This window comes from Scyliorhinus canicula, chromosome 3, assembly GCF_902713615.1.
Source record: "Scyliorhinus canicula chromosome 3, sScyCan1.1, whole genome shotgun sequence".
In the NCBI taxonomy this organism is placed as follows: Eukaryota; Metazoa; Chordata; class Chondrichthyes; order Carcharhiniformes; family Scyliorhinidae; genus Scyliorhinus; species Scyliorhinus canicula.
In genome coordinates this window covers 48993050-49196531 of record NC_052148.1, presented here as the reverse complement: position 1 = coordinate 49196531, position 203482 = coordinate 48993050, and the positions used below count along the sequence as shown (strand labels likewise).

The 203482-nt window shown below is 48.9% G+C and overlaps 1 protein-coding gene across 1 annotated transcript; it reads right to left on the bottom strand.

The window, feature by feature from the left end:
* Positions 1–26297: 26297 nt before the first annotated feature.
* LOC119962645 (mitogen-activated protein kinase 4-like) lies at positions 26298–185886 on the bottom strand. The gene is made up of 6 exons (XM_038790514.1): positions 185688–185886; positions 98210–99113; positions 72707–72851; positions 70774–70935; positions 58851–59052; positions 26298–27786 (listed from the first exon to the last, which is right to left on the bottom strand). The coding sequence occupies exons 2-6, from the start codon at positions 98753–98755 to the stop codon at positions 27105–27107; spliced, it is 1737 nt and encodes a 578-aa protein (XP_038646442.1). The 5' UTR covers positions 98756–99113; positions 185688–185886; the 3' UTR covers positions 26298–27104.
* Between the last annotated feature and the right edge of the window lie 17596 nt (positions 185887–203482).

The following is a 203482-nucleotide window of genomic DNA, read 5'->3' as shown; positions in this document are numbered from 1 at the left end:
AAGAAATTCCTCCTCATCTCTGTTTTAAAGGATCATCCCTTTAGTCTGAGATTGTGTCCAATCCAATTCCCTCTTGAATGAAAGCAAAATACTGCAGATGCTGGAGAGCTGACATAAAAATAAGGTGCTGGAAAAACTCAGCAGCTCTGGCAGCGCCTGTGGTGAGAAACATTTTGAATCCAATATGACTTCTGAGGCATTGAAGAGAGGCAGAGATGGGAGTGCCTCAATTGAACCTGTCTCCACCAGGCAACACATTCCAGATCTTAGCCGCAGACTGTCTGAAAAAGTTTCTCTTCACATGCCCATCGCATATTTTGTCAATTATCTTAAATCTATGCCCTCTCAGTCCTTTTACCAGTGGGAACAGTTTTCCCTATGTACTCTGTCTAGATCCCCACGATTTTGAATATATTTTGTCAAATCTCATCCCAACCTTCTCTTCCCCAAGGAAGAGTGGTCCAACTTCTCCAGTCTATCTTCTTAACTGAAGTTTCTCACCCGTGGAACCATTCTCATGAATCTTTTCTGAACTCTAATACCTTCACATCTTTCCTAAAGTGTGGCACCCAGAACTGGACGCAAATGGACTCCAGATGAGGTCAAACTAGTGTTTTACATACCCCCCTTCTCCTGTACACTATGCCCCTATTAATAAAACCTAGGATACTGTATGATTTATTAACCAATCTCAATCTGTCCTGCCAATTTGAATAGCTTATGCACAGGTGCCTCGTTCCTGCATCTCCTTTTTAATTGTGCACTTTCTTTATTGTCCTACCAACTTCACACTTCTCTGCATTGAATTCTATCTGACCACGAATCTTTCTGACTTAGTCCCGGGCACAAGAGTGGAACCATTTTCAAGATTGGAACCGGATTCCTGAATCTGTAAACTTTGTGCTTGTTCTATATGTGCTGAGTTTTTCTACAGACATCCAGAACCCAACGCTGGGTCTATTTATGAGTCCTGACCCTGCATGTTGCAATATCACACCCACTGACTTAATTTTACTGAAAAAGGTCAATTAGCAGGCAATGATGCAAAATCACAATTTTTACAATGCAGGAGGAGGCCATTTGGCCCATCATGTCTGCACAGGTTCTCCAATTTATTTAGTCCCATTCTCCCACCTTCTTCCTACAAGCCTGCACATTGTTCCTTTTCAAATAACAGTCTAATTCCCTTTTGAATACCTCGATTGAACCCGCCTCCACTCTCAGGCTCTGCATTCCGGAGGGCAAGGGGGGCGGTCTACGAATATGGGGAAAAGGCGAGCAGGATGTTGGCGCACCAGCTTAGGAAGAGAGAAGCGGCAGGGAGATTGAGAGAGTAAGGAATAGGGAGGGCAACATGGTCTTGGACCCGGGGGGGGGGGGGGGGGGGGGGGGGAGGTGAACAACGTTTTAAAAGAATTTTCTAGCAAACTATATGAGTCGGAACCCCCCGCCTGGATCAGTTGAGGTTTCCGAGGGTGGAGGAGGACTGGTCGAGGGGCTGGGGGCCCCGATTGAAGCAGAGGAAATTGTTAAAGGGCTGGGGGGCATGCAGTCGGACAAGGCTCGGGGGCCGGACGGTTACCCGGTAGAATTCTATAAGAAGTTCTCAGAGGTGTTGTACCCGCTGCTGATGAGGACCTTTAATGAGGCTAAAGAGAGGGGAATCCTCCCCCCAATGATGTCGCAGGCCTTGATTTCGCTCATCCTTAAACGAGAAAAAGACCCGGAGCAATGTGGGTCATATAGGCCGATCTCGCTTTTGAATGTAGATGCCAAGCTGCTGGCTAAGATTTTGGCCATTAGGATAGAAGAATGTGTCCCAGGGGCAATAGGGGAGGACCAAACCGGATTTGTTAAGGGTAGACAGCTCAATGCTAACATCCGGAGGCTTTTGAATGTAATTATGATGCCCTCAGAAGGAGAGGAGGCGGAGGTGGTGGTTGCGATGGATGCGGAGAAGGCTTTTGATCGGGTGGAGTGGGAGTATCTTTGGGAGACGCTGGGAAGGTTTGGGTTTGGTGAGGGCTTTATCGACTGGGTGTGATTGCTCTACCAGGCGCCTGTAGCGAGCGCATGCACGAACCGGCTGAGGTCGGGGTACTTTAAGCTACCCCGAGGGACGAGGCAGGGGTGCCCCCTCTCCCCGTTGCTGTTCCCCCTGGCTATAGAGCCGCTGGCCATGGCGCTGAGAGCATCAAGGAATTGGCAGGGGCTGGTTCGGGGTGGGGGGGAGCACCAGGTTTCGCTGTACGCGGACGATCTGCTCTTATACATCTCGGACCCGGTTGAGGGGATGGCGGAGGTTATGCAGATCTTGGGGGAATTTGGCGGGTTCTCGGGGTACAAATTGAACATGGGAAAAAGTGAATTGTTCGTGATCCAGGCAAGGGGGCAGGAGAGGAGACTGAAGGAGCTGCCACTCAGGATGGTTACCTGGGAATACAGGTGGCTCGGAAATGGGAGACATTACACAGGCTCAACCTAACTTGGCTGGTGGAGCAAATGGAGGGGGACTTTAAAAGATGGGATATGCTCCCGCTGCCGCTGGCGGGGAGGGTGTAGACCGTGAAAATGACGGTGCTCCCCAGATTTTTGTTTGTCTTCCAGTGCTTCACCACCTTCATCACTAAGGCCTTTTGCAAGCGGGTAAACAAGATTATTTTGGGCTTTGTATGGGCGAATAAAACTCCGCGGATGAAGAAAATGTTGTTGGAGCACAGTCGGGGGGAGGGTGGGTTGGCGCTGCCGAACTTCTGCAACTACTACTGTGCGGCGAATATAGCAATGATTAGGAAGTGGGTAATGGGGGAGGGGTCGGCATGGGAGCAGATGGAGGCGGGCGTCATGCAAAGGCACCAGTTTGGGAGCACTGGGAACGGCACCTCTGCCATTCTCGCCGGCCCGTTACTCCACTAGTTCGGTGGTGGTGGTGGCATTGAGGATCTAGGGGCAATGGAGGAAGTTTAAGAAGGTGGAGGGTGCATCAGTCTGGACCCCGATTTGCAATAACCACAGGTTCACGCCGGGTAGGATAGATGGCGGGTTCCGAAGTTGGTAGAGAGCAGGAAGTAGACGGATGGGAGATCTATTCATAGACGGGCGCTTTCCCAGTCTGAAGAGCTGGAGGATAAGTTCAAACTGCCGCCGGGGAACGGTTTCAGATATTTACAAATCCGGGACTTTCTGAGGAAACAGGTGTTGGCTTTCCCGCTGATCCCGCCAGGGGGGATACAGGACAGAGGAGTGTCCGGTACCTAGGTGGGGGAGGGGAAAGTGTTGGATATCTATCAGGAGTTGTTGAAGGCAGAGGAGACCCTGGTGGAGGAACTGAAGGGCAAGTGGGCGGAGGAGCTAGGTGGGGAATTAGAGGCGAGTCTGCGGGCGGACGCCCTAAGCAGGGTTAGTTCCTCCTCATCATGTGCCAGGCTCAGCCTAATACAGTTTAAGGTGGTACACCGGGCACACATGACGGCGGCGAGGATGAGCAAGGTTTTTCGAGTAGAAGATAGATGTGCGAGGTGTGCGGGAAGCCCAGCAAACCATGTCCATATGTCCATGTCGATGTCCGAAGCTTGGTGGATTCTGGCAGGGGTTTGTCAAGGCAATGCCCAAGGTGCTTGGTACGCGGGTGGTGCCGAGTCCAGAGGTAGCGATCTTTGGAGTGTCAGAAGACCCAGGAGTTCAGGGAGTGAAAGAGGCCGACGTTCTGACCTTTGCCTCCCTGGTAGCCCGGAGACGGATCCTGTGAATGTGGAGGGACTCGAAGCCGCCCGAGTGTGGAGACTTGGGTCAGTGACATGGCTGGGTTGCTCAAGCTGGAGAAAATAAAGTTTGCCTTGAGGGGGTCAATGCTGGGGTTCTCTCGGAGGTGGCAGCCGTTCGTCGACTTTCTTGTGGAAAATTAAAATGTCAGCAGAAGCAGCATTCTGAAGGGGGGAGGGTAGGTGCAGTATGGTTAAGGGATGTACAAGGGGTTTGCGTGGGAAATTTGATGTTTATGTTATTATTGTTTTGTTTGTTATTGTTATAAAAATTTTGCAAATGCTTCAGTAAAAATATTTTTTAAAAAACAATGGCTTGCTTCTGAGTCCCGATCGGCTGGCTGACTCACCACCTCCCTCCCTCGTCGCTTTTTTTGCCAATTCGCAAAAAAGTTAGTTTAGTAAACACAGGAGATCTTCGCCTTGACTGCTGCCTCTCTCCCTCCTGATATTAGCCGCCAGATGCCTCCCCTTAACGAATCCCGTCTGGTCCTCCCCTATCACCCTGGCACACAATCCCCAATTCTCGAGGCCAAGACCTTGGCAAATAACTTGGCACCAATATTTAACATGGAGATTGGCCTGTACGACCCACACTGCTCCGGATCCTTATCCCGCTTCAGAATGAGAGAGATCGAGGCCTGCGACATCAGCGGGGGGAGCAACTCCCGTTCCCGTGCCTCGTTAAACGCCCTTACCAACAAGGGCCCCAGAACCCCGAGAACGTTTTATAAAACTCCACTGGGTACCCGTTCGGATCCGAGGCCTTGCCTGACTGCATCGCCTCCAGCCCCTCCACCACTTCTACCAGCCCAATTGTTACCCGCCCAGACCCTCCACCAACTCCTCTTCACCCTAGGAAACTACAACCCCTCTAAAAACACACGCATTGTGTATTTTCATCCCCTTGAGATGATTGAAGGAGACTTAGTTTTTCTTTCAAGATATTGTAATTTGCTATTTTGCTGCTTAACTGGCTGCAATAGTTGATGGCTTTGCCTGTCGGAACCTGTCTTTCTGGTGGAATTTTGTTTGCATCTCTGAAGATGCCTCTGAAAAGCAGTATGATTTTCCTGCTCTGTCTTTAGCAGGGATCCAAGATGTCCATTGTATCATGTGACCTCACGTGAATAAAGGCTTGTGGTAATTTATTTAACAGTTTAACAATCTTCTACCACCTGTGGTTTTAGGTGGTTGCAACCTTTAGTTTTTTTATAAAAACTATAAAGTGCTTTTTCTGAGAAAAATAGGAAGTGAAAGCACTTAGCTGCTTTTGATGTGGTCAAGAGCTGTCAGTCATAGCTAGATGATCATAAACATCGCGATTAGTTTCACAGCAGGGTACTTGAGATCCATTCACAAACGATGGGAATTTAAATTAAACAGTCCAAACATCTAGCTGCATGGAAGCCATCAATCAAAGCCGAGTAAAAGCAATTTCTCACTGATGTGAATAAAAGCCTTGCAGATCAAGGATCTGAGGGGGTTTAAATCCTGGAGATGTACTTTTCGCTTTCTAGGAATTTGCAGATGCTGCTTTCTATACCCGAGGCAGGAACTGTAGGGGATAGACAAGTTTTAAAGCAGTGAATTTTTTTCACTTTTTGTGTCAGGACTGCCCTCGAGCTTCCGGGAAGGGATCTCGGTAGTTGGGTGGGGGGTGTCTCTGTTACGGGGGTCTCTGCTGGTGCTCTCTGGTGGAAATTTCTGTTATGGGGGACTCTAATGGGAGGTTTGGTGGGGGTGGAGTGGCCAGGATTTGCATTGTGGTGGGCCCTCCAATGGAATTTGAGGGAGTCTACCTTAAAGCCATACGTCCTTGGCCCACCGCGAGGCCCACCACGCCAGGGCCATGCTGACAAATACTTGCTTCAATCCATGCCCATATCACCTCCGGCCCAGAGGACCGGAGAATCACAGGAACACGGGAATTTGGTGTCCCGCTCATTAGTAAGGTGCAATGGATCAATTTGACCTACTTGCATCCTCCTGCTAGTGCGGGTGCGAACACTTATAACGCTGACAGCGGGGGACCAGAGCATCAGAAACACACCGATCCCATTTGAAACAAATTTAAAGTACCCAGTTAATTTTGTTTCCAATTTAAGGGGCAATTTAGCGTGGCCAATCCACCTACCCTGCACAGCATTGGGTTGTGTGGGGTGAGACCACCGCAGACATCGGAAGAACGTGAAAACTCTACACAGACTCTGACCCGGGGCTGGATCAAACCCGGGTCCTTGCCGGCATGAGGCAGCAGTGCTAACCACTGCGCCACCGTACAGCATCCGATCCTGATTTTTGAAGCCGCTGGATTATCCGCTGATCGCGGATCTCTCTGCCGGCGTCAGGCCACGGAGAATCCAGCCCAAGATGTTTAATCCACAAAACCTGCCTGGCAGCTCTGAAGAGCCATCTTAAGTTCCAGTTATCTTTATTTTTAATTATCTTTAAAATGTATGACGCGATTCAGCAACCACGATGCGCCCAGCGCAGATCCGGGTGAATACCCGGAAAGGACAAAATCGAGGTTTGTGTCATCATTAACCCTAATTTGCATTCATTTCATTTTGCATTCTTGAAGCTGAGGCAGCAGCCTCTTGGGAATTACCCAACTCCCCAGTGGGGCATGACGCGGGCGTCGTTGAATACCCCTTTTCAAAAATGTGAAGCTGGCGCAATGGCTACTGAGGGTACGTGAGAAGATGAGTATCCCTTTCCATTCATTGGCATACAGCTCAACAACACTGGGGCTGCTTCCCCATTGCTCGGAGAGGGTGGGTGGCCCTTCAGGGGGCATTGGGTTTGTTTGGGGGGTTTGGAGCATTCCAGGTCAGGGAACACGCCTGGGCCGGGGGGTTTGGGGCTTTGCATCTGTTAGGCCATCAAGACATCTTTAAATTTTGTGGAGACCCATAACAGGGGCAACCACAGATGCAGGCTGTCTGTCCTACCAGAATCTTCCAGGAGAGAGACCTGCTGCAGCTTCTATCCAGAAATTCAATTTCACTCCCTTTGGCTGTGAGCAGCCTCTAGCTTCACAGCTGAAGGCTATTTTTTTTTAATGTACGCAATTATTATTTCCCAATTACGGGGCAATTTAGTGTGGCCAATCCACCTACCCTGCACATCTCTGGGTTGTGGGAGTGAGACCAACGCAGACACGGTGAGAATGAGCAAACTCCACACGGACAGTGACCCGGGGCTGGGATCGAACCTGGGCCATCAACGCCGTGTGGCAGCAGTGCTAACCACTGCGCCACCCTACCACCCCTGAAGGCTTTTTCAAATGAGGATTCAGCCTTGTTAGTTGTGAGCACTTCACACTCCTGAACTCTCAAGTGTTTCCTAACCTTTGTGGACACTAATTGGCAATTTAGCGTGACCAATTGACCTTTGGAATGTGGTAATCTTTGGACTGCGGAAGGAAACCAGGACACCTGGAGGAAACCACGCAGACACAGGGAGAACGTGCAGACTCCCCACAGACTGTGACCCAATCCGGGAATCGAACTGGGATCCCTGGTGCTGTGAAACAACAGTGCTAACCACTGTGCTGCTGTGCCACCCTAAAGTTTTGACAAGCTCAGATGTTTTAAAGTTATAAATATGACGTACCTTTATTGGACATGGCACCTAACTGACAATAGGTAGATTAGCACTCTATTGAATTCATATCCCCGGAAGGAATCTCTTTGAGAAGGGTTTACAGTGCCGCTTAAACTAACTTATCCAGTTTATTTAGGAGAAAGTTAACACTTTCAGCTCATTACTTCCGGAGGTCTGCAAATCATTGCAATTGTTATATCAAGCACGAGACCTATGGGGTAGATGCAATTATCTTCCCTATGAGCCTCGTTGAGTATGAGCTCCCCTGCTGAGGGGTGGGGAGCCCATGGACACTCTAATAATCTGTAATATAAAGGTCGGTCAGTTTTGGAACAGACAGCTCAGAACCGGCTAGGATCTGGAGAGTATTGTACAGACTATAACTATGTAATAAAACTAGTTTCTGTTATTCATTCCTCATGGACTTGTCAGCAGCAAAAAAAAAAGCACTAACACAAACATTTCACTTTTGGAGTATATATAACTATTTTCAAGTAGTAAATATTCACTCAAATCACTATCTGAAATTGAAGCAGAGGACGGTGGATTAGAGATTAATTATGGTTCTTTTATTAAAATTACATTTTGTTCTAATTAAAATCCCCTGTTTCACTTCCAAAAACAGGTTTCAGGTTGGGTGGCATGGTGGCATAGTGGTTAGCACTGCTGCCTCATGGCGCTGAGGACCCGGATTCGATCCTGGCCCCGGGTCACTGAGTGGAGTTCGCACATTTTCTCTGTGTTTGTGTGGGTCTCATCCCCACAACTTAAAGATGTGCAGGGAAGGTGAATTGGCCACACTAAAATTGCCCCTTAATTGGATACAAAATTGGGTACTTTAAATGTAATAAAAAATTAGGTTTCAGGTAGCATGGAAAATGACATTATTTATGATGTGGATCATTGTAGCATAAAGGCAGTTAATTGAGAATGCTTTATAAATGCATATTCCAATGTGATTCAAGCTTCTGCATTTTGACAGATCTTCCTTTTTTTAAATGTGGCTAGGTTTGCAAGGAGCACATTTTTTTTTCTTTTATGCTGTTAGCTACAAGAGTAATTCTTGTACAACTGGAAATCACTGTTGGACTTGAAGGTGCAGGAAATGGAGAAATAAACCCATGGGAATAGCTACATGGGAGAACGTTAGGCGTGGGAAGAGATTACAAGAAGGATTGTGCTTTCAAAACATACACAAGCCAAAAGAACTCCCACAAGAGTCCTGGACAACAAGTGGTGTGTCCCTCGCCTTTGCTGTACTACATTTCTTAATGGAATACAGATTAACTTGTCAATGGTCACAAATGTGCAAACTGCGAACAATTTACGACGCACTTCAACTTTGCTGTGAGATTATTTGTCACATAACCGTACTGTGTATATTAGTTTACTGAAAAGAACACTCTTCCAGAGAATATGCATTTGTTTCTCCCTAAAGTTAACACAGTGCAGAATGCAATAATATTGAAAAAATGATCTTTATTCATTTTTAGAGATATTTACACTATAGTCCTTAATATCCCAATAAATCTGGAATAATTTTGGAACATGTATGCTTTTAAAAAATAAACACGAAAGCTTTACTTCCATTTCACATATTTTGAATCACATTGATGTATTCTATTTATAAAAATGTACATTGAAATTCTGAATTATGCGGGAGTTACAGTACTGTGCAAGACATTCGTTTCTGTCACAATTTTAAATATAAGTTTTATTAATACAGTGCATTATCAAGATTTTATTTTAATTCCAAAGCAATTGTACCCTTTTTGCAGGCCTACATTCGTAATAAAATATAGCTAAAACTTGAGGCCACGTTTAGGTAGATCTCCTGAGCTGGCAACCATTTCCTTAAATTTATGTTTACAAGGCCACCATCTTCGTGAAAAGAGACAAACATCTTTTTTGTTTGCTTGCAAAACAAAATTATGACATGGTGATTACAATTGCATTGAGATTTATTGTGTCATTTTCTTGCCAAAAAAAAATGCTGCACAACCTTTTGGGCTCTTCTGCCCATAATAGCAATGCCCCTATAAAACCATAGAAGAGAAAAATATACTCATCAAGATGCCGAACACTATGACAGTAAGGCACAACTATGGTCAGAAATTCCTACTTTCCAAATATGGATTGTGGATCCATCGGGTGTGCAATACACCTTTACAAGGTTGCAGGGAATCTCAGAAATTCCTCTCTCATCTGTCCTGGCTCTTGATGTTGCAAGCAAGCTTGTCACATTGCAGTTACAGACTTGACTGCAAGGTCTGCAACCTGCAAAGGGTGATCTAGCATCCTCGCGGGCCAAGAAAAAACTTGCAATTGGTTTAAATTGTCAAAACAAAGCTATTGGGGCTATTAACATATCAACTGATTCAAGTGTACAGAGTGTCTGCATTGGAACCACAAAATGCACAAAGCCTTCAGATACGCCAAGACGCCAACAATGCAAGCTTATATTCAGTAAATCATCAGTTCCATGATTTATATTCACTATATAGCTGCATGACATTAATATCTTATAATATCTAAAATCAATTATTTATCTCTTGGGGAGTGCTCTGAGCTTTGCATTTATTGCCCACTCATTTCCCTTGAGTTCACGTATTAATGTGGATTGTGCCACCAATGATGGTGACAGTTCATGAAATAGTCTTTAAATTTCCTAAAAATGATTTCACAGATATAATATAATGATGCAAAGCCAATTGACCCTGACGCCCCAAAGCCTGTCTGGAATCCATATAACAAACAGGAATTCTAACCCCATAAATTTATCTTGATCTGTTTACTTCATTTTATTTGGAATGAACTCACAAGTCATTCGGGATACAAATCCAAAGACATCCTCATCCATCTGGCATCTTGCACCTTATGTGAAACTAGACACTGACATCAGCAAGCTATTAGGCCAAGGAGACCAGCACCGCCGGCCCTAATTCTGTTTTCTTCTGAAACTGCACAGATGCTTCACCTGTGGTTGGGATAAGGTCACTGAGGGAAGGTTCTCAGGCCAGTGCATTTCACCGTCTCCATAATCTGGAGACACTGAGGCCAAATATGTGCACCTAAAGATGCGTGTTTGAGACTAGCTAACTCAGCACATGCCAGAACATGGGACTTTCCTAATCTCCATGATCATTTGAACATTTACCCATAGAATTATCTCCTTAAAATTTGAACCAGTTACAGAATGTAGCATGCTTATTGACTGTAACCCACTAATGACTTAATTACTCAGACGATCAAACTAATTCATCCCTCTAATTGTATCCCACAGGTGTTGCGTGTTCTCAATACATTACAATTAAAACAATGGTTATTTAATTCATAGACATAGAAATTCTGGTATAAGAAATAGCCATTCAGCTCTCTGAACCTGTGCGGGTACAGTGAGTAGTATTTATAAAAAACTATCTACTCTAGTTCCTTTCCCCTGCCCTTCTCTTGCGCTCCATAGTAAATTCAAGTGTTTTATTTTCTAATTTTGTCTCAAAAGTAAGTAACTGAGTTCAGAGATGATGCAGCATATTGAGTACATCTGCTGGACAGTAGTTTACCTGATTAAAAGGGTGTCGGATTGGTGTTTACTTGAGATTTAAATGAAGTCAAAAATCAGCAGTACTTTATGATTATTTTAAGTGGTCTTTTGTATTTGAAACTTTCTATGACATTGTTCACGGTAAGTCTGATGTTAATGTTGCTTTATAAGAAGAAATGCAATAACGTGCAAATTTTTATTGTACTGTTGAAGTAAAGCTGTGCCCATTTAAGGCCACTAGGTATACCTGTGAAGTGAACAGCATCTGGTCAATTCGAGATAAATTCACAGACGGTGAAGGAACTGTATAGATTTGACAATACTTTTAGGTTTCAGACCATCTGTCAGAAGCATTTAGCATTTAGTGATTGTTCTTTTGATTTTTAAAGATGTTTTGCATCTGGAGTACAACAAACTGTAACACAGACTGGATGGGTTGTATTAGTCATCACTAGTCAAATAACATGGGGTGAGATTCTCCGTTCCCCAATGCCGATTTCGTAATCGGCGATTAAGCGGAGAATCCCTTTTTACGGCAAAATTGGGGGCAGCGCCGGTTTTGCATGCTTCGCTCCTTCTGAAACGGCGTCATCGCAGCGCGCACCGCACGCTGTTGGGACGGCCTCGATGGGCCGGGAATCTCCGATGGGTCGAGTTCCCGACGGCACAGTTCACTTCTGGTCCCAGCCGTGTGGGAACCCGGCGTGGTGACTGTGGACTGTGTCCGGCGGGATTTGTGCTGCTGGCTGGGGGGGTGCTTCTACGAGGGCTGGGAGACTGGTGGGGGTGGGTGGCCAGTGGGTGTTAAAATGCCACGGATCCTCCGTACGGCCTCAGAATGAGAGAATCTGGCCCTTGATCTTTTAAAATGGCAAGACTGTTACACCGTATGTTACTCTGATTCTGCAATGCAATGAAATCCTATTAACGCCACAAAATGTAATTGTTACTTTGTACACAAACTCACGTCAATCAAATTCGAACTGCATAGAAAGGGAACTTTTTGAGTGAGGCCAATCAGAATTGTTCACCTGACTGCAAATCAAAAATGTCTGGCTGTCTTTCCCTATTTTTAATTATTCAGTTTTTTAATGGGCCATACACATACTTACTCAATTAGTAATGTATTTTTAGTAGGTGGGGGTGGCCTTTTGGTACAGTCCAAAGGATAAGTTTTCTCTTCTTTCCTAAAATTTGCTGATAAAATTTCATCCAACCATCAGTGACAAAACGTTTGCGAGCATGAATTTAACTATAATGGAGCGTGACAGAGACTGGGTGTGACATGATCAAGATATGCCACCTTAATCATAATTTAAAAAGACAAATCCCCGAGGCCTCTGCCACCACAGTACATCCATAGGAATTTTGCAGCTCAGAGATTATGCAAAGTTCCATATAAGTGGAATGAATTTGTGAGCTGCCACCCCTCAACAAAAATAATTTTACAAATGAGTCATCCAGACATATGTACTTGTAGTGCCTGGTATTAACACAACACTAAAATTTGCTGTTGAAAGTTTCATGAAAGAAGTCTAGCAATTCAGGCAGGATACAATTGGCGAGACTCTCCGATCACCACGGCAAAAGCATGTTCGGCAATTGGCCGTTTACTCTGAAACCGGGGGCGGCCTCGTTTTTGCGATGTTCCACCCCCTCAAAAACGGCGTACGGCCTCAGGACGTCACCTGGGGCCCTCCCCCAATGCCCCCCCCCCCCCCCCGATGGGCCGAGTCCCTGACGCCGTGGGACATGTGTGCTCACACCGCATGGGGATCTCGCGCCACGCGAGACTGAGTCCAACGCCGCCACAGTCAGGGAAGGGTGATGGAGCAATTTCGCTGGCAGGGGGCCTTCGTCAGGGGCTGGGGGACTGGTGGGAGTTGGTTCAGAGTTGGCGAGGCTGGTTACAGGGGGGCAGCTATTTGGCAGGCCGGGTCCGCGCGCAGCTGGCAGTATGGCGTGGTCGCCGTCGTGCGCATGCGCGGCCACAGAACCAGCTATTCTCCGGCCGTATACACAGGTAAAACCGGGGGCTTATGCTGCGCAGCTGCTAGCCCCCCACCAGACTGAAGATCGGTGCGGGGGCAGCGCCGACTTTCTGGTCGTAAGACCAGACTGATCCTGCAGACATAGCCACAGGATCAGAGAATCCAGCCAAATATGTCCAGACAATGACATCATCATATCTTTGTTCTGATCCATGGTGTCAAACAGTGCACTGCATAAAATCAGTACTGAAGCCCAGTAGCAATGAATGCAAGATTCTTTTAATAATTTCTTGATTTTATTTAATCTGATTTTATAATTTTTTCCATTTCCTCATGTAAGTGTTGTAGTCTCGCATTTTTCTGTACGTTATTGTAGTAACTGGACAGATTTTGATGATTAGATCCTCCAGTGCCATGATAAACCCCACAGAGATAACAATGGCTAGCGTCTCAACGAGAAAGGTGCAGTTAGTAAACATTTAAAATTGAGGCAGTCATGGACTCGAAGCTGCAATCTGCTGTGCCATATAGTATTGAGACAGTGATGCACGATCAATCACGACGAGATGAGAGTAGAGAGTAATCGAGGCTTTATTGCGCAGAGATGTGGAGCCTTCCGCAGCTGCTACCAAAATGGCTGCAGCTCGGAGAGCCCACACATTTATACTCCGCCTACTGGGCGGAGCCAGCAGGCAGGGATCTAGCCCCGTACCTGTAGTGCAGGGGCCTTACCATAATACACTCATATGCAGTATCCACAATATAACAGTGGTGACTACCACATTCACCCCGTTAAAAAGAGTCCAGCAGGGGTGGTGGAAACTATTTACATACAGGTTGTTTGAAAATTTAAGAGGTGTACAAATTTAGATGGTCCGTCGTTTAGCCTTGATCCGTCGTTGCGAGCGCCGCAGTTGTGGTGGTTATTCAGCCGTTGGTTCGGTCGTCGGTGACTCCGGGATCGTGTCGACCTCATTATCATCCACGTGTGGGACCAAGGGGAGGGCAGATCGTCCTGGAGCGGGGGCTGTGGTGGGGTGCGCTGGGGGGGAGGAAGGGTTGCGTCGGGGCAGAGGGGGGTGTGTGTGGGGACCCAGCTGGTGCCAGGTCCCTGAGGGGGACTGTGTCTTGGCGGCCGTCGGGGTACTTTACGTAGGCGTACTGCGGGTTCGCGTGGAGTAGCTGTACCCTCTCAACCAACAGGTCCGCCTTGTGGAGCCGCACATGCTTACGGAGGAGAACGGGTCCAGGAGCTTCCAGCCATGTTGGGAGTGAAACCCCGGAGGTGGAATTCCTAGGGAAGGCAAAGAGACGTTCACGGGGAGTTTCGTAAGTCGCAGTGCAAAGAAGCGACCAAATGGAGTGAAGGGCGTCGGAGAGGACCTCCTGCCAGCGGAGGTAGGGAGATTTCTGCTCCGTAGGGCCAGCTGGACAGCCTTCCAGACCGTCCCATTCTCCCGCTCCACCTGCCCGCTTCACCGGGGGTTGTAGCTGGTCGTCCTGCTCGAGGCAATGCCCGTGTTGAGCAGGTACTGGCGCAGCTGATCGCTCATAAATGAGGATCCCCAGTCGCTATGGACGTAGGCGGGTAAACCAAACGGAGCGAAGATGGTGTTGAGGGCTTTGATGATGGTGGCAGATGTCATGTTGGGACATGGGATGGTGAAGGGGACTCTTGAGTACTCGTCGACCACATTGAGGAAATACGTGTTGCGGTCGGTTGAGGGGAGGGGCCCTTTGAAGTCCATTCTGAGGCGTTCAAAAGGGCGGGAGGCCTTCACCAGGCGTGCACGGTCTGGCCGGTAGAACTGCGCAGACCTGGCAGTCTCTGGTGATCGCCCTGACTTCCTCGATGGAGTAGGGCAGATAGTGGGCCTTTATGATGTGATAAAAGCGGGTGACCCCTGGGTGACAGAGATTGTTGTGCAGGGTGCGGAGTCGGTCCACTTGTGTGCTGGCACATGTATCTCAGGATAGGGTATCGGGGGGCTCGTTGAGCTTACCGGGGCGATACAAAATCTCGTAATTGTAGGTGGAGAGCTCAATCCTCCACCTCAAGATTTTATCATTTTTGATCTTACCCCGCTGTGTGTTGTTAAACATGAAGGCTACCCACCGTTGGTCAGTGAGGGGAGTGAATCTCCTGCTGGCCAGGTAATGCCTGCAATGCCGCACAGCTTCAACAATGGCTTGGGCCTCCTTTTCAACAGAGGAGTGCCCAATTTCGGAGGCATGGAAGATGCAGAAAAAGAATGCAACGGGCCTGTCTGCCTGGTTGAGGGTGGTGGCCAGAGCGATGTCTGATGCATCGCTCTCAACTTGGAAGGGTAGCGTCTCGTCGACCGTGCGCATTGCAGCCTTGGTGATGTCGGCCTTGATATGGTTGAAGGCCTGGTGCGCCTCGGCGGTTAATGGGAAAACGGTGGAGTGGATGAGTCCTCATAGTTAGGGACCCACTGGGCGTAGTACGAAAAGAAGCCCAGGCATCATTTGAGGACCTTGGGGCAGTGGGGGAGGCGGAGTTCCATGAGGGGGCTCATGTGATCGGGGTCGGGCCCCAGAACTCCGTTCTGAACCACATAGTCCAGGATGGCTAATCGGTCCGTGCTGAACACGCACTTCTCCTTGTTGTAGGTTAGGTTGAGGGGTTTGATGGTGTGGAGGAATTTGGAAAGGTTAGCATCGTGGTCCTGCTGGTCGTGGCCACAGATGGTGACGTTATCCAGGTGCAGGAAAGTGGCCTGCGGTCCGAACCGGTCAACCATTCGGTCCATCGCCTGTTGAAAGACCGAGACCCCGTTAGTGACGCCGAAGGGAACCCTAAGGAAATGGTAAAGGCGGCCGTCCACCTCAAACGCGGTGTACTGGTGGTCCGCCTTGTGAATGGGGAGCTGGTGGTAGGCAGAATTCAGGTCCACTGTTGAGAAGACCCAGTACTGTGCAATCTGATTGACCATATCAGATATGCGAGGGAGGGGGTTACACGTCGAGCTGTGTGTACCAATTGATGGTCTGACTGTAGTTGACGACCATCCTGTTTTTCTCCCCAGTTTTCACAACTACCACTTGGGCTCTCCAGGGGCTGTTGCTGGCCTCGATAATGCCTTCCCGTAGCAGCCACTGGACCTCAGACCTGATAAAGGTCCTGTCCTGGGCGCTGTACCATCTGCTCCTGGTGGCGACGGGTTTGCAATCCGGGATGAGGTTCGCAAAAAGGGAAGGTGGGTTGACCTTAAGGGTCGTGAGGCCGCAAACAGTGAGGTGGTAGGGATCCGCCAAATTTCAGGGTTAGCCTCTGAAGGTTGAACTGGAAGCCCAGGCCGGGTAGCAAGACAGCGCAGATGTTGGGGAGGACTTAGAGCCGGAAGCCCCTGAACCCTACGCCCTGCATGGTGAGGGTGGCGGTGTAGTACCACCTGTTCACCACGGAGTGGGATCCGGAGGCCAGGGGGATTCTCTGGTTGGGGGGTGTACTGTGAGGGAGCAGCGCCTTACTGTATCGGGGTGGATGAAGCTCTCAGTGCTTCCGGAGTCCAGAAGGCAAGATGTCTCGTGCCCGTCGACCTCCACTGTCGTTGACACGGTCGCGGGGTTGTGCGGTCGGGACTGGTCGATCATGACGGAGGCCAGACGAGGCTGGTCGGCGGTGGTTGCAGGCGACGAGCAGCCTGATGAGGTGCCCAACGAGCAGGGATCCTGAGGCAGGCAAGATGGCGGCGCCCACAGGCCGCGCATGTGAGGCGTGCAAGATGGCAGTACCATGGGCCGCACGTGTTGTGAGGGGAGCAATTAGGCGGCGCCCACGGGCCGCACGAGGTCTGAGGCGAGGAAGATGGCGGCGCCTGCAGGTCGCACATGGGGGGGGTGCCAGGGCAACAGCGGCGACCGAGCGGGCCTGGCACACAGCAGCAAAATGTCCTTTCTTACCGCAGGCCTTGCAGAGCGTGCTCTGTACCGGGCAGTGTTGTCAGGGGTGTTCTCTCTGTCCGCAGAAATAGCACTTGGGTCCCCCAGGGTTGTTTGGCTGCCGTGCGGCGGAGGCCGGGGGTTGGCTGGGGGAGGTCGCTGGTGGGGTCCACGATGCCCAGGAAGGGTGGGCCGTGCGGTCGGGGACATATATTGCGTGAGGCGACTGTGAGCGAGAGCGCTAGTTTCTTGGTCGCCGCGAGGTCGAGGGTAGCCCCTTCTAAGGATCGCTGGCGGACGTAGGCAGACCCTATGCCTGTAACGAATGCGTCTCTAAGTAGCAGGTCAGAATGTTCAGCGGCCGAAACGGCCTGGCAATCGCAGTCTCTCACTAGTAGTTGCAGGGTACGCCAGAAATCTTCCACAGACTCACCGGGGAGTTGATGCCGCATGGAGAGGAGGTGCCTGGCGTAGATATTGTTGGTCTGCTGAGCGTAGTTCTCCTTCAGTAGCGCCATGGCCTCAGGGTAGGTAGGCATGTCCTGGATGAGGGGAAAGATGTCTGAGCTCAGCCGCGTGTACAGGATCTGGAGCTTCTGTGCCTCTGAGGGTGGTTCAATCGCAGATCCGATGTATGCCTCGAAGCAAGCTAGCCAATGTGCGAAGGCCAACTTGGCGTTGTCTGCTTGAGGGTGCAGCTGCAGGCGATCAGGCTTGATGCGGAAATCCATCGTTTAAAAATCTCTGCGTAATAAATTGATGCACTATCAACCACGACGAGACGAGAGTAGAGAGTAATCAAGGCTTTTTTACGCAGAGATGTGGAGCCTCCCGCAGCTGCTGCCAAAATGGCTGCAGCTCGGAGAGCCCACACATTTATACTCCGCCTTCTGGGTGGAGCCAGCAGGCAGGGATCTACCCCCGTACCTGTAGTACAGGGACCTTACCATAATACCCTCGTATGCAGTATACACAATACAACAGTGGTGACTACCACAGGTAGTTTGTACACCCACTCCTTGAATTCACAATGTTAACTACCTTTCTTTACGTTTCCCGGCCATCGCAGTCACTTTCCCGGCTCTGGGTCACTGTCCGTGTGGAGTTTGCACATTCTCCCTGTGTTTGCGTGGGTTTCGCCCCCACAACCTAAAAATGTGCAAGTTAGGTGGATTGGCCACACTAAAATTGCCCCTTAATTGGAAAAACTGAATTGGGTATTCTAAATTTTTTTTAAAACTATCTTTCTTTAGGGAGATACTGAGTGGACACCAACTGCCTCCTCGAGCAAAGGAGGAAGGGAAAAGCAAAGAGACTGATTCCATGCCACTCACAGTAGTCAACGTAGTCCCTGAAAGCAAGTTTCCACCTGTCCTCGTGTCTTTTAATGATACATGATGACAAGGAAAAGGGAGAAAATTATTAAAATATCTTAAAAAGGTTGCATAACCCTCAAAGTAAACCTGAAGCATAATTTTAATTAAACAACCGCTGAGTTCAAGGTTTGTTATCTCCTCAAAGAACTCCACGAGATTTATCTCTCACCAGGACAAGCTGAACCCCTCTTATAGTTCTGTATTTCTCCACATAGTTCAAGTCACACCATTAAAATTCAGCAAAGTTTGGCTTGTGGTGCCTCAGGTTTACTTTGAGGTTATGCTACCTCTTTAAAGTATTTTAATATGTTTTCTTTATCATCGTGTATTATTAGAATGCAACAAGACAGATGGATACTTGCTTTCAGGGACTACATTAAGTTGGCTACTGTGAGTGGTATGGAATCAGTCTCATTGCTTTTCCCTTCCTTCTTTCCTTGAGGAGGCAGTGGGTGTTGGTGTCCGCTCACATTACCACCCTAGAGAAAGATAGTTAACATTGTGAATTCGGGCAGCACGGTGGCCTAGTGGTTAGCACAACCGCCTCACGGCGCTGAGGTCCCAGGTTCGATCCCGGCTCTGGGTCACTGTCCGTGTGGAGTTTGCACATTCTCCCCGTGTCTGCGTGGGTTTCGCTCTCACAATCCAAAAATATGCAGAGTAGGTGGATTGGCCATGCTAAATTGCCCCTTAATTGGAAAAAATAATTGGGTAATCTAAATTTATTAAAAAAAAAACATTGTGAATTCAAGACAGGTAGGTCTCTGAAGCTTTGTACATAATCTGCTGAATGGTAAAGAAAGTAAGTAGAACACTGGGCTGCACAGCTAGGGGATTGAAGCAGAAACCTGCCAAAATGATGCTAAGTTTGTAATGAATGCCGATTGAACTGTACCCTGGAGTACAATTCGAGTCACAATGAGAAAGGCATCAGGTAGCGGAGAGAATGCAGTAAAGGGCAGCTGAATTGTTTGTTGGGATGAGATACTACAGTTACGTAGTGAACCTCGGATTGTTTCCACTGGAGAAGGAATCCCGCTTTAGTCTTACAAAGTATTCAGAAGATAAATGTCAATATGTCTGACATAGTTGCTGATTCTACAACAAGAAGGCATAGCCTTGAACTTAATTGAGAGAGACGGCAGAGGCAGTTAAACTAAACTATACAGACACGAGTGATGAATGTATGGAATGGACTGCATATATCAGGAAATTTTATTACTCTATGAAACTGAAGGAAGAGTTTGATGAATACCTGGAGAGAAATATTTAACACAGGGGTATGCACAGTATTATGGGATGTGAGTATTCCTAGAGCCTGGGACTCACCAGACAGGCTGTAATGGTCCTTGTAATCCTGTACATTCCTATGTCGTTGCTATGACATGTCACTGAAGCTAGTTAACAGACAAGTGTACATTTAATGGAATCCAATTTAATGAAATCCAACCTGTGCCGATTAAATGCAAAAATATCAATAAAATTTAGTGGAGCTCCATTCTTTAAAAATCTTCCCTTAATATCCTGCTTGGTTTTATACTTAAATTGTGCAGATTCGCAGTGGCTTAACTACATCTCATGCTTTACATTGGACTGGGTGTCATGTTTGATTGCCCAGATTCATGGTTATCTCAATTTGACCTTCTAAATAAGGAAAGTTTTATTTTAAAATATCTTGGGAGGCACAACTGTATTAAACACACTTTTCACAATCAATTTTTCTTCTGAGTGATACTGTCAATTTGAGCCCAATTATAATAATTCTTAATTTGGGGGCTTCACTCCAGTAGGAACTGAATTCTGACTTATCTCTCATTCTTATTCTTTAGACTGTCCTAAGAGGGAGAGAGGGCTTTCGCCGTAGATATTCAATTCAGGCTCCAAACCTGAAATAACTATGCACTGCTCCTTTGCAGCACTCTGTCATTAAGTAGTATCTGTGCCCAGCATTCCATATGAACAATTTACCGCAGTCACAGGTTCACAATCAGGAGTGGCAGCCGAGGACACTGACGCTAACTTTAGTACCCCCATTCTTGTCCTAAGTCAATGTTCTTCAAACGCGGGGACGCGACCCGTGGGTGGGTGTCGGGAGGGTCGCAGAGCCTTCCTTCGTGGCGCTCCCGATCGCGCAAATCCCCGCGCAGCACCTAGCTTTTAATAACGCCGGCTGCAAGCGGCCTTTAAAATGGCCCGAACATGTAAAAAAAATTCAGCCGCATTGCGCATGCACGCACGATCATCGGCGCGCATGCGCAGTGCGGCCGCTATTTTTTTAAACGGCGCAGCTTTTTGTTTTACAAGTTCAGGGGTTTTTTATTCATTTTTTTCATTTATTTTATTCATTTTGGTTTTTTTTTACAAGTTCAGGGGGGGTTGTATTTGATAAAACTTTACACGAAAACATGCAGAACTTTGGACAGATGGAGACTCCATACTTTCCGACACTGGAAGGCTTTACCTCATCCAACAGGTTCCATTGGAGGAGCGTGTACGAGGGCCAAAGGGACCCAAAACCATTTCCTCCATTTTTATCAGCAGCAAACAAGGTAAGAGAAAATGGTGGGTCGCTCAGGTTGGCCGGCGTGGGTCGCTCAGGTCGGCCGGCGTGAGTCGCGTAGGTTGGCCGGGTTGGGTCCCGAAGGTTGACCGGTTGGTAAAATGGGTCCCCGGAAAAAAAGTTTGAAGAACACTGTCCTAAGTGACACTGGCTAACTCAGGAGGAAGCAGGAATATGGAGTGGGGTTCTCTGTTTCAGAAACTAAGTGTTGACGCTGGGACTGAATCGATCGACTTCTACAACAACTAAATTGGTGCCAGTCCCGGAGCAATTCATGATCCTTTAATGGACTAGCACGAGTGCCACGTGGATCTCGGTCAATACCAATGAAAAACGGTGCTCGATTTGCCGGAGTTGGGATTGCCACTCGAGAGGTTGACAAGCTGCAACCACATATCAGCACTCCAGTCCCCACACACACTCATCCCAGCCAACGAGATGGCAACACGGAGAGCGGAACCCCCATTTGCAGATGCCGAGGAGGAGAAGCAGCTACCCTGTTCCCCGGGGTGGGAAGGAGTCTGCCACCTTCCGGTGTACACCGGTTTGGGTGCAGGTGGCAGAGGTCGTGAGTGTTATGGGCCCCACCCCCAGAAACAGCCAGCAGTGCTGAAAGAAGCTGCACGACCTGCTCAGGATGGCCAGAGTAGGCAGCACTATGCCCTGGCACCAACCCCCGACCCACATAACAGCACCTCACCTACAACCCAGAGGGCGACTGAACCCTACATGCTGGCAGTGCGCGCACTCCCGGCCTGCACCACATGTTAGCACCCATACCACCCGCTATGGTCAGGTGCCCTGGCCACAAAGGCCACCAGCTGACCACACCTGTGCTGCCCATGTCCGACTGTCTAACACTGGGCACTTTCTGTCTCCCCTGCCCTCCACAGGAGAAGGCAGCGCATAATCGCAGGGAGAAAGAGAAGACCGAAGGGGGACCGCTGAACCTGCAGCCCCTCACTGCAGTGGAGCGGCGGGCACGGGACCTAGTCAGTGGGCCCAGAGAGGGGGCAGTCACTGAGGCGGAGGTCGGGGTTGGGCAACCAAGTGAGATCCTGCTGCGTTGCGGTTTCCCATGGAGAGCGTGGCATGACCCCACACCACCCCCTCACCAGCCCCACATCACCCCCTCACCACCCGTGTGTCATGTCTTGTATCATGCAGGATCACCCGGCAATGAGACGGGCTCTTCTGGCGTGTCTCTCTCTCTCCCCCCCCCCCCCCCCCCACCCCAAGCAGATTCCAGTGAAAAGGAGGTAGCAGATAGTGATGAGAGCCCCAAAATGGCAGCACAAGACACCTGAGAGCATCGGTCCGGGTGTGACACTGACTTCCTGTCAGAGCTGTCTCCAACACACTCCACCATCCCAGAGACACTCATCTCGGTTGGGCACTTTAGTAATAGGCTCTTGGGGCACCCCACACATGCTGTGGTACATCAGGTGGAGGTAGGGGGTGGAAGGTCGGAGGACGGCCCGACCCCTGGGACGAGCTGACATCCAGAAGGATCTCAGGCTTCTGGAAAGGGTGGTCCCATCGATAATGGAAATGCGGACACAGAACCAGGGACTACATGATGAGTTGTCAAGAAGCTTCCAGCTCCTGCAGGTGGAGGTGGAGGAGTCCAACCACCTGCAGGGGCCGACCATGCGTGCCATCCAGGCCAACACAGAATGGGTGGCTTCCATGGTGGAGGCCTTTGGGGTAAAGGTATCGGCCATTGGTCAGGATGTCAAAGGCTTGGGGCACTCTGTGCGGTGGCTGAGGCACAAGACAGGGCTGCCCTGTCACAGGCAGCTAGGTTCTAGGGCCACCTGAGGGCGTCGTTGGCATTGCCTGGGTGCTGGCTGACCTGAGCCTGTCCCGGAGGGAGGTGGCACAGCCGCTGTGCTCCATGGTTGTAAGTATGGAGAGCCTTGACGAGACGAGAGTGGGCCTCTGGGACTGGCAGCGCTAGGTGGTGGGGGAGCCCCAGGAGGTCACTCCGGTCGTAACCCCGTCGTACCCTGTAGCCCGGGGGCAATCGGGAACCCCGAGGGAGGAGGAGGTGATGGGGCCCGTGCGGGTGACTCACGCAACGGAGATGCTGGAACACCACAGTGCCTCGGACTCCCCCCCCCCCCCCCCCCCCCCCCCCCCCCCACTCCTGTCCCCGTCACATCCAATGGACAGTGGGCAGAACAGGGTGGCACCACGCCACTTGGGAGACCCGAGCGACTGCCAGACCCATCCAGTCCCCGGTCGCTCCAGAGGATGTGCGCCAAAGGGGAATCAGGTCATAGGGCGGGATCTGCAATAGGCTGCCTCCAACCGTGATGCACCGTCTGGGGATCCACCTAAACTTAGTGTGAGGGCCCTTGAGGCCAGAAAGGTAGACACCAGTTAAGATGGCACAGGTGCAGCACATAGTATAGCATTAGGGGGCGAGGGCACAAAGCGAGACGTTCACATGTTCTTTGTAAAATAAAAACCTGGGCTCAAAAGTTCCATCCAGCCCCAGTGTTCTGTCAGAAGGGTGTGAAGAGTGGGCTGGGATGGGTACAGAGGGAACATTGGGGAGAGAGGGAAATGGGCCAAGGGTGGAGGTGGTCACATGCAGGGTCCCTAGGTTGGACCCCGCACATCGTCCCAGTACCCCCCCCGCATCACATCCCCACCTCCGCCAACCCAAGGGTTCGGGGTGACTGTGTGGTGGAATGACCAGCTCAGATGCAGGGATCAAACAGGTCGAGTCGACGGTAGAATGAGCTACCGTAGGCAGGAGTCCAGACACTGTCAAATGACGTGGAACATCAGAGCTCATCACAGGAGGCTCATCACAGCGGATTGTCATCATCCTCCATCCCATAAACCAGACCCGCTGTTACTGCCAACCCAGGACCCACACCCGCAGGTAGGAACCACGGAGGGGGTGTAGGACGGGTGGTCATGGGGGTGGTGGGGGTGGGATGGGATGTCCCTGCCATCAGCCAGACCCCCCAGTCGGTGAACCTGGAGGCGATTAGAGTGTCCCGTGTGCACCAGCCCACACACCCACATTGTGCCGCCTCCTGTGCCTGCCCGGGCCTCATGCCCTACCCATCTTGGTCCTCCTCTGCCTCTTCCTCATTGGAAGAGGCCTGTCATTCATCCCCCTCCTCCAGCATGTCACCCCTCAGCTGGGCGATGTTGTGGAGAATGAAGCAGGCCACCATGATGTGGGGTACTCTCCTAGTGCTATATTGGAGTCTCCTCCAGAGCAGTCCAGCCATCTTCAGGACACCGAAGCACCGCTCGATCATGCCCCTGGTCACGGCATGGCATCATTGTAGCGTGTATCCGCGTCGGACTGTAGCCTCCGGACAGGCATCATCAGACACAACTGAAGCGGATAAACCCTGTTGTCCAGGAGACAGCGACTCACATGTGGGTGCGCCTCGAAGGTGTAAGGAACTGTCGAGTATGCCAGGATGAAGGCGTCATGCACACTGCCCAGATATCAGGCGTAGGCGTGCATGATGGGCAGCCCTGGTTACACACCAGCTGCACGTTCATCGAGCTGAACCCCTGTCAGTTTGTGAAGACCGGCCTGTCACGAGCCGGTGCCCATAGAGGGACTTGCATCCTGTCGACCACTCCCTGGACCTGCCGATGGTGGCGAACCCCGCTGCCCGGGCATCCTGGTGGGCCCGGTCGACATTGAAGTTGATGTACTGTGCCGAGCAGGCACATAGGGCCTCCGTTACGGCGTGGGTGCGCCTGTGCCCTGGGATCTGTGAGATTCTGGATAGGTCCCACTCGGCGGCTGGAAGTTCAGGGCGACCGTCACCTTGCTGGCCACTGGGAGCGGGTGTCCTTCCTCATACCCCCCATGGTTCCAGGTGCGTCATGATCCGGCAGATATGCCGCACTGTCCCGCTGCTCATCCGGAGTCATTGACGGCATGCCCGGTCCGGCAGGTCCTCGAATGACAGACGCTGCCGGTACACAGGAGGCCTGAAGCAGCTCCTGCTTGTACAGCCTCAGTACATCCACCCAGGGCTGCGGTGCCCAGGATGAAGGCCATCATTCGTCTTTGGATTCCGAAGTCCATTGTCTGCAGGGAGTGAAAGGCAGACATGTTAGCATGGCGCGTACCCCTGTGCCCAACCAGGTCCAACAGCCCTTGCCCCCCACATGTCTCACTCCCCCCCTCCCATCTCCCCCATCCGCCCCCCCCCCCCCCGCGACATTCTGCCCTCCGCAGTGCACCCCTGGCTCGGTTGGTGCCTGGCACCGCGGGAGCCTCTGGCCCTGGCCGGTTTCTGGCGGCAGGATTATCTGGTCCTGCTGCCAGCACCCACCAACCTGCAGGTTTCCTGGCTGCATGGAGGGGCTTCAATGGGAAATCCCATTGACAGTGGCAAGGCAGAGAATCCCACCACCAGCGAACAGTGAGCCGCCTCCCGCTGCCAAGAAACATGCGGCTGGGAAGCCGGAGAAGCCCGCCTATAATAAAGGGGTTGGAGTTGCCGGAGAAGCCCGCCTATAATAAAGGGGTTGGAGTTGCCGGAGAAGCCCGCCTATAATAAAGGGGTTGGAGTTGCCGGAGAAGCCCGCCTATAATAAAGGGGTTGGAGTTGCCGGAGAAGCCCGCCTATAATAAAGGGGTTGGAGTTGCAGGGAGATCTTTGAAGGTGGCAGGACAGATTGACAGCATGGCTAATAAAGCATACCGCATCCTGGGGCATAGGATACAAAAGCAAGTGAGTTATGTTCTATCTGTATAAATAACTGATTTGACCATTACTAGGATACTGCACACAGTCCTGGGCATCACACTTTAGGAAGGGTGTAAAAGCATTAAAGACGGTTCAGAAAAAATTCTCAAGAATGCTTGTTCTCAAATCCACATTTCTGTCCTCAGCCTGCTGCAATCTTAGTGAAGACCAACACAAACTGGAGTAACAGCACCTCACCTTCTGATTGGGCATACTCCAGCCTTCTGCACACAACAGTGAGGTGCTACAACTTCAGACCATGAACTCTGCCCTCCATTTTGAATTTTCCTTTCTCCCAAGTGCCAGTTTGTACCTTGTGTCCATGTCTTTGCTTTCACAGCTGGCCTTTATTCTGCTCTTGACACCTTTTTGTCTGGACCAATGCTTCACCATTACCACTCCCTTTGCCTTTTTCCATCCAGTATTTAATTTACCCCACACTCTAACCTGTCCCTGACCTTCCCTTTTGTTGCACCTGACATTCCTCTCTTTTGCAACAGCATAAATCTCATCACATTTCCATCTCTATTGAACTTGAAACATTAACTCTATTTCTCTCTCCACCGATGCTGCCAGACTGGCTGAGTTTTCCCAGCACTTTATTTTTATTTCGCCAGCATAGTTCTAGGGATGAGAAACTTCGGTTACGTAGGAGGATTGGAGAAGTTGGGCTATCCCCTTGGAAAAGAGAAGGTTGAAGGGGCAGCACGGTGGCGCAGTGGGTTAGCACTGTTGCCTCACGGCGCCGAGGTCCCAGGTTCGATCCCGGCTCTGGGTCACTGTCCATGTGGTGTTTACACATTCTCCCCGTTTTTGCGTGGGTTTCACCCCCACGACCCAAAGATGTGCAGGGTAGGTGGATTGGCCATTGGGTACTCCAAATGTATTGGAAAAAAAGGAAAAGAGAAAGCTGAGAGGAGATTTCATAGAGGTATTCATAATCATGGGGGCCTGGACAGAGTAGATAAGGTGAAACTGTTCCTATTGGTGGAAGGATTGAGAACCAGAGGACACAGATTTAAGATAATTGGCAAAGAAGCAGGGGCAACACGACAATAAAAAATGTATTCCATGCAACAAGTGGTTAGGATCTGGAATGCACTGCCTGAGAGAGTGGGGGAGGCAGATTCAATCAAGGCTTTCAAAAGGGAACCGGATCATTACCTGAAAACGAAAACTTTGCAGGACCATGGAGAAGAGGGCACTAAGTGAATTATTTCTACAGTGGGCCAGCCACAGACATGACAGGCCGAATGGCCTCCTGTGCTGTTAACCAGTCTGTTTTTATGTGCCGTTTAGAGTCATTTCACTTATTTTCAGGCAGGACAATTAAAACGTGTAACACACACTATGAGAAATTCATTCAGAATGCACAAAAAATGCAGGCTTTAAATTGTTGGTTGAAATACTGTTATCGTCTCCAATAGGTTAACTAGTCGCCAGTGTTTACTATTGCTACCTTCCAAACTGCTGAAGCCTTGGCTGTAAAAGGTTAATTAAACCTCCCCAAAGACTTAATTTTCCAGCTGAGCAGACCCCACTTGTGCTGCATTGCTGAAACACCATCTTCATGAATTGAATCTCCTGTCCAGCTGTTCTAAGATATGCCTACTTTCTACCATCTCTCCTTTTCTTTTACTTCTGTCTGAACAATTTCATTGGTGTGTTCTGACATGCAGGTGCCGTGCAAATCATTCAATTTACTGTCGGCTAGCTCCTCTTGCTTCCCGCAAAGCTTCAAGGCTCTCGATATGAAGACATCAAAATCAAATTGGGAGCTCCCACCGTTTGATATTTCTGAAGATGCCAAGGTGCGGGGGGATGATGGTTGACTCCTTTCCTGAATGTTTGGCAGTGAGCTGGAGCAATCGATTTTAAAAGAGCTCACATTCTTACAGTCTGAGACCTTCAAAAGGAGGTCAGATTTCCCTTCATCCAGTGAGACGGCCACGCAGGAGGCAGTCGCTGTTCTTTTCCTGTGAGATAAATCCAAAATGAGCTTCGGCTCCGAGTAATGATGGGGCTTGTTGTCCCTCCACAGAAGTCTGTCCAGGTAGGAGGGCGACCCAATTTTATAATCGCAAGAGCGCCCGTAGTCCAATTCGCACATGCGATCCATGGAAGTGTGGGACTGCTCCAGGAGTCGCTCAGAGCTGCTCTGCGAATATTTCCGAGGGTCGACCTGCACATCCTCTGCAACCACTTTGGACGTGGCCCGTGGATCACGCTGCGCTTCGTCCATTTTGTCATATTTGTCTCGGAGCAGTTCCAAGTCGGAAGACAGGCTGTCGTGATATCTGCAACAAAATTGTTGATGTCAAACAGGAAGTAGCAACACACAGCTTATTGGCTCAGAACATGTTTTAAATCTGCAAATTTGCCAAGAGCAAATGCCCTTTCACTACAGCTTTTGTTTAGGTTTTGGTAAATTTCAGACTGCAGGTTTTAAAAATAATTGGATTTCCCCATATCAGAGAATGGGGGTCGGGGGGGTCGGGGGGGGGGGGGGGGGGGGGGGGGTCTTCAAAATTCCATCAAATCTGCTCTGTGACTGAGTAATCACAGGGCAGCAGCCCAGGGATGAACTTCATCCTATTATTTCCTTTTGCCGTTCTATAAGGAAATGAGGGGAAAAAACCTGGCACACCCCCTGTGTGGCAGAGATCTAAAAAGTCACCTGTGTTAAGGATAGAACACATATGCCTAAATCCCACCACTCTTTGGCACTGGTGGTCAACCTTCCGATATCTTGATTAAATAGCCATTGTTGTACAAGAAGAGGCAAAGAGTGTCAATTTATTTGATCGTGGAGGGCGTCACAGTCTGAGCCCAATTCTGTTCTCATCCATTGCCAAAATGCACACTTTACCTGGTAGGGATCAATGCACTTCAATCAGGGGCAAATCTTTTTTTTTGTCTCCATATCCCAGGGGCACCAACACCATCTGTAGCTTGACGCTCTCTGCTAAGATCAATTAAATTGGCATAGATGGCGTAACAAACGTGAGGCTTACTGTCAATATGGCTCAGGCACAGATCAGGCAATGCATTTATTCGCTACAATCAATTCCTATTAATTAAACTAATATGGGTTAAAACTAAAATGGCAGGGGGATGGTAACATATGCAAGGCTTCAGAGGAGGGGGAATCAAGAACAAGAACAAAAGACAGAAAGGGGAATAAGAAAGGTGATAGGCAGAGATATCAAGGGCCAGAATCAAACAGGGCCACAGTGAAAAATAGTGGGAACGGGAGAAGTAATGTTAGAAAGGCGAGCCTTAAGGCTTTGTGCCTCCATGTGCGGAACATTCACAACAAAGTGGATGAATTAATCATTCAATTAGATGTAAACGGGTGTGATACTGTTGTGATTACGCAGACATGGCTGCAGGGTGACCAGGGATGAGAACTGAGCATCCGGGGTATTCAGTATTTAAGAACAACAGACAAAAAGGAAAAGGCGTTGTATTGCTGGTTACAGAGGAAATTAATGTAATCGTGAGAAAAGATATTAGCTCCAACAATGTCAAATCTGTATGGGTAGCGCTGAAAAACATTAAGGGGCAAAAAATGTTAATGGACGTTGTATAGAGACCCCAAACTGTAGTGATGTTTGAAATGACATTAAATAGGAAATTAGAGATGCTTGCAATAAAAGAACATCTGTAATTATGGGCCACTTGAATTTGCATTTGATTGGACAAATTAAATTAGTCACAAGACCGTAGAGGAGGAATTCCTGGAGTGCAGACAGGATGGTTTTCTGGACCAATAAGTTGAGGAACCAACTAGAGAACAGGCCATCCTAGATTGGGTACTGTGTAATGAGAAAGGAATAATTTGGAATCTAGTTGTGCGAGACCCTTGGAGTTGAGCATCCATAATTGATAGAATTCTTCATCAAGATGGAGAGTGATGTAGCTGATTCTGAGACTAATGTCCTGAATCTTAATAAAGGAAACTACGATGGTCTGAGGCGTCAGTTGGTTATGATGAATTGGGCAACGTTACTTAAAGGTGGATTGATCAATCAAAATTACCCTTAATGTCCAAAGATATGCAGGTTAGGGGATTGGCCAAGATTAATATGTGGGATTGGGGGACAGGTCATGAGAGTGGGCCTAGGTAGGGTGCTCTTACAGAGAGTCAGTGAAGACTCGAAGGGCCGAATGTTCTCCTTCTACACTGAAAGGGATGATGGTGGATAGACGATGGCAAAGATTCAAAGAAAGCACGGGTGAACTGCAACAATTGTTTATTCCTGTCTGGCACAAAGTAAAACAGGAAATGTGGCCAAACCATAGCCTACAAGGGAAATCAGAGATCCAAGAAAAAGGCATACAAATTCACCAGAATAAACAGCAGACCTGAGAATTGGGAGCAGTTAGAATTCAGCAAAGGAGGACAAAGGGATTGATGAATAAGGGGAAAATAGAGTAAGCTTGCGGGGGCTATAAAACTGACTGTAAAAGCTTCTATAGGTTTGTGAAGAGAAAAGATTGATGAAGACAAATGTCGAACCCTTAGAGTCAAAAGGGGCATCTTACAATGGGGAACAAATAAATGGCTGACCGATTAAATACATACTTTGGTTCTGTCTTCAAAAATGAGGACACAAATAACATACCAGAAATGTTGGGGAATGTTGTGAGAGGGAAGAACTGAAGGAAATCAATATTAGTAAGGAAATGGAGTTGGGGAAATTGATGGGACTGAAAGCTGATAAATCCCTAGGGTTTGCTAATCTAAATCCCAGAGAATTTAAGGAAGTGGCCCTAGAAGTGGCTATGGTGGTCAACTTCCAAGATTCTACAGACTTTCAAACAGTTCCTACAGATTGGAGGGCAGCTAATGTAACCCCACTATTTAAAACGTAAATTCTACAGTCAATTATCAAAGATTTTATTGCAGAGCATTTAGAAAACAGTGGTAGACTCAGACAGCATGGATTATGAATGAGAAATTATGCTTGACAAATCTACTGAATCAATATATGGCCTCAGTTTTCACAGTGGAGGGCACTAGTGCCATCCCCATAGAAACGAGTAATTCAGAGGTAATGGAAAGGGTAGAACTTAGAATAATCAGTATCAATAGGGAAACTGTTAGGATTGAAGGCAATCCCAGGGTCTGATGGCCTGCATCCTAGGGTTTCTTTTTTTAAATTTAGAGCATCCAATTCTTTCCAATTAAGGTGGAATTTAGCATGGCCAATCGACCGACCCTACACATCTTTGGGTTGTGGGGCGAAACCCACGCAGACACAGGGAGATTGTGCAAACTCCACACGGACTGTGACCCAGAGCTGGGATCGAACCTGGGACCTCAGCGCTGTGAGGCAGCAGTGCTAACCACTGTGCCGCCGTGCTGCCCATCATTCTAGGGTGTTAAAGGAAGTAGCAGCAGAGATAGTGGATCCATTGGTAATAATAATCCAAAATTGGAAAAATGCTAATGTAATGCCTTTATTCAAAAAGTGAAGGAGGCAGAATGTAGGAAATTACAGACCAGTTAGTCTGTTGCTGGGAAATTGTTATAATCCATTATTAAGGACGTAATATCAGGACATTTGGAAAGTCAAAACGCAATCCATCAGAGTCAGCATGGTTTTATGAAGGGTAAATCGTGTTTGATTAATTTGCGAGAATTCTTCAAAGATGTAACAAGCAGAGTGGATAATTGGGATGCTGTAGATGTAGTATATCTGAACTTCCGGAAGGCGTTTGATAAGGTTCTACACAGAAAGTTAATACACAAGGTTACATCACATGGGGTTAGGGGTAATTTGTTAGCTTGGATAGAAGACTGGCTGACAGACAGAAGACAGAGAGTCGGGATGATGCATCTTTTTCTGGAAGGTAAGATGTAACTAGTGGGGCGCTACAGTGTTCGTTCCCTGGGCCCCAGCTATTCACAATCTATATTAATGAGTTGGATACAGGGATACAAGGTTCTACAGCCAGATTTGTTGATGACACTAGGATAGATGGGTCAGTAAGTTGCAACGAGGAAATAAGAACCTTACAAATGGATATAGGTATGTTAGGTGAGTGGCCAAAATGTGGCAGATGGAGTTTATCGCGGATAAGTGTGAGGTCATCCATTTTTACCAGGATGTTGCTTGGTATAGAGGACATTAGCTATGATGAGAGATTGGATAAACTCGGTTTGTTTTCACTGGAACGATGAAGGTTGAGGGGCAACCTGATAAAAGTCTACAAAATGATGAGGGGCATGGACAGAGTGGATAGTCAGAAGTTTTTCCCAGGTTGGAAGAGTCAGTTACTAGGGGGCATATGTTTACGGTGCGAGGGGCAAAGTTTAGAGGGACGTTTTTTACACAGAGGGTAATGAGTGCCTGGACCTCACTTCCGGAGGAGGTGGTGGAAGCAGGTACGATAGTGACGTTTAAGGGGCAAATATATGAAAAGGTGGGAAAAAAGGGATACGGATCCCAAACGTGTAGAAGATTTTAGGTTAGATGGGCAGCATGGTCGGCACAGGCTTGAAGGGCCAAAGGGCCTGTGCTGTACTGTTCTTTGTTCTTTAACTCCATCAGTCCACTCTGAACCATTAGTAAAGTGATGCATGATGTCATTGATAGTACTATCAAGTGGCATTTACTCAGCAATAACCTGCTCACTGACCCTCATGTTGTTTTCCCTGGACCATTCGGCTCCAGGCCTCAATAGAGTATTGGTCCAAACATGGACAATAGAGCTAAATTCCAGAGTGATTGCCCATGACATTAAATCAGCATTTGACCAGGTGTGGCATTAAAGAGCCATAGAATCCCTACAGTGCAGAAGGAGGCCATTCGGCCCATCGATTTTGAACTGACCCTCTGAAAGAACACTCTACCTAGGCCCACTCCCCTGCCCTATCCTCGTAACCCCACCTCAACTGAACATCTTTGCACATTAAGGGCCAATTTTGGCATGGCCAATCGACCAAACCTGCACATCTTTGGAATGTGGGAGGAAACCAGAGCACCCAGAGGAAACCCACGCAGACACAGGGAGAAAGTGCAAACTCCACACAGTCGCCCAAGGCCTGAATTGAACCCAGGTCCCTGGCACTGTGAAGCAGCAGTGCTAACCACTGTGCCACCATGCCAATCTAGTAGAACTAAAGTCAGTGGGAATCAGGAAAACCCCTCCCTTGATTAAGGTCATACCTAGCCCAAAGTTAGATGAATGTGGCCATTGCCAACTTTTGTGAGGGCCACTAGAATCCAGCACAAGTTTGTAGAGCGAAACAGAAAGTAATTTAATTTACAATATGTACACAGGGCCAGTAATTCACTCCTGATTCTCTCTCTAGCTGGTACCACACTGGCCAGCTGCACTGTTAATGATTGCCCTCCCATCCCCTCTCATTAGGGGAGCTCATATTCCTCAAGTACCATGGGATAACCAATTGTCCCCAGCCAATAGGATCCAGGCAAGTTATAACACCAACCATCTGAGGACATCACTGTAGGAATTCCTCAGGGTATAATCCTGGGCCCAACATCCTTCAATTGGTTCATTAATGACCTACCCTCTACCACAAGGTCAGAAGTGGGAATGTTTGCTGATGATTGCATGGTTCCATTCGCAACTGCTTCATTAAAGAAGAAGTCACAAAGACTCAGACAAATTTCAGACTTGGGCTGATGAGTGGTAAGTAACTTCCGTGCAAAGTAGAGTCAGGAAGTGGTAATCTCGAGCAAGAGAAAGTCTAACTGCCTCTTTTTACTGTTCAGTGACATCACCACACAATCACAGAATTAGTAAGTTGCAGAAAGAGGCTGTTTGGCTGATCTCCAAAAAAGCAATTCACTGAGTGCCAATCTCCCACCTTCTCCCCACAGCCCTGCACGTTCTTCCTTTTCAAATAATAGTCAAATACCCCTTTCAATGTTTCTTTTTTTCAAATAAATTTAGAGTACCCAATTATTTTCTTTTCCAATTAAGGGGCAATTTAGCGTGGCCAATTAACCTACCCTGCACATCTTTTTTTATAATCCATATTGTCACAAATAGGCTTACGTTAACACTGCAATGAAGTTACTGTGAAAAGCCCCTCGTCGCCACATTCCGGTGCCTGCTCGGGTACACTGAGGGAGAATTCAGACTGTCCAAATTACCTAACAGCATATCTTTCGGGGCTTGTGGGAGGAAACCGAAGTATCTGGGGGAATCCCACGCAGACACGGGGAGAACGTGCAGACTCCGCACAGACAGTGGCCCAAACTGGGAATCGAACCTGGGATCCTGGCGCTGTGAAACAACAGAGCTACTGTGGTGAATGTATTCACCTAATGCATGTATGATATTGTAACCTATGACCTCTGTCCGGGAAGTGGTGATACGAGCTGCTTCCAGGTACTGTACTGTAACCCCGGTAGGGCTCCGCCCTCACCGGGGCCATATATAGACCGGCCTCGAGTGAGCCATCGAATCTCAGTAATGATCGAGAAAGCGGCCACGAGCACTTGAAGGGGCTGAAGGCGGATGTGGCCATGCTCCAGGAGACACACCTGAAAGTTGCGGACCAGGTTCGGCTGAGGAAGGGATGGGTGGGCCAAGTATTTCACTCGGGGCTGGATGAGAAGAGTCGGGGGGTGGCGATCCTGGTGGGGAAGAAGGTGACGTTTAAGGCGTTAAATGTGGTGGCTGACAGTGGCGGGAGGTATGTGATGGTGAGTGGTAAGCTGCAGGGGGAGCGGGTGGTGTTGGTGAATGTTTACGCCCCAAATTGGGACGATGCGGGGTTTATGCGGCATATGTTGGGTCGCATTCCAGACCTGGAGGTGGGGGGCCTGATCATGGGGGGGGGGGACTTCAACACGGTACTGGATCCCCCATTGGATCGATCCAAGACCGGACGGGTAGGAGGCCAGCGGCGGCTAAGGTGCTGAGGGGATTTATGGACCAGATGGGGGGGGGGGGTGGATGGATCCCTGGAGGTTTGCGAGGCCAAGGGCCAGGGAATACTTGTTTTTCTCCCACGTACAAAAGGCCTATTCGAGGATTGATTTTTTTTTGTCCTCAGCAGGGTGCTGGTTTCGAGGGTGGAGGATGTTGAATACTCTGCCATTGCTATTTCAGATCATGCCCCACACTGGATGGACCTCGGGCTGGGGGAGGAGAGGGACCAACGTCTGCTCTGGCGCTTGGAGGTGGGGTTGCTGGCAGATGAGGAGGTGGCCGAGAGGGTTCGGGTGTGTATTGAGAGGTACCTTGAGGCCAACAACAACGGGGAGGTCCGAGTGGGGACGGTCTGGGAGGCATTGAAGGCGGTGACTAGAGGGGAGTTGATTTCCATCCGAACCCATAGGGAGAGGGGGGAGCAGAGGGAGAGGGAGAGACTGATAGGTGAGATGGTGAGGGTGGATAGGAGATATGCGAAGGCTCCGGAGGAGGGATTGCTGGGGGAGAGGCGTAGCCTTCAGGCCAGGTTCGACCTATTGACTACCAGAAAGGCGGAAGCTCAGTGGAGGAAAGCACAGGGGGCGGTGTATGAATATGGGGAGAAGGCGAGCAGGATGCTGGCACACCAGCTCTGAAAGCGGGACGCGGCCAGGGAGATTGGGGGAGTGATGGATAGAGCTGGGAAGGTGGTGCGGAGGGGGGTAGATGTTAATGGGGTCTTCAGGGACTTCTATGGGGAACTGTACCGGTCTGAACCCCCGGTGGAGGGGGGTGGAATGGGGCGCTTCTTGGACAAGCTGCGATTCCCGAGGGTGGAGGAGGAGCAGGTGGAGGGAGTGGGGGACACCGATCGAGCTGGAGGAGCTGGTTAAAGGGATAGGGAGCATGCAGTCGGGGAAGGCGCCGGGGCCGGATGGGTTTCCGGCGGAATTCTATAAAAGGTATTTGGACTTGTTGGGCCCCCTGTTGATCCGGACCTTTAACGAGGCAAGGGAGGGGGGGCTTTGCCCCCAACTATGTCACGGGTGCTGATTTCCTTGATCCTGAAGCGGGACAAGGACCCTCTGCAGTGTGGGTCATATAGGCCGATCGCGCTGCTAAATGTAGACGCCAAGCTGCTGGCAAAGATCCTAGCCACAAGAATAGAGGATTGTGTGCCGGGGGGTCATTCATGAGGACCAGACGGGGTTTGTGAAGGGAAGGCAGTTGAATACAAACGTACGAAGGCTCCTCAACGTTATTATGATGCCAGCTGTGGAAGGGGAGGCGGAGATAGTGGTGGCATTAGATGCGGAGAAGGCCTTTGATAGGATTGAGTGGGAGTATCTGTGGGAAGTGTTGGAGAGGTTTGGGTTTGGGGAGGGGTTTGTCCGTTGGGTGAGGTTGCTCTATGAGGCCCCGATGGCGAGTGTAGCCACGAATAGGAGGAGGTTGGAGTACTTTCGGCTGTACCGGGGGACGAGACAGGGGTGTACCCTGTCCCCCTTGCTCTTCGTGTTGGCAATTGAGCCCCTGGCCATGGTGTTGAGGGAGTCAGGGGACTGGAGGGGCCTGGTGCGGGGTGGGGAGGAGCATTGAGTATCGCTTTATGCGGACGACCTGTTGCTGTATGTGGCGGACCCGGTGGGGGGGGATGCCGGAGGTGATGAGGATTCTTAGTGAATTCGGTGGTTTCTCTGGGTATAAGCTGAACCTGGGCAAGAGCGAGTTGTTCGTGGTGCACCCGGGGGATCAGGAGGAGGGGATTGGTAGGCTCCCACTGAAGCAGGCAGGGAAGAGCTTCAGGTACCTAGGAGTCCAGGTGGCTGGGAGTTGGGGGGCCCTGCACAAGCTCAACCTCACAAGGTTGGTGGAGCAGATGGAGGAGGAGTTCAAAAGGTGGGATATGTTACCGCTGTCACTGGCGGGGAGGGTGCAGTCTGTTAAGATGACGGTGCTCCCGAGGTTTTTGTTCCTGTTCCAGTGCCTCCCCATCCTTATCCCGAAGGCCTTTTTTAGGAGGGTCAACAGGAGTATTACGGGATTTGTGTGGGCGCATGGGACTCCGAGGGTGAGAAAAGTGTTCCTGGAACGGGGCAGGGACAGCATGGAAGAGGATTGAGGTGGCGTCCTGTGTGGGCACGAGCCTGGAGAGAGCGGCAACGGCGCTGTTACCAGCGCCTCCAGGCTCGTGCCCACACAGGACGCCACCTCCATCCTCTTCCATGCTGCCCCTTCCCCGTCCATTACCCACTTACGCACGATAGCTGCGTTGGCAGCCCAATAGTACCCACAGAGGTTGGGCAACGCCAGCCCCCCCTATCCCTGCCCCGTTCCAGGAACACTCTTCTCACCCTCGGAGTCCCATGCCCTGGACAGAGTGAATTCCTCCTCTTCCTGTGCGAGGCTTAGCCTCATACAGTTCAAGGTACTGCATAGGGCCCACATGACTGGGACGAGGATGAGTAGGTTTTTTGGGGGCGAGGACAGGTGTGCTTGGTGCTCGGGGAGCCCAGCGAACCATGCCAATATGTTTTGGGCGTGCCCAGCGCTGGGGGAGTTTTGGAAGGGGGTAGCAAGGACGGTGTCGAGGGTGGTGGGATCCAGGGTCAAGCCAGGCTGGGGACTCGTAATTTTTGGGGTTGCAGTGGAGCCGGGAGTACAGGAGGCGAAAGAGGCTGATGTTCTGGCCTTTGCGTCTCTCGTAGCCCGGCGGAGGATCTTGCTCCAATGGAAGGATGCGAGGCCCCCAAGCGTGGAGGTCTGGATCAATGATATGGCGGGGTTCATTAAATTGGAGAGGGTGAAATTTGCCCTGAGGGGATCAGTACAAGGGTTCTTTAGGCGGTGGCAGCCTTTCCTGGACTTCCTGGTGGAACGGTAGGGAAATAGGCTGGCAGCAGCAGCAACCCGGGGGGGGTGGTTTTGGTTCGGTGGGGGGTGGGGGGGGGGGGGGGGGGGTGGGGTGGGGGGGGGGGGGGGGGGGGTGGGGGTGGGGGGGGGGGGGGGGGGGTGGGGGGGGGGGGGGGGGGTGGGGGGGGGGGGGGGGGGTGGTGGTTTTGGTTCGGTGGGAGGGAGAACTGTGTATATGGGTTTGTGGCGGGTGTTATCTCTTTCCCTTTTGTTGTTTGGGTGTTTTTTTGTTTTTCTTTTGTTTGCAGTTGCTTTTGAAGTTGGGTGGGTGTTGTTCTTGGGTTTTTACCGCGGTTGTTCTGTTAATATTGTTGTGATGTTTATATTTTGTAAAAATCTTAATAAAAATTATTTTTTTTAAAAAGAGAAAGCGGCCACGTACGAGGCGGCGGTCGCAACCCACAAGGTACACTTCGTGAAGCCCGTAAATGAGGTGTTCGACAGACACCTCCTCACTACTTGCCGTCAACGCGCCAGAGAATCACTGGACGAAAATCTGGAAAGCCTGACCCTACTTGCGAGGAACTGCAGCTATCGAGATGTGATGGCGGAGGAACACATGAACTCACAGATCCGGGACACCTATATGGCGAGGGTCTGCTCGAACTATATCAGGCAGCATCTGCTGGAAAACGGGACCTCCGACCTGCGGGACACGGTAAAGCTAGCGACCTCGCTAGAGGTGGCCTACCAGAACCTCAGTGCGCTCTCCCCGCGGGCCTGGCGAACCCCTCGTGGACACCCTCATCACGGCCCCCGTCTGACCCGACTACGTTGCAGGCCTGCACCACGCGTCAGCCAGCCCAACCCGGGGAACCGCAGTGCTACTTCTGCGGCCAGGGTCAACACCCCCGGCAGCGCTGCCCAGTCCGCACAGCGATGTGTAGCGATTGTGGGAAACAGGGGCACTTCGCTAGCGTCTGTCTGGGCCAGTCTAAGGCCCAGAATTTGAAAACACACCAGGCTCGACCCATGGACTCGCAGCCCCACAGACCCCGTAATGCGGCTGCGTGCCTGCCCGGAACGCCCCCGTCAGATGCGTCATCGGCATCGTGCGACTCGTAGGGGGCGCCATCTTGGTCGCCAGCCCCCAACACCGACCGACATGTGCGACTCATGGGGGCCGCCATCTTGGCCGCCGGCTCCTGCATCGACCAACACGTGCGACCGATGGGGGCGGCTATCTTGGTCGCCATCTTCACCACAGCCCGGCACATGTGACTCATGGGGGCCGCCATCTTGTGACTCCACCGACCACACAGACTACCCGCAGCTGGGCGCAGTCACCCTCAACCAGTCGCAGCCAAAACAGCTGAAGAACTCCATGATGGTCGTCTGGGTCAACGGGCACGAGACCTCCTGTCTTTTCGACTCCGGGAGCACGGAGAGCTTTGTCCACCACAATACGGGAAGGCGCTGCTCCCTCCATACCTACCCACCCTCCCAAACAGTCTCTCTTGCCTCCGGGTCTCATTCGGTTCAGATTCGGGGGTACTGTATCGCCAATCTCGCGATGCAGGCCGCAGAGTATGCTCGTTTTAAGCTCTACGTCCTACCCCACTTCTGAGCCCCCCTACTGCTCGGATTGGACTTTCAATGTCACCACTGAAGCCTGACCTTACAGTTCGGCGGACCCTTGCCCCCCCTCACGGTGTGCAGCCTCCCCCCTTTCGCTCTTTGCGAACCTCACTCCTGACTGTAAGCCCATCGCCACCAGGAGCAGGCGGTATAGTTCGCTAGACATGATGTTTATCAAGTCGGTGGTCCATCGACTGTTGAGTGAAGGGAGCATCGAGGCCAGCACCAGCCCCTGGAGAGCGCAAGTGGTGGTCGTCCGAACCGGGGAAAAGAATCGGACAGTTGTGAACTACAGCCAAACAATTAACCGATTCACGCAACTGGATGCGTACCCCCTCCCCCGCATAACGGAGATGGTCAACCAAATCGCGCAGTACCATGTGTTCTCAACGGTTGATCTGAAGGCGGCTAACCACCAGCTCCCAATCCGCCCGGAAGAGCGCCACTACACTGCCTTTGAAGCAGCCGGCCGACTCTTCCACTTCCTCAGAGTCCCCTTTGGTGTCACTAACGGAGTTTCGGTCTTTCAGAGAACGATGGACCGAATGGTGGACCAGTACGGTTTGCGGGCTACATACCCGTACTTGGACAATGTGACCATCTGCGGCCATGACCAGCAGGACCAACCTCCAGAGGTTCCTCCAGGCCGCCCAATCCCTCAATCTCACATACAGCAAAGAAAAGTGCACCTTCTGTACTAACCGACTAGCCATCCCCGGCTATGTCGTAGAGAACGGAGCCCTAGGGCCTGACCCCGACCGTATGCGCCCCCTCACAGAACTCCCCCCTCCCCACAGCCTCAAGGCCCTAAAACAATGCCTGGGGCTGTTCTCCTACTATGCCCAGTGGGTCCCCAACTATGCGGACAAAGCCCACCCACTTATTCAAACAACTACTTTTCCCCTGACGGATGCGGCCCGCGCTGCCTTCAGCCGCATCAAGGCCGACATCACCAAGGTTGAAATGCACACGGTAGACGAGTTAATCCCTTTTCAGGTAGAGAGCGATGCATCAGACGTTGCACTGGCCGCAACACTCACCCAGGCAGGCAGGCCAGTAGCATTCTTCTCTTGGACCCTCCACGCTTCCGAAATTCGACACCCCTTGGTCGAGAAGGAAGCACAAGCCACAGTGAAAGCCGTGCGGCACTGGAGGCACTACCTAGCCAGTAGGAGGTTCACCCTCGTCAGCGACCAGTCGCCTTCATGTTTGACAACGCACAACGGGGCAAAATAAAAAATGACAAAATCTTGAGGTGGGGGATCGAACTCTCCACCTACAATTACGATATCAAGTATCGTCCTGGGAAACTCAACGAGCCCCCAGGTGCCCTGTCCCGCGGCACATGCGCAGTCTGCAAGATGACCGATTCGGGCTATCCACAACGACCTCTGCCACCCGGGGGTCACCCGGCTTACCCACTTCATTAAGGCCCGCAATCTGCCCTTCTCCTCCGAGGAGGTCAAGGCAATGACCAGGGACTGCCAAGTCTGCGCGGAGTACAAACCGCACTTCTATCGGCCAGATAAAGCTCACCTGGTAAAGGCCTTGTGGTGAATGTATAGTACTAGTAATTCACCAGTGTATTAGTATCATGTTCTGCCATTTTATTACAGCTATGTTATGTTGTTGACCTTGCGGGCTCCACCTATGGGCCATTGTGTGGCTTCACCCACAGGGGGATATGTTGGGGCATGTACGGGCTCTGCCCATGTCTCCTCCCCATGAAAGGAAGTATAAAGAGCAATTGACCTGTAGGCGGTCCACAGTATTGTACTAGTCACAGGCAGGTTCTGTTCTAAGCTGATTAAAACTTTGGTTTGCTTCTACTCGTGTCTTTGAGTGAATTGATGGTTGCATCAGGCCTCCCGGCCCTTTGAGCGCCTAAGCATTGACTTCAAAGGGCCCTTCCCCCTCCATCAACCGTAATATATACTCCCTCACCATCATCGATGAGTACTCCCGCCTCCCCTTCGCTGTCCCCTGCCCCGACATGACCTCAGCCACCGTTATGAAGGCACTGCACAGCATCTTCACCCTGTTCGTTTCCCTGCCTACGTCCACAGCGACCGGGGCACATCGTTCATGAGCGATAAGCTACGTCAGTACCTGCTCAACAAAGGCATTACCTCGAACAGGACTACGAGCTATAACCCGCAGGGAAACAGGCAGGTGGAGAAGGAGAATGCGACAGTATGGAAGGCCGTTCTTCTGGCCTTCAGGTCTAGATGTCTGCCGATCCCCCCACTGGCAGGAGGTCCTCCCCGACGCCCTCCACTCCATCAGATTGTTTCTCTGCACAGCCACGAACGAGACCCCACACGATTGTTTATTTATCTTCCCCAGGAAGTCTATCCCCGGGGTCACTCTTCCATCTTGGCTGAAAACTCCGGGACCAGTCCTTCTCCGGAGGCACATGAGGAGCCATAAGACCGACCCCCTGGTCGAGAGGGTCCAGTGTAAACACTGACGAAAAATATCCATTTAATGCTTCCCCTATCTCCTCTGATTCCACACACAACTTTCCACTACTATCCTTGATTGGCCCTAATCTTACTCTAGTCATTCTTTTGTTCCTGATATACCTATAGAAAGCCTTAGGGTTTTCCTTGATCCTATCCGCCAACGACTTTTCGTGTCCTCTCCTCGCTCTTCTTAACTCTCCCTTTAGGTCCTTCCTGGCTAACTTGTAACTCTCAAGTGCCCTAACTGAGCCTTCATGTCTGATCCTAACATAAGCCTTCTTCGCCCTCTTGACAAGTGCTTCAACTTCCTTAGTAAACCACGGTTCCCTTGCTCGACAACCTCCTCCCTGCCTGACCGGTACATACTTATCAAGGACACGCAGTAGCTGTTCCTTGAAAAAGCTCCACATTTCGATTGTACCCATCCCCTGCAGTTTCCTTCCCCATCCTATACATCCTAAATCTTGCCGAATAGCATCATAATTGCCTTTCCCCCAGCTATAATTCTTGCCTTGCGGTATATACCTATCCCTGCCCATTGCTAAAGTAAACATAACCGAGTTGTGATCACTATCACCAAAGTGCTCACCTACATCTAAATCTAACACCTGGCCGGGTTCATTACCCAGTACCAAATCCAATGTGGCCTCGCCCCTTGTTGGCCTGTCTACATACTGTGTCAGAAAACCCTCCTGCACACACTGTACAAAAACTGACCCATCTATAGTACTTGAACTATAGTATTTCCAGTCAATATTTGGAAAGTTAAAGTCCCCCATAACAACTACCCTGTTACTCTCGCTCCTGTCAAGAATCATCTTTGTAATCCTTTCCTCTACATCTCTGGAACTATTCGGAGGTCTATAGACAACTCCCAACAGGGTGACCTCTCCTCTCCTGATCCTAACCTCAGCCCATACTACCTCAGTAGACGAGTCCTCAAACGTCCTTTCTACCGCCGTAATACTTTCCTTGATTAACAATGCCACACCCCCCCCCTCTTTTACCATCTTCTCTGTTCTTACAGAAACATCTAAATCCTGGAACCTGCAACAACCATTCCTGTCCCTGCTCTACCCATGTCTCCGAAATCGCCACAACATCGAGATCCCAGGTACCAACCCATGCTGCAAACTCACCCACCTTATTCCGGATGCTCCTGGCGTTGAAGTAGACACACTTCAAACCAGCGTCTTGCTTGCCGGTGCCCTCTTTCGAACTTTTAACCCTATCCCTGACCTCACTACTCTCAACATCCTGTACACTGGGACTACAATTTAGGTTCCCATCCCCCTGCTGAATTAGTTTAAACCCCCCGAAGAGCACTAGCAAATCTCCCCCCAAGGATATTGGTACCCCTCTGGTTCAGGTGAAGACCATCCTGTTTGTAGAGGTCTCGCCTACCCCAGAATGAGCCCCAATTATCCCCCAATTTCTGTTACAAAACTTTTTGAAAATATCAAAGCATATTTCCTGGAGATATTCTGGATGGTCAGTGCATATTGCCTTTTTAGTCTGGGCCTTAGTCCAGCCAAACCCATTCATCACCGTCTTGTGTCTGAGTGAAAGAATGGATCCCATTCAGATGGAATGTCTTTGGTTCCCACATTCGTTGATACGTATATGATAAAATCCATTTCTTCTTGGATGCTATTAATATTTACAAGATTCATTACACGTCAAACATGCATCCTGTGAGGTTTTGCCCAGTCCAGCCCTTATGACTTTTGAACTGTAGTACGCATAAGATGATACCTTTTCTCTCATTAAACCTTTGCCCCAAGATTTATTGGACCTCTTGACCTTTGAATATGCCAGTCTGCAGCACTCAGTCATGGCCAATATTGTACTGGAAGACCAACAAGTTTCTGACAGACTCGTAATTGTTATTGATGTTTGTTTGTTTGTTATTTGTTTGTATAATGACTGTTCTTTGGGGCCATCAGCTCTATTGAATTCCCAGTTTCTTCAATTGGATTGTCTGATGGCCACTGGTTTGTCTTTGTCCAACTGTCTTTGCACAGTATCGACTTGGTTTCAGTATTGACATGTTTTTAAGATTAACCCCTTACAGTACAGTTTACCTCCTGGTAGGTTGAGGTTTGGCCTGTTTGTTTGCAGTGTTTATGTCCATGGAGATTTTGGGCTTCCATTTGGAGGGAATTCCAATCCTACAATTCCCACATCCAGGTTTTGATTACACATCACACTTCCAGAGACTTCAGTGCAATTGACACTTGGAGTATAGTGTTCAATTCTGGTCGCCACACTACCAGAACATGTGGAGGCTTTAGAGAGGGTGCAGAAGAAATTTACCAGGATGTTGCCTGGTATGGAGGGCATTAGCTATGAGGGGAGGTTGAAAAAAACTTGTTTTTTCTCACTGGAACGAAGAAGGTTGAGGGGCGACCTAATAGAGGTCTACAAAATTATGAGGGACATAGACAGAGTGGATAATCAGAGACTTTTTCCAAGGGTAGAGGGGTCAATTACTAGGGGGCATAAGTTTAAGGTGCGAGGGGCAAGGTTTGGAGGAGATGTGCGAGGCAAGTTTTTTTTACACGGAGGGTAGTGGGTGCCTGGAACTCGCTGCCGGAGGAGGTGGTGGAAGCAGGGACGATAGTGACATTTAAGGGGCATCTTGACAAATACATGTATAGGATGGGAATAGCGGGATACGGACTCCGAAAGTGTAGAAGATTTTAGTTTAGACGGGCAGCATGGTTGGCACAGGCTTGGAGGGAAGAAGAGCCTGTTCCTGTGCTGTACTTTTCTTTGTTCTTTGTTCTAATTCCTGCTCAAAAAAAAAACATTAACCACAACTGTTTCATGTCACTCAGCCAATTTCACATCCATATTGCTAATGTCTCTTTTATTCCGTGAGCTACATTTCCCACAAGTCTGTTGTATGGCACTGTATCAAATGCCTTTTGGAAGTCCATATATATCTCATCAACAGCATTACCCTCATCAACCCTCTCTGTTAGCTCTTCAAGAAACTCCAGAAAAAAACATCCCCCCACCTCGTTCTCCTGGTTGGAGGTGTGGGAGTGGCACTCTGGTATGCTCTGGCAGCACTACATCCCTGTTCCAAACCCATGACCTCTACCTCCTAGAAGGACAAGAGCTGCAGCCACATGGGAGCACCACCATTTGCAGGTTCTCCTCCAAGCTACCCAGCAGTCTGACTTAGAACCATAAAAAAAAGGAATTCCTTTCACACAGCACTGTGGATCTACCGACACCACATGCACTGCAATGGTTCAAGAAGGCAACTCACCACCCAACTTGTCAATGGAAATTAAGGTAACAAATTCTGGCTTGCTAGTGAAGCTCATATACTATGAACAAATTTGAATAAAGACCAGAAGCTGAGAATTCTGTGGTGAATAACTCACCTCCTGACTACCCAACGCATCTCCACAATCCCCATGGCATTGAGTGCGATGGAACACGCTCCACCTGTCTCCAGTGCAACTCCAAAACTCCAGGGCAAAGCAGCCTACTTGATCGGCACCCTATTCACCAAGTTAAACATTCGCTGCCTCCTCCAGAGGCTCAGTGGGCAGAACATTACCAACCAGCAGGCGGTGGGAACAGAGGTGTACAGGCCGGTATAATAGTGGGAAGCCCTGCACAATCCTGCTGCTGGGGAAGTTTCCTAGCAGTGGGCTGTGAGGCAGATCAGTGGACTGCTCCAAGGAGACAGATAACTGTTTTAGCAATTCAGGTTTCAAATAAGGGCCATTTTACAGGGTCACCAACACTTTGCTGACAGTGGGATAGCCCTCCCACTGTGTGGGGCAGCCACCAGTTTCCTGGAGGTGACCTCCCTGCAGCAGGCCCAGAGGCTATCAGAGACTGAGTCTCCAGGCCCCATAGAGGGACCTGCAGGCAGGAAAGGCACCAACGATCCCCTGAGGGTTTTACCCTCCGATTGGAAAAGCCTTCCCCCTTGGCCATCCTGAATTTTAATTTGCACTTGCCTCTATAAGCGAGTCTCCACTTGCAGGCACCCTCAAGGTCACCACTGGCAACAGTGCCCACCTCTCCCGAGCGAATACAGAGGTTTTAGACTAACCAGCCCTCAGATTGGGCTAGCAGCATCAGGAGCCCACCACCATTCTGAATCGGATGGTGGGCTTGCAAAAAGCCAATTAGGAGGCCCCTGGCAGTAGATTTTTGTATTTCATCCTGATGTCAGGGTTCCTCCTGCGGTAAAATGTACCAAGCATGTGTGCAGTGTGTATCATTTACAAGGTGCACCCAAAGTCTCCCTCGACAGCACGTACCAAACCAGTGACCTCTTCCACCTAGAAGGACAGGGGCATCAGGTGTATGGGAACAACACCACCTTCAAATTCCACTCCAAGTCTATGAAGTCAGATATCATCTTGACTGAGAAATAGATGGCCGGAATTCTCCGACAGTTGGGATTTTCTTTTCCCACCGTTAACGAACCCCCACCCACAGGTTTCCTGGCAGCGTGGGGCGGCTTCAATGTGAAATCCTATTGACAAGCGGCGGGAGGATATAATCCTGCCGCCAGCGAACAGTGTGTGGCTGAGAAAAATGCGACTGGGGTACCGGAGAATCCCGCCCTACATCTGTTCCTTCGTCATCACGGAATCAAAGACCTGGGACCTCCTACTTAGTAGCACTGTGGGAATACCCACACCACAAGGGATTGTAGGCAGTTAAAAAACAGTTCACCACCACCTTCTCAACTGTTTTAAAGAATGGCAAGAAATGCTGGCCATGCCAGAAACATCCGTATCTCATGAATTAATGAATGTTTAAAAATGATTGTGCAACTTCGAATCGACTATAAGCCATTGAGGGAGAATCCTTGTTGTTTTCAAATCCACTGTCAGTGTTCCTTAGACTAAAATTAACTTAAATTTCTAGGATGAGGTCGCTGAGCATGCATCTTGCTCACATGTTCTGTGACCACACATTCTCGAATTGTGGATCATAGAAGGAGAAACAAGCCCCAAGATGGGTGGACATTTGCTTCAGTCAGCAAAGAGGTGGTGATGACTCATAGCCACTACAATGCAGGATAACTCTTTCACATCCATATTCACCTGTCACTTGACACTGAAATATGTAACACTGCTCTACAAGTAGGGATACTTGTGTTTATAGACTCATTAATGTTTTCTCACAATATCACATAACAAAATATACAACTAAAAGAAAAAGAATTAAAGGGCACAATCTACCGACCACGTCAAGCCAGAATGGGAGCGCAACATGGCTGGTAGACACCGGTTAAAGCTTCCCGCGGGCTTCCTGACAGCCACGACATCCCGCAGGATCTACCCAAGTCCCACGAGACGTTGGGATCAGGAACCCACCCACAATGGGTGGGATCAAGCTGCGCTCGCGTAAGTAGGCCTTAAACCTTCTTGAAGCCTACTTACCCGGTGTCTACTAGCTGTCCGGGACCTACCAGCCTCCCCAGGGAGGCCGCAGCCAGGTGCCATTCAGTATTCATCCAAACAAACGTGGACCAGGTGGACAGCATGCGGGGGTGGCCGGAGATAGTGCAGGGTGGCCCCCTGGCCCTCCCCGTCAAACGCAGGCACCTTGGCACTGCCAGGCTGGCACCTTGGCATCGCCACCCTGGCACTGCCAAGGTGCACAGGCCGCAGTGCCAAATTGACAGAAGCACTGGCAGGGGGACAGTGCACGGGTGCCTAGGTGCCAGGGCGGCACTGCCAAGGATCACGGCCCGAGCGGGAGGCCATGCCCATGAAAGGAGGGTGGTATGAACATTGGGAGTGTGCAGGGCAGATAAGAAAGGGCCTCTGGGAGATTGGGGGCTGAAGGTGTGGCCCTGGAAGGGGAGGTCCCATAAGGGGGTATCCCCCCCCCCCCCCAAGAACCCCATCATTGGATGTCCTCACTTGAGGGTGCGTGGGGTAATGGCCATGTGTGTGTGGGGTGTGTGGGGTAATGGCCATGTGTGTGTGAGGTGTGTGGGGTAATGGCCATGTGTGTGTGGGGTGTGTGGGGTAATGGCCATGTGTGTGTGGGGTGTGTGGGGTAATGGCCATGTGTGTGTGGGGTGTGTGGGGTAATGGCCATGTGTGTGTGGGGTGTGTGGGGTAATGGCCATGTGTGTGTGGGGTGTGTGGGGTAATGGCCATGTGTGTGTGGGGTGTGTGGGGTAATGGCCATGTGTGTGTGGGGTGTGTGGGGTAATGGCCATGTGTGTGTGGGGTGTGGGGGGTAATGGCCATGTGTGTGTGGGGTGTGTGGGGTAATGGCCATGTGTGTGTGGGGTGTGTGGGGTAATGACCATGTGTGTGTGGGGTGTGTGGGGTAATGGCCATGTGTGTGTGGGGTAATGGCCATGTGTGTGTGGGGTGCGTGGGGTAATGGCCATGTGTGTGGGGTGTGTGGGGGTAATGGCCATGTGTGTGTGGGGTAATGGCCATGTGTGTGTGGGGTGTGTGGGGTAATGGCCATGTGTGTGTGGGGTGTGTGGGATAATGGCCATGTGTGTGTGGGGTGTGTGGGGTAATGGCCATGTCTGTGTGGGGTGTGTGGGGTAATGGCCATGTGTGTGTGGGGTGTGTGGGGTAATGGCCATGTGTGTGTGGGGTGTGTGGGGTAATGGCCATGTGTGTGTGGGGTGTGTGGGGTAATGGCCATGTGTGTGTGGGGTAATGGCCATGTGTGTGTGGGGTGCGTGGGGTAATGGCCATGTGTGTGGGGTGTGTGGGGTAATGGCCATGTGTGTGTGGGGTAATGGCCATGTGTGTGTGGGGTGTGTGGGGTAATGGCCATGTGTGTGTGGGGTGTGTGGGATAATGGCCATGTGTGTGTGGGGTGTGTGGGGTAATGGCCATGTCTGTGTGGGGTGTGTGGGGTAATGGCCATGTGTGTGTGGGGTGTGTGGGGTAATGGCCATGTGTGTGTGGGGTGTGTGGGGTAATGGCCATGTGTGTGTGGGGTGTGTGGGGTAATGGCCATGTGTGTGTGGGGTGTGTGGGGTAATGGCCATGTGTGTGTGGGGTAATGGCCATGTGTGTGTGGGGTAATGGCCATGTGTGTGTGAGGTAATGGCCATGTGTGTGTGGGGTGTGTGGGGGAACCAACAAGCTCACTTAGGGATCGGCACACCTTTCACAATGGCGGTCCAATCTCTTGAGTTCAGCTCCACAGTGTTGAAAAAAATTCAAAGTGTGAGCTAAACTGGTGAGAAACACCCCAGGGCCCAAAAAAAGTGACTAACGGTGGGATTTACCAACCACCCCGCTACGGCTTCAAATCCCTTTGTGGCAGATGTTGGAATCAGAATTCAATAAAAACAAATCCAGAATGAAAAGTCTAAAAATGACCATGAAACAATTGTTGATTTGTCATAAAAACCCAGCATGTTCACTAATGTCCTTTAAGGCAGGAAATCTGGCCTACACATGACAACAGGTCCATAGCAATGCCCCCTCCAAAGCCCTCTGAAATAATAATAATAATAAAAAGCCTCCAACTGTTCACTCTATCTATACCCCTAATAATTTTATAAACATCTATCAGGTCGCCCCTCAGCCTCCATCTCTCTAGAGAGAACAATCCCAGTTTACTCGATCTCTCTTTACAGATAATACCCTCCAGACTAGGCAACATCTGGGTAAACATTTTCTGTACTCTCTCCAAAGCCTCCACATCCTTCTGGTAGTGCAATGACCAGAATTGGACACAGTATTCCAAATCTGGCCTAACCAGCGTTCTATATAATTGTAACATAATTTTCGAGCTTTTATACTTGATACCCTGTCCTATGAAGGCAAGCCTGCCATATGCTTTCTTTACCACCATTTCCACCTGTGCTGCCACTTTTAAGGAACTGTGGACCTGCACACCCAGATCTCTATGCTCCTGATGGTTCTGCCATTTATTTTATAGCTCCCACCTGAATTGCATCTATCAAAAATGCATCACCTCGCATTTGTCTGGGTTAAATTCCATCTGACATTTCTCTGCCCAATTTTGCAGCCTATCTATATCTTGTTGTATTCTCTGACAATCTTCATCACTATCCGCAACTTCTGCAATCTTAGTATCATCCGCAAACTTGCTAATCAGACCCGCTACATTTTCTTCCAAATCATTTCTATGTATTACAAAGAGCAGAGGTCCCAGAACTGATCCCTGCGGAACACCACTAGTTACAGACCTCCATTCAGAAATACATCCTTCCACTGCTACCCTCTGTCTTCTGTGGCCAAGACAATTCTGGATCCATTCAGCTAGTTCACCTCTGACCCCATGTGATCTAATCTTTTGCACCAGCCTACCATGAGGGACCTTATCAAATGCTTTACTAAAGTCCATGTAGACAACATCAATAATGACCAAGTCTTTACAGTACATTATATAAATGCCTGCCATCTGCAGTAAAATCCTTCCACTGACCCTCTCACGGTAAACTTGATCTTCTCGAGACGCAAAAACCCCCATCAAGTCACCCAGCCACGCCGAGGCGCTTGGCGGTGTAGTCGACCTTTAGCCTAAGAGGATCCATCTCCTTGCCACAAATGGGGCAAAGGCCAGGACGTCTGCCCTCACCTCTGTCCAGAGTTCCGGAACATCCAAAGCCCCAAAATCGGCACTAGTGGGCAAGGTTCCAACACAATGCCCAGGATTGCCGACATAGTATCAAAAAAGCCCGCCAGCTTTGAGCACATACATGTGTGCGTGGTGCGCTGGCCCCCTTGAACACCGATCACATCTATCCTCCATCCCATTGAAGTACCGACTCATTCTGGCCTTCGTGGGGTGTGCTCGAAACACTACCTTCAGCTGATTCAGCCTCACACAGGGCGAGGTCACGTTCATCCTCCTCAGTGCCTCGCCCCAAACCTCCTCCTCCAAAATCGGCCCCAGCTCCTCTACCCACTTTGCCATCACACCCTCAACTCGGCATGTCTCCTCCCCCACTAACCGCAGGTAAATGCCCGATGTACTGGCCACCTCCGACCCTGAGCAAGATAAAATCTGTTTGAGCAAGGTAGAAGGTTGCTTCACCGGGAAGGCTGGTAAATACCTTTTAACCCAGCTACGCACCTGGAGTTACCTTAAACTATCAGCATCCGTTAGTCCATATTACCCCTTCAGTTTCCCAAGGCTAGCGAACCGACCCTCTATAAATAAATCTCCCAACTTCTCCAACCCCTTCTCCTTCCACTCCCTAACCCTCACCCTAAACCAGCCTAGCAGACTCAAATAACTGGTTTGCACAGATGGGAACTAGCCTCGAGGCAGCCTTCAAATTGAAATGTTGACGGAGCTGTCTCCAAATATTTAACATGGCTACTACACCGGGTTAATCGAGTGTTTTGTCTGCCAGGAGTGGTGCGGTTGCGATGAACGTATTGTATTGACCATTCACCATGTATGTTACTGTATCACGATGTTGCCCATGTGGGCTCCACCTATGGACCATTGTAAGATATTACCTGGAATGTATCATGTTGGTGCCTTTGTGGTCTCCGCCCCTGCCTCCACCCCTTATGGGGAGGTATAAAGAGCAGTAGCCCTGTAGGCGGCTCTCAGTAGCAGAGCAGTCGCAGGCAGGCACTGTTCTAGTCGATTAAAGCCACAGTTTACATCCACTCTCTATTTCGCATGAATTGATGGTCGCATCAATTTATTCAACTATAACACCGAAATGGAATCGGCCCTCAAGCCGTGGAAGCGAAAGGGATTTTTCGCATTGGCTCCGCTGTATCGAGGCCTACCTCGCCGCCTCCTCCTCGCCTTTAATCTCCAACGACCAGAAGCTGAGCCTCCTCCACGCCCGGGTGAGCCATCGAATCTCTGTACAACTCGAGGAAGCGTCCACCTACGCAGATGCCCTCGCGATGCTGAAGCGCTTATACGTAAGGCCAGTGAATGAGGTGTATGCGCGGCAACTCCTCACTACTCGCCGCCAACGCCCCGGGGAATTGCTGGAGGAGTATCTACGCGACCTCAAAGTCCTTGCGTGAAGTTGCAACTACCAGGCTGTTACGGCCACTCAACATATGGACCTTGCCGTCCGGGACGCCTACGTGGCTGGAGTCAGGTCCAACTACGTGAGACAGCGCCTACTTGAGAAAGGAGACCACGACCTGGAAGAGACGGTAAAGCTAGCCTCCTCCCTAGAAGTAGCATTCCAAAGCCTCAACGCGTTCCCGTCTGATCATGCGACCCCCTCGTGGACCCCCGACCAGAGAGTCCCGCGGCTGCCCGCCCAACACGGGGGCTACCCTGCTATTTCTGCGGCCAGCATCAGCACCCCAGGCAGCGCTGCCCGGCTTGGAATGTGAATTGCAACAACTGCGGTAAGAAGGGACATTTCGCTAAAGTTTGCCTGGACAGGTCCAAATCCTCAAAATCGCAGGCCCGACTCTCAGACTCACAGGCCCGCAGACCCCGCAGTGTGGCTGCGTTGTGTTGTCCATGGGGGCAGCCATCTTCAAGCCCACACAAAGTGTGCAACTCACGGGGGCCGCCATCTTGGCCATCCTAGCCCACGCGGCGCACCACATGCGACTCATGGGGGCCACCATCTTGGACGCAATCTTCCTCACCGCCCGACATGTGCGACCGACGGGGGCCGCAATCTTGGCCGCCATCTGCAACGCCGCACGACAAGTGCGACTGACGAGGGCAGCCATTTTGGGACCACCCCAGCACCTCCGACCGCGCCTGCTACCGTCAACTTAGCGCAGTCACCCTGGACTAGTCGCGACCCAAACACCTCCGGAGCTCCATGATGACCGTCCGGGTAAATGGATACAAAACTCCTTGCCTGTTCGACTCCGGGAGCACGGAAAGCTTCATTCATCCAGACATTGTAAGGCGCTGCTCACTCCCAATCTTTCCTGCACATCAAACCGTCTCCCTCGCTTCCGGGTCGCACATCAGCGGTTACCAATGCCCCCTGGCTTGCCCCCCTCACAGACTCTGCTTCCACCCAGACCCACAGCTCTTCCGAACCCCTGCACAACTCTAGCACTTTTTCAGCACTGGCCACTCAATAGTAATATTGAAAGTTTGGCAAGGCCAAGCCCCTGCTTATCTCTCTCTCTCTGGAGCACTGTCCGCCTGATCCTCGGGCCCTTACCCGGGCAAATAAATCCAGTGACAAGCCGGTCGGTCTTCCTGAAAAACATCCTGGGCAGGAACACAAGGAGGCACTGAAATAAAAATAAAACTGTTGGCAAGATATTCACCTTAACCAATTGCACTCAGCCCACTGGGGATAGTGGGAGACTGTCCCATCTTTGCAGGTCTGTCTTAACATTCCCAACCAGATTTGTGTACTTCAATCTCCAGAGTTTCCCCCAGTGCCTGCCTATCTGGAATCCCAAATACCGAAAATGGCATCCTGCTAGCCGGAATGGCAACCCTCCAAGCTCCCTCTCCGCCCAACCTCCAAGTATTGGCTCTTTTCTATATTTAGCCAGAAAAGGCCCCAAAAAGCTGCAAGATTCCCATACTGTTTCCCACTAATGCCTCCGGATCCCTAACATATAACAGCAAATAGGCGGCATGGTGGCAGTTGTAAATTCTATGGAAAGAATACTCTCTTAGGTATTTTAAAATCAGGGGCGGGATTCTCCAACCCCCAGGGCCGGCGTCAATCCCGCTGCCGCCGTGTCCCGAATTCTCCACCCCCCCGAGATTCGGCAGGGGCGGGAATCGCGACACGCCGGTTGGCGGGCCCCCCGCGCCGGCAGGCGGGCCCTCCTCAGCGATTCTCCGGCCCGCGATGGGCCGAAGTCCCGCCGCTGACAGGCCTCTCCCGCCGGCGTGGATTAAACCACCTACCTGATTGGCGGGATTGGCGGGCGCGGGCGGGCTCCGGGGTCCTGCGGGGGGCTCGGGCAGATCTGACTCCGGGACTCACCGATCGGAGGGCGGGCCTGTGCATGCGCCGGTATGATGTCAGCAGCCGCTGACGCTCCGGCGCATGCGCGGTCTTACCCCGGCCGGTAAAGTCCTTTCGGCCCCGGTTGGCTTGGCGCCAAAGGCCGTTCACGCCAGCCGGCAGAGTGGGAACCACTCCGGCGCGGGCCTAGCCCCTCAAGGTGAGGGCTTGGCCGCTAAAGGTGTGGAGAATTCCGCACTTTTGGGGCAGCCCGACGCCGGAGTGGTTCACGCCACTCCGACACACCGGGACCCCCCTGCCCCGTCGGATAGGGGAGAATCCCGGCCAAGAGGTGGAATGCCTGATGATTTTTCTCATTGCAGGCTACGTGTGCTGATGATCATAGCCTCGCTTTGAATAGATAGTAAGATTATGAGGCAGCATAGTGCACTTTGCTCAGTAGAACGATAGGTCAAGGATTTGTGCCCATTATGCTGTAGTCAATTAGAGATTTCTAATCTGCTGTTACATGATACTTTCCAGTAAGGAAAGGGCAGTTTCCTCAAGACGCTTGCGATAAGAAAGATCTATCAGCTGAAGATAGCATATGATACAGTGCTATCATAGTGGAAAAGGAATAAAGACAAATACCACAAACGGCCTATAGCTTCCTGGTTTCCCAGCATCGCATTTAGGTGACGACCCAAATAATGCGCTCGGGCAGCCCTCCAGGAAGTACCCACATAAGGATTCACCTGGCAATTGGTCATAAAATGCTAACTTCCTCTGTACAATTGTGTTGGGCTGGGAGCCATCCAACAGTAAGCGATTTAAATTGCTAATGATGGACAGCTGTGACAGTTTTACCCTGATAGTTATTCTGAAAGAGTTAGAGGGAAAAAAAATCACTTCTAACTCCAGAGTAACTATTTAAATCCCACACCCAGGCGCAGGGACACCCTGCACGCACACACACGCATGACCCCCCCCCCCCCCCCCCTACAAGGGTGGTATTTCGTCAACCCTGATTCGTACCTCACCTGCAGCCTCCCCCGGTCCAATTCCCCCCTCTTGAACTGACAACCCCTTCCCTCCATTATCTGACCCACTTACCTGTTAATTGTCCCTTTAAATATCTCCTTTACGGCAGCTAGTGTCATTAAAAAGGCATGTTTCCTACCTCTCTGTGCCTCACAATTTACTCCACAGGTTTGATCGGGTGGAGTGGCGATACCTGTTTGAGGTCCTGGGAAGGTTTGGGTTTGGGTCGAAGTTTGTGGCATTGATGTGCCTGTATGTGGCACCGAGGGCATGTGTGCGGACCAATGACATGAGTTCACGGAACTTTGAACTACACAGGGGAACAAGGCAGGGGTGCCCCCTGTCACCACTGCCGTTTGCGCTGGCTCTAGAGCCTCTGGCAGTGGCCCTTAGGGGGTCGGCAGAGTGGCAAGGGATTATGAAGGGAAGTTTGGGGCATTCTCGGGATATAAGTTAAGTTAAAAGGGAAAAGTGAAGTGTTCCTGGTGAATGAGTTGAGACAGCGAGCCTGTTTAGGGCGGATGCCATTTAAGGAGGCTTCAGACAGGTTGGATACCTGGGGATTCAGGTAGCGAGGGAACGGGCGATGCTTCACAAATGGAATTTAACAAATTGGTGGAGGAGGCTAGTGAGGATCTCAAGAGTTGGGATACGCTGCACTTGAATTTGGCAGGGAGGGTCAAGTGGTGAAGATGAATATTCTGCCGAGGTTCCTGTTCATATTCCAGACATTCATGATCTTTGTACCAAAGGCCTTCTTTTGGACACTGGACACAATTATTTCAGATTTTGTACGGGCAGGGAATGTGCCAAGGGTTAAGAGGACCCTGTTACAGAGGCAGAGGTTGGCTTTGCCGAACCTCTTTCATTACTATTGGGCGGCGAACATGGAGAAGTTGAGGCGATGGTGGGAAGGAGAGGGGGTAGAATGGGTTAGGGTGGAGGAGGAATCCTGTAGGAGGTCCAGTTTAAGGGCTATGGCGACAGGCAGATACTCAGGGAGCCCGCTGGTGCAGTCCACGGTGAAGATCTGGAACCAGCTGAGGAGGGACTTTAGGACAGAGGGGATGTCGATGTTAACGCCATTGTGTGAAAAGCACGGTTTTGAGCGGGGGGGGGAACAGTTGGCACGTACAGGAAATGGAGAGAGGTGGGGCTGGTTAAGGTGAGGGATTTGTATCTGGAAGAAGGGTTTGTCAGTATAGATTAATTGAAGGAGAGGGTAGAGCACCCGAGAGGAAGTGAGTTTAGATACCTGCAGGTAAGGAACTTCACACGGAAGATTTGAAAGAGGTCCCCAGGTTGCCGAGGTACACCCTGTTGGAATGACTGCTGGTCCTGGATGTGGAAGGGGAGGGCAGGATCGGAGACATATACAGGTAGCTGGGAGAGCAGGGAGGTGAGCAGGTGGGGAAGATTAAGGAGCAGTGGGAGGGGGAGCTGGGTGGGAAGATAAACTGGGCAGTCTGGAATGAGGCGCTACGAAAGGTAAATACGACCTTCTCCTGCGCAAGGATGAGCCTGATACAGTTCAAGGGCGTGCACAGGATACACATGATGCGGGCAAGAATAAGTGGGTTCTTTCAGGGGATGGCAGGCGGGTGTGAGAGGTATGGGCGGGGGCCAGCAAACCACACACATGTTCTGGGGCTGTGAAAAAATGGAGAGATTATGGGCGGGAGAGTTTGCGGCGCTAGCAAGGATAGTGGGAGAGGAGGTTGAACCGGACACTTTTGGTGGCGATTTTTGGGATATCGGAGAAGCCGGATCTGATGGAGGGGAGAAAGGCCGAGGTTGTGACCTCCGCCGATCTGATTGCCTGACGACGAATCTCATTAGAGTGTCAGTCAGCAGCGCCATCTGGGGTAGTGGCCTGGCTGGGTGACTGTCTTCGGCTGGAAACGATCAAAGACCAGTTAAGGGGTTCAGCGGAGGGTTTTGAGGCAAGGTGGGGAATGTTTGTGACCGTGTTTGAGGAGTTGTTCGTCGTGGGGGGTTGAGCCGCGAAAAAGGGGAAAAATTTGTACAAACTATATAGTCGCGTGTTGGGAAGCTTGTTTCCGAATTGTTTGTGTTGTAACTTTTCATATACGTTCGGAATAAAATACACTAAAAAAAAATAAAATACAAAAATGTCCCAATTGCAAGAAACAGCAATCGAGCAGATATTGCCAGATGCTAACTTCCCTGGAAAAGTTGTCAAATTCTACTCAACTCTTTATTTTATACTTCTCAGAATGTTCCAATCGTTTACATTATTCCAGTTATACGTTTTGTTTGCACGCCCAGCAAGTCTGAACAAAGTATAAAGAACAAAGAAAAGTACAGCACAGGAACAGGCCCTTCGGCCCTCCAAGCCTGCACCGACCATGCTGCCTGTCTAAACTAAAATCTTAAAGAACAAAAATCTTAAAGAATCTGATGACATGATTTTACATATTAGCATATCGAAGTCTTAACATGCTTTAAAAGGGGCTGATTTAGCACAGTGCGCTAAACAGCTGGCTTTTAATGCAGAACAAGGCAGCAGTGTGGGTTCAATTCCCGTACGGGCCTCCCCGAACAGGCGCCGGAATGTGGCGACGTGGGACTTTTCACACTAACTTCACTAAAGCCTACTTGTGACAATAAGCTATTATTATTATTAAATGTTTTAATTCTAATTTTAATTCAAATTATCCTGAAACAAAACAATTTGTTACATCGCATACAATCACTTTTGCCAGAAAATTATGATGCTTCGCTGGAAAAGACAAGGTATTTTGTGAGATACCTTATGGCAGGGGTGGGCAAACTACGGCCCGCGGGCCGCATGCGGCCCGCCAAAGGTATTTCTGCGGCCCACCAAGTCATTAAAAAAAAAAATTTTTTTTTTAAAAATATTTTTTTTTTAAGGTTAATGGGGGGGGGGGGGGGGGGGGGCTGTTGGGTTACTTACTGGTATAGGGTGGATACGTGGGCTTGAGTAGGGTGATCATTGCTCGGCACAACGTCGAGGGCCGAAGGGCCTGTTCTGTGCTGTACTGTTCTATGTTCTATATGAGGCGCCCAGAATCATAACCGGGTGAAGTAATTATTTTACTTAATATACTATGCGGCCCTTTGTGAATTGTGAATTTCTGAATGTGGCCCTTGCACGGAAAAGTTTGCCCACCCCTGCCTTATGGCAACATTGTCCCTTCAAGTCAACTTCCTGGGTGTTACCATTGACCAGAAACAGAACTGGACTAGCAATATAAATACTGTGCCCACAGTATTGTACAGTATTGAGTAACTCACCTCCTGACTCCCCAAAGCCTGTCCACCATCTTCAAGGCACAACTCAGGAGTGTAATGGAACATTCTCCACTTGCCTGGATGAGTACAACTCTAACAACACTCAAGCAGCTCTTTTGATTGCTCCTCCTTCCATAAACCTTTAATCCCTTCACCACCAGCAAACAGTGGCAGCCGTGTGTACCATCTACAAGATGCACGGTAGCAACTCGCCTTAGGGAGCACCTTCCAAACCTATGACCGTACCATCCCGAAGGATAAGGCCAGCAGATACCGAGGAAGACCAGCACCTGGAGTTTCCGTTTTGGAACTATATCGCTATTCTTTCACTGCCTTTGGGTCGAAATCCTGGAACTTCCTCCCTAACAGCCCTGTGGGTCTACCTATACCACAGGGACTCCAGCGGTTCAAGAAGGCAGCTCACCACCACCTTCTCAAGACCGACTAGGGATGGGCAATAAATGATGACCTAGACAGCGATTCCCACATCCTGTAAATTAACTTTTTAAAAGTGCTAATTTAGTGAACACCGCTCTTATTTTAAAGTCATACTGGCTTCCATTAATAGCTGGACAAGAATATCACACTGCAACTGTGGTATTCCGTTCACATTTGTGCATTTTATCTTCTATTTGCCCAAACAACAGTCAGTTTGGTTCCCACTGTTTTATTTCTAAAAATATTTCCTTCTGTGCTCAACATAGACAATGGCTGGAGAATGACTGAACACTTCCTCCTTCCCACCCCTTCTCTCCCTACCTTGCCCACACATCCGCTCCTTGCCCTCACAGCTGACTTTAGTTGGGGGTGTAGTTCTATAGGTGAAGGTAGCCTTCTGTTCTCTTGCCCAAGTGTTCATTTAACATTAGTCAGTGCGTGGGAAAAACATAGGAGCCAGATCCTGAATTAATTTTCTTTCGATAGGCATACATGGAAACTCTAGCAGGAGTTATTGGGGGGGGGGGGGGGGGGGGGGGGGGCGTGGTGGATGGATTGCCAGGCTTCATGAGGCTTGGTATAATACTCGGTTGTATCCCACTAAGCCACTGGAATAACATTTTTCACTATAATTATTGATTTAGCCAGTTGAAGATAAGAGAAAGAAGATGAAGGTTTCCTATCCTCCAGATACCCTTTCTCCGTATAAGAGTGCATTGTCACCAGCTCCTCCAAGTCTCAGATGGTCCAAATGGGATCTATAATCGAATTAAAGTATGTTCTGATATGGGCAGTGGTAAATTCTATGGAAAGGATACTCTCTTAAGAATCATTTCTTAATACAGAGTGCAGAATATAATTCATACTAATCATTATGTCATACCTCTCCCAGTTCGCCATCTGGCTCCGACTTGCTTCCATCAACAGTATGTCATCGATTTCATCTTCGATCCTGAAAGGGTGCTGTGATATTGGTTCATCTTGCGGGCAAGAATAAGGGCTCATAAAGAGATGTGCTAGGCCTTCCTCAGCAGTTAATCGATCTATAGAGTTAAATGTCAGTATCTTTTCCAGGAAATCGATGGCTGTGGAAAGCAGATAATATTGGTTACTTTTGCAAACATTGTAATTGGCTGTCTCAACACAATCTCTCTCTCAGTTTCTACACGGATAAAAGTGACAAACATGACTCATCTGAACTCCAAGCAAGTAACGTTTACTCAGTTTTTAAGTCTACCTTGACTGGTTGAGTAAAAGTGCTCCAGGTTATGCGTTTGCAGCTCAGCAGAGACGCTCAGTGGTGGATATTATGTATGATTTGTCTCGATCTGTGTGGATCCCTCCATTATGCACAAGATTATTTTTTTTAAAGAAATAGGGAATAAAGGAAAAATATACCTTTCTAGAAATAATTCACATTCATAAAACAGCATTGGTGTCTTTAGGACAACTAGTGAAGTCTTTCAGGATTTTCTAGCCCCCTGCGCCGTGCTTTCTGGGGGTGGAAAGTGGAAGCGACTTGCCATTGGCTGCCGGTAGGATCTTCCTGTCCTGCCAAAGTCTACAGTGTTTTGCATGGCTCCTGGAGAACCCACCGCAGCGGGTTGAGGGTGGGAAAATGGAGCTGAGGTTAAGGATCAACATGATCTTATTTAATTGGGAAACAAGCCCTAAGGGTCATATCGGCTACTCCGGCTCCTAATCCTTATGTTCTAGTCCAACAGCAGCCTAATGAAGTTCCCTTTCAATCACTTCCCTGCTTCTGTGTTCCCCACCTGTCAATTAAAAATCACAAATTCCAGTTGTCTTTTGTATGTCCTTTCAACTTGTGCTGGCATCTTTAACAACTGGTCTATCTGTTCATATTAACAGTGCTTGCATGGCCACCTCCAGTGTAGCTCTATTCTTCCCAGCTGGTCCCCCTACTCTCGATGCCACCTGTGCAACTTTCAACCATTATACTCTGAAACCTCCCAACTTTGTCACCTCCCTCTGTTCAGGAAATCTTCTTTTCCATCTTGCCTTTAAGTCTCCCAGTGACCTTTTGCTCCCCACTTCTGCATTTTACCTCCCCAATGTTAAGATGTGTGTGAGGGACACTTTAGAATTCAAAGTTGTTATTGTTCATTCCGTTGCCAGGTTATATTTTTATTTATTTATTATTATTTTTTTTAAAATTTAGAGTACCAAACTATTTTTTTCTAATTAAGGGGCAATTTAGCATGGCCAATTCACCTACTCTGCACATCTTTGGGTTGTGGGGGTGAGACCCACGTAGACACAGGGAGAATGTGCAAACTCCACACGGACAGTGCGAATCGACAGAATCGAACCCGGGTCCTCGGTGCCATGAGGCAGCTGTGTTAACCACTGCACCATTGCCAGGTCATATTGAACATATTTAAATACCAACTCATTCTTTTTATTTTTTTCTCTCCCTTTCCTCCCTATGGAGCATCATGAGGTGAACCTTGTTTACTTATTTTTCAGTCCAGGTTGCTGACCTGATATTAAATATCATTACCTTTGAACAGCTCGGTAACGAGAAGTGTTTTGTTTTATTTAGATCTTTCATGAGTACAGTCATTAATTTATGATTAATCGGAATAGCTGTTTACTAGCGATGGTGAAAGAGGAGATAATGCCCATTTAGGTTACTAATGTGATTTATTTCTCTGATATTAAATTAATTCATGCTGTCGCACAGTTCCTACGATAACAAAAGACTGTAAATTATAACTTGTCAGTCTGGAGGCTCATTAAGTCAAGGGGAACACATGTTGAATTGAATTTTATGCCCCCCAGGAGCATGCTAGGAGGCGGTAGGGATGGGAATGTAGAATCAGGTGCTATGTGCCTAACATAAACTCACTGCCATTGGTATTTGTGGTGATATAACCACTGTAGATATATGTACTTGCAGTAGGGGGATGTATGGCTGTACCTGTAATACAGGTTCCTCCAGTAAGCCCCTGCCGGCTAGCTCCGCCCACAGGGAGCTTGTGTGTAAATATGCGTGTGAGTCACTGAGATCCTATTCTACAGCTGCCGCCGGAGGAATAGCATCACACAGCAATAAAGCCTCGATTGCACATGTCTCGAGTCTTTGTCTGCAATTGTTAGTGCCACAACTTATTGCTGTGTGATTTTCCGTTCACCATGGACATCAGAATCAAGCCGGACCGTCTGCAGCTGGATCCGCAGTCGCCTCACGCCAGGAAAGACTTTGTTCACTGGCTTGCAGTCTTCGAGGCCTACATCTCTTCAGCGGACCCTCCCCCGACGGAGGCTCAAAAAAGACAACTCCTGTACTTAAGACTTAGCTCCAGTGTCTTTCCGCTAATTCAAGATGTGCCTGACTACACCAGAGCTATGGAACTGCTTAAGGAGAACTATGCACAGTCGATGAACACCCTGTTTGCGAGACATCTTCTCTCTACTTGCGTCCAGCAGCCGGGTGAGTCGATTGAGGACTTCTGGAGGGCCCTTATACCTCTGGTACGAGACTGCGACTGCCGGGTCCTCACAGCCACGGAACACTCTGACTTACTCATGCGTGATGCTTTTGTTACAGGCATTGCATCGGACCCCATCCGGCAACGACTGCTGGAAGGGGCCGCCCTCGACCTCGCGGCCACAAAGACTCTGGCGCTTTCAATGACGGCCGCCTCCCGTAGTGCACGATCTTACTCCGCCAGCCACTCGGCCCACCTGTCCTACCCCTCGTGGACCCTGCACACAGCCCCCCAGTCCTACCCCTCGTGGACCCCGCAACCGCCCCCCCCCCCCAGCAGCCGCCCCCGCGCATTACGCCTGCTCTGCTCGGCGCGCCGCGCTCCCTGGGGGTCCCCGCTGTTACTTCTGCGGTCAGCAGAAGCACCCCCACCAATGCTGCTCGGCCCGCACCGCGACCTGCAAAGCTTGTGGCAAGAAAGGCCACTTTGCCGCGGTGTGTCAGTTCCGGACGGTTGCCGCTATTGCACCACCGTTCCCCCCCTCGCCTCAGCCGATCGCACAATGGGCCCTGCTGTCCGCTTCCCCCGACCCCACGTGCGACCAGTGGGCGCCGCCATTTTTCGCCGCCCCGCCACGTGCGCTCCATGGGCGCCGCCATCTTCATCCCACACCGCCATGTGCGTTCCATGGGCGCCGCCATATTGTCCCGACCCCACAACGTGCGCTCCATGGGCATCTTGTCCGCCGCCATCTTCTCCCACACAGGTACTCCAGATGCCGCCATTTTGTCCTCCCCGGGACGGGGCCACGGGTTGCTACCGCTACTCGTCGGACTCATCAGACTCGACTGCCGATCGCCCGCTACTCGCCTCCGTTACGCTCAACCAGTCGCGTCCTCGCAACCTGGCACCCTCTTCCACAATGGTGCTGGTCAACGGCCACGTGACCTCCTGCCTCATCGACTCCAGGAGCACCAAGAGCTTCGTCCACCCGGACACGGTAAGGCGCTATTCCCTTGCGGTCCATCCCGCCAACCGGCAGATCTCTCTTGCCTCCGGTTCCCACTCTGTCCCGATCCGGGGTTTCTGTCTGGTTAAACTCACTGTTCAGGGCGTGGAATTCGACCGTTTCCGTCTGTACATTCTCCCCAACCTCTGCACTTCACTCTTACTAGGCCTGGATTTCCAATGCAATCTCCAGAGCCTCACCCTCAAATTCGGCGGACCCCTACCTCCCCTCACTGTTTGCGTCCTCGCGACCCTCAAGGTCGAGCCTCCCTCACTCTTTGCCAATCTGACCACAGATTGCAAGCCCGTTGCCACCAGGAGCAAACGGTACAGCACCCAGGACAAGGCCTTCATCAGGTCCGAAGTCCAGCGGCTGCTTCGGGAGGGTATTATCGAGGCCAGCAACAGCCCTTGGAGAGCCCAGGGGGTCGTGGTTAAGACCGGGGAGAAGCACAGCATGGTCGTGGACTACAGCCAGACCATCAACCGGTACACGCAGCTCGACGCGTACCCTCTCCCCCGCATTTCTGATATGGTCAATCAGATTGCACAGTACCGGGTCTTCTCTACTATTGACCTGAAATCCGCCTACCACCAGCTCCCCATCCGTAAATCGGACCGTCCCTACACTGCCTTCGAGGTAGACGGTCGTCTGTACCAATTTCTTAGGGTTCCCTTCGGTGTCACGAATGGAGTCTCGGTATTTCAGCGAGAAATGGACCGAATGGTTGACCGGTACGGACTGCAGGCCACCTTCCTGTACCTCGACAATGTCACCATCTGCGGCCATGACCAGCAGGACCATGATGCCAACCTTTCTAAATTCCTCCACACCGCATCGCTCCTTAATCTCACGTACAACAAGGAGAAGTGCGTGTTCCGCACAAACCGCTTAGCCATCCTCGGCTACGTAGTCCAAAACGGGCTACTGGGGCCTGACCCCGACCGCATGCGTCCCCTCATGGAGCTTCCACTCCTCCACTCCCCCAAGGCCCTCAAACGGGGTTCTTTTCTTATTACGCCCAGTGGGTCCCACAATACGCGGACAAGGCCCGCCCACTTATCTAGTCCACACATTTTCCCCTCACTGCCGAGGCACAACAGGCCTTCGCCCACATTCGATCTGACATAGCCAAGGCCAGGATGCATGCAGTAGCTGAGACACTGCCTTTTCAAGTAGAAAGCGACGCTTCAGATGTCGCCCTTGCCGCCACGCTGAATCAGGCAGGCAGACCCGTGGCATTCTTTTCACGCACCCTCCACGCCTCCGAAATTCGACATTCCTCTGTTGAAAAGGAGGCCCAGGCAATCGTTGAAGCGGTGCGGCACTGGAGGCATTACCTGGCCGGCAGGAGATTCACTCTCCTCACTGACCAACGGTCGGTAGCCTTCATGTTCAACAACACGCAGCGGGGCAAGATCAAGAATGAAAAAATCTTGCGATGGAGAATCAAGCTCCACCTTTAACTACAAGATCTTGTATCGCCCCGGCAAGCTCAACGAGCCCCCAGACACCCTCTCCCGAGATACATGTGCCAGCGCACAAGTGAACCAGCTCCGTGCCTTGCACGAGAGCCTTTGCCATCCGGGGGTCACTCGCTTGTACCATCTAATCAAAGCCCGCAATCTGCCCTACTCCGTCGAGGAAGTACGGACAGTCACCAGAGACTTCTACGCGCGCCTGGTGAAAGCATCCCGCCCCTTTGAACGCCTCAGCGTGGACTTCAAAGGGCCCCTCCCCTCCACCGACCACAACACCTACATCCTTAGTGTCGTCGATGAATTTTCTAGGTTCCCCTTCGCCATCCCATGCCCGGATATGACGTCTGCCACCGTCATCAAGGCCCTGGATTCCATTTTCGCTCTGTTCGGTTTCCCCGACTACATCCACAGTGACAGGGGATCCTCATTCATGAGTGATGAGCTGCGTCAGTTCCTGCTCAGCAGGGGTATCGCCTCCAGCAGGACGACAAGCTACAACCCCCGGGGAAACGGGCAGGTAGAGAGGGAGAACGGACGGTATGGAGGGCTGTCCAGCTGGCCCTACAGTCCAGGAACCTCCCAGCCGCTCGCTGGCAGCAGGTCCTTCCTGACGCGCTCCATTCCATTCGGTCACTACTGTGCACCGCAACTAACAGTACACCCCATGAACGTGTTTTTGCCTTCCCTAGGAAGTCTACATCCGGGGTGTCGCTCCCGACTTGGCTCACGACTCCCAGTCGGGCCCAATCCTTCTCCATAGGCATGTCCGGCACCACAAGGTGGAACCCCTGGTGGACAAAGTACGCCTTCTCCACGCCGACCCTCAGTATGCCTACGTGAAGTTCCCCGACGGCCGCCAGGACACAGTCTCGCTCCGGGACCTGGCTCCCTCAGGTGCCGATCCCATGCCTACGCCCCTTTCCCCCCCCGCGCCACCCTCCTTTTGCCTGGCGCCCCCGTATTCGTCCCCACCAGGTCCATCCCTCGTCCCCCTGCCCACACTGGAGGACACGGAAGATTTCGGCTCGCTATCGGAGTCATCCCGCCAGCAGCCAGCACCAACACCGCCAGCACCTGCACCATCGTTGCCATCACCGCCTGTGCCGACGTCGCCACCACAGCTACGCCGATCACAGCGGAACGTTCGACCGCCGATTCGGCTCAACCTGTAGCCTGCTAACTGGATGGACTCTTGGTTTTCTTTGTTTGAACCCTTTTGTAAATAGATCATCCTTTGTATTATAGTTACACGTCACCCCGCTGGACTCATTTTTTACAGGGGGTGAATGTGGTGATATAACCACTGTAGATATGTGTACTTGCAGTAAGAGGATGTATGGCTGGACCTGTAATACAGGTTCCTCCGGTAAGCCCCTGCCGGCTAGCTACGCCCACAGGGAGCTTGTGTATAAATATGCGTGAGTCACTGAGATCCTATTCTACAGCCGCCGCCGGAGGAATAGCATCGCACAGCAATAAAGCCTCTATTGTACATGTCTCGAGTCTTTGTGTGCAATTGTTAGTGCCACAGTATTGGCATCGGACACCATCTACTCTTTGGCTAATTGAGGCCCTTAAGTGACCAATTAACAGCCACTTAAGGGCCTCCCCACATGGCGATAAGCCGAGGAGGATTCCCTCCTGTTCAGGCAACCCGAGCCAATGGAAGCTGCTTTTCCCAATCCGCATTCCCACCCACTGCCCTGCTGAACACCGCACCCTTCTCCACACCCTAGCCAGGCTCCAGCAAAACCCCCGAATTATCTACATGTAAGAGAGCATGGTTTCTCTTCAGTGAATACTGCCGCCATCTGATGGTGGTGCTTGGAACTAGAGAACTGCCGGCTAATTCATAGGCTGGTAGCTCTCAGAGCTGACAATTAACTGTTAAATCGCTATAGGGAGTAACAGCCAAGCAGAGGCAGGCTGGAACCCAACTTTCAGATGAGATACCAGTGCCGTGGCCTCTGTATAACATTCTGGCCGGTGTTAATACAAAACATGCATTATTGACTTGTATTAGTGAGCGATGAACAGCTGCCAGAATAAAATGATGGATCTTACACCAGCCGCTGATGATGTTTGGGAGAGAGCAAAATGCCTGATTTTGGTCTTGGTGTCTCATTTATATATTAACTCTGCTGATAAATGCATTATTGAAACATTCAGAATATCTAGATTTTAGTTAAAGCTGCGGGAGCTAACGTAGCACCTTCCATGCTGACAAGTTACTACCTACCATTGGTCATATTGCCCTGTGTTTTTGATGCATGACCAGGAGAATATCCGAGATCAGTACATTTCCAATCCAATGAGGGATAATAATAATAATAATCATCTTTATTACTGTCACAGGTAGGCTTACCTGTGATGATGTTATCACTGTAATGATGTTATTGTGAAAAGTCCCTAGTCCCCACATTCCGGCGCCTGTTCGGGTACACAGAGGGAGAATTCAGAATGTCCAATCAACCTAACATCACGTCTTTCAGGACTTGTGGGAGGAAGCTGGAGCACCCGGAGGAAACTCAGGCAGACACGGGGAGAACATGCAGGCTCCCCACAGGCACTGACCCAACCTGCGAATCGAACCTGGGACCCTGGCGCTGTGAAGCAACAGTGCTAACCACTGTGCTACCATAGACATTCCTGGATAGAGATACACTGGAGGTGATGTTGGAATGGAATGAGGTAGGTCAAGTGGATCAATTGTCAATAGGGAAAAAGTGAGGTAACAGTGAACACAGCATTACAAGTTCAGGTTTAGATTAACTATGGAAAAAGATAGGGAGAAATCTAAGTGTAAAAATACTTAATTGAAGGGGGGCCAATTTCAATGTGATCAGAACGCATCTGTCCACGGTAAAGTGGAAACAAACGTGAGCAAACAAAACAATAACAGAACAATGAAATCTCTTTAAAGGTGAGATGGTCTGGGTACAGTCAAGGTACGCCAGAGCTCCCTGGATGACAAAAGAGATGGAGAGTAAAATGAAGCAGTCAAAAGATGGCAGGGTCATGATACCATGGGTGAACCAGGCTAAAGGTTCGCAAAATAACTTATTTTTAATTCACTGGATGCAAGCGTCACTGGCTGGGCCAGCATTTGTTGCTTATCCCAAATTGCTTGGCCATTTCAGAAGTCAACCAATTGCTGGAGTTACATGTAGGCCAGGCCAGGTAAGGATGGCAGATTTCCATTCCTAAAGAGGATAAGTGAACTAAATGGGGTTTTATGATAATCAGCAATGGTTCCATGGTCATCATCAGACTTTTAATTCCAGATTTTTAATGAATCTGCCATGGTGGGATTAAAACCCGGGTCCCAGATCATTACTCTGGGTTCCTGGATTACTAGTCCAGCGATAATACCACTACGCCACTGCCTCCCCATAAGGTGGCATGAGGAAAAATGTTCCTATGGAGGAAGTGCTGCCTGAGAGTGTGGTGGCAGATTCAATTCGGCTTTCAAAAGGGAATTGAATAAGACATTTGGACAGATACATGGATAGGGAAGTGATTCCTAGTGCTGGCACTGCACGATTACTTGGGGAGATTGAAAAACTACAGATGTCAATAATGCCGGCTCATGTATATGACAACACTGCCATCGCGGATATGGGCCAAATGTAGGCAAATGGGGTTAGCTGAGATGGGCTTTTTGGTTGGCATGGACCAGTTTGGGCCGAAGGGCCTGTTTTCGTGGTGTAGATTCTATGAATCTAATTACCTGAACAGAAAATGTTTGCAGGACTACAGGAAAGGTTGGGAGTGGCAGAGTGGACTAGCTGCGATGCAGAGAACTGTCACAGACACAATAGTCTGAATGGCTCTCTTCTGTATTGTAACCATTTTTAGATTCCATGATTAAAAGTTGCGAGGCTAATTTGTCACAAAGGAATGGTATAACTCAGCAAAGTTTGATCCTGCCCTCTCCAGAACGTTGAAGCACACACGCCCTCTCCATGAAGAGTTACTGGAGAGCATCAGTTTAGCTCTTCTTTTGGACTCGAAGATTGTGTGTGGAAACACCACTGCAGGATATAGGCAAGTCATTGAAGCTGACACCTCATTGCTGCACTGAGTGAGTATGGCACTTTTGCTTTGAAAATATTTTTTGATATTTTAACATTTCAAACACACAACATAGCAAAGAAAAAGCAACACAACCCCCTCCACCCCTAACCTCAACCAAACACCCCACCCACACCCCCTTTCCCCCATTAACAGCTAACCAGCTCCTTGACATGTAGTACAAACAAACCTCGCCTCTTGTGGAACCCCTCACTCCTCTCTCTCTCTCTCTCCTCCCCCCAAAAAGCAACTTTCGCCTTTTCCAGATGCAAAAACTCCATTAGATCTTGTGCGGGACTTTATCAAACTCCTTCTGAAAGTCCAAATATACCACATCGACTGGCTCCCCCATGTTGACTGTACTGGTTACCTCTTCAAAGAATTCCAACAGATTTGTCAAGCATGATTTTCCCTTCATAAATCCATCCTGACTCTGACTGATCCTGCCACTACTTTCTAAATGTTCCGCTATAAAATCCTTGATGATGGATTCAAGCATTTTCCCCACTACCGATGTTAGGCTTACTGGTCTATAATTCCCTGCTTTCTCTCTACCTCCCTTCTTTTTGAATATCGGAATATCGGACGTGAGCTACCCTCCAATCTGCAGGGACAGTTCCAGAGTCTATAGAATCCCAGAAGATGACCACCAATGCATCCACTATTTCCAGAGCCACCTCCTTAAGCACTCTGGGATGCAGATTCTCAGGCCCTGGGGATTTATCCGCTTTCAATCCAATCAGTTTTCCCAGCACCATTTCTCTACTAATGTTGATCTCCCTCAGTTCTTCCTTTTCACTAAACCTTTCATTCTCCAACATTTCTGGTATCTGATTTGTGTCCTCATTTGTGAAGACAGAACCAAAGTATGTATTTAATTGCTCAGCCATTTCTTTGTCCCTTATTATGCTTCCCCTGTTTCTGTCTGTCGGGGGCCGACATTTCTCTTTGCCAATCTCTTTCTCTTCACATATCTGTAGAAACGCTTAGTATCAGTCTTTATGTTCCCTGCGAGCTTCCTTTCGTACTGTACTTTCCCCTTCTGAATCAATCCCTTTGTCCTTCTTTGCTGAATTCTAAACTGCTCCCAATCCTCAGACCTATTATTTTTCTTGGCCAATCTGTATTCTTCCTCCTTTTATCGGATACTATTTCTAATTTCCTTTGTAAGCCATGGATTAGCCCTCTTACCCCCTTTGCTTTTGTGCCAGACAGGAATGAACAGTTGCTGTAGTTCCTCCATGCGTTCCTTGAATGTTTGCCATTGTCTATCCACTGTCATCCCTTAAAGTAACTCTCCCCAATCTATCAAGGCTAACTCACGCCTCATATCCTCATAGTTCCTTCAGTAAGATTCAGCACCCTAGCCTCTGAATCAACTACTTCACTCTCCATCTTGATAAAAAATTCTATCAGGTTATGGTTGATCATCCCAAGGGGTCTCGTACAGCCAGATTGGCAATAATTCCCTTCTCATTACACAGTACCCAGTCTAAGATGGCCTGTTCTCTAGTTGGTTCCTCCACATATTGGTCAAGAAAACCATCCCGTATACACTCCAGGAATTCCTCCTTTATGGCATTGTGGCTAATTTGATTTGCCCAATCTATGTGAAGATTAAAATCACCCATGATCACCGATATTCCCTTATTACATGCATCACTAATTTTTTGTTTAATGCCATTCCCAACCTCACCAGTGCAGTTTGGGGGTCTATATATGACACCCACTAATGTGTTTTGTCCCTTGGTATTTCTCAACTCTACCCATGCAGGTTCCACATTTATGCCAATAATTCTGGAGGAGAAAGCCCAAACTGTAACTCTGCTTACTTTAAAAAAATTTTTACAGCACCCAATTAATTTTTTCCAATTAAGGGGCAATTTAGTGTGACCAATCCACCTCACTGCACATTTAGAATTTAGAATTTAAAACAGTACAGCACAGAACAGGCCCTTCGGCCCTCGATGTTGTGCCGAGCAATGATCACCCTACTCAAACCCACGTATCCACCCTATACCCGTAACCCAACAACTCCCCCTTAACCTTACTTTTTAGAACACTACGGGGAATTTATCATGGCCAATCCACCTAACCCGCACATCTTTGGACTGTGGGAGGAAACCGGAGCACCCGGAGGAAACCCACGCACACACGGGGAGGACGTGCAGACTCCGCACAGACAGTGACCCAGCCGGGAACCGAACCGAACCCAAACATCTTTGGGTTGTGGGGCCGAAACCCCACGCAAACACGGGGAGAACATGCAAACTCCACACGGACAGTGACCCAGAGCCGGGATCGAACCTGGGACCTCGGCGCCGTGAGGCTGCAATGCTAACCACTGGGCCACTGTGCTGCCCCGTAACTCTGCTGACTTAGTTGATCATCATTATTTGTCTTGGTTAGTACAAGAAGCACAGAGGAGATGCAACATGATGGAATACCCTTTTAAAAATATATATACCATTGCCACAGATATTAACTCCACCGCGATGGCAGTGTTGTCCTATACATGAACCGGCATTATTGACACAAGTAACCGTGCAGTGCCAGCACTGAGAATCACTTTATTTGACCGCGAGCATGCGGAGTTGTTTGCTCAACACTAGACAAGGTCCACCGCCAGAAAATTCAAAAAGAAGATGTAAGCTTGTGGGCACATTGCCGAATCACTTCATGTAAGTGCTTCTACAGTACAAAAGACAGAAGAGTATGCTATCTTTGTGGAACTCTCTTGAGCCTCACAGACGAAACAAGTATCACACTTTATTAAGGGTGATTTACCCTCTGTATTTCCTTCAGAAAGCAGTGCCCTGAGTGGTTTTGATACCCCCCACTTTGGGTTGATGTACGCTGGCATAACGCGGAGGAGCTCCTGCTTATCTTCCTCGTGGAGAACAGGAATTGTTTTCAGAATCAGCTGCATCTGTTCCAGCTCATGAGCACCTAGGAAGAAAAGAAAGGTGGAGAGGAGGAAATCACACCACGTTTAAGTTAGTTCACTTATTCTTTGTCACAAGCCATGCACAGTCAAAATTTAAAACAATAATAAGCAGCACCATTGACTGATGTGAAATGTTGGGAGTATTGGAAACACTGGATTACAGCCACTATTTCTCAGACTGTGAATTTCATCTTGACAAGATGTCAGATAATTATGGACACAGAAAAGAGGCGATGATGGTTCACCTAAGGTACCTCTCGAAAAGTAACCAGGTACCCCTACCAGCTCTGACCTACATGGAACTCTCCACCCAGAATACGTGGTTCACTCATAATGTCCTCTGAAGTGATCTGGAAGGCCGCTCAGTTGTTAAGAGTAATTACAGAACAGAATCAAAAGAAAGTAGTGCACTGATCTGTTAGTAATGTCAAATATATAAGCGCTGCACAAGATTTAGGCATTTTAGAATATAGAATATAGAACAGTACAGCACAGAACAGGCCCTTCGGCCCTCAATGTTGTGCCGAGCAATGATCACCCTACTCAAACCCACGTATCCACCCTATACCCGTAACCCAACAACTCCCCTCCTTAACCTTACTATTAGGACACTACGGGCAATTTAGCATGGCCAATCCACCTAACCAGCACATCTTTGGACTGTGGGAGGAAACTGGAGCACCCGGAGGAAACCCACGCAGACACGGGGAGAACGTGCAGACTCCGCACAGACAGTGACCCAAGCTGGGAATCGAACCTGGGACCCTGGAGCTGAGAAGCAACTGTGCGAACCACTGTGCTACCGTGCTGTCCACTGGTCTTTCTTCTTAGCAAACAGTCACCAAATTGGGTCAGCTGTTCCATGGATCACTAGATCAATGGTCTGATATAGTTGTACTCCAAGAATAATATTTATCAGCCAAACTTCCAGACTCACCATAAACTCGGGTGTCCACCAGGATGGTGATGTACATACAAGTAGGAGTGGCCCGGGGAATTCTCAACATTGGGTGCACAGTTTATGACATCTCATGTCTCCAAGATGGCAAAGGAGTCCTTCTGTTGATCACCTACTGATCAACACTCAACTGGCAAATCAGCCTTCTCATCAAATTGAACATCCCTTGGTTGAAGCACCAAGGGCACAGAATGTACTGAATGAATGGGCATTGTCAACATTCACAAACATGACTTGCCAATCCCACCATTTACTGAGCCAGCTGAGTCCTGAATGTCATAGTTCCAAGCCAGATGGACTCGTGTCAATTGATGAAGGAACCAACGAAGGAACCTACTCCACCTGGCCTCATTCTAACCAACCTACTTCTCACAGACTCAATTGTCCAAAGCAGATGTGATAACTGCACTGTACTTGTGAAGGCAAAGCCTTATTTTTAAGGTGAGGGCACTCTCCATTCACCAAGTGCAGTATTATGGCCATGTTAAGTGAGATATACTGAAGACAAATTCAGTAGCCGAAAACTGGGCACACATGAGACACTGTGACATCAACAGCAGAAGAATTGTATTCCACCTCATGGCCTGACAGATCCCACACCCACCACCATCAAACGATTTTGTCCTTGGACTCCATCATTGAAATACACTAATACAGATATTGTGCATTCGAAAATAATCTGAGCAAAAACGTTCCTTTTTCTTTACTTTTTTATCTTTAACTTTGTGGCTGTCATATACAATAGCAATGCTACCCTGCACCTTTGTAAAACAACAGTTGAAAAGCAGCACATAGAAGGACAGGAACTTGCTTACCAGCAAACAACATCTTTCCAGTCAGCATTTCCATAAATATACAACCTGCAGCCCACATGTCAATAGCTTTGGTGTAGTTGTTTGGCGACAGGAGGAGGCGAGGTGATCGATACCATTTGGTTACCAAACCTTCAGAAAGATGACCCTGATAAATGAGAAGCGAGAAAATACGACATTGACCAATAAAATGGATTCTCACATTCGTTCACCTTTAGAGACTTGGGTGGGATTCTCCGTCCCCCCGGCACCAGTTTTCTGGTGCGACACGCCCCTGCCGGCAGCGGGATTCTCCGTTCCGCCAACTTGAGGTTTCCCACTGCGGGCAGACCCAGGAAATACCCGGGCGTGGGTGCGCGGCCGGCGCAACGGAGAATCCCACCAGTGGAGAATCCAGCGCTGGGTGGGATCTCTGCACACCCCACCCCCCCCTCCCCCACCACCCCGGCAGCGTGTTTTCTACTGGTAGGCGCGGCTCTCACCATTGACTGCCAACGGGGAACCCGGCGGGAGTTTGGGGGGGGTGCACTTTTGACAAGAAGGGCAAGAAAATCCCGCCCAAAGTCAGGGCTGGAATTCTCCGGCCTCTCGCTGGTGGTGAGATTCTCTGGTCCTGCCGGCACACACCCCTGCCTTCGGATTTCCCGGCGGTGTGGGGTGTCTTCAATGTGAATTCCCATTGACAGGGGCAGGAGCAGTGAATGGAACACGGTCTCTCCCCACCAAGAAACACGTGGCTGGGAGGCCAGAGAATCCCGGCCAAGGTATCTACTAAGGGTGTCGCTATTGGCAACACACCATCAGCAAAGTTGCTGCCACATCTGAGGAAATTAATCTGCTGCAATACATTTCAAGTATATTCTCTACAATACATTTTCCAATGAGTCAGCCTAAAATTGTACTTCAATAATTTTGCAAAGCGATCTGTTTTGCAAGTGTCAATCTATACGATGAAACAAAGGTTATGCAGCTGACACAGAGATTGGAGTGTATACATCAATCAATAGTAAATACATCAAGTAATGGACACAATGGGCGGGATTTTAAACTCGGCCAGGGACCCCCATCCCCTCTACAACCTGGGGAGGAAGTCCTGGCTCTGAGAGCTGCCGAGCAACCAAATGGCTAGACGCTTTCTGTGCCTTAGTAGCCCACCAGGAACAGTGGCCATTGCTAGGACTGTATCCAGTCCCCAACAGAGATTGTTGCTGGAGCTGGACAACGAGGCCCGGGGTATAGGAGGGAATTGGGTAGAACCAGAATAGGCTGGTAGGGAGTGTGAGGGGCCAGGAAAGAAAGGGAAATGGGGCAAGGTGAGACTTTGAAGGCAAGCCTCTGATGGGCCCAAAGGGCCTGTAAAGGAGGTACCTGCCCTTGCCTGCCATCAGTCTGAGCACTGAAAGGTGTTGGGCTCTTTACTTGCCGAACGTGGAAAGAGACCCTTATGTGGCTGTTAATTTGCTACTTAAGGGCCTCAATTAGCCCACAGGTCAGTGATGCCTTCTCTGCCGCACCTACAATTATGAAGGGGGCAGATATGCTGACCATTTGCTTCATCCAAGGAATGTTCAACAAGATAAGACTGATAGGTGTTGAGAACGGTGGGTGCAGAGGCGTTGCATTCAATTTTACACCCCGCCTACCCTGGGTGGTACTGTTGGGAGAAAGGGGCATGGGGGAGGGTAAGTGGGAGTGTACATTTCAGCCCAATGACAAAAATCCATGTGACGTATCACAATATGATGTTGCCTGGATTGTGTCGAGTTTCTTGGGCATTGCTCTGGATCTTGGTGAGTGGCGCCATCGCCGTACTGACTTGAGCCCAATAGGTGGTGAAGAGACTTTGAAGCGTTAGGAGGAGAGTCACTAATACCTACAATTTACCCTTCCCTGCTGTTTTAGTCATAGTGCTGATTAGGTTGTTCCATTTGAAGTGAGGGATAGAATAGGATTTCTGGTGCAGATCGGTGTTCAGTGGAAAGGTTCTCTCAAAATGTTTGTCATCCAGGTGCTGATGAATCTACTGTGCGTTTCCAATTAAGACTGTGGCGGGAAGGCCTATCGATGGCCTTCCTGCCCTGCAGCCAAATCCGCTGCTGGTATTAACGGGCAGCGCTCTCGCATGCAAGTGTACAGCAATCAAAACTATGCGGAATTTCTTTCTGGTGCCCCTGCCCTTGATGCCAACCCCCCCCCCCCCCCCCCTCCCAACAGCTTTCATTCCTCTCACGATCCAACCACAGCTAACGGGTTAACACTGGCCACAAAGCGCAAGTCAACATGAAAGCACCTCATGCACATCCACCGCAACCCTCACTCTGCTTAAGTAATGCAAAAGGAATCATGCAAAGCAGCATTAACAGGTCAGACTTTTTTTTGCTTATTCAACTACACTGTACGCAACTAAGGAGGTTTCCACTGGAGCTAACAGGAATTGTTATGGGAGATAGCCCCGGTCTCCTGACTAAAAATGCAAAGCAGCTGACACAAAATGAACGCCATAAAAAGCCTACGGTTTCTGCTTTAAAAAGCCAGCTTCTGCAGGTCAGATCCGGGAACTGCCTTGCATGTTTTTTATCGGAAGATTTAAAGGAAGATTCTTGTTGTGAGTCTCACCCAAAGAAGTAAGATTTGGGGTTGCATGTTACATACCTCCACTAAGTGTGTTTGCAGCAGGAGGGCACATAAAACAGGATGGGTACCTAGCTCACCACCTTCCCACCCACCCCTGGATGAGCTCACCCCCATAACACAGTGGGTGGGTGGCCGCAAAAATTGCAGTCTTGTTTACAAACCAATTGACCTCAATATTATGCCACCCATACCATAATACGGCTGACATGAGTAGGCAGGCAGGAGTAGCAGGCCATTTTTCAAAAACTGTTTTTAAAAAGGGCAGGAAGGAGAGGGGGTGGGTTACTGTGTTTATGGGGAGCCTTTGCGCATCGGGGGATCTGCCCTCATCATCCTACCTACCCAGCTACTCTCCAAAACCCAACCCCTCCCAAGGCTAGGCAAACCCTCCCAACTGATGCCCTGGGCCTTCTTTGGGGCTGCTCGCAGTCTCAGCAACACCAACTAATGAGCTCTTGGTGCTGTGAGACTGCTGCAGCTACCAACCAATTGGATAGGCTAGCAGCTCCTGAGGGCTCTTCCTCACCAGGAAGCAGCAACGGTTCCACTGTTAACCATGTTAACCCACCGGTAACGCGTTATGTCTGCGGGGTGGCCTTGCACGGACCAAGTTGGCTTCTAGCCAACTTTCCTTCCAAAGTGTAAAATGCGGCTCTCAGTGCGGGATTTTATACAATGGGATTTCAATATTGAAATAAGGCTACACCTGCCAATAGTATGCCCCCCACTGTTAGCTCTCAAATCAGCTGTTGGGAAAGTGATGGCCCAATACCCTACTGAAACCAGAGTGACTGTTTTTCTGTCCCTTCCCTGTCAAAGTTCAGACAGTCAAAGGGTGAAGAATATAATACCACAGTTGAGTCTTTAGTACTTAAAAACTTTGATTTACAGAGGCACATATTGCACCTCCAACTTTAAAAAAAAACCTCTTCCAGCTGCTTCGATTTAAACGCAGGTGAATCTCCCTTTGACGTCCAACACCCGAATTAACACCCAATTGATGTACAATTTACACATCCCACTATTTTAATGTTGTGGCTTCTTGAGAAACTAATTCTCCTTGTTAGCTTTTCTTTTGTGAATTTTGTGAGTAACTTCAGTGTTGGAAAGAAGCACTCCCAGGTCATTGATAGCATAGCCACATTGGGCCAAATTTCCTGAGCAATTGAGGATGTTTCTGAGGCAGAGGTTTTACTGGAGTCGGGGATTTCCATCGGCCAGAGTTCTCCAGCGTTGGGATTCTTTCTTCCTGCTGGTTTCCCACGCTGGTGGGGGTGTGCCCCACGCAAACGGCGCAAAGAGGGAATCCTGCCACCAGCGAACGGCGTGCCGCTGAGAAACACTCGACTGGGAAACCGGAGTATCCCGAGCATTGTCTCCAACCTTTTTTTTTTAAGGATGAGCATTTCTTACAGGTGGAGTGTTAGATCTTCCCTGTCCGATGCTGATGTCAAAAGAAGAGTTGGAACTGGCAGGATGCCTCCACCTACCAGAAATCCCACCAGTTCCCTTTGCAGATTACATTTTCATTATGCTGATATATAGGGGCCGAGATTCTCTAAAACCGCGGCTAAGTGCTGACGCCGGCGTAAACACTGGAGTGTTTCACACTGCCGACAACGGGCCTCCTGGCCCAGCGATTCCGTGGCCCACAGGGAGCCAGCACGGTGGAAGAGTGCTGTACGCAGCGCCTGCGCCGATACGCGGCCTTGCACTGCCGGCCGCGGGTCCGCGCATGCCACATAGCGGGCCAGTGCAGAAGAAGGTAGCCCCCCCCCCCCCCCCCCCCCCCGGATTGCACCTGTCCAGGTGGTCCCCCAATTGCGGTTCTGGCCATCGTTGAGGGCACCCCCCCCCCGGCCACAGCGACCGTGGGTCCGAGCTCCCGCCGGGTGGAACCATGTTAGAACCACGCCGGCGGGAACTCGGCCAGTTGACCGCAGAGAATCGCCGCGGGGGCCTCATTCAATGGCCCCCAACCGGCGCCGCAAAGACCGTGTGCGCACGGCGATTCTCCGGTCGGACTTGCGCCGCGGCCCATCTTGGCAACAACTCCGATTCTCTGAGCCGGCGTGGGCTCAGAGATTTGCGGCCATGATTTCCTGGCAGCGAAGCCTACAGTGCTCATTCCTGACAACAATTGCAGAGAGATTAGTTGCAGTTAGGAAAGTAGCAGGGGAAAAATGAATTTATTTTTGGACACAAATCGCTATTCTTTGGTCAAGATGAGCCATGCTTCCAAATCGATTAGTGTTGGGCCGTCTGAAATTTCTAGCCTTAAAGGGGAATTACTCAGGGAACATTGCAACTAATAATAAAAACCTTTATTAGTGTCACAAGTACATTAACACTGCAATGAAATTACCGTGAAAAGCTCCTAGTCGCCACATTCCGACGCCTGTTCGGCTACACCGAGGGAGAATTCAGAATGTCCAATCCACCTAACAACGTCTTTCGGGAGTTGTGGGTAGAAACCGGAGCACCCGGACGAAACCGACGCACACACGAGAAGAACATGCAGACTCTGCACAGACAGTGACCCAAACCGGGATTCGAATTTGGGACCCTGGCGCTGTGAAACAACAGCGCTAACCACTGTGCTACAGTGCTGGGGCTCAAAGAATTCCGGGCTTCTCTATTCCAAGAATTTGCCTCAGTCCAAACTACAGAAAAGTATCACTTCATTGTGACAGTGCTAGTTCCAGTGTTTGGTGGCTATTTTGAGTAAGATTGCCAACTTAATCCGAAATTAGAGATTTACAGCCTCAAGGAACTGGAATAAATTGCCCAGTCTCAACTCATGTAGAACCTTGACAGTCAGTTACGAAGAAGATTTAATATTTTAAGTGACATTCATTACAACAATATATATTACATTTCCAATTGTGTGACTGTGTTACTTCAGGTGTCTGATAAAATTCTATCAAAAATCACCTTACAAGTACAACAATGCCCCTTTAATTAAACATCTTTCAAAATAGAAATAATAAACATACATAAAGATAATGGCTAAGATCGTAAGACATACCTTCAAATTCCTCCCCTCAATGTTCTCATTTCTCGAGTGTGTGTGATTACTGATGAGATCTGATTAGGTCAGGTCATTGCACTTGAACTACACTGGAGCGGGATAGCTCCTACCTGCTTGAACCAGTTTTCTCTAAAAGTGTAGCCTTGATGACTGTTCACATTTTTCTGCAATACACTACAATAAAAATCAGTTACTGATAAAGTAAGAACTCCTTTGTTATCCCTACTGTAAAAGAATCTGAAGCACTCTCTGCGAAGCACTCAAAGGAATAATACAAAGGTGAAATTTCTGAAAACTGCAACTGTATGAGGTTATAAGGAATTGAAAACACATAGGCATGCCACCAAAGGTTCAATGTATAGTTGAAAATTTAATCCTTGTAACTCCGCAATGTTCCTGTGAGAGACAGGTATTGGCAAAAGGACCAACAACACAACAGCTGGTCCACACTGCAGTACTTTCTGTTTTATTCCTCATCGCATTTGGCTTTCCTCCAGTGCATCAATGTCAGTTTATATCCTGTCATGATATATGACCTCTCTCATTCTCTCTTTTTCACTCACTTGCCTGACATGATCTCCTCTAATTGAAGTTAATTGGCGCTCTGCCGCAAGCTGTGATGGAACTGTTTAAACACAAGGGCCAATTCCCCAACCACCCAATGACCTTGGTACCACGGCACATATGTGCACTTCGCCGTTGGTAGAGGGTGCAGCTAGCCCTCCTGGATTTGACAGGAATAGCTCATTCACATAATTCTAACATAATCCCTGCATGTTTACCACATGAGCAAAGCCCACAACAGCAGATGGGGAGAAGGGATGGAATTTGGTCACTGAAAGAGTTGTTGCTTATTTGTGATTTTTTTGCTTTTGTTCTAATCCATTGCATCTGAATTATTCAGCCAGGGGACTGTGTTATTGGTTGCTTGGAGACCGGGGAGAACCTTGATGATCCCACTCTGCCGCCAACAGATACAACGAAGCACCGGCAGTCATATACATCCTCTTCAAGGATTGGGCCACGTCTGTGGTAGCCTTGCAGTACAGGCCAACGTATGTGTCCTGAATGATACTGGCATGTTACATTCTTCGCAAGTCTGTGGTAAAGAATGCTTTGGTCCTCCCAACTGCAGTTGATGAAGAGAAAAAAGGTCCTCCAACTCCAGGCTAAGAAAGAGTTATCCATGGGTGAGAGGAGACAGCATCTAATCGTTCTTTGTGTCAGCAGGAGCAGGCAGAAAAACATCAGAAACTACTTCTATCAGATATTAGACAGTATTGGTACGAACTACCCAACTGGGAACAGAGTCCGATATCGGGATGGGCCAGGTGTTTCCCAGCGTTTGGAGAGACGGATAAACACGCCATTGAACAGCCATTCAGGTCGATCGAGGGCCTCAGTGGAGAATGCATGGCCAAGGCCAAGTCCCGTTTTCTGCATTGAGGAGCTACACTCACAGCAACTCCTCAGTGCAGGGAGATTACGGGACCCCATTTTTAAATGGCACACCCTGATCTCTCGGCCCCTCTGCCGTGATCCCTGAACACCCCCAAGCCCAACTCACCAACAGGGGATCCCCGGTCTTCCCCATACCCCGCATGGCACCCCCGGGCCTAAAGCCCATCATGCAAAAAATGTCAACTTCGCATCTTGGCATTGCCAAGGCTGGCACCCAGGTGGCAAGCACCTAGGGGCCTCCAATCCCCTGGAAGACCCCAAGAATGCCAATCCACCTGGTCCCTGTTTGTGAGGACCAGCACTGAACTGCACCCACACAAGGCCGCCAAGGCAAGGGAGTTAGATCCCACACCTTGGTTAGATCTCGGGAATGTATTGGAGTGAGATTAGCTATCTCACTCTAATATGCGGATTTGCCAGAAATGATTTTTTATATTGATCTTTATTGTCACAAGTAGTCTTACAATAACACTACAGTGAAGTTACTGTGAAAAGCCCCTAGTCACCACATTCCGGTGCCTGTTCAGGTGCACAGAGGGAGAATTCAGAATGTCCAAATTATCTAACAGCAAGTTTTTTTGGGAGTAGTGGAAGGAAACCGGAGTGCCCGGAGGAAACCCACGCAGACTCATGTGCAGACTCCGCACAGACAGTGACCCAAGCCGGGAATCGAACCTGGGACCCTGGCGCTGTGAATCGACATGCTAACCACTGTGCTACCGTGCTGCCCATAAATGGGAACAGTGGATGAAAGATGGACGAGGATGGGATCCCACTCACAATGGGCAGCATTCACATCGCGATGTCTCGCGAGATCGCGTTAGATCTCGTGAGGGGTGGCGAGTCAGGTTGATCCCAGAAGAGGGATCTCCCGGCATCTATCAGCCATGCAGGGCTGATTTTCGGGTGCAAAGCGGCCAGCAGATCTCGCCCTATATCGTCAGAAGCCATTATCCAATTCAATGGATGACCCCAATATTTATCATAATCCACCAAACCAATAAAACAGAGAACTTCTCAGGAAAGCAAAATTGTGGCAACGATCATCAATTAAAGAGACATTTGGAGGCTTCAAAATAAAGATGGAAAAGAAAACTAAAATATATTTATATTTTAACTCTAACCCTATCTCTTATTATACTTCTCATCATATTCCTTATCAAACTTCATTCCTGCCCAGGCTCCCTTTCTGGCCTTATTGCCATACTGGAATTAGAAAATGGGATGGAATCCTGTTTTTTTTTCAGGCTTGTACCCCACGGAGAGGAGGCTTTAAAATTCAGGAGAGATGGGTAGATCTTCTTCTCACGAACCCTTGCACCAAAGGGTGTAGCGGGGAGAGCTGCTGGGGCATGTTGCCCAGCACACCAGCATCAGTGGAACGCCCCTAGCTAAGAGCTGTTTTGGGTATCAGAAAACCGTTTGCAGCCAAAGGTTTTGATTATGTTAAGAAGATCTCCTAATATGCCCCCTCTCCCCACTGTTCGCATTAGCTATAGAGCCGTTGATAGCCTCAAGGGGCTGGAAGGGGCTGGTCCGGGGTGGGGGGGGGGAGCACAGAGTCTCGCTCTATGCAGACGACCTGCATCTGTATGTATTGGACCCATTAGAGGGGATGGAAGAAATCATGACGTTTTAAGGGGAATTTGGCCGGTTTTCGGGGTACAAGCTAAATATGGGGAAAAGTGAGGTGTTTGCGTCCAGGCAAGGGGACAGGAGAGGCGATTGGTGGGGAGGGGGCTGCCGTTTAGATTAGTAGGGGGAAGCATTAGGTACCTAGGCATTCAAGTGCCGCGGGAATGGGACCGGCTGCATAAATTAAATCTGGACCGGCTAGTAGACCAAATGAAGGACGATTTTCGGAGATGGGACGCGCTCCCGTTGTCATTAGCTGGGAGGGTGCAGACGGTGAAGATGACGGTACTCCCGAGATCCCTGTTTGTGTTTCAATGTCTCCTCATCTTTATTCCGCGGTCCTTTTTTAAAAGGGTCAACAAAGTGATCTCTGGCTTTGTTTGGGTGGGCAAGACCCCGCTGGTAAGGAAGGTAATGCTTGAGAGGAGTCGGGGAGAGGGCGGGCTGGTGCTACCAAATTTTAGTCACTATTCCTGTGCGGTGAATATAGCCATGACCAGGAAGTGGGTGGTGGGGGAGGGGTCGGCTTGGGGGCGTATGGAGGCGGCTTCATGCAAGAGCACCAGTTTGGGGGCGTTGGTAACTGTGCCTCTGCCGTTCCCGCTGGCACGGTGCTCCACCAGCCCCATGGTGGTGGCGGCCCTGAGAGTCTGGGGGCAATGGAGGAGACATGTGGGAGCAGAGGGAGCATCGGTCTGGTCCCCCATCTGTAATAATCACTGGTTTGTCCCGGGAAGTATGGATGGGAGGTTCCGGATATTGCAGAGAGCAGGGATTGAGAGGATGGGGGATATGTTTATAGAGGGGAGCTTTCCGAGTACAAGGGCGCTGGAGGAGAAGTTTGGGTTGGCGAGGGGAAACACATTCAGGTATCTGCAGGTGCGGGACTTCCTACGTAAACAGGTGTCAACCTTCCCGCTCCTACTGCTAAGGGGGATTCAGGACAGGGTAGTTTCCAGAGGGTGGGGAGGAGAAGGGAGCGTCTCGGACATTTACAAGGAACTTATGGAGTCAGAGGAGACGCAGACCGAGGAGCTGAAGCGCAAGTGGGAGGAGGAGCTGGGAGGAGAGATAGAGGATAGTCTATGGGCGGACGCATTGAGTAGCATACACGTCCGTAACATGTGCCAGGCTCAGCCTGATACAATTTAAGGTTGTTCACTGGGCTCACATGACAGTGGCCCGGATGAGCAGATTCTTTGGGGTGGAAGACAGGTGTGCAAAATGTGCGGGACGACCAGCGAACCATGTCCACAGTGTTAAAAACAAGGGTGGCGCTGAGTCCAGAGGTGGCGATTTTCGAGGTTTGAGAAGACCCGGGAATCCAGGAGGAGAAAGAGGCAGACGTTCTGGCCTTTGCTTCCCTGGTAGCCCGGAGATGGATACTATTAGCTTGGAGGGACTCAAAGCCCCCGAAGTCGGAGACCTGGCTATCGGACATGGCTAGCTTTCTCTGTTTGGAGAAAATCAAGTTCGCCTTGAGAGGGTCACTGTTAGGGTTCGCCCGGAGGTGGCAACCGTGGCAATCTTCGCGGAAAATTAATCGCCAGCAGAAGGGGGGGAGGGTTAGTTTAGCTTAGAGTAGGGGGTTAATAAAGGTGGGACCTGTAAGGCAGGGAGACGGCTTATAGTTTATAGTTTCATGTACATTATTTATTGTGTTGTTGTTATAATACCAAAAAAACCATCAATAAAATGTTTATTAAAAAAAAGGAAAATCTGATAATTCCACTGTTGGGTTCTTCCCAGGCCTCTCTTGCAACCTTGGAATGATGGGGTGCCATTCTAATTTTCAGAGTTAAACCATGATGTTTTTTAAAGTCCCCAATTCTTTTTTTTCCAATTAAGGAGCAATTTAGCATGGGCAATTCACCTACCCTGCACATCTTTTTGGATTGTGGGGGTGCGACCCACGCAGACACGGGGAGGATGTGCACACTCCATACATATAGTGACCCGGGCTGGGATCGAGCCCGGTCCTCATTGCCGTGATGCAGCATTGCTAACCACTGCGCCACTGTGCCACCCCTAGTGCTAAACCAGGATTACATTGTTATTACACCCCTGCAGGTGCTTGCATCCTGCCCAACTGTGCATATACCCTCATTTCCAGGACTTGAGACATGTTAAGTATTGTGGTTAGGAGTACCGCTTTGTTGTATTTCCATGAGTAGAGCAGGACCCCTGGAATTTCAGTACTCCCATCATTACCCTTTATGACCATTCTCCTGTTTCCACCACTCCAAACCCACCATTGCATTCAAACAAATTGGGGTGAGATTGGGGCAAGAACTTGTGTGCAGGTGGAGATTCTGCCCACAGCACATTCAACAGAAGAACAAAAAAAATCAATCCCTTACCTCTTTCAGATCTGCCTAACCCATAGATCATAGAATTTATAGTGCAGAAGGAGGCCATTCGGCCCATCGAGTCTACACCGGCGCTTGGAGAGAGCATCCTAACTAAGGCCACATCTACACCCTATCCCTGTAACTCAGTAACCCTACCCAACCTTTTTTTGGACACTAAGGGCAATTTAGCATGGCCAATCAACCTAACCTGCACGTCTTTGTGGGAGGAAACCGGAGCACCCGGAGGAAACCCACTCAGACACGGGGAGAACGTGCAGACTCCTCACAGACAGTGACCAAAGCTGGGAATCGAACCTGGTACCCTGGAGCAGTGATGCAACAGTGCTAACCACTGTGTACCATGCCACCCATAACTTGGGCGGCACGGATTATGGCAAAGATTAGTGGGAGACTAGAGGACTGGGAAATCTTTAGGGGGCAACAGAAAGCTACTAAAAAAGCTATAAGGAAGAGTAAGGTAGATTATGAGAGTAAACTTGCTCAGAATATAAAAAAGGACAGTAAAGGTTTCTACAAATATATAAAACAAAAAGAGTGGCCAAGGTAAATATTGGGCCTTCAGTGGATGAGAAGGGAATTTTAATAATGGGAGATGAGGAAATGGCTGAGGAACTGAACAGGTTTTTTGGGTCAGTCTTCACAGTGGAAGACACAAATAACATGTCAGTGACTGATGGAAATGAGGCTATGACAGGTGAGGACCTTGAGAGGATTGTTATCACTAAGGAGGTAGTGATGGGCAAGCTAATGGGGCTAAAGGTAGAAAAGTCTCCTGACCCTGATGGAATGCATCCCAGAGTGCTAAAAGAGATGGCTAGGGAAATTGCAAATGGACTAGTGATAATTTACCAAAGTTCACTGGACTCTGGGGTGGTCCCGGCAGATTGGAAATTAGCAAACGTGACACCACTGTTTAAAAAAGGAGGTAGGCAGAAAGCGGGTAATTATAGGCCAGTGAGCTTAACTTCGGTAGTAGGGAAATTGCTGGAATCTATCAAGGAAGAAATAGCGAGGCATCTGGATGGAAATTGTCCCATTGGGCAGATGCAGCATGGGTTCATAAAGAGCAGGTCGTGCCTAACTAATTTAGTGGAATTTTTTGAGGACATTACCAGTGCAATAGATAACGGGGAGCCAATGATGTGGTATATCTGGATTTCCAGAAAGCCTTTGACAAGGTGCCACACAAAAGGTTGCTGCATAAGATAAAGGTGCATGGCATTAAGGGTAAAGTAGTAGTATGGATAGAGGATTGGTTAATTAATAGAAAGCAAAGAGTGGGGATTAATGGGGTGTTTCTCTGGTTGGCAATCAGTAGTTAGTGGTGTCCCTCAGGGATCAGTGTTGGGCCCACAATTGTTCACAATTTACATAGATGATTTGGAGTTGGGGACCAAGGGCAATGTGTCCAAGTTTGCAGATGACACTAAGATGAGTGGTAAAGCAAAAAGTGCAGAGAATACCGGAAGTTTGCAGAGGGATTTGGAAAGGTTAAGTGAATGGGCTAGGGTCTGGCAGATGGAATACAATGTTGACAAATGTGAGGTTATCCATTTTGGTAGAAATAACAGCAAAAGGGATTATTATTTAAATGATAAAATATTAAAACATGCTGCTGTGCAGAGAGACCTGGGTGTGCTAGTGCATGAGTTGCAAAAAGTTGGTTTGCAGGTGCAACAAGTACTTAAGAAGGCAAATGGAATTTTGTCCTTCATTGCTAGAGGGATGGAGTTTAAGACTAGGGAGGTTATGCTGCAATTGTATAAGGTGTTAGTGAGGCCACACCTGGAGTATTGTGTTCAGTTTTGGTCTCCTTACCTGAGAAAGGCCGTACTGGCGCTGGAGGGTGTGCAGAGGAGATTCACTAGGTTAATCCCAGAGCTGAAGGGGTTGTATTACGAGGAGAGGTTGAGTAGACTGGGACTGTACTCATTGGAATTTAGAAGGATGCGGGGGGAATCTTATGGAAACATTTAAAATTATGAAGAGAATAGATAGGATAGATGAGGGCAGGTTGTGTCCACTGGCGGGTGAAAGCAGAACTACGGGCATAGCCTCAAAATAAGGGGAAGAAGGTTTAGGTCTGAGTTTAGGAGGAACTTCTTCACCCAAAGGGTTGTGAATTTATGGAATACCTTGCCCAGTTGAGGCTGCTTCATTAAATGTTTTTAAGATAAAGATAGATAGTTTTTTGAAGAATAAAGGGATTAAGGGTTATGGTGTTCGGGCTGGAAAGTGGAGCTGGGTCCACAAAAGATCAGCCATGATGTCATTGAATGGCGGAGCAGGCTCGAGGGGCAAGATGGCCTACTCCTAGTTCCTATGTTCTTATGTACTTATTTTCTTATAACCCCTCCACCTAACATTATTTATTGACGTTTCTCATTTTCTCCTTTACACTTTTCATTCGTTGTGGTGTCCCGCTCAACAGCACATAACCCTTCACTCAGATTATTCAGTAATAAATAACCTCAAGAAACACTGATCCCAACATGCTTCTGATCTGTCAAAACCAGTGCCAGCAGGTCAATTGGAAAGAGAATTTGGATTCTCCTATAAATGACATATAATTTAATAAACATATTAAAACGCATAAAACTGGCTTGTGGACTTTGCTACTTTACCTTACCAAACTAGGGGAGGCTGATAAATGATAGACTTGACCTTCAGTCTCATCCTACAGCAGTTGAGCCCATTTTCACTTTAGCAATAAGCAATAAGCTAAGCAGGTATTGCATCAATATTACACTTTTAGAACGAGTTAAACAACTACAGCATGTATTGCTGGGGAAAAAAACATAATTTGCACATGGTGGAAACTTTTAAGACTCTGGCACTGCAGTGACACAGTGTATTTGAGCATCAATATATAAATTAAAAGGAGTGTCGAATACGGATTTGAATTTTCCACAGCACCGATCTCCCAATCCCTGCCACATCATAGTGGGAGAGAAATTCGGACAAAAAGTATTCTTTGGCTCCTTTGTAGAAGCCAGTTATGACGAGAGAGCTAGGCACAAATTACCTTCCCATACTCGTGATGCCAATTATTGAGTGGACTGCAGAGAAATACCCCTATTCTTTAGATATGAAATGGCATGTATGCTTCCAGCCTTGAGAGCCAAGATTAGCATGAACTATTATTGCTGTTCCAAAATTTGTGCCTACTATAAATACCTTCTCAGGTTCAGTGACATTGTCACTCCTATAAGTGGAAAGAGCACCTTAAATGGAAAACAACTAAAGAGTATGCGGCAACTGAAATGCAAATTGAAGTGTCGATGTTACACTTCTCACGCACTCCCGGTGCAAATAAACACAGCTTCAAATGAAACGCCAAGAAGTGAGTTACCAAATGTAAATTCCCTCCTTACTGATGATGTTGCATTACATTGAAACTGGAGTAGAGGGAATGCCACTGCATAGCCACTCCACTGCTCATCAAACAGGTTATACTCATCAGTTGGTAGAAAATCTTCTCTTATTTTCTAAAATGAATCACTAAAGATAGCTGAAACTGGGTGAAATGTTTAGGCAGGGTAGCGCAGTGGGAGGAAAAAACGGTTCGGAAGCCGCCAGCCCCGAAGGCGGACATCATGCTGATGGGCGCGGGCCCCCAGCATCTTTGTTTGTAAAAGATGGGGCATCCTTTAATCGGTGGCGGGGGGTGACTAGCAAACATAACCAGAGAATCCCAACAGTGCGGTGGAGTTTGCACATTCTCCTCGTGTTTGTATCGGTCTCACCCCCACAACCCAAAAGATGTGCAGGGTAGTTGGATTGGCCACGCTAAATTGCCCCTTAATGGGAAAAAAATAATTAGGTACTCTAAATTTATTAAAAAGGAATCCCTTCAGTGCAGGTGGGGGCCATTCGGCCCATTGAGTCTGCCCCGACCCTCGGAAAGAGCACTCTACCCAGGCCCACTCCCCCTTCCTATTCCTGTAACCCCACCTAACCTGCACAACCCTGGACACTAAGGGGCAATTTTATTACAGCCAACCCATCTCACCTGCACTGTGGGAGGAAACCAGAGCACCCGGAAGGGACCCATGCAGATGCAGGGAGAACGTGTAAACTCCACACAGTCACCTGAAACCGGAATCAAACCTTGGTCCCTAATGCTGTGAGGCAGTAGTGCTAACCAATGTGCCACCATGCTGCCTGATAATGATAAGGGCCTGATGATTATATTTAAATATATTCAAATGGAGACCTCGATGTTCAATGTCAAAATTTCCCTCAGGTCATTGGTAGGGGGAGCAGGGACAATCAGAATGTGAAATCCCACCAGCATAAACCACGTTTTGGGACTCCCGTGGGATTTCCCACTCCCACCATTGATCCTGCCCCCTGAAAACGGGAGCGGAAACCCCCCATTGTATTTTACCTTGAGATTCCCTTGTCTCTATCGTACACCGCAGGAACACAAAACAGTCGCTTGACTGGCACATTCTCCAATGCTCCCAACCCAAAACATATTAGCTGTTGCTGCTAGCTTCCTCTGTAAGTCAAAAGTCACAGTCCCATGTGTGATGCTAGCTCTAAGCTCCTTAATTAGTAAAAACCCCATTTGACATCAGTTCCCAGTGATATTTGTTTTGTACAGTTAGTCATATAACTAACAGACTATTAACTGGAGAATAGGCAACCCCTCATTTAAATCTCTTTAACGTGTGAAGCTTCTCGTACAGTACATTTCAATCCACTCAAATTCATAAATAATAAGCAGATATTTCTGTGCACTGCTCTTTCAGCAGGTCATATGGTGTTGATTCAATCTGTCCCTTTCTGTTTCACATCCTGACACAGGTGATACACTGAATGTTTTATGAAGCATCAGCAGTAGTATTGCTGGACACAGTATGAATTCCGATTGCATCCAAAGCCCTGAAGAGAAATTACAATGATGTGTCACACAGAATAGCCTCTTATTACTTCAGTCATGTTTCACTGCAATCGTCATTTTATAGTCCCTTGATAATAATCTTTGTTACTGTCACAAGTAGACTTACATTAACACTGCAATAAAGTTGCTGTGAAAAGCCCCTAGTCGCCACATTCCAGCGCCTGTTCGATTACACAGAGGGAGAATTCAGAATGTCCAATCCACCCAAACTGCACATCTTTCGGGACTTGTGGGAGGAAACTGGAGCACCCGGAGGAAACTCACCCAGACACGGGGAGAACGTGCAGGCTCCGCACAGACAGTGACCCAAGCTGGAAATCGAACCTGGAACCCTGGTGCTATGAAGCAACGGTGCTAACCACTGAGCTACCGTGCTGCCTTAAGGGAGGTTATCTTTTGTATCTTGTGAGATGCTTCACCTATGCAAATGAGGAATGCAAAGATTTAATCAATATTATTTTATTGGCTATATGGACATGAAGAAGTATGGTAAGGGGAGAAATCAATTCGTCCATTAAGCCATGTGTGATGGTTTGTGAAAGAATAACAACATGGATCTTGGGATCATGGTGGGAATTTATCATTTGGTGGCTGTGCGCTACTGTGACATTGTGGACTATCTGCTTATTACAGAGGATGTACAATATTCATCCCAATTAAATCAATTAAATTAAAATTCATAGAATCATAGAATCCCTACAGTGCAGAAGGAGGCCCATTGAGTTTGCGCCTACCCAAGAACAGTTGGGAGGGGAGTTGGAGGTTATCTATGGATGGAGGCCCTGTGGAGAGTGAAAGCGTCCTCGTCATGTGCCAGGTTCAGCCTGATCCAATTCAAGGTGGTCCACAGGGCTCATATGACTGTGGCCCAGATGAGCAGGTTTTCTGAGGAGGTGGAGGACAGTGTGGGTGCTGTGGGAGAGGTCCTGCGAATCACGTGCACATGTTCTGGGCGCGTCTGAGGTTGAGGGGCTTTTGGCAGGGATTTGCGGATGTCATGTCTGAGGTCCGGCAACGGAGGGTGACTCCGAGTCCAGAGATGGTGATATTCAGAGTGTCGGAAGATCTGGGAGGCCTGGGGGAGAGAGAGGCCAACGTTTTGACCTTCGACTCCCTGGTGGTCCGGAGACGGATGCTGCTAGGATGGAGGGACTGAGAGCCCCCAGGCCAAGGATATGGGTAAGCAAAGCAACATGGTGGGATTTCTCAGGTTGGAGAAAATCAAATTCGCCTAAAGGGGTTCGCTCGGAGGTGGCAGCCGTTCACCGACTTCTTTAAGGAAAATTAGCCTGTCAGCAAGGTGGGGGGGGGGGGGGGGGGGGGGGAGTGAGAGTGGGGGGGGGGGGGGGAGGAAAAAGGGGGGGGGGGCATGGAAGTGAGGAATAAGGGTAGGAAAACCAATAAAGGGAGGGCCATGAGATGGACTGTTTACTGGACCATGTTGATTGGGGTCTGCGTTTGGGGGTGGGTGGCTATGTCATTGTGGATTTTTTGTCTTTGTCGGATTTTTCTGTTTAAAAGTGTTAAAATTATACGTTAAGGGCAAGTAGAAAAAAAAAATCTCAAAAGGAAAACAGTGAATAAAGAAAATCTCAAGTAAGAGAGGAAATTAGAGAAACATATTGGGGACAAATTCTGTGGTTCCTGTAACACTACAGGATTTTGGAGAGGCCCTGTAGCTTCCAGGGTGTATGCACTTTAATGCGCTAATCTGAAAGTTGCGGTTGGAAATCTTGCCCCCTATTTTATTGCACGAGCTGTTGTATTCTATAACTACAGAGTTTAAATCTGGAGTTGAAAAGGCAGATCCATGAAACAACCACCAATTGTCACAAAATCCAATCTGGTTCACCACTGTCCTTTAGGGAAAGAAATCTGCCGTCCTTATGTGGTCAGGCTTGCATGTGACTCCTTACCCGCAGCAACGTGGTTGACCCTTCATCCTCAGGCATACATGCAGTTCCAGCAGGGCCCACTACTCAGTTATGGAGCAGTTGGGACTGCTGCCGGATAATCTGATTAGCCGGCACATCTCAACGGTGGGACTTACTCCCTGGGAGAGACAGAAGTCCTATACTCTGCTTGTCTCATCCACCAGTAGCACAATATTACCCCCCCCCCCCCCCCCCCCCCCCCCCCCCCAAACCCTTGCCATGAAACTCAGCCCAAACAACCAGAATGGTTGTTAGAGAAATCTTGTCTGGAAGAGTCGAGCGATAAAAGGGGTAAAGGAACTAAATGCATAATTTTTTAATCAGAAGCTATGGTGAAGTAGATTTACAAGTAAATAGGTCAGGTCAGAAATTTGCATTAGGAGATAGAGAGGGTTTTGGCATTTCAACTGTTAACCTTCAAAGGGGAGTAAGGAACTTTCACGTTTACCGAGGTTTCCTAAGTAAATAAGGGAAGGTTATTACATTTTATTTGACCCGAAAGGGAGGCAATAGGAAAACAAGAAAGATTTTTATATTTTGGAGAAGTTGAGTTCAAAGAGATGCTGATGACAGTGGAATTGGAGATGAAAGGGAAGAGGGATATTTAAGGAAAGATGTTGAGCTGATTTGTGTGGTCTGAGTGGGAAAGATATCGATGGGCACAGCTCTGTGCTGAGAGAAGGTGCAAATTCTGAAGCAGCCCCCAGAAACCAGAAGACTTTGGACGGGATTCTCCAACCCCCCTCCCCCCCCCCCCCCCCACCAGGTCGGAGAATGGCCGGGGGGCAGCGTGAATCCTGTCCCGCCGCTCCGACGCCTGCTGCCGAATTCTCTGGCGCCGGTTTTCAGGCAGGGGCGGGGATCACGCCGCGCCGGTCGGGTTCCGTTGGCAGCGGTCCCCTGGCACTTCTCCGAGCCCCGTTGGACTGAGCGGCCACCCGTTTTTGGCCAGTCCCGCCGACATGAAATGGTCCATCATGGTGAGGACTGGCTTGTCGGCCGTCTTGCGGGGTTCTCAGGGGGGGTCACAGGGGGATCCGGCCTTCGGGGGCGCGAGGCCACGGTGGCCTGGCCCGCGATCGGGGCCCACCAATCTGCAGGCGGGCATGTGCCATAGTGGCACTCTTTCCCTCCGTGCCGTCCTCTTTAGGGCTCCGCCATGGCCGGCGCGGAGAAGAACTCCCTTTGCATGCGCAGGAACATGCCGGCGGTTCTGCGCATGCGCCAGAACACACCGGCGGTCCTGCGCATGCGTGGGACCACGGCGTCTCTTCGGCACCGGTTGGCGTGGCGCCAACCCCCCTGGCGCCGGCCTAGCCCCTGGAAACGCAGAGGATTCCACAACGTCCGGGAGGCCCGACGCCGGCGCCAAGAAAGGCGCAAACCACTTCGGCGTCGGACCACCCGATGCCGAAGTGGTTCGCGCCTTTCTTGGTGCCGGGCCATTGTGCCAAGTGCGGGAGAATCCCACCCTTTATTTCAGAAAGCAGTCTTATTTTTTAAATTTCTTGGATTTACACAACACATGGCATAGAAACAGACCATTTGGCCCCACCAGTCCATGCAGTATTTCTGCTCCACGTGAGCCTTCTCCCATCCTTTTTCATCTAAATCTACCATGGTAACCACCTTCTACCTCAAATGCTTACCTAGCTTCCCCATGAATATATCTCTGCCGCTCCGTACAACCACTCCCGGTGGTAGAGAGTTCCCCATTCTTACCACAGATGTTTCTTCTGAATTCCCTATTGGATTTTCTGGTGTTTATTTTGTATTGGTGGTCTCCCATTATGCTCTTCCCACAAAGGAAACACTCGCTGGCTGGGATTTCCCACTCCCATACGCATCGGGTAGGTTTGGTGGCGCAAGAGGGAAATATTGCGAGAAAGCCTCTGGGTTGCTAAATTTCCTAAGAATCAATCTTCATCCATTCATCCTCTGCAGCTGCCTCTCAAAGTTCACTGACTCATGTCCTGGCCACAACATTGATGCGCAATCCTTAGTTTGCATGCTGGTTGGGAAGACCCCACAACTCCCTCCCCACAGCACATGACCAAGTGGCAACAGTTTTGGCTGCTCTAATGCATCCTGAGCTCTCGTCTTGGATGCAGGCATATTCCTAATTTACACTCCAAGGCCTTGCACTCAGCTTGGCCCCTGGGGACACTTGTTAATAGGTACGCCAGCCCAGAGCTAATGATTAGGAGCACTATTCTCGGGCAGTGTGCCATGGCTACCTTTTCTAAGGCGATATAGTTGCTTGTCCAGCCAGACAATGGTAATGCCACACCAGAGCAGTCATTGAATTTGGAAGGCTGTGCGCCAAGGGTTAAGTGCAGAGCAGCAATCATTGGCACTCTGGCACGTGAGTTCTGCTTGAGTGGACACAGTTGCGTGGACTAGTCTGACTCCAATCATGTCGATTGAGCACAAACTGAAAGGCCTCAGCTGCAAGGGGGTACTGATCATTGACATGTTTTTCCATTAGCCTTGCCTTTGTCTACATCCTACATCCATAAGACACCCCATGCTTATAGGCAGGAGAGAAGAAGAAAACGTCAACTGTGACGCTTGGCTTGCCAAAGGTAGAAGCAGAACCGTCAGGAGGATGGGGTGGCAGAACCTCCTCCGCAAGCAGACGATGAACCCCAGAGAGCCCTCGCTCAAAGGGCCCTCGCTAGACCCAAGTTCAGTATAACTTCCCTTCTTTACAATTCTATCCCTCGAGAAATAAAGGCTAGTTCTCTTATGGCCTTGCTATCCTATGGCACAACTGATGTATTTCTACTCTGAAATCCCTTTTTTCCTGTATTCCACCTAGGTTTCCATCTTCTCAGTAATAAGTAACCTCCCTACTTTTCATACAAAAATGCACAACCTCTTATTTATTTGTGTTGAACTTCATGTGACAATTATTTGGTCCTTCCTGCAAGCAACTGATAAAAATGTTCAAGGTGCTTCCTATTGGAACATGGCAGACCCAATGGTAGAGGATTTAGGAGAGTCGGCTAAAGATCGTGAAAGGAAAGACCCTGAGATGATTTTGTAAGAGAGAAAGGGCACTGGTGACACAATGAGGATTAGGGAGGAAGTTCTAGAAGGCGGGACCAAGTTCTTCAAGGCTACATTTGTTGACTACGCTGTGCATCTGTAGTTGTATGCGTAGCCGCCATCTTTAGAGGGGGGGGGGGAAATGTGCAACATGAACCCAGCTATTTACTTTCAAGGACTATGTACCGTGCATCAAAATAAAGTAGCTTCGGAGCTTCACAAACTCACACCGATAACAGGACCCATGGACAGGAGCCCAGCACTGGAGAACAGCACAGTATAACTTTGGATGTGCAGCTGCAAGTGTTAGATTGGGGCGAGAAAATGGAGGGCTTTATAAATAAGGACAAAGATTCTGAATTTAGTAAAATAAAAGTCAAATACTGCGGATGCTGGAAATCTGAAATTAAAACAGAAAATGCAGGGTAAACTCAGCAAGTCTGGCAGGTCCGTACGGACTTGAAACATGAAACCTGTTTCTCCCTCTATAGATGCTGCCAGACCTGCTGGGTTTATCCGGCAATTTCTGCTTTAAGCTATGAATTTATTAGTCTGGAAGCTGGGGCTAGTGGAGGTCAATGAGGACAGAGGCAAGATTTACTGCGATTTAGGATATGGTAGTCTGCTTCAGACATGCTGAAAATTTATATGAGGAGATCAGACACCAGTGAAGAGAATGTTTTTTTTAGAAGACAAGTCTCATGCTAATAAAAGCAGGAAAACGTTTGATGGTGGAAGAGGTAAAGGAGGGATGAAACTGAATACCGTAGCTGATGTGAAAGTATGCTGTCTTGACCATGGATAGGTTGTGGGGTTTGAAGCTCAGCTCAGGGTCAAATAGAACATTGAGGTTCGGTTTGAGTGTAGCAACTGGAAAGGAAGATTCAGTCATGATGAAGAGAATCTATTTTTGGCAGGAACTGAATAAAATGACTTCAGTTTCCCAATACTCAATGGGAAGGAGATCTGGCTAATTGACATCAGAGAGGTAGTCCGATAGCACAGACGTGGTTGTGGAATTGAGGCCAATAGTGAAGGTTAAAATGGACCCTTGGGACACACACAGCTTTTTAAAAATAAATTTATAATACCCAATTCTTTTTTTTTCCAATTAAGGGCAATTTAGCATGGTCAAGCCACCTAGCCTGCCCATAGTACAAAGAACTAAGAAAATTACAGCACAGAAACAGGCCCTTTGGCCCTCCAAGCCTGCACCGACCACGCTGCCTGTCTGATATAAACCCCCTACCATTCCTGGGACCATATCTCCCTATTCCCATTCTATTCATATATTTGTCAAGACGCCCCTTAAAAGTCACTATTTTATCTGCGATTCTCCCCTTGTATGCGTAGGTCTCACACCCACAACCCATCTTTGGATTGTGGAGGTGAGACCCACGCAGACACGGGAGAATGTGCAAACTCCACACGGACAGTGACCTGGTCCGGGATCGAACCTGGGTCCTCGGTGCCGTGAGGCAGCAGTGCTAACCACTGCACCACCATGCCGCCGAGTGGAGCACACAGAGCTGGCTGTGGGTGTGAGAAGTCATAATTACTGGAAATATAAAGTCGCCACAGGGGTAAACAGAAGCTGAAGCAGAAGGGCCACAGATCAGAGACGGTGATGATGGATACAGCAAATGGTCATAAAAAATAGGTCATTGAGGGACAGCACACCATGATTGCATTTGCAGAGGATTTAGTTAATGACGCTGACTAAGATGGTCTTGGCAGGGCAGGAACCAGATTGCAAGGACTCAAAGAGGGACTTTGGGGCAGTGCCGCAGAGCAGTATGGCAACAGCACACTCATGTACCTTGGGGAGGGAAGCCAGGTTGGATTTGGCATTGATCGGTGTAAAGGGTACAGCAATTGAAGGTGAGTTTTGTGAAGGATGGTGCAGGTGGTGGAGGGAGTGGGGGATGGGGTACTGATGAATGCACTTTTCCAGCAGAGGGTAGCTGAGCAAAAGGACCAATTTATACATCAGCAGGTTTGGGGGAATGGGAATGATTCTATATTCAGAAGCTTAATGCTACCCCTGAGTCAGGTATTTTGTTGGTTTTATTTAGCAATAAAATGGAACCAGTTTTTGAACAGTGATAAACAGAACTCTAAGTGTGTGTGCTTGCTCTGATTTCATAAGCCAAGGAGGTAACTGAAATGAGTGATACCATTCAACTTGACCGGCACTTGGCTCAACTCCTTGGGGTTTATTGCTACCTTAAAGGCACTAAATAAATCCAAGTTGTTGCTGGGTGACCCAAAACCTGTAATGGTCTCAAACAGTAACTGCACTGTAAGTGTGGCCTTCGGTTCTAAAAATTATTCATTTGCAATTGTAAGTAACTCGTAAAAAGAACATGCTGTTGCTTTATTTTAGCAAGGCAAGGCTAGTTAAAGTGCCAGGAGATCAGATCCTATTTGGTTCAATCCACGCTGAAGTAAATTTAGTTACCAGTGTAAGTGGGATGTGACTCAATTAATTGACCTGCCGCTGACCTAAACTTTCACTGTAAAAGATGGATTGTGTTTGAAACAAAAGTTCCCGAAAGATAAATTGTCCCTTGTCCCCAGTATTCTCACATTGCCTCCTGAAACTGCTAATTATGCCAGGTATAGCCCCAGTTCTGTAACTGCTTCCAAGTGACTAATATTCAAACCTCAGTCAAAATGTTCCAAGGACGAAATTCCTGTGGTATATACAAAGATACAAATTAGGAGCAGGAGTAGGCCTCTCGGACCCTCGAACCTGCTCCGCCATTCAATAAGATCAAGGCTGGTCTGACTGTAACCTGAACTCCACAATCCGGCCTACCCCCAATAACCTTTCATCTCCTTGCTCAACAAAAATCTATCTTGCTCGGCCTTGAAAAAAATTCAAAGCATTTCCCGCCAGTGAGGAAGAGATTTTCCAACAGCTTACAACCTCTGAGAAAGAATTTCTCCTGGTCTCTGTTTTAAATGGACGACCCTTTATTTCTAGAGTAACTCCTCATTCTAGATTCTCTCCCAAGAGGAAACATCCTTTCCACTGTTGTGATAGTCACCACTGTTGTATATATCACATATGAAATGTAATACGGTAAGGCTCCTGCACTATAGGTACGGGGGTAGATCCCTGCCTGCTGGCTCCACCCAGTAGGCGGAGTATAAATGTGTGTGCTCACCGAGCTGCAGCCATTTCGGCACCAGCTGCGGGAGGCTACATATCTCTGCTTAATAAAGCCTCAATTACTCTCTACTCTCGTCTCGTCGTACTTGATAGTGCATCACACATCCCCCTTGTCAAGCCCCTTAGACTCTTACACACGCGGGGAGGGGGGGTTGTGTAATTTGATCAGATCGCTGACAGACCAGATGACGACATTATTCTCTTCCTGGAAGGACATTAGTAAATTTGCTGAACTTTTAAGGCAATGACGCAGCTTCACAGTCACTTTTACCCATATTTATTACCAGCTATTTATTCCTCAATTTATTTTACTATCGCTGACTCTGAATTATTAGTCCAAGCCCCTGGTTTATATAACAGCAACATAACCACTTTGCTACTGTACCAACTCATTTAAGAAGCTTGGGAAATTCTGATTGATATGGGGAAAAAGGCATGTTTTCTGCTGCCCCCCCCCCCCCCCCCCCCTCCCCAAATGCCTGCAGCCAGCGTTTGCAGCAAGCCCGGGGAATGTGCCTGGGCTATCCCAGAAATTGCAACTAGTGTATGTTCCTTTGTTCCAAACATCAATCATGACTGCTGACTGCAGCCATGAGGTCCATACTGTGTTTAAACGGGGAAAGATAAGCACAACACCATATTGTTTCCCTAATATTTTGAAATCTGAGATCAGTTAAGGGTCTCGAGGTTCCTTCCAAAGAGCAGCAAGGTACCAAAGCAATTTTTTGACATCCCCTCTGCGGGTTTTGGATCACCTCCACTGATTATTAAAATTACCCCATGCCTGAGATTTGGGACACAGTCAACATCCTCAGTAGCTGATGTCCATGTATCTCATCCCTGCCGCACATCTAGTGGTGAAGCAGAGACCTGGAACTTTAGGCCCTGTATATCAGTGGATTATTTCATGCAGCACTTTTACACTAAAGGACGCAGGCCCATGAGCTTCCGACATCAGTTGTATCCTTTAGTGTAAATTAGCCAACGTCAGATTCTGCCTTTGAAGCAAGGGAGTTTATTTCATTTATATTTAGACAGGGTGCTGGTCCTCTGCATTTTGCTATAAGCTGTCTACATACACGCAATGTTCAGCACACCAACAAAGACGTACTGCTGCCCAGTGCTTCTGAGGTTAAAAGCAAGAGGTTGGTGCATAAATGCCACCTCTTTTTTCTACCTCTCAGTATGCAAGTGTAAAAGATTCTATTGTCTTCTATCCCAGTAAATTGAATTTGGCCGCGAACGGTACTGTGCACATCAGTATTGAGTTAAACCAATAGGTTTTAATGGAGCTCACTTACTTTGTGTGAATAATGTGGGTCCACAATCCTCGCCAATCCAAAGTCACCAATTTTCAACACAAGGTCTTCAGTGTTGATAAAGATATTGGCTGGCTTTAGATCTCTGTGGAGTATGTTAGCTGAGTGGATATACTTGAGTCCTCGAAGTAGCTGGTACATGAAAAGCTTAGCGTGTTCCTCTGAGAGAGGTCCCTCCTCTAAAAGGCGAGCAAGGTCTGTGTCCATATGTTCTTGGACTATGTACACCACGCTCAGCCTGCAGACGTCGCGAGGTATATCACTTCCCTTGGGGCCGAGGACCTCAAAAACCTTTACGATGTTGTCATGATCCAATCGGCGGATGATTTTGATCTCTCGCAGAGCATGCTTGATACTTCGCGAGTCGCTAATAGTGATCTTCTTCACTGCAACCTTACGGTAGCTTTGGCTGTCTATTGCTGCAAATACCAATCCATTGGCACCATAGCCCAAAGGTTTCAACTCAATGTAACGGACACCTAGATCAAACCCGTGGACATGGGTAATGCAGTCAAACTTTTCTGCCATTGTCCTAGTCAATTAATGTCTCACGGTGGTGGTTAATCTTTTTTCTCATCCAGAAGTCTTTAGGAATACTTGATGTTTTTTCCCAAGGTGTGATAATGTCAAATGGAAGAGCTCCTCCCAGTATTTTGCTGAAAAGGGTTATCTTTCAGTTGGCATGCCCCCAATTGACACATTCTACGGATGTAGCCTGCCTGCATGGATTTCCATGAAGCTGTGCATTAACACAGGCAGACATGCATTCATCTTGTTCAACAGTAGCTCTGTTGCTGTTCTTCACAGCTCATTGAGATTTTTATTGCCATTTGCTTCTGCCAATTTTATGTAAACAACTTGTCCTTGTTCCACACCAAGTCACCTCCTGGAAGAGAAAAAAAAAATTACTTGTATGGAAAATCTACAGAAACTGGGCACAGAGATTATCTCTAAAAAAGGTAAAGTTGCCAGAGTCCCAGATGACCGCAGGCTGCTTTCCCCTTTGAGGGGGAGAGCTGACTGCTGGTGGTTTAACGTGAGGATTGTCACACCTCAGGCGAGGGGCAAGGTTCAGAAGATGGACCTTCATGGATAACCTCAGCTGGTATGGGAATTGACCCCCTGCTGTCTGCATCACGAGCCAGCTGTTGAGCCAAGTGAGCTAAGGCGACCCCCTCTAATATCTCTAATAATACAGAAATAAAAGGAAAAACAAATACTAACATCAGCAAATCAAAATAAACGATATTTAGTTGAGGATATAGTGATGCAACTGAATTAAAAATAGAGGAACTCTATTTTCCAATATTATTAGAGGTTCCTTTAATGATTCTGTTGACAAAGGTGTTAGTGCGGCCACACCTGGAGTATTGTGTTCAGTTTTGGTCTCCTTACTTGAGAAAGGACGTACTGGCACTGGAGGGTGTGCAGAGGAGATTCACTAGGTTAATCCCAGAGCTGAAGGGGTTGGATTATGAGGAGAGGTTGAGTAGACTGGGACTGTACTCGTTGGAATTTAGAAGGATGAGGGGGGATCTTATAGAAACATTTAAAATTATGAAGGGAATAGATAGGATAGATGCGGGCAGGTTGTTTCCACTGGCGGGTGACAGCAGAACTAGGGGGCATAGCCTCAAAATAAGGGGAAGTAGATTTAGGACTGAGTTTAGGAGGAACTTCTTCACCCAAAGGGTTGTGAATCTATGGAATTCCTTGCCCAGTGAAGCAGTTGAGGCTCCTTCATTACATGTTTTTAAGGTAAAGATAGATAGTTTTTTGAAGAATAAAGGGATTAAGGGTTATGGTGTTCGGGCCGGAAAGTGGAGCTGAGTCCACAAAAGATCAGCCATGATCTAATTGAATGGCGGAGCAGGCTCGAGGGGCCAGATGGCCTACTCCTGCTCCTAGTTCTTATGTTCTTATGTTCTTAAATGCACTGCATGATGTGATCCTGAATCAGATCCGGGGTTGGATCTAAAGTCCATGCTGAATTAGTTGCTCTCAGTAATGACATTAGCAAGGACTCTACAAAATAACTTCTGTACTTCTGGGCTAGTTAGCCAGGGTTACAACACCTAACTACAATCAGCTCGAAAGTGAATGTGGTAACTTGGGTGATGTACTAGAAGACTTTAAACATCTACCCGCTCCAATACATCGGTGCACAGTGGCAGCAGCGTATACAACTAGAAGATGCACTGCAGCAAATCACTAAGCCTCCTTCAAACCCACAATCTCTCCCACCATTAGAATAAGAGCAGAAAATGCATGGGTAAGCCACCAAGTTACCCTCCAAGTCAGAGACCAAGCCAACTTGGAACTATATCACCATTGTCACTGAGTGAAAATCCTGGAATTCCTTTCCAAACAGACTTACACCACACGGCCAGCAGCAGTTGAAGAAGGCATCTCATCCCCATCTTCCTAAAGGCAATTCGGGATGCGCAATAAATATTGGCTTTGCCAGGAACACTCAAATCCCATGAAAGAATAAAAATATCGCAGGCATTGCTCATAGAACTAAATCTCAGCATTTGTCATCACTTCAGGGAAGAAGGAAAATATTGGAATTTTAATTTAAGTTCATAAAGTTCAACGGGTTGGATCTTGACTTTGTGAGATAGTCCAAAACAACATGGAATTAAAGTCAGGAGGGATGTAAAATGGGCTGCCAATTCATTATCACCCAATTTACACGACCGTAAAAAGTCAAGATCTACTTCACATAATGTATTCCAATTCTTCAGCTTTGTGCCAAGTTTTTACAGCCATTGGTGGAAAAGTCCAGGTTTTAATGTTGCAATATTTTAACAGCAGGGAAAGGTTCTAACTCCCCTTTTGTTGCAATTGATTCTGGATAGGATATAGGTACGGCAGCACAGTGGTTAGTACTGTTGCTTCATAGTGCCAGGGTCCCAGGTTTGATTCCTGGCTTGGGTCACTACTTGTGTGGAGTCTGCACGCTCTCCCTGTGTCTGCATGGGTTTCCTCCGGCTGCTCCGGATTCCTTCCACAAGTCCCAAAAGACGTGCTTGTTAGGTGAATTAGACATTCTGAATTCTCCCTTGGTGACCCTGAACAGGAGCTGGTGTGTGGCGACCAGGGGCTTTTCACAGTAACATCATGCAGTGTTAATGGAAGCCTACTTGTGACACTAATAAAGATTATTATTATGCTCTGTTCACATTTTCTTTCTAGTTTCCTCTCCTTTGCGTGTCTCTAGCTGTCTCATGCAAGGTTATAGAACAGGTTTTTTTCCAAACAATAGACATTCTAAAGTGCCGGCCCGAATGGCATCTTTCAAATTGATGATCTAAAGAGTGAGAGTGATCACCAATTATTTCATAAACACTAAGCAACATTTATTTTAGTGATTCTATTCCTCTATTAACCTTGATATTTAGAGCTGGATTTCCCCACAGGCTTTAGGACTCCGGCATCGAGACTGAATTTGGGCTCCCAAGGCCTGGCTGGCAGTAAGAGCACTTTAGTAATCTTCAGGGAGTCAGCCTCCTAATTAGCCACCATCATGATCGCCGTTAGGCACCCAGATGCTACAGGTCTAATCATAGGGCTGCCAGTTCTGGAGCTTGTGCAGCCCCACAAAGAGACATGGGAGCTCCTGCTGTGGTAGGTCAGTAACTGTGAGTGTGCCTCAACATGAAGCCGTGAAGAAATAACCAAGATCGTAAACTGAAGATCCATTGAGATGGAGGGCAAACCCTTCCTGGATTTTGCTTGGCTGATATTGTCGTCTTTTGTTCTCATCAATGGAGCATGGAACCTCCAGCTCTGTTGCCCCTGCCATGGAAGCTGACTCCATTGAGCTGCAAAATGCAAACAAGGAATCTAAAAGTCACCCACCCCAGCCTTAACCAGCATAATTGGCTGGCCAACTCCGTGGAGTGGGCAACGTTCCGGGCACACCCTGGGAAAGTTCCCATATGGTGGGAATATGTCAGGGCGACATCTTGATCTACCGTTTCCTTATTTTCCTGGATCATCCCGCCCTCTGCCTCCATGCCACACGAGCCATCATGGAGCTGGAAGAATTCAGCCCTGCGTCAGTAAACCTTTCAACCGCATGAGGAATATCACCGTTGAATCTTGATTCTGTCTTCATTCGAGATTGGCACGCACTTGCTTTCCTACAGTAGTCACTGGGTACTGATCAGGAGGTGACATATGAACCGTTATTTCTCTTTCCAACTGCAGGAATAATGAGGCTAACTGTCATAACAAAATCTTTTTTGAGCTGAGACTTGATGTCATCAACACTGCAGTCCATATGCTGCTAAAGGGTACATGATGCGGTTTGTCTGCCAAACGCACGGATGGTAAAGCCAAAAAGTGAAATAACTAATATAATTTTCACAGGAAATTGCCACTTAGTAATGACCTGTCAAAACTGATATATTTTAATCCAAAATCTCATCACTGAGGCAACCGTACTTTAAAAAGATGCGGTCAACTGATTTAAACTGGTAGAAGCCCTGACTTTGCCTGAATTCAGCAGGGCATTTAAAATTGGGAAATAAAGGTACGTACTTACTGAACAGCCCAAAATAGTCTGTGCAATCTGTTAAATGCCATTAGAATTGATCCCTGTGGTAATCGTTAGCACTATCTGTCTGATACAGCACTGAAATGATCCTTAGAAAAGTCACTTTCTGTGAGGCTGTTGCTGCAGTACACTAGCCCCTCATCGTTCTCGGCCTGTCTGCAGTCCTTGACCCAGTTGACCATACCATCGTCCTCCAATGCCTCTTCTCTGTTGTCTTGATTAGTAAGACTGCCCTTGCTTGATTCCATTCTTAACTATCTAGTCTTCGCCAGAGAATCAACTGCAAAGGCTTCTCTTTCTACTCCTCTATATTAGTTCCGGAATCCCTCAACAAAATATCCTGGGTTCCTTCCTATTTTGCATCAACATGCAGCCTTCTGCAATATCATTTGAAAATAGTTTTTTTTTAAATAAATGTAGAGTACCCAATTATTTATTTTTCCATTTAAGGGCAATTTAGCATGGCCAATCCACCTAACCTGAACATTTTCGGCTTGTGGGGGTGAAACCTTCGCAGGCACGAATGTGCAAACTCCACACAGACAGTGAATCATCTGAAAATACAATGCGATGTTTCACACATGCCCTCACGACACCCAGCTCTTCACACTAACTTCATTGCAGTGTTAATGTAAGCCTACTTGTGACACTAATAAAAGGATTATTACCTCACCTTGGTGCTATCACTCTCTCTGATTTGTCACACTTGCTTCTCTGACATCCAGTATTGGATGAACAGAAATTACACCCTGCAAAATATCGAGTGGAACAATGCCATTGTTCTTGGCCTCCACTACAAACTCCGTTCACTAACCACTGATTTCACTCCCCTTCATGAGCATTGCCTGAGACTGAACCAGACTGTGTGCAACCCCAGGCTCCAATTTGACTCTGAGCTGAGCTCCTGACCCCATATCTCCTCCATTATCAAAATGCACTTAATTCCACCTCCATATTGCCACCTGTCTCTGCCCCGCCTCACTCTACCTACTGCTGAATCTCTCATCCTTGCTTTTGTTACCTGCAGACGATCCCAATGTTCTGCTGACCGGCCTTCCATTTTCCACACTGCATTACTGTGAGCTTATCGAACACTCTGTGCCTGCATCCTCACTGACACAGATCATCCATCACCCCTATATTCACTGATATACTGTACCTCGAGTTTCTTTTTATTCTTTCATGAGACATGGGCGTTGCTGACTGGGCCAGTATTTATTGCCCATCCCTAATTGCCCTTGAACTGTGTAGTTTAAGAGGGAAATTAAGAGTTCATCACATTGCTGTGGATCTGGAGTCCCATGTAGACCAGACCACGTAAAGATGGCAGATTTCCTTCCTTAAATGACATTAGTGACCCTGATGGGCTTTTACGATAATCGATGATGGTTTCAGTTATATTTAAACTTTTAATTCCAGATTTTCCTTTTCTTAAACTTAAATTCCACCATCTACTGTGGTGGGAGTCGAACCCTGGTCCCTGGGTGGTGGCATTGGAGGCAGAGGTGGGGCCCCTGAGGGACCTTTGCAAGTGGCTAAGAGCAAAGGTAGAGGATCAGGAGAACAGATCCAGAAGGCAGAACTTGCGTATTGTCGGCCTGCCTGAAGGAGTGGAAGGCACGAGTGCCAGGAGATATGTCTCGAGGGTGTTGGCAGGACTGGAGGGGGTGCTGGTCAAAGCCCCGGAGGCGGATAGAGCGCACAGATCTCTTAGGCCGAAGCCGAGAGCGGGGGAGCTGCCGGGGGCGGTGATTGTGAGTCTCCACAAGTTTGTGGAAAAAGAGAAGATCCTGCGGTTGGCCAGGGAGAAGCAGAAATGCAAATGGGAGGGGAGTGCAGTCGGAATATATCAGGACATTGGAGTGGAGCTGGCGAAAAGGCGTGCTGGGCTCAATAGGGCCAAGGCGGCTCTTTATCCAAGATGTGGGGTGCTGTATCCGGCGAACCTGTGGGTGACTTTCGAAGGCTGGGAGTACGATTTCAAAACCCCAGAGGAGGCAAATGACTTTATTAGAGATCATAAACTGGAGGAGAACTGAAAGTTGATTGGAGACAGAGGGATTGGAACAACGGAGTTCGGAGGCTGCGGGTAGTGTGGTGGCCGGAGAGTGGGTTTCTTTTTCTTCTCGGGTGGGGTGAATTCATTGTGTCGATCATTTGTTAATGGGTAATACGTTTGTACGAGGGTAAGTCCATCAGCCTCCCCCCCCGCCCCACCGCCCCCTCCAGCCGCCTGTGGTGGTGTTTATTTTTGGAGGAGGTTACCTTTGGTTTTGGATGTGTCATTGTTTGGCTGGGGGAGGGGGAGGTCCATAAGGAGCCATTTATACAGATCAAGGAGGAAAGGGCAGGGGGAGAAATGGAGGGGTAGATAGGCGGAGCCTTTGGGCAGGAGCTGCCATGCTGGCAGGCAATGCTGGTGAATGTAATTGAGGTGGGGGGGGGGGGGGGGGGGGGGGGAGATGGCCGCAACGGTTGGCCAAGGGGGGGGGGGGGGGGGGGAAGGGGGATGTGGCAGTGGCAGTGTTGGAGAAGTGTGATCATGGGCGGAGAGGGGAGGGTTTATGGAAAGGATGGGCATGGTGGACCCGTGGAGGTTTAAGAACCCGGGGGAGAGGGAGTACTCCTTATTCTCGCACGTGTGCAAAGTATACTCCAGAATTTATTTTTCTTGTGAGCCGAGAGGTGTTGGTGGGGGCTAATTCCGAAGAAGGGGAAGGACCCTGTGTTGTGTGGGTCATCCAGGCCCATATCACTGTTGAACACAGATGTGAAAGTGTGGGGTGGTTGCAGAGGACCAAACGGGCTTCATGAAGAGCAGGTAACTCTCTAGTAGTATTAGGTGATTATTGAATGTGATCTTGACCCCATTGAGGGGCGGGTACCGGAGGTAGTGGTGCCTCTGGACATGGAGAAGGCTTTTGACCGGGTGGAATGGCAGTACCTCTTCGCGGTCTGGGAAGGTTTGTGTTCGGGCTGATGTTTGTGGCATAGGTGTGTCTGTTGTATGTGGCCCCAGTGGTGAGTGTACGGACAAACAAGATGAGCTCATGGAGTTTTGGGTTGCATAGGGGAACGAAGAAGGGTGTCTGCTGTCGCCATTATTCTTTGCTAGCGATAGCCCTTCGGGGGTAGGCAGTGTGGCAGGGGATTAGAAGGGGGAGTAGGAAGCACCGGTTGTCACTGTATGCAGACGACCTGCGTTGTATGTGTCAGATTTGATGGGCAAATTTGCCTAATTCTGCTCCTATATCTTATGAAGACCCGCTGGAGTGTGTGGAGAGAATTATGGGCTTATTAGATAAGTTTGGGGCTTCCTCAGGTTATAAGTTGAATGGGGGAGAAAGCAAGGTATTTCCGGTGAACAAGGCGGGTCGGGGAACTAACTTGGGGTGTTGCCATTTAGGGGAGCCAGGGATAGGTTTAGGTATCTGTGGATGCAGGTGACGGGGGAGTGGGCGACATTGCATAAATGGAACTGAACAAAGTTGGTGATGGAGATAAAGGACCTTAGGAGATGGGATTCGCTACACTTGACACTGGCTGGGAGGGTCCAAGTGGTAAAAATGAATGTCCTGTCAGAGTATCAACCTGTATGATAAGATCACAAACTTTTTTTTTTCTTTTTTAAGAATCATTTACAGTACCCAATTGTTTTTTTCCAATTAAGGGCCAATTTAGCGTGGCCAATCCACCTACCCTGCACATCTTTGGGTTGAGACCCAAGCAGATATGGGGAGAATGGACAAACTCCTCACGAACAGTGAGCGAAGGCCAGGATTGAACCCGAGCCCTCAGTGCCGTGAGGCAGCAGTGCTAACCACTGTGCCCCCGTGCCACCAAAGATCACGACCTTTAATGTCAAAGGAGCTGACGAATGGGGCCCCCTGGATTGTGAAGCACCTAAATGAAACAGAGGGGGGGGGGATACATCTGACAATTTGGGAGAGGCACGGAATGACAAGGCACGCCTAAGCACTTTTGAACAGGGTGTCTCTCAATAATCTGATTGTGTCTCTCTTCAACCGCATGTTTATGAATGTCACAGAGAACAGAACTTGGCAACCTGGAATGTAAGGACACAGACAGATACAGGAAAGAAGGAGCAAGTACACATGGAGGCAAAAAGACTGGGAAGTCGGCTGACGGGTCTTTCTGAAGTCAGCTGGACAGGCAGTAACCAGAAGTCAGAGCTCAGCATCTTCTGCTAGAGGAAAAGGCATCACCGTGCAGTGTGTTCCTTGCTGCCACAGCCGTGAAGCCAGTCTGTGACAGAACAATAACGATGAGAGTTGTTATGAACACAGCTGCTGAGCAAACTAAATCCCAGGGGGAAACTTGACTTACTGGCCATACCCATTTTTGTACAAGAGGAAAACATACTGATCTCAACAGCATGAAGTCCAGCAACACTTTTGGGATTTAAAAAAATAAATTAAAGTTATATTGACAAGAAGAAAAGAAAACTTAAGCACACCCGATTACAGTTGCACAATTAAAATTAGTCTTCCTCCAAAAGACTTCCCACTTCGTCAGAGCCACAAATGAATGCCTTCCAGGCAATACTTCCTTAGAAAAATCCAGTAATATTACCCAAGGCAAAACTGCTGTCACTTTAATACAGCACACAACTACTCAAACAACTTCCTCACGGCTGTGGAAATCAAAGAGATTTCAGAGCTAAACTTCTTTTTGCAGCCCAAGACTTTTCTGGCTTGGCTGGGTGGCTGATTCAAACGGCACCTTCTTCCAGCCGAGAGCTGTTTCTCGGCAATCTTCTCACACAAAATCAATGTTTAAACTTTTCACATTAATTCTAAAATACTACACCCCACCCCCCTCCCCCTTTTATCTCAGGTTCAATTGTTTTCATAACACTTTGAAACTCAAATCCTACCAAATATGAAGTCTTTCATGTTTCTATTTTATCTCTGCTTTTGGATCAATGAAATGTAATATACCTCTGCTGTTTACCTATGGAACTCCTGTAAGAAGCAAAATATGACTTGCCTCCTCTGACTTCCCTTTGATATTCAAGCAAACTCTCAACTTATCTAAAAATGCCAATGTTAGATTCGACCTATTTATTGTACCTCAAACCCACTTGAATATCTTGTTGCAAATGCACAAACCGAACACCTTTACCCTTTCATGTCTTAAACCTCCCAGACAATCTGCCTCAAGTAACCTTAACACACAATCCAAGACGCTATTCTTACATGTCCAAAGACAGAGGCCGGGATTCTCCGACACTCCGCACCGCAATCCCACCCGGCGCAGGGGCGGGGAATGGGATGTCGGACCCACAACGCCTTCGCGCGATTCTCCAGCGACCAGAGAATTGCCGCCAGCCACGCGGAGTCAACACAGCGCCGGTTGGGGGCCATTGAAAGAGGCCCCCACGGCAACGTGTGTGCGTGGGTTTCCTCCGGGTGCTCCGGTTTCCTCCCACAGTCCAAAGATGTGCGGGTTAGGTGGATTGGCCATGCTAAATTGCCCGTAGTGTCCTAAAAAGTAAGGTTAAGGGGGTGGTTGTTGGGTTACGGGTATAGGGTGGATACGTGGGTTTGAGTAGGGTGATCATTGCTCGGCACAACATCGAGGGCCGAAGGGCCTGTTCTGTGCTGTACTGTTCTATGTTCTTAATTCTCCACGGACGATCGGCCGTGATCCCGCTGGCGTAGTTCTAACATGGTTCCACCCGGTAGGAGCTCGGAGTTGTGGCTGCGGTGGCCGTCCTGGTGGGGGGGCAGGGGGTTCCTGCGGGGTGGGGGGCTCCATGACGGGCAGCCCCGTGATCGGGAGCCACCGATCGGCGGGTGTGCGTGATCTGGGGGTGGGCCTACATCTTCGGTGCCGGCCCGCTGTGTGGGTCCGCATGCGCGGACCCGCGGCCGGAAGTGCAGGGCCCCGTATCGGCAGCCGGAGCTACGTGGAGCACTGTGGTGCCTTGCAAGCCCCCTTAAAAAAGGAGAATCACCCCGGACTTTCTCGAAAAAAGTCCAGAGTGATTTGCGCCAGTTTTCTCGCGGGCGTTGGGGCATTGCCCCATTATTGGAGAATCCCGCCTAGAGGCTCCCTGGATCCCATACCATCTGAATCCTGGCTCCCTCACCATCTCATTCGCCCGGCCCATGCCTAAGCAGCTCTTCACTAACAAGGGGGAGCTGTTTTTAATATTCCTTCACCTCTCACTCCTGGTCGACACACAATCAGGGCAGCGCGTAGACCTGCTCCTCGCTTTGGGGATGCCGAACCCATAAGGTTTATCGGCATTGTGGATGAGGGGTGGAGCACGTCTTCCCCCGAGGGGGCCGGACATCAGCAGCAGGGTCAACACTGCTGCCTGGGAGGCGGTGGCAGCAGTTGTCCCTGTGGTCTGCATGACAAGGAGGACCGCTGTCCAATGTTGGAATAAGGCCAACTACGAGCTAAGTTACCACCTCTCTCCTGGCATCAGTTCCACCTGCCACCCCTTCAGTTCCTAAAACCTACTTCACACCATTGTGCAGACAACGGGGAACCTCCAGTACTGGCAGAGCCAGATGACTCAGAGGCCTCTGGAACTCACTCCAGCTGCCCCTCTATCCCATGGAGTCCCCCAGGGCCCTATGGGCACCGTCAGGGAGGAAGAGCTGGAGGCTAACCCAGGGCCTGCCACCAAGGAGACTACGGCAGACTCCATTTCTTCTGAATTCCCCTTCCTGACACCAGGTCATCTCTAGGGTAGCAGTAAGAACACGGTGGCACGATGATGCCAGTAACACCGGTAAGTTGGTCAGGGCCCCCCCCCCCGGCTCCAGTCTCTCCAGGATACGTCCGTCAAAGGCATCAAAGGCCACAGGGCACGGAAAGCAGCAGGCTGCCTCCAGCTCTGATGTGCATCTTGGGAACACACCTGGACGTAGCATTAGACCACGGAAGATGAAGGAGCGCTGAGTGGGCACCGGGGGTTGGTCACTCTCTGTAGCTAGGGGCAATGGAAATCTGTGACAGTGAAATTCACTATTAGAACATGTCACACCTTATACATGTGAAGCCTCTGTCACATTAATCTTCACAACCAGCCTGTCCACACCCGCACCACTTATTGCCCTCCGCTCCCCCGACCCCCCTGGGCACAGTGGTGCATGATCAGATGCCCCCAATGAAGACCCCATTCAGAGGGTAGGTGTGAGTGTGCTGTCAGCAGAAAGACAGGGGTCAGACTTTGGCATAAAGGGTACCTGACCTCACAGCGAGTTATCATTGCTCTCCTGGCTTGTATATTGTTCCGCTGACAGTGCCGACACAGGCCCATCACCCTGGGAGATGTTATACAGACCCTTTATGTGTGGAACAGGGTGGTGGGGAAAGGGGTGGTATGATAGGATGGGAGGCAGAGAATGGGGCTGGAAATGAGAGAATTGGAAGGCAGGGGAATGGGAGTGGGAGGAAAATGGGGGAGTGAGGCATTGGAGGGAGTGAGGGAAATGGGTGGGAGGGAAGATTAGGGGGAACGAGGGCAATGGGAGAGGGGGAATTGGGGAGAGGGAGGGAAATGGGGGTAGGGCAGGATGGTGGGGGAGGGAGGGAAATAGGGGGGTGGTATTGAGTTGACAGATACAGCCTCACACCTGTGCTCCATTCCACAGCTCCTCCCTGGGCTCATCCTCCATCCCCTCCTGGACCCCCTCATCCTCCTCCTCAGATAGTGCCGCAAGTCTCTCCACCTCCTACTACTCCTCCTCCAGATGTCACCCCACTGCTCCACCAGATTGTGCAGAGCACAGCAGACCATCTCAAAGCGGGAGACCCTCTGGTGGGGGCATTGCCAGAGCGGTCAAGGCATCGGAACCGCATCTTGCACCGCTCAACAACAGCACAGGTGGCAACATGACCTCATTGTATCAGGTCTCCGCCTTTGTCCCAGACCTCTGCACAGGCATCATCAGCCATAACCTCAGTGAAGGCCCCTTGTCCCCCATGTCATCCTGGGGTGGTCCTCGAAGACACCGGGATCTCCGCTTACCCTGGATGTAACTGTCACGCATGCTCCCATGCATGATTCGGAGGTGGCGCTGATCTGAAATTTAGGAGACTGGAACCCCTTCCTGTTAACATAGGGTACTCCCTGATGCCCCGGTGCTCATTTGGCGACTTGCGTGCCATTGATCGCCCCTGCACTGGGGGCATCCCGACAATGGCAGATAATCCTGCAGCCCGGGCATCTTGGTGGACCTGGTCTAGCTCGAAGGTAATATAGTCGGATGCCTGGGCATACAGAGCATCCGTCACCTCCCCGATGCACCTACAGTCGTACAATTGGGAATGGAAAGTGGCTAATGTAGGCTGGTTCGTCTGACTTCGGTCATTGGTAAGATTGATAAGATTTTAGAGTCCATTATTAAAGACGAGATCGGGGGTCAGCACGGGGGCAGCATGGCGTCGAGGTCCCAGGTTCGATCCCGGCTCTGGGTCACTGTCTGTGTGGAGTTTACACGGGTTTCGCCTCACAACCCAAAAATGTGCAGGGTAGGTGGATAGGCCACACTAAATTGCCCCTTAATTGGAAAAAATGAATTGGGTACTCTAAATTTATATTAAAAAAACTAAAGAAGAGATCGCGGAGTACATGGAAGTACTTGGGGCAGCATGGTGGCATAGTGGTTAGTACTATGGCTTCACAGTGCCAGGGACCCAGGTCCATTTCCGACTTGTGTCACTGTCTGCGCAGAATCTGGATGTTCTCCCCATGCCTGTGTGGGTTTGCTCCGGGTGCGCCGGTTTCCTCCCACAAGTCCCGAAAGACGTACAATTAGGTAATTTGGAGCTCCCAGAGGAAACCCACGCATACACGAGGAGAAAGTGCAGACTCTGCACAGTGACCCGAGCTAGGAATCGAACCTGGGACCCTGGAGCTGTGAAGCGACAGTGCTACCCACTGTGTTACCATGCCGCCCACTTAACAAGGTAACAAGGAAGTTAGACAAAGGCGAACCAGTGGACGTGATTTATTTAGATTTCCAGAAGGCCTTTGACAAGGTGCCGCATAGGAGTCTTTTACATAAATCAACAGCCCATGGTACTAAGGGTAAGATTATGACATGCAGAGAGGATTGGCTGACTGGCAGAAGAGAAAGAGTGGGGTTAAAGCGGTATTTTTCAGGATAGCAGCCGGTGACTCGTGGTGTGCCTCAGGAGTTGGTGCTGAGGTCACAGCTTTTCACAATATACATTAATGATCTGGAAGAAGGAACTGACAGCACTGTTGCTAAGTTTGCAGATGATACATGGATCTGGAGAGGGACAGGTAGTATTGAGGAAGCAGGGGGGTTGCAGAAAGATTTAGACAGGCTCGGATAGTGGGCAATGATGTGGCAGATCCAATACAATGTGGAAAAGTGTGAGGTTATGCACTTTGGAAGGAGAAATGGAGGCACAGACTATTTTCTAAATGGGGAAATGTGGAGTAAATCAGAAGCATAAAGGAACTTGGGAGTCCTTGTTCACGATTCTCTTAAGGTTAACGTGCAGGTTCAGTCGGCAGTTAGGAAGGCAAATGCAATGTTAGCATTCATACTTTTAAAATATTTTTTCTAAAAATAATTTTTTTCTCTCTCCCTCTGTCTCTCCCTCTGTGTCTCTGTCTCTCTGCCTCCGGGTTCTGGCTCCGCTCCGCCCGCGGCTTCTCCGCGACACTGACAAAGAGACAAACCCCCCCCCCCCCCCCATCCCGCCCCAAACCCCACCCCGCCCCAAATCCCACCCCACCCCAAACCCGCCCCCAATGTTAGCATTCATGTCAAGAGGGCCAGAATACAAGTCCAGGGATGCACTTCTGAGGCTAGGGCTCTGACCAGACCCCATTTGGAGTATTGTGAGCAGTTTTGGGCCCCGTATCTAAGGAAGGATGTGCTGGCCCTGGAAAGGGCCCAGAGGAGGTTCACAAGAATGATCCCTGGAATGAAGAGCTTGTCATATGAAATGAAAATGAAATGAAAATTGCTTATTGTCACGAATGAAGTTACTGTGAAAAGCCCCTAGTCGCCACATTCCAGCGCCTGTTCAGGGAGGCTGGTACGGGAATTGAACCGTGCTGCTGGCCTGCCTTGGTCTGCTTTAAAAGCCAGCGATTTAGCCCAGTGTGCTAAACCAGTCCCTGAGTATTTATGAGTAACGGTGGAGGACTCTGGCTCTGTACACATTGGAGTTTAGAAGGATGAGGGAGGATCGTATTGAAACTTACAGGATACTGCGTGGCCTGGATAGAGTGGACGTGGAGAAGATGTTTCCACTTGTAGGAAAAATTAGAACCAGAGGACACAATCTCAGACTAAAGAGACGATCCTTTAAAACAGAGATGAGGAGGAATTTCTTCAGCCAGAGGTGATGAATCTGTGGAACTCTTCACCACAGAGGCTGTGGAGGCCAAATCACTGAGTGTCTTTAAGACAGCGATAAATCGGATCTTGATTAATAAGGCGTTCAGCGGTTATGGGGAGAAGGCAGGAGAAGGGGGGTGAGAAATATATCAGCCATGATTGAATGACGGAGCAGTCTTGATGGGCTGAGTGGCCTAATTCTGCTCCTATGTTTTATGGTCTTATGTCTTATGGTCATATGGTTTTATGGTCTTGTATGGATGTCCCGAAGCATGGTACATTAGCGAGACCATGCAGATGCTGCGACAACGGATGAACGGACATCGCGCGACAATCACCAGGCAGGAAAGTTCCCTTCCAGTCGGGGAACACTTCAGCAGTCAAGGGCATTCAGCCTCTGATCTCCAAGGCGACCTTCAGGACGCGCGACAAAGGAGAATCGGCGAGCACAAATCGATAGCCAAGTTCCGCGCACACGAGTACCACCTCAACTGGGGCCTAGGATTCATGTCTGATTACATTCACCCCTCCCCTTCCCCCACCTTCTGGCCTAGGCTTGCAAAATCCTACCAACTGTCGTGGCTTGAGACAATTTGCACCTCTTTAACCTGTGATTATCCCTCTCTCCAATCACATCGTCTGCGCCTGTAAAGACTTAACAACCTGCAAAGACTTGCATTCAAAGTATGACTAGGGGCTTTTCACAGTAACTTCATTGAAGCCTACTCGTGACAATAAGCGATTTTCATTTAATTTCATCTTGCACCAGTGAAGCTGTCTATATATGTGTTTATAGAACCCACCTCTTCATTCACCTGATGAAGGAGCTGCACTCCGAAAGCTAGTGATTTGAAACAAACTTGTTTGTCTTTAACCTGGTGTTGTAAGACTTCTCACTGTGCCAACCCCAGTCCAACGCCGTCATCTCCACATCCGGTCTTATATGCTACACAGGTCCCCTGGAATGACCAGGTGGCATAGAGTTAAGGGCTGCAGTGACCTTCATGGTCACCGGGAGTGGGTATCCTCCTCATCCACGGAGTGCCATGTCTTTCTGCTGAGACGTAGTCTTCTGTCGCACCTCGTGTCCGTCTGCTCAATGAATGACCATCAACGCCTATGCACTTTGGGCCATCGCTGGCCTCCCCCTCTGGGTCTCTCCTCAGCCTGATGGGCGGTCGGGTCTTCAGTGCTGCATTCTACGGCATTTTCCCACCTCGGCTGCCACAAACAATGCGAGGGCAGCCGAGGTGGGATCAACTCCAACAAACATAGTTATATCTGGAAGGAAGTGGGGAAGGAGCGAGACCGATAATCAATTCGGGCTTCCATCCTCGGACCTTCAAATCTCCCAAGCCTCCCCCATCATTATGTGTCCCACCTTCTCTCAGAGTTCCATCCAGCAAGCCAGTTGTGCTGGCAAACCTTGCTTCGCACATTACCCTGATCCACATTAGGAGACCCTAGACGCCTGACTTCTGCCGGGAAAATTAGAGAGGCCGTGCTCAGCTGTCCTCCGCTCATCCAGACCCTTACCCTTTAGTCGCTAAAAGGATCCTCAGTGGTGGAGCCCAGCTCTTTAGTGCTTAATTGTTGGCAACTGTCTCCATGGTGCTGATGCTCCAAGAGCTTAGGCACACTGGTCAGGCATCAAAGGCTGCTGGACATGCAGTGCACCAATCATCCTCTGAGACATGGCACCCGTGCCTTCGAGGAGGCGCTTGAGAGTTGAGGTGTGTGAAGTGTTCTCACAACTAATAAGGCCAGTTCTTCATTTGAACTAGCCTTCAGCTGTGAAGCTAGAGGCTGCTCACAGTCAAAGGGAGTGAAATTGAATTTCAGAATAGAAGTTGCAGCAGGGTTCTGTCCTGGAAGATTCTGGTCGGACACACAAACTGCAGCTATGGTTGACCCTGTTATGGGTCTCCATAATATTTAAAGATGGTTTGAAGTCCATCACCTCCCTGGCCAAGTGGCAACCCCTGATCTGGAACTCTTCAACCCCTTGACTAAGCCCAACCCCGCTGCGGGGTCCCCCACACGCCCCGAACACTGGGGCAGCAGCTCTGATGCCCTTCAGCTGCATGCTGGAAAGGGGAAAGAGCTACTCACCTCCTCAGTAGCCATTGTGCCAGCTTCACATTTTTGAAAAAGAGGATTACAGTTTCTACGGGACTTCCCGCTGGGGAGTCGGGCAAATCCGGGGAGGCTTGCTGTATTTGACTTTAATCTCGTTAATGAGATTGAACTGAATGCAAATGAGGGTTAATGATATTCTCGCTAATTTTGGCCGTGATCCGGAACTCACCATTAGGCGCGAGCCGGGTGGATCGCCAACTGGTTCGCACCCGGTGCCAATCTCCATTTTGCCCTCTCCCGCTATTAACCGGCGCTCACCGATGTACTGGGGGCAACGCAGCCACTGAATCGTGCTCAGAGTGTCTTGGCAGTTAAGGGAGAATTTAATGCAAAATTGGAAGAAGCACATTGGAGCTTGCGGCAAGTATGTTGCAACCAACGGGTGGGGGGGGGGGGACTGATTAGTTAGAAGATGACACGTCGCTTGCCCTGAATACATGCTTCAGTCATACAGATGGTCAGCGTTACATATGGACTTCCCGCAGTAAATGTCACAAGAACCAAACTGATTACATTATAGCAAGTTGAAGAGAAGGGCCAGATTCCAGAGCCCTGTTTAGTGCCGACTGTGGTTCTGACCACCAACTGGTCTGGGCAAAGATCAAAGAAAGAAGTTGGTGTCAGAAGCTGAAGAACAGTTAAGACCAAAGAGAAAACTGGAATTCATCATGAATTTGAAAAACAAAGTAAAAGAACAGATGCAGGACAAAGGAAAGAGATGGCTATTACTGTCAACAGTGCTCATCCCGCGTTTGAAGAACGATGCCCGAAACAAGAAAATGCAAAACAGCCATGGATGACACGTCAAATGTCTAGAACCAATAGGGAAAATGAGTGATGTAAAGATGAGCAGTGTACAAAGCAGAGAATACCTCAATTTATGTTCTAGGGATGTAGAGGAAAGGATGGTGAAGATGATTCTGGAAAAGAGCAAAAGTAACAGGGTAGTTGTTATGGGAGACTTTAACTTTCCAAATATTGACTGGAAAAGATATAGTTCGAGTACATTAGATGGGTCGTTCTTTGTACAATGTGTGCAGGAGGGTTTCCTGACACAATATGTTGACAGGCCAACAAGAGGTGAGGCCACATTGGATTTGGTTTTGGGTAATGAACCAGGCCAGGTGTTAGATCTGGAGGTAGGTGAGCACTTTGGAAACAGTGACCACAATTCGGTGACCTTTACGTTAGTGATGGAAAGGGATAAGTATACCCCGCAGGGCAAGAGTTATAGCTGGGGGAAGGGCAATTATGATGCCATTAGACATGACTTAGGATGTGTAGGTTGGAGAAGTAGGCTGCAAGGGTTGGGCACACTGGATATGTGGAGCTTGTTCAAGGAACAGCTATTGCATGTTCTTGATAAGTACGTACCAGTCAGGCAGGGAGGAAGGGGTCGAGCGAGGGAACCGTGGTTTACCAAAGAAGTGGAATCTCTTGTTAAGAGGAAGAAGGAGGCCTATGTGAAGATGAGGCGTGAAGTTTCAGTTGGGGCGCTTGATAGTTACAAGGAAGCGAGGAAGGATCTAAAGAGAGAGCTGAGACGAGCAAGGAGGGGACATGAGAAGTCTTTGGCAGGTAATTATCAAGGAAAACCCAAAAGCTTTCTATAGGTATGTCAGGAATAAAAGAATGACTAGGGTAAGAGTAGGGCCAGTCAAGGACAGTGGTGGGAAGTTGTGTGTGGAGGCTGAGGAGATAAGCGAGATACTAAATGAATACTTTTCGTCAGTATTCACTCAAGAAAAAGATAATATTGTGGAGGAGAATGCTGAGACCCAGGCTATTAGAATAGATGGCATTGAGGTGTGTAGGGAAGAAGTGTTGGCAATTCTGGACAAGGTGAAAATAGATAAGTCCCCGGGGCCTGATGGGATTTATCCTAGGATTCTCTGGGAAGCCAGGGAAGAGATTGCTGAGCCTTTGGCTCTGATTTTTAGGTCATCATTGGCTACAGGAATAGTGCCAGAGGACTGGAGGATAGCAAATGTGGTCCCTTTGTTCAAGAAGGGGAGTAGAGATAACCCCGGTAACTATAGGCCGGTGAGCCTAACGTCTGTGGTGGGTAAAGTCTTGGAGAGGATTATAAAAGATACGATTTATAATCATCTAGATAGGAATAATATGATTAGGGATAGTCAGCATGGTTTTGTGAAGGGTAGGTCATGCCTCACAAACCTTATTGAGTTCTTTGAGAAGGTGACTGAACAGGTAGACGAGGGTAGAGCAGTTGATGTGGTGTATATGGATTTCAGTAAAGCGTTTGATAAGGTTCCCCACGGTCGGCTATTGCAGAAAATACGGAGGCTGGGGATTGAGGGTGATTTAGAGATGTGGATCAGAAATTGGCTAGTTGAAAGAAGACAGAGAGTGGTAGTTGATGGGAAATGTTCAGAATGGAGTTCAGTTACGAGTGGCGTACCACAAGGATCTGTTCTGGGGCCGTTGCTGTTTGTCATTTTTATAAATGACCTAGAGGAGGGCGCAGAAGGATGGGTGAGTAAATTTGCAGACGACACTAAAGTCGGTGGAGTTGTAGACAGTGCGGAAGGATGTTGCAGGTTACAGAGGGACATAGATAAGCTGCAGAGATGGGCTGAGAGGTGGCAAATGGAGTTTAATGTGGAGAAGTGTGAGGTGATTCACTTTGGAAAGAATACCAGGAATGCGGAATATTTGGCTAATGGTAATTCTTGGTAGTGTGGATGAGCAGAGGGATCTCGGTGTCCATGTACATAGATCCCTGAAAGTTGCCACCCAGGTTGATAGGGTTGTGAAGAAGGCCTATGGGGTGTTGGCCTTTATTGGTAGAGGGATTGGGTTCCAGAGCCATGAGGTCATGTTGCAGTTGTACAAAACTCTAGTACGGCCGCATTTGGAGTATTGCGTACAGTTCTGGTCGCCTCATTATAGGAAGGACGTGGAAGCTTTGGAACGGGTGCAGAGGAGATTTACCAGGATGTTGCCTGGTATGGAGGGAAAATCTTATGAGGAAAGGCTGATGGACTTGAGGTTGTTTTCGTTAGAGAGAAGAAGGTTAAGAGGTGACTTAATAGAGGCATACAAAATGATCAAAATGATCAAAATTGATATAATAATCGTTATTGTCACAACTAGGCGTACATTAACATTGCAATGAGGTTACTGTGAAAAGCCCCTAGTCGCCACATTCCGGCGCCTGTTCCGTTACACAGAGGGAGAATTCAGAATGTCCAATTTACCTAACAAGCACGTTTTCGGGAGCAAACCGGAGCACCCGGAGGAAACCCACGCAGACACGGGGAAAACATGGAGTCTCGGCACAGACAGTGACCCAAGTTGCGAATCGAACCTGGCGCTATGAAACAACAGTGCTACCCACTGTGCCGTTGTATCATTAGGACAGGATCAGGCTAATTTGGGAAAATGACTGCAGGAAACTGAAGAACCAGAAAAGATAAACAACAAAGTTTGTCTGTTGAAAACAGACTAGGACCTGAGGTACTGGAAGATAGAGTAAGAAAAGCGAGAAACGAAATCAAGTGTGGAAAGGGAGAAGAATAATATCAGATACCAACGGAAGCACTAAAAGTGGGTGGTGAAATAGTAGTGGATGCAATAAAAGAGGTTATTGTTGAGTTCTGGACAACAGGTGAACGGCCTCGTGAGTGAACTATGTCTGAGATGGTCACAGTCCCCAAAATAGCAACTACAAAGAGCTTCCCAAACCATTAAATGCTGTGTCTCATCAGTCATGCATCTAAAGTTCAACAAGATTTGGACTCTGAAGAAAGACAATTGAGTGCATTTGATCAAGAGTAGAAGTTCAGGAATCAAAAAGGTTGCAAAGGACAGTTAGAGAGGAAAATAACCAAGTATAGGTATTGGAAACAAAGATATGACAGCCTTGTCCTGGTAACAACTGAAGGAGAAATTAAAGTTAGAACCAGAAGAGGAAGAAGAAAATTCAGATGGGTGGATAGCATTAAGACAAGGACTGAGGGAAGCTTGAAGAAAACCAAAGAAGAAACAAGATAATACCAACAGCCTCACTATGGCTATGGTGGCAATGAATTAATGAATGGGTAGCACTGTTATGTCCGTGTGGAGTTTGCACATTCTCCCCGTGTCTGCGTGGGTCTCACCCCCACAACCCAAAGATGTGCAGGGTAAGTGGATTGGTCATGCTAAATTGCCCCTTAATTGGAAAAAAATAATGAGGTACTTTAAATTTGTTTTAAAAGATGCCAATTTAGCCCATTAAGGCGCCAATTGAACACTTTACATAGCCCGTCTGATGTATGAATTGGCGGGCAGGGCGATTGGCCAGGCAGCCCTTACGTTTTAGCTTTAACCTTAATCCAGGGCAGGATGGAATGTCAGGGCAGAAATTAAATTGAAAAGGTTGTGTGGAGACTGAGCTCTGTGTTTGAAATGGCTGCCAGACACCCTCTGCACAGCTTTTGCATCATTATTGTTTTACAGATTTGCAGCTCCGAGACAGTTCCGCAGTGGCTGTCCGCCTGAGGAAGCACATTAGAAGCGCCAGCCTGCACCTTCCCTTTTCTGGTGCCTGCCCTCTTCCCGCCTTCCCAGTATCGCTCAGACATTTTCCAGCGCTTGTGCCACGCTGGCTGACCATTAACTGGTCGGCCAGCGTGAAATGGCGTTCCAGGGCTGATTGCGGCTGGAAGCGCCTTTCATGCCCACTTCTGGGCCCGCCAAGTGCATGTGAAAATGAAAAATGAAAATCGCTTATTGTCACGAGTAGGCTTCAATGAAGTTACTGTGAAAAGCCCCTAGTCGCCACATTCCGGCGCCTGTCCGGGGAGGCTGGTACGGGAATCGAACCGTGCTGCTGGCCTGCTTTAAAAGCCAGCGATTTAGCCCAGTGAGCTAAACCAGCATGTGACCAACAGGTGGAAAATCCAGGCCATGGGCTGTATGGTTTTGAAACATGAGCTTGTTGGTTCTCTCCACAGACGTTAAATGAGTTATTGTGTGCTCTTGATTCAGATTTCCAGTTTTAGCCTTTTATTTTTCCCAGTGCATCACCACTAACAGATGATTTCATACATCACTTGTTTGCTGTAAAGTCCTTTGAGGTCCTTTTCTCCCTTATCCCTCCTCAACACCCACCACTGAGAAGCATTCATAGCTGTGAAAGTCAGAGGTGACCTCAGCTCAGGGTTCTTGTCAGTGGCACTTCAAAACTGAGGAGAAACTTTCAATGTCATGACCTCTGGATGTCCTAAATATAGCGAATTAAGTACATGTGGCATGAAGTCATTGAGTCACCATCGCGGTGTCATGTTGGAAATGCAGAAGCCAATCTGTTCACAGCAAGAATTCACAAAGTAATAACATAAATTACCAGGTAATCTATTTTTGTGGTGTTTATTTAAGAGATAAATATAGGCCAGGGCACCAGGGATTATTTCCCTGCTCTTCTCTCAAATAGAATATTTTATGTTTACCTGAGGAGGCCGCACCTTGTTTAACTTGGTTCCCTCTCCTCAGATTCTGTCCCTCTCTCCATCAAATCTGCCTTCATCATTCCTCTCCTCAAACAAATCAACCCTTAACACACCCCCCCCCCCCCCTCCCCATCCTTGCAAACTCCTGGCCCCTTCTCCACCCCCTCATTCCTCACGAAGGTTCTGGAATGTTTTGATGCCTCCCATCTTTCCAGGAATTCCATGCTTGAATCCCTCAATCAGATTTCCATTCCTGCCACAGTATTGAAATGGCTGTTACCAAACACAGCAAATTGCGTCACACTATCCCTCATTGTCCTTCTTAAGCTGTCTGTGGCCTTCCTCCAATGCCTCTCCATGTAGTCCAGCTACCTCGCCTGCACTTCCTTGGTTCCATTCTTATCTATCTAGTCTTGGCCAGAATAGCTTGCAATGGCTTTTATTCCCACCCCCAAGATCCGGCACGGTGGCACAGTGGTTAGCACAGTTGCCTCACAGAGCCAGGGAACCGGGTTCGATTCCAACCATTAGGTGACTGGCCGTGTGGCGTTTGCATGTTCTCCCCGAGTCTGTGTGGGTTTTATCCGGGTACTTCGGTTTCCCCCCACAGTCCAAAGATGTGAAGGTTAGGTGGATTGACCATGCTAAACTGCCCCATTGGTGTCCATAGGTTGGGTGAGGTTATGGGGATGGGGCATAGATAGGGTTCTCTTCCAGAGGGTCAGTATAAACTCGATGGGCCGAAGAGCCTCCTTCTGCACTGTAGGGATTCTATGGGAACTAATCCCTGGCCCCTTCTTCTTTCTCATCTATATGCTGCCTCTCGGTGACACCATCTGCAAATACAACACCAGTTTCTACACGTATGCTGATCACATCCATCCCATCCACCCAATCCCATCTACCAACTCTTTCAACCTTTCCGCTCCATGTATATTACCAGATTGCTTTTGCAATATCCAGTACAGGGTGAGAAAAATATTCCCACACCACTGCTTCAACCTTTCTCTCTGGCAACTGAACCAGACTGCCATCAACCTTGGTGTCACATTTGACCCCAAGATAAACTTTCAACCACATATCCACGTTGCCCCAAAGACTATTTCCACCATCTTGCCCTCCTTTAGCTATTCTGTGGCTGAAAGCCTCATTCATTCCTTTATTACTACCAGACTTGACTATTCCAACGCATTTCTGCTGGTCTCTCACATTATTCTCTTCATAAACTAGAGGTCATTTGAAACTCTGCTGCCTGTGACTTAACTTGCACGCCATTAACCCCGTGCTAGCTGATCTATATTGGCTACCATTTAAACAAAGCCTCAATTTTAAAATTCTCATCCTTGTTTTCAAACCCCTCCACAGTCTGATGGTGGCCTATCTCTGCCATCTCCTCCAGACCTACAATCCTCTGTTCTATCTGAGCACCTCTAATTCAGGACTTTTGAGCATCCCTGATCTTAATCGCTCCACCAAGGTTAGACATGCCTTCAGCTGGCTAGACCTTAAGCTACGGAATTCTCACCCAAAAACCTGTTTAGTGCAGAAGTGGTGCAGTGCGGAGGTTAGAGAAGGCAATCATGGTGCTATCATCCATGTGCCCACTCACTGTGTCAAATCCTTCTCAGATGTTGACACAGAAAATGGGTTTCTATTCCACCTTGACCCTTTCCTATCTGTCTCAAGTCCTTCAGATAGTTCCAGTGCCGCTGTGAGAGTGTGATGCTAGTGAAGCAGGATTAGAGCAGCACTCCAGTGATCGGAGTCAGCAGACAAGGGGGTCCAGAGACCCTGACTACAAACAAACTGTTCTTCCTCCTCTACAGGTAGTGTGGTGACCAGAATTGAACACTATACTCCATGTGTGGCCTAACTAAGGTTCTATACAGCTGCAACATGACATGCCAATTCTTATACTCAATGCCCCAGCCAATGAAGGCAAACATGCTGTATGCCTTCTTGACTACCTTCTCCACCTGTGTTGCCCCTTTCAGTGACCTGTGGACCTGTACACCTAGATCTCTCTGACTGTCAATATTCTTGAGGGTTCTACCATTCACTGTGCATTCTCTTCCTGCATTAGACCTTCCAAAATGCATTACCTCACATTTGTCCAGATTAAACTCCATCCGCCATCTCTCCGCCAAAGACTCCAACCGATCTAAATCCTGCTGTATCCTCTGACAGTCCTCATCGCTATCCGCAATTCCACCAACCTTTGTGTCATCTGCAAACTTACTAATCAGAGCAGTTACATTTTCCTGCAAATCATTTATATATACTAGGAACAGCAAAGGTCCCAGCACTGATCCCTGCGGAACACCACTAGTCACAGCCCTCCAATCAGAAAAGCACCCTTCCATTGCTACTCTCTGCCTTCTATGACCTAGCCAGTTCTGTATCCATCTTGCCAACTCACCTCTGATCCCGTGTGACTTCACCTTTTGTACCAGTCTACCATGAGGGACCTTGTCAAAGGCCTTACTGAAGTCCATATAGACAATATCCACTACCCTACCTGCATCAATCATCTTTGTGACCTCTTCGTAAAACTTTATCAAATTAGTGACACACAACTTCCCCTTCACAAAAGCATGCTGCCTCTCGCTATTACGCCCATTTACTTCCAAATGGGAGTAGATCCTGTCTCGAAGAATTCTCACCAGTAATTTCCCTACCACTGACGTAAGGCTCACCGGCCTGTAGTTCCCTGGATTATCCTTGCTACCCTTCTTAAACAAAGGGCACGATTCTCCGCAAATGCGGCGAGTCGTAAAGGCTGCCGTGAAACTGGCCGTGTTTCACGGCAGCCTCCGCGCCCCCCTCCCAGGACCCGATTCTCCCCCCCCTGGGCGGGGCTAGCAGCGGGGCCCCGTGAAGCACGGCATCACGGGCTTAGCGACCGTCGCTAAGTCCACGCGCCAAGCGTCACGCCGGCTGACGCGCATGATGACGTCAGCCGCGCATGCACGGGTTGGACGGCTCCAACCCGCGCATGCGCGGATGACATCATCACGCAGACGCATCAAACCCGCGCATGTGCGGGCCGTCATGCCCCTCAGCCACCCCGTGGACTGATCCTGCGGGGCGGCGGAAGAACAAATAGTGCGCGGGTATCGGACCCGCTGCCCGCGATCGGTGCCCACCGATCGCAGGCCCATGCCACCCTTGGCACGGCCGTGATGCGGCCGTGCCAATCGGTGCCATGGTTGTCCGGGACGGGCACTTTGCGGCCGTTTTCACGAACGCTGAAAGCAGGTGTGATCGCGGCCGTGAAAACGGCCGGAAACTCCGCGGTATTCGGCCCATCGGCCTGCGGAGAATCGTTGTTCGCCGTAAAAAACGGCGAGCCGCAATTCGTGTCGGGGGGCGGCCGGAGGCGGGGGGAGGATAGCGGGAGGCATTGAAAATTGACGGGAAGGCCCTCCCGCTATTCTCCGACCCGTCGTGGGCAGCGGAGAATCGCGCCCCAAGGAACAACATTGGCCATTCTCCAGTCCTCCGGGACATCACCTAAAGACAGTGAGGATCCAAAGATTTCTGTCAAGGCCTCAGCAATTTCCTCTCTAGCCTCTTTCAGTATTCTGGAGTAGATCCCATCAGGCCCTGGGGACTTATTTTTCCAGACGCCCAACACCTTTTTGGATCTCAATGTGACCCAGGCTATCTACACACCCTTCTCCAGACTCAACATCCACCAATTCCTTCCTTTGGTGAATACTGATGCAAAGTATTAATTTAGTACCTCGCCCATTTCCTCTGGCTCCACACATAGATTCCCTTGGCTGTCCTTCAGTGGGCCAACCCTTTCCCTGGCTACCCTCTTGCTTTTTATATACGTGTAAAAAGCCTTGGGATTTTCCTTAACCCTATTTGCCAATTACTTTTTGTGACCCCTTTTAGGCCTCCTGACTCCTTGCTTAAGTTCATTCCTACTTTCCTTATATTCCACACAGGCTTCGTCTGTTCCCAGCCTTCTAGCCCTGACAAATGCCTCCTTTTTCTTTTTGACGAGGCCTACAATATCTCTCATTATCCAAGGTTCCCAAAATTTGTCGTATTTATCCTTCTTCCGCACAGGAACATGCCGGTCCTGAAATCCTTTCAACTGACATTTGAAAGCCTCCCACATGTCAGTTGTCTATTTACCCTCAAACATCCTCCCCCAATCTAGGTTCTTCAGTTCCCGCCTAATATTGTTATAATTAGCCTTGCCCCAATTTAGCACATTCACCCTAGGACCACTCATATCCTTGTCCACCAGCACTTTAAAACTTACTGAATTGTGGTCACTGTTCCCGAAATGCTCCCCTACTGAAACTTCTACCACCGGCTGGGCTCATTCCCCAATACGAGGTCCAGTACAGCCCCTCAATCCGACCTCGATTCCGACCCCGATCACACCCAACAGGGTCGCGATCCAGATCAAACCGGGCGGCGCAAGTTGGGTAACTTGCACAGGGTTTTGCGCTCGAAGTGGTGCCAGATTTGGGGCACTCGCATGATTCACCCTCTGCACCCGGATCCGCGGCAGGTTCAACGAATCCTATCCAATGTAATTGAGCCTTTCAATTTTCACATTCTTGATGGTGTTGATCATATACATTGGTCAGTACAAATACCAGGAGGCTCAGGAATCTGAAATTGAGGAGCAAGAAGGGAAGTGAAGTGGAATTTATTAAAGAAAACTGAAGCAAAAATGACTCAGGTCACGATTCTCTGGAAAGATTTCTCCGTGTGGTAGTGAGCGTGAATTGCCACGAGTTTCTTGGCGCTCAGCCCAGCGAGGCCGGCAATGGTAATTGATCCACTTAACGAGGCCCCACGGGCTTCTCTTTGCAAATGAAGCTGATTCGCCGGGACCCCACTGGCCAGCCCCCCCCCCGCTAACAAGGTTGAGCAGTACTTGCTCAGCCAACCCCAGCCAGCTCACAATAATGGCTCCCAGGAGACCGGCCCCAAGAAATGGGGATGCAGACCTGGGGAGGCTGCTCGATGCTGTGGAGGCCAGGAGGGATGTCCTGTTCCCCCGAGGGTCCCGGAAGGTCAGCCATAGGGCAGTCAGTGCTGCCTGGGATGAGGTAATGGCGGCTGTGAGTGCGGGGAGTGTGACCAGGAGGACTGGACTCCAATGCCGAAAAAGGACCAATGACCTACACCGGACAGCATACGCGGGTAGACACCAACACCCAAATCCCCCCCCCCCCCACCACCCCCGAGACATTTCCGCACCCACGTGAGCAGCGACCCCCCAACTCTCCATGCGACCCCCAACCCTCCCTCCACCTCCCTTTCCCTTCAACCCCCACAACCCTTCCATCACAACCCCCATCCCAACACTGTGAACCACGCATGTGGCTAATGATGCCCTCTCTGTGTCTCTTCAGGAAAAGCTAGGGCCCAGACTGGCAGTGGGGTGCTGGACATAAGAATCCTCACCTCCTTTGAGGAGAGGGCCCTGGAGGTCACTGGGGTGGCTGAGGACAGAATGGTCAACAACACGGAGGCTGGCGGACACCACAGAGGTGAGGAATCACCGGAGGATCTGTCAAAGATGAGTTTTTATTCCCTTACTGACTTACCCTTCCCTCCTACTGACCACATGTCCATTCTCCCACAGCTCCTCCAGCCGTCAGCCCATCCCAGATGGCACCTTCTGTAGCCTACCAGGTGACCACCTCAAAGGAGAGCTCCGAGGAACCTGATTGAGGCGTCACAGCTGTCATCCCCACCCTCCACCAGTGCAGATACATGCACCTCGGTGGGAAATGTAATTGATCAGGCTTCGGGGGCGCCATCTGGTGCGCACCACACACCTGCTTTGCACCTCAGGTAGAGGCAGGAACCCCAAGGCGAGACAGCAGTCGGAGAGCTGCTGGATCCCAGGACCTAGCCGGGTCCTGGCCTGATGCTCAGCCTGTGGAAGAGGTCATCCCGGAGATGATGGAGACGTTAGGGTGCAGCCAGGACATTCAGAGGGAGATGTCAGCATCACTCCAGCAGACCCATAGCGCATTGGAGGAGTCCCAGAGGTTACAGGCGCAGGAGATGTCACCAGCAATGTGTAGTACCACGTGGCCAACACTGATAGGCTGACGGCCGCTGTGGAGAGCCTGGTACACAACGTCGGAACTATTAGCGAAGGTGTCCAAGGTGCCGCCCTATTGATGATGGCCATGGCTGAGGGTCTAGGCAGAGTGTCTAACTTGCTAGGAGACGTGATCAAGTACCAGGATGACCTTGATGAGGTTCTGTGGGACAGATCCTGCCTTCAGATGGGAATGGCTGAGGCGCTGCAGAGCATGTCTCAGTCGCAGGTGGGCGTTGCCGAGGCGCTGCAGAGCATGTCCCAGTCGCAGGTGGGCGTTGCCGAGGCGCTGCAGAGCATGTCTCAGTCGCAGGTGGGCGTTGCCGAGGCACTGCAGAGCATGTCCCAGTCGCAGGTGGGCGTTGCCGAGGCGCTGCAGAGCATGTCTCAGTCGCAGGTGGGCGTTGCCGAGGCACTGCAGAGCATGTCCCAGTCGCAGGTGGGCGTTGCCGAGGCGCTGCAGAGCATGTCCCAGTCGCAGGTGGGCGTTGCCGAGGCGCAGCAGAGCATGTCTCAGTCGCAGGTGGGCGTTGCCGAGGCGCTGCAGAGCATGTCTCAGTCGCAGGTGGGCGTTGCCGAGGCGCTGCAGAGCATGTCTCAGTCGCAGGTGGGCGTTGCCGAGGCGCTGCAGAGCATGTCCCAGTCGCAGGTGGGCGTTGCCGAGGCGCTGCAGAGCATGTCCCAGTCGCAGGTGGGCGTTGCCGAGGCGCTGCAGAGCATGTCCCAGTCGCAGGTGGGCGTTGCCGAGGCGCTGCAGAGCATGTCCCAGTCACTGAGGAGCATCAGCGAGGGCGTCGACGCGATGATGCGGACTATGGAGAACAGCCAGGGTTGGCAGAGCCAGATGACACAGGGGCAGCTGGGGCTGGAACAAACAGTCCCCTCGTCCCAAGGTGAACCCCAGGGCCCTATGGGAACCGGGTGGGAGGCGGGTGCATTGAGTGCCAACCCGGGCCCGTCCCATGGAGTGGCGACGGTGGTCAGCAGCTCATTCGGGTTCCACCCCTCTGATGAGGCCGCGTCTAGCAGTAAGCACACGGGATAGGGCGGCACGGCTCTGACAATTAGCTGGGGCCCTCTGACCCCAGAGCCCCCAGAGGACAGCCGCCAGGGGCATCAAAGGCCACGGGATAAGGTAAGCAGCTGACTGCCTCCACCTCTGATGTGCATCCTGGGGACACACCTAGATGTAGTGCTAGAGCTAGGAGGGCAAAGCACATCAAGGATCACTGAGGGTACCGGGGAGGGGGAGTGGAGGGGTGTAGTTAGGGGGTGAAGCGGTGGGGAGGCAGCATCATCGGCAGAGTGGGAAATTACACACAATAAACATCCTTGAGCAGAGCCAGCATGATGCCTGTCATCATGCTTCTGCAATCCCGGCCAGCCTCCGAACACATAACAAATAATCTTTTTATTGTCACAAGTAGGCTTACATTAACACTGCAATGAAGTTACTGTGAAAAGCCCCTAGTCGCCACATTCCGGCACCTGTTCAGGTACACAGAGGGAGAATTCAAAATTCTCAGCCGGTACGGGAATTGAACCCACGCTGCTGGCCTTGTTCTGCATCACAAACCAGCTGTCTAGTCATTGAGCTAAAGCAGCCTGGCCAATCTCTTGAGGCATCTCCTCCTTCCCGGGCATACCGTGTGCAGGTGACGAGTGTGAGTGAGCACTCAGCACTCTGGGCTGGTTTAGCACAGTGGGCTAAATTGCTGATTTGTAAAGCAGACCAAGGCCAGCAGCACGGTTCGATTCCCGTACCAGCCTACCCAAACAGGCGCCGGTATGTGGCGATTAGGGGCTTTTCACAGTAACTTCATTTGAAGCCTACTCGTGACAATAAGCGATTTTCATTTTTTCTCATTTTTCAACAGACAGGAAGTGGTCAGACTAGAGCACAGATTGTGGAACACTGGTACTCAGCTCTCCACTGACTATCATCACCCCCTCTGTCCTCAACAGTGACCCACTAACGGTGCCGACACAGTCCCAGCACCCTGGAGTTATGTTATACACCCTGGGAGGGTGAGAAATGGGAGTGGAGGGTGACGGACCAGGTCACGTCCTAGGTGAATAGGGTAATTATGAGGGCCTCCCTGGCCCACCGGGCTTGCCAAACCCTCGCCGTTGCTGCCTGTCCTGCAGCCTCCTGCTGTTCCTCCGGTTCTTCCCTGGCCTCGTCCTCCAGCCCTTCTGGTCCAGTGCTGCCTCATCATCCCCCTCCTCCTCGGAGGTGGCAACATGTTCCTCGTCACCAACCTCCAGCTTGCTGCTGCTGTGCCAGGTTGCGGAGGATACAGCAGACCATCACAAAGTGGGCGACCTTCCGGACGATGTACTGCAGAACACCACCCGAGCGGCTGAGACACCGAAAACGCATCTTCAGGAGTCCGATGCACCGCTCAATCACAGCCCAGTTATTAGCCCGGTCCTCAGCGGGTACCCCTTAACTCCCCAAGAGCCAGCCACCCATCCTCTTTTGCTCCTCGAAGAGGCCGGGGATGACCCAGGGATGGAGCTGTCCGGGAAGCGGGCACACGTGTACATGATCTCCCGAACAGGCCCCGGAATGTGGTGACTCGGGGCTTTTCACAGTAACTTCATTGAAGTCTACTTGCGACAATAAGCGATTATTATTATTATTATTTATCTGGTGGTCACACACGAGCTGTATGTTGAGGTAGTGCAACCCCTTTCTGTTAACATAGGGCAGTCCCAGATGGTCTGGTGAGCATCCTTATAAATCTACATATTAAGGCAGCATGGTGGCACAGTGGTTAGCATTGCTGCCTCACGCCGCTGAGGACCTGGGTTCGATCCCGGCTCCGGGTCACTGTCCATATGGAGTTTGCACATTCTCTCCGTGTTTGCATGGGTCTCACCCCCACTGTCCATGTGGAGTTTACACATTCTCTCCGTGTTTACATGGGTCTCACCCCCACTGTCCATGTGGAGTTTGCACATTCTCTCCATGTTTGCATGGGTCTCACCCCCACTGTCCATGTGGAGTTTGCACATTCTCTCCATGTTTGCATGGGTCTCACCCCCACTGTCCATGTGGAGTTTGCACATTCTCTCCATGTTTGCATGGGTCTCACCCCCACTGTCCATGTGGAGTTTGCACATTCTCTCCGTGTTTGCGTGGGTCTCACCCCCACAACCCAAAGATGTGCAGCCTAGGTGGATTGGCCATGCTAAATTGCCCCTTAATGGGAAGAAAAGAATTGGATACTCTAAATTTTAAAAATAAATCTGCATATATCTTGTCAATGTATAGCTGGGTTGAATGAGTAGTGTATTATAGTTAATCTTTTCTTATTTAATAAATGTTTTTCTACAGTTAAGAGTTAATTGGCAGTCCTGTGACTTTGCTCATCCACGTCTCTGAATAAAAACACTCTGGGACCTGACTGCTCAGTGGTAACATCAGCTCAGATCGTAGCAAAAGTGAAAATATCTGATCAAATTTGCAGTGTAAAATTATTATTTTTTGCTGCTTGCCATAATCCCAATTGAAATGCAAATCACAACATATAAGCTCCTGTCTATTAAACTCAAGTGCTCCTTGGACAGCGTTGTGCAGGCAATGTTTAGACATAAATCCTCACCGCCCAATCAGCTCTTTTTTAATCAAGGCTATGCCATCAAGAGCGGTGTCAAAGAGGTGACCAAAAGGTAGGAGCTAATATTGGAGGGTCTCCCTCGGTGATGGTCACACTCCATCTGCAAAACTGTTCAAGGTGGGCATTTTATCGGGAGATTAGGAGTTGATTTTGATCATGTAGTTGGATAAGGTGCTGGGGAAGCGGGTTGGGGGATTGGCGGAGAACTAATGAGGAAATGAAATTAAAAATAAAGCAAAAAAGAGCTCAAATAAATAATGATCATATTTATTAGTGTCACACGTAGGCTTACATTAACACTGCAATGAAGTTACTGTGAAATCCCCTCGTCGCCACACTCTGGCACCTGTTCGGGTACACAGGGGAGAATTCAGAATGTACAATTCACCTAACAAGCACATCTTTCGGGATTTGTGTCTACGGTTAACTTTTTCATAATAGTCACTTGGATTAATATTCCGAGAGTTATTTTGTGCACACCCATTGGAGTGGTTAATTGTTAAGAGGTAAGCTTTTCAGAGACACATGTTAAGTTCTGAGTGTCATCATTCTGGGCAATGGTTTATTCAAAGACGAATGTTACACACCAGATCAACAATCATCAGATGGTTCCAAATGAAAACCCAGTGGGTCCGTGAAATTCCACCATCGGATAGCAGACAAATCTTCACAATAATTGCATCGCCACCTCCACTACTAAAATTTCTGGTGTCCCTATTCACTTTTTTCCTCTTCATCCCACTGCTCCAGCATTGTCAAGTCTGGTTGGACATATCCTGGAGGATTTACCACCTCTAACTGTCCACCCAGTCAAACAACCTTTTGTCGCTTCTCCAGTTCTTTCATAACCTTTCTAAGAAAAGGAACAATCACAGTGTTTTTTAGGCTCCTTTTTCTCCTAGAATTCCGACAGTGCAGAAAGAGGCCATTCGGCCCTTGGAGTCTGCACCAACCCTCCGAAAGAGCACTCTACGTCGACCTGCTCCCCCATCCTATCCCCATAATCCCATGTTATGATCATAACATTGATCATTTTAAAAAAAATTTTAGATTACCCAATTATTTTTTCCAATTAAGGGGCAATTTAGGGTGGCCAATCCACCTACTCTGCACATCTTTGGGTTGCGGGGGCGAAACCCACGCAGACACGGGGAGAATGTGCAAACTCCACACGGACAGTGACCCAGAGCCGGGATCCAACCTGGGACGTCAGCACCGTGAGGCAGCTGTGCTAACCACTAGGCCACACACATTGATCATGGCCAATCCATCTAACCTGCAAAGCTTTGGACTGTGGGAGGAAACCGGAGCACCTAGAGGAAATCCACGCAGACAATGCGCAAACGCCACAAAGTCACCCGAAGGCTGGAATTGAAATGGGTTCCCTGGTGCTGCGAGGAATTATATAATTATATAAATAATTTGGAGGAAAATGTAACTGGTCTGATTAGTAAGTTTGCAGACGACACAGAGGTTGGTGGAATTGCGGATAGCGATGAGGACTGTCAGAGGATACAGCAGGATTTAGATCGTTTGGAGACTTGGGCGGAGAGATGGCAGAAGGTGTTTAATCCGGACAAATGTGAGGTAATGCATTTTGGAAGATCTAATGCAGGTAGGGAATATACAGTGAATGGTAGACCCCTCAGGAATTTTGACAGTCTGAGGGATCAAGGTGTACAGGTCCACAGGTCACTGAAAGGGGCACCACAGGTGGAGAAGGTAGTCAAGAAGGCATACGGCATGCTTGCCTTCATTGGCCGGGGAATTGAGTATAAAAATTGGCACGTCATGTTGTAGCTGTTTCAAACCTTAGTTAGGCCACATTTGGAGTATAGTGTTCAATTCTGGTCGCCACACTACCAGAAAGATGTGGAGGCTTTAGAGAGGGTGCAGAAGAGATTTACCAGGGTGTTGCCTGGTATGGAGGCGTTAGCTGTGAGGAGCGGTTGAATAAATTAGGTTTGTTCTTACTGGGACGACGGAGGTTGAGGGGCGACCTGATAGAGGTGTACAAAATTATGAGGGGCATAGACAGAGTGGATAGTCAGAGGCTTTTTCCCAGGGTAGAGGGGTCAATTACTAGGAGGCATAGGTTTAAGGTGCGAGGGGCAAGGTTTAGAGGAGATGTACGAGGCAAGTTTTTTACACAGAGGGTGGTGGGTGCCTGGAACTCGCTGCTGGAGGAGGTGGTGGAAGCAGGGACGATGGTGACATTTAAGGGGCATCTGGACAAATACATGAATAGGATGGGAATAGAGGGATACGGACTCAGGAAGTGTAGAAGATTTTAGTTTAGACGGGCAGCATGGTCGGCACGGGCTTGGAGGGCCGAAGGGCCTGTTCCTGCGATGTACTTTTCTTTGTTCTTTGTCATTGCAGCTACTTCATCCATGACCTACCCTGCATCATAAGGTCAGAAGTGGGAATATTCGCTGATGTTCAACACCATTCATGATTCCTCAGATACTAAAACAGTCCATGCTGAATGCAGTAAGACTTGAAAAACTTGGGCTGATAAGTAGTAACATTTGTACCATATAAATGCCGTGCAATGACCATTTCCAACGAAACAGAATCTAAACATTTCCCCTTGACATCCAACGACATCGCCATCATTGAATCCGGCATTATCACATCCTAAGGTGTGGACTGAATTTGCCAAACAAATAGGGTGGAATTCTCCGACCCCCCGCCGGGTCAGAGAATCGCCGGGTGGCAGCGTGAATCCCGCTCCGCCGCTCTGATGCCAACTGCCAAGTTCGGTGGCCTGGCCCACGATCGGGGCCCACCAATCTGCAGGTGGGTCTGTGCCATGGGGGCACTCTTTCCCTCTGCGCCGGCCAGTGCAAAGCTCTGCCATGGCCGGCGCGGAGAAGAAACCCCCTACGCATGCGCAGGAAATACGGCAGTGGTTCTGCGCATGCGCCAGAACACGCTGACGCTCCTGCACATGCGCCAACACGTGCCCGGCCGGCGGAGGCCCTTCGGCGCCGGTTGGCGCGGCGCCAACCACTCCAGCACCGGTCTAGCCCCGAAGGTGTGGAGGATTCTGCACCTTCTGGGCGGCCCGACGCCGGAGTGGTTCACGGCACTCCTTGGCGCCGGTATGGTCCGCCCCACCGGATACTGGAGAATCCCGGCCATAGTTTTGAAAAACTTGAGGATACCCCCGGGCCTGACGGGATATATCCAAGGATTCTATGGGAAGCAAGAAATGAAATTGCAGAGCCGTTGGCAATGATATTTTCGTCCTCGCTGTCAACAGGGGTGGTACCAGAGGATTGGAGAGTGGTGAATGTCGTGCCCCTGTTCAAAAAAGGGAATAGGGATAACCCTGGGAATTACAGGCCAGTTAGTCTTACTTCGGTGGTAGGCAAAGTAATGGAAAGGGTACTGAGGGATAGGATTTCTGAGCATCTGGAAAGGCACTGCTTGATTAGGGATAGTCAGCACGGATTTGTGAGGGGTAGGTCTTGCCTTACAAGTCTTATTGACTTCTTTGAGGAGGTGACCAAGCATGTGGATGAAGGTAAAGCAGTGGATGTAGTGTACATGGATTTTAGTAAGGCATTTGATAAGGTTCCCCCTGGTAGGCTTATGCAGAAAGTAAGGAGGCATGGGATAGTGGGAAATTTGGCCAGTTGGATAACAAACTGGCTAACCGATAGAAGACAGAGAGTGGTGGTGGATGGCAAATATTCAGGCTGGAGCCCAGTTATCAGTGGCGTACCGCAGGGATCAGTTCTGGGTCCTCTGCTGTTTGTGATTTTCATTAACGACTTGGATGAGAGAGTTGAAGGGTGGGTCAGTAAATTTGCAGATGATACGAAGATTGGCGGAGTTGTGGATAGTTAGGAGGGCTGTTGTCGGTTTCAAAGAGACATAGATAGAATGCAGAGCTGGGCTGAGAAGTGGCAGATGGAGTTTAACCCTGACAAGTGTGAGGTTGTCCATTTTGGAAGGACAAATATGAATGCGGAATACAGGATTAATGGTAGGGTTCTTGGCAATGTGGAGGAGCAGAGAGATCTTGGGGTCTATGTTCATAGATCTTTGAAAGTTGCCACTCAAGTGGATAGAGCTGTGAAGAAGGCCTATGTTGTGCTAGTGTTCATTAGCAGAGGGATTGAATTTAAGAGCCGTGAGGTGATGATGCAGCTGTGCAAAACCTTGGTCAGGTCACATTTGGAGTACTGTGTGCAGTTCTGGTCGCCTCATTTTAGGAAGGATGTGGAAGCTTTGGAAAAGTTGCAAAGGAGATTTACCAGGATGTTGCCTGGAATGGAGAGTAGGTCATACGAGGAAAGGTTGAGGATGCTAGGCCTTTTCTCATTAGAACGGAGAAGGATGAGGGGCGACTTGGTAGAGGTTTATAAGATCATTAGGGGAATAGATAGAGTAGACAGTCAGAGACTTTTTCCCCGGGTGGAACACACCATTACAAGGGGACATAAATTTAAGATAAATGGTGGAAGATATAGAGGGGATGTCAGAGGTAGGTTCTTTACCCAGAGAGTAGTGGGGGCATGGAATGCATTGCCTGTGGAAGTAGTTGAGTCGGAAATGTTAGGGACCTTCAAGCGGCTATTGGATAGGTACATGGATTAGGGTAGAATAATGGAGTGTAGGTTAACTTCTTAAGGGCAGCACGGTAGCATTGTGGATAGCACAATTGCTTAACAGCTCCAGGGTCCCAAGTTCGATTTCGACTTGGGTCACTGTCTGTGCGGAGTCTGCACATTCTCCCCGTGACTGCGTGGGTTTCCTCCGGGTACTCCGGTTTCCTCCCACAGTCCAAAGATGTGCAGGTTGGGTGGATTGGCCATGAAAAATTGTCCAAAATTCTATGATTAACCTAGGACAAAAGTTCGGCGCAACATCGTGGGCCGAAGGGCCTGTTCTGTGCTGTATTTCTATATCTATCTATAGTATGCAAATCAGAGGCTGGGAATTCTGTGCCAAGTAATCCAACTCTTGACTCCCCAAAGCCTGTCCACCATCTAAAAGGCACATGTCTAGAGCATGATGGAACATTCTCCAGTTGCCTCGACGAATGCAGCCCCAACAACACTCAAGAAACTCAACACCATCGAAGAAAAAGCAGCCCGCTTGGTTGGCTTCCCTTCCACTACCCTAAGCATTGATTCCCTCCACCAAAGTCACAGTGGCAACAATGTGCATTGGCTGCAAGATGCAATGCAGCATCTTTGATAGCACCTTAAAAACCCTCGACCACTACCACCTATCAGAATAAGGGCACGAGGTGCATGGGGGACACCAGAGCCTTCAAATGCTCCTCCAGGTCACACACCAAATTGATTTGGAACCACAAGCCAGTTCCTTCACTTGTCAATGTGTTACCATCCTGGAACTCTCTTTCTAACAGCACTTTGTGTGCGCCTACACCACATGAAATGCACCAGTTCAAGAAGGCGGCTCAGTGCTATCTGCTCAAGGTAAATGAGGGATGGGTAATAAACGTTGGCCTTGTCAATAATGCTCAAATTCTGAGCTGGAATAAAAATAATCGAATTACGTATATTCTTAAAAAGGAAGAATCTGCAGGACAATGGGGTAAACAGGACCAATTTGATAGCTTTCACAGACTGACTGGGCTGGATGTCTTCCTTCTATACTGTATAATTCTGTGAATTAGCAGCCCTAGAAACTGATATTACCAAGTGGTCAAGGTATTTGGGTAAAAATTAACCACAGAACTTTTCATCTACTTTTACTGGACCAGTAGAATTTTTTCAACCATCAGAGGGTTTTTAGGTCTTACTGCACATGCCACGGACTGTTCCTGTATCCGAGGAGTCGCAAATGATGCTGAACATTATGCAAACATCAACGAACACCCCCACTTTGACCAGGGGCTGGTTTAGCACAATGGGCTAAACAGCTGGCTTGTAATGCCGAACAAGGCCAGCAGCACGGGTTCAATTTCCGTACCAGCCTCCCCAAACAGGCACCGGAATGTGGCGACCAGGGGCTTTTCACAATAACTTGAAGTCTACTTGTGACAATAAGCGATTATATTATTATCCTGACCTTATGAAAATCGATTATTGTCACGAGTAGGCTTCAAATGAAGTTACTGTGAAAAGCCCCTAGTCGCCACATTCCGGCACCTGTTCAGGAAGGCTGCTACAGGAATCGAACCGTGCTGCTGGCCTTGGTCTGCTTTCAAAGCCAGCGATTAGCCCTGTGAGCTAAACAGCTGATGGGGGGAAGGCGGCGGATGAAACAGCTGAAAATGGTTGGGCCTCGGACACTACCCTGAGAGACTCCGACTGCAATGAGCTGAGGCTCCAACAAGCACAGCCATCTTCCTTTGTTGGAGCACCTTGATCACTTTGGGTTGGGACTCTGGGGATGAACTTTCTCTCAGTGGGACTAATTTGGACAGCTTTCTTGAGAGTGCTTTTTGTTTATGGGTGACTGAAACGCTTCATTATGCTTCAGACACCTGAGAATTGAATTCCACCTTCTCCCTCACCCCGCCCAGTTTTAAGGTGATTTTGTGAGGTTCCTGTTATTTTGTGGTGTTTTCTGAATGAGGATAATGCTGTACGTTTTTTTCTGGCGCTCTTCACTTAGATTATCCCCTCCTTGAAAATACAGGTCCGACCTGAATAATCTGTATGTGATTATCCTTAACATCTACTGGAATTCTGTGAAAGCTTCAATTGTTTTTGCCCAAGCATTGAAATTATAAGGCAGGGTAAAATCATATGAAAGCTTAAGGTATTCAACATTTTCTTTGAATTAATAAAACAAATTTCAGGTGAAAGCAGCAAGCATTCATCGTCTAGTGTCCCATTCCATAATTTCAGGATTGCAATCGTTTTGTATTGTTAGCTGGTCTGGGGCAGCACGGTAGCACAAGTGGATAGCACTGTGGCTTCACAGCGCCAGGGACCCAGGTTTGATTCCCCGCTGGGTCACTGTCTGTGCGGAGTTTGCACGTTCTCCCCCTGTCTGCGTGGGTTTCCTCCAGGTGCTCCGGTTTCCTCCCACAGTCCAAAGACGTGCAGGTTAGATGGATTGGCCATGCTAAATTGTCCTTAGTATCCAAAAAGATTGGGGGAGGTTATTGGGTTGTGGGGATAGGGTGGAAGTGAGAGCTTAATGTGGGTCGGATCAGTCTCAATGGGCCAAATGGCCTCCTTCCGCACTGTGTGTTCTATGTCACAGAATTAGGCACATGTCCCTCAATGACACCCAAAACGTGGGACACAACACAGGAAATAATCTTTTCAGTAGGTGTAGTATCTTAATTTTTTTTTTGCTGTAACAGTCTGTTCACAAAGCTTACATTGAAATCAAACAGTTTTATTAATGCTTCTTGTGTGTCGCAGTAATCTTCTTGGCTGTCTCCAGTCCTGCCTCAAAGCATTCGCAGTCTTCATTCATCTTGATAATAAACAATGAATCCAGTGTCTTTGTTATGTTTAGACTTAGTTGGAGTCCTGTTTGACTAAAAGCGCATTCAGGCTTGGCGTTCAAATGTGGCAAACACAATAGTCATTACCAATCTTTTAACATATTTAACACTGTCAGCAGCATATACAGATTCACATTAGCACCTGCTTACCTCTGGGAAACTTGGGATGAGGTTGCCAGCATTTGCAAACGTATACATGGAAAATACATGAAACTGCCTGAATGTTCTTTCAATAAGCTCAACAGCTGAAGACACAGGCAACGGCCATTGGCTCTGACAACATCGTAACAATCGTACTGTAGAATTTGTACTCCAGAGCTATCATGCCCCTAGTTAAGATGTTCAAGTAGAGCTATGACACTGGCTCAACATTGTGGAAAATTGGCCAGGTATGTTTATGTCCTGTCCATAAACTGCACGACAAATTCAATGCACAAATTACCGCCCCATCAGACTACTTTCGATTGTCAGAAATGTGGTGGAAAGTGTCACCGATAGTGGTATAACATAGCAGCCGTACAGCAATATCCTGGACACCCATCCACAGTCTGGGTCCCAAGAGCCACTCGACTCCTGGCCTCATTACAGCCTTGATCCAAAAATGGACAAAGAGCTAAACTCAAGCGAGGAAGTGAGAGTGACTGCCCTTGACATCAAGCAGGGATTTGACCAAGTGTGGCATCGAGGAGTCCCAACAAATTACGTCAATGATAATCAGGTGGAAAACTCTCCATTGTTTGGAGTCATACCTAAAACAAAGCAAGATGATTGTGATTGTTGTTGGCCAATTATCTCAGTGCTTGCGCACTGCTGCAGGAGTTCCTCAGGGGAGGGTCCTCGGCCCAACCATCATCAGATGCTTCACCAATGATCTTCCCTCCATCATAAGGTCAGAGTGAGGATGTTCCCTGATGACTGCACAATGTTCAACGATTCCTCAGATACTGAAGCAGTCTGAATCCACATGCAGCAGGACATGGACAATATTCAGGCTTGGGCTGACAAGTGGCAAGTAACATTCATACCACACAAGTGCCAGGCAATAACCATTTCCGACAAGAGAAAGTCTACCACCTCCCCTGATATTCAATGGCATTATCTTGCTGAATCCTCCACTATAAACATTCTTACCATTTATCAGAAACTGAAGGAGACTAGCCATAAATATACATTGGTTATAAGAGAAGGTCAGAGGCTGGGAATTCTGCGACAAGTAACTCACCTCCCAACTCCAAAAGCCTGTTCACCATCTACAAGGCACAAATCAGGAGTGTAATGAAATACTCTCCACTTGCCTGGATGAGTGCAGCTCCAACAACATTCTAGCAGTTCAATACCATCCAGGACAAAACAGCCTGCGTGGTTGGTACCCCACCCATCACCTTAAATATTCACTCGCTCCACCACCGATATACAATGGCAATCGTGTGTAACATCTACATGATGCAGTGCAACTACTTGCCAATGTTCCTCTCACAGCTCCCTTCCACATCCGCAACCTCCAACATCTAAAAAGACAAGGGTAGCAGGCACATGCAACACCAGCACCTACAAGCTCCCCTTCGCGCTACACACCACCCTGACCTGGAACTATATTTGGGCGGGACCTCCCCCGCCCAGCGGCGTGTTTTGTGGTGTAGAGGCGGCCTGCCACTGGCCCACAGCGGGTTCTTCTGGTCCTATCGTTTTCAACGGGTTTGCCTGTCGTTCACACTCTTTGCCACCGGGGAACATGTTGCGGGGGATTGCTCCACCAATTGACGGGATGGACAGACTCTCGATACGTTTTTAGCCCTTGGTATCCTCATAACTAAAACTTACTGGCCAACATGACAAGCCTGAGCATTGATGTTGGGGAGGGCACTAAGGGCAATTTAGCATGGCCAATCCACCTAACCTGCTCATCTTTGGACTGTGGGAGGAAACCGGAGCACCCGGAGGAAACCCACGCAGACACGGGGAGAACATGCAGATTCCACACAGACAGTGACCCACAGGAATCGAACTTGGGACCTTGGAGCTGTGAAGCGACAGTGCTAACCACTGTGCTACCGTGCCGCCCCCCCGGAGGATCTATATGGGTGAACAAAGTGATTTTTAGTACAAGTGCGTTATCACAATGGTGAATTATCTGTACTAGAGCCGAGGTTCACCCGTGCCCAATAGGTGTCTGTGTTTCTTATTTGTCCTCACCCTCCCGCTGTGTGGAGATGTATCCCCAGGATCCACAGTTGAGGTTGACGTGGCCTGCTGACTCTCACACCCTGTGGGGGGCCAGGACCTTGAGGGTCCAGGCCTACTTTCAGGCTGTATGGGTGTTACAGTGCTGCCCTTCTCAGTGTGAGGGGCTGGGGGGGGGGGGGGGGGGGGGGGGGGGTGTCGCTTACAGAAAGACGGTGGGCAGAGGAGCTGCATATCCCCTGGGCCCCCTGGGTGAAAAGCCCCAGGCTGCACTCCTGCCGATCATCTTCCCTTCAGGTGCCCAGGATCCCGGCTCCTCATGGGATTGAGGGGCAGCTTGAGTGAGATCCAGAAGCCTCACCGTCCCCTGGCGCTGATAATCGAGGATTCCCACCAGTGCCTACACCATGCAGTTGAAGCCCTGTGTCATGGAGCTTATGCCCTCATGAACCATGGAGCGGACAACCTCCGTCCTAGAGTGCGCCAAGTGTTGGCGTTGTTGCGTAGGAGTGCCAGCAGCGTCTTCTCGGACAGAAGGCGAGGGACTCCCACAGTTGGCTCTGCAGTCCAAGGAGCGATGCTGTCATCCCTTCCTGATGCTCGTAACTCTGTCTTTGTAGCTCCAGAAACTCTGGAGGGGCACATCACCTGAGTGGGGCTCAGCAGAATCCTGGAATCCGGCATCCCTCCGAGTTCCGGATCCCAGGGACGTCCCTGCCTCTGCCTGCTGTGGATCTTCAGCTGTGAGGCGCTCACCAGGGAGTGACCCAGAAGCCTGCCTACTAGTTATTGCCACCAAGGTGTGAGTATCTGCGCTGGTGGAGGGTGTGGGATACAGCAGTGACACTCCCTCGATGCTTGTCTCCGAGATGTTTCCCTTGGATCTGCTCGGGTCTGTGGTCTCCAGAGAACAAGAGGATGGTCCAAGCATGATTGACCTGCAAGGGACATGGGATGGCAAGGGTGCATCACAGGGCAGATTGATGGGAGAAAGTTAACATCACATGAGGCTTGCACCATGGCTGTATGTGTTGAGGCTTCTCACTTTTGTCTGGTGCCTCCACCCTTTGCGCAGCTGCGGTCCTTCTCCTCGCTGGCCAGCTCAAGGTCTCTTTTCTCAAAGGGCATCAGGATTCTCAGCATGAGCATGGCTCTGGCAGGCTGTGCCCGCACACGGTGATGAAGGTGGGTATGTGTGGGTGGTGAGTGGGAGTGGGGATTTGAGGAGCAGATTATCTACTGGGGGGACCATGGATAGTGTGGGGTGTTGGGGAAGTGGGGGATGGGGGAAGTCATGACAACTGTTGGGAGGCCAGGAGGTGGCTGGGAGAGAGCTCACCCTGAAGGTGTGAGGTGGCTGGGAGAGAGCTCACCGTGAAGGTGTGAGGTGGCTGGGAGAGAGCTCACTGTGAAGGTGTGAGGTGGCTGGGAGAAAGCTCACCGTGAAGGTGTGAGGTAGCTGGGAGAGAGCTCACCGTGAAGGTGTGAGGTGGCTGGGAGAGAGCTCACCGTGAAGGTGTGAGGTGGCTGGGAGAGAGCTCACCGTGAAGGTGTGAGGTGGCTGGGAGAGAGCTCACCGTGAAGGTGTGAGGTGGCTGGGAGAGAGCTCACCGTGAAGGTGTGAGGTGGCTGGGAGAGAGCTCACCGTGAAGGTGTGAGGTGGCTGGGAGAGAGCTCACCGTGAAGGTGTGAGGTGGCTGGGAGAGAGCTCACCGTGAAGGTGTGAGATGGCTGGGAGAGAGCTCACCGTGAAGGTGTGAGATGGCTGGGAGAGAGCTCACCATGAAAGTGTGAGGTGGCTGGGAGAGAGCTCACCGTGAAGGTGTGAGATGGCTGGGAGAGAGCTCACCGTGAAGGTGTGAGATGGCTGGGAGAGAGCTCACCGTGAAGGTGTGAGGTGGCTGGGAGAGAGCTCACCGTGAAGGTGTGATGGGTGTATGAATGGGTGCATGAGGAGGCAGAATTACTGTGGCTGCAGAAAGATGTTCATTCTTCTTCCTTTGGCCCTGTGGCACCATTCTATTACCACAGAATTTACAGTGCAGAAGGAGGCCATTCAGCCCATCGGGTCAGCACCGGCCCTTGGAAAGAGCACCCGACCTAAGCCCACGCATCCACCCTATCACCGTAACCCAGTAACCCCACCTAACCTTTTTGGACAATAAGGGCAATTTATCGTGGCCAATCCACCTAACCTGCACATCTTTGGACTGTGGGAGGAAACCGGAGCACCCGGAGAGAACCCACGCACACACGTGGAGAACGTGCAGACTCCGCACAGACAGTGACTCAAGCCTGAAATAGAACATGGGACCCTGGAGCTGTGAAGCAACGGTGCTAACCACTGTGCTGCCGTGTTGCCCTTATGGAGCGAGCGAATCAGAGGCAAGCCGCTACCAGCGTGAATCACGTGGGGGAAAAAATGTTGATAAAGAGGCTGAATATACGGTGAGTTTTCCCACCACCAGCAGGCTTATCCCTGGTTTTCCCACCCAGATCGACACTTTGAAAAATATGGAAAAACTCTGCCCAAAATATATATGGGGCCACTGCAATTGGGCCATGTCTCCTGCCCAGGATAGCAAGTTACTATCACAGGGCGATGCACTTGGACAGATAAATAGCTCAGGCTATTTGAACTACCTACCCACCCAGTTTCCACTGGATGGAAACGATTAAAGTTGTCCCCCTCCCCCACAGGACTGTCACCCCGCCATCCAGGTGGGTTAGCCATTGGTATGAATTCAAAATATAATGTGGCCCCTTTCGGGCCATAGGAATAACAAGTAAAAATGTGATGTTACACACCCTCTTTAAAAATAAATGCTGTGAAGAATAGGGAAACATTGGGTAACTTAGACTGTAGCCTCAAATGCAAGTCTGTTCCAAGCATACCTCACTAGACTTTCCGCTGTTATGGAAGGTAACTTTACCTCCAGTAGGGTTTATACAAGTGATGCATGATTAATTGCACAAAGACTTGAGTTGGAGACAACTGAGGTTTTATTGCTCTAAGATGTGTGGCCTCCCACAGCAGCTGGCGAAATGGCTGCAGCATGGGGGACACACATATTTATACTCTGGCGGAGCCAGAAGGCAGGGACTGCCAAAGTACCTGTAGTACAGATCCTACCATACATCACCTAATAGAGATGCAACAGTGGTTTACCACAACAAGTCACTCCTATTTTTCCTATGATTGAAATCAAGGAGAAGAAATATTGGTTCGCGTGTGTAACAGGTGACTGATCTCTAGCACTGGCCTTCCATCCATGCCAAAGTTGAAGATGTCCCCCTGTGATGCCATGCTGAATGTAATCTATTTCTAAGTCGCTAAGCAGACGCGCTAACCTCAGACTCAAAAACAGTATGTTAAGAAATATTTGTAATTTCTTCAATATGCTCGTGGAGCCTGGAATTGTTTTTCAGAATGTTTGAAATTGAAATGGAACAATTGTACTTTCCTTGGATAAGAAGAAAAATTGACCATGACCTGGAAACAGTACTAACAGGAAGGAAGTTAAGATGCATAAAGGAGAGCTCCGGACACAAAGGAGAGCTGGAGAAAGATGGTAATCAGCACACAGATGCAGACACAAAGAAAAAGCAAAATGATTCGGAAAAGGAACAAGGAGTTCATGTGAAGTGACACCTGGAAAACTCTCAAAGTAAAGATCGTTTTTTGTTTGGCATTAAAAAGAATAATGGAATTCCAGAGCTCTTGGGCAAGTGAGCTGAAAGAGATTGGATTCTAGAAGTGGTGTCAATAGCTCAGGCATGTGAGGCATGGACGCAGTTCAGAGGAGGCTCACTAGATTGATTCCAGAGATGAGGGGTTTGTGGTATGAAGTCCAAAGATGTGCAGGTTAGGTGGATTGGCTATGCTAAATTGCCCTTCGTGTCCAAAAATGGTTAGGTAGGGTTACGGGGATAGGGTGGAGGTGTAGGGATAGGGTGGAGGCTTGGGCTTGGGTAGGGTGCTCTTTCTAAGGGCCGGTGCAGACTCGATAGGCTGAATGGCCTGCTTCTGCACTGTAAATTCTATAAGAGAGATTGAGCAGTTTAGGCCTATACTCTCCAGAGTTTAGAAGAATGAGGGGAGATCCTTATGGAGCGAGCGAATCAGAGGCAAGCCGCTACCAGCGTGAATCACGTGGGGGAAAAATGTTGATAAAGAGGCTGAATATACGGTGAGTTTTCCCACTACCGGCAGGATTCTCCCTGGTTTTCTCACCCAGATCGACACTTTGAAAAATATGGAAAAACTCTGCCCCAAAATATATATGGGGCCACTGGTATTGGGCCATGTCTCCTGCCCAGGATAGCAAGTTACTATCACAGGGCGATGCACTTGGACAGACAAATAGCTCAGGCTATTTGAACTACCTACCCACCCAGTTTCCACTGGATGGAAACGGTTAAAGTTGCCCCCCCCCTCCTCCCCCGCAGGACTCTCACCCCGCCATCCAGGTGAGTTAGCCATTGATATGAATTCAAAATATAATGTGGCCCCCTTTCTGGCCACAGGAATAACAAGTAAAAATGTGATAAAAGGTATGGATAAAGTAGATGTGGAGCAGATGCTTCGTCTTGTGTGATTTTCTAAAACAAAAGGTCATGGTCCTATAATAAGAGATAGCAAATTAAAACAGATTTGAGGAGAAACTCCTTCTCCCAAAGGGTCATGAATCTGTGGAATTCGCTACCCCAGAGTGTGGTGCATGCTGGGACAGTGAGTAAATGTTTGGAGGAGTTAGACAGATTTTTAATTAGTAATGGGTTGAAGGGTTATGGAAAACGGGTAGGACGGTGGAGTTGAGGCCAGGATGGGATTAGCCATGATCAAATGGTGGAGCAGACTCAATGAGCCAAATGGCCTAAATCTGCTCCTGTATCTTGTGGAAGTATGTGAAAGAGCAGAGAGTTTGTATTAGAGGACCAAATAATGAACCGGGTATTGTTGGCTGTTCGGTTGAAATGGAACTCTGCAAAGTTAAGTCGTCAGGACTGAGGTGACCTGAGAGGGCGAGGGTTTGTTGCTGTGCACCCCGTTGCCGTTAACCATCAGCGGAACATCGGATGTTATATTGCTGCCGGTGAACGTGACTTGAGGGCCAAAGCAATTGAGTGGGAAAGTGAGAGATCCCGCATACCGGAAGTTGAGCTAGAGGACTTTGGAACTGCGCGTGATGTCACGTGAACAGCTTGTGCTTGTGGTCCAGTAGGATGTATCTTTGTAATTTCCACTGTTTAAACTGAAACTTGCCTCTTTATTTTTATGTTTAATTTAAATTGTTTATGATTTGTGTTAAGGTAAAAGCTATAAAATGTGGAACCTTGCTGGCAATTTCTTCATTTGGGTGTATTCAGTAAATGTGGTGACTTTGGTTTATTGTTCCCTGCTGGGATGAAAATGGAATGAAAATCGCTAAGGTGGGGTTACGGGAATAGGAAGTAGGCTTCAAATGAAGTTACTGTGAAAAGCCCCTAGTCACCACATTCCAGCGCCTGTTCGGGGAGGCTGTTACGGGAATTGAACCGTGCTGCTGGCCTGCCTTGATCTGCTTTCAAAGCCAGCTCTTTAGCCCTGTGCTGAACCAGCCCCTTGTAACACAGGATGGACTATTCCAGCATGCGTTTGGCACAATGTCAATCCGCAAGGTTGTGCGGAACTGCACATCTCTCTATGCACTGAGAGAAATCATATTACAGCAAAAAGATTAAAGTAAATACCGTGAATACTGAAGAAGAATCAACCTATCAAATCAGGATCATCTGGGAGACTAACTCATTCACTTGCTTTTGTAAAAAATAATGAAAAAGATGATTGGGGACCTTCATTTCCCCTTTTGACCAAGAAGTACTAATATTTAATAACTCTTTAGCACTGCAGACCTCTCCTCGTTGCATAACACAAAAATAATTAAACATAAAGGGCTGGATTCTCCGCTGTCGGGATTCTCCGCTGCGCTGGCAGTGTACCCACGCCCGGGGATTTCTTGATGGCATAATCCCGCCCAAAGTGTTTAATTATATCAGAGTTTCACGTCTCAATATTTTTAATTCTTTCATTCTTTAATTCTTTCAATGTGGGCTTCTCCGTCCAGGCCAATATTTATTGCCCGGCCCTAATTGCTCTTGAGAAGGTGGTGCCGAACCACCTTCTTGAACTGCTGCTGTCCATGTGGTGTAGGTTCACCGACGGTGCTGTTGGGAAAGGATTTTGACCCAGTAATAGTGATGGAATTGCAATGTAGTACAAAGGCAGGATGATGTGTGGCCTGGAGGGAATTTGCACATTGTGGTGCAAGTAACTGTTGTCCATGTCGTTCTGGATTGTAAAGGTCTGTGGTTTCAAAACTGCTGTCAAAGGAGTCTTGGTGAGTTGCTGTAGTATACCCTGGAGATGGTACACACTGCTGCTACTGTGGGGAAAAGTAGGTGATGTTTGCCCATGTTTGAACTGATGCCATGAGACTTCATGTGGCCCACAGTTAATGTTAAGAACTCCCTTCTCAACTGCACACCACTGTGCCTCCGCCACCTTAGCGACGGGGGCATCTGGGACATTGTATGTAAGGTATGGTTCAGCGTATGACTATGTCAGCTCTTGCCTCATCAGTGACAGTGCTCTCCCAAGTTTGGCAGAAGTCCCCGGATGTCAGGAAGGAGGACTTTGCAGGGTTGACCAGCCAGGGTATGCCACTGTCTTCCCACTATAGACCGGTTAGCCTTACTTCTGTAGTGGGTAAATTGTTAGAAGGTATTCTGAGGGACAGGGGGCGGAATTCTCCACCGGCTCCAAAAATCGCGGAGGCCGTCGTGAACTCGGCCGAGATTCTTGACGGCCTCGGGGCCCGCTCCCTGTACCTAATTCACCCACACCCGGGGGGCTAGGGGTGGGCCCCCGTAGTTCCCGGCCGCGACCTCGGCCGCCGGAAATGACAACCGAACGGTGCTTCGCGGATGACATCAGCGCGCAGACGACGCGAACCCACGCATGCGTGGTGCCGTCTTTCTCCACCGCCGCCCGGCAAGACGTGGCGGCTTGATCTTGCCGGGCGGCTGAGGGAAAAGAGTGCGTCTGTTTTGGACACTCGCCCGACGATCGGTGGGCACCGATCGCGGGCCTGTCCCCTCCGGAGCACAGTCGTGGTGCTCCCGTCCCAATCGGGCCCCAGGATGCCCCAAATGGGCATCTGGCACCCACTGCATGAATGCAGCGACCAGGTGTGGTTGCTGCAGTGGTGAAACGGGCGTGAAGGGCCGGCCGCTCGGCCCATCGGGCTCGGAGAATCGCCGTTCGCCGTGAAAAATGGCGAGCACCGATTTTTCCGAGAGGGGTGGGAGAATCGCGGGGGCGCCGGGGGGGGGGGGGGGGGGGGGGGGGGCGTAAAAAATGTCGGGAGGCCCTCCCACGATTCTCCCATGCCACATGGGGAGCGGAGAATTCCGCCCAGGATCTACGGGCATTCAGACAGGAAAGGGCTAATTAGGGAAAGTCAGCATGGCTTTATAAGGGGAAAGTCATGTCTCACAAATTTGATTGAGTTTTTTGAAGGGTAACCAAGAAGATAGATGAGTGCAGTTCAGTTGACTTTGTCTATATGGACTTTAGCAAGGCCTTTGACAAGGTACCGCATGGTAGGTTGTTGCAAAAGGTTAAACCTCACGGAATCCAGGGTGAGGTAGCCAATTGGATACAAAATTGGCTTGGCGGCCGAAGTCGGTGGTTGTGGAGGGTTGTTTTTTAAACTGGAGGCCTGTGACCAGCGAAGTGCCTCAGGGATCGGTGCTGGGTCCACTGTTATCTTTTAGATATATCAATGATTTGGATGAGAATGTAGGAGGCATGGTTAGTAAGTTTGCAGATGACACCAAGATTGGTGGCATAGTGGATAGTGAAGACGGTTATATAAGATTGCAACAGGATCTTGATCAATTGGGGCAGTGGGCCGATGAATGGCAGATGGAGTTTAATTTGGATCAATGTGAGGTGATGCATTTTGGTAGATCAAATCAAGGCAGGACCTACTCAGTTAATGATAGGGAGTTGGGGAGAGTTACAGAACAAAGAGATCTGAGGATACAGGTTCATAGCTCCTTGAAGGTGGAGTCGCAGGTGAACAGGGTGGTGAAAAAGGCACTCAGCATGCTAGGTTTTATTGGTCAGAATAATGAATACAGGAGTTGGAACGTATTGTTGAATTTGTACAAGACATTAGTAAGACCACACATGGAATACTGTGTTCAGTTCTGGTTACCCTATTATAGGAAGGGTATTGTTCAACTAGAAAGAGTGCAGAAGAGATTTACAAGGATGCTACCAGAACTTTATGTTCTGGGTTATAAGGAGAGGTTGGATAGACTGGCACTTTTTTCCCCTGGAGCGTAGAAGGCCTAGGGGGAGGTCTATAAAATAATGAGGAGCACAGATAAGTCACCATCTTTTTCCAAAGGGAGATGAGTCTAGAACTAGAGAGCATAGGTTTAAGGTGAGAGGGGAGAGATACAAAAGAAACCAGAGAGGAATTTGTTTCACACAGAGGGTGGTGAGCATCTGGAACAAGCTGCCAGAGGCAATGGTAGAGGTGGGTACAATTTTCTCCCTTAAAAAAGTAAAAAGTTACATGGGCAGGGTGGGCATCGAGGGATATGGGCCAAAATGCGGGTAAGTGGGACTAAATTAGTGATAGAAACTGGCGGCATGGACAAGCTGGGCCGAAGGGCCCGCTTCCATGCTGGAAACATCTATGATCCTATGGTGCCTAGGTCTCTCCAGGTTCATTCCTTAGTGACCTTGTAGCAGTTTGAATGGTACCAACTGAGTGGTTTGCTACATGAATACAGTAGGCCTTTAAGAGCCAACCACATTTGTGTCTGCCCAGAGCCACATGCAGGCAAGACTAGGTAAAGGTGGCAGATTTTCTTCACTAGTAAACCGGATGGATTTTTGCAACAATCGTTTCACGGTTACCATCACTGAGACAAGCTTTTTAATTCCAGATTTTATCAATTGAGTTAAATTCTACCAGTTGCCATGGTAGGATTTAAACACAGGCCCCCATAATAATAATAATAATTTTTATTAGTGTCACAAGTAGGTTTACATTAACACTGCAATGAAGTACTGTGAAAAGCCCGGGACTTGTGGGAGGGAAAAGGAGCACCAGGAGGAAACCCACGCAGACACAGGTAGAGCGTGCAGACTCCACACAGAGAGTGATCCAAGCCGGGAATCGAACCAGGGTCCCTGGCGCTGTGAGGCAGCAGTGCTAACCACTGTGCTACCATGCCACCTGCTAGAGCATTTAGATTGCGCCTCTGGATTACTCGTCCAGTGACATTACCATCACACCACCGTCTGCTCTCAGTCCATGCGCGTAATGTTTTCTTTCTATAAATTTAGAGTACCCAATTCATTTTTTCCAATTTAAGGGGCAATTTAGCGTGTTCAATCCACCTACCCTGCACATCTTTGGGTTGTGGGGGCGAAACCCACACAAACACGGACAGTGACCCAGAGCCGGGATCAAACCTGGGACCTCAGTGCCGTGAGACTGCAGTGCGACCACTGCGCCACCGTGGTGCCCTACATGTGCATAAATTCAACGTTCATGTGCCGATACCCCTTGAAGTAATGTCAGGGCCTTAATTTTTAATTTTCTGCTCAGCAATGTTATAATATCAACTTTTTTCTAACTTTCCATCCAGAGCAGCGTAGTGATATCACATACTGCAAATTAATACATGGTATATGTTGGATCAAGCAACAATGTCAAAAAGACTTATTAGTATTGCTTGGCGGTGAAATATATTGCATCAGAAAGTTTTATGTTTGAAAACCCGTCTGAACTAAAACAAATATGCAATAAATAATTCCTGGCAGTAATAAAACCTATTCTGTGGGATTTATAGCCCTGTTGGTAAAGTATCAGAAGATGAGAAATTGCTTAAGTTAATTGGATCTGGCCTTTATAACTCGCAAAATTGTTTTTTTTCTCTGGTGAATATTACTTTATCTTAATGATTATTTTGTTCCTCGTTCTCCACTCCTCTCCTGAAAATGCTGACTCGTGCTGGGGTCTGGTTTTGCAGCTATCAATAGGCTCCAGTACCTCGTTCATAGAATCATAGAATCACAGTGCAGAAGGCAGTCATCTGCCTGATTGAGTCTCAACGACCCTCTGAAAGAGCACCCTACCTAGATCCACTCCCCTGCCCTATCCCCGTAAACCCAGTAACCCCACCTAACCTTTTGGGCACTAAGGAGCAATTTAGCATAGTCAATCACCTAACCTGCACATCTTTAGACTGTGGAGGAAACCGGAGCACCCAGAGGAAACCCAAGCAGACAATGTAGAAGCTCCTCGCAGACAGTCACCCAAGGTTGCAATTGAACCACTTATGTTTGATGCAAAGTGGGGTCAGGGCTTGACCTGATATTTGAATGAAGCTAAAGCTTTAGTGTAAATTTGTTTGGGTTAAAATAAAGTGAGAAGAAACTTGCATCTGTATGGCATGGTTCATATCCTGAAGACAGCTGAACACACTTCACAGCTATTAAGTGATGTTTGACGTGCTGTCATTGTTGTTGTAGGCAAACATGTCAGTCAATTTACACACACAAAATCAAAACAAAACTGCATTCAGAAAAATAACCAGCTATGCTGTTTTGGTAATGATCATAGAATCATAGACTCTCTACAGTGCAGAAAGGGGCCATTCAGTCCATTGACTCTGCACAGACCCTCCGGAAGAGCACTCCACCCACATGCACCCCCAGCACCCTCCCCCCCGCCCCGCCCACCCACCCCGCAACCTTCACAACATGGCCAATGTGCCTATACTGCACATCTTTGGATTGTGGGAGGAAACTCGAACACCCAGAGGAAACATGCAAAACTCCACGCAGTCACCCAAGATCAATTGAACCCGAGTCCCTGGTGATGTGAGGCAGCAGTGCTAACCACTATGCCACCGTGCTGCCCACATGATGGCCAGAATACCTCTGCCCTTCAAGTTCATGATATTTTACTTCTATCTGAGCCAGTAAATGGGACCTTAGCTTAATATTGCATCTGAAAGATAGCACTTCTTACTGTACTGTAGTCAGCCAGCCTGTGTGTTCAAGTCTTACAGCAAGACGGGAAAAATGTCTCGGGGCGGTGGGACCATTACAAATCGGATAGTCTACACCTGGGCAGGACTGGAATGTCCGAGGGGGTGCATTTGCGAACACTGTTGGGGAGGTTTTAAACTAATGTGGCAGGGGGATGGGAACCAGATTAGGAAGTTAGAGGTCAGTAAAGAGGCAGCAACTAAAGCCAGTAAGGTACTAGATAATAAACTCATTGTGACTAAGGGGAAGAGTAGACAGGGAAGAGATGATGAACACAAAGGGCCAATGGTCTGAGGTGCATTTGTTTTAATGCGCGAAGTGTAGCAGGTAAGGCAGATTAATTTAGGGCTTAGATTAGTTACCGGGAATATGATGTTATTGGTGTCATAATATACATCTAGGTATATAATGGAGTGCAGACAGGCAGTGATTGACACACAGGATGACCAGTAAACACACAGAACAGAGCAGCCAATCACCAGACAGGACACTACCACTATAAAGCCAGAGGGCACCAGTTTTCCCGCTCTCTCGGGACCCAGCCTCTGAGACAGTCAGAGCTCGTGAGCTAGCCAGTGCAAACACCATGTGGTAGCTAGTAAGTCTGGTCAGGCTAGTGTCAGGTCTCCATTCAAGTCAGCATAGTGTCAACCCACAGTTGAACATGTATTATAGTTTAGATGTTAAATAAAATCGTGTTGCATCTCACCAAGTGTTGGAAGTCTCTCTCTCGCTACACTGCATCAAGTGCAGTCCACATCGATCCAGCCTGCCCAACACATCAATTGGTATCACTGAGACTTGGTTGAGGGAAGGGCAAGATTGGCAACTAAATATCCCAGGGTATGGATGCTTCAGGAGGGATAGAGAGGGAGGTAAAAGGGGTGGAGTTGCATTACTGGTCAGAGATGATATCACAGCTGTGATTAAGGAGGGCACTATGGAGGATTCGAGCACTGAGGCAATATGGGTAGAGCTAAGAAACAGGAAGGGTGCAGTAACATTGTTGGGACTTTACTACAGGCCTCCCAAAAGCGAGCGTGAAATAGAGGTACAAATATGTAGACAGATTATAGAAAAATGTAGGAGCAATAGGGTGGTATGGATGGGAGATTTTCACTTCCCCAATGTAGCCACCTGGGGTGGCCACGTCCCGATTTCAAAATGGATACTCGCAAAGAGTGCAGGGGAAAATGGACAGCACTAGAAAAACAAGCAGGTGCAAGGTTCCTGTGGATTGGAACCTGCAGAACCCAGACAGAATTGAAACTACTAGCCATTAGCATAGTAATGAGCTATCTCCGGGGACAAAAAGAAACATTGAAACAATCGGTACCAGGACAGACAGTGGAAGCTAAAACAAAGGCAGGCCAACGATTACATAGAGCCCGCCCAACGATCAGGGGTCCGCCCAGAAGGGCGCGAAACCCTGGGGGCTATAAAGCAGAGTCCCCAAGGTCAGTGCGCTCTCTTTTACTCCTTTTCGTCACCTTCACCTTGGCCTTTGGCTCTCAGCGCCGAGAGGCCGCCAAGCACCAGCCAAGTAAGTCTAAGGTCAACGCACGCTACGAGATAGGCGCTCCTAGATACTATTCCGTACCAGTTCGAAGCCAGCAGTATCAGAACCGGACAACGGCCATTGTTCCTCTGACTGAGTGGGCCACTCGAAGCTAAGTATAGGCTTTTAGTAGTAGTTCTAGTTTAGTGAGTAGAGTTTGTGCATGAGTAATAATTGACTGTGTGTGTAAATAAATGTGCATTGATTTTAAACTTACTAATTGGTGTATCAAGTCATTGATCAGTATTCGGCTGTGAACCCTGTGGTGGTATCAGAAAGATACCTGCCGACTCTTGAGCAAAGGTAATTAAAACAGAGCAAATTAAAGGAAAGCATAACGAGCAACACCAACATTGAATGGGACACATGTAATGTTGGAGGCGTAGATGGAGCAGAATTTGTAAGGAGCATCCAGGACAGTTTTTGAGAGCAGTATATAAATAGTCCAACTCGGGAAGGGGCCATACTGGACCTGGTACTGGGGAATGATCCCGGCCAGGTGGTTGAAGTTTCAGTCAGTGATTACTTTGGGAATAGCGATCACAATTCCGTAACTTTTAGAATACTCATGGACAAAGACGAGAGTGGTCCTAAAGGAAGAGTGCTAAATTGGGGAAAGGCCAAGTATAACAAAATCCGGCAGGAGCTAGGGAATGTGGATTGGGAGCAGCTGGGAAAGGTTGATTAGAGTGCAGGACAGACATGTCTCTGTGAAAATGAGGGATAGAAATGGCAAGATTAGGGAACCATGGATGACGGGAGGAATTGCCAGACTAGCTAAGATGAAAAAGGAAGCATACAAGATCTAGGCGACTTATAACTGATGAGGTTTTGGAGGAATATCGGGAAAGTAGGACAAATCTCAAACGCGCAATAAAGAGGGCTAAAGGGGGTCATGAAATATCTTTGGCTAACAGGGTGAAGGAAAATCCCAAAGCCTTTTATTCTTATATAAGGAGCAAGAGGGTAACGAGGGTAGCTAGAAAAAGGATTGGCCCACTCAAAGACAAAAGAAGGAATTTATGCGTGGAGTCAGAAAAAATGGGTGAGATTCTTAATGAGTACTTTGCATCGGTATTCACCAAGGAGAGGGACATGACAGATATTGAGGTTAGGGATGGATGTTTAAATACTCTAGGTCAAGTCGACAGAAGGAAGGGGGAAGTTTTGGGTATTCTAAAAGGCATTAAGTTGGACAAGTCCCCAGGTCCAGATGGGATCTATCCCAGGTTACTGAGGCAAGCGAGGGACGAAATAGCTGGGGCCTTAACAGATATCTTTGCAGCATCCCTGAGCACGGGTGAGGTCCGGGAGGACTGGAGAATTGCTAATGTTGTCCTTTTGTTGGGGCAGCACGGTGGCGCAGTGGGTTAGCCCTGTTGCCTCATGGCGCCGAGGTCCCAGGTTCGAATCCCGGTTCTGGGTCACTGTCTGTGTGGAGTTTGCACATTCTCCCCGTGTTTGCGTGGGTTTCGCCCCCACAACCCAAAGATGTGCAGAGTAGGTGGATTGGCCGCACTAAATTGCCCCTTAATTGGAAAAATGAATTGGGTATTCTAAATTTATAAAAAAAAAAAGAAAAAAAAAAAAATGTTGTCCTTTTGTTTAAGAAGAGTAGCAGGGATAATCCAGGGAATTATAGACCTGTGAGCGTGACGTCAGTGGTAGGCAAACTGTTGGAGAAGATACTGAGGGATAGGATCTATTCACATTTGGAAGAAAATTAGTGATAGGCAGCATGGTTTAGTGCAGGAAAGGTCATGTCTTACAAACCTAATCGAATTATTTGAGGAAGTGACAAAGTTAATTGATGAGGGAAGGGCTGTAGATGTCATATACATGGACTTCAGTAAGGTGTTTGATAAAGTTTCCCATGGCAGTTTGATGCAAAGAGTGAAGTCGCATGGGGTTCAGGATGTACTACCTAGATGGATAAAGAACTGGCTGGGCAACAGGAGACAGAGAGTAGTGGTGGAAGGGAGTGTCTCAAAATGGAGAAGGGTGACTAGTGGTGTTCCACAGGGATCCGTGTTCGGACCACTGTTGTTTGTGATCTACATAAATGATCTGGACGAAGGTATAGGTGGTCTGATTAGCAAGTTTGCAGATGATACTAAGATTGGTGGAGTTGCAGATAGCGAGGGGGACTGTCAGAGAATACAGCGAAATATAGATAGATTGGAGAGATGGGCAGAGAAATGGCAGATGGCGTTCAATCCAGGAAAATGCGAGATGATGCATTTTGGAAGATCCAATTCAAGAGCGGACTATACGGTCAATGGAAGAGTCCTGGGGAAAATTGATGTACAGAGAGATCTGGGAGTTCAGGTCCATTGTACCCAGAAGGTGGCAACGCAGGTCGATAGAGTGGTCAAGAAGGCATAGAGCATGCTTGCCTTCATCGGACGGGGTATTGAGTACAAGAGTCAGCAGGTCATGTGACAGTTGTATAGAACTTTGGTTAGGCCAAATTTGGAATACTGCGTGTAGTTCTGGTCGTCACATTACCAGAAGGATGTGGATGCTTTAGAGAGGGTGCAGAGGAGGTTCACCAGGATGTTGCCTGGTATGGAGGGTGCTAGCTATGAAGAAAGGTTGAGTAGATTAGGATTGTTTTCATTGGAAAGACGGAGGTTGAGGGGGGACCTGATTGAGGTCTACAAAATTATGAGAGGTATGGACAGGGTGGATCGCAACAAGCTTTTTCCCAGAGTGGGGGACTGAATTACTAGGGGTCACGATTTCAAGGTGAGAGGGGAAAAGTTTAAGGGAGATGTGCGTGGAATGTTTTTTACGCAGAGGGTGGTGAGTGCCTGGAACGCTTTGCCAGCGGAGGTGGTAGAGGCAGGCACGATAGCATCGTTTAAGATGTAACTATACAGACATATGAACGGGCGGGGAACAGAGGGAAGTAGATCCTTGTAAAATAGGCAACAGGTTTAAATAAAGGATCTGGATCGGCGCAGGCTGGGAGGGCTGAAGGGCCTGTTCCTGTGCTGTAATTTCCTTTGTTCTTTGTTCTTTATGACCCGAGTCAAAGGCAACATTTCTAGCGTTAAGTTGAAATATCATAAGCTTGCCTATTGGTAATTATGAAAATAGAATTCCTCCTGTCCAGAAGACGGCTGAACCAGATAACAATCTAAATTTGTCAAAGAACATACCAAAAAATAGATAAGGTTCAGAGCGGTTTACACAATGGAAATTGTTGGTCTGGGAAAGTGACCGTTGCAAGAACAACGACTGGACTTTTTCAACACTGGCACTTACATAGCATGTGATCATGACTCAGAATGATTTAGCATGAATTACTTTTGAATGTGGCGACTGCTGTTACCAAGATAATCACAGCAAAGAAAGATCCAATCAAAGATTGTGAAGAAACAATCAGCGAATTGTTTTTTTTTAATGAGTATTGGTTGGGGATTAAGGGAGAAATGTTGTTTCAGGAAATATTGGTGGACGGCGGCTAGGACACACTTCATTAACTATTGGTATGATTGGGCAGACAAGGGTCTCCCCCAGTGTAACCCACCCCCCCCATTCTGAGTGCCTTTGAATGAGCGACTCGCCGCCTGAAGACTGTAAGCAATTCCTTCATGGCTTGATTGTTGGGCTTCCCGCATAACGTTTCCCCTGCCCGACGCTGGGTGAATGGCAGTGGGTGAGGCCCTTAAGGGGCCATTAAATGCTGGTGTTGGTGTGGTTCTCCCATTGCGTGCGGAGACTTCCAGCTCAATGGAGACAATGTGCCTGCGGAAGGCTGGGGAGGAGCATGCCATCAGAAAAAAGCACTCACGGAGGCACTGCATAGCCGCTTGCTTAACCTGTTGTTTCCAATCAATACAAGGATGATATGGTTGGTATCCTTGAACCTGCAGCCATGTGCAAGAAATTCCTTACAGCTTAAGTAGGGTGCTCTTTCCAAGGGCCGGTGCAGACTCTATGGGCTGTAAGGATTCTATGATTCTATGCCATAATATCCACTTCCAAATTTACTTTTGAGGTGGAGCACTCTAGTGTGCTCCATATCCTTGACATGCAAACTGAGAAATCTAGTGTGGTAGTAACCATTGTTGTAATGTATGTACCGCATGTGAGGTGTATTACGGTAAGGCCCCTGTACTACAGGTACGGGGGTAGATCCCTGCCTGCCTGGAGGCTACACATCTCTGCATAATAAAGCCTCGATTACACTCTACTCTCGTCTCGTCGTGGTTGATAGTGCATCAATTTATTACGCAGAGATTTTATAACGATGGATCTCCGTATCAAGCCTGATCGCCTGCAGCTGCACCCTCAAGCAGACAACGCCAAGTCAGCCTTCGCACATTGGCTAGCTTGCTTTGAAGCATACATCGGATCTGCGACAGAACCGCCCTCAGAGGCACAGAAGCTCCAGATCCTCTACATGCGGCTGAGCTCCGATATCTTTCCCCTCATCCGGGACACGCCTACCTACGCTGAGGCCATCGCGCTACTGAAAGAGAACTACGCTCAGCAGGCCAACAAAAACTACACCAGGCACCTCCTGTCCACGCGGGCATCAACTCCCCGGTGAGTTTGTGGAAGATTTCTGGCGTGCCCTGCACACCCTGGCGAGGGACTACAATTGCCAGGCCGTTTCGGCCATTGAACATTCTGAACTTCTGATTAGAGACGCGTTCGTTATGGGCATAGGGTCAGCTTTCATCCGCCAGCGACTCTTAGAAGGGACTACCCTCGACCTCGCGGCGACCAAGAAACTAGCGCTCTCCCTCACAGTCGCCTCACGCAATGTACAGGCGTATGCCCCTGACCGCATGGCACACCTCTCCTGGGCATCGTGGACCCCACCAATGAACACCCCATCGTGGACCCCACTAGCGACCGCCCCCAGCCAACCCCAGGCCTGCGCCGTGCGGCAGCCAGCCAAACCCGGGGGACCCAAGTGCTACTTCTGTGGACAGTCAAAACACCCCCGGCAGCGCTGCCCGGTACAGAGCACGCTCTGCAAGGCCTGCGGGAAGAAAGGCCATTTCGCTGCTGTGTGCCAGGCCCGCTCGATTGCCGCTACTGTCCCTGCACCCCCCCACGTGTGATCCGTGGGCGCTGCCATCTTCCTCGCCTCAGACCACGTGCGGCCCGTGGTCGCCGCCATCTTGCCTGCCTCAGGACACTTGCGGCCCATGGGCGCCGCCATCTTTAACGCAGCCTGTCGCGTGCGCCCCGTGGGTGCCGTGATCTTCCCCACCTCAGGGCACCTGCTCATCGGGCACCTCATTGGGCCGCTCATCGCCTGCAACCACCGCCGACCAGCCGCGTCTCACCTCCATCACGATCGACCAGTCCTGACCAGTCGATGACAGTAAAGGTCGACGGGTACGAGACATCCTTCCTCTTGAATCCGGGAGCACTGAGAGCTTCATCCACCCCGATACGGTAAGGCACTGCTCCCTCGTGGTTCACCCCATTAGACAAAACATCTCCCTGGCCTCCGGATCCCACTCCGTGGCGATTCAGGGGTACTGCACCGCCACCCTCACCACCCAGGGCATAGAGTTCAGCGGCTTCCGGCTCTACGTCCTCCCCAACCTCTGCGCTGCCTTGCTACTCGGCCTGGACTTCCAGTGCAACCTCCAGAGCCTAATCCTGAAATTTGGCGGGCCCCCTACCGCCCCTTACTGTTTGCGGCCTCACCCAGGATTGTTTAAGATTGCTTAAGGATTGTTTAAGGTCGACCCGCCTTCCCTGTTTGCAAACCTCATCCCGGATTGCAAACCCGTCGCCACCAGGAGCAGACGGTACAGTTCCCAGGACAGGACCTTCATCAGGTCTGAGGTCCAGCGGCTGCTACGGGAAGGTATTATCGAGGCCAGCAACAGTGCCTGGAGAGGCCAAGTGGTAGTTGTGAAAACTGAGGAGAAAAACAGGATGGTCGTTGACTACAGTCAGACCATCAATCGGTACACGCAGCTCGACGTGTACCCCTCCCACCCATACCTGATATGGTCAATCAGATTGCACAGTACCGGGTCTTCTCGACAGTGGACCTGAAATCTGCCTACCACCAGCTCCACATTTACAAGGCGGACCACCCCTACACCGCGTTTGAAGCAGACGGTCCCTTTGGCGTCACTAACGGGGTCTCGGTCTTCCAACAGGAGATGGACCGAATGGTTGACCGGTATAGACTGAGGGCCACCTTCCCGTACCTGGATAACGTCACCATCTGTCACCAGGACCACGACGCTAACCTTTCCAAATTCGTCCACACAACCAAACTCCTCAACCTAACCTACAACAAGGAGAAGTGTGTGTTCAGCACGAACCGATTAGCCATCCTGGGCTATGTGGTTCAGAACGGAGTTCTGGGGCCCGACCCCGATCACATGCGCCCCCTCATGGAACTCCCCCTTCCCCACTGCCCCAAAGCCCTCAAACGATGCCTGGGGTTCTTCTCGTACTACGCCCAGTGGGTCCCTAACTATGCGGACAAGGCCCGCCCACTCATCCACTCCACCGTTTTCCACTGATGGCCGAGGCGATTCACGCGGTCGACGAGATGCTCCCCTTTCAAGTCGAGAGCGAGGCATCAGACGTCGCTCTGGCCGCCACCCTCAACCAGGCAGGCAGGCCCGTGGCATTCTTTTCCCGCACCCTCCGTGCCTCCGGAATTCGGCACTCCTCCGTCGTGAAGGAGGCCCAACCATAGTAGAAGCTGTGCGGCACTGGAGGCATTACCTGGCCGGCAGGAGATTCACTCTCCTCACTGACCAACGGTCGGTTGCCTTCATGTTCAATAACACACAACGGGGTAAGATCAAAAATGATAAGATCTTGAGGTGGAGGATCGAGCTCTCCACCTATAATTACGAGATTTTGTTTCGCCCCGGTAAGCTCAACGAGCTTCCCGAGGTACATGTGCCAGCACACAAGTGGACCGATCCCGGACCCTGCACGATGATCTCTGTCACCCAGGGGTCACCCGTTTTTATCACTTCATAAAGGCCCGCAATCTGCCCTACTCCATTGAGGAGGTCAGGGCTATCACAAGAGACTGCCAGGTCTGCGCGGAGTGCAAGCCGCACTTCTACCGGGCAGACCGAGCGCACCTGGTGAAAGCCTCCCGCCCCTTTGAACGCCTCAGCATAGACTTCAAACGGCCACTCCCCTCCACCGACCGAAACACGTACTTTCTTAACGTGGTCGACGAATATTCCAGATTTCCCTTCGCCATCCCATGCCCCGATATGAAGCCTGCCACTGTCATCAAAGCCCTCAACACCATATACGCTTTGTTCGGTGTCCATAGCGACCGGGGATCCTCATTTATGAGCGATGAGCTGCGTCAGTACCTGCTCAACACGGGCATTGCCTCGAGCAGGACGACCAGCTACAACCCCCAGGGAAATGGGCAGGTTGAGCGGGAGAATGGGACGGTCTGGAAGGCCATTCAGCTGGCCCTATGGTCCAGAAGTCTCCCTGCCTCCCGCTGGCAGGAGGTCCTCCCCGACGCCCTCCACTGCATTCGGTTGCTCCTGTGCACTGCGACTAACGAAACTCCCCATGAACGTCTCTTTGCCTTCCCCAGGAAGTCCACCTCCAGGGTTTCACTCCCAACATGGCTGGCAGCTCCAGGACCCGTTCTCCTCTGCAAGCATGTGCGGCTCCACAAGGCGGACCCGTTGGTTGAGAGGGTACAGCTACTTCACGCGAACCAGCAGTACGCCTACGTAAAGTACCCCAATGGCCGCCAAGACACAGTCTCCCTCAGGGACCTGGCGCTAGCTGGTTTCCCCCCCCCCCCCCCCCCCCCGGTGCCACCCTCCCTCCCCCCCAGCGCAAGCCACCACAGCCCCCGCTCCAAGACAATCCGTCCTCTCCTTGGTCCCACCCGGGGATGAAGATGAGGTCGACACACTCCCAGAGTCACCGACGACCGAACCGACGCCTGAATCGCCACCAGGACAGTGGTGCTCGCAACGACGGATCAAGGCGCCCGATCGTCTGAATTTATAAACTTTTCCTAAAAATATTAAACACCTGAATGTAAATAGTCTTCCACCACCCCCGCCGGACTCTTTTTTAACAGGGTGTGAATGTGGTAGTCACCACTGTTGTATTGTATGTACCGTATATGAAGTATATTATGGTAAGGCCCCTGTACTCCAGGTACGGGGGTAGACTCCTGCCTGCTGGCTCCGCCCAGTAGGTGGAGTATAAATGTGTGGGCTCTCCGAGCTGCAGCTATTTCGGCAGCAGCTGCGGGAGGCCACACATCTCTGCGCAATAAAGCCTCGATTACCCTCTACTCTCGTCTTGTCGTAATTGACAGTGCATCATCTAGTAATGGGTTCTCTACTACTGTCTTTCGCAAAACTCACTTTACGGTCAATATGTTCGTTGAAATTTGTATAGCTCCAAGAGCTGTAAAATTTTAAATAGGGCCCTAGCCATTTGCTCACCTTGCAAGCTTGATGCAGAATTAGAGTGCATCAAAGCTGTACTGCAGAGCAAATGGCTATCCTGATCAGATCATTGTTCACTGTGTATTATGCAAATGGAAAAAAGGCCTCCAATTTTGGACCTATGAAATGCCCAGTCCACCTCAAATTACCTTGGAATGGCAAAGTATCTGAAAAAATTTGTACAGGTTAAGCAAACCTGTTCATGCTGCTACTTTGTAGTGTCGACAGGAGTGGTATTTTCCACTAACAGGATGCCGCCATCAGTCCAAAAAGACCAGGGGCGGGATTCTCCCGGACATGCCGACAGTGCATTGCAATATCAGGTTAGTTACCATCAGAAGTTTTCTTTGTAAATTGGCATCGCGGATTCCACATACAAATCTGTCTCGCAGCAATTCGTTAAGTGTGGCACCAGACTCACAGGTTTCTGATAATTTGCAGAGGAAAGCCAGGAGGCCGCTGATCGATTCTGACTGTGTCCGGACGGCCGTATGAAACCGGAACCTTCGGACGCTTAATAGCAGTTGTGGGTCTAGATGTCCCTTTACTAAGGCCACCAATGCGGCGAACGACCAGGTATCCGGTGGCTGTGGATGGATGAGGTTCTTTACGAGGCTGTGTGTGGGCAAGCCGTAAGCAACACCATTATCTGCCACTCGTCCCCGATGATTCCGTTTACACAAAAAAAGTACTGCATTCTTTCGATATACTGTCCACAGTCATCGGCCCCTGCCTGAAAAGACTCGAGCTTACCGATATGCGGTATGTCAGAGGATGAATGAGACGCCTCTCTAGGCCTAGACAAAGTGCTTCCGGCTCATAGTATCTAGCATCAGTGGCAGATCCACTTTATTCTTGTCGCCAGTGTAGAATCCGCTAAAGCAGCACGCATTGAAGACGCAGGTAGAAAACTATATTTATAATATTACACTTTCCACTCCTTCCTCCTGGACCTGCTGCCAGGTCAGAGTTTTTTTATACTCGAGGTCTGATTTTCCCCAGTTAAGGGGGAAACTACATCCCCTCGTTCCCCAGGGAGCTCATATTCAGAGGAAGTCACCTGGAATCTAATTGTCCTGATATCGTGACTTCCTTGAGGGTTATTACCAAGTCCTCAAAACTAATTTCACAGCCTCTTAACTGTGTGATACAGACGTCTCTCTTGTCTTCCATTATAAATCTTTACAATTCGTTTTGTTCTTGGCCCCTCAGCTATTTGACATTTTATAATCAAACCAAAATACTGTGGAACCTGGAGTCAGAAACTAAAATGGAAAATGCTGGAAAACCCTTGCAGTATTTGCAGTACTGGAAAGAGAAAATAGAGTTAACGTTTGGAGTCCATAAGACCGTTCTTCAGAGCTGCCCTACCCTCCAGCTCAATGATTCTGAATGAAGCTTCTCCAGCCACAAACACTTACGGCAGCCTTGATTGCCCTGGATCACACTGGTATCCAGGGGATCCCACATGCTGCAGGTGTGACACATCACCTGTCCTGCCATCCTTAATGTGTTTAAATTAACAACTTCATTATTTTATTCACTTATTTATTTTCCTTTGCATTTATTGTAGAAACCTTAGCACCAGTTCCTGTACTAATTTAAAATTTAGGTTTAGAATCAACCTTATCCACTTACCAGATACTTACCAACAGTTAGTTCCTTTCCCTGTAGTAGAAAGAACCAATTTCTACAGGGTGAACTAGTTAAAAAAAAACAAAGCAAAGTTGTGCCTAACTCCCCCATTCATCAGTCACAAACTGGACTTGTTTGCAAGCTGCACTAAAGACCCCTGCAGCGACAGAAACCAGATTAAAGCGGTGAGCCAATTAACTACTCAGTACCTCTCGGTCAAGAGAATTTACCCTGCCTAAGGCTGTAGGAAACTCATTCTACTTACACAGTACATTCCAGTTACTGGTAACTACAGACAAGACTAGATTGTTCAAGATTAACAGTTTAAAACCCTCCATCACCAAGCTCCCAGGAGTCCATACAGTCACAAACTGCACTCATTTGCCCATCTGGAAATACTATAGGCAATAGAAAATCTGACTTTAGAAAAGCCCAACCAAATAGCCAGGCAGCTGGAAGTCCGCCAACAAAACTGGTCCATTTTACATGGCGAGGTCAAGCCATGGTGTAGAGCAGTGATTTCACAACCTTTTCAGTAACACGGCATACTTCAATGAGACAAACAATTCTACAGCACACCCACTTTTCTTTGACCCCTGTCTCCCACGAATACAGCCGATCTATTCATAGCTTTGGGGACTTAATGGAATTTGATTCAGCATGTGCAGTTGAAGCAGAATCTCTGTACCTTGGTCAACGTGTAAAATTTACTACACAGAATGCAAGCATTTTACTGGACCCTGTCAGTTAATGAGGACGCTCTGTAGAACAAGCTGCAGAGCTTGTTTCACAACTAATAACATTTACTCGTGCGAAGTAAACAGTCGTAACACTTTTCTGTGGAATACATGCATGTAAAAAGGCACAAAACATCCAGGTTAGTTAAAAGGTGATCAGACAACGTTGCTCTGCTAGTCGCAAAGTCTTTCCACTTCAATCATCTTCTCGAGCACTTAGTCTCTTCTGAGAATGTTCTGAAGGGGAGTAATATTCCCGTTTAATGGAAAAAGACCTTGATCAAGACCTTGATCTTGAAGGGCTTCTTCGAATTGAAGATGTGGATTTGGGCCTCAGTGCAGTGAGGAACTGACCTCTCTGAGGATCTGAAGGAGAACGGGACCAGGATCAGCGATCACGGCTGCAGCTCCGGGATCTGGTGTAACAACCCTCCCTTGATCTGGACCTCAAACGGGAACGAGCCATGCACAAATCTTGCCCCTCTGCTGAGTTTACTGCCAAACGCACCAACAGGTTTCCCCCTAGGCTGCATGATATAATCATTGATATAAGCAGGCAGTATGAAGTTTGCATCCTGTCTATCTCAACGCAGCACAAAGTAATCACACAACCCAATCCCCACACCCCCAAACAAACTTAGTCGAACACTGATTTTATTTGAAAAACTGGGACAAAAATAAAAACAGAATATGCTGAAAATGACAGCAAGGGTAGAGGGGGACACAATTGTCAGGCACGATCTACCCGAATGAGAACAGAGTCCCGTTGCGAGGATGTTTAGCTGCGACCCCAACTGTTTACATTACATAGTAATGATTTGGACAGGCTGAGTGAATAGGCACGGCAGATGCAGAATAATATGGATAAATGTGAGGCTATCCACTTCGGTAGCAAAACAGGAAAGTAGTTTATTATTTGAATGGGTGGGGGCAGCACGGTGGCCTAGTGGTTAGCACAGCTGCCTCACGACGCTGAGGTCCCAGGTTCGATCCCGGCTCTGGGTCACTGTCCATGTGGAGTTTGCACATTCTCCCCTTGTCTGTGTGGGTTTCACCCCCACAACCCAAAAATGTGCAGAGTAGGTGGATTGGCCATGCTAAATTGCACCTTAATTGGTAAAAATAATTGGGTAATCTAAATTTTAAAAAAAAATTATTTGAATGGGTGTAAATTGAAAGAGGTGGTTTCTCAGTGAGACCTTGGTGTCCTCGTGCATCAGTCGCTAAAAATAATAATAATAATAATCTTTATTGTCACAAGCAGGCTTACATGTGCAGACTCCGCATAGCCAGTGACCCAAGCCGGGAATCGAATCTGGGACCCTGGCGCTGTGAAGCAGCAGCGCTAACCACTGTGCCATCGTGCCACCCAGGTAAGCGCAGGCAGTAAAGAACGTAAAAGGTATGTTGGCCTTCATAGCAAAAGGATTTGAGTATATGAATAGAGATGTTTTACTGCAACTGTATGGGGCATTGGTGAGGTCACACCTGGTGTATTGTGTGCTGTTTTGGTGTGCTTATCTGAGGGAGGATGTTCTTTCTCTGGAGGGAGTGCAACAAAGGTTTACCAGTCTGATTCCTGGGATGGCAGGACTGCAATAGGAGGAAAGACTATGTCGGTTAGGATTATATTCATTGGAGTTTAGAAGAGCGAGAGCGGATCTCATAGAAACTTCTAAAATTCTAACAGGATTAGACATAGTAGTTTCAGAAAGAATATCCCCGATGACGGGGGACTCCAGAACTAGGGGTCATACTTTGAGCTGAAGGGGCAAACCTTTTAGGACTGAGGTGAGGATTCTACGCAATCTCTTCTTATCGGACAACCCTCCAATCTCAGGAACCCATCTAGTCGACCTTCATTGCTCCAAGACAAGTATTTTCTTCCTTCAGTGTGAAGACAAAAGTACTCCAGGAGTGCCACACCAAAGCCCTGTACATTTGCAGCAAGACTTCCTTGTCCTCAAATTACCTTACAATACAGGCCAGCATACCATGTGCCTTCCTCATTGCTTGCTGTACCTGAATGTTACCTTTCTGCATTGCTTGCACAAGGACACCCAGATCTCACTGAACACGGAGATTTAATAGTAATATTAATCTTTATTATTGTCACAAGTAGGCTTACATTAACACTGCAATGAAGTTACTGTGAAAGGCCCCTAGTCGCCACATTCCGGCGCCTGTCCGGGTGCACTGTGGGAGAATTCAGAATGACCAAATTACCTAACAACACGTCTTTCGGGACCTGTGGGGGGAAACCGGAGTGCCCGGAGGAAACCCAGGCAGACACAAGGAGAACGTGCGGACACCGCACAGACAGTGACCCAAGCCACGAATCGAATCTGGGACCCTAGAGCTTTGAGGCACCAGTGCTAACCACTGTGCTACCGTGTCGCCCATAGTTTCTCACCATTTAAAAAATATTCTGTTTTTCTATTCTTCCAACCAAAATGGATCACCTCACATTTACCCACATTACGATGTATTTGTCATCTTCTTTCCCACTCATGTAAACTATCTATGTCCTTTTGCAGAACGTCCTCCTCACTACTTCATTTCCCATCGAGTATTTTGGCATCAACAAATTGGATCCATTACATTTGGGTCACTTCACCTAAACCATTAATATAGATTGTAAATAGCGGAGGCCCCAGCACTAATCCTTCCAACACATTCCATTCCTCTTTTAGTCCGACAGCTGGCCAACCATGCCAGGATCTTACATAATTCCGGCCAATTCCATGCCGCTGACTGCCCACTGTGAACTTAGTGCCATGGGTCGTATGGGTGGGTGTCTCCCCCCCCCCCCCCCCCCCCCCCGGGCCACCCGTCTAGGTGCCCTCTGGACCCAGCCGACCCATCAGTGGGATGGACACTGCAGTGCAACCAATCCCATCTCATTGGCTGAGATGAGTGTGTGTGGGGATGGAGTGCTAATAGGCGTCTGCAGCTTGAGTATCAACCCCGACCCTGGCGAATCTGGCACCGTTTTCCATTGGAATCGATTGTGTTGCACCGGTGCTAGCCCCTCAACGGTCACTGAATCGATCCAGGTGCAGCGCCAGTTTTGCTGCCGTAGAAGTCCACAAACTCTGCCCCAGTGTCTCAGGAATGGAGAATCTCGCCGAAAATATTTTTTATCGTCTCCATCTTTTTCTTATTCCCCATTATAATTTCTCATGTCTCAGCCTCTCAGGGAGCCACATTTACTTTCGCTACTCTCTTCCTTTCTACATACTTGTAAAAGCTGTTTTACTGCCACTGGCTCTCATACTTTATTTTCCCCTTCTTTATCAATTTTTGGATCATTTTTACTTATATATAGGGCAGGATTGTCCGTTTGGGAGACAATGGGCAATATTTTCTGGCTGTGAGACTTTGATTTGATTTATTATTGTTGCATGTATTAGTATACAGTGAAAAGTATTGTTTCTTGCATGCTGTACAAACAATGCATACCGTACATAAGGAAGGAGAGACTGCAGAATATAATGTTACAGTTATAGCAAGGTATAGAGAGAAGATCAACTTAATACGAGGTAAGTCCATTCAAAAGTCTGATGGCAGTAGGGAAGAAGCTGTTCTTGAGTCGGTTGGTATGTGACCTCAAACTTTGGTATCTCTTTCCTGACGGAAGGAGGTGGAAGAGTGTATGTCCGGGGTGCGTGGGGTCGTTAATTATGCTGGCTGCTTTCTGAGGCAGGGGGAATTCTAGATAAAGACAATGGATGGGAGGCTGGTGTGCGTGATGGACTGGGCTACATTTATGACCTTTTGTAATTTCCTGCAGTCTTGGGCAGAGCAGGATCCATACCAGGCTGTGATACAACCAGAAAGAATGCTTTCTATGGTGCATCTGTAGAAGTTGGTGAGGGTCGTAGCTGACATGCCAAATTTCCTCGGTCTTCTGAGAAAGTAGCGTCGTTGGTGGGCTTTCTTAACTAGTGTCGGCATGGGGGAACCAAGACAGGCTGTTGGTGATCTGTACACCTAAAAACTTGAAGCTCTCAACCATTTCTACTTCGTTCCCATTGATGTAGACAGGGGCACGTTCTCCACTACGCTGCCTGAAGTCGATGATAATCTCCTTCGTTTTGTTCACATTGAGGGAGAGATTATTGTCGTCGCACCAGTTCACCAGATTCTCTATCTCAGTCCTGTACTCTGTCTCGTCATTGTTTGAAATCCGACCCACTACAGTGGTGTCATCAGCAAATTTGAAAATCGAGTTGGAGGGGAATTTGGCCACAAAGTCATAGTGGTAATTGGACCTTGGTAATTTGGTGCAGTGAGGTAATTCGGTACAGAGTGGGAGAAGGTACTTTTTCACTACCGTTTTGTTTTCTTTCTTCTGGCTTGTAACTGTGAATCTGCAGGGAGCGAACCAGAGAGCATCCTGGGAAGGGAAGTGATTTTTATTACCTTTTCAAATTGTGTGTGTGTGGGGGGAGGGAGGGGGGGAAGAGACTGTAAGTGACATCACAGTAAAGCTGTGACCTGATTGGCTGGTTGGGAATCTGTTAAATTTGGAAAAAGAATATTGCAAAAAAATCTAATTGATTAACTAGATAGTGGAGTAACTAAACCTGAGGGCAGAGATCGGTATTTAGCATTGAATTTTACAGTAAAAATACTCGTGCGTCAGGGCCATATAGTTAATTGTAACTCAATCTAACAATAATTCAAGTGTTTCTTTTAAATTAATTAATTAGTGCTTAAATGTCACTCAGCGGGGTGCAGTACTCCAACTGTGAGATGTGGCAGATCTATGACGTTCCAGTGTTCCGGTCGGCTACATCTGCAGCAAGTGTAACCAATGGCAGCTCCTCACAGCCCGTGTGGTGCAGGCAGAAAGATGGGTGACCACCAGAAGGGGCAGGCAGTCAGTGCAGGAATCCCCTGTGGTTGTCCCCCTCTCGAACAGGTATACCACTTTGGATACTGTTGGGGGAATAGACTATCAGAGGAAAACAGCAGCAGCCAGAGCAGTGGCACCACAGCTGGCTCTGATGTTCAGCAGGGAGGGTCAAAGCGCAGAAGAGCAATAGTCATAGGGGACTCTATAGTCAGGGGCACAGATAGGCGCTTCTGTGGACGTGAAAGAGACTACAGGATGGTATGTTGCCTCCCTGGTGCCAGGGTCAAGGATGTCTCATAACGGGTATCGAGCATCCTGAAGGGGGAGGGCAAACAGGCAGAGGTCGTTGTACATATTGGTACTAACGACATAGGCAGGAAGGGGCATGAGGTCCTGCAGCAGGAGTTCAGGGAGTTATGCAGGACCTCTAGGGTTGTAATCTCAGGATTACTCCCCGTGCCACGTGCCAGTGAGGCTAGAAATAGGCAGATAGAGCAGCTAAACACGTGGCTAAACAGCTGGTGTAGGAGGGAGGATTTCCGTTATCTGGACCACTGGAAGCTCTTCCGGGACAGGTGCGACCTGTATAAGAAGGACGGGTTGCATCTAAACTGGAGAAGCATAAATATCCTGGCCGCGAGGTTTGCTAGTGTCACACAGGAAGGTTTAAACTAGTATGGCAGGGGGGTGGGTACGAGAGCAATAGGTCAGAAGGTGAAAAAATTGAGGGAGAACTAGGGAATAGGGCCAGTATGGCTCTGTGGAAGAGCAGACAGGGAGATGTTGCTGAACACACCGGGTCTGGTGGCCTGAAGTGCATATGTTTTAATGCAAGAAGTATTACGGGTAAGGCAGATGAACTTAGAGCTTGGATTAGTACTTGGAACTATGATGTTGTTGCCATTACAGAGACCTGGTTGAGGGAAGGATCGGATTGGCAGCTAAACATTCCAGGATTTAGATGTTTCAGGCAAGATAGAGGGGGATGTAAAAGGTGTGGCGGAGTTGCGCTACTGGTTAGGGAGAATATCACAGCTGTACTACGGGAGGACACCTTAGAGGGCACCGAGGCTATATGGGTAGAGATCAGGAATAAGAAGGGTGCAGTCACAACGTTGGGGGTTTACTACAGGCCACCAAACAGCCACCGGGAGATAGAGGAGCAGATAGGTAGACAGATTTTGGAAAAGAGTAAAACCAACAGGGTTGTTGTGATGGGAGACTTCAACTTCCCCAATATTGACTGGGACTCACTTAGTGCCAGGGGCTTGGACGGGGCAGAGTTTGTAAGGAGCATCCAGGAGGGCTTCTTAAAACAATATGTAGATAGTCCAACTAGGGAAGGGGCTGTCCTGGACCTGGTATTGGGGAATGAGCCCGGCCAGGTGGTAGAAGTTTCAGTAGGGGAGCATTTTGGGAACAGTGACCATAATTCAGTAAGTTTTAAAGCGCTGGTGGACAAGGATAAGAGTGGTCCGAGGGTGAATGTGATAAATTGGGGGAAGGCTAATTATAACAATATTAGGTGGGAACTAAACAACCTAGATTGGGGTGGATGTTTGAGGGTAAATCAACAGCTGACATGTGGGAGGCTTTCAAATGTCAGTTGAAAGGAATTCAGGACTGGCATGTTCCTGTGCGGAAGAAGGATAAATACGGCAAATTTTGGGAACCTTGGATAACGAGAGATATTGTAGGCCTCGTCAAAAAGAAAAAGGAGGCATTTGTCAGGTGAGAAGGCTGGGAACAGACGAAGCCTGTGTGGAATGTAAGGAAAGTAGGAATGGACTTAAGCAAGGAGTCAGGAGGCCTAAAAGGGGTCACAAAAAGTAATTGGCAAATAGGGTTAAGGAAAATCCCAAGGCTTTTTACACGTATATAAAAGCAAGAGGGTAGCCAGCGAAAGGGTTGGCCCACTGAAGGACTGGCAAGGGAATCTATATGTGAAGCCAGAGGAAATGGACGAGGTACTAAATGAATACTTTGCATCAGTATTCACCAAAGAGAAGGAATTGGTGGATGTTGAGTTGGAGAAGGGTGTGTAGATAGCCTGGGTCACATTGAGATCCAAAAAGAGGTGTTGGGAGTCTTGAATTATTAAGGTAGATAAGTCCCCAGGGCCGGATGGGATCTACCCCAGAATACTGAAGGAGGCGAGAGAGGAAATTGCTGAGGCCTTGACAGAAATCTTTGGATCCTCACTGTCTTCAGGTGATGTCCCAGAGGACTGGAGAGTAGCCAATGTTGTTCCTTTGTTTAAGAAGGGTAGCAAGGATATTCCAGGGAACTACAAGCCGGAGAGCCTTATGTCAGTGGTAGGGAAATTACTGGAGAGAATTCTTCGAGACAAGATCAACTCCCATTTGGAAGCAAATGGACGTATTAGCACGGTTTTGTGAAGGGGAGGTTGTGTCTCACTAACTTGATAGAGATTTTCGAGGAGGTCACAAAGATGATTGATGCAGGCAGGGTAGTGGATGTTGTCTATATGGACTTCAGTAAGGCCTTTGACAAGGTCCCTCATGGCAGACTAATACAAAAGGGGAAGTCACACGGGATTAGGGGTGAGCTGGGAAGATGGATACAGAACTGGCGAGGTCATAGAAGGCAGAGAGTAGCAAGGAAAGGTTGCTTTTCTTTTATTTAATATAAATTTAGAGTACCCAATTATTTTTTTGTTCCAATTAAGGGGCAATTTAGCATGGCCAATCCACCTAACCTGCACATCTTTGGGTTGTGGGGGTGAAACCCACGCAGACATGGGGAGAATGGGCAAACTCCACACGGACAGTGTCCCAGGAACACGATTCGAACCCGGGTCTATCCGCAGTCCCAGTGCTATCCACTGCACCACATGCCGTCCCGGAAGGGTGCTTTTCTGATTGGAGGGCTGTGACTAGTGGTGTTCCGCAGGGATCAGTGATGGGATCTTTGCTGTTCGTAGTATATATAAATGATTTGGAGGAAAATGTAACTGGTCTGATTAGTAAGTTTACAGACGACACAAAGGTTGGTGGAATTGCGGATAGCGATGAGGACTGTCAGAGGATACAGCAGGATTTAGATCGTTTGGAGACTTGGGCGGGGAGATGGCAGATGGAGTTTAATCCGGACAAATGTGAGGTAACGCATTTTGGAAGGTCTAATGCAGGTAGGGAATATACAGTGAATGGTAGAACCCTCAAGAGTATTGACAGTCAGAGAAATTTAGGTGTACAGGTCCACAGGTCACTGAAAGGGGCAACACAGGTGGAGAACGTAGTCAAGAAGGCATACGGCATGCTTCTCTTCATTGGCCGGGGCATTGAGTTTAAAAATTGGCAAGTCATGTTGCAGCTGTATAGAACCTTATTTATGCCACACTTGGAGTATAGTGTTCAATTCTGGTTGTCACACTAGCAGAAGGATGTGGAGGCTTTAGAGAGGGTGCAGAAGAGATTTACCAAGATGTTGTCTGGTATGGAGGACATGAGCTATGAAGAGAGGTTGAATAAACTTGGTTTGTTCTCACTGGAACGAAGGAGGTTGAGGGGCAACCTGATAGAGGTCTCCAAAATTATGAGGGGCATAGACAGAGTGGATAGTCAGAGACTTTTTCCCGGGGTAGAGGGGTCAATTACTAGGGGGCATAGGTTTAAGGTGCGAGGGGCAGGGACTAGAGGAGATGTACGAGGCAAGTCTTTTACACAGAGGGTGGTGGGTGCCTGGAACTCGCTTCCGGAGGAGGTGGTGGAAGCAGGGACGATAGTGACATTTAAGGGGCATCTTGACAAATACATGAATAGGATGGGAATAGAGGGATACGGACCACGGAAGTGTAGAAGATTTTAATTTAGACGGGCAACATGGTTCTTGTGGCGGGTGGAGTGGAAGAATCCAGCCCTATGTTTCCCCCGGAGCTGAATTGCAACCAGTTTGCGCTCTCCCAGGAGCTCAAGCCGGCTAGTGATTTAGTGTTCCAAGCCATGCAAATTTATGTATGGCGTGGAATACGAGGGAATCCCGCTAGTGGGACGCCATCTTGAAGGGTAGCATAATAGCAAGATTCTGTGGCCAGATGCCCCATCCTCATTGTAAGCCAGCCCTGGATCCCCCCCCCCCCCCCCCCCCCGGTCTCTACCCCCCCCAACCTCGTCCGCCGCACTGCACAGCACCCCCCCATCCCTGGATTGCCTGGCTGTCCCCGTACCCCCAAGAACAGGGATGTTCCGCCCCGCCCCCGCCAGGACCCCTGTAATAGGGAGAACACCCCCAGGGATTTCTGTAATAGGGAGACCACCCAACAAGCACTAAGTGCATTCCATTCACTCAAGCCTGTGATTGCACTGCACTTACCTCTCTTTGATGTGGTCAATGTTTGCAAGCATTGGGTTTCACCACTTAGGCCAGTGAACCATGAAAGGAGTTGAATGAATCAAAGCTGCAGATGGTTTGTAGAAGCTGCGACTCACAGACCACAACTAGAAAGCTACGAATGGCTTGTAGCTAATGGATCTGTGGGAACCAGATGTAAGTCACAGCTGTTTCCTTTCCAGGAATGCACACGTGGAGCTGTAAGGTGAGTGTTACAACTGCAATTGCTTTCACTGTCCCTGTCTGGACTGTTCATTAGCTTCCAGACAGGTGTCTCTTTTCTGGGGCGGTGATCTGTGTGGGGGGTCTCCCTATTACAGGGGTGTGGTGGTATGATTAACATAGCTGCCTGCCATTGGTGCAGAACACCGGCTTACCATTGGCCCTGGTCGGTCATGTGCCTCTCGACCGATTGGTTGAGACCAGTCATGTGACGGCTCCCCGATTGGTCGAGAGGCTGAGTTAACCCCGCCTCCAGGGTGGGGTATAAATACCCAGTACGCCCGGCGGTCGTCCATTTACTCTAGTCGACCGCAGGGCTAACATCTAGCTTATTAAAGCCTTACTTTTGTACAGCAACTCGTCTCGCGTTCAATTGATGGTTCATCAAGGGGTCCCTGTGGCGGGGGGGGGAAGAGAGAAGAGGTCTGGTAGAGGAGGGATGGGCAAGCAGTGCATTTTTAGGGGGTTGGCTCTTGGATGGGCTCATTGGGCTCTACCACCTTGGTCCTGGGCCCTGGCATGGTGGGCCTTACGGTGAGCCAACCCTTGCTCCGTTGGCCCACCCTGAAGTCCAACAAGCCAGGGCCACGTTGATAGAGACCACAGTGATCTGCGCCCACGTGATTTCCAGATGCGGGGAAAGAAAAATCACGGAGGGTTGGATTATTTGTTTACATCATCCCACTGGTGTGTGGCATGGACCCCATTCCCTCCATTAGTGGGGAGCCGGTGCATCCTGATTGGGTTGGCGCACGGTGTCGATCCCAATTTTGCCCCATGCCTGATTCTCCGTCCCATCGGGGAATGCGATCCTGGCATCCGCGATGGGGCAGAAAAACCCGCCAATAAACTCTCCCAATACCCAAGCCTACTTCCTTCCTGACAGTATTAGAAGGCTCTCCTTTTAAAATGAAACTACCCCTCACCTCTTCAGTGAGCCATAGATCTCTTTCCCTTTAGTGCTTCTCCTTCTGAATGGAATGTGGATTAGTTGAGCATTATGAAATATTGATTTAAATGTTTGCCATTGTTCGCCTACTTTTTAATCTAGTTTCCCAATCTACCATAGCCAACTCATAACTATACAATTGGATTCAGTGTTCTAGGTTAGGGCTTAGGTAAATCACTCTGCATGGACAGACCTCCGGAGAAACGGTTATTTTTATATTTTTACCACAGCTGTGTAATCTAATGTCGCTCTTCATTATCTTGAAGAATTCCAATAGGGTAGTTAGTGAGAGTGTTTCCACTGGTCAATGAGATGGTAATAAGAGGACAACAGTTGAAGATAATGATAAAAAAATAATCAAAGATTGGGTGCGGAAAATCCGTTCATCCAGAAAAAAAAACTTGCATAATTTATATCGCGCTTTGCCGAATGTCTTAAAGTACTTTACAACCCACTAAGTACTTTTGAAGTTTATTCGCTGTTGTAATTCAGGAATTCAGTTGTGTTGCCATAATCAACAATGTGATAATGGGTGGCACGGTGGCACAGTGGTTAGCATTGCTGCCTACGGCGCTGAGGACCCGGGTTCGAATCCCGGCCCTGGGTCACTGTCTGTCAGGAGTTTGCACATTCTCCCCGTGTCTGCGTGGGTTTCACCCCCAGAACCCAAAGATGTGCAGGTTAGGTGGATTGGCCACGTTAAATTGCCCCTGAATTGGGAAAAGTGAATTGGATATTCTAAATTTTAATGAAAAAAAACAATGTGATAATAATCAGATCATCCGCTTTTCGTAATGTCAATTGAGGGATAAATATTGGGCGGGATACCGGGGAAAACCCCCACTCCCACTTTTCTTCGGAGCAGTGCCATGGGATCGCTTACATCTACCCAAGTAGACAAATGGGACCGTGGTTTGATGTCTCAGCTGAAACAGCATGATTAGATAGTGCAATTATGGGTTACAAACTATTTTGAAGCCGTGCCCATAAATCCGTTTGAAAGGGACATTGAGAGGGGCATTAAATGATACGTGGAGTGAGCAGGAGCGTTAGATTAGATTAGGTGTGGAGAAAGGGTGCAGCTTTGCGGAGCCAAATGGCCTGTTTCAGTGGCAGGATGTTCTATGATTACTTTTACTCAGAAGTTACTGTCTCCCAGGACATCACTGCAGGATGCCGAGAAGGAGGTGGAGGCTGTCGACTTGAAGCACAGCTAATGTGCAATGTCAATGGCAGTGCCAGACAGGGAGTGCAACTCAGATACAGGTACACTTGCAGCTGAGTTATAGACATGCGTGTGATGATTAATTATCTGCCGACTGGCAGGTGAGTCTAAGAAATGTGGGTGTGAGGAGATTGGCAGGTGGCACAGTCTGCTTCCAGTATTCTTCCATTGCTCTTCCGTACCTTCCTTCCAAAAAGATGTCTGGAAAATTAACTCTCCAAATGCTATGTACCCACTAGAGTAATTCAGTGTCAGAGCACCTGAAACAAGGCTTCCTCATCAGCGAAGTGAAAGCAAATAATATGCACTCGGTATGATACTTTAAATATATACTATTGAACATAACTGCTTGAGGTAAGTCAGATATACACAATAATACGTGTCTTATGCAAAATATACTCTGCTATTCAAGTGGAGCTGTATGTAAAATAGCCTTTCCTTCAAGCCAGAAAGTCTAATTGCTGTCAGTAAATCCAATCTGAGTTCAAGCAGAGTTTAATACTATCTGCCGAGAGATGTTTGCAGATTACAAGGTCTCTGTAAATACCTCGCCAGTCATTTAGCATGAAATAATTGACTGACTATCCTTCCTTGTTATTACTTTTTTGACAGAATCCATCACACATCACTTTTTCATTGATATATTGTGTTAAGTAACTTATTTTTAAAAAGGGATAAATATCTGGCTGATGTAGTATAAAGGGTGAACAGATGGGATGTGCTCATGTGTGACGTAGATGATGATGTACGACTGACATCAGTCAGTCATTGTTCAGCTCTCTCTGTGTCTCGAGTGAACAATACTTACTCTGCAATCTGTTTAGGTGTAGTACTAACAAACAAGTGTTAAGATACCAGAGTACGGCCGGGAGTTTGGGCGGCACGGTAGCACAGTGGTTAGCACAGTTGCTTCACAGCGCCAGGGTCTCAGGTTTGATTCGCCGCTTGGGTGACTGTCCGGAGTCTGCACGTTCTCCCCGTGTCTGTGTGGGTTTCCTCCGGGTGCTCCGGTTTCCTCCCACAGTCCAACGGATGTGCAGGTTAGTTGGATTGGCCATGCTAAATTGCTCTTAGTGTCCACAAAAATGTTCGGTGAGGTTGCTGGGTTGCGGGGATAGGGTGGAGTTGTGTGTTTAGGTAGGGAGTTCTTTCTAAGGGCCAGTGCAGACTCGATGGGCCAAATGGCCCCCTTCTGTACTGTAAATTCTATGAATTCTAGGAATGAATTCTCTGTTGCGAGTCCACCTTCGCTGCCAGCGAGGACAGAGAATTTGGCGCTCAGTCAAATCTCCATCCACTGCAGCAGTAACGCAGAACCTCGCCTGTGTGAAGGAACGGAGAACCCCGCCGGGGTGAAGGAACGGAGAACCCTGCCGGGGTGAAGGAACGGAGAACCCCGCCGGGGTGAAGGAACGGAGAACCCCGCCGGGGTGAAGGAACGGAGAACCCCGCCGGGGTGAAGGAACGGAGAACCCTGCCGGGGTGAAGGAACGGAGAACCCTGCCGGGGCGAAGGAACGGAGAACCCCGCCGGGGTGAAGGAACGGAGAATCCCGCCGGGGTGAAGGAACGGAGAACCCCGCCGGGGTGAAGGAACGGAGAACCCCGCCGGGGTGAAGGAACGGAGAACCCCACCGGGGTGAAGGAACGGAGAACCCCGCCGGGGTGAAGGAACGGGGAACCCCGCCGGGGTGAAGGAACGGAGAACCCTGCCGGGGTGAAGGAACGGAGAATCCCGGCGGGGTGAAGGAACGGAGAACCCTGCCGGGGTGAAGGAACGGAGAACCCCGCCGGGGTGAAGGAACGGAGAACCCCGCCGGGGTGAAGGAACGGAGAACCCTGCCGGGGTGAAGGAACGGAGAATCCCGTCGGGGTGAAGGAACGGAGAACCCCACCAGGGTGAAGGAATGGCCTCAGTCCGCGGCTGCCATGGTCAGAGGCGTGCTGATCGGAAGGCAGGGGGGGCCTCATATGGGACTGGGCCTTTATTGTGCGGGATGTCCGGATGCGGGCCTCTACTTCCACGGTCCAGGTCTGTGGTCTGAGTCTGCCATGGAGTGCGGCGCGGCCGCTGCTATGCGCATGCGTGGCCTCTGACCCTGAAGTGCCGGAGGCCGTATCAGCAGCTGGAGCTGTGACCTCCACGACAGCTGCCTGCTAGCCCCCTGCAGGGCTGAGAATCTGTGGCCTTTTGACACCAGTCTTTCTGGCGTAAAAGGCCACAGTTTTCAAAACGGCATGGGGACATAGTCCCTGATACGGAGAATCCAGCCCCAAGTCTCACGCCTCGAGGCAAGGCCATTCTCAGAACATGGTGGCAGCAATGGAGACATCAATGTAAAAGATACATCAGTGTTAGCAAAGGAACCACAGAGTGAAGAAATCTTTGAAAGCAACTTGAAATGTGTTGACGAAAGAAGGCGGCACACTGCAGGGAGGTAACGATGACCACGCCGAGTGAGCGAGTGAGTGAGTGACCATGCCTTTCCCTACCCCCACCCATTTGCCTGTCCACAGAGAGACCAGCAGAGGGAGTTATGGAACAGCCATTTTCTCCAGTACCGAGCAGCGTGAGGTCTTCACGAGAAGGTGTCACAGCTTCAACTTAGTTCCTTTCTTGATGCAGTAGGCCCAGTAGTAGATGACGCTTTCCTGAGGCAGGCTGTGTAAGAGTCCACTCTGGACTTTGAGTCCATTCTTAATAGGAATCCTGGAAAAAAACAGATGGTGCTCTGCATGTGATCGATTCCCTACCTTTCATGCAATAATCTTCAACCTTTTAGCAGTGGAAATTCAGCCTTGAGAAACTGAGGCAGTGCATACGCTCAACAGTAACTTCCTTTCTTTCACAGAGACACCAACCACTGGACCCAGGGCAGAGGCTGAAGTTATGAATATCTCAATTCTCCACAAAGTAAAGCCAAAGCTAACGGGCACGGAAGGCATGGCAGTAGATGGTGACCATCCACATGAAGACCTTCTGGACCAGAATTGGTTCTTCCTGGAACGTGATGAGGAAGAATCTCTTGCAGTACTGAATGCTCTCATGGAGATCGAGGCATAAGAGAACAATTTATCTTTCCCATTGATGGATATACCTTATGAAGTATTGTCTCTTAAGTAGAATCAGCTGTGCTTTTCGTGGTTTTGTTAGAATATTTTATGAAAGCATTTATAATTTTAACAATTTTAAACATGCTCATCTGGGCCTGTGGACTGGATCAGGCTAAGCCAAGCACACAATGAAGATGCAGTGACTCACCTCAGGGCCTCCTCCCATAATCCAGCCTCCAACTCCTCATCCAGCTCTTAGAAGACAGATAGAACAGTGCAGCACAGAACAGGCCCTTCGGCCCTCGATGTTGTGCCGAGCAATGATCACCCTACTTAAACCCACGTAACCCGTATACCCGTAACCCAACAATCCCCCCATTAACCTTACACTACGGGCAATTTATCATGGCCAATCCACCTAACCTGCACATCTTTGGACTGTGGGAGGAAACCGGAGCACCCGGAGGAAACCCACGCACACACGGGGAGGATGTGCAGACTCCACACAGACAGTGACCCAGCTGGGAATCGAACCTGGGACCCTGGAGCTGTGAAGCATTGATGCTAACCACCATGCTACCACTTTCTCTTCACCTCCCCTATCGGGGCTCCCTCCCACTCCATCAGTTCCTTGTAGATCTCTGAAACCTTCCCCTACCCCACGCCTACTCTCGACTTCCTGCAGTTGCAGGAAGGTCGAAACCTGCCTCCGCACAAAGTCCCTCACCTGCAGATACTGGAACCCATTCCCACCGGGCAGCTCAAACTCCTCCTCCAACTCCTTCCAGCTCGGGAAGCCCTCATCAATAAAAAGATCTCCAAATCCCATCCCCGCTCGCTAACACCTCCGGAAACCCCTGCCCAGCCCCCCCCCCCCCCCCCCCCACCCCAGGGTGAACCGGTGGTTCCCACATATCGGGGTCCATGCCGATTCCCCCTCCAGTCTCATGTGCTGCCGACATTATCCCCACACTCTCAGGACAGCCACTACTACCAGGCGTCATGAGTACCTGGCCAGCGAGAACGGCAGATATGCGTTAACAATGCCCCCAAACTTGTGTCTTTACTTGAGCCGCCTCCAGCTGCTCCCAAACCGACCCCACCTAACACCTTTGGGTTGTGGGGGTGAAACCCACGCAGACATGGGGAGAATATGCAAACTCCACACGGACAGTGACCCAGGGCCAGGATTCAAACCCGGGTCCTCGTTGCCGCAGTCCTAGTGCTAACCACTGTGCCACATGTCGCCCCAGCTCTGTCAATGTTAAGACGACCGATATCCGGCAGCACGGTGGCGCAGTGGTTAGCATTGCTGCCTACGGCGCTGAGGACCTGGGTTTGAATCCCGCCCCTGGGTCACTGTCCGTGTGGAGTTTGCACATTCTCCCTGTGTCTGCGTGGGTTTCACCCCCACAACCCAAAGATGTGCAGGGTAGGTGGATTGCCCACGCTAAATTGCCCCTTAATTGGAAAAAATAATTGGGTACTCTAAATTTATTTTTAAAAAGACGTCCGATATCCTTGTTGATCGTGGCTGTCTTGCACATATAATCCCTACAGTGCAGAAGGAGGCCATTCAGCCCATCAAGTCTGCACTGTCCCTTGGAAAGAGCATCCTACTTAAGCCCATGCCTCCACCCTATCCCCAAAAGCCAGTAGCCCCACCTAACCTTTTTGGACACTAAGGGGCAATTTAGCATGGCCAATCCACCCACACAGCCACGGTGAAAAAGTGCAAACTCAACACAGTGACCCGAGGCTGGAATTGAACCCGGGTCCCTGGAATTGTGAGGCAGTAGTGCTAACCACTGTGCCAAGTTATCTGGGTCAGTCCTGTACACCGTGTTAACGTTCAGCTGCAAGTTATCTGGGTCAGTGCTGTACACACGGTCTTGATGTTCCACACTTGCCAATTGAGGAATTAGCATCTTCTTTCTATGTGTTTACTTTGTTTGTTTGTTTATCTGGTGTGATCAATTCAATCCACTTGCTGAGCAGAGACTCAAGGCTCCAAGCACCCATTGAAGCAGAGGAAAAATATGGGACAGTCCCCGAGTTGTCGGGGGCTGCCTGACTTGAGGCACTGCCTGACTAGTGGGACATAATGGTCCCTCCCACCTTTGGAAACAAGCCTGTACCACACATTCCCTATGCCAATCAAAATTGGTGTAATCACTTCTAACTGCTGTCTTCAAAGTTATGTGAACATTTTGAGTGAAGCTGGAGTGTCCTCTCCTGGGCACAAACCTGTCAAGATTTACAGGGATGATGGACTGCCCCAAATGCCACGCCCCCCCCCCCCCCCCCCCCCACGCAACATCCTGGTGGAGCCCAAAGGAATGCAAATTTTATGTTTGGCACCAACATGGCTGCAGGAAATCAGAAAAATTTAGAAATCACTTTGCCTTTGGGTTCCACTCCATATTTTTTGCCAGAGTTTATTCCCTTAGCCTTCAACTCTCCTGAGGTATCCACAAGGCTGTGGATTTACCGATAGCTGTGAGTTTGGTTCATGAGCATCAGGGTATGCCCACACACCAGTGGACCAGCACACTACATGCCTGGGGACCAAACCTTCTGCAAATGAAGGACCTACTTTCTGTGTGCAATCACAAAGAGGCATAGTAACTGGACGACGAACAATCAACATAATCGTCTCAGTCCAGTAAGAAAAATGCTATGAACAAAGGGGATCACATATACTGTCGACCTCACCAAGGCATTCGACCATATCAGCAGAGCAATTTAAGCCGCTGAAGAAAATTGGCTGCAGTCCAAAGCTGCTCAGTGTGGTGTCCTCTCTCCAATACAACATGATGGGTAAGCTCAGCTATGCTGGGACAACATCGAGGCTTTGAGATCCACAGTGGGATTAAACAGGGTTGTGTTCTGGTGCCAACACTCTTTGCATATTCTTCTCTTTGCTGCTGTCATATACCTTCAGGTCGACAGAGGGCGTCTACTTACATACCAGAACTTGAAACCCAAGGCAAAAGGGCACCAAATGCTCACCGGAGAGTTGCTCCAGGCCATTGATACCATATGAGAATTCCATACCAATAAACACCTCCAGTGGCAAATGGATGCACTCTTTCACACCTAGAAAGAGTTTGGTTTGACCATCAGCAACAGGAAGACAAATGTTATGGTCCAGGATATTTCCATGCAGCCATCCATCAGCAACGACAATGTGAAATTGGAGGTTGTTGATAGCTTTACCTGTCTATCTAGGCTCCACAATTACCAGCAATCTGTTACTTGGTGCTGAAATCAACACACACATTACACCAGCAGCAACTTTAATGCTCAAGCTGAACAAGAGAATGTGCAACAACAGAAACCTAACAGAGAACATCAAACTACAAATGCATCAAGGCTGTGTCCTCAGTGCACTCCTCTACAGGAGTCAGGACTCAACATCATTTGAGAGGCAGGTGAAAAGGCTGAACAATTCCCACCTTTACTGTCTCAGGCTTAGTCTCAGCATTTCTTGGCATATCTGGCTGTCCATTACCTCCACTGAAATGTCACCATCAAGCGATATATGTAGATGGTGGACATTCACACTGAAAACTGAGAGACAGTTGTCGAGGGCCTTGGCCTCTGGAGCCTGACTGTCTGGAGGGGCATTGGTTAGTGGTGAGACAACACAGATAGCTCACCTGGATGAGAAGAGAGCCCAGAGAAAATAAGGGCCAGCAAATCCTGCACCTTCTCAGCCCACTGTCTTCACCTGCAGCAGAGACTGCTATGCCAGAGTAAGGCAGAGTACGCCAGAGCCACACTGAACAATGTTTAACAGGGTTGATCACCAAGGCAAAAACCTCTTGGCTCATGGGACACAAGGTTGGCAAAGGGAGAAACTACATGTTACAGTCCTAATCTCAATAAGCCTATTGGGCATGTCAAGAAGGATGGATCTCCATAGAGAGGGAAGATAAATCAGAAAGCAAGACAACCCTATGGCAAGCTTAACTATATTACAATACACCATTCAAGAGCAGGACAAACGGAAGCCTAGTAACAAGGTTATCTGTAGCCTCTGTGGGAGACTTAAAAATGTTGCTGATTGAGGAACAACAAAATTTGTAGATGACCATTTACATAAAGCGTTCCGAGGGAGAACAGTAGAATGACACTTTACCGGTGGTCTCCTTTAGTCCAGGGTTAAAAATTTTAACATTGTCACTGTTGATCCTATATCAGAAAGTCAACATTATTCTTTGTTCTGCACCATGTGACATACCTTTTGTTTTCATGATGTCAGGTAAAGAGATCACCCCACAGGAGTATGAAATTCAATTAGAAATTATTTTGCGTCTCAGTGAATTTGAGGCTGCAATTCAATCTTTGGGCTCTGATGGTAAACAAACCATTCAAGGTTCACTCTTCTGGATTTTTGACTCTTATGAACATTTCAAGTCAATTGCTGTGTTGTAAAACACTCTGATTATTATTTTTCAGCTGATATATACTACCGATTTTATTTTCTGTCAAGTAACAGTGGAATATCACTCGGTAAACTCACAATAATGTGATCACAATCATTAAACCTTTTCCATGTTGTGGTTATCAAGCTAACATCATTCTTGGAAATGGAACATTTTCTGTTTCAGACACTCACTTTCTGAATCGATTAAGGTTCTGTTCAGATGCAGCACAGTTGTAGACTAAAGCTCCCTCAATGAAGCCTCACTAATATGCCTCAGCCTTAATTAATAAGGCACTCCAGTCACAGGCAGGGTGATATTTTATGATTTCCAAACTAACAATTGTGAGATTCACAATTTAGTGCTAATTAATGATAAATCAAAAGCAGTTTTGCATGCAGATTTGAATCCAAGTCCCAAATTAATTCCAAGGCCAATGTCTAACTCAGTGCACTCTGCACCCAATCAGTAACTTGACCGTCAATATCCACCAAGATACCCAAATAAGGAACACTGCCCTCACCAAGCCCACAGCAGATGTGTGATTTGAAGACAAAAGATATTGTCAATGATGTAGTAGTCAAGCTGAATACCATGTGATAGATGCTGCTATATTGAACTGATTTCAGACACTTTATTATATTTTACTATTACATAATACGTTGCCTAATATTTTGTACAAAGAATAACAAGTAAATGAGAGAAATTTCAAGGCAAAAATCAAATCGAGGAATCATGGCGTTTTTTATAAATCACTACAGTATCAGCTCCCTAAAAGTAACTTTCAGAGAACTGCGACACCTGCTTTACAGCAGTAGCACAGATAACTGCAACAAATAACGCTTAATACACTCCCTAAATTAAATAATCGTGATCTTGCAACCATACCAGTTTGTGCTCAACACGCAATGGTAAGGAAAGTAATTCAATTTGTTATTCGAATGACCAATCAATGGCCACTAAGCAGGTCTCTGGAAAGGGGAGAGAGTTAATGTTTCAAGTCGCTGACATTTCATCTGACCCACTCAAGGTTCACTCTTACTATATGCTTTTTAACTCATAGAACATAGAACGGTACAGCACAGAACAGGCCCTTCGGCCCTCGATGTTGTGCCGAGCAATGATCACCCTACTCAAGCCCACGTATCCACCCTATACCCGTAACCCAACAACCCCCCCCCCCCCAACCTTACTTTTTAGGACACTACGGGCAATTTAGCATGGCCAATCCACCTAACCCGCACATCTTTGGACTGTGGGAGGAAACCGGAGCACCCGGAGGAAACCCATGCACACATGGGGAGGACGTGCAGACTCCACACAGACAGTGACCCAGCCGGGAATCGAACCTGGGACCCTGGAGCTGTGAAGCATTTATGCTAACCACCATGCTACCGTGCTGCCCTCGTGGGTCATTTAATGTTTCTCGCTCTCCACAGACGCGGCAGTCCCACTGGCTAATTCTGGCATTATCTGTTTTTATTTCATATTTCCAACATCCACAGCACTTTGTTATTGTGTCAATCAAGGCACGTAATTGACAAGGAAGTAAGTAGAATTACATCGAACATAGAGCTCAGAGACAAGCCATTTGGCCCAACCAGTCCACGTTGCCGGTTATCATAGAATCATAGAATTTACAGTACAGAAGGCCATTCGGCCCATCGAGTCTGCACTGGCCCTTGGAAAGAGCGCCCTATCTAAGCCCACAGCTCCACCCTATCCCGGTAACCCAGCCTCCCCATCTAACCTTTTTGGATACTAAGGGCAATTTAGCATCGCCACCTAACCTACACATCTTTGGACTGTGGGAGGAAACCAGAGCACCCGGAGGAAACCCATGCAGGCACGCGGAGAACGTGCAGTCTCCACACAGACAGTGACCCAAGCCGGGAATCGAACCTGGAATCCTGGAGCTGTGAAGCAACTATGCTGCCCTCTGTGCTACCATGCTGCCCTCCCATCCTTCCCATGCTCCTCCCATCCTTCCTCATCCAACTCTATCAGCATAACCCTCTATTCTCCTCTCGCTGCTTATTCACCTTCCCCTTAAGTGTACCTGTACTATCTGCTTAACTACTCCCTGCGGTAGCGAATTTTACATTCTCACCACTCTCTGGGTGAAGAAGTTTCTTCTTGTTTAATTTCTTGCTGATTTCTTATATAAGCCAACCAATGAGTTAGCCAGAAGCCCAATCTCAAGGGTTCAGTTAATGTCTGCGCACTGGTAAACCATAACCCTTACAGCATCGCCTCACTGCAAATTGCATATTCTTGTGTGTGTGTGTCCTCTTTTGGGAACTAATACACAATATTAATTTGCTTCATAAAGCATTATAGGCAATCTTTCCATACAAAAGAATATGTTGTATCCATCGCCCAACATGCTCCGTTATTCTATATCTGACACACACAATGTCAGTTCATAAGTGTACATTTATAGAGATTAGGTGCTGCAGGTTAAAAACAGTTTGGGGATCAGCACCACTTAGCTGGTAACCAGTCATGCAATGGTAGTAACCACGCCACATTAGCAATAGCAGTACTGCCGCCACCTGAGAAACTTACCGGCAAATGTAGACGATTTATTGACGAAAGATACTTACTGTACAGGCAAAAGTCTACATATACATACAAAGACTGCAGGACATAGGGCACCTGCATCAATCTATTATTTATGCACATCCAGTTTACGTGCAATACACTAAGAACCCGACCTATTCTGTGCACAAACACAGGTACCAGCAGGAACAGAGCCCCACGTTCAGTAATGAGGGGAGACAAAGGCGAAGTGCTGAGCGTTCTCCTCCATCTCTCCCATTAACCAGCACCCATTGATTTTGCAAACCAGCTTGCAATGTATCTTTTTCAAGAACCCAGCATTGCACTGCAATCAACACACTACATCGCTCCTTGCCAACCGAAAATGCTCGGGAAAAATGTATTTGAAGAGCAGGGCGGTGATGCCAGTTCTTCATTCTCCGGCATGAAACTTACCATTAAATAAATCCCGTCGGCGCGGCCGGGATGGGTTTCCTGCGGCTGCTGCAGATTTGGCATTTGTTGCCGGAGTTACTGGATGGATGATATCCGAGCTGTGGCTGCCCCGATCTGATTCCGTTCTCCCTCCGGGTGAGAAAATGAAGCCAGTGTGAAAGGAGAGAGAGAGGGAGAGGCAGAGGGAGCACAGCGCCACAGCACCACGTCACCGGGGCTGTCAATCACAATGCAGCTACCTGATGTTCAGCCAGGGGAGAGAGGGCAAGAGAGTGCAGGCGCCGTGTGCTTGCGAAGGGGCATTTTGTGCTTCTGAAGGAGACACTGTAGCCAACCTGATATGCAAAGTGCACGGTATTACAGAAATCCACCGCGCCAGAAGCAGGCATGTGACCCAAGGCCAGAATTGAACCCGGGTCCCTAGCGCTGTGAGGCAGCGGTGCTAACAACTATGCCATGTGTCGCCCCTTTTTCACATTCTAACCACCCTCTGTGCATCACCCCTTCCCCTTAAAATCGCCTATAATCCGTGATTGTTTTAAATTTGTGCCCATCATTACCAAGTACATGAGGCAGGTGGACTTCGAGCTGTGTTATATAAAGAGAGGCACCAGATGCAGCACCAGTGAATGGGCAACAAACCTTCTATTTCATAAGGTTCTGATCAACAACCGGTTGCACAGGGATCCAGCTGAATACTGTTGTGGAAAGGTGCTGAACAGAGGCTGTATATAGGCAGTTCTGTGCAGGGAGGAAGTTAAATGAACAGGTCGTGTGATGGCTCAGTGATGTTATTCAATCAGTAGTGAAAACCATCCAGACACAAAAGACATTTTAAAAAATAAAACTTGCAGTGAGTGATCCATCAGGCCCGGTCCTTCCACACACAGACCGGGAAGACTTCCTTCCCGCAAGGACTCAGGAGTGATCCCAGGGATGTCTTGAATTAGCTAATCTACACTTGGACAGCGATAGAACTCTATCAGTATGCATATTGTACCAAACTTAATGAGGACATTAGAAAGATTAATGAAAAATGAACGCGAGATAGAAGCCCAGAGAGACATTGCATTTTCCTTATGTACAGATGCTAATGGTACACTTGCATTTACTGACCATTATAATAGTGAAATATCTTTATCATAGTTTGTTATTTCCTCTGGTTCACCATCGCTCATGCAAGTGGACTTAAAATCTGGGGTGCAACTTTTTCTGTCCAACTACCTAATCACACAATAGCGTGACCAAGGGACTGTAAAAGAGAACACTTACTCCACCCGGTCATGACTGAAATACAACTTATTTTTCCTTGTCCTTTAGCCCCGACATCTGCTTACTCTCTCTATATGGATGACTGACTGAATAAGCATGGCATGGAAACTGAGGTTTCAGACTTTGAATAACTGGTTTATTTACATAAAGTGCATGAACAAACAGTTTTCACAACGTGAACATCAATTCCCTGGACTCCTCAGTGTATGAAAACAACAAAGATGTAACTTACTTTCTTTTGAAGCATGGGCCCTGTGACAGAAGACCGCGTTTAGCTCTTTAAGTCTAAATTGGCTCAAGCTTTAAAAATACTTCCAGTCTTTGGCCACTAACTGCCAAAGCCACACAACTCTGCTCAAAAGAGATTGCCGCTGCCTTGAGTCAAGGTTTATTCCCATTGAGCTGACAATGAGAAAGCTCCAGATTGGAACCTAACCTTAGAACAGTGGGTAGACAATATGCCTGTCATGATTTAATTAAAGAAGAATGTTTGTTCATCAATATTGAATGAAAATAATCTCTAGTGATAGCCTAAAATGCTTGTCGGTGAATGTGCCCATTCCAGTTAATTCCCACTTGGGGATTTCTCATTGTTCACAGCCTCAGTAACTTGTATAAGTAAGCAGCGTTGATGCCAACATTGCTAAACTACCCTCTTTGACAAATCTTGGGTGATACAAATTTAACCCATTATACACTGACTTCTGGCAGTACAGAAATATTAAAAGGTAAAAATGACAAGTCAAAGACAACAGTCGGCAAAAATCCATTTAGCCACAACAGGGGCTGGTTTAGCTCACTCAGCTAAATCACTGGCTTTTCAAGCAGGCCAGCAGCACGGTTCGATTCCTGTACCAGCCTTGCCGGAATGTGGCGACTAGGGGCTTTTCACAGTAACTTCATTGAAGCCTACTCGTGACAATAAGCGATTTTCATTTTTCTTTTTTTTTCAACATCAAACCATTACATATAGCAAAACACTTCTGAAATGTAATGACTGTTTAAAGCATTTCTTTGGCTTTTCCAGTGGATTTTCTGGTGTAGTTATGACAGATGATCAAATTCCCCTGTGGAAATGCAACCCCCTAATTTGTATCTCAGGGTGGAAAAGGCCATTTTAGTCCATCTGGCAAGTTCTAGAGTTCAAACAGAATATGCAGTTCAGTATCTCTATGTGTCAATGTCTGAAAGTGAGACATAGAATGACATTTGCTTCCTTATATATCATTTTCATGTCAGATGGAGTAAATACTTGGTAGCTAGAATTTATGAGAACAAATGTATTATTCATTTGATGGTATACAACAACATTTCATCCTTTCCTTGAACCTCAGTGGATTGGAGATTGGGTGAAGTGTCTAATGGGCAGCTAATTTTCTGCTGCTCATTTTGTGTCCACCCCGACCCACATCAAAGTTGAATTTTACCCAATGCCTTGTACATGTGTGCCTGCTCATCTTTTTGATATGATAAACGATGGGCTGGTTTAGCTCACTGGGCTAAATCACTGGCTTTTAAAGCAGACCAAGCAGGCCAGCAGCACGGTTCGATTCCCGTACCAGCCTCCCCGAACAGGCGCCGGAATGTGGCGACTAGGGGCTTTTCACAGTAACTTCATTGAAGCCTACTCGTGACAATAAGCGATTTCATTTCATTTCATAAACTGGCGCAAACAAGGTAAGGTAAGGAAATAATCTTAATTGTGCTAATTACACTGAAAACCAATTTTGTGTTGTTTGAATCGCAGTGTGGCTCACTGACGCATGCGAGAATCCACATATATTCACACCCAGGATTCTGTCCTTTGCGGACAGAAGGAACATGTCCACACATTGCACCTTTTTCAACTAAACAAAGGCTTGGGGAAGTCATTCCCTGATTTATTCCACAGGGCCAATTAGAGTCACCTTGCCCGGTTTGCATTTGAACAAAGCTCGGCAGTTAAGTGTTCCATGCTACAATCTCCATGGCAATGCCTCAACCAGAGACCACTTGCCAATCAGTCAGCACTCTTTTCTCATGCATTGTAAATTGTTGTTCCCCTTTTACTCCTAGTAATTTATTGGGAGTTACCCTGATGAAAGCAAGACAAAAAGATTTGATAGCATGTCTTTTTCAGAAGTACTCCCACACGATTATTTACAAATAGAAATTACCGAATTGTTTTATTTACAGATAGCAAACTCAATATACAGAGCAACATTTATGATCAGACTCACTTAATTCAATCAGGTTGGAAATCCATAGTCCTTGTGCCAGGCCAGGTAGATTTGAGGCCCGATTAAAATTGGATTTTGAACATCATTATGTATGGCACACTTTGACTCTTACTGCACGGCACCAGACAATTCATCATTGAAGCAGGAGCCCAGTTCTGTCCCACTACAAAAAAATTATCTTTTTGGTGGCAACATCTAACAATTCTTCTAATGATTGGCGGTTAGGCTGCATGCACCTTGGTTCTCTTGAAGGCAGCATGCCCGTAACCCTCTGTGCTGCTGCTTATCCTCCACATGAGCAGTAATCATGATCCCTTTTGCCCATTCTGTTCCCATATCGTTTTATCAGCCTTTCTATCAACACTCTATTCAACTCCTTCTTAAATGTTGACACGGCCTCCACTTCTTTTTTTAAAAATTATTTTTATTCTCTTTTTTCACATTTTCTCCCAAATTTACACCCAACAATAAACAATAATCAGTAACAAATGCAATTTCAATCCCCATATCAGTAACAACAATCCCATCCTCCAAACTAACTCTCAAACTTTAGCCCGCATGTTAACATAAACAAATGACAAAAAGGAAACAGGAATCACCCATAGTCTCCATTATAACTTACAGTCCCCGTCCCCGAACCCTTCGAACCCCCCACCCCACTAATGTTCGATGTACTCCAATTCTTGAAAGTGCATAATGAATAACACTGATGAGTTGTAGAACCCCTTCATCCTTCCCCTCAGTTCAAATTTGACCTTCTCAGGAGTCAAGAATTCCAGCAGGTCCCCCCGCCACGCCAGGGCACAGGGTGGAGAGGCTGAACTCCACTCTAACAGGATCCGCCTTTGGGCGATCAAAGAGGCGAAGGCTACAACATCTGCCTCCACACCCGTTTCCAAACCCAGCTGGTCCGACAGCCCGAATATGGCCTCCTGGGGGCCCGGGTCCAGTCTCACGTGCACCACTTGAAACCTAAAAATCTCCTTCCAGTAATCCTCCAACTTTGGACAGGACCAAAACATATGAACGTGGTTTGCTGCCCCCCCCCCCCCCCCCCCAACGCTGCAGCGTCACACACATCTCCTACCCCCTGTTGCCTTTTTTTTACCTACTATAAATAAGGCCATCAGTAAGGTTTTCCTTCTTTCTTTGGATATCAATATGCTCAGAGTTGCTAGGTATCAAATTATACCACCACAAGGTTCAACCGGATGTCGATCAAAGAGTCGAACACCAGTTAGTTAGTTCAAGATCGAGGGTACTTTATTTATAAACACAATAAATCATGCAAATAAACACTACTAGTTAAACTACACCTATCAACTATGACAACCTGTACTTAACTTCAGGCACCCGGAACAGAGGAACAGTGGCCATTGTTCGAATCTGGGTCTATCGGGTCTGTAGAAGTAACTGCAGCTCAGCTGGGCTCATCCGTCTGGTAGCGGGCGTTGAACTTGAGCTTGCTTCTGGTGGTGCTGCAATTAGAAGTAGACATTGCTGGAGCGCCAGGTCCAAGAGAGATCTCTCTCTTCATCCTTGGGGGTTTTCGCATTCTTTTGGGAAGTCCTTCAGTTTGGACCCCACGAATTGGGTAATTCTTGATCACTGTGTTCAATTTGAACCAATAAAGGGGCGGGTGCCTTGATGAGCTGGGCGTGTCCTAAGCAATTATTGACCCTGTTTTTTACGCTTCCTGAGTACATGGAGTGGCGCCGAAATGTCTGTGATTGTATCAGTTGCTCAAGTGTCAGACCTTTGTCTGACAGAGATGGGCCATCAAAATGCTAATCGGTTGGGGGTTTCGATACCGTCTGGATGCTTCGCTCACAAATATACATCCAGGCTCTGAGCCTACCTGAACCTTGCATTGTCCATTTTTCCAGTTATGCTTTGCGACCGTCTGTGGTGAATGTGATTCACACCGGATTATAACCTGTATATATATGTGTCTATATTGTAAGTGCAGTTGCACTACCTGACCTCCAAGGGGAGTAGCTCTGGGAATGCTTGAGAGTTGTACGGGGCTTCTCCCTTGGCTCCGCCCAGGACTCCTCCCCCGGGAGCTGCTGTATAAAGATCAGTGCCACAGGGTCAGCCGGCCAGTTCACCGAAAGTTCAACGGCTAACAGGCTGGCTCTGTTGTAAGTATATTAAAACCGCTATTCTAATCCTACAAGCACGTGTCCGTAGAATTGTTGGTTCCAACAATTTAATATACTTAGGAAACAGTCGAAGAAATCATGGAAGCAGCCCTCAAGCCCAGACGCCTAGAACTCGACCCACAGGATGCAGAGGCTAAGGAATTTTTTTCCCACTGGCTGAGATGTTTTAAAGCCTACCTGGCAGACGCCTGCACCGCTGGAACAACGGAGGAACAGAAACTCAGCCTACTGCACGCTAGGGTAAGCCACAGAATTTCCACACAGCTGAATCCGGCCGGTTCTTACACCGCAACGCTGGCAATACTGGACAAAATGTACGTTAGGCCTATTAACGAGGTTTATGCACGCCACGTGTTTACAACTCGCCGTCAGCGGCCTACAGAAACGCTTGCCGAATTTGTAAGGGAATTGAACAACCTTTCCAATGACTGTAATTATCAAGCCGTTACCGCAGCTGAGCATATGGAGCTTGCTGTGGGGGACGTTTTCGTAGCGGGCCTTAGGTCTAACTATGTGCGCCAAAGACTGCTAGAAAAGGGGGCCCAGGACTTAGACACTACTGTGGAGGCTGCTACCACTATGGAAGTTTCCTTCCGCAGCCTCACGTCGTTTCCCGCAGACCCCATCGTCGACACCCAACCAACAGTCCCCCCGGGCCTGTGCCGCACGGCCCCCCAGCTACTGCGCTGCCAAAGCCAGTTACTCTGCTGCCCCAGCCAGCTACTCAGCTGCTCCAGACAGCTACTCAGCTGCCCCAGCCTGCCATTTCTGTGGCCAAAGCCAGCACCCGCAGCAGCACTGCCCAGCCCGATCCGCGACCTGCAGCAGCTGCGGGAAGAAAGGCCACTATGCCAGAGTGTGCCTCACGAAAAGGGCCCCAGTTTCTAACTCCCCTGCAGAGAGAACAAATCGCTCCCAACACCAGCGGGCCCGCGAGGCCCGAAACGCTGCGGCCTATGCCCCGACTCCGCCCCCTCCCGCCACGTGCGATCCATGGGGGCCGCCATCTTGGCAAACCCCCACCATGCGGCCAGCCACGTGCGACTCATGGGGGCCGCCATCTTCCTCGCCGCTCACCACGGGCCCCATCTGCATCGGCATGCTCAGAAAGCTCATCTGAAGAATACAACTTCCTCGGGCACTCACCACACGGCCCGCAACTCAATGCTGTCACCCTGGATCAATCCCGCCCCAAGCACCTACGAAGTTCGATGGCGGAGGTCCAGATCAACGGGTACAGCACGCCATGCCTCTTTGACTCCGGGAGCACCGAGAGCTTTATACATCCAGAACTGGTAAGACGCTGTTCGCTTTCTATTTTCCCGGTGAGCCAAATTATCGCCCTCGCTTCGGGCTCCCACTCAGTCCAAATCCAAGGACGCACCGTCGCTACGCTCACAATTCGAGGCGCTAGTTATTCAAAATTTAAACTTTACGTCCTGCCCGACCTCTGCGCGCCACTCTTATTAGGCCTGGATTTCCAGTGCAACCTCAAAAGCCTCACCCTCAGCTTCGGCGGGCCCCTGCCCCCACTCACTATCTGCAGCCTAACCACGCTGCACATCTCCCCCCCTCTTCTCTTCGCCAATCTCACTCCAGATTGCAAGCCTGTAGCTACTCGCAGCCTACACCACAGGGTCCTTATCCGTTCGGAGGTCCGACGGCTGCTCAGTGAGGGGATCATAGAGGCCAGTAATAGTCCCTGGAGAGCTCAGGTGGTGGTCGTCAAGACCGGGGAAAAATTTTGCATGGTCGTCGACTATAGCCAGACCATCAATCGCTTTACGCTCCTAGACGCGTATCCCCTCCCCAGAATTGCAGACATGGTTAATCAGATTGCCCAATATCGACTATTTTCCACGGTGGATCTGAAGTCTGCATACCACCAGCTCCCAATCCGCCCGGAGGACCGCCACTACACGGCATTCGAGGCAGATGGCCGCCTCTTCCATTTCCTCCGGGTTTCCTTCGGCGTCACTAACGGGGTTTTGGTGTTCCAACGAGCAATGGACCGAATGGTAGACCAGTACGGGCTGCGGGCCACGTTTCCGTATCTGGACAATGTTACCATCTGCGGCTATGACCAGCAGGACCACGACGCCAACCTCCACCATTTTCTCCAAACGGCACAGAAATTAAATCTCACTTATAACAAGGAGAAATGCGTTTTCCGCACAGACTGGCCATCCTCGGCTGCGTCGTGGAGAACGGAGTCCTGGGCCCAGACCCAGACCGCATGCGCCCCGTCTTAGAACTAGCCCCTCCCTCATTGCCCCAAGGCCCTCAAACCGTGCTTGGGGTTCTTTTCATACTACTCCCAGTGGGTCACTCAATATGCGGACAAAGCCCGCCCACTCTTTAAGGTCACACGATTTCCCCTGTCTGCAGAGGCGCGCCAGGCCTTCAGCTGCATCAAGGAGGACATCGCCAAAGCAGCCATGCGGGCGGTGGATGAATCCACTCCCTTTCAGGTTGAGAGCGACGCCTCAGAGGTAGCTCTAGCAGCCACTTTAAATCAGGCAGGGAGGCCCGTTGCATTTTTCTCCCGTACTCTATCCGCTTCAGAACTCCGACACTCCTCAGTCGAGAAGGAAGCACAAGCCATCGTGGAGGCTGTTCTTCACTGGAGGCACTACCTCGCAGGTAGGAGGTTCACCCTCATCACCGACCAACGATCGGTTGCCTTTATGTTTGACAACTCGCAAAGGGGCAAAATAAAAAATGATAAAATCCTTCGGTGGAGGATCGAACTCTCCACCTATAGTTACGATATTAAATATCGACCGGGGAAGCTCAACGAGCCCTCGGATGCCCTATCCCGCAGGACATGCGCCAGCGCGCAGATCAGCCGTCTGAAAGCCATCCACGTGGACCTCGGCCATCCAGGGGTCACCCGGCTGGCCCACTACATCAGAGCCCGAAACCTGCCTTTCTCCAACGAGGAGGTAAAAGCGGTCACCAGGGACTGCCCGATCTGTGCGGAGTGCAAACCGCACTTCTATAGACCAGACAGGGCCCACCTGGTCAAGGCTTCTAGGCCCTTTGAACGCCTTGCGATCGATTTCAAAGGGCCACTCCCCTCCACTAACAAGAACATCTATTTCCTCAACATCATCGACGAGTTCTCCCGATTCCCTTTTGCCATTCCATGCCCCGATATGACCTCCCACACAGTCATTAGGGCCCTGCGTAGTGTCTTCACCCTGTTCGGTTTCCCCAGCTACGTGCACAGCGACCGGGGTTCGTCCTTTATGAGTGATGAGCTGCGTTAGTACCTGCTCGACAAGGGCATCGCCTCGAGCAGGACTACCATCTACAACCCCAGGGGGAACGGACAGGTGGAGAGGGAGAACGCGACGGTCTGGAAGACCGTTCTGCTGACCCTGCGGTCTAGAAAACTCCAAGTCTCCCAATGGCAAGAAGTCCTCCCAGATGCGCTCCACGCTATCAGATCCCTCCTCTGTACAGCTACAAATCAAACCCCTCACGAGCGACTCTTCATTTTTCCTAGGGGCACTACCACGGGAATCTCACTTCCAGCGTGGCTGAGGACACCAGGCCCGGTCCTCCTGAGATAGCACGTCAGGGGGCACAAAACTGACCCCCTTGTTGAAAAGGTGCGCCCCCTCCATTCCAACCCCCAGTATGCTGCCGCCCCCTCGCGCCCCCGATCCCGCAAGCTCACCCCACCGGTTCCGCGCGCCAGAACCAGCCCGCCCCCAGCGTCCCCAGTCTCCGGTCGAGCCAGAGGTGTATAAAGTTCGGACGAGTCCCGCCCCAGAGTCTGCCATCGTACCCCAGCTCTCAACACCCACCCAGCCACCGCAAGAGGCTGCAACCCCGGTGCTCCACAGATCGAAAAGAACAATTCGTCCACCAGACAGACTAACTCTGTGAGCCACCACTCCCGCTGGACTCGATTTTTTTTCACAGGGGGTGAATGTGGTGAATGTGATTCACACCGGATTATAACCTGTATATACATGTGTCTATATTGTAAGTGCAGTTGCACTATCTGACCTCCAGGGGGAGTAGCTCTGGGAATGCTTGAGAGTTGTACGGGGCTTCAAAACTGACCCCCTTGTTGAAAAGGTGCGCCCCCTCCATTCCAACCCCCAGTATGCTGCCGCCCCCTCGCGCCCCCGATCCCGCAAGCTCACCCCACCGGTTCCACGCGCCAGAACCAGCCCGCCCCCAGCGCCCCCAGTCTCCGGTCGAGCCAGAGGTGTATAAAGTTCGGACGAGTCCCGCCCCAGAGTCTGCCATCGTACCCCAGCTCTCAACACCCACCCAGCCACCGCAAGAGGCTGCAACCCCGGTGCTCCACAGATCGAAAAGAACAATTCGTCCACCAGACAGACTAACTCTGTGAGCCACCACTCCCGCTGGACTCGATTTTTTTTCACAGGGGGTGAATGTGGTGAATGTGATTCACACCGGATTATAACCTGTATATACATGTGTCTATATTGTAAGTGCAGTTGCACTATCTGACCTCCAGGGGGAGTAGCTCTGGGAATGCTTGAGAGTTGTACGGGGCTTCTCCCTTGGCTCCGCCCAGGACTCCTCCCCCAGGAGCTGCTGTATAAAGATCAGTGCCACAGGGTCAGCCGGCCAGTTCACCGAAAGTTCAACGGCTAACAGGCTGGCTCTGTTGTAAGTATATTAAAACCGCTATTCTAATCCTACAAGCACGTGTCCCTAGAATTGTTGGTTCCAACACCGTCCATGTTCCTTATTGTAAGTGGCCATCCCAGATGGCTACACCCCTCAAACAGCCGGCTCATCCTCGCCCTTGAAAGGTGTGCTCTATATACCACCTTCAGCTGTATCAGCCCCAACCTCGCACACAAAGTGGAGGCGTTCACCCTCCAGAGCCCCGTAAACCGCCGATAATACCCCCATCCCCAGTCCAACTGTCGTCAGCACCTCCTCCAGCAATGTGGAAACCAGGTCTACTGGGAAGCTTTGTATCTCCTTTCTGGCAAAGTCTCGAACCTGCATGTATCTAGATATTTCCCCTTGCTCGAGTCCATACTTCGCTCCCAGCTCTTTCAATCCTGCAAACCGACCCCTAAGAAACATATCTTTTACTGTCCTAATTCCTTTCTCCTCCCATCTCCGAAAATTTCCATCCCACTTCCCTGGCTCAAATCTCTGGTTTATCCGAATCGGCATTTCCCTTGACCCTACCCCCAACCCGAAGTGCTGGCGAAACTGCCTCCAAATTATCAACAAAGCTAGTACTACCGGTCTCACTGAGTATCTCCCCTTGGCCGTCGGGAGCGGCGGTGTCGCTAGCGCCTTCTATCCCGACCCCCTATACAAACACTCCTCCATTCTGACCCATTGGGAGTCAACCCCTCTGATCCAGCTCCGTACCTTCTCCACATTCGCCGCCCAGTAATAATACATCAGGTTCGGGAGACCCAAACCCCCTGCCTGCCTTCCTCTCTGTAGTAGCACCTTTCTAATTCTGGCCACCTTCCCTCCCCATAAGAACGAGGTAATCATCCCTTCAATATCTCTAAAAAATGCTTTTGGCAGGAAAATCGGCAGGCATTGGAAAATAAACAGAAATCGCCGCAGCACATTCATTTTAACCGCCTGTACCTGACCTGCCAGTGACAGAGGGAGACCATCCCACCTTGCCAGATCAGCTTTCACCCTCCCCACCAAACTAGAAATTTTGGACACGGCCTCCACTTCATGCCCTTGTTCTTTGCTGCCCAGCATAATTACAATGTGCAACCATGGCATTTGATTCAGTCAGCAGTAGTGGCATTTTATTATAGTTGCAATTAAAGTGACGGTTATCACAACAGGGCTTCTGAGGCAGTGTCAGCGTTGACTGGGGCAACCTATACTTATATGCAGTGTGCAATGCGGTGAGTTTTGGTCAATATAAAAACAATACTAATTGTAACAAATACAGATGGGAAATATTGGCAATACTCACTCTCTTACAAACATATGAAAACTAATCTAAAGAAATCCCATCATTTATTTTTATTTTTTCTGGGCACGAACTTTGATTAAGTTAGAAATGAACAAAGTGAAAAATGACAATGAACAAAATAATTCACTTGTTTCTTCAGCTGCTGCTTTGTACCTGATTTGATGTTTTCTAAAACATTGACACATGTTACAAGCCTCTGCTGATGTGTTTTACTTCTAAAATTGTAATTCCCCAGTATCCGTGGACAACAAAGAAGTATTCCTCATATTTCTCTTCCTTCTGTATTCCCAATTTTTAGCTGTGCGGTCCTAAATACGGTACCACATGCCTTGTGTATTTATCACTACTCTTCTTGGATCCTCACTCTCTGATTCTGCTCCTCACAAAAACTAGGAATGAAGACAAGATGTTGGCCTCGATAGATCTGGGTAGGGTTTTTACAGCCTGCCCACGAGGCAGCTCGCCATTGACCGGCAGCAGAATCTGGTCCTGCTGATGTCTACGACATTTTGTGTGTCTTGCCCATCCCGTCGCCAGGGGTCACCTTCGGCGGGGACCAGAATATCCCGTCGCCGGGCGTCACCTTCGGCGGGACTGGAAGTTCCCACTGCCAAGGGTCACCTTCAGCGGGACCGGAAGATCCCGCCACTGGGGTCACCTTCGGTGGGACCGGAAGATCCGGCTGGAAAGGGTCACCTTTGGCGGGACCGGAACATCCCGCTGCCGAAGGTCACCTTCAGCGGGACCGGAAGAGCTCGCCACTGGGGTCACCATCTGCGGGACCGGATGATCCGGCTGCCAGTGGTCACCTTTGGCGGGCCCGGAAGATCCCGCCACTGGGGTCACCTTCGGTGGGACCGGAAGATCCGGTTGCCAAGGGTCACCTTCGGCGGGACCGGAACATCCTGCTGCCAAAGGTCACCTTCAGCGGGACCGGAAGATCTCGCCACTGGGGTCACCATCTGCGGGACCGGATGATCCGGCTGCCGGTGGTCACCTTTGGCGGGACAGGAATATCCCGCCGTCGGGAAGAGCAGAAAACCCTGCCCTCTGAATTTCTGACCAAAAGAAACCCAAAATTAATTTTCAGGAGGAGGGCGTCACTGCCTAGGCCAGCATTTATTGCCCAACAGAAATTGCCCTTGTTCAGAGGGTATTTAACCCACATTGCTGTTGGTCTCGAGTTACATGTAGGCCTGTGAGAACAGCAGATTTCCTTCACATTAGTGAACCAGAGGGGCTTTTATGACAATCGACAGTGGATTCATTGTCATTATTAGATTTTTAATTCCAGATTGTTTTTCAATCCCATTCCACCATCTGATGGGGTTTGAACCCAGGTCCCAAGAGCAATACCCTAAATCTCTGGAATACCAGTCCAGTGATAATACCACCATGCCACTGCCTCCCCATACATATATATACTTCATAGCATATGATGGGGGAGGGGGGTGACATAGTGGCATTGTCACTGGACTAGTAATCCACAGACCCTCTGTGGACCCGGGCCTACATGTGACTCCAGGCCAACAGCAATTTGGCTGACTCTTAAATACCCTCTGAAGGGGCCTAGCAAGCCACTCAGTTGTATTTAATCACTATAAAGAAAACACGAAATAATTAAACTGCACGGACCAACCAGCACTGACCTTGACACCAGAAACAACGGAAAACCCAGCCTTGTCGATCCTGCAAATTCCTCCTGACCGATATCTGGATGCTTGTGCCAAAGTTGGGAGAGCTGTCTCACAGACCAGGCAAGCAACAGCCTGACTTAGCCATATTCACGGAATCATACCTTACAGATAACGTCCCTGACAAAATTCCACGAATAGTACTGAAGACTTGTGCTCCAGAATTTGCCACACCATTATCCAAGTTGTTCTAGTACAGCTACAACACTGGCGTCTAACCGGCAATGTGGAAAATTGCCCAGGTATGTCCTGTACACAAGAAAAAGGACATATCTAACCCAGCCAATTATCGCCCTATCAGTCTACTCTCCATCATCAACAAGGTGATGGAAGTGGTCATCAACAGTGCTGTCAAGCGGCACATACTTAGCTCACTGTCGCTCAGTTTGGGTTCCACCAGCATCATTCAGCCTCACACCTCATTCATTACAAGCTTGGTTCAAGCATGAACAAAAGTACTGAACTCCGGAGGTGAGGTGAGAATGACTGCCCTTAGCATTAAGGAAGCATTTGATCGAGTATGGCATCAAGGAGCCTGAACAAAACTGGGGTAAATGGATTCAGGGGAAAACTCTACACTGGTTGGAGTCATACTCGGCACAGCAAATCGGTTAACGATCAATCATCTCAGCTCTTGGGCATCACTGCAGGAGTTCCTCAGGGTAGTGTCCTAGGCCCAACCATCTTCAGCTGTTTTATCAATGACCTCCCTTCCATCACAAGGTGAGAAGTGGGGATGTTTGCAAATGACTGCACAAGTCCAGCACCATTCATGATTACTCCGATACGGAAACAGTTCATGTTCAAATGCAGCAAGTGTTAGATAAGATCCTGGCTTGGGCTGACAAGTGGCAAGTTACATTTGCGGCAGACATATGCTAGACAATGACCATCTCCAACAACAGAGAATTTAACCGTCTCCCCTTGACATTCAATGGCATTACCATCGCTGAATCCCCACTATCAACATCCTGGGGTTACCTTAGACCAGAAACTGAACGGGACTAGACATTTGGATACTGTGGCTACTAGAGCAGGCCAAAGGCTAGAAATCTAGCAACAAGGGGCATGGACAGAGTGGACAGTCAGAAGCATTTTCCCAGGCTGGAAAGGTCAATTACAAGGGAACATAAGTTTAAGGTGTGAGGGGCAAAGTTAATAATAATTGCTTATTGTCACAAGTAGGCTTCAATGATATTACTGTGAAAAGCCCCTAGTTGCCACATTTCGTCGCCTGTTCGGGGAGGCCAGTACGGGAATTAAACCCGCGCTGCTGGCATTGTTCTGCATTACAAGTCAGCTGTTTAGCCCACTGTGCTAAACCAACCCCGAAAGGAGATGTGCGAGGGAAGTTTTTTTACACAGAGTCTAGTGGGTGCCTGGAACGCATTATCGGAGGAGGTGGTGGAAGCAGTTACGATAGTGACATTTAAGGGGCATCTTGGCAAATATATGAATAGGATGGGAATAAAACCATAAGACATAGGAGCAGAATTAGGTCACTCGACCCATCAAGTCTGCTCCGCCACTCAATCATGGCTGATATTTTTATCATCCCCATTCTGCAGCCTTCTCCCATAACCCCTGATCCCCTTATTAATCAAGAACCTATCTATCTCTGTCTTAAAGACACTCGGTGATTTGGCCTCCACAGCCTTCTGCGGCAAAGAGTTCCACAGATTCAACACCCTCTGGCTGTAGAAATCCCTCATCTCTGTTTTAAAGGATCCTCTCTTTATTCTGAGATAGTGTCCTCTGGTTCTAGTTTTTCCTACAAGTGGAAACATCATCCTCACGTTGACGCTATCCAGGCCTCGCAGTATCCTGTAAGTTTCAATAAGATCCCCCCTCATCCTTCTAAACTCCAACGAGTACAGACCCAGAGTCCTCAACTGTTCCTCATGTTACAAGCACTTCATTCCAGGGATCATTCTTGTGAACATCCCCTGGATCCTTTCCAAGGCCAGCACATTCTTCTTTAGATATGGGACTCAAAACCGCTCACAATACTCCAAATGGGATCTGACCAGAGCCTTATCAAACCTCACTCAAACCTCAAACCTCAGAAGTACATCACTGGTCTTGTATTCTAGCCCTCTCAACATGAATGTTAACATTGCATTTGCCTTCTTAACTGCCGACTGAACCTGCATGTTAACCTTAAGAGAATCGTGAACCAGGGCTGCCAAGTCCCTTTGTGCTTCTGATTTCCTAAGCATTTCTCCATTTAGAAAATAGTCTATGCCTCCATTCCTCCTTCACAAGTGCATTACCTCACACTTTTCCACACTGTATTTCATCTGTCATTCATTGCCCAATCTCCTAGCTTGTCCAAATCCTTCTGCAGTCCCCTTTCTTCCTCAACACTACTTATCCCTATGGTGATGGAGTCATGTAGAGGTACGAGCCTGGGTGCCATGGTAACGGCGCCGTTGCCGCTCTCCCCTAAGAGGTTTACCACGAGCCCGGTGGTGGCGGCGACCCTAAGAATCTGGGGACAGTAGAGACGGCATAGGGGGAAAACAGGGGGCTCGATGGAGGCTCCACTGGGTGGCAATCATCAGTTCATCCCGGGGAACAAGGATGGGGGATTTAGGGGGTGGCAAAGGGTGGGCATCAGTAAATTGAGGGACCTGTTTATTGGCGGGAGGTTTGCGGGCCTGGGAGAACTGGAAGATAAATTTGGGCTTCCCCAAGGGAACATGTTCAGATACTTGCAGGTAAAGGCGTTTGCTAGGCGACAGGTAGAGGGATTCCCTTAGCTGCCCTCGTGGGGGACAATGGACAGAGTGCTTTCGGGGGTGTGGGTCGGAGAGGGGAAGGTGTCTGACATTTATAAGGTAATGCAGGAGGTGGAGGAGTCATCAGTGGAGGAGCTGAAGGCTAAATGGGAGGGGGAACTTGGGTAGCAGATAGAAGACGGGACTTGGGCGGATGCCTTGGAGAGAGTCAACTCTTCCTCTTCATGTGTGAGGCTTAGTCTCATCCAATTTAAGGTGCTGCACTGGGCCCACATGTCCGGGACTAGGATGAGTAGGTTCTTCGGGGGTGAGGACAGGTGCACCAGGTGTTCGGGGAGTCCAGCGAATCATGCCCATATGTTCTGGGCATGCCCGGCACTGGAAGAATTCTGGAAGGGGGTGGTGGGGACGGTGTCGAGGGTGGTTGGAACCAGGGTCAAACCAGGGTGGGGACTCGCGATTTTTGGAGTTGCGGTGGAGCCGGGAGTGCAGGAGGCGAAAGAGGCCGGTGTCCTGGCCTTTGCGTCCCTAGTAGCCCGGCGGAGGATCTTGCTGCAGTGGAAGGATGCGAGGCCCCCAAGTGTGGAGACCTGGATCAGTGACATGGCGGGATTTATAAAATTGGAGAGGGTCAAATTTGCCCTGACAGGATCAATACAAGGGTTCTATAAACGGTGGCAGCCTTTTCTGGACTTCCTGGCTCAAAGATAGGTATCTTGGTCAATAGCAGCAGCAACCCCGGGGGGGGGGGGGGGGGGGGGGGGGGCAAGGGAGGGTGTTCCTTATTATAGTTTCTATTTTTTTCGCTACGTTTATGTAACTTAAATTTAAGTTGTTGTTAATATGTTGGGTTGTTCATTGAGGAGGGGCGAAGGTTCATGATTGTTGTCATTACTGTTATTGTTGGTATTTTAGTATGGTTTGATGTTGTTGTATAAATTTAAAAATTTTCAATAAAAATTATTAAAAAAAAAAACACTACCTATCCCTTTACAGATCTTTGTATCATCTGCAAACTTAGCAACAGTGCCTTCAGTTCCTTCTTGCAGATCGTTAATATATATTGTGAAAGGTTGTGGTCCCAGCACCGACCCCTGAGGCACACCAATAATCACCAGCTGCCATCGTGAAAAAGACACCTTTATCCCCACTCTCTGCCTTCTGCCAGTCAGCCAATCCTCTATCCATGCCAGGATCTTACCCTTAACACCATGGGCTCTTAACTTATTTAACAGTCTCCTAAGCAGCACCTTGTCAAAGGCCTTCTGGAAATCTAAATAAATCACGTCCACTGGTTCTCCTTTGTCTAAATTCCTTGATACATCCTCAAAGAACTCCAACAGATTTGTCAGATGTGACCTCCTCTTGATGAAGCCGTGCTGACTCAGTCCTATTTTATCATGTACTTCCAAGTACTCCACAATCTCATCTTTAATAATGTACTCTAAAATCTTACTGATGACCGAAGTCAGGCTATCCAGCCTATAATTTCCCATCTTCTGCCTCCCTCCCTTCTTAAACAGGGGTGTTACATTAGAATAGAGGGTTAGGGACCCCGCAAGTGTAGGTTTTAAGTTAGATGGACAGCATGGTCAGCGCAGGCTTGGAGGGCCTTTGTTCTTTGAGTAACTCAGCTCCTGACTCCCCAAAGCCAGTCCACAACCTACAAGGCACAAGTCAGGAGTGCAATGGAATACTCTCCACTTGCCTGGATGAGTGCAGCTCCAACAACACTCAAGAAGCTC

Excerpts from the sequence above, each read along its gene's own strand:
- LOC119962645 (XM_038790514.1), bottom strand. The coding sequence starts at position 98,755 with ATGGCAGAAAAGTTTGACTGCATTACCCATGTCCACGGGTTTGATCTA. Across the intron at positions 70,936-72,706 it reads TGGAAAGATGTTGTTTGCTG|GTGCTCATGAGCTGGAACAG; the intron begins GTAAGCAAGTTC and ends TTTTCTTCCTAG. Across the intron at positions 27,787-58,850 it reads CAGATGGCGAACTGGGAGAG|ATATCACGACAGCCTGTCTT; the intron begins GTATGACATAAT and ends ATTTTGTTGCAG.